Genomic DNA, 241,856 nt, shown 5'->3' with positions numbered 1-241,856 from the left:
ACCCTGGGGACCAGGGCGGTGTCCTGTCCACCCCCCCAGTTCCCGGCACCAGGGCTGCCCAGGGCCTGCATTCGCAGCTGTGCAGTCTGACCCTGCAGGGTGCTGCTCCTGCTGCCCCGGGCCTCCTGAAGGTGGGGCCTGAGGAGACCAGAGGCTTTGTTGTTGGTGTTGGAGAGGCCCAAAATGGTGGCTTTGCTTCCTGTCTGGAGGCGGGTGAGCTCTGACCACGGAAAGAGGTCAGAAAGGGACTGGCTGGATTCAGTGATGTGAAGGCGACCGGCTCCAGGGAGGTGGGGAACAGACACACAGGCTGCGGTGGGGTCACCTTACCTGTCAGCGCACCTGCAACAGCAGCTCCCATCCTGCCTCGGGGTCAGTTGGGTGCCCCCCACAACAGACTGGCCAGGGGAACAGACAGAGAGAGGCTGTGATCCCCTCAGAGAGGCTCTCCCACCCCAGACCTCCCCACACCCCATGGTGTGCAGGACTTCCCAGTTCACCGAGGGCCAGAAGGCAGTCTCATTTGAGCCAGACTGCAGCCTGGCCGTGTGTGTGCGCGTGTGTGCATGTGTGAGAAAGCTGGGGTGGGGGCACTGGAAAAGGGGGGTCAGGTTGCCGGAGCCACAATCTGGACCAGAGCCATGATGGAACCGGATGCTACAGAGGTGCTCAGCCAGTGACCCCCATTGTCCAACCATAGCTCAGTTTCTCTTCAAGGAGAGAAGTGGGTGCTTCTTCCCTTCTCTCAGTCTGGTTCTGCCCACAGGTCTCTAAAAAGAGCTCTCTGACTTGCACCCCAAGGAAGGCAGTTGTGAAGGGTGGCAGGTGGCCGGCCTCAGAGCGCAAAGGAGTATTGGGCACTAGGGGCACGGGTGGGGGGTTGGGTGGTGACACCCTTGTCCCGATTCTTCTCAGTTGTGGCTGGACTTCGGCACTGCACCATCAGCCCCTGGGTCGCTGATATTTGCGAGGGAGGCTTTCCTGGTGCTGCAGCCTCTATGACAGTGACTCTGGCCCCGGTGGTGGACCCCAAGCAATCCTTCACTGGTGTTTAGAAACCTCCTTCCGCACTCTGGGTGGAGCCATGTTCCGGGCTCCACTCTCTGCCTCTCCCTGGAAGCCCAGATGTGCCCACAGGCAGCTTCCAGCCTCACAAGCTCATGGAGTCCCGGGGGTCCTGGCTGAGGCTGGCCAGATCCCTGCCACCCAAGATGTGGGGCTTAAGCCACGGAAGAACCACACCACCAGCAGTTACTCCGACAGCTACCTTGTGATAGCAGAGGACCGCATTCCGAGGACCAGCCCACACAGGAAAAACGTCACAAAGGAATACACACCAATAGGGCACTTAACAAACATTTATTGAGCACCTACTCTGCGCCAGGCCCTACGCAGGACACTAGGAAAATGAAGTCAATGCAATCCAACCCTCGCCCAGAAGGAGCTCACAGTCTAGCGGGCCAAACCTTCAATCATAATTAACAGCTGCGAAGATGCATTTAGCTTCACAATTGTACAACGAGCTTTTCTGTAAGTTCTCCCAATTGTCAACACCCAACAACAGCCACGTTGTTTTAAAAGCACATTGGCATAAATGTAAACAGTCACACGACTCAAAAGACAGACAGCAACCACCTGCAATAATTCAATCTGTGGTTCAGAGCATTTCAGCATTATTTATTCCTTCCTATTCGGAAGGATCAAGTTCTGCCAATTTGCAGAAACGGGGGGAGAGACACAGGGGAGTTCCATGGCCCTCATGCACTGGTGGAGTGGCCTGAGACACCAGGGGTCCTGAATCCTTGCTCAGTTTTCCTCCCCTGGAAAAGGGCCCCTGACATCCTCGGACTCTTTCTCCCAAGCTCATCAGAGAGGGAGAAAGGGCCACATCCTACGAACCAGTCACGCCTGGTTGGGCCCATGGGGGACATCAGCTCAGACAGCCACACAGCACAGCCTGCTCAGCCCAGACTCTTCCCGATTCCGGGACTGGCCTTCTGGTCAGTCTCAGAACCTGCTGGGCTCAGTGTTGTACAGGAACAACTGCCCTGCGAGTCCATCCCCCTCAGGATGCACAAGACCCATCAGAAGCAATGGAGCAGGCCAGGGGCAGAGGGTAGACGGCCCTATTTCTCCCACCCACCCCTGGATTCTATATGGGACAGTCAAGTTGGGGATCTGAGCGCTCTCTCTGCCTCTCTTGAGAGCCCCCATCACCACAGAGGAGAAACCACCCTATGCAGGTTTGGCTGGTGATGGCTGGTTTAGGAGGGAAGGGGTAAGGAATATGGGGAAGAGATCCAAAGTGGGTTATCTCCTGGTTCAGGGAACCGGAAAACCAGGCAAAGGCTCGCTGTGAGTAAGCGAAGGAGATGAAGGCTGACCGCGAGGCTGAAAGGTTGGAGGCGGCCTGCCTGCCTTCCCGTCATGGGGCGGGGGAGGTGGGGGGGCAGGCATCGGTGCCCTGCACGCTGGCCACAGCCAGGGCACACCAGAAAGATGACCTTAGGTCTCAGCTCCTCCCCGGATGCCCCAGTGTGGCCTGTCTCGGACGGAGGTTCACCAAGTCAGTCAGAAGGTATGTGTAAAAGGCGCTCCTGACCGCATCTGGAGGGCAGGGGTGAGGGGAGAGGCTGAGGCGCCCCTCTGACATGGCCTGCTCCCACCCCGCGCCAGCCTCTGGGGCCGCAGCTTTCTGGCCCACGCCCAGGACCCCTGTCAGCTCTCCTGCTTCTCAGGGTCGCTCTAGGGGGCTGGACAGCCTGCTAGCAAACCCCTCCCCGCAATGATGGCCCAGACGAACTCTCTTAATAAAAAAAAATAATTTATTGTCAACAAAGGAGATATATACAACAGGAAAAGAGGTGAACAGGACAGTGAGTGACCAGTCGGCCACCAGTGGGGATGGAGCGGGAAGAGGTAATGGAGGCCTCCTGCTCTGGGGGCCTGCGGGGGGGAGGAGAGGCGTCCCCCGAGGTAGTGGGGCTCAGTTCACGACCACCTCCTGTGTAAGGCACTGTGCCGAGGGAGAATGGGGGGCCAAGAGGGCGGGAGGAGGTCGGGAGACAGTAGAGGTCGGGGTCAGCAAAAGGATCGGGTGGGTGTTCTCCACAGGCCCAATGCCCTACCGCTCGACAGCCACTGGCGGCCCCCCCCCGGCCTCATGCCTCGCCCCGAGTCATGGCAGATGCTGCCCACCCTCCTCTCCTCCATCCTGCTCTGGCACCTGGTTCTACTCCCTCTCTCAGGCGGCCAAGCTGGGGGGCTCTGTGTGATAAGCCCAAGGGGGACACTGCCTTCTCCCTCCCTCCCTCCCACCCCAGAAAAGCAAGAACCTACAGGCCACTTCCCGCCTCTGGCTGTGCCCCGACAGCGCTGCTGGATTCCGACAGAGCTGCGGGCCAGTCTGGGGCGTCACCTGCTCCCACGCCCTTGGCGCCCTGGGGATGCTTGGACCAGTCTTGCAGGAGGCTGACTGCAGGGGGCTCCTCCAGTCGCACGCGGATGACCTGGAGATCCAGCGTCCCGCGAAGCCCTGGAGGGGGAGCTGGGCAGGGGTGAGGACAGAGAGCAGTCAGGGCTCTCCAGGCCATCGCCTCAGGGTGTTCCTAGAAGGTCTGGGTTAAGTCACATCCCCCTTCCCAGGCCTTCCATTCCACAGCCCTGGACGGGCAGTCAGAGGGGAAGCCCAGGGACAGTGGGAGGCCTCGCTCCCGGTCCACCCCAGGACCAGCGCTGACCACAGAGGCATCACGCCTCCTGGGGCATCCGCCACCGGCCCTCTGCAGCCTTCCTCCTGTATTTCCCACACGGATGCTTGGTGCTGTCCTCTGCTCCCCTTACCCCTTTATCTTCAGCTGACTGTTTCACCTGAAACTTACTGGGCATCCTAGCCTGATGGGCTCTGCCCTGCGTGGGCAGAGGTGGTGGGATGGAGAACACCCCAAAGGAGACAGGGCTCTCACAAAAGAGCTCCCAGGTGAATATGCAGGGTGGAGGAGGGAGCACTGCACGGAGAGTCCTGGGGTGAACATCCAGCTCTGCTTTGCAAAACCCGACCAGGCTCTTTATCTCCTGAGTCAGTACTGGCCACGCAGGGATCACGTGTCCACATTACCAGCATGGAGAAGCTACTCACAATGGGCAAAATCAGATCTCAAGATGGGAAAGCGGACTACTGACGGCCCTGTCAGGTACCAACCCCGCCCTGGGCATTGCATAAGCAGTTCCAAAAGTTACATCAAAAAGCAAACCCAGAAAGCAGAAACCGGTGACAACTGTGAGGTGTCTGCATTAAACCCGTGGTTTTTGCCTTTACTGTTTCTAGAGACTTCGTGATTTGGCAGGGAAAACGGGCACAACTTTGCTATACCGTTTGCTGGGACAGAACAGGACTCAATGGCTGCCACCGGACTGTGCACCTGAACAGACTCTGCTTTGTGTTCACATGAGCTGGTGTGCCTTCCTGACACACACTATGCCCCTCGAGGACAGGTGGGGCCCTCTCATTGGGCTCCTTAATTCAACAATAACTTACTGGGCAACCACACTGTGCCCAATGCTAGTCTAGCTGCTGGGGGTTCCCCAGCACATGGGGCAGATCAAGTGGCCTTTCTGGAATTTATGTTCCAGCAGTGAGAGCCAATAAACAAGATAAACAAATTAAAAACGCAATGTGATATATACGGATGGAAGCAAAGTAAAAAAGCACACCAGAGTAGGGGATAGGATATCAGGGAGGATCTCACAGAGGTGACTGGAGCTGACCCGTGAGGAAAGTTGGGCAGGAAATGAGGAGTCCACGGTGTCTAGCTGGGGAACAGCATTCCTGGTGGGAGGAAGAGGACATGCGGATGCCCTGGTGAGCAGGAAAGGTGAGGACCACCAGTCCCATGAGGACTCTTGAGTTTTCTCTGGGATGTTACAGTGAGCGCTGGAGGGCTGAGCAGAGCAGTGATAGAATCCCACTTGTGTTTTCAGGGGGGCTTTGGCTGCTATAGGAGACTGACCGCAGCGGGCAATCATCAGAAGCCAGGAGACAGTCTAAGGAACCCTGGATGAAGGGAGCAGCAGTAGAGATAGTGAGTGAGTGAGTGAGTGAGTGAGTGAGTGAGTGTGTGTGTGTGAAACCTGAGCATCTTGGAGGTGGGGCTAACAGGATTTGCTGACAGACTGAAGTGGGGTCTGAGAGAGATAGATGACAACTCTGAGGCTTCGGTCCAAGCAAACTGAAGAACGTGGCAGCCAGCTTTCCGGGGAAGTGAAGCCCGGGGAGCGGGTAGTAAAGAGGCTGGGGTAGGGGAGGAGACTGCGGGTTCCATTCAGAAATGCTGTCAGAAACACAGAGTTTGGGGGATCTTTTATACAACCAACCAAACACATCAACTGCGCGCGAGAGAGGCTGGAGCCGAAGGGACAGGCCCGGGGTGGTGGGGAAGGTGGGCCCATGACAAGCTTCGAGCCTGGGATCACCCAGGGTGTGAGTACAGATCCTGACTCACGGTTGGGTCATTCATTCATTTGCCAAATACACAGACGGCACCCATTCTGGGCTGGGCACTGGGGATATTACTGTGAATGAAACAGGCAAACTTCCAGACCCAAGGAAGCATAATACTCTAGAAACAGGAAGTAGAACCACCATAGGATCCAACTTTTGAGAGCTGGAAGCGAACAGGCAAGAGAGGCAGGGGCAAGCCCCTCACGGTGCGGCCTGAGAGGCCAAGGGCAGAATGAGCCTCCAGGAAGGAGGGCGGGACAGGCTCCTGGTTTCTGCCGATCAGGAAAAACAGGGACTGAGAACTGACCACTGGGTCTAACTTTATGGAGGTCAGTGGCCATCTTGCCAAAAAAGACATGTAGGTGGTAAGCATGAGGTTGAATCTAATGGCTTCCAAAGACAGACTGGAGACTGTTGAGAAAAGCTTTTCAGCAAAGCTAGGGACAAATGTGACAGAGGCTATGATGGATGAGGGCTGAGAAGGGAGAAATAACATCTCTGTGTAAGCTGATGGGGAAGACCTGAAGCAAAGAACAGCTCAGGGTCCAACAGAGGAGACTTGATCCCTGGCACTTGCGGCAGGCTGGGCGCTGCATGGGCGAAACACACATGGGCTGCCCGAGGCTCAGTTTCCTCTTCTGTAAACCGGGGGCTCAGCACCCCGAGCCCAGAACCACCCCCACTTGCCTCCTGGCCCGGCCCAAATCCCTCTGCTCCCCCAGCTTCAGCCCCCTTCTCTTCCTCCACACTTGTGCATGTGTGTGCAAATGTGAGCACCTCCTCTGGGGGTGGCTGGGACCCATCTCTCGTTTCTCACTAAGGCTCATCGGAGCAGAGACTCTGGAAATGTCACCACCAGAGTGACGAGTGAAGGCAGTTGCCATCCACTCATCTGTCGGTAAATCTTTTCCAAGGGCTTTCTTTGTGCATGCCCTGTTCCCGGTACAGAGGGTACAGCAGTGAACAAAGCCTGCCACGCATGAAGCACACACACACACACTCTTCTTCTTGGTCCAGTCTCACACACACCCGTCTTCTCTTTGGTCCAGTCTCTCACTCCCACAGTTTTTTCTCCTTGGTCCAGTCTCACACACACACACACACACACACACACACACACATTCTTTTCCTTGGTCTAATCACACACACACACTCTCACATTTTTCTCCTTGGTCCAGTCTCACACACACACACACACACATTCTTTTCCTTGGTCTAATCACACACACACACACACTCACATTTTTCTCCTTGGTCCAGTCACACACACACACACACACACTTTCTTCTCCTTGGTCTAGTCACACACACACACACTTTCTATTTCTTGGTACACACACACACACTCTTCTTCTTGGTCCAGTCACATACACATACACATTTTCTTCTCCTTGGTCCAGTCTCTCTCTCTCTCTCTCTCACACACACACACACACACACACACACACACACACACACACACACACACTTTCTTCTCCTCGGTCCAGTCAGGAACACACTGGTCTAGCTGAGGTATCCTAAGCCAGGTCTCAAGGTCTTATTCTAATTAAACACCAGCAAGGATTTTCTCCACTACTTGCAAGTGGGCCCTCATGGCTCACCGCCTCTCCTGGCCTGGACACCCTCATCCTGTAAGGCCCCAGAATGTCCAGCAAGTCTTCCCTGATGGCTTCACACACATGTCCATCAGCTCAGCTGACCACAGTGACTTCCTGCCCACTCCCAACTTCTAAATCCTTGATTTTTAATTTTCTTTTTTAAAGTGGTAGGATCTCTAGTCCAATAAGACCTTTGGAGAACTTCAAAAAATTAAACAACTCAAAGTAGAACATTCTGGTTGAAGCCTCACATGTTTCTGAGACATCTGAGCTTTGGGTTCTTAAAACCCAAAACCAGTCTGCAGTCACTAGTCTGGAGGCCGTACTGTGCATAGAACCATCACGGGCACCCTGCTAGTCTGGATTTGCTGGCCTGGGCCCCTCAGAGGACCACTTGTGTCATTTCTCAGGGTGCTTCCTGGGTCAGGCTGCAGGCACACGCACCGCTGTGTCACTCACCATCTCCTGCGGTTTCTGGACTGTCCCCAACCTCTCCAGGTCCCTGCCGCTGTCAGGACATGGCTCAGCACCTCCCTCCCTTTCAAATCAGACGGCTGAACCCCGAAGTCTCAGGCTCTGCCCACTCACCCCAAACGAACCTGAGACCTCAAGGATGCTCTTCGCAGCTACTGGTCACTCCAGACAGGTGGAGTTTGGGCACAGGGTACCCCAAGGCTCGAAATGAAGCCCCCGCCTTCTAGAATGAAACCAGAAGACCCACCAGCCAGTGGGAGAGGTCAGCTGTGTACAGCAGAGGTCCGCTGACATGAGGGGGACCAGGAAACACACAAGTCTAGGCAGAGTGCGGTCCTGGGAAGGCAGGACGCAAGGTGACTCATGCTGAGACCTGAGACAGTTAAAACCCCACAGGGGTGAGGCCCACCTTCAGACTGGAGACAGCAGAGCCCCTTTGGGTCAAAAATAAACAGACAGGAGTACACAGGCACCTATGTGCACGCAGAGCTTTGTGAGAGGTTGGACGGACATAAGCCAAATTTTTGACAGTGGTCACCACTGAGTGACGTGGGCTGAAGGGAAGTGAAGCTTTTTCTTTAAGCAAAAAGCATGCCTCCTTTTTGGGAGCCCTGCTCTGGGGAGCCTCCAGCACCCCGTGTGCTGTCTTTCTTGGAGCTTCAACTCCAAGTGCCCACTTCAGGCGGGCCGGGATGCGGTACTCTGTGTATCACATTCACTCCTTCAAGAACCACTTTCTGCACCCTAGATGCTGCGAGCAGGGCCTAGCCGGGCGAGACAAAGAGAGAGGAACCAGGCGCCCTGCTGGAACACAGCCCAGTCTCATCTCAGTTCTGCTACTGCTGCATTAGGTGACTGTCCTAGCAAGAGTACCAGTCCCTCAGAGACGTCCACATCCTAATCCCCAGGGCTGTGAGTATCGTTTGTTCACAGTGGGGGAAAATCAAGGCTACAGGAGGAACTGACGTTGCTCATCAACCAACTTTAAAATTCAATGGAGCCTTGGATGACCTAGGAGGGCTCAGTGTAATTACAAGGGTTCTTAAAGGGGAAAGAGGAGGTCGAAGAGCGAGAACCAAAGATGGCAGCCTAAGAAAGCCTGGGCACGGCTGGCTCTGAAGACGGAAGGCGAGCACAGCTGAGGAATACAAGCAGCCGCGAGAGGCTGCAAGAGGCAAGACTCCCTCTTTAGGAGTCAGAAAGGAGTTGGCCCTGCCGACACCCTGCCTGTAGCCCGCTGACACCTCCCGTACGAGGACTCTGGCCTCCTGAACTAAAAGGCAGTGTATCTATGTTGTTGTCAGCCACTGAGTTTGTGGTAATCTGTTACAGCAGCCACAGGAAGGGAACACATGGACGTGGAAAAGGAACCACCTCTCTGAGACTCAGCCATTCGGAAAAAGACACTTTTATAAGCGCCAAATGAGCTGCATATAAGTTTCTTAAAACCAGAGAACATGATATAAACCCAAGTGCCCACTGGTATTACCAGACACACCCTGAGCTGAGGGTCTGTGGCGCATTGACCTCCGTCTCCTGTTATCAGTCCCATTTAGGCCCCTGGTGGGCACCTCAGGCCCCAGCTGGAATCAACCGTGAGTGTGGTGATGGGTGTCAGGCTTTGGGGAACACTGGCCTAACTCAACCTAACAACCAGGATGCTCCCAAGAAGCGTGCCAAAACCTCAGCTCTCAGGCTGGCTGCTGTATTCAAATCCACCTGCCCTCAGCCCAGCTGCCCGGGGACCAGAGCGCCGGTCACCTCTGCCTGGGGCTCCACCCTGGGGACGTGGCCTTCCCAACCCTGCACACCTGCCGCCCGCAGCTCAGGCGCTCACCTGGGGAGGGGCTTTCCGGCTGGAGACGACCTCCTTCGGCCCCTTTTCCCTCTTTGGGCAAGTCTCTGCGGTTTGAGGCCCTGAGCTGGGTGTGGGAGAAGAGCTGGAGGGCGAAGCCGGCCGGGAAGCTGCCATCCGTGAAGTGCCGGACCTCGGCCGGAGCAGCGAAGGTCTCCATGGGTGAGTCCGGCGAGGGGGGGTCTGAAGGAAGGACGGGATCAAACTGTGAGGCCACACTCCCAAGGCCCGCCTGGGTCTCGGCTGAGGGGCACGTGATCCCTGCCCCTCCCACCCCAGCTTTCCCCCTGGAGCCCACACCTTCCTTCCCTTCACCTGGGTCAGGGTCTGGGTCTAGGTCCAGGGTTTTGGTCATAGGTCTGCCTCTTTTCTTCCTGACCGGCTCCTCCCCAGAGGGCTCCTTGCATCTCTGACCACGGGGCTTCTTGCTTACTGGCTCTGGGACAGGGGCCGCTGCAAAAGATAAGACCTTTTTGAGGCCTGACTCCCGCAACTCCAGGGCTGCAGGGTACCTGCTGAGCAGCCTGTCTCCACCCAGCTGGCGGGGCTCATGATACCCTCACCCCAACTCAGCCTCGCTGGCTTTGGGATAACTGACCAGGAAGTTCCAGAGGGCGAAGTCCTCTGGGCCGGGTCCTTCTGGGGAGGGATTGGTTGTCCTCGGAGTCGAGGAGAACGACAATCTCTGCTGGCATCCTGGCAGGGTCCGGGTCGGAGTCCTGGCCTGAGTCTGAAGTGGGCAGATACCAATGATCAATCACGAGCTCCAACTCTCCCCTCCGCCCCCACCCCTGCCCCCACTACCTGAGTGGGGTGGGGACGGCTGCTCCGCTCGAAAGTCTTGCACAAGGGCCGCCCCCTCGCTCCAGGCCTCCAGGATGTTGCTCTTCTCGGAAGGGCTCAGGTCCAGGGTGTGAGGATGCTGCTCCAGGATGTGGGCGCGCGCCGTGTCTGCTGAGGGGGCCTGGATCTCGGCCCCACACACCATGCACAGCGCCCGCCCGCTGCCTCCCGGGCTGTTCCCCACCAGAAACTCCTGCTCCCAAGACACCTGCTGTCTGGGCTCCTCAGAGCTATCGTTGCCCGCCTCCAGGAGGCTGGGCCTGGGAGGTGGGATCTTTTCCTGCTGGGCCACTAAGGAGGAGAGGAGGGGGAAGGTGTTATCAGTAGAGGTACCCACACCAGCAAGAGAGAACAGGGTTCCCCAAGCCTGGCGGTGTGTGCAAGGAAGGACCTTTCCCATCTAGAGTCTCTTTTCTTCCCCCTCTGGAGCCCACAAGGCACCAGCCACAATAAAAGCAGCAGACATGCCACCACATCCCGCTAGCCCAACCTAGTCTCCGACCACAGGTCCAACAGGTTTTTCCATAGACTGCATTCCAGCATGGCTCTGGTCTGGGCACACTGTTCAGACCACCCCATCAGTCTGGCAAACTTCTTTCACGGCCCTACTCAAATCCTCGGCCCTGTGAAGCCTTTCCGATCACCCACCCCCGGCAATTGTATCCACATCTGACTTCTGACAGTGCTCACTTCCTCAAGGACAAGAACAGCAAACTTCGTCATCTTATTCTCCTGCAGGGCCTGGCATGCAGGGAGGAGATGCTCGATGAGCCTTGGGTCAGCGAAGGGCATCCAGGCCTGGTCCTCCACTCGTTGGGGCCCTGTCAAGGGGCCTCTCCCCCAAAAGCCTTTGCAGCGGTGACCTTGTCCATCCCCAAGGGTGGACCCAGCACCTTCTCCCTGTGCACACAGGACCATGACATTTGACAGGGTGGGAACCGTTCTCAGCTTCGCAAAGGATGCAGGCTCAGATCCTTGTGAGCCTGGCATCTCAGAGCTTTTAATCCCTTGTGGGTGCACCTCTCTCCCACCTGAGAGGATGGGGCAATATACAAACAGGGGAGGTCCTAATACCTGGGGACTTCCTGGAAGAGGTGGCATCTGAAACAGGTCTGAGAACTGGCTTGGTCTCAGAAGGTTTAGCTCCAAGGCTGGGTGGTACCTCTCCCCCAGGTGACAGTAGCTGCAGTTCTTTCCCACCACTCCTCCAAAATAGCTTTGTCAAGGTCACCAATGCTACACCCAGCGGTCAGCGCTTCAACTTCATCCCCTGGCAGATCACTTCTTTCATCTTGATTTTTGTCACCTGGTTTCCAGGGCACCACCTTCTGTTGGTTCTTTTCTTACTTCATGGAGGCTCTTTTTCGGGCACCCGTGCCAGTTCCTTCTCTAGGAGAGAACCGTCTTCTCACCAAGGCCTGCCTGCCATTCCTGAGAAAGCGGCCATCAGCCCCACCTGAGCGTCCTGTTCCCCTCACTTCATCTCCTCCAGAGCACACAACGCTGCCTGACGACACACGTGCTTTTCTTGTTTCCTGTGTCTCCTCACTTCGCCGCTGGTCTGTGACAGCATTGATTTTTTGATCCTTCACACCTGTATCTCCAGCAACTGGCCCAGTGCCTGGCATGCTGTGGCATTCAGCAATGTCTGGTAAGGATCGACTCAGTCTCCAAGCTCGAACCACGGGAGCATTCCACGACTCAGTCCTAGGACCCCTTCTCTGTCCACCTCCTTCCTCTGGCGGTCTTGCCCCAAAGCCTGTTGCTGACAACTCCCATGTCTATACCTCTAGCCAGACACTCCCAGGAAATTTAGATCCATGTGTCTTATTTCTCATTGGACCTCTGTGCTTCAATGTGCTTCTCAAACTTGTCTTGTTTAAACTGTAACCTCCTACAGGCCTGCCCCTCAGTCTTTCTGTCTCAGCAAATGGGAAGTCCATCCTTCCAGTCACTCAAGCTGAAAACCTTGAATTTGTGTTTTTCTTACCCCCGTGCACCAAACCTTTCAAGAAACTTGTTTCAGGATCTTCGCAATTGCTGTTCTCTCTGCCTAAAATGCCTTACCTCCAATTATCTACAGGATTCCATTCTTCACTTCCTTTGGTCTATGTTCAAAATTCACCTTATTAAGAAGACTTTCCCGACCACTTGCTACTCCAAATAAACCACTCTCACTCTTCTTGATTCAGTGTTCTCTGAACTACTAGTCACCATCTAACAAGCTATACATTTATTTATATTCATCTATCTCTGGTCATTAGCATATACACACAAATTCCGGAAAAGCACGGTTTCGACTTTGTTTACACTAATTAGCATGCCCAGCCTAAAACAATGCTTGACATGTAAGTGTGGTGCTCAGTCGTGTCTGACCCTTTGTGACCCCATGGACTGCAGCCTGCCAGGCTCCTCTGTCCATGGGATTTCCCAAGCAAGAATACTGGAGTGGGTTGCCATTTCCTGCTCCAGGGGATCTTCCTAACCCAATGATCAGACCCACATCTCTGCATCTCCTGCACTGGCAAGCGGGTTCTTCACCACTGCACCACCTGGGAAGCCCTGACATATAAGAGGTGCCCCAAATACTTGTTGCATGAACCCACTTCCCTGGTGAAGAAGGATGTTCTCGCAGTTGTTGAGATGGTTAACTGAGACAGTCTGCCACTGAGCACTCAATAAATGCTAGCAAAGGTAGGGAGAGAACCTCTTTCAGATGGAAAATGCTTTATTTCCCTCATTTTAAAGCCCTCCAAAAAGGAAGAGAGGCGGTGTAGGGAGACGTCAGTATGTTCTGCTGAAGCTAAATGAATGGCCTTGCTCTCAAGCTTTTGGGTATTGTCCCCACTACGAGAGGAGGTATCCAGGAATGCAAAGATCTGCATTTTCATGAATAGTATGTCTTCCATGAAGGTGGCCTTTTGTTTCCTTAGGGCCCTCAACATCCTGAGGGCTGGAAAAATCGGTGGAGGAGGAAGGGAAAGTGAGTGCTTACACATTGCTCTTCAAATCCCATCTCAAGGCCCATCTCCCTCTAGAGTGGCCAAGGGCTCCTGTAGCAAACATTTCTTTAATAAAACTGTGTGCCGTAAGCAATCCTTTTCACCCCTCTAGCGCCAGAATCTGACACCTGTGGCTTATGCGTGTACAAGGCCTGGGAATGGTGGCGGGGAAGCGCAGGAAAGCTTTAGGGTTGGAGCGCCCTTAAAACCCACCTCTCGGCGGGCTACACCGGCGCCTGCCTCCACCCACCGAGTCGCTCCGAACCCCGAGGGGAAGGGCCCCGGCCTCCGGCCTGGAGGCCTTGACGCCCCTCGGCCTAGAACGCAGCCTGGCCCCTGGGCCTGCCTCTGCCTTCCCGGGCGGGGGACCCGCCATCGTCACCTCGAAGCCGTCGTGCTGGGCCCGGGCGAGGGGGCGCTCGGGCACCGGAAGATCCGGAGCGCGCCGGGCGTGGATCGAAGGCTCCAGACCCCGGGCAGGGGTGGGGGAGGGGGAGTTCGGGGAGGCCTGAGATTCCAAACCCTGGTGTGGGGGTGGAGCAAAAGCGCGCCAGGGCCTCAGACTCTGTGAGGAAGGGGGCGCCCGGGCCTCAGGCTGGAGTCGGGTGTGGGCGGTTGGGCACCAGACTGGAGGTGGGGGAGGGGTACCCGGACCCCGGACTGAGGAGGGGACGCCGAGCCCGGACCGTGACGCCGAAGTGGGATCCCCTCCCCTCCTCACCTCTGAGCATCGGCTCGGGCCGCGGAATTACGGCCACCACCATGGCCTCCTCGTCATCCTCCCCTTCCTCGCATTTGAGCGTCACCTCGAAGCAGTCGAGCGCGGCGCCCTCGGCCTTCAGAGCCATGGCGCGGCCCGGGGGGTGGGGTGGGGTGGGATCTTGGTGACCGGACGCCGAGGACGGGCGCGCAGGCCTGGGCGCCGAGGGCGGCTGCCACTTCGCGCCCCGCGCAGTCCCCTCCCCGCCGCCCGCCGCTCGCCGGCCCAGCCTGCGGACGGGCGCGTCTGGGCCTCCCTAAGACCTAGACCGTCAAGACCCCGGGGTTGGGGGGGGAGGGCTCAATCCGGGGCCCCAGCCCCCCGCCGCTCCCTTTTATGGAGGCTCATTGTCGGCGCCCGCCCGGCCGGCCCGCCGGGCCCCGCCCCCGACTCCGCGCGGCCAATCGCGTGTGGCCCCGCCCCGGGCACGCGGCTCCGTTAGAATCCCGGGGACCCGCCAGGGGCGGGCAGGGCCGCGGGCTTCCGGCTGCCCCAGCGCGCAGAGGTGGGGGTCGCTGGCCCGCGGGAGAGGACCCTGAGCTCCTCCCGGCCGGGAGCGTCTGGAGCCGGCCAGCCGAGCCTGTCGGGTCTCCCGCCATTTGCGACGCCGAACCGGCACGCTGCCTGCACGTAGGGCGCTACCAGGCGCCCCAGGGTTTTGATCGAGCCCGACTCAAGCTTTTACCTGAACGAGCCCTCCTCCGCCAGAAGATGCCCCCGGGCGAGGGAAGAACCGGTAGGGGAGCGAAAAGGGCTTTGGCGTGGGAAGAGTGGAGACTGAATTCCTTAGGATTTGCCAGCTCTGGGACCTTGGGTACGTTATCTGTTTTCTTAGACTATTTCATCCTTTATTTAAAAAAAAACCAAAAAACATTGTGGAGCCTTCTGGACAAGGATGAAGATGCCAAGTGGAGTGTTGTGAGCGCGCGTCCACCGGCCGAGGATTGTGATTTCCATATTTTAAACGCGAGTCCAGACATCGTGCTCCTCCCCACTAAGGTCACTCGGAAGCCCTTGAGAGCCCCGGACCAGAGTCCAGTTGCCATGACGCTGCTGCATCATGATTCCGGTCTGGCTGAGCTCTGACCTCTGCGACAGAGAATGGGCATCTCCGTCTACTGTAGAAGCCCTCAGGAGAATTCAGTGGAGGACATCCCTGACACTGAAAAATCTCTCATAAAATGCCACTGTACCAGATCAGAATAAAGGTATTACTAAGTGTGTTTACCCTAATTCTATCTTAAGGTTGTTCGCTCCCTTTGCTGCAGACCCCTTCCTTGCCTTTCTGCTAGCTCTGTATTGCCCTGCAGGGTGCAGTTTCTCTGGCTTCCAGGACAGCTGCCTTCATTCAGCCTTGGGTTTGGCGAAACGGAGACAGAGGCAGGAGACTGGAAGGTAGGAGGCAGGAAAAAGCCAGGTTATTTCTCTTGCCCGTGGTTCCAACTTCTCAAAGATGACCCTCTCCCCGACTCTCCACCCCCTCCGTTTGTCCCTCCAGTTTAGGAGTGTGGGCAGCTTGTTTTTGCTAATCTTTGGGTCGCCTCATTGTCCCCTGTTGGGTTTCTCAGCCCTTCTGTCACCCCTGTCACTGTGTCACCAATACGGGGTGCTGGATTTTCTGGTTTACATACTTAAAGTGGTTCCTGTTTGCTTGCTTGGACCTTGAGTGATACACCCAATGTTATACCAGGCACTTTGTAGACATTATTTCTTAGACCTCACAAGTCTTATGTGGTAGATTGTATTGTTCCCATTTTACCTAGCAGGAATTTGAGCTTTACAGGGTTTTATTACTTGCCCAAGTTAATCAGCACGAATCCTATTTCATCAAATCTAGCATGAGCATTTCCCCCTGCATTTTAACATCTTACAGTGGGGGTACTTTTTTCTCTAATGGACACCAGTGTGAAGTTTTAGGGCTATCAAGAAAGTATAAGATGGCCCTTCTGATATTCAGATAGTGATGATTCCAGCAGAACATAAACCATTGCTATTTTAAGAAGAAGAGGAAGAAACAGGCCCCAAACGGAGCCATTTGCCCTCAGGACAGCAAATCAAGGCTTACTTGCAGTTTCATCCTTTCCCAGGAATGTGATCTATAAATAGAAAATCTGAAATTTGCTGATCAGTACTAGTCAGGTAATCTGCATAAAAGACCCCTTCTGTCCCCTTTCCCCTGAAAAGAAGATAACCTAGACTGGAAAAGTTCTCTCTTTGCTAATAATTTCCCCACTCACCCCTCCTTCCTTTTGTAAGACCCTTCCTTTTTGTACAGTTCCTTGGAGCACTTTTCTGTTCCCTAGATGGGATGCTGAATCATTAGATAAAGCCAATTATTCAAATTTACTCAGTTGAGTTTTGTTATTTATCAGTGCTTACAATGAGACATGCTTAGATGCTCACATGTGGCCACTTTGTGACCACAAAAATGACTTGGCTTTCTCTGAGTGATTGGTGGTGGTTTTTTTTTTTTTTTTTTTGGTTTGGTTTGGTTTGTTTTGTTTTTGCCACACCACGTGGCTTGTGGGATGTTCCCCAGCTAGGGATTGAACCCCGGGCCCCAAGAATCCTAACCTCTAGGCCACCAGGGAATTCCCAATTGGTGCTTCTTTACCGAAGATACAAATCTAGCCCTGTTTGAATCTTCCTGCCTCCTAGGTAAGCATTGTAAAGATACCCAGTCTCTGAATTGCCCCTGCTTCTTGATAGCCTTCAATCCAGACCTTGTCCCCACTTCCCTAATTCCTCCACAGAACCAGGGGAAAAAGCCCACATTTAAGGACACACACACGGTGTTCTCAGGGTAAGCTCTCCTAACTGCCTGCAAGTTAAATAAACCTGACTTTTTGACTACAGGTGTGTTTCTGGTGGTCTTTGGTCAGGACTTTGACAACCTTAACCAATTTATTTTGCTTACATTTTCCATTTTTATACATATAAAGAGTGATACATGATAAAAATCTATGCCACCATGTCAGTCTCAAAGAGCTCTTTAAATAACTATACAATTCCAACAGGTAAGAAATCATTGTGTCAGAACTTGGCAGCATTTTTTTTTTTTAGGGTTGCCTAAAATCAGAAGCCCACCAGGCTCCCCCGTCCCTGGGATTCTCCAGGGAAGAACACTGAAATGGGTTGCCATTTCCTTCTCCAATGCATGCAAGTGAAAAGTGAAAGGGAAGTCGCTCAGTCGTGTCCGACTTGTAGTGACCCCATGGACTGCAGCCCACCAGGCTCCTCTGTCCATGGGATTTTCCAGGCAAGAGTACTGGAGTGGGGTGCCATTGCCTTCTCCGAAAATAATGGTTCATCTTACTTCTTGTGCTCTATTGAGTGAAATCCAGTCAGTTGCAAAAGCAGGACTCAACTCCTGTTCTGCCCATTCTACCCATCCACTGGCCTTGCTCTATCCTCTACAGCACCACGCTACCTCACTGGGAACTTTAGTTGTTAAATGAAAGGGTAGATATTATTAGCTCCAATACATGCATACAAAGAAACTGAATCCAGGAGAAATAAGTCACTGGAGATCAAACAGCTTGCAAGTCACAGAGCGATTCTGACTGCAAAGCCAGGGCTCTTTTCCATCATACCTACTGCTGAGGGAGCCCTCCCTGCACAGAGCATCCCAGGGCAAACTCCAGGACCAGCTTAAATGAAGCTGTTACCAGCTCCCATCTGTCGGACACGTAGTCCGTGCTGAGTCCTTTTTGAAGGAATTGGGACTTTTAAGTGCTGAGCTGGCCTGTGTGGAGGAGACAGGGTAGAGGTTTACTAGGCACGTATGTCTGCAACTCATGAATTTGGCCTTGGATTATGAGATTCCTAGAGCAGGGGAAGGTCAGACTGGAGATTAGAGACATGGAAACAGTGGCCTCTGTCCCAGTAGTTAGCTGTTCCAGGCCATTCCCCACGTCATCCCAGAGCTGGAGGCCCACGCTGGGATGAAGCCTTGCCTTTTTTTTTTTTTTTAACTTTTTAAAAAGATTTAAGTATAGTTAATTTACAATGTTGTGTTTGCTTCGGGTGTACAGCAAAGTGATTCAGTTATGTTGTTTACTCACGAAGTCCTGTCCGACTCTTTTGTGACCCCACGGACTGTAGCCTGCTACACTCCTCTGTCTCTGGAATTCTCCAGGCAAGAATACTGGAGTGGGTTGCCATGTCCTCCTCCAGGGGATCTTCCTGACCCAGGGATCAAACCCATGTCTCCTGGAAGTCTCCTGCATTGCAGGTGGATTTTTTACCACTGAGCCACCTGGGAAGCCCCAATTCAGTTTTTTATATATATATATAGCTTTTTCAAATATACTATTCCATTTGCATATATACTTTTTCAGATTCTTTTCCATGATAGGTTACTATAAGACATTGAATAGAAGCATATCCTTTTGATCCAGCTCTTACTGTTGGCATTTGGGGCCTTGGTGATGAGAGGGGACAAGAAGTGGGCTGCTGTGGGAAATAAAGCCAGCCAGAGCTCTAAGTGAAGAGAGGGCTGTTTGAAGGCTAAGAGTGGGTGTGTGGGGCTGCACTTTAACTTACTTGGCATTCTGTACTCATAGCAACACTTCTATTGTGAAACTTGTGCTCTAATCACTTGTCAGCATCTTCCAGTTTCTTGGTCTGTGGGTTGCCAGAGGACAGGTCCACTTCTCATCCATCTTTCTAGTTCCAGCCCTGGCCCAGGAGCTGTGGTGTTAGCACCAGCTTGGTGTCTATACTTGTTCAAACAAAATGGGCAGGAGGCAGGGTAGGGGCGTCGGGGAGCGGCTTCCCTGGTGGCTCAGTGGAAAAGAATCCACCTGCCAATGCAGGAGACACGAGTTTGATCCTAGCCCGGGAACTAAGCCCACGCACTGCAACTACCGAGCCTGTGCTGTAGAGCCCAGGAGCTGCAATGGCTGAACCCTCGAGCTGCAGCTACTGAGGCTGGACGCCCCAGAGCCTGTGCTCAGCAACAAGAGATGCTACTGCAATGAGAACCCTGAGCACTGCAACTGGAGAGTAGGCCCCGCTCATCACAACTAGAGAAAAGCCCAGGCAGCAAGGAACACCTAGCACAGGCAAATAAGGCAATAAACAGAAACCAAAATGGGGGATCTATTGGCTCATGGAATTCAGGGAAGGGTTGAACACTCGATCGTGCAAAGGGCAGGGAGACAGGCAGGATGTGAACACCATCAGTCCATCTTTCCATTCCTGGTCTCTGCCTTTTTCTGTGCATCAGCCTTATTCTCTCCTTGTAGATGGCTTTTTCCCACATAGCAGGAGATTTCCCACCATTTCCCGTCTACTAGCTTCTGTGCTTAGTCGCTCAGTCATGTCCAACTCTTTGCAACCCTATGCACTGTAGCCAGGCACCTCTGTCCATGGGGATTCTCCAGGCAAGAATACTGGAGAGGGTTGCTATGCCCTCCTCCAGGGGATCTTCCCAACCTGGGGATTGAACCCAGCTCTCCCAAGTTGCAGGTGGTCTCTTTACAGTCTGAGCCACCAGGGACTGGGTATGTTTCAAACCTTGTTTGTCCTCCACTGCCCACGTGCGCCTCGGGTGCCAGGCACTATAGAACACACTCCTATCAGCAGAAGACTTCTGATCCTGCACTTTGGTGTCACAAAGTGAGCTGAATCTGCTTAGTGAGCATTCGGAGAATTTCTGGAAGCCATGCCCACTCAGGACTGTTCTTAGTAACTAGACAGGGAAGTGGCTATGAACGATACACATCTATAGCAGTGTATTTATACAACTCCTCCCACTGATCTACTACACAGCTGCTGAACTCAACAGTCAGAACGGCCAATGGCCATCCCTCCTCCACTTGATGTGAGGGGAAGAATGGTGGAAAAGGCGGCAGAAAAACTCAGCCAGGGACTTCCTGGTGGTCCAGGGGTTAAGAATCCGCCTTGCAATGCAGGAGACACAGGTTTGATCCCTGGTCAGGGAACTAAGATCCACATGCCAAAGGACAACTAGAGAGTCTGGCACAGATCCCACGTGACTCAACGAAGGTTCCCCGTGCCGCAACTAAGACCTGATGCAGCCAAATAAATACATAAAGATTAAAAAACAAATAGCCAATTGAATGCAACAGGAATTTTGGGAATAAATTAATATAATAGTAAAATACTAAAAATCACAACAGCCAGTAACAGGAATTGGCTAATTAAATGGTGGTGTGATAGCACCACGAAGAGCAAATTTCTAGACTGTAACAACATAGAAAAGCATTTGTGGAATAATGTTAAGTGTGCAAACCCACAAACATACACAGAAAAGCATTTGTGGAATAATGTTAAGTGTGCAAACCCACAAACATACACAGATATTCCTTGACTTACAGGTTTATTCCCATAAACCTACCATAAGTTTGAAATCGTACAACTCAGATTGTCTTTTAATCTGAGTCTTTTAATTGAGATAACACACCTGATCTCAGGACTTAAGGAAGCTCAGGTTGCTCATGTCTCATCACAGAAAGAATTCAGTGAGAGACAAAGCGATTTATTAAGAAGTGGACTTATTTAGAGAGATACACATTCCATAGACAGAATGCAGTCTGTCTCAAAAGGCAAGAACGACCTTGGGAGAAACACACTCCACAGACGAGCGTGGGCTATCTCAAAAGGCGAGAGGCCCCAAAATACAATGTGCTTAGTTTTTACGGGCTGCATAATTTCATAGGCTACGAAACGGGAGGATTATTCTGGCTATTTTAGGAAGGGGATAGAGATTGCCAGGGACTGGGCCATCACCCACTTTTTGGCCTTTTATGGTTAGCCTCTGAACTGTCCTGGGTGTGTCATTTGAGGCTCAAGGTCTACTGGAAGTCAACTTGTCTGCCATCTTGGACCTCGCTGGTTCTAACCAGTTTTTGTCATGTCCTATGGCCATGTCAAGAGCCTCCCCAGTGGCTCAGAGGTAAAGAATCCACCTGCAATGCAGGACACTTGCAGGAAATGCAGGTTCGATTCCTGGCAGGAGAAGATTCCCTGGATAAGGAAATGGCAACCCATTCCAATATTCTTGCCTGGGAAATCCCATGGACAGAGGAGCCTGGTGGGCTACAGTCCATGGGGTTGCAAGAGTTGGACACAATTTAGCGACTGAACAACAACTATTTTCTAACAAAGTGTTGAATATCTCATATAATTTATTGAATACTGTACTGAGAGTGAAAAACAGAATGGTTGTCTGGGTGCAGGATGGTTGGAAGTGTGTCAGATTTTTACCCTTGTGATCACATGACTGACTGGGAGCGGTGGCTGCCGCTGCCCAGCATCATGACAGAGGCTGCATATTGCTAGTCTGGGAAAAGATCAAAAGTCAAAACTCAAAGTATGGTTTCTACTGAATGCATATTGTTTTCCAACCATCATAAAGTTGAACATCTTCACTCAAACCATTGTGAGCTGGGGACCACCTGTACACTACAATTACATGCGTGTGTACTAAGTCTTGCTTCAGTCGTGTTTGACTTTTTGTGACCCTATGGACCATAGCCGGCCAGGCTCCTCTGTCCATGGGATTCTCCAGGCAAGAATACTGGAGTGGGTTGCCATGCCCTCCTCCAGGGGATCTTCCTGACCCAGGGATTGAACCAGCTTCTCTTACATCTGCATTGGCAGGCAGGTTCTTTACCACTAACGCTACCTGGGAAGTCCACATACTATGATTATGTTGAAGCAAAACATTGAATAACATTAATAAAGATTGGAGGTAAACCTGAGACATGGAAATAAATCTGTTATGATGGCAGAATTATTGGTGAGGAAATATATAAACATTCAAAATATGTAAGTACCATGAAATTCACACGAACATTAAAAATAGCAGTGATAAAAAATAGCGGTGATATACATTTTTATATAAAAAGGTATTCATGAAATTTTAACTGACAATTGCAACACTGTACATCATAATTATGTTAAAACATCAGTGTGATCATGTATATGTAAGAAATTGTATAAACACTGTTAACATTGGTTAAGCCTGAATGATGGGATTATAGTTTTTATATTTTAAAGTTTTCTGAACTGACTTACTTTTGTAATCAGAATTTAAAATATAGTCACTTCTATTAAAGAAAAAAGACTTCCAATGCAGCAGATATTAGACAAATGTCTCATAATGTAGGAACGAAAAGAATTTGGCCCAGTAACTGTGGTACATTGGCTTATTTCCAACTATTCCACTCCCCCTATAATAAGATTACAGGCCTAGCCCCTGTGCCTGGAGACTTTTTAGTGCCTCTCATTAGGCAGTGAATATTCACCCATTCCACTGACTTGGAGCTTGGCAGAGGGACTTCCCTTGGCCAATGAAATGTGAGCAGGTATGAGATAATCTATATTCTAGCTGAGGATTCCTGCATTTGTGTGTGGCATGCCTTGGCCTTTTCTGCCTGTGCCACCCAGCATGAGAAGAGCATGCCCCAGGGAAATGCTGTGTCTCCAGCCTGGGTCCTAGAATGGGAGACACCCAGTCCAGTTGAGCACAGCTGGCCTGGTAGAGGCACAGGTGACCCAAAGACCTATGATCGAGAAATGAGTGTTTGCTTTTCTAAACAACTGCATTTTGGGGTTGTTCGTTACACACCCTTGCCACAGCAAGAAGCTGACTAATACTCCACACCTTGCCTTTTCTCCCCAAGCCGCTTGTTCTTTTTTGAATAAAATTTTATATGGCTGAGAGTGGCAATAGGGGGAACAACCATCTTGGTTTTCCTGAACGATTGAGGGGTTTCCTAGGACATGGGACTTTCAGATTTTCAAAAACAGCTTTATTGAGATATAATTTACATCCCATACAATTCACTCATTTACAGTGTACAGTTCAATGTTTTTTAGTATAGTCACAGAGGTGTACAATCATCACAAAAATCTAACTTGAGAACATTTTTGTCCCTCCTCCTAAAAGAAGTTCCAGGCTTATCTGCAGTCACTCCCTATTGTTCCCCTCCCGTCCCACAGCAACCACTAATCTACTTCCTGTCTCTGTCAATTTGTATATTTTGGATATTTCATATAAATGGAATCCGACAGTACAGCCTTTTTTGACTGTTTTTTTCTTAATTACCATGATGTTTCCCAGGTTCATCCTTGTAACATGTATCGGTTTTCATTGCTGGGAAAAATTCAGTTGTATGCATAGACTGCGTTTTACTCGTTTGTTTATCAGGGGTGGCCATTTGGGTGTTTCCACCTTGGGCTGCTGTGAATTGTGCTGCTGTAAACACTTATGTGCGAGTCTTTGTTTGCACATCTGTTTTCACTTATTTTGGGTGTCTGCCTAGGAGTGGAATTGCTGAGTGAAATGGTAATTTTATGTCTAACTGATAGAGGACCTGCGAGACTGTTTCCTGCAGCTGCTCTGAGGTACATTCCTACCAGCAGTGTAAGAGGGATCCAATTTCTCCACATCCTTGCCAACACTTGTTATTGTCCATCTTTTCTATTACAGCTCTCCTAGTGGGCACACAGTGGCGTATCATAGTTTTGATTGTCATTTCCCTAAATGACTAATGCTGTTAAACATCTTTTCGTGTGCCCATTCCCCATCTGTATACTTTCTTTGGAAAAATGTCTGTGCAAATCCTTTGCTCGTTTTAAAATTAGGTTATTCGTCTTTGTACATTTGAGTTGTAAGGGTTCATTATATATTCTGGAAACCAGACCTTTCTCTGATACACAATTTGAAAATATCTTCTCGTCTGTGGGGGCGTCTTTTCACTCTCTTAACTTGCAGCAAGAAGGTTTTACATTTTGATGTGGTCCAATGAATCTGTTTTCCTTTGGTGGGGGCGTCTTTTTACTCTCTTAACTTGCAGCAAGAAGGTTTTACATTTTGATGTGGTCCAATCAATCTGTTTTCCTTTGGTGACTTTTGCTTTTGGTGGCGTGTCTACCAGCTTCCTCGTTCGTAGTCAACATCCCTAAGCACTTATGGTGGGTTTTTTAATCACTGAAACTGGATGCCACCTACCTTGAAACTTTCCTCAACATTGTGCTATTGCCACGGTAGTGGTTAAAAGCCCCTGCGCTGGAGACAAACTGCGTGGGTTCAGATCCCCACTAGAGCTACCACTTAATGACAGTGTTTTCTCTACCCCAGGGTCACTGCCAGGTGAGCACAATGCTGGGTGTTCAGTTCAGTCACTCAGTCATGTCCGACTCTCTGTGACCCCATGGACTGCAGCACGCCAGGCTTCCCTGTCCATCACCAACTCCTGGAGCTTGTTCAAACTCACATCCATTGAGTCGGTGATGCCATCCAACCATCGCATCCTCTGTCTCCCCTTCTCCTCCTCTCTTCAATCTTTCCCAGCATCAGAGTCTTTTCCAATGAGTCAGTTCTTCTCATCAGGTGGCCAGAGTATTGGGGCTTCAGCTTCAACATCAGTCCTTCCAGTGAATATTCAGGGCTGATTTCCTTTAGGATGGACTGGTTGGATCTCCTTGCAGTCCAAGGGACTCTCAAGAGTCTTCTCCAACACCACAGTTCAAAAGCATCAACTCTATACCAGTGCTGGGTGTAGGGGAGAGAAATCAAGAACAGGGATAGATGGGACTTCCCTGGTGGTCTAGAGGTTTAGAATCTGCCTGCCAATTCAGGGGTCATGGGTTCGATCCCTGGTCCGGGAAGATTCCACATACCGTGGAGCAACTAAGCCTGTGTGCCACAACTACTGAGCCTGTGCTCCAGAGCATGTGCTCTGAAACAAGAGAAGCTACCAGAATCAGAAGCCTGCTTACTGCAATGAGAGAAAGCCCACACACAGCAACAAAGACCCAGCACAGCCAAAAAGAAATAGATACATAAATTTTAAAAAAAGAAGGAAGATAGACCAGGAGGACAATTAACAGAGCTTCTTCTGTGTATCCTCATAATGGATTGGACTTAATGGAGGGCCTGAACAGATCTGAGAGTTCAGGATATGGACCATACAGGAAACTCTGGCACATGCCTTCACATCTTATCAGTTACACCTCTTTTCCAGTCACTGTTGCCAACTTCCCTTCACACAGAAGCAGCCTGACCGCACCCCGCCACACTCTGCACCTCTCGCTTCTTGCTCTGGGGCTTCTCTGACTCCTCAGCGTGGGATACGTGGAGCCCTATCCAGCACTAACACTTGCACACTCTAGAAGTGGGTGGAGCGGATGCCCCTGGAGCCATGACTGACCGGCAGGGATGGAAGCTAGTGAATAAGTGTTTACACGTTTGTCCTTCACTTTGCTTCCCCAAAGATACCAAAGGAAGGGGTGAAGGATGCTGAATGGGTATAAACAACAGCTGCCCACATTTTTTACTCAAAAAGAATCTTTAGAAGGATCCCAGGAATCTAGATGTGTAATAAGCCCTGTAGGGGACTCCTATGCAGTCTAAAAAAGTTTGCAAAACACAGAATTAGGGTATTTTCTGAAGGAATTTACATTCTAAGAGGAGCAGAGATTACAATGGAGAAGGAAATGGCAACCCACTCCAGTATTCTTGCCTAGAGAATCCTGTGGACAGAGGAACCTGGTGGGCTCTGTCCATAGGGTTGCACAGAGTTGGACATGACTGAAGCGACTTAGCATGCATGCATGCATTGGAGAAGGAAATGGCAGCCCACTCCAGTGTTCTTGCCTGGAGAATCCCAGGGACAGAGGAGCCTGGTGGGCTGCTGTCTATGGGGTCACACAGAGTCGGACACGACTGAGCAACTTAGCAGCAGCAGCAGCAGAGGTTACAATTCTGGCACACTTGAACATCCCCTTGTGTCACACAGAAAAGCATTCTATGACTGTCTCCATCTCTATGTCATTCATCTCTTCTGACTTGGCATCCCCATCCTAGGTACGCCCAGTATGTGTACATGAACTTCCTTCCCAGTGTCTCAGTAAGATGACTGCTCTCTTCCTAAGGAAGGCTCCACTCCTTTTCCACAGGAGAAGGTTTTGCTTCTGGGTTCCTTCCTGTATCCTGTGGTCTAAAGAGAGCAGGGTCCTGGACTTCAGCCGGAAGGGCACTGATGTTTGCTTCCTGCCAGCCCGCCCCAGGTGATGAATGGCTTCCAGGACCCAGAGCAGGGATGCCTCAGTGGACCCACCAATTTTAGCTCAGTTGGAAGAGTGAAAGCAGCAGGGCCTGCTGGCTCCCTTATTAGATTTCTTCCTAAGTAAGTACCTCTTTCAAAGACCTCCCCCCCCACACAAAAAAGTTTCTAGAGGCAGTAAAGATAAATGCCTAAAAAGATGTTTTCCCCATTTCCATGGCTAGCTCTCTTCTCAGAAAGTATTCCTTCCTGCACTGCCTGGGTCTTGGGGACATCATTAATCCACATCCACTTCCTTTTGTTTGTTTATGGCCACACTGCACAGCATGCAGGATCTGAGTTCCCTGACCAGGGATTGAACCTGTGCCCCCTGCATTGGAAGCTCAGAATCCCAACCACTGGACCACCTCAGAAGTCCCAATACATACCCACTTTCAAAGGCTACTTGGCTTATGACTCAGGGAGTGGTTTTCATTAAATTCTTTTGATTTAGAGTCTTCTGATAAAGTCGATAGGGGTGGGGTTGGGGAATTTGGTACCTCTTCCTGATTTGGCTCAGACGGTAAAGAATCTGCCTGCAGTGTGGAAGACCTAGGTTTGATCCCTGGCTTGGGAAGATCTCCTGGAGAAGAAAATGGCAACCCACTAAAGTATTCTTGCCTGGGAAATCCCATGGACAGAGGAGTCTGGATAGTTCATGGGGTCATAACGAGTCGGACACGACAGAGCAACTGACATTTTTACTTTCCTGATTTAAACAGGATAACATGTGGCAGATCTGACTTTGGCAGAGGGAGAGGCTCCCCAGTTTCTACAACAGGGACCATGTCTCACATATCATGTTTTTCCCTTACTTAAAACACCATGTCATGTCTTTCCCTTACTTAAAATTCATCCATGTTTCCCAGTTGTTGTTCAGTCGCTAAGCTGTGTCTGACTCTTTGTGACCCCCATGGACTGCAGCATGCCAGGCATCCTTGTCCTTCACTATCTCCCAGAGTTTGCTCAGACTCGTGTCCATTGAGTCGATGATGCCATCCAACTATCTCATCCTCTGTCGCGCCCTTCTTCTTCTGCCCTCAATCTTTCCCAGCATCGGGGTCTTTTTCATGAGTTGATTTGTTTGCATCAGGGGGCCAAAGTATTGGAGCTTCAGCATCAGCATCAGTCCTTCCAATGAATATTAGCCTCACATTCACATCTTTTATGATCTGGCCCCTGCTTGTCTTCTGTTTATTTAGGACTCTTCAGTTGTACATGATAGAAACTGATTTTCTCTTTTTCACTGTGTCGGTAAAGTCCTGAGCAATTCAGGAGTGCACATGTTCTGGGGAATGCCTTTTCTCTCCATCTCCAGGCTCTGTCCTCTGTATTGGCTTCCTTTTCAGGGAGAATCTACTATGTGGCAGAGATGAACACCATAGAAACTTCAGGTTTATAACCTGGTAGTTTAGCAAGCTCAATGGGGAGTGAATGCAACTTGTTCAGAAAGTTCCAGGAAAGTTCAGAGGATGCTTGTTATCAGTGAGAATACTTCATATACTCATCCTTGGACCACCCTTGTGGCTTACTGTCCACTCCTGATGCTTGGGGGTGGGGCCAGTCCAGTTGAACGACCTTTTTGAGAGTGATGTATGAATATTTACAGAGAACATTTGGGATGACATTATAAGAGGAGGATATGGCATGTACCCTCACCTAACAAATAGCTGTGTTCCTCTTCTTTGCTAACAGAATCCAAATTTTGTTGGTTAGCAAGAAGCTAAGGGAAGGAGAGCCCCTCACTCAGCTGCAGGGCATGAATCATAATTGGTTTAACCCAAGCCCTGGAATCACCAACTCAGTGGACATGAATTTGAGCTAGCTCCGGGAGATAGTGAAGGACAGGGGAGCCTGGTGTGCTGCAGTCCATGGGATCACAAAGTCAGATACAACTTAGCGACTGAACATCAACAGCAAAGCCCTGGAATCCCATCCCTACTGCAGTGATTGGTTTGTGGGCTGTGACTTGGATTTAGCCAGTGAGAACCTAAAGGGTAGGCTGCTGGAGGACTCTTGGCAAATATTTTCCTCCCTGAGAAAATAAGTGATGGAACCTCCTGCGGTCCAGTGGGCAACACTCTGCACTTCTGCAGGGGGCGCAGATTGGAGCCTAGTCAGAGAAGCCTCTGCCCACCTTCCACACTGGGGGCACAGAATCTAAGCCACTGGACTACTAGGGAAGTCCCAAGCAGTGTCTTTTACTTAGAAGAAATTTTTTATTTTAATTATGTCCAGGATTTCAATTTTTTCCTCATGGATTGTGCCCTTGGGGTCATATATAAAGTCATTTAGAAACCTAAGGCTGTTTAGATCTTCTCGTATATTATCTTCTTGGAGTTTTATAGCTTTGTATATTACATTGAGGTCAGTGATCCATTTTGAGTTAATTTTTGTGAAGGGCATAAGGTTTGTGTGTCTCTTTTTTTGTTTGTGGCTGTCGTTGTTCTGTTTATTGAAGAGACTGTCTTCCATCCACTGTATTGCTTTTGCCCCTTATCAAAGATGAATTGACCACATTTATGTGGGTCTGTTTATATGCTCTCTGTTCTGATCTACTGATCTATTTGTCTATTCCTTCATCAATAATACACTGTCTTGATTACTGTAGTTTTACAATATTGAGTCTTCCTATCCATGAACATGGAATATCTCTCCATTTATTTAGCTCTTTGATTTCTTTCATCAGGTTGTGTAGTTTTCCTCTTATAGATCTTTTTTTCCAATTATTTTATTGTGGCAAAAGACACATAAAGCTTATCATGTTAACCATTTTATGTTTATGGTTCAGTGGTATTAAATACATTCATAATGTTATACAACCATCAGCACCATTCATCTCCGTAAGTATTTTCACCTTATAAAGTGGAATCCCCGTACTTATTAAACAAAATCCCCTTATTTTCTCTTCTGCCCAGCCCCTAGCAATCACCACCTTACTTTTTGTCTCTATGAATGTGACTACCCCAAACTGCTATCCTTCTACTCTCAAACAGAAGGGAATCATATATTAATAGTATTTGCCCTTTGTGACTGACTTACTTTACTTAGCATAAGATCTTCAAGGCTCAACCATGTAGCATATATCAGTATTTCCTTCCTTTTAAAGACTGAAAAGATGCTAACTAGACTTATTGTGGTGATGATTTCTCAATGTACACAAACATTGAATCATTATGTTGTACACCAGAAACTAAGATAATGTTATATGTCAATTACACATCAATTAAAATTTTTTAAAGACTGAATAATATTCCATTGTATGTATACACCCCACTCACTTATTCTTCTGTCCATAGACACTTGTGTTGCTTCCACATATTGTAAATAACACTACTATGAACATAGGTGTGCAAACATCTCTTCAAGATCCTGCTTTCAATTCTTTTGGGTATATACCCAGAAATGGAATTGCTGGGTAATATGGTAATTCTATATTTAATTTTTTGAGGAAATTTAATTTAATTTTTTGAGGTAATGCTATACTGTTTTCCACAGCAGATATACCATTTACATTTTTATCAATAGCACACAAAGGTTCCATTTCTCCATGTTCTCATCAACACTTATTTCCTTTTTCGTTTGTTTGTTAGTAGCCATCCTAATGGATGTGAGGTGGTGACTCATGGTAGTTTTTATTTGCATTTCCCTACTCATCAGTGGTGTGAGCCACCCTCACAATATCTGTCCTTTGCTTAGTTCCTTTAGACCACTGACATGCAAAAGTGGTTACTGGTATAGTTGTATCATATGTACCGTATTTGTTACTGTTTCCTACTTATTGCCCTTCTTCTTTATTCCTGTTTTTATATTCCATTCTTCTCTTACCTTTCAAGATTTTAACTGAGCATTTTATGATTCCAGTTTCTCTCTTTTCCCTGCATAAAGAAAAATCTTTTTTTAAGTTTTTTTAGTGGTTGCCCTAGAGTTTGCAATATACATTTACAACTAATCCAGGTCCATTTTCTTGTTTAAAAATTTCATTTAGTTAGTTTTATTCTCAGCTGCACTGGGTCTTCGTTGCTGGGTGCGGGCCTTCTCTGGCTGTGGTGGGAGGGGCCTAGTCTTCATTGCAGGGCGCTGGCTTCTCACTGCGGTGGCTTCTTTTGCTGGGCACACAGGCTCGAGTTGCAAGGGCTTCAGTAGTGCAGCATTCCGGCTCAGTAGTTGTGGCAAACGGACTTGGTTGCTCCGTGGCATGTGGACTCTTCCTGGACCAAGATTGAACCCATGTCCCCTGCATTAACAGTCAGATTCTTATCCACTGTACCACCAGGGAAGTCCAGGTCCACTTTCTAGTTACACTATACAACCTCATGGGTAATGAGTTTTTCTTTTTTTTTAGTATTTTTTTATTTGGTTGTGCCAGGTCTTAGTTGCAGCATTCGGGACCTTCAATCTTCACTGAGGCATGTGGTATCTAGTTCCCTGACTAAGGATCGGAAGCCAGGCCCCCTGCCTTAGGAGCCTGGAATCTTAACTGTTGGACCACCAAGAAGTCTTGGTAGCGGGTTTCCTATAATATCAGAATAATCATAACTTCTCTCCTGTTCCTTCACGGTCATTCGTGTCACTTATATATAAACATACATTATGTGTGTGTGTATGTATATATATATATATATTATTAATTTGAACAAACTGTTATCTGTTAGATCAATTAAGAATAAGAAAAATGAAAGTTTAATTTTACCTTCCTTATTCTTTCTTCCATATTCTTCCTTTCTTTATGTAGATCCAACTTTCTGACCTATATTATTTTCCTTTTCTCTGAAGAAATTCTTTTAACATTTCTGAGAGATGGCAAGTCTACTGCTTTGGTATCTGCCATTCAGTTGGGGAAAGTCATTGCTATTTCCAGTATTTCCTCTGCTCCTTTCACTCTTCCTCCTTTTTCTAATATTCCCATTCAGTTCAGTCGCTCAGTTGTGTCCGACTCTTTGCCAGGCTTCCCTGTCCATCACCAACTCCCGGAGCTTGCTCAAACTCACGTCCATCGCGTCAGTGATGCCATGGCCATCCACACTGCACACTGAACTGCTAGCAACCCATCAGCTACACTTCAGGCTTCCCTACCTGGCTCGGGCTCCCATGGAGGTTTCAGCTTGTGGGTTTCTGCTCTCTGTATTCACCTGTCTGTCTCTCCACCTTGGGGTGTGGCATTCTGCTGCCCTCACTTCTGTGACCTCACTGTCACAGGTCCCTGGCCCTCTGTGACCTTCCGTCACTTGCTGTGACCTCACTTCTTTTACACGTCTAAGAAGAGTTGCTGATTTCTCAGTTTGCTCAGCTTTCTGTTTGCTGTTAGGACAGACTAGCCACTTCTCAAAGGACCATGATACAGATGATCTTATCCTCCACTAGAGGATGTTCTGCATTCACTCTGTGGGGCTCCTGCACTAAGACTGATCACATTTAGTTAGTTAAGGATTAACCGAATTGGGGATACATTTCAGTTTTATGAATATTCTATCTACTTTTGTTTCATCCTCGTTTCTTAGGCATGAGCATTCTGGGCTTTCGTTTCTGTTCATTATTTTTATTTTTAAAGACAATTATATATTAAAAAAACTACTTATTTGACTGTGTTGGGTCTTAGTTGCAGCGTGTGGGTTCTCTAGTTGCCCACACTGAGTTAATTGCCCCACAACATGAGGGATCTAATTCCCTGACCAGAACCCTCTGCATTGGAAGGTAGATTGTTAACCATTGGACCACCAGGGAATTTTCCATTCTGGGGCTTTTGAATGAGAGCCTAGAAGGTCTCTGTCTCGGCCTTTGGGCTGTGGGATGTTTTATTCTGCCATTTGAAAGTTTTGAGCTTTAACTCTCCCACTTCCAACAACAACAACTCCCCTCTCCGGCCCCACACATCTTTGCAACATAGCAAGTGCCCTTTGTTTCAGGCAGCCCCTCTTTCTCTAATTTAGGAGTCTCATGGTCTCCTAAACACATGAGACTGCAGAAGACTTAACTCCCAAGTTTAGGACTTCCAGGAATCTCCAGTTCCTCAGGACCACCGAAAGCTCTGCTGGCTTCTCTTCCTCCCAGTAGTGTTCCTTTGCCTGAGCTAAGCTTTTGTGCCCAGAATTGGCAAATCCCTCCAGAGAAAAATATTTGACCTGTGATTCTCAGCCTATTTAGGAATGAAGGTTCATGTCTGGCATCTTTATCTCATTCATTCATAGCTTTGCATTCATAACTGCTGATTTAAAAAACATGATTCTTGCAATTTTCTTGTTTTGTTTTTCTTCTAATTTCTGCAGTGGGAGCATTGGCCTGCTGAAAATTTCTATATCCTGGTTGCAAACAGAAGTCTTTTGATCTTTTCTTATATTCTGTAAATTTACCTTCATTATCTCTTCAAATATTTTTTTCTCCAACTTTTTATTTCTCTTTCTGAAATCCTATTATCTGGATATTTTTACTTCTACTTTTACTAATTTAAAAAATATCTATTTTCAATTTTTAAAACCTCTCCCATCTGGGAAAGTTATTCAATCTGGTCTTCCTGTTCACTATCATTTTCTTCAGCAGTATTCATTCTATTTATCCCAACTACCTGGACTGATCAGCACTTCTTGTTTTGAAGGGCTACTAAGAATTAATGATTGCTATATTCATTCTTTCACATATTCATCAAATATTCACTGAATGCCTACCTTATGTCAGGCTTGGTTCTAGGCATATGCAAAGTAGACATACTAATTTAAACCTCTAGCTCAGATTCACATGTGCACCCTGCTAGTTGACATCAGAGGCAACTCAACATGTCCAAAATTGAACCAGGGACCTTCCCCTAATCAGTATTCCCTTGGTGGCAAGTCACAGAACTCCAGGTCACACTAGTCTAAGCCATAAACCAAAGTAATGGCTCAGTTAACTGAAAAGTCCAGAGGAAGAATGGCTTGAGGCCTGGCTCATTGATATTAAAAGTTCAATGATTTGACAGGTCTCAGTATCCATTTTTCCATCTTTTGCTTCATCTTTTTTCTCTGCTGACTTCACTTGTGGGATCTTCCTTCCTGGACCAGAGATTGAACACAGCCCCTCTGCAGTGAAATGCAGAGTCCTAACCACTGGACTGCCAGGGAATCCCCTCTGCTGACTTAACATCTACACTTACCCTTCCTCACATGGGGGTGAGATAATCACCAGCACCAACAGGCTTCCATGCTTCCAGCTCAGCATCTCCAGCAGATGGGATTTCTCTATCCCAATAATTCCATCATCAGCTCCAGGCTTGCGTCTTGTTGACTCTGCTTGGGTTTTGTGCCTAGTTATGACCCAATCACTGTAATCTGGAGAAGGAATTTTTGGACGGGCCAGATCTAGGTCTGAAGCTCACTCTTGCAGCTGAAGGTATGTTCTGCTAGCTTTGCAACCCAGTACAATTTAAAAAGCCTCCTCCCTGAGTGCTCCATCAAATGTTTGAAGGGGGACTCTCATCAGCCTGGCTTAGGACTCATGGTCTTTTCCAAACAAATGCCTGTGTCCTATTGGTAGGCCTGGATCTGGAGTTGCCAGATTTAATGAATAAAAATATGAGTATAAAGAAGATCTGGTACATATGTACAGTGGAATATTGCTCAGCCATAAGAAGAATGAAATAACATTCGCAGCAACATGGATGGATCTAGAGATTGTTATACTGAGTGAAGTAAGTCAGACAGAGAAAGAGAATGTCATATGATACCTCTTCTATGCAGAGTCTAAAAAGAAATGATGCAAATGAACTTATTTATGACAGAACAGACTCACAGTCTTCCAGAAGGAACTTAGGGTTGCTGGGGGTAAGGATGGGGGGAATGGATAGCTAGGGAGTTTGGCACAGACAACGTACACACTGCTATATTTAAAATGGATAACCAGCAAGGACTTACTGTATAGCACAGGGAACTCTGCTCAATGTTATGAGGCAGCCTGGATGGGAGGGGAGTTTGGAGAATAGATACATGTATATGTATGACTGAGTCGCTCTGCTGTGCACCTGAAATGATCACAATATTGTTAATTGGGTATACCGCAGTATAAAATAAAAGGTTAAAAAAAATGAGACATTCAGGACTTCACTGATGGCGCAGTGGATAAGAATCATCCTGTCAATGCTGGGGACATGGATTTGATCCCTTGTCCAGCAGGGTTCCATGTGCAGCCAAGCAGCCAAGCCCATGTGCCACAACTACTGAGCCCATGCACCTAGAGCCCATGCTCCGCAACAAGAGAAGCCACCGCAATGAGAGCCCCGTGCACCACAGCTAGAGAATAGCCCCTGCTGTTCACCACGAGAGAAAGCCCACATGCAGCAATGCAGACCCAGCACAGACAAAAAATAATAAATAGTGTGTTCAGTTCAGTCACTCAGTCGTGTCCAACTCTTTGCGACCCCATGAATCGCAGCACGCCAGACCTCCCTGTCCATCACCAACTCCCGGAGTTCACTCAAACTCACGTCTATCGAGTCGGTGATGCCATCCAGCCATCTCATCCTCTGTCGTCCCCTTCCCCTCCTGCCCCCAATCCCTCCCAGCATCAGAGTCCTTTCCAGTGAGTCAACTCTTCGAATGAGGTGGCCAAAGTACTGGAGTTTCAGCTTCAGTATCATTCCTTCCAAAGAAATCCCAGGGCTGATCTCCTTCAGAATGGACTGGTTGGATCTCCTTGCAGTCCAAGGGACTCTCAAGAGTCTTCTCCAACACCACAGTTTAAAAGCATCAATTCTTAGGCGCTCAGCCTTCTTCACAGTCCAACTCTCACATCCATACATGACCACTGGAAAAACCATAGCCTTGACTAGACGGAACTTTGTTGACAAAATAATGTCTCTGCTTTTGAATATGCTCTCTAGGTTGGTCATAACTTTCCTTCCAAGGAGTGTCTTTTAATTTCATGGCTGCAATCACCATCTGCAGTGATTCTGGAGCCCCCAAAAATAAAGTCTGACACTGTTTCCACTGTTTCCCCATAGTGTGTACATGTCCATTAAAAAAATTAAAAAATGAGACATTCAGCTGCATTTGAATTTTAGATAAATAATGAATAAAATGTGAAGATCTATATGTCCCAAGTTTGCATCCTGTACTGGTAACCTCACCTGGGTCACACACCAACCCCACAACGTGGGGGATGAGGTCAGTCACACCCAACCACTTAGTTTGGGTGTGAGAAGCACAATCTCAAAAGAAAAAGTGGAAGTGCTGTTTCCAGAAAGAAGCATGGATGTGAGCTGCACAGATGATAGCTGACCTTGACACTGTGCACACCCAGTTCACTGCCACCCATTAGCCCTGCCCCAGCTCCTTTATGGGCTCCCTCGATTTTAGGAATACAGGCTCTGCCCTCAGCCCTGGGGGATAAATTATGATTACTCTAACCTACCAATGATATATATATATATATATATTTTTTTTTTTTTTGCCAAATGATTGATGTTAAAGGAAAAACCATTCATTACATTTGTTGATGATCATCAGGTGGACTTTTCCAAGGAGCTACTACAATGAGGGTTTGTATTAGGGGTCAACTTCAAACACAATAAAGAAAAGTAGGGATTTATAGCCAAGGATCAGGGTAGGGGTCAGTGGATGGAAAATTACTAAGTGGAAAACTCAGGGGGTAAGGGCAAGATTCTGGCTAGACCAACCCAACAGATTCTTGTTAAAACTGAACGATGCAGAGATGAACACAGAAGTCCAAAAGTCAGGGCACATCTGAGAAGAGGCTTCAAAGGAGCTTGATTGGAGTTTGTCAAGGAAGACTTTTTGTCACGGATACAGATCTTTCTAGCTCCCTTTGTGTTCAGCGATGGTCAGGCAGCCAGTTCTGGCCCATGAGAGGCAATGGGAAATTTGTTGGGGAGTTTCTGAAGATCTTGCCTTCCAGATAAAAAGACAGAGCCCCTGCACCTCACTTCTTACTTGTAATGCTGGTGTGAGCACATGATATTTGGAGCTAATGTCAGTAATGAGACAACAAACACAGAACTAAAAAACCAGCCCGCAAGAAGGGATGGAGCGGAACAGTGGGAAGAGTCTGGGAAAACTCAGGGAACTCTAATCTCTGGGCTTCTTCTGTAAACAATAGACAGTCTTACAGTTCAGCCTCCGCCTTCTGGTGCTTGCAGACAGAAGCTCCCTAGTTGATCTGCTCCTCGCCGGCCCCCTCCCCGGCCCCAGGCAGCTCTGTCCCAGGGCTCAATGAATAATACCAGCAGCTTTCCTTTCCTGCAAACCAAAATTTCAGTGTCATCACTGGAGCATCCCTCTCCTCCCCCTGTCCCTCCCCTGTTTTTGTTCAATATCCTCATGGACTGTGGACTCTGCTTCCTTTTTACATTTCCAAGTATGTTGTTGCATTGCTGGCAGCTCCTCAGTTCTCTCCTGGTCCCATTCAAAGGCTTTCTATCTACCTCGTGCCTCTATTCTTTTTCTCCCTGCAATATATTTTCACAGTTGTCTTTTCAAAATATAAATCTGATAATGTCAACCCCTGCCGCACCCTGACCCCCCGCAAATGTTTAAAACCTCCTCTTGTTGCAGCAAGGGGGATCTCTTCCAGGGTCTGAAAGGGGGCTCATTTCTACTGGGAAATGGATTGTCCAAGGAGATACATGTGCTGACCAAGCAAGAGACTTTATTGGGAAGGGGTCCCTGGGCAGAGAGCAGGAGAGTAAGGCAACCCAGGAGAACTGCTCTGCCGCGTGGCTCACAGTCTCAGGTTTTATATTGATGGGATTAGTTTCCGGGTTGGCTCTGGCCAAGTATTCTGACTGAGGGTCCTTCTTGGTGGCAGGCACATTGCTCAGCCAAGATGGATGCCAGTGAGACGGATTCTGGGAGGAGGTAGGACATGTGGAGTCTCCTTTTGACTTTTCCCGGATTCTTCCAGTCGATGGTGGCTTATTAGTTCCTACTAGTTAGGATTCCTTACCAGGACCTCCTGTCGTAAAGTAACTCTTGCAGATGGTTACTATGGTGCCTAGTCTGGGTGGGCAGTTTCAGTCAGTGCATTTCCCCTAACACTCTTGCTTTTCGAAAAAAGACTAAAATCCTTAACAAAGCCTTTAAGACCCTGCATGCTTGACTGTGCCTCAAGCCATACCTCACCCAGGCTACTTCCCTCTTATGTGAGTCTGTCCCCTTCTACTACAGAACCTTTGTACATGCTGGGATGCCTAGAATGGTCTTCTCCACCTCCATTCCCCTTACCCACTCCTGCCCTGCCTTCAGATCTCTCCATTACCCTTGCTTTTCAGGTGAGTTTTTTCCTGTCCTCAGAGACCCTCCCATTGCTCTCAACACCTAGGAGATGTCCACAGGTAGTCAGGTATGGATGTAAGAGTTGGACCATAAAGAAAGCTGAGCGCCAAAGAATTGATACTTGGAACTGTGGTATTGGAGAAGACTCTTGAGAGTCCCTTGAACTGCAGGGAGATCCAGTCCATTCTAAAGGAAATCAGTCCTGAACATTCATTGGAAAGACTGATGCTGAAGCTGAAGTTCTAATACCTTGGTCACCTGATGTGAAAAGCTGACTCATTGGAAAAGACCCTGAGGCTGGGAAAGATTGAAGGCAGGAGGAGAAGGGGACGACAGAGGATGAGATGGTTGGATGGCATCACTGACTGGATAGCCATGAGTTTGAGCAAGCTCCGGGAGTTGGTGACGAACAGGGAAGCCTGGTGTGCTGCAGTCCACGGGGTCACAAAGAGTTGGACACAACTGAGCAACTGAACCGATGATGAACTGATTTCTTCCCTGCTTCCTCTGGAATCCCCACCAGGATTCCCTTCAACAATTGAGATCCCTCCCCTCTGGAACAATCCTTCCACCTTGCTTCTGTGAACCCAAGTTTTCAAATCAATGACCTACTAATTCTCCCATAACAGTGAAACAAAAGACAAATTAACATTTCAGTACATTATTTTGACATACGAATAAGAAGGCAATTGAAAGAAGTGAAAGTGTCAGTCCAACTTGAAAAGAGCACAGGACTCACAACTGAGCACACACGTGCACTTGGAGACCATCCCAGATGTGGGAGGTCCTTGAAATGCCTTGCTTACTCAGTCGTGTCCAGCTCTTTTGTGACTCCATGGACTGTAGCGCGCCAGGCTCCCCTGTCCATGGGATTTCCCAGGCAAGAATACTGGAGTGGGTTGCCAGTTCCCCCTCCAGGGGATATTCCAGACACAAGGATCAAACCTACAACTCTCTCCTGAATTGGCAGGCAGATTCTTTACCACTGAGTCACCTGGGAAGCCCTACTGGTAACCTAAAGAATGAGGAAGTTGGAACCAGGAATAGAGAGAGAAATGCACTCCAGGCAGAGGGCGCTGTATATGCACAGCCTCCTCCTTGAGGGGTCCTGGAGTGCTGGTGGTGAGACACCAGAATAAAGGGTAAGGTGGGCTGTGAAGAATGGGTTCTGATTCTGAGGGCAATGGGAAGCCAGTAGGGGGGCTTTAAGTAAGGGAGATACTGCACCAGATTTGCTTTAGAAAGATCATTGTAATGCTGCGTGGAGAGTGGGTTGCAGGGGACGACACTGGGGAAGGGAGATAGAGGAGGACAGATGATGCTGTTAAATTAATTCAACAAGGAGGCCATTAGACTGAGGGGGCTCTGATGCTTCACCATCTATGGAAAGTGAAAGTGAAGTGAAAGTGAAACTCAGTCATATCCAACTCTTCGTGACCGCATGGACTATACAGTCCATAGAATTCTCCAGGCCAGAATATTGGAGTGGGTAGCCTTTCCCTTCTCCAGGGGATCTTCCCAACCCAGGGATCGAACCCAGGTCTCCCACATTGCAGGAGGCTTTTTTACCAGCTGAGCCACAAGGGAAACCCCCATCATCTACGGAAGCAAAGCCAAATCTAAGCCTGTGAATACATCAAGGTCATGAAAGCAGAACCTGAGGACAAAGAGCCAACTACATTTAAAAGTACAGCCAATCGATACTTTCCTTACTTTGTTTCCAGTTTTTCTGTATAAAAGCTTTTCTTCAGCTCTTATCAGCAAAGCACTTCTAACTGCTTCCAGTTTGGCATGGCCTTATTTGAATATATTTTTGCTCAAATAAATTCCCTAAAAATTTAGTATGCCTCAGCTTATCTTTTAACTGTTCTGGTGTCAGAAGTGGGATCCAAAGCAGATGCCAAATTGCCCCAGGAGCAAGCAACCAGGCACTTACCCACTGAGCCCACTGGGCTCACTGCTTTTTTGCTACCTCTGGAAGTTGTAGGTAAGTTACTTTCCCATTTGAGCTTTGCAGTTTTTGTGTTTGAAAGAACTCTCTGAATTTATTTGAGGATTTCTTTCTCTGGACTAGGCCTGGGGATCAGCTGACTTAAAAGGAACTGGACTGGGGGAGTCTTCCCTGGTAGTCCAGTGGTTAAGACTCCTTGCTTCCACTGCAGGGGGCACAAGTTTGATCCCTGGTTGGAGAACTAAGATTCTGCATGCCACATGTCATGGACAAAACATAAAAGAAAAAAAAAGAGAGAGAAAGAAAGAAAATTTTCCTTGAGTCCAAAAAATCTGGGACTTCTCCACCTGCGGTTCTGGCTAACTATATGTATAAAATTATGGGCCCTATATTATCTTATCAGAGACAACCTTGAATTACAGTGGCTACAGCAGAACATTTCTAACATAGATAAGCTTTATCTTTAAAGCTTTACAAGGTGCTCTAGAGAAAAAAGAGTTCCAAATCTCTCCCAAAACAGTGTGGTGCATTCTTTTTCTTACTGGTATTCAGAAGCTTCTTAGAAATGAAAGCAATCAAAATTACCTTTTTAAAAGGTTCTTTACAAGACGCAATTGAAAACTTTAAGCAACAAGTTGGTGGTGAATCTAAAAAGAAGTGCATACTGCCTGACTTGACTCCAACTGTTCCTTCTGGTATCCCTCCCCTCCCTAAATTTCCTGAACCTACTAATCCCTTTACTCAATTGCTTTCTATTTTCTAAATATATTTATTTATTAGGCGGCTTCCCTGGTGGCTTAGTGGTAAAAAATCCACCTGCCAGCACAGGAGATGGTCTGGAAGATTTTCGGAGAATGAAATGGCAACCCACTTCAGTATTCTTGCCTGGGAAATCCCACGGACAGCAGAGTCTTGTGGGCTACAGCTCATGGGGTCGCAAAAAGACTCAAACAGAATGTAGAGACTAAACAACATCAGCATTAATACTTTGCAGGGAACCGGTCCAGAATTAGGATACATTTATGCCCAGTAGTCTATACCCTCCTTGGAAGCAAGGGCCGTGTCTATCTTTCTTTTGGGCTTCCCAGGTGGCCCAGTGGTAAAGAATCTGCCTGCCAAACAGGAGATGTGGGCTTGATTTCCGAGTCGGGAAGATCCCCTGGAGGAGGGCATGGCAACCCACTCCAGGATTCTTGGCTGGAGAATTCCATGGACAGAGGAGCAGGGCAGGTTGCAGTTCATGGGGTCGCAAAGAGTGAGACATAACTGAGCGTGCATGCATATATTTATGTGGCTGCACCAGGTCTTGGTTGCGGCACGTGGGATCTTTAGTTGCGGCATGGAGGATCTAGTTCCCTGACCAAGGTTTGAACTCAGGTCCCCCGCATTGGGAGCATGGAGTCTTAACCACTGGACCACCAGGGCAGTCCCTCAGTGGTCTTTTTTTAAATAACTTTATTTAGTTTTGGCTGTGCTGGGTCTTTGCTGCTGCACGGGCTTTTCCCCAGTTGCAGGGGCTGCTCTCTAGTTACAGTGCGTGGACTTCTCATTGCGGTAGTTTCTCTTGTTGTGGAACACAGGGTCTGGGCCACGCGCACTTCAGTAGTTGCCCGTCTCGGGCTCTAGAGCACAGGCTCAGGTAGTCATGGTGCATGGGGTTAGTTGTTCCAGGTCATGTGGGATCTTTCCAGATCAAGGATCAAACCTGTGTCTCCCGAGTTGGCAGGTGGATTCTTTACTGCTGAGCCACCAGGGACGTCCCCTCAATTACCTTTTAAAGTGAGGCCCTTTGCTAAGCCTGGAATACCAAATGTAACCATCTTTTCTCCTGGTCAAAGGCTGAATCCAGGCCATCATCAAAGTTCTTGAGACCCTCAAGAGAATCCTCAAAATTTTTATGAGAAATTTAGAAGTCTAACTAGAGCCTACCATATGGGGCTCCTGGACCTCTGCCAGTTTATTTAAATGAATCAGGATGTGGCAATGCCCCAAAACGGATGACTGAAGCCAAATGGTAAGATCCTGAGACTGATGATAAAGACCTACATACAAATTGTGGTTTGCCACAGATGGCCCAGAAGGCACTAGAAATACAGCTGAAGACCTACTTGAAAGTATGGATAAGGCATCTCCCAGAGAGACTGACTAGTCTATCAATCTTGCAAACAAACAAGAAAAGAAGGAATCAGTCTCAGATTATAAGACAAAAATTGGAAACCCTGTGTGTGAAACATTCTTTATTAAACGCAGGTTCAGAAAACACTCTTACTTCCTTAACCATTAGGAAGCTCTGGCTGAACCAAGTAGCCTAGTTAAGAGACACGAGCTGGGCAGGGAAGCTACTTTTCTTGCTGAATTAATAGACCTAGCTAAGCATTTTGAAAAAAACCTTGGAGAAAGATAAAATTCAAAAAGCCAACCAATTTATGGCCCTGAAGTTATAACAGCTCCAAGGGCCAAGGGGACCTCCACAAACACATTTCAAGCCAGAACCTAGAGATCCCCCATTCAGGAATAGTCTGCTCTGAAGTGTCTGCCTTCACTGTAGAGAGCTGGGGCACAGAAAAAAGCAATGCCCCCTGCAGAACCCATTGCTTCATAGACCTCCATTTATTAATCCAGACTGCTTTTCTATTGGGGGAATTCAGAAACTTTGATTACTGAAGTAATAATAAACGCTGATGGGGCTCTGAGGGGTCCTCCTGTAAGTTGCTCCCCAGGATTCTTCTAAATGAGCAAATGGAACCAAAGATAAACCGTGGAGAATACTGCACAGTATTGGGGTTTACCATTGCCACTTCATCGCTATTAAAACTTCCTTTCATAAAACAGCAACTCCCTTGGAGTAAAGAGCATATTTCCATATTGGGGGTTTCTAACCAAGTGCAAAGAGTATTTGTGTCTAACCTAAACTGAACCAGATGACATTTTTGGGAAACCATACTTTCCTTCTGAGTGACATGGCTCCCATAAGCCTGTTAGGATGAGGTTTGCTTTCTAAAAAGGAAGAGTTATATAAAATTTAACTCAGAAGGTAAAACGATCTTAGAATTTTCTGATCCCCCTGAACCTGAGGGGTCCTACTCTCTGCAAGCGGGCACTGATGCAACTGAGACTCTAAAAGTATGAAAACCCTTAACTCTCAGAAGTGCCTGAATGCCTGTATGCGTCTTCCTCAAGTGACACAGGCAAAATTAAGAGCACTGAATCAATAAAAAATCCAAAGAGAACATTCCAAACTCCTGCCTAAATTGCCTCACTATCCTAAAACCAGAAGCTATCCTAGGGCTCTCACCAAATACGGACTTAATTAAGGAAGAGCTTACCATTCCATGCAGTAGTCTCTGTAACACTCTGATCTTGCTCATCAGAAAACCAAATGGCTGAGGCTGGAGATCTGTCCAGGGTCTGCATGCAATTAGTAAAATTATGATGCCAAGTTTCCATTTCAAATCCCAAGACCTTGTTATCTAATGTACCTACAAGCTCAAAACGGTTCACAGCAGTGGATCTTAGCTCTGCTTTCTTTAGTATTTCAGTTGACAAGGATAATTGATATTTATTTGTCTTCACTTAGGAAAATCCAACACCATACCTGGACTGTAATGCCACAAAGACTCACTGGAGCCCCATCTTATTTTTCACAGGTTTTATATCAAGACTTGGCAATCTTTCAGTTCCTAAGAAATCTACACTCATTTACTATGTAGGTAACTTATTGCTATGTTCCACTACAAAGGAGAACTCAGAAATAGACTTGATTTGTCTATTACAATAATTAGCTGGTAAAGGCCCTAAGACCTCAAGGAAAATCTCCGATTCTCAAAGGAAGTGGTCTACTACGTAGAAGACAATTGGAGTGCAGAAGGCATTTCTTTTTCACCTGAAAAAAAGAGAGACTATCCACAACTTGCCCAGACCAATGACCAAACAACAAATAAGAGTTTCCTAGGATTTGCAGGATATTGTAGATATTGGGTTCCAAATTTTTCTCTGATCACCAAGTCCCTTGTATGAGCTTGCAAGGATCTCAGTGCCAGAGCTTAACACTGGGAAGATAATCATGAGCAAGTTCATTGCCAACTAAAATTAGCCCTGCAATGAACTCCAGCCCTAGGGCCCCCAAACCTTTCATCTTATTTGTCCACCAGGATCCAGAAACTCTAGCACAAGAACATGGAGGAAAACAGAGCTATTGCTTCCTGTAACTTACAGTTAGACTCAGTAGCCAGAGCATATTCAAATTGTTTGAAAGCAGCAGCCATAGCAGCTAAATTAGTGGAAGACTTAGGTGAATTGGTATTAGCATATGACTTATGCTTTCAAGTACCTCATGCTGTTCAGTCTATTAAACTCCCATTAGACTCAACAGTTTTCAGCAAGCAGACTCACATGAGACCCCTCCTCCTTTCACTTTCTAAGCATCTTGAGCACCACAACTTTCTCAGCTCTGCCGCCCTTGCAGATGATGGTACAGATCATCGTAACTTAGAGACACAGCGGTATGGTTATTGACCCCTTGCATTGACATACAGGATACATCATTAAAAAACCAAGATTCGATACTTGTCATTGGGTCCTATGCTAGGACTGCAGAGGGGAAAAATCAAGCAGGATATGCCATGACAGCTCAATAGGATTTATGGCAAAGGGGAAGCCTTTCCCAGTTTAACTCTGTTCAACCAGCAGAACTATACGCTCTCACTCGGAGTTGTCAATTATCCAAAGGAAAATCAGTAAACCTTTATACCAACAGCAAATATGCCTTTGGGGTGGAGTATGATTGGTATATTATGGAAACAGGTTCCTCGCTACGAGTGGAAGGCTGATGAAAAATGCGCCCCTTATAAATGAAACTGCTCTCCGTCATGCTATTGTGTAACTGAATTATAATTATTAAAACTGAAGCTCATACTAGAAAGACAGAACATGATTATCAGGCAAATGCTGTGGCAGACTTCCATGCTAAATCAGCCAGCGCTAAGACTGTACCAAGACACAACCTGAATGAACTCTGTAATATCGATTTAACCAAATTATTTATGATAATTTATATAAAAGACAAAATCAGGCATCTGGGCTGCAGCAACAATCTTGGGACTGACAAGGGTGCAAATTTGACATTATACAAGAATTTATTGAGGGCCTGGACAGTTCTTCATTCTTCCTGAATCCTTGAAAATGCCATTACTACATTCTGCATCTCATCATGGCACAGATAAAACTATCTGAATTATGAAAAAGAATTGGTGGAATGACTACTCCAAGGTTACAAATCTGGTTCACCACCGATGTCTGATTTGTCAAATCCATAATCCTGGCAAGACTATTAAGGTATTAGATGGGGCATGAGAAGGAAATGGCAACCCACTCCAGTACTCTTGTCTGGAAAATCCCATGGATGGAGAAGCCTGGTAGGCTACAGTCCATGGGGTCGCGAAGAGTCAGACACGACTGAGAGAGACACTTCCTATCATCTACTGAGCAGGCCATTTGAACACTTACAAATGGATTTAATTCAATTGCCTCTCTCAATGCGTCATCAATTGTTGTTCAGTCCCTAAGTCACGTCCGACTCTTTGTGACCCCATGGATTTAGCACGCTAGGCTCCTCTGTCCTTCACTATTTCCTGGAGTTTGCTCACATTTGTGTCCATTGAGTTGATGATGCTGTCTAACCCTCTCCTCTGCCATCCCCTTCTCCTTTTGACTTCAATATTTCCCAGCATCAGAATCTTTGCCAATGAGTTGGCTCTTCACATCAGGTGGCCAAAGTACTGGAGCTTCAGCTTTAGCATCAGTCCTTCCAGTGAATATTTAGGACTGACTTCCTTTAGGATTGATTGGTTTGATCTTCCTGCAGTCCAGGGGACTCTCAAGAGTCTTCTCCAGCGCAATTCAAAAGCATCAGTTCTTTGGCACTCTGTCTTCTTTATGGTCCTGCTCTCACATTCATTGCCTGACTACTGGAAAGATCATAGCTTTGACTATATGGACGGTTATCAATATGTTCTTGTAATTGCTTGTATGTTCTCAGGATGGATTGAAGCCTTCCTATGCAGAAAGGCTGATGCCATAACTGTAGCTGAGAAACTTTTAGAAAATATATTTCCTTCATGGGGCTTCCCCAGAGAAATTTCCAGTGAGAGGGGAACTCATTTCGTCAGACAAATAATTAAACAAATAAAGCACTGCTGACTCAAAGGCATTATCATTGTCCTCAGTGACCTGGTGAAGTTGAACAAATAAATGGCATCTTAAGACTAAAGCTAGCTAGGGCTTTGCTGGTGGTCCAGTGGTTGAGAATTTGCTGTGCAATGCAGGGGACAAGGATTCAATCCCTAGTCAGGGAACTAAGATCCCACATGCTGGGAAGCAATCAAACCCCTCAGCCACAACTAGAGAGTCTGGGTGCTGTAACAAAAAGATCCCATGTGCTGCAACCAAGCCCCAACACAGCTAAATACATAAAATAAATATTAAAAAAATACTAAATCTAGCTAAATTAACGGAATCAATTGGACAGCTCTTCCCTAGAATTCCAGTATTGCAGATAAAGACCTTGATCTGTGATCTTGGGAGAGCTGTCTACCACCTCAAGATGTCACTTGCCTCTGGGGAGGAATCTTCTGGGCATGGCGATTAGATCAACACCTATGGGAAAGGATAAAGGAATGCATTATGAAATAGTAATGGGAAGATACCCTTGATGATAGAATCACATCTGTCTCCTGGACTCAAATTCTGATATGATTCAGTATTGTAAAGCTTTAATGCAAATTTCCACCTGGTAAAAGAAGCTTTCCATGACTTTTCTACAGACGGTTGAGGCTTCTACATTTTAGAACCTGGAGGGTGGGTATTCTGGAAACATCTAAGAAAGACTGACCTTGAACCTCATTAGAAGAGATCATCCTTAGTAGTCAAACTTCAGGGACTCCAAACCTAGGTCCACATCTCCCAGTTGTAAAGTGGTCCTCCAGAGTCTTGGAACTACATCCTAGCCAGAGATGTAAAGCTAAAATTGACCAGGGAGATCCCTCCCCAGAAGCAAATGACATCTTGAGATAAACAGCTCTCTCTAGATTACAGATCAAAATCCATATCTCCAATATGCAGTCTTTATCTCTTTTGCCTATTTGCTGTCTGCTTTCTATTAATGCATGGGAAGATAACACTATAATTAGGATTTCACCAACAATAGCTACTGTAGGAAACTGAACTAACTGCTGGATTTTTCATGTTAAACCAAAATCAGCCCATGAAGGGAGAGATGCTTCAGTTTACCCTATAAGTAATTTCACTGGAATCCCAAATGCCACTGTGTACCTAACTTGTTCCACAGGTCCTTTTTATAAAGTTAAAATACTAATTCCACATATTCGTGTTTCTTGCCTCAATTTAACCCAATCCTGGGATGGAAAATGAGATTCACTAAATATATACATAAAAGACACTGTAAAGCAGCCAATGTAAACCAAATCATTTATAAGTCTGCTGACAGGCCTATACATTTAGGTGGTCTTTTACTATGTTGGGTCTTGGTAAAATGATGCTAACCAACCAATGGGTCCACAAATGATCATACTTATGAAGCAGTCCTAGGTATTCTTCCTGGCTTTGTATGCAGAAGTTTTGGTATTAGCCCTCATGCTTGAGCAGCTCATTGTCTTGACAGCTGGAGAACGAAACGGCACCATGCTCTTGCTGCATTTACTGTTTCATTATCCCTTTTTAATACCTTAGAAACTCAACAGTGGCCCACTCCCTTGAACTTATACTATAGACGGAAAAGAAGTTTGTCAGCAGATGTTAATATCTCCAGATGGGGATCATTTGGACAGTCCCTTCTTCCACGGCTCAGAGTTAGTACAAACAAACATGTGATTAGAAGTTTATCTTTAACTCTGGCTGTGATAGCTGAGCCTACCACCGCTAAGGCCTTGGCTGCACAACAAAAGTACCTGGGCTCTCTAGCTAAGGTGATTTCAGATAGTAAGAACTGCTTTAGATTATCTGTTGACTGAACAAAGGGTCTGCGCCATAGCTAATACCTCCAGCTGTACCTGAGTTAACACCTCTGGTATTGTAAAAACTCAAATACAAGAAATTAACAAACAAGCTATTTGGTTAGAATGGATTGGTACCACATCAGGTACATTCTTTGATTTATTTGATACTGGGTTCATGGGGCCCTGGGTAAGAAGTATACTTCGGTCTTTTGGTATTATCCCCTAGTAGTCATCATTATTTGTAGAAGGGAATGGCAATCCACTCCAGTATTCTTGCCTGGAGAATTCCATGGACAGAGGAACCTTGCAGGCTACAGTCCATGGGGTCGCAGAGAGTTGGACACGACTGGGCGATGAACACATATACACACACACACAGAGTCATCATTAGTCTCCCTGGTGGGCTATGTTGTGTCAAAGATCTCAAATGCATATTTGCAACCAACAGCAGCAAATCAGATGGTCTCACTGAGCTTGGAGAAACAGAAACAAGATATACAATGGGATAAACAGCAAAAGCAATTCACCTATGGATCTGACATCATTAACTGATAAGAGCAATTTAACTCTCATAGTGACTGAGATTGGAGCTAACAGCAAACTCTTGTTCATCCTCTGAATGGCCAAAAGGGGGAATTGTTAAATTAAACAAAGGGGCCATTGGATTGAGGTGGCTCCAATGTCTCAGCACCTATGTAAGCAAACCAAAATGTAAACCTGTAAATACCTCAAGGTTATGTAAACAAAACCTAACAACCAATCATTAATAGCCAACCAGCATTTCAACTAGAGTCAATCAATAATTTCTTTACTTTGCTCCCACCTTTTCTCTATAAAAGTTTTTTCCCAGCTCCCATCTATGGAGTGCTTCTAACCACTTCCACTTGATGATGACCAATTCAAATGGATTTTTGCTCAAATAAATTTCTAAAATTTTAATATGCCTCAGTATCTTTTAACAGTGGACTGTGCAATGGGTTTGGTCAGTAGGGAAGAGAAGCTTAGGAGTTAGAATCTAAAAGCATTTGTGTGATCGAATGTTGGGGACAACTGACATTCCCCAACATTATAGAACCCGTAGGACCTCTCCCCCTCAAATGTGAATGTCCCAGTAGTTCAAGTGGCAGCTTCTAGGTATCCCTGCACTGCCGTCAGCTTTGCACACTTGGTGAGTCCTCAATTATAGAGAAAATGTCATTGGAGGGCTGCTGTTTCATAGAACTTCTTGAAGGCCACATACCAGTAATAGCAATTGGGTATATACTACAGGAGTAAGTGGAGAGATAGACAGAAAAGTGTCTCTTGCCCTAAGAGTTGGCTGATATAACCTAATGAAATACAATGACTTTTTTAGTGAACAGTTAAGGAGAAGAAAGAAAACAGATAAATAGACAGGAGGAAGCTTGCCCAATGGGCAGAGAGTGCTGAGTGCCCAAGGGGGCAGAGCTGCCCACCTGCCCACAAGTCAGCCCCAGCAGCCTCCCCGCAGCTCCAGCTCCTCCTACTCTTCCCATTTGTCTCATGATAATATTTTATTGAATAACTTAATCCTTTGTGTCTTACTTTTATTACTTTTATACACATAGCTCTACTTCATTCTTTTTTAACTGCCACATAATATTTATAGTATGAACCTTCTCTGGCTTATTTAGCTCTTTCCTTACTAAAGGACAGTTAGGTAATTCCTGAGTTGTCATCACCTGCCATGCTGCAGGATGAATAAAGGGAACACCCTTTATTCATGATTCCTGTACATGTACGTTTCTCTAGTATCACAATTGCTGGATGAGAGGATATGGGCATTTTGCAAATAAATTTTTAAAAAATTTTGGAACAATTTTAGATTTACAGAAAAGTTGTAAGAGTATTGACAGTCCCCATATATCCTTCACCCAGTTTCCTCTAATGTTATTATCTTACATTATCATGGTTCATGGGTCAAGACTAAGAAACCCGACATTTGCATATTACTGTGAACTAAACTCCAGCCTTTAGTTGGATTTCTTTCTTTTTGTAAAGTATTTATTTATGTGGCTGCACCAGGTCTTAGCTGTAGCACTCAGGATCTTTTTAGTTGTGGCACGCAGGCTCTTCAGTCGGGGTATGCAAACTCTTAGCTGCGGCATGTGGGATCTAGTCCCCTGACCAGGGATGGAACCTGGGTCCTCTGCATTGGGAGTGTGGAGTCTTAGCCACTGGGCCACCAGGGAGGTCCCTATTTAGATTCCGTTAGTTGTATTATCTTCTCAGGCTGCCATAATAGAATATCATAGATTTCGGTGACTTAAGCAACACACATTTATTTTCTCACAGTTCTGAAGGCTGGAAGTCTGAGATCAGGGTGCCTCCAGGGTTGGTGTTTGGTGAGGTCTCTCTCCTTGGCTTGCAGACGGCCACCTTCTCACTGTGTCCTCACATGGCTTTTCTTCTGTGCACATTTGCATTGGGAAGAGTAAGCGAGCGCTTTGGTGTCTCTTCCTTAGAGGGCTCTAGTGCTATGGGATTAGGACTCCATCCTTCTGACCTCATTTAACCTTAATTACCTCTCTCAAGGTTGTATCCACACACAGTCCCATTGGAGGTTAGGTCTTCAACATATGAATTTAGGAGGGGACACAATTCAGTCTATAGCACTGGCTTTTCCACTGATGTCCTTTATCTGTTCCAGCATCCAATCCAGGATACCACATTGCCTTTGGGAGTATGCGCATTTCTAGATTTATTAATAAATCAATTTGGCCAAATTGCTTTCCAAAGTGGCCCTATGAGCTGCCACATTCTCAGCTGGGTGTCCCCCTTTCTTCATACGCTTCCCATTTCTGATAGTATCAAACTTTAAAATATTTGCCAATCAGATAGGTGGCTAATAGTATCTTGCTGTTTATTTATTTATTTTTTTGCTACACTGCGGAGTACGTGGAACTTCCGCAACCAAGGATCAAACCTGTGCCCCCTGCAGGTGGAAGTGCAGATTCTCAATTATTGGACTGCCAGGGAAGTCCTCTTACTGTTTAATCAGAAATTCCCTGAACGTAAGTAAAGTCAAGCTACTCTTACCTGGACACCTGTCATTCCTCGACTGTGAATTACCTATTCTTAACCTTTGACCTTTTTTTTTCTTTAAACTGTATGATGAGTTTTTCTTACTGAATTGTAAGAAAATTGTACTTTTGTGAGGGGAGGGGCTATGTCTTATAGTCACTGCTGGCACATAATAGGTGCTTTTTGTTCTAAGAACCAGAAAATACTTTGAGGAAATGAAAAATGTGTCCCAGGAAACCCAAGTAGGAGAGTAACGAGGCTTCTTCAGGGTTTGGAAATGGGAAGGGTACATGGCCTCTTCTCCCCTTTCCACAGTGTAGGTCTCCTCACTCTGTTCCTCACAGTGCGAGAGGGCTGATCCTGATCGATATACCCTCCGACATCATTCAGCTGCCTGGAAATCCTGAAAAGTGTTAGGAGAGAGAATCTGATTGGCCTTGCATGGGTCAGGGTGACATTCCTAATGGACTGCTACTTCTAGACTCTTAAGCTAGAACGTGTGGAGGAAAGATGGTTGCTGGGAGCTCCCACTCTGGGTGGGGAGGGGTGAGCTGTGCAGATAGCCAAAGGAGAGCCAGGTCCAGCAGGACTGTGATGGATAGAACAGGAGACATGACCCCTGCATGTGCCTTTCCCCTCAAATGTACCTCATCCTTGTTTTGCTAGTAGCTGGAATGACAATGTATCCTCAACATGAGTGACCAGACAGCTGTCATTTCTGTTGTTCAGCATCCCTTCTTTTGTTAACTTCATATGGTTTTTCTTTACAACATCTGCCCATCTCAGTCCACATGCTGATTCCTCTGGGAATGGGTGTCTGATCTCAGGCATAGGGGAATGGCACATCCTGTGTGCCACAGTGATTGGTTGAGGGATAAGCATGTGACTAAGCATGTGATCCAGATCAGGCCAATGAGAGTTAGACCTTGGATTTTGTTCACACTGCTGGAGAAAGGAAGATCTGTTTCTTTTCTGAGGGTCTTGGCGTGGTGAAGTCATACATCTGGAGCTGCTAGGGGCCATCGTTTGAAAGACCTGTCTGAAAGGGAACCAATAAAGGGGGAAGCAGGGTAAAAGCAAAGAGACACAGACAAACACTGAGATCATGGTTACACTGCTGAGCCTTGGGTCAAGTCACATCTGAAGATACCTCTTCTGTAGTTGTCAGTCCCATGAACAAATACACGCTTCCCCTCCTTAAAAAAAATACTGATCCAATTTGTGTTTTCCATCATTTACCCCCTCAAGGTGTGCTGACTTATACTGAGACAGAATTAATGAAACAGGTAGCATTTCACATCCCCCTCTGGGGTGTGAAAAGGATCCCCCCCTGTGTGCGGTGAAGACGGCACCATGATGTGCTGGGACCCTGCTCAAATCTTTGGCTTCTTCTCCATCAGCCCTGCAGCTGCTGCCTTTCTGTGGCTCGTGTGGATGGCTCCAGCTGTGCCCAACCTCTCTCTTCACTCCCTCCTCCCTTGTAGTCTCAGGGCTGCCTCCTGACTGCCCAGTGCCCTGGCTCCAGGCACTTTCCAAACCTTGGGGACAAACTCAAGGGCTTGCAGCAAGGCACCCCAGGCTCTTGTCCCCTCTCTTTCCATTTCTTCTTCTGCCTTGTGAAACTTTCCTTCACCCTAGATCTTCCTTGCCTGTGTTTCTCATCCTGGCAACACCTCCTGGTCTTTCAAGACTTGGCTCAAGCCATACCTTGCCTAAAATTCTTCCCTAGTTGGTTGGGGACCTCTTCCTTGGCACTTGTCACCCTGTTATTGTGTCAAGGCTGGCTAGCCTTTGGGCACTGGGAACACAGTGCCCAGAGTCCTCAATAATCTTAGAGGTCGTGAGAATGGTTTAACTTATTTAAAGGTCAGAAGAAAAAAAGCACTTTAAGGGTCAAAGAAAATGTTATTTTTTCTCACATCAGAAAAAAAAAATTGTTGGGCCCATAAAAATCCATTAAATCATTTAAAAATGATTTAAATTTTCTTTAGAAGATTTTCCCACGGAGGCAAAGGCTTCCCAGGTGGTGCTAATGGTAAAGAAATCTGCCTGCCAGGGCAGAAGACACAAGAGATGCAGGTTCAATCTCTGGGTCAGGAAGATCCCCTGGAGATGGAAATGGCAAACCACTCGTTTTTTTTTGCCTGGAAAATTCCATGCACAGAGGAGCCTGGTGGGTTGTAGTCCATGGGGTTGCAAAGAATTAGATATGACTGAACACACACACACACTCGGAGACAAAAGTTCCTAGGACCCAACAAGAGTCATAACATGATCTGGATTGCGTGGTTTTCCCAGAGTAGACCCAGTAGACTGAGAGCTCCTAGGAAGTGGGGAACAGAACGTTCCAGGGCTGTGTTATGTAATTTTAAAACCTCTGTATCCCTAGTCCAGTACTTGGTACTCAGGACAGGCTCAGTCAATGCTTTCTGAATAAGTGGATAAGCAAATGAACGAATAGCCTTGAGTGAGACTCTAGATTCTGAGCCTCTGTTTCTTCATCTGCAAAGCAAAGCTTCTTCGTGGATGGCTGTGAGGATTAAATGTGGGTGGAAGATGGCTTGGAACCATGGACTTGGAGCTGGTCCTGAAGCTATGCTCACAAATGGGAGCAAGGAGAGGAGCCAGAGGTTGTTAAAAATGCCTCCAGGTGGTGTCCATACCTTTTTGTTGGTAACAAATAATATTATCCTATTTATAGTGAGAAAAAGAACCAGAAGGACATTTACCAAAAGCGTCTCACAGAGGTCAGCCCTGAGCATGGGTTATCTTCGTAAATTTTTTTTTTTTTAAAACATGCTTGGAGGACTTCCCTCCTGGTCCAGTGGCTAAGACTCTGTGCCCCCAATGCAAGGAGCGGGGGTTCGATCCCTGGTCGGGGAACTAGATCCCACTTGCTGCAACTAAGATCTGGCGAAAAAATATAAAATAAAAACCATACTTAGGAACAGGTGAAGGCCAGGTCTGTGTCTTATTTCACCTTTGTGTCCCTGGCCTGGCAGAGTTGAAGAACGCATGAATGAGGGAATCTTCCATCACATGGCCCCATCTGGCACTACATTAGCATCAGGGTCCCTGCCCTCGAGTAAGTCAGGGAGCGTAGGAAGGCCAGCAGTGGACAGAATAGCCCTGCAGGAGGGAGACCGTGTTCACCCAAGGAGATGTCTCTCGCAGGTCATCATGGGGACTGAGGAAGAGATGGGACATCTCCTGTGGTGACAGCCACCTTTTAGATACTACAGAAATTTTAGTTCCCAGCCCCTCTTCATATTCAGGAGACGGGCTTCCTGTGCTGAAAGTACTTTAGAATTTCCCATGGCTCCCCAAGGGGACTGTTTCCTTTTCATAAGCCGTGGGTGTTTCGTCAGTATCAGACTTGTGGGTCTTGCTCCCTGCTGTCTGCTCATCGCCTAGGGGCATGCTGGCACACAGTAGGTGTGGAGTGAGCAAAGGAATGTGTGTCAAGCGTGACTTTAACGGATTGCTGGGCACGTCCCCAAAGAAGAGAATAAAACCCACCTCGAGATAATAAGACCCTGCACGGCCTCCCGCACCCTGTAATTTGGATCTCTAGGAATCGCCTTTGTTGTGGGCGACCAACCACAGGCAAAGAAAGCACCTGCTCCTCCAGCCGGTCCTCGAGGAAGGACCCCGGGCTGCCGAGCCCCTGGCTGCTTCTCCGGGCCCCTTTCCTTTGCTTCCCGGGACCTGGGGGCTCCGAGGCATCCCGGGGCTCGCAGGCAGGGTCAGCCCCAGTGCTTCCCAGCCGTGGTGGGGCGCGTCCTCAGGTGCCGACACCTCGCTCGGGGTCAGCGTTCTTTGCCTCCTCGTGCCGGCCAGAGGGCCCAGGGCCGCGTCTGCCACCCCCAGGCCTGCGAGGGTAGGAGCCAGAGACAACCGCGGCGCACCCCCTCTCTTCCCGGCTTGCATACTGGGGCCCCCAACGCCCAGCGGCGTCGGGCCTCGGCGCGGCCGGCTCTCCGCGGTCTCCTGCGCGCCCTCTCTCTTCGGCCCGGATCTCCGAGGCCGCGGTCCCCGCCCCGGCCAGCTCCGAGGGCGCTGGGCTCGTCCGCCCTCCAGGGCTGAAGCCTGAGCTCTCAGCGCTCCTCGGCGGCTCCCGCGGGAGGGGGCGCGGCCGCCCCCGCGGCTCCACCCTCTCCGCGGGGCCGCGGCCATCTGGGGCCCCTGCCATTCGTGTCCGCTCTGGGGCCCGCGCCGAAGGAGGCAGCCCCTGGCAGGGGCCCGGGCCTCCCCACCGGGAGACCCCCTTTGCCAGAGCGGGTGCGGGAAGCCGGGCGCTGAGATGCCCCGAGGGGGCAGTGGCTGCGAGCTGAGCCTGGGTGGAAGCGCGTCGCAACGGACGCTGCGCCCCTGGCCACCTCGGTGACCCTCCAGGAGCCGGGACCCGAGCCCCGGAGGCGGCAGCGCGGGCCCGCGAGGTCCATGCTCCTAACGTCCGCGGCGGGCCCCGGATACGGAGCCTCGGTCGGGCTCTTAGCCTCCCGACGCTCCCCCCAGCCCCCCGCGAGCTGGCAGGAGGAAATAGCGTGCGGCCCCTTTAAATTTACCCAGGAGCCCTTAAAGGAGCCCCAGGGGCCCCAGACAGGAATCCCCACCCCGGTCCAGCCCGCGCCGCCGAGCGAGCAGCCAGCCGTCCGTGCTGCCGGCCGCCCTGTGCATGCGCCCCGCGCCCCGGGGCCCCGCGCACCGAGCGCCGCGCGCCGGCCGCCGCCGGCCCCGCGGCCCCGCGCCCTGCCGCCCCGGGGCCCCGCGCCGCAGCGCAGCGCATGGAGCCTGGCGGGGACCACCGGAGCCGGAGCGGCGGCGGCGGCGGCAGCAGGGGCGGCCCCGGGCCAGCAGCGGCCTCGGCACGGGGCCGACGGCTGCCGCCCGCCGGATCGAGCGGCAGCGCGGAACCCGAGGAGGACGACGGCGGTAAGAGCTGGCTGGGGCCGGCGGCTCGGGCGGGGGCCCCGGCGTGGGGGAGGGGAGGGCTGCGGCTCCGGGCTCCGGGCCCCTCTTCGCCGCCGAACAAAGCGGGGGACGCGGGCAGGGCGGGCGGGGGCGCCACCTGGTGGGCGCGGATTGTGGCTGCAGCGCCAGCGGCGGAGCCCCCCGCCCAGCTCCCGGGGTTGGCCCGCGGGGCTCGGGCGGATCCCCTCCCCCTTAAAGGGCCCCGCGGCCCCCGCCTCGGAGGCAGAGCTGGAGGGGCCCCGAAGGACCTGGCCTGGCGCCGCGGGGTGCGCGCTCTAGGCTGTTGGGACTTGCGTCCCCCGTCCCTTTCTCTTTCAGACTCCCAGGTGGTCTCCCTTAACCAGCTGTCTCTTAAAAAGTCTGCCCAGACCGTGGGTCCCTTTCCGGGGCTTCCCTCCAGAGGAACTGAGCTGGGGACTCCGCTGCTTTAAGTTGGGCTGTCTTCTCTGGGGCCTCTCTAGAGAAGGGCACCCTTTTTCTTTTTCCCCTATGTTCTCCCTGGAAGAGAGCATAGCTTGCGCCTCTTGGGGACCTATCAGTACCTTCCCCACGGGCGGGCAGTTTTTAAAGAGATGGGCTCGCCCACAATGTCATTCACTCCCCTTCTATCCGCGCGTTACCCCTCCCATCTTTTCAGAAATTTTGCCACAATTTGTCAGCTATAGCGGGACCAGCCAGTCCTCCCCGTTTGCTCTCAAAGGAGGCTGTTTCTCTGTGCGGGGTCAACGGCTTAAGAGCCCTGAAGCTTGCGTCCAGGCTCTGGAGCTTCACCCCTAATCCCAGAGCTCCCCTCCCAGAAATTCCCCATCCCCTTTTGTTTTTAAAGACTCCCAGCTCCTCCCCTTTTTTCGGCTCTTAAAGGGCCAGTCCACCTTAGACTAACAGATCCGGCGCTGGAAGGATGCTGAGAGACCAGCTAGCTTTCCAGTGCCTTTGCAGACAAAGACACTCAGGCCCAGAGAGCGGACATCACCTACCAAAGGTCACAGAGCAAGTTACCAGTGAAGCCCGGAGTCAAACCCAGGTTTCTGACTGAAACTAGCGCTTTCTTTTTCTTCTATGTATTTAAAACAAAGCCAAACAAAAACAGGGTGACAGGAGCCCCCTCTGATCCTGGCTTTTGTTTTCCATATGGTGAGATTCTCTACTGGGAGGATGACCACACCTGTCTATTCTGCCTATTTGGCCAGGAGACCCTTTTCTAAATGAAATACGGTCCAAATTGTAGGGAAAGTGGGGGGTACTGCTCAGGGTCTCGGTTTGGCAAAAGGGGACACCACTGGGTTGGTGGCCTCTCCACTGCCTGCCCACTGATTGCTGGGCAGTGGCCAGCTCCGGGCCAGAGCAAAAAATAAATCCCCAGAAAGACTTGATGGATTCCGGTGGGTGGTGGCCACTCCCTGCTGCAGTATCTTCAGTAGCCACTCAGGTGGCCCTCCTGCTCGTCCCTTCCAGTCATCAGCTCTCCCAGACTCTAGTCCTAAAAATTCCTTTCTCTGGAGGTGCTGACAGCTTTGTCATGGGGTCCCTTAATTTGGGGACCTGACAATGCTTAGTACCCCTTAAAATGGGCCTCTTAGGAGGGTGTATTTGAGACATTATTGCAGAAAGGGAAAAAGATCATCTTTGGGTGGGGCCCTCCGGGCTGGGGCCTCGGGCAGTGGGTCCTGTGTGCAGACAGATGCCCCCTTTGTTCTCTGGCCCCGCTGCCCGCTCTGCTCCGGCTATAACCGCCGCAGCAGGCTGCTCCCCTGGCTTTACCCAGACAGTGCTCATCCAGAAGGGGTGCCTTGCAGAACCTGCTGCCTCCTTGGCCTTCACCTTTGTTTTTTGAAAAAAATTAGAGCTGTGCCCTGCATTCTTTTGTTCCTGATCCTCTCTTAAAGGGGTCTCACTCTTTGTAAAGGACCAATGTTTTGACTCCCTGCTCTGCCACCTCCCTTTGATTGCTCTTGCAGTCCCTTTCCTGCCCCTGAACAGACCTCTCTCCCACCTCCGTTCTCTTGCAAAATGGAAGCCCTAGGCTCTTTCCCTAGAAATCTTAGAGACTGAGAAACTGTCTCCCTTTCCCCCTCCCCCCCCTTCAGGGCAAGATCTTCAGCTGGAAGGGGGTGCCTTAGGGTCCTGGGGGAATGCCCCCCTGCCCTCCTCCAGGGCCAGGGGACCAGCATCTTCAGGCAGGAAATACTCAGACCACTGTGAGGCCCGGGCCTCGAGGCCTGGAAAAAGCCGCATTCCTGGCCGTGACCATCGTCGCTACTACCATGACCACTGGCGGCTGGAGTACCTGATGGACTTCAACCCTGCCCGGCACGGCATGGTGTGCATGGTGTGCGGCAGCTCCCTGGCCACTCTCAAGCTCAGCACCATCAAGCGACACATCCGTCAAAAGCACCCTTACTCCCTGCACTGGAGTCCCCGGGAGAAGGAAGTCATCAGCAACAGCTGGGATGCCCACTTGGGGCTGGGGGCCTGCGGAGAGGCTGAGGGGCTGGGGGCCCAGGGGCCTGAGGAGGAGGAGGACGACGACGAGGAGGAGGAGGAGGAAGGGGCTGGCCTCCAGGCTAGCCTGCCCAAGGGCCCAGGTAATGTCCGACTTGGGGAAGCTGGGGCCTGGGTGGTGGATGGGGCCAGGTGGGGCCAGCCCGGGCTTCCTGGCCAACTAGCTGGTTTCCTGGAGCAAGCTACTGCTTGCTTTTGGGGTGAGCTCTGCTTATTGGACAGTAGTGGGTGAGGGACCATAGGACAAGATCTCCAGTATTGCAGACAGTTTTGACATTCTGTAGTTTTAGAAGGATCCAGGGAGTGGAGGCTGGAGAGAGGCCTGGGAGCAGAGGGTACTGGAAAGGTATGACAGTGAAGTCTAGGGAAGGGTCTAGAATCTGGACCTGGGGGGGAGTCGGGTCGGGCTGAGGGTTTGTGTGCAGGCGGATTAGGAGATGAAGGAGTTAAGACTTGAGGGGAGAGGAAGGGAAGGGCAAAGTTTAGGCAAAGGACTCAGAGTCAGAGTGAGGGAGAGGCCTGTGGCTGGAGGTCCTGGCTGTGGTCGGGGGGCTCTCCCAGAGGGCCAGTATCTCAGTCCCTTCCCTCCCTCCAACCCTTTCAGGCAAAGCCCCAGCTGGTGGGGGCAGCCGGCGCCAGAGGCGAGGGGGCCCAGGGGCACCCCGGGCTCGGCGTGGGTGCCTCTCTGCCTCCCGGAGGGCTGGGGGCAGCAGGGGGCTGGGTGCCCGGCGGCTGGAGCGGAGGCTGAAGGAGTCCCTGCAGAACTGGTTCCGGGCAGAGTGTCTCATGGACTATGACCCGCGGGGGAACCGGCTGGTGTGCATGGCCTGTGGCCGGGCACTGCCCAGCTTGCAGCTGGATGACATCCGTGCCCACGTGCTGGAGGTGCACCCCAGCTGCCTGGGGCTCCGTGGCCCCCAGCGCAGGGCCCCCCAGCGTAGTGCCCTGCTGCAGGCCTCGGGTGGCCAGCCGGAGGCGCTGTCTGAGCTCACCCAGTCCTCACCAGGTGCGAGGCCCCTCTCATGGCCAGGACCCCTTCATATAAGGGCTGCAAAGTGAGGTCTGTGGCCAAAACTGGGAGGGACTCATCTCTCCCTGCCTCCACATAGATACACACACACGCCCCTCCCCCCACATAGACACCCACACCTCCCAGACACACACACAGAGGTCCTGGTTGTGGCGGGGGACTCATCTCGCCCCCCTCAACACAGACACACATACCCCTCCCACACCACGGTGCCCCCATAGACACGCATACAGATTCTGGTGGGGCTTCTAGCTTAGGGCTGGGATGAGAAGCAAGGGACCCCCTCTTCGTGGGTAAGGGCAACCCAGCCAGCAAGCTGAGCCCCTCTCCCTCACCCCTTCCCCAACAGACGATGACCTCGTCCCCCAGGACCTGACCAGCAAGAGCCGGGACCCGGCCCCCGCTGCTGGAGCCCAGTCCTCTCAGGATCTCAGCCTCCCAGACGTAAAGGAAGAGGCTGGCTGGGTCCCTGAGAGGGTGCCCGGGCCGGCAGGGGAGGAGGAGCCGGAGGAGGGCGAGAGGGTGGGGGTCCCTGGCCGGTCTGCGCGGGGCCGCGACCCCCGCCGCTACTGCCCGGAGCGCTGGCGGCTGGAGTACCTCTTGGAGTTGGACGGCGGCCGGCGCGGCCTGGTGTGCCTGGCATGCGGGGGCGCGCTGGCCTCGCTCAAGATGAGCACCATCAAGCGGCACATCCGCCGGCGCCACCCGGGCTCGGCGCGCCTCGGCGGGCCAGTCGGGGCCCTCATCGCCCAGGAGTGGAGCGAGAAGGCCGCCCACCTGCTGGCCATGGGGCTGCCCTGCCCCGAATCGCCCGGGGACCCCGCCGCACCCAGCACAGCCGCAGCCTCCGAGGAGGGGGGAGGGGCAGAGAAGGAGCAGCCAGAGGAGGAGGAGGAGTGGTGGGGTGAGCTGGGTCAGAGCAGGTGGAGAGGGAGAGGGGCTAGGGGTAGAAGGCGGGTGGGGACAGTAGAAGGTCGAAGGGGAGACGGGAGGCTGGCAGCACCGGAGGGCACGGGTAGGGGGGTCACGAGGCCGGGACGCTCCAGCGCGGTCCTTTGTTCCGTCCTAGGCGACGTCCCGCTCTCCCCCGGGGAACCGTCGGAGCGGCAGGCGGAAGAAGAGGACGACGACGAGGACGGCCCGGATCCCGGGGCGCTCGCCTTCCCTCCGCCGCCGCCGCCGCCGCCCCCACCTCCCCCGCCCCGCAGCCGAGAGCAGCGGCGGAACTACCAGCCGCGCTGGCGGGGCGAGTACCTGATGGACTACGACGGCAGCCGGCGCGGCCTGGTGTGCATGGTGTGCGGGGGCGCGCTGGCCACGCTCAAGGTCAGCACCATCAAGCGGCACATCCTGCAGGTGCACCCCTTCTCCATGGACTTCACGCCCGAGGAGCGCCAGACCATCCTGGAGGCCTACGAGGAGGCGGCGCTGCGCTGCTACGGTCACGAGGGCTTCGGGCCGCCCGCCCCGGCGGCGCCGCGCGACGGCGGCGCGGACCTCAAGGCGGGCGCCGTGTGTCGGGCGTAGATCACTCGAGGGGGAGGGCGGCGGTGCCAAGCCGGCTCCCCCGGTTCCCCGCGGCCCTGGCCGCTGCCCACCCCGGCTGGCCGGGCAGGGCGGAGACTCGGGACTGGGGTGGGGTGGCGGGTTCAAGCTAGTGCGGGCGCCGCGGGAAGCGCGCTCTCCACCTCGGACCCGGAGCCCGGGCCCTCGCCGCTCAAGGCGGCTAGTTCCTGGGACGCTTCAGTCTGTGCACGGAGAGTTTTCGGCCCCCGGTCGCACCCCGCCAGGCCAGGCTTGGGCGGGCGGGGCGCCGTCAGTATTAGGGTCCCAAGTAGGTGGAGCGGAGAGGGTGTAGAAGGGACGCGCCGGTCCCTTTTCCTTGGCTTGGGTGGGCGCCCGGGTTTCACAGAGGCACGCCGGCAGGCACGGCTCTCGGGGATCGGGGCCGGCTGACCCCCAGCCGTTCGTTACTGGCCGTCGCGGCCGCTCGGTGGCCTGGACTGCGGACGAGGGCCTTCCTCGGGAGGAGGGGCAGTGGGGCCTGGGAGCCCGCCGGCCCGCGGGCGGGAGGGCGGGGCCAATCCCTATCCCCGCCCACGGGGCGGGCCCTGCGGGGACCGCCCCGCCCTCTTTCCCGGCCCCTGCCACGCCCGCCGGCGCCGCGATCTTGTAAAGGGATTAGCACTTTCTTCCTTTGCTCGCCTGCTCCGAAGGTCTCCCTGTACCCCTAAGCTCAGTCAGGCGCGCCTGCTTCAAGCGCCCTCAGTCCGAGTCCGGGACACTGGAGGTCCCGGCAGTTGGCGTTCTGTTCCCGTCCCCCTCCGCCCCCCCCCCCCCCCTCTTTTGTACGCCGTGAACGTGCCACCCATTCGCAGCCCTCTGGGCCTGGGGCCCGGCCTCGGCCTTCCTTTCTCTCCTCTTCGCGGCAGAGCCAGGCCGCAAGGGGCCGGGAACGGGCCCCGCGATCTCCCAGGCAGGTCCGAGAGGGATGTGTACATTCATTCTCCTGTGGAGAACAGGTGGCCCCGGGATCAGGCCCTTTTTGCTCTTTGTATTTTATTTTGAAACTGTATTTAATGCTTTTATATGAGAGGGGGAGGGGCGGGAAGAGAGCTGTCCGTCACCCTTATGTGCAAATGTCTTATTTATTATGCGTGTATCAGAGATAAGCTGTGAGGTGGTGGAGGAAGGACCTAAAGGTAGGAGAGAGGAGGCGCGGACGGGAGGACCCCAAACATCATAGACTAATGTGTGCCTCACCAGGTTCCTCCGAGGAGTCTCTAGTAACCCACTGGCGCTCTTCACATAGCCAGGCCGGTTCCTTTGGTCTTAAAGGCTGAGTGGGGAGATCAGCGGGTGGGGACTTCAGGGCTGGGTCTGGAGGGGTAGCGGCCCTGGCAGCCGCCTCTGTGGATGGGAAAGCAGAGAGCAGAGAGGAAAGCCTTCCTTATCTCAGTGCTCCCAGGCCAGAGCCCACGGTTCAAGTGCCTCAGGCCCAGTCCCCTTGACTTCTGATTGGGAATTGAATTTTATACCACGGATTTTGTAGCATTTTTTATATAACTCGATTGTCTGAGCTGGAAAGACCTTGGAGATCAACCAGTACCTGCCCCAACCCCTTTCACAGATAGGTTAAGATGGAGTCCAGGAACTGAAATTATCACACACCAGGTAGGAGCAGTACTAGGACTAGAATAAAAACCTCAACTCCCAGTTCAGTGTTCTTTGCACTACACCACATGGCCTCCCCATCTCTGGTAAGTTAAAATTTCTTTTACGGTTAGGCCTGCCGAAGGATGGCGTGTGCAGCTGGGCTCCGCAGGCCCTCCCAGTGCAGTTGTGGGCTCCTGGGAGTGGCAAAGAGCAGCACACTCCTAGAACAAGTATTCAACAGGGCAGTCCTGCCACCATTGGCTTCAGCTGGAGGGTGCCAGCAGCAGCTTTCCTGACCAGAACTGCACAAGTAGGGCTGACTGCCACCTGGCCCAAGGCCTCCCTGCTGGGCAAAGGCTCTGGCATTGTTTTGTTGATGCCACCAGGGGTTCAGGAAATACTGCATGGGCTGTCACTCGCCTAAAAAGTGAATTCCTAGCGTTTGAACCTCCAGGTTTTTTGAGACAGTATTAAAAAGAGAGCAGGGATTATGGATGGCCCCAGGTTGGGTACTGCCATTCTTTTATTTTCCTTCATGCATGTTGTTTTCAGATCCAGGAGTGCTCTGCCACTTTCGCTACTCTGCCTATTCAAAAACAGGCAGACTGGGGCAACTATCATAGTCATCCACACCCTCTGCCGAAGTTCAGGTAAGCCAGGGCAGAGAGCAGGATGAGAATGGTTTTTGCTCTCAATAGGCAGGGAGAGGCCTTAGGAGGGCAGCAGTGGATGTCTTCATTGAGAAGCAGCCCCAAGCACTCCACTGGTTCTCAAAAGTGTAGCCAACAGAAATTAGGAAGTTAGTAGAAATGCAAATTCTTGGGTGGCAACTTATGGATCAGAAACTGGCGTGGAGCCTAGCAATCTGTTTTGATAAGCCCTCCAGTGATCACAAGGCATGCTGAAGTTCTGAGCACCAGTGAACTGCGCAGTGGCACTGTGGTTGTTACTACTTTGCAGCTATTATAGCCTCTTGAACTAACAGTCAGGAGATTAGGTGGTTCTCATCTCTAGGTGCCTCCTCCTTGCCTTGGGAGTCTGATATGAACAGGTGAAGTTTCTTCATGAATTTTTTTTGTTAATGGTATGCTTGCTATTATGGCCAATATGTAAATGTTACTCTGAATACATATTTATATACCATGTTAGTGACATTATTTGAACATTTGTATGCGTATTTGTGAAGTTGTTCGCATCAGTTACTTTTTAAAAATTTCAGCCTAAGTTTTCTAAGAGGTATGTTGAATTAAAAAAAGCAGCTTAAGGGTCATGGCAGCCTTAGTTTTGGGAAAGAGCAAAGACCTGATGGAAAAGTTTCCATTTTCCATGGTGACTGAGTCTCATTTGAAGTACATTGTGACTGTGGGAGTTACAGGCTGCTTCACTCATGTTGCAGGTGGGGGAACCCTCCTAGGTTGGTGTGAACTGGGACAACAGACCCCCCTGGCCCTTTCCACTCACCATCTTTCTCCTGCGGTCCCCTCTTAAGAGGATCTCTTATTTTCTTTCAGAAACCAAATGCACAGCTTTGTTCTACTATGGAAATTCTGCAATCTTGGAAATCACTACTAGTATCAACTATTAATCACTTTTTAAAGCCTCGAAAGTGGAGTGGGGATGGGGGCCAGTGGAAGCCTTGTTTGGTTCTTACTTTACCCAAACTGTGTATAAAGAATAAAGTTAGCAGAATGACAGCACAGTCACTGTTCTTTTTTTCTTTTTTATTAATACCACATCAATTTGCATTTTACAGGAACCAAGATTCAAGCTCCTTGGTGCTACTGTACTTTTATGTTGCACGCACATATACGCACACAGTTTCATTAGTAATTTTTCACCTATAGATTTTTCTTAAAAAAAAAAAAAAATTCCTGTGTGGCACAAAGATCTGTCCAATCAATCTGAACACAGCAGTGACAAAGCAAAAGCTAGGTGTGGAGGCTTCCTGTGCAGGGAAAGGTCCTTAGGAGGGGAAGCCCAAAAAGACAATCAGTGCACTGACTTCTTGGGAGGGCAAAGGAATGAAGGTGGAGAGTGCATTTCCTACCATGACGTGAAATGAGTTAAAACATTTCAGAAGGAAAGGGGGCTAAGAAAATAAGAGTGGAGTAAGGCAAGGTACCTTTACCCATCTAAATTCCTAAGTAATTTTCTCAACAAAGTAGAAAGAAAAGATCCTTCCACTACCTTCTACAGAGCTGCACTGCTTTGGGACCGTCAAAGATTATAGCCCTTACTTTAAAGTCACAAGTGCATATTCCGTCTGGATTATCACGACTGTCAGTTACAACCTGAAAGAATTCGCAGATGATTTTCTTTCAAGTTTACTGAATTTTAATGTTGGAAGGGGAGGAAGACGTTAAGTCTCAAGTGGGAATCAAAGATTCCCAGATGCCCTCCATCTGTTATCAACGTGAACTGTTTGTTGTCTTTTAATTGCGCATGGAGCCCGCCAACACAATCTGCCCTGCCTGGTCACCCTTACCTACAGCTTCTTGGAAAACACTCTCAAAAGGAGGACCCTGCACCACGGTACAGGTGCTGAGACAGCTTAAGTGCCTGAAGATGGAAGGAATCCTCAAATAACACACACCCAGTAAGCCAGCCTCTAAGTTAAAACCCCACCTGAACCACAAAGTGCACCTCCCTACACTCATCTGTGGGGTCTCAACCACAGATACGGTCTCCGTGCACGCCAGCGCAGCTTTGGTCCTCAGGGTAAAACGATGAGCACAGGTAAAGATGGAGTGTGCAGGGAAAAGAGAAAAAGGCCTTTGTGTTTCTGTAGCTCACCTCTTGAGAATGTTTCCCCGCCACGGACTGAGACAGGATTACAATAACTCAATAACGGAGGAGCCCACATGCAGATTAATTTTTTTTTTCTCTAACAAGTTTACAGCAGTGTACAGCAGTTACAGACATTTATTTTATAATAAGAAAAGTACAACCATATTTATTGAACTTGAGGGGAGGAAAGAGGGAGGAAAGCACATTCAGGAATAAGCTCTCCAACTACAGCTCAGAACTGGTGTCCAGAACAAACGACACAGACACCACCGTCCCCCATGCGGAGCCTTTCCTTCCTGAGGACGCGCGGGAGTCACAGCAGTGCTCCTGTGCGCTCCTCCGTCCGACCTTCCAACTCCATTCCTGGTTATCAGATGGTATTCTGGGAATCAGGAATCATCACTATCTACTATAAGTTATTCACAGAGTTGAAAGTTATATCATTTAATGAAAAAGAAGAAGATTAGGAGTAGCTGCTCACGTCGTGGGGCAGAAAGATGGGATCAGGACTGCAAAACAACAACAAAAACAAGGGAAGGATCCCATTCTTGTCCCCAGATAATTTCTTCATAAGTTAATCATTATTTCTTAACTTAAAAATAAGGGCAAAACTATGATGGGAAGCTCTAGAAGACTGACTAGTCCTTGAAATTTGGATACAAGAACCCAAGAGATGTGTTTTTATTTTTCATTTTCTCCTTTACCTCCAATTTTCCCCTTCCTTTCAAGTTACAGGTAAAAGCTCCACCATCATTAAGGTACTGATTTATCCTATTAATTTGACTCTTTCTTTATTCTTTTGGGTTTTCTAAGGTATCAGTTCTTGTTTAAGTCCAACAATTCTTGTGCTTGATACTGAGGGTAGAGGGAAAGGAGGGGAGAAAACACCAAATAAAAAAAAGCTTGGAATGCAGGCTCAAGCTGACACCGAGCACGTTCCTTCATAGTACAAGTAACAACGTTATAACTATTAAATGGTGTTTTAGTAACTGTTGTGTTTCTGGTTTCCATGTACTTATTCTGCCTTTTTTTTTGCGATTCCAGGGAGTTTTGCTTGGATCCTGTTGGGAAAAGGAAAGAAAAAAAGAGTGAAAATACAGACATTAGTTGTAGATTTTTGTTTTAACACTGATCCTAGAAGACAGCTCTGGGACTCACTAGTGTCCTGAGAACAACACTCCCATTTTCACTGGGCAGGGGCTGAGTCTGGCCTGGGATGAGCCGAAGAGAGCCCCCAAGATCCACCCGCTCCCTGCCACTGAGCCTGCTGCCTGTCCTCTCTCGCTGCCCAAACCTCCTGGCTCCCTTCTCTGGGGATAACAGAGAATGAGGCACACGTAAGCACACTGCCTGCTGGCTGTGCTCTGTAGGAATAAGCAACAACCATATACAAATCTGTGTGAACTGCCCTTGCTGGGCTTTAGCTCCAGTGTCTACCTAAGAAAGCAAAAAAGTAGGTAAAGATCCTGCATTAAGTCTGGGCTGTCTGGATACAGACAAGGTTTCCTCATATCAAAGCTAGAAAAAGCACTGAAACCTGGGGTGTGAAAGGTGGGGGGCGGGCACAAAGAGAATTTAACTGCTGTGATGCTTTGTTTCTTAAAGAGTATCTGAAGAAAATATGGAAAAATATTAACTTACAGTTCCTTGATATAGGGAGTCATAAAAATTCTACCAATATTTTATTATTTGATTTAAATATGAAACTGATTAAAACAGAAGGATATGTAGTCTTAGAAAAGAGGTAGTTTTGAGCTTTAATATATTTATTTACTACAAGTTTTATTTCTGAAAAGGGAAAGAAGAGTTTGGCTTAATATTGATATTTGTGAAACTAAATGGTGAGTAGACAACCACAAACATTTAAAAACCAGTTCAAAAAGGCAGAGTGGTCCTAAGTCTGTTGATCCTTTTCAGTTTAAGATACAAAGAATGCTTTACAAAGGAGCAGATGAAATAATTTCTAGTAAAATGAAACCATTAACCAAGCTTTTCCTTTTCCCCAGGATAAAAATTACTTTCTTTGGTATTAGCATTTTACATAGGAGACTAAAAACAACTGGGGGGAAAAAAGCTCATGTCATGATGAAATGTGGAACCTAAGCATACTCACTTTTCAACAATTGACTTGGTCTGATCGCGGGCGATGCCAACATAGTGATCAATCTGGGTCTTCAAGGAAGAAAAGTCATTCAGTTGTGGCAACACACAGATTAACAATTTTCCTGAAGGTAAGATTCTTTAGCCTAGTTTAACCATCATTTTCTCAATACCAGAAACTGTGTGTCTAATCTACATTCAGTAAACACAAATATGTTCTGACTCCTGGTGAGACTAATTCATTTAATACCAAAAAGCCATGAATCAAGTCAGATGATGGACAACAGTCTATCAAGAACAACTTCACAGCAGCCAGTACACTCGGTATAAGCCACTCTACAATGCAGACGTCTGCTCACACTGACGGATTCCCACAACTCCTTTAATAGTTTGTTTCTTCACAGATACCAGCTCTTATTTAAGCATTTTTTTCAACTTTTTTGGGGGAATAGATCCATCTGATAAAACTCAAAAGACACACAGCATGGTAACACAGTAAATTCCCTTTCTACCCTTATCTCTTCTAGACATTCAGTTTCGCTTCTTAGAGGAAACCAGTTACCAGTTTCTTGTAGGCACTTGACTTGTAAAATTAGACTGTAAAAATGGCTAGGAAAAGATTGCTGTGCACTTTCAATGCCTAAAAAATGAACTAAGGACTTCCCTGGTGGTCAAGTGGCTAAGACTCTGTGCTCCCAATGGAGGGGGCCCGGGTTCAATTCCTGTTCAGGGAACTAGATCCCATATACTGCAACTAAAGATCTGATGTAGCCAAATAAAGAAAGAAATAAAAAAAGAACTAAAATTAGTCATACATTAACTAGCATATCTGACTCAAAAACAGACAAATGCTTACCTTGTACTTCTCATAGACAATTGGAATGCTGAAAACGAGTAGTTCAGCTGTAAGAAAGAATCATGAGACACGGCAAGTGTCAATGGAGACAGTCACAAAGTCTGAGTAACAGGGATATTTTTCCTCATGAAATACAGGGAAACACAGAACTTCATCAATATGAGAAATCCTGGCCAGAGCTCTCAACTAAGGAGAGTTAGATACAGGTATATAGTCTTCCCTCTTATACCACTAATAATTTCCAAATTATGAAGATCCTCATATTTAAACCAAATCTCGACAACTCTCCTTTATTTCTAGTTATCTGGATGTTTCTTTATAGGTGGGACCATTTAATAAACCTGTGCCCACAAACACAGGTTCCTCCAATAACTAGTCAAGGCCTTTATGGATGTTAAAGGCTGGGCCAGTGTGAAAGGACTGGAGCCACGCTGAGCTCTCTTTGTTCTTACTCTTACCAATTACTTCATAGAGCCTGAAGACATTTTCCTTGCCACCTTACCAAGAATCAGAAGGGTGATCCCATTGAAAACGGCACCAACATAGGTCATCAGCCACATGAAGACAGCAAGCTGTGAAGGCCAACATCAGAGGGTTAAGCAGGAATAATCATAATGCAAAATTCAGGTTTGGCTGTGTGAAGTCACTCAGTTTGGAGAAGGCAATGGCACCCCACTCCAGTACTCTTGCCTGGAAAATCCCATGGACAGAGGAGCCTGGTAGGCTGCAGTCCATGGGGTCGCGAAGAGTCAGACACAACTGAGCGACTTCCCTTTCACTTTTCACTTTCACGCATTGGAGAAGGAAATGGCAACCCACTCCAGTGTTCTTGCCTGGAGAATCCCAAAGATGGGGGAGCCTGATGGGTTGCCGTCTATGGGGTTGCACAGAGTTGGACACGACTGAAGTGACTTAGCAGTAGTAGTCACTCAGTTGTGTCTGACTCTTTGCGACCCCATGGACTGTAGCCCACCAGGCTCCTCTCTCCAGGCAAGAATACTGGAGTGGGTTGCCATGCCTTCCACCAGGGGATCTTAAAAAATTCAGGTTATTTGATGTTATTCTTTTCTAGCTAAGTCCTCATAAATTTAGTGATATATGCCATTAATAATTTCAAGATGGTTACCTCATTTCTATTATACATTTGAGGGTGCATAAAAGAACTCAGTGGTTCTCTCAGGCCCCCAAACAGACTGTAACTGCATTTCTATCAATTACATACATTATCCTTATTCTGATGTTAGTTCTCTTGGAGCATAAAGTACCTTCTTTACTAACCCCTACTTCCATTTTTATAGATTGATTGAGACAAGCATACATTTTGCTTTTGTCTGATAAAACCTTATTTACTGCCTTTCCTCTGAATTATAACTCAGTCCCTGGTTTTCCTCAGCCTCACCACCAAAAGCTGTAGAGGCAACTAACCTTTAAGGAGTCAACTAGATCCTCCACCAGAAAGAGACGAATGATGAGTTTCAGGGCCCTGTTGATGTGCACCATGGCAGCGTTCACATAATTATGGAAAGCTTCTGAGGACAGAGTGATGTCGACATCCAGGTAGGCTCTTCCAGAAGAAGAAACAACAGTCACACATTTGACATGGCAGGAGACGACCTGTTTCTGTTAGCACAGAAGTTCTTCAGAGGGTGAAATCCCCCCAAGGGTGTGTGACATCTGCAGAGGCAGATTTTGCTAACATGGGGTGGGGGGACATGGCTGTCATTTGGTAGGTAGAGGCAAAGCTGCCCTATGTCTGCAGTGAGGGATAGTCATGTACAATAAAGAACTGCCCAATGTCCTGCATAACTTTTACTATCTCATAGGATATTCATGAAGGTGAACCTATTTATAATTATCAGGAGCCCAGAACATACAAAAACAAAGTAATTTCCCCACAATTTTAACATATCCCTAATTGTCTAAAACTGTATTTTGTTTATACTGAAACCTTAAGATTTTTTTTTTGTGCCATTTTGGAAAATCACATCTGTAAGGGAGATTATAAATGTACATGCAAGTATCTGATCTAAAGTATCTTTAGTTTCTTTTTTGGTGTAGTTATTTCTAAGAAATTAAAATATTGACTGAAATGCTTGTTGTAATTGTTTACCAGTAATATTATCTATGAATTTCATTTCAAAATGATAAAGGAGGCATTATAAAATATTTGTTAAAGAAACACAAAGACCTGCGTTCTGTTCCCAGGATGCATTCTAGAACTGAGATGTAACCACCTGCTCACAATCTGTCCATTCACTCAGCACTTACTGCGTGCCCATGAGTATCAGACCCTCCACTAGGTGTAGGGATATCAGAAAAGTAAAACTGCTTCTGCCTCAAACAGCCTACAGTCTTGCGGGAAAAATCAGAAGAGTAACAGGCATGTTTTTCTTTCCTGTTTATTAAGGAAATATTTACTATCAAACACAAAAGTTATAAAAATTAGATGCTGTAATTAATACAACCCAGCAAAACACATTTTATAAATCTATAACAGCGTCATGCGAAAGGAGAAAAAAAAAACACAAACTTCTACATTGCAGCTTGTGGCAAAACAGTAAAATTTATCCACTCAATCAATCAACAACTACTGATTTGTTAAAACCAATTTGCAAGTAACTTTTAACATGCCACATAGAGCTTAAATCATTCCTTCTATTTTCACCAGGAGAAAAGACAAGGACCAAAGCTGCAGTCAGACACTATTCTGTCATAGTTCTGAGAGACCACAGAAATACTTCTTTTTCCATGAGAAGGGGTTTTAAAAACCTGCTATTTGAAAATAATAAAATACTGCCATTTGTTGATGTTAAAACTTTTTACAGGCCAAGACTTTCAAGAGGAAAGGGGTGAGAAAACATTTGTTAAATCATAGCACAGTTGGAAAAGCTAGCAACTGGATTCTACAAATGCATGACCTACTGACTTCATCATGACTTGCCCCTGGTATTAAGGTAACTAAAGGAGAGATAAAACCAAGAATATACACACTGAGTTCTGTTATTGCCAAGAATGCATCCTCAACGACAACATTCCAAGGCTGTTTTAAGTGTTAACTATGTGGGGCTTAAACATGTACCTGGGACCCCCTTTCACTGAGCACTGTCCAGATGCCCTGCTTGCTCTACAGGACGACCCTGCCCAAGAATTCAGACAGTCCTTTTAGGTGAACCTCTAGTTTGTCAAAGAAGTTCCCGGCGCCTAACTTGGTCACTTCATAAAGGAGTCTCAAGCTGACGTTTCATGCGACTGATTAGCTGCATTAGGCCCTATAATTCCTGATTTCTAATCAGGTCTGATTTGAATCTGACCAGCCTCTGCAAACCCTTTCCTAAGTTGTAGAGCATTACTTATGATACTTGAACTCACTTGAATGGATGGCCTTCTTCTGATTTCTGTACAGCTTGGATGACAGACTTGTAGACCCTGAAGCTGATGGTGACAGACAGAAGAGCCAGGATGAGGTAAGAAACCACACTGATGACACTGAAAGCTGCCAGGGACAGCAGCATGATCAGTGTGGTGCCAAAGACAAAGCCAGTTTTCTTCACATCTCGCCAGAAAATCAAGTCGTGCACTGCCAACAGAAAAGGGAGGTTAAGTTAGACAACCTCTCACGAGTCACAGGGCCGGGACTGTCCACTCCGTGTTCTGCACGCCTGACACGCCTTACACTAGCGTGCAGTTAAAGGTGCACCCCTCCTCAAGACAGTAAATAAAAGCCAAGGAGAATCAAACTACATCAGTGATGATTCACACTGCCAAAGGTTTTTCTGGTTTCTGGATAGGTTTATAGAAACTTAGTTTTTAGTCATGGCTACTCAAGTACAATGGAATAAAGTGTCATTTACTTTAAATGTTTCAGTAGAACAACTGTGGGAAAAGCTTGAAAACTGTTGACTAAATTAAGCAAACCAGGCTTATAAATTATCAACAGCTGGGTCAACAGACTAAAACCAAAGGTAACTTGACATGTGGGCCTTAGGAAGCCTCACTATGAACAAAGCTAGTGGAGGTGATGGAATTCCAGCTGAGCTATTTCCAATCCTTTCAAAGATGGATGCTGTTGAAATGCTGCACTCAGTATGCCAGCAGATTTGGAAAACTCAGCAATGGACACAGGGCTGGAAAAGGTCAGTTTTCATTCCAATACCAAAGAATGTTCAAACTACTGCACAAGTGCACTCATCTCACATGCTAGCAAAGTAATACTCAAAATTCCCCAAGCCAGGCTTCAACAGTATGTGAACCAAGAACTTCCAGATGTTCAAGCTGGATTTAGAAAAGGCAGAGGAACCAGAGATCAAATTGCCAACATCCGTCAGATCATAGAAAAATCAAGAGAATTCCAGAAAAACATCTACTTCTGCTTCACTGACTGTGCTAAAGCCTTTAACTGTGTGGATCACCACAAACTGGAAAATTCTTAAAGAGATGGGAATACCAGACCCCCTACCTGCCTTCTGAGAAACCTGTATGCAGGTCAAGAAGCAACAGTCAGAACCAGACATGGAACAATGAACTGGTTTCAAATTGAGAAAGGAGTACATCAAGGCTGTATATTGTCACTTTGCTTATTTAACTTATATGCAGAGTACCTCATGCAAAACGCCGGCTGGATGAAGCACAAGCTGGAATCAAGATTGCCATGAGAAATGTCAATAACCTCAGATATGCAGATAACACCACCCTTATGGCAGAAAGCGAAGAGGAACTCAAGAGCCTCTTGATGAAGGTGAAAGAGGAAAGTGAAAAAGTGGGCTTAAAACTCAACATTAAAAAATCTAAGATCATGGGATCTGGTCCCATCACTACATGGCAAATAGATGGGGAAACGATGGAAACAGTGACAGACTATTTTCTTGGGCTTAAATATCACTGCAGATGTTGACTGCAGCCATGAAATTAAAAGACACTTGCTCCTTGGAAGAAAAGCTATGACAAACTTAGACAGTGTATTAAAAAGCAGAGACATTATTTTGCTGACAAAGGTCCATCTAGTCAAAGCTATGGTTTTTCCAGTAGTCATGTATGGATGTGAGAGCTGGACCATAAAGAAGGCTGAATGCCGAAGAATTAATGCTTTGGAACTGTGGTGTTGGAGAAGACTCTTGAGAGTCCCTTGGACTGCAAGGAGTTCAAACCAGTCAGTCCTAAAGGAAATCAATCCTAAATATTCATTGGAAAGACTGAAGCTGAAGCAAGAAGAAAATGGACTAGGATGGGGCAAGAGCACAGGCAGAGAGACTCCCTAGGCGCAAAGGTTATATGGTAGTTTTTTGTTTGACTTCTTTAAGTCTGAAATATTTGAAAGAAAAGCTGGGGCCTAGACAGAAAAAGACCTTGATGCATCAGAGAAGGGAAAGGCATAAAAATGCTAGCCTAAATGCAAATCTACCTTGGTGCAAATTAGAAAAAGCCTCCCTTTCTCATGAAAACTGTGACAAGAAATAGTCAAACCTACAATGATAACCACTGTCAAACCTACAATGATTTCTCTGATGAAAATGGACTGGGATGGGGCAAGAGTACAGGCAGAGAGACTCCCTAGGAGGCTAACACAGGGGTTCAAGTCAGAGATGATGGGTGTTTAGATTAGCTCAGGATGGAGCGGAGTGGAAACACAGACTGTATTTTGGAGGCAGGACAGTCAGAACTTGATGATGAACTGATGTGGGAGGTGACAGAGGGAAATAAATATGGATGAGATCTAGTTTTGGGGCCTGAGCAAATGGACCAATGTGGTGTCATTTACTGAGATGAGAAAAAGCAGAGTAGAGAGCATGTTAGTTCTGGATCGATGTCTAGAGATATACACAGAGAAGGTGGTCAGATCTAGCAGTATGGAGCACACAGGACAAGTCTGAGCTGGAGATGGCACATATGGAAACCACCAGCACACAAATAATATTAAAAGTCATGAAAATGGATAAGGTTATCTAGTTTATAGGGAAGAAGGCCTAGGCTTAATTCTGAGGTGCTCCAATATTTAGTCGCTGAGTAAAAGTAGAGGAGCTGGAGAAAAGATACAGAGGAAATAACCAAGGAAATGGGGATAACTAGGAGTATGGAGTCACAGAAGCTGACCCAGGAGTGCTTTGTGGAGAAGGGTGTGGAAACTGGCTAATTGTGCTGAGGCTGAAAAAGGGACTTAGCAATATGGAGATCGTTGGTGTCTGATCAGAGCGGTTCAGTGAATAGCTGGAGGGGGTTGAAGAGGAATTACTGGTGAGACATGGAGGCAGTGTGAGAGAAAACACTTAAGAAGTGTGGGTATGAAGGGGAGTAGAACATCTGGAGCCAAGGGTTTTCAAAGATGGGAAACACTAAGGCATGCTTATATGTTTTATAAGAATGCTAATAAAGCTTGCTTTAGTTACAAACAAGGAGAGACTGAAGATAGGGAGCAGAAGCAGTGAAGTCCTGGAGAAAGAAGGGATGGAGAAGAGCCCAGGCGGAGGTGGGTAACCTTGAAGAGGATGAAGAAAGACACAGGCCCATTCACAATCTGAAGAATGGAAGAGGAGAGATTCCCTTCTGGATGTTTCTGTTTTCTCAACAAAAGGGAGATGAGGTCATCAGCTGGAATTGGGGGCAGGGGGGTGACAATGGCTTATCGAGTGAGGAAAAGATATGAAATGGTTGTTTCAGAAAACTCTAAGTTGAAATTCCCTGGAGGTCCAGTGTTGAAGACCCTGCACTCCAACTGCTTGCATAGGGGGCACAGGTTTGACCCCTGGTTGGGGAACTAAGATCCCACATGCCATGCAGCATGGCAGAAAAAAGAAAAGAAAATCAAGTGTCTTAAAACTGTTAAAAGAAAAAACAGGAGTAAATCTTTGTGATCCTGGATTAGGCAATGTTTTCTCAGATACAATACCCAAGGCACAAATCACACACACACACACACACACACACACACACACACACACACACACACACACACACACAATAAACTGGGCTTCCCTGGTGGCTCAGATGGTAATGAATATTTCTGCAATGCGGGAGACCCGAGTTTGATCCCTGGGTCGGGAAAATCCCCTGGAGAAGGGAATGGCAACCCCCTCCAGTACACCAAAAGAAAAAAAAGAACAAAAAGATAAATTGGACTGTATCAAAATTAAAAACCTTTGTGTTATAAACAGTACCAAGAAAATGACAAGAAAACTCATAGAATAAGAGGACATATTTTCAAATTATTTATCTAATAGGGTTAATTGAGTTATAACTCAATAATAAAAAGAATAGCTTAAATGAAAAAAAGTAAAAAAATGAGAAAGGAGCCAAACAGACATTTCTCCAAAGATATGCAAATGGCCAATAAGTATATAAAAAGAGGCTTAACATCATTAGTCATTAGTGAAATGTAAATCAAAACCACGATGAGCCCACTAAATTGGCTATAATAAAAAATATAACAACAAATATTGGCAAGGATGCAGAGAAACCTCATGCATTCCCAGTAGGAATGAAAAATGTTGCAACTGCTTTGGAAAACAATTTGGCAGTTCCTCAGAAAGTGAAACAGAATTATTATATGACCCAGGAATTCCACTCTTAAGCAAATGTGCAAGAGAAATAAAAACATACAACACAAAAATTTATGTACACCAGTGTTCACAGAAGCATTATTCATAACATGGAAAATGTAGAAACAATATAAACATCCATCAACTGATGAATGGACAAATAAAATGAACATTTCCATACAATGCGATTATTATTTGGCCATAAAAAGGAATGAAGTTCCAATACTACATATTGTAACATAGATAAAATGTAAAAACATTATGCCAACTTTAACACATGATTTACAAAATCCCACATATTGTATGATTATGTTTATATAAAACATCTGCAACTCTGTAGAGAGAGAAAGTAAATGAGTGGTGGTTTAGGGCTGTGGTGATGAAGTTATGACCAACCTAGACAGCATATTAAAGAACAGAGACATTACCTTGCCAACAAAGGTCCATCTAGTCAAAACTATAGTTTTTCCAGTAGTCATGTATGGATGTGAGAGTTGGACTATAAAGAAAGCTGAGTGCCAAGGAACTGATGCTTTTGAACTGTGGTGTTGGAGAAGACTCTTGAGAGTCCCTTGGACTGCAAGGAAATCCAACCAGTCCATCCTAAAGGAAATCAGTCCTGAATATTCATTAGAAGGACAGATGCTGAAGCTGAAACTCTAGTTCTTTGGCCACATGATGTGAAGAGCTGACTCATTTGAAAAGACCCTGATGCTGGGAAAGATGAAGGTGGGAGGAGAAGGGGACAACAGAGGATGAGATGGTTAGATGGCATCACTGACTCAATGGACATGAGTTTGAGTGAACTCCGGGAGTTGGTAATGGACAGGGAGGCCTGGTGTGCTGCAGTCCATGGGGTCGCAAAGAGTCGGACACGACTGAGTGACTGAACTGAACTGGTGCTGATTAGAAATGGGAAATGACTGCTAATGGGTATGGGGTTTCTTTTCTGTGGGGGAATGAAAATATTATAAAATTGGATAGTGGTGATGGAAAAAATCATTTAGTTGTAAACCTTAATGGATGAATTGTATAGTATATGAGTTATATCTCAAAAAAGGTATTTAAAAAAAAAAGAAATGAGACAAACTTGCAATTATAGTCAGGGATTTCAACATTCCTCTCTGAATAATGGCAGAATAAGTAGACAAAAAATCAATAGGGATATAAGACTTAAACACTATCAATCAATTTGACATTCAAAAGAACACTCTACACTTTTAACAGCAGAACATACATTCTTTCCAAGTACGTGTAGAACATTTACCAAGATAAACTTAATTCTGGATTCAAGACACTTCTCATGATTTCTGATTATAAGGTAATTACATCAGAAACAATAACAGAAAGATACTGAGAAAACCAATGATAAACTTTGTATAAACTAAACGATATGCTTCTAAACAGCTCATAGACCAAAGGAAAAAATCAACAGGGAAATTACAAAGTATTTTGAACTGAATGAAAATAAAAATCTGTGGTGTACAGCTAAGTGCCTATATTATAAGAGAAGAAAGATAAGAAATCAGTGATTTCATTTTCAACCTTAAAAAGCTAGAGGAAGAACTGATTGAATTCCAACTAAACAGAAGAAAGGAAAGAAAACCAGAGCAAATGTCAATGAACAGATAACAGAAAAACAACAGAAACATCAATGAAACCAAAGTTGGTTCTTTGAGAATATCAATAAAATAGATAAAACTCTAGCTAGACTGATCAAGAAAAAGTGAAAGAATACACAAATTGCCAATATCAGGAATCAGAGGTGACATTGCTACAGATTCTAAAGACATTAAAAAGATAAGGGGATATTAGGATCAATGTTATGCCAATAAACTAGACAATTTAGATGAAGTGGACAAATTCTCCAATGACCAGACCATCAAAGCTCACTCAAGAAATAGACAGGGCTTCCCTGGTGGCTCAGTGGTAAAGAATCCTCCTGCCAATGCAGGAGACATGGGTTCGATTCCTGATTTGGGAAGATCCCACACGCCACAGAGCAACTAAGGCTGTGCGCCACAACTACTGAGCCTGTGCTCTAGAGCCCGTGAGCCTCAACTACTGAGCCCACGCGCTCAGCCACCATGGCCCACGTGCCCTAGAGCCGTGCTACCCAACGAGCAAAACCACTGCGACGAGGTGCCCTCACACTGTGGCTAGAGGGCAGCCCCTGCTGACCGCAGCCAGAGGAAAGCCCACGCAGCAACAAAGACCCAGCACAGCCAAATTTAAATAACATTTAAAAAAGAGTATATCATGACCAAGTTTTTTTTTTTTTTGCAAAAATGTGAGACTTAGTATTCATAAATCAGTCAATATAATTTACTACATCAACAAACTAAAGAACCATACGATCATCTTAAGAGATATGGAAAAACAAAATCCAATGTCTTCTGATAAAACTTCTCAACAAATGAGGTTATAGAAGGGAATTTCCTTTAGTTAATAAAAGTAATCTGCAAGAAACCTAGAGCTAACATCGTATTTAATGAAAGAAGGCAAGGATATTCTCTTTTACTACTTCTACTGGCTTTAGCCAGCACGGTAAATCAAGAAAAATAAACTAAAAAGCATCAAACTAGAAAGGATGAAGTAAAACTGTCATTATTTAAAGATGGCATATTGCCTATGTAGAAAATCTGATGGAATCTACAAAAAAGCTAATAAATTTTAGCAACATTGCAACTTACAAAATTAATTATATTTCCAAGTATTAGTATTAACCAATAAGAAACTGACCTAAAAACACCATTTAAAATAGCATGAAAACATGAACTACTTAGGAATAAATCTGACAAGAGATGTATAAGACCTGTACTCTGAAATCTATAAAATGCTGCTGAGAGAAACTAATGACGACCTAAATTAATGGAAAGCTACATTGTTTTCAAATAGATGGGGAAAATGTCACATTTCATCTGCTTGGGCTCCAAAATCAACGCAGACGGTGACTACAGCCATGAAATTAAAAGACGCTTGCTCCTTAGAGGAAAAGCTATGACCAACCTAGACTGTGTATTAAAAAGCAGGGACATCACTTTGAGACAAAGGTCCATATAGTCAAAGCTATGGTTTTTCCAGTAGTCATGTATGGATATGAGAGTTGGTCCATAAAGAAGGCTGATGGCTTAAGAATTGACACTTTTGAACTGTGGTGTTGGAGAAGACTCTCAAGAGTCCCTTGGACAGCAAGGAGATCAAACCAGTCAGTCCTTAAGGAGATCAACCCTGAATATTCATTGAAAGGACTGATGCTGAAGCTCCTTTACTCTGGCCACCTGATGCAGAGCCGATTCACTGGAAAAGACCCTGATGCTGGGAAAAATTGAGGGCAAGAGAAGGGCGCAACAGAGGATGAGATGGTTGGATGGCATCACTGACTCAATGGACATGAGTTTGAGTAAACTCAGAGAGACAGTGATGGACAGAGAAGCCTGGAGTGCTGCAGTTCATGGGGTCACAAAGAGTCAGACATGACTTAGCAACTGAACGACGACGTTGTTTTCATGGCTCTTTGCAACCCCGTGGATTGCAGCACGCCAGGCCTCCCTGTCCATCACCAACTCCCAGAGTTCACTCACACTCAGGTCCATCAAGTTGGTGATGCCATCCAGCCATCTCATCCTCTGTCGTCCCCTTCTCCTCCTGCCCCCAATCCCTCCCAGCATCAGGGTCTTTTCCAATGAGTCAACTATTCGCATGAGGTGGCCAAAGTACTGGAGTTTCAGCTTTAGCATCATTCATGGCTTAGAAGACTCAAAATTGCTAAATTGTTAATTTATCTATAATTCTAAGTAATTCTAGTCTGAATTTCAGTAGGTTTTTTGAAAAATAGAAATAGACAAACTGATTTTAAAATTCCTATGGAAATGTGAAGGACCTAAAAGAGCCAAAACAACTTTGAAGAAGAATAAAGTTAGAGGACTAGCCCTATCTGATTTCAAGGGTTGTACAAAGTTACCACTATCAAGACACTATCGTACTGGCTTAAAGACACAGCAGAGCAATAGGCTGTCTACAAAGTTCAGAAACAGGTAAAACGGACAAACTAATTTTTGACAAAGCTGCTAAGACAGTTCCCTGTCTTAGGTAAGACAGGTTTCCCTGGTGGCGCAGACTGTAAGGAATCCGCCTGCAATGCAGAAGACCTGGGTTCAACCCCTGGGTTGGGAAGACCCCTTGGAGGAGGGCATGGCAATCTACTCCAGTATTCCTGCCTAGAGAATCCCTCGACAGAGGAGCCTGGTGGGCTACCGTCTATGGGGTCGCAGAGTCAGACACAACTAAGCGACTAAGCAGAAGACCGTTCATGGTAGAACCGAGTCTTTAAAAAATGGTGTCAGAACAATAGAATATACATATGCAAAAATCTCCAAACTTTCATCAATACCTTGCATGATATGTAAAAATTAACACAGAAGGATCACAGACTTAAATGTAAAACTTAGTACTATATAACTACTAGAAGAAATCAAACAAAAATCTCTGTGACCTTGAACTGTGAAAAATTTCTTATATACATCAATTTGATACATAACAGGAAAAACTTTAAAAACTACACTTCATCAAAATTAAAAACTTCTGCTCTTTTTGAAGGACATTGTTAAAAGAATAAAAAGATAAGCCAGAGACTGGAGAAAGTAATCTTCAAAGAATATACCCGATAAACAACTTGTATCCAGAATGTGTGTGTCACACACATTCTTTCTCAAAAACAAAACACAATAAAAACTAGTCAAAATGTGAATAGACTTTTCATCAAAGAAGCTATGGATAGCAAGTAAACACATTAAAAGATGGTTAACACCATAACACCATTAGTCATTAGGGAAATGCATATTAAAACCACAGCAAGAGCCTACTCTGTACCTGTCACGATGTCTACTCTTAAAAGACTGACTACAACAAATGTTGGCGAGGATATGGAGGAACCACAAGTCTCATATACAGCTGGCTGAAATATAAAATAATGGAAACCACTTTGGAAAAAAATCTTGACAGTTTCTTACAAAGTTAAATCAATTATCCTATGACCCAGCCATTTCACTTGTAAGTATTCACCCAAGAGGAAAGAATACATTGTGTCCATATAAAGATGAAACATGGATGTTCATAGCAGCTTTATTTGTAAAATAAATTAGCAAAACTGAAAATTCAAAACTTCAGCAAAAACTGAAAACAACCCAAGTGTCTGTCAATAAATGATATATCCATACAATAGAATATTACTCATCAAAATGGATGAATCTCAAAAAAATTAGGTTGAGTGAAAGAAGCCAAACCAAAAAAAACAGCACATACTTTGTGATTCCATATATATACAAAATTCTAGAAAATGCAAACCAGTCTAATGACAGCAGGCAGATCAATGGTTGCCTGGCAGGAGGGAGAGATTAAAAAAAGGGAGCAATGAGATTTTTGTGTGCTGGAGATGTTCGCAGTAATAGCTTCATGGGTGTAGACATATATCAAAACTTACCAAGTTACGTATTTTAAATATGGGCAAATTATTGCACAGCAATTAAGCTGCAATAACACTTTTTTTTTTAAGTTAAATGACCATGAGGTAATATGTATTATTTTTGGTCTTCAAGTGGTTATTCTAACAAAAACTTAGCAATGATTCATGAGACAGAGTCAGAGGAAAAGGAAGAATAATGAACAGAAAAGCCTTTTTAATTTGAAGTCTTTTACTATGAATTCAGACTTCATAATATTCCAAGCTTACCTCTGTATTGGCTATAAGTAAAAATGTCTGATAAATAACAGAACAGTTTCCCAACCTCTTAAACTACTCAGAAAAGTACGATTTATAAACAACAAATGTATACATTCTTATGAAGATTAAATTTAAAAATTACCAACAAAGGAAACTTTACTCTAGCAATCTGGTTACTGTGTCATTCAGAGAGAAGCAACCTATGGTCTTGGATGCTAAAGGCAACATTAGAGATGATTATGAAAGGCATCAGTTAGATCCAGCTTTAGGTACGACAGTGAATTAAGCAATGCTTATTTTAGGTATTATTCTGCTTTCTCTCTGGAGCCCCTTCATGCCTCCTGGCTTCCACTTGGCTCCAGATCCCTACCTGGTGACACACTTTATCCTCAGCTCTAGCTTCAGCACAGCCAAGAACAAACCCTGCTCCAGACTGCCTGGGTTTTCATCCTCTTACATTTACTAGCTGTGTGATGCTGAGCAAGACACCATCTCTCTGTGCCTTGGGTTTCTCATCTGCAAAATGGAACAGTACAGTTCCTGGTTTATAGTGATGTGGCCTGCAGTAAATGGGTTAACGAGTAGAAGTGCTCAGAACACTACTGATTAGGCAGTAATACAATGTTTGCTATTATTATTATTCATTTGACTGCCAATCCCTACTACCATTAAAATGAAAAATTAAGAACTAAAGTTAAAATCCGCTACAAAGAAATAAAGATTTTTCTTCTCTTTGTTGCTATATTTCCTATGAAAAAGGAGTTGCACTGTCAGCACTGATTAAATAAAGAGGATGGTGTGTAAAAAGTTAGAGGAAAGCAGAGGGCAGGAGGTAAACACAATATGACAAGGGGGCCTACAGGGTAGACTGAACTGGCACAGATGAGAGGTGCCGGCACAGATGAGAGGTGCCGACATAGAGGTGGAAACCCAAAGCCATGAGAAGAGAAGACGTCACCTAGAGGCATCTTAGAACACCTCAAAACCCACTTATTCTACCCTCCAAGCAGTAATCAAAAACAGTTACAGAAATAGGGCTCATCTCTCCTTCTCCCTCATCCCCTACACTCAAACACCGTGGGCTGACAAAGCCTACCTCCTGGAATCTATTCACAGGAAAATAGGATCCTAATTGAGAGTCAATGGCTAACAAACTGCTACTCTAGTACACTATCTTACTGAGACAGAATTAAGCCTTGGCTAGTTTTTTCCAATGATAATGAACACAGCTGGGAGGCTCCCTTAGATGTGAGGCATCCAATTCTAATTGCCCCAACAGGAGCCCTGGAGAAGGAAATGGCAACCCTACTCCAGTATTCTTGCCTGGAGAATTTCATGGACAGAGGAGCCTGGCGGGCTACAGTCCATGGGGTCACGAAGAGTTGGACACAGCTGGGCAGCTAACACTTACACTTACTTAGCCTCTTCCAATGTTCGAAGCATCACTACAAACAAAGCTAGTGGAGGTGATGGAATTTCAGTTGAGCTATTTCAAATCCTAAAAGATGACGCTGTGAAAGTGCTGCACTGAATATGCCAGCAAATTTGGAAAACTCAGCAGTGGCCACAGGACTGGAAAAGATCAGTTTTCATTCCAATCCCAAAGAAAGGCAATGCCAAAGAATGCTCAAACTACCGCACAATTGCACTCATCTCACACGCTAGCAAAGTAACGCTCAAAATTCTCCAAGCCAGGCTTCAACAGTACGTAAACCATGAAATTCCAGATGTTCAAGCTGGTTTTAGAACAGGCAGAGGAACCAGAGATCAAATTGCCAATGTTCTGCTGGATCATCGAAAAAGTAAGAGAGTTCCAGAAAAACATCTACTTCTGCTTTATTGACTACACCAAAGCCTTTGACTGTGTAGATCCACAATCTGTGGAAAATTCTTAAAGAGATGGGAATACCAGACCCCCTACCTGCCTCCTGAGAAACCTGTATGCAGGTCAAGAAGCAACAGTTATAACTGGACATGGAACAACAGACTGGTTCCAAATAGGAAAAGGAGTATAGGCTGTATATTGTCACCCTGCTTATTTAACTTATATGCAGAGTACATCACACAAAATGCCAGGCTGGACGAAGCACAAGCTGGAATCAAGATTGCCGGGAGAAATATCAATAGCCTCAGATATGCAGATGACACCACCCTTACAGCAGAAAGCGAAGAACTAAAGAGCCTCTTGATGCAAGTGAAAAAGGAGAGTGAAAAAGCTGGCTTAAAACTCACCATTCAGAAAACTAAGATCATGGCATCTGGTCCTGTCACTTCATGGCAAATAGATGGGGAAACAGTGGAAACAGTCAGAGACTTATTTTTTTGGGCTCCAAAATCACTGCAGATTGTGACTGCCGCCGTGAAATTAAAAGACGCTTGCTCCTTGAAAGAAAAGCTATGAACAACCTAGACAGCGTATTAAAAAGCAGAGACATAATACTTTGCTGACAAAGGTCCATCTAGTCAAAGCTAAGGTTTTTCCAGTAGTCAGGTATGGATGTGAGAGTTGGACTATAAAGTAAGCTGAGCGCCCAAGAATTGATGCTTTTGAACTGTGGTGTTGCAGAAGACTTTTGAGAGTCCCTTGGACTGCAAGGAGATCAAACCAGTCCATCCTAAAGGAAATCAGTCCTGAATATTCATTGGAAGGACGGATGCTGAAGCTGAAGCTCCAATACTTTGGCCACCTGATGCAAAGAGCTGACTCCTTGGAAAAGACCCTGATGCAGGGGAAGACTGAAGGCAGGAGGAGAAGGGGACGACAGAGGATGAGATGGTTGCATGGCATCACTGACTCAGTGGACATGAGTTTCAGTAAGCTCCGGGAGGTGGTGATGGACAGGGAAGCCTGGCGTGCTACAGTCCATGGGGTCGGAGTTGGACACAACTGAGGTGAACTCAAGTGAGCCTCTTCCAAAGTCCTGAGCCAGTACAGTGGGTGCTGGGAAAAAAATGAAAAAAAGTTCCCAGACTACAAAGTTAGTGTTTTCCTAACTTTTCAGTTGTAAATTTATTTTATTATCACATAACTTAAAATTTAGTTTTTATTTGAAAGACCCTTACTTTTTTCTAGTTATGTTTCAATCTGTTTAAAGTCTCATGTTATACTAAGTATTTCTTAGAATCCATTTCCAGCTTCTTTGTATAAGTTTATGTAAACTAAGTCAAAAATTTCTGTTATCTTATTTTGCTACTGGCAGATTAAGCATATGACAGTGAACGTCTATATTAACCAAGAGTGTTTATGTTGCTGGTAGAATTATGAGTGATTCATTGCTTTCTTTAATTTTCCAAATCTTCAGCATATTTTTTACTTTAAAAACTTTAAAGGATGTTTACCTTTTGCCCTGGAGAAGGAAATGGCAACCCACTCCAGTAATCCTGCCTGGAGAATTCCATGGACAGAGGAGCCTGGCAGGCTACAGTCCATGGGGTTGCAGAGTCAGGCATGACTGCGCAACTATAAATCACCTTTTGCCTGTATTATTTAAGGATGCAGTAACCTTCTTACACCAAAAGAGGGCACTAAAATATCCAATGGTAACTTCAAGACTGATGGAAAGAAACCGGTTCTTGCCAATTCCAATGAGAACAGCCCCAAACCTTGTTGACTCCTTGCCTATTGACTTTTATTACTAAACCAGGGAAACATCTTGGTTTGATGCCAATGTCAACCATTCCCAAAGCCATTCTCAAACTTTACTCTCCCAAGTGTACTCCTCAAAGGAAGAAAAGAAAGGCTGCTCAAACGCTTATTCTGAAAAGGAATAAATGTGCCAAGAAATTTTAAGGTTTGGTAGCCCATAAGCTTTAACTTCATTTTCAAAAATAACTCTCTAACTAAGGATCCATACAACATGTTCTACCTTCTAAGCACTAATTTTCCAAAATTTGTTAATACAAATCTTTAAGGTTTAAAAGTGACTGCAGTAACTACAAGAAAAAAAATTCATGACCACAATACAAAAACTTCTTTAACAAACGGGGAAATTGAACAGTTAAGTTTTTTATATGAATAATTATTTCTGTAAAGAAAAGTATACAGACATTTCCACACTGATTATTTTCTTTGGTTACTTTTGTTATTAATAATTCATTATAAGTGAAGCCGTTTTTTGAGTTATAAGACATTGGATAATGCATTTATAAACTTAGAGCCAAATTCTATGGCTGCTGAAATGGGTTAATAGTCTGCTCTGCTACAGACTGATCGTTAACAAAGACACTCCCTCAAGACGGCACAGAAGGGTCACTGACAGAACACAAACTCTGTCAAGGACAAACATACGTGCTTTCGGTCATGCATACACTTGGCAGCAGGCCAAGGAAATTTGTAGGAACCCCTTTCAAGCCAGTGTTCCTCTCAAAGACTGTCTGGAAAGAGTTTTTCATTTATTTAAATAATCTAACATCCCCTTCCCCCAAGCCTTCAATTTTAGATTTTAAAAGCACAGAAGACAAAATGGTACTGACTACCCTTCCCCAACAAAATCGATGGATCTGAACATGTGAACTTTTGAACTAAGTTATCTAAAGAATAAAATTAAAGATAATAAAGGTAGTGCTAAATCATGATGGAAAGGATAAAGACACAAAACCCTGGCTTTAGTTTCTGAGCTTTTTTTTTCCTTCTAGGTCCAGTTGGTTATTTCCACATGCTTGACAACCACTTAATTCTCCAACTAAGAAAGTTTAGACTTAAGTCTGCAGAAGTTATCAGATCAAATCTAAAATTAAAACAAAATACTAGTTAACGTGAAAGCCCAATCAAACTTGAAAAGTGAGTTTATGCCCTTCGTGTGTATTTATCTGTAATTCAATCTTCCATGCTAGTCATGTTATGGTAACGTGACATTTCTCCTATGGTTACAATACACTTGGATTTGTATGCTTCTCTGACAGTCCGTTAAGTAATGCAGATAAGTGGCAGAATTTCAGACTACCATAATAAGTAATACAACTATTTTCTTCTTTTAAAAAAGCTGACACTCCCTAAAACCTTTACCAGTAATAAGCAAAAGAAGTTTTAAACATAAAAGTATTAGGTATTATATTAATAATACACATACCCTTGACCTTTGAGATACTCTCTCCATTTTCCTTAGCTCTACTGAATGTTTCCCTCATGGGAAAATGGGCTGCGATGGCTTCCCTCCACTCTGCTTTATTTCGCAACCCGCTGACCCCGCCGGCATTTAATTTCCTCCCAACATATGGCAAAGCTGAAAACAGTTTAGAGTAAACACCCGTATAATCACTAACTAGATTTTTACTAGCAATGTCTTATTTTAACTTTTTTTTAACATGGTAAGTATATGTAAGAAAACTTACCATCCTAACCATTTTTAAGTATGCAGTTCGGTGACATTAAGTACAGCCATTGCTGTGTAACCATCACCGTGATCATTAATGGTTTGCTACGCTTACTTACATATTTGTTCCTCTTATCTGTCCACTAGTCCATTTTAATTTAATGTGTTCCAAAGTAAATGGCAAATATCAGGAAATCAACATGCACTCACCCACGTAACTCTATCAAACTACACAACATTATCATCACCCCAAGAAGTTTACTCATGTACCTTCCCAGCCAACACTCCGAGAGGTAGTCACAGCACTGATCTGATTCTTTTCTGTACACATAACAGTCTGCTTGTTCTACAATTTCATATAAATGGAATTGTGCAGTATGAATCATTGCTGTACTGCTTCTTTTACTCTTCATAGTTTCTGAGATTCATCCGTAAGTGTTGCAAGTATCAAAAGCTAAGTAGCTACACCACAGGTTATCTACTCCTTTACTGATGAATGGCTGTGATGAAGAAAACTGCTATGAACACACACAGTGTTCGTGCGAATGCTTTCATTTCTCTACAGCAGAGTTGCTAGGTCACGGGGCAGGTGCATGTTTAGCTCTTTAAGAAACTGGGCAACATTTCTCCGAAATATCTGTACTATTTTGCATTCTTGCCAATAGTTGGCTAGTTGTCAGTCTTTAGTTTTAATCATTCAGGTGGATGTGTAATGATCTTATTTTAATTATATGAAGACTTGTGAGGGTGAACATTCTCACTGATTATAGGGTTATTTACCTTTTGTGAAGCGTCAGAATCTTTTCTGCCCACTTTATTTTCTTGTGTTATTTGCCCTTTTATTGTTGAAATGTATTTTAAGTATTTCCTGGATACTATTCCATCATCAGATACATATTTTGTAAACACTTTATCCTCGTCAATAGCTGGCTTGTTAGTGGTGTCTTTTAATGAGCAAGCTTTACTTCTGATGAAGTCTAAATAACTCATTGATTCTTTATGAGTGCATTGACTTAACAAACCTTTGGCTACCTTCAAGTCATGAAGATATTCTATGCTTTCTTCTAAAAGTTTCATGATTTTAGTTTTTATGTTCATGCCTCTGATCCATTTTCACTTCATTTTTGCACATCTTATGAAGTAGGGGTTGTGGCAGGCAGAATGCTAAGATGGCCCCCAAAACTCTTACTTCTTGGTGTACATGTCTTCTATATTTCCTCCTGCCCCCAAATGTGAGCAGAACCTGTGAATATGATGGGATAGTCGCTCTCATGTCTAAAGTTTCAGTTATGTAAGACCCTGTAGCAGCCTGGAGAGAAATCCTCCTGACAGCTTTGAAAAAATAAGCTAGCATGTTGTGAGAGAGTCCGAAGACCGGGGATCTGAGCACAGCCTCTTGGAGCTGAGCCGAGACTGCTGCCCACAGCCAGTAAACTAGAAAATGAAATCCTGAATAGAGGATCCGGCCTAACCTGTGCCTGAACTCCTGACCCTTGAAAACTGTGTAAGTACAGTGTTAGTCACTCAGATGTGTCTGATTCTTTGCATCCCCATGGACTGTAGCCCACCAGGCCCCTCTGTCCATGGAATTTTTCAGGCAAGAATACTGGAGTGGGTCGCCTATCCCTTTTCCGGGGGATCTTCCCGACCCATGGATCGAACCCAGGCTTCCCGCATTGTGGCAGATTCTTTACCGTCTAAGTGACCAGGGAAGCCCTTGAGATGATAAACTTGTGTTAAGTTACCAAGTTTTTGGTAATGTGTTATTTCTGGGTTCTTTGTTTCTTTATTTGTTGACTCTTCTGCAAGTTCCACAGTCTTTATTAGTGGAGTTTTATAATGTCTTGGAGTAAGTATTCCAAGTCCTCAGTTTTGCCCTTTTTCAAGATTGCTTTGGGTGTTAGGTCTGTATTTTTCTAAAGAAATTTTAGAAAAAGCTTGTCAATTTCTATTGAAAAATTCTTCTAGCATTTTGAATTGTACTGAATCCATAGGTTAATTTGGGTAGGACTGACTTCTTTACGATATCAAGGTTTCCAATCCATGAATACAGCATGTTTCTCAGACAGTTCCCTGGCTTCTTTCTGCAGTTTTGTAATTTTCAGTATAGAGGTCCTGCATATTTTTTTTATTTATGTTTATTCCTATTTTGTGCTTTCATGTTATTGTAAACGGAACTTTAAAAACATTTTTTGTTTTCTCATTATTTGTTGCTAGCATATAACAAATAAAACTGAATTTTGTGTATTAACCTAATATCCTGTAACTGCTGAATAATTCATTTGTTAGTCTTAGCAGTTGCTTTGAAGATCCCTTAGGATTTTTCTATGTACCCAATTATATAATCTTCAAATTAAGACAGCTTTACTTTTTTTTCCAATAGTCATTCCTTTTATTTCTATTTCTTGTCTTAATCCAAAGGGGAGGATCTCCAGTATGATGGTAAATACAAATGGTGAGGGTGACATCTTTACCTTGTACCCAATGTCAGGGGAAGTGTTCAATATTTTGGCATTAACTATGTCAGTTGTAGTTTTTAACAGATACATTAGACTGAGATTACCTTCTATTCCTGGTTTGCTGAAAGCTTTTATCAGAAAAGTATGTTGAGATTTTTCAAATCTTTTCTGTATCGACTCACATACTCACCTAGATTTTCTACATGTTAATGTGGCAAATTATGTTGATTGGCTTCTGATCTTAAAACCTATTCCAAGAACAAACCCCACTTAGCCATGATACATTAACATTTTGATATAGTGCCTGATTTGATTTGCTGTTAATATTGTTTTTGTTTTGTTTTTTGCTGTTAATATTTTGTGAAGGACTTCTCTTTTTATTATATTTCTGAGTGATATTAGTTTATAATTTTCTTTGTAGTGTCTTTCTCTACTTTGTGTATCACTATACTAGTCTGAGTTGGAAAGTTGGCCTCCTTTTTCCTTAAATGCTTGAAACACATTCCACCCTGCCTCACTCCCACCCAGTGAAACTGCTGGGTCTGGACTTTAATATGTAACTGTGTTAGTTTTGGTAAACTGTATTTTTCAAAGAACTTGTTTAATTTAAGCTGGCATAAAGTTCATAATATTCTGCTGCTGCTAAGTCGCTTCAGTCGTGTCCAACTCTGTGCAACCCCATAGACGGCAGCCCACCAGGCTTCCCCGTCCCTGGGATTCTCCAGGCAAGAACACTGGAGTGGGTTGCCATTTCCTTCTCCAATGCATGAAAGTGAAAAGTGAAAATGAAGTCACTCAGTCATGTCCGACTCTTAGCGACCCCATGGACTGCAGCCTATCAGGCTCCTCGTCCATGGATTTTCCAGGCAAGAGAACTGGAGTGGGGTGCCCCTGCCTTTTCCCCATAATATTCTACTGACCTTTTAATACCCATTGGATCTGAAATGACAACTACCTTTTCATGTTTAATATTGGTAACCTGTGTTCTTTTTACCTGAATCAGTTAAGAAATCAATTTTGTTAAATTTTTCAGGAACCAAATTTTGGCTTTGGTCATTTTATTGCATTAATTTTTGCTCTTATCTTTATGATTTCCTTCCTTCTACTTCTTTTGGATCTACTTTGCTCTTTTTCTAGCTTAACTTGAAACCTTCAGTTCAGTTCAGTTGATCAGTCATGTCCGACTCTGCGACCCCATGGACTGCAGCACGCCAGGCCTCCTTGTCCATCACCAACTTGCAGAGTTTACTCAAACTCATGTCCACTGAGTCAGTGATGCCATCCAAGCATCTCATCCTCTGTCATCCCCTTTCCTCCTGCCTTCAATCTTTCCCAGCATCAGAGTCTTTTTAAATGAGTCAGCTCTTTACAACACGTGGCCAAAGTATTGGAGTTTCAGTCCTGAATGTTCATTGGAATGAGTCATGTTGAAGCTGAAACTCGAATACTTTGACTGTGTGGATCACCACAAACTGTGGAAAATTCTTAAAGAGATAAGAATACCAGACCACCTGACCTGCCTCTTGAGAAATTTGTATGCAGGTCAGGAAACAACAGTTAGAACTGGACATGGAACAACAGACTGGTTCCAAATCAGGAAAGGAGTACGTCAAGGCTGTATATTGTTACCCTGCTTATTTAACTTATATGCAGAGTACATCATGAGAAACACTGGAATCAAGATTGCTGGGAGAAATATCAATAACCTCAGATATGTAGATGACACCACCCTTATGGCAGAAAGAGATGAAGAACTAAAGAACCTCTTGATGAAAGTGAAAGAGGAGAGTGAAAAAGCTGGCTTAAAGCTCAACATTCAGAACACTAAGATCATGGCATCTGGTTCCATCACTTCATGGCAAATAGATGGGGAAACAGTGGAAACAGTGACAGACTTTATTTTTTGGGGCTCAAAAATCACTGCAGATGGCATTAAAAGACGCTTACTCCTTGAAAGAAAGTCGAAATCTTAGATTACTGAATTTATTTTTCTTTTCTAATATGTGCACTTAGAGCTATAAATTTCCCTCTCAGCACTATATTCCACAAGTTTGATTACTGTATTTTCACTGTTATTCAGTTTAAAAACATTTCAATTTTTTTCTCATGATTTCTTCTTTGAGCTATAGATTATACAAAAGTGACTAGCTTAATTTTCAGATATTTGGGAATTTTCCTAGGTATCTTATTTTCACTGTTTAACATTTTTGTTTCATTATGGTCTGAGACCATATTGTGTATGATCTTAATCTTTTAAATTTACTGCTTTGTTTGATGCCTAGCATATTGTCTATACTGGTGAATGTATACCTTGTTCATCTGGAAAAGAATGTATTTTATGCCGCTGTAGGGCACAGCGTTCTGTAAGTATCATGCAGGTCAAAGTGGCTGGTTGTGCTGTTCAGATCTTTGTGTGTATGTATAGTTGGTTTGTCAACTGCTGAACAAGAGGTATTAAAGCCAGTAATTATGATTAAAGAATGGGCTATTTCTCCCTTTAACTCTGCCAATTTTTGCTTCATTTCTTTTGAAGCTGTTATGAGGTACATACACACTTAAAACTGTCAAGACATCTTGATATCTTTTACCATGGTAACATGTCACTTTTCACTTCTGGTAAAACCATTTGTCTTCCTATGCTTACTTTTGCATGGCATACATTAATATACATTTTTGGTATACCTTTGCCCATCCATTTACTTTCAACTAATGTGTCTTTACATTTAGTGCGTATCTTTTTACAGTTAGTATATAAGTAGTTCTTGCATTTTTATGCAGTCTGTCACTCTGCTGGTTGTAGTCTGTAGCCACTAACATACTGATGATGACTGCGTCAGGTCTCCCACGTCATTACCATGTTTTCCTCTTTTGTTCCCTCATTCTTCCTTTTTGCCTTCTTTTTGATTATTTGAAAGTTTTAATTTAAACTATATGTTTCTGCATTATTATTTTAGGAAGCACAACATATACTCTTGACTTTTCAACCAACTTAAAATATCATATACTTTATAAAAAATGTAGAATCTCATCCTACAGTTTAGGCTCACATACTCTTGTTATAAATTGTTCTATCAAATAAACATTACCATCCCTGCACACAGTATAATTTCTCCTTTAAACAGTCTTAAGTATTTTATAGGAGAGGGAAAAGAGTAAGTCTTTGGTATTTACTCAGATATTTACCATTTCCAATGCTCTTCATTCCTTCTGAAGGTCTCAGTTTCTACCTGGTGTCAATTCCCATCAGTCTGAAGACCTTCTTTTAGTGTTTCTTGTAGTGCAGGTCTTCTAGTGACAATTTTCTTAGTTTTCTTTTATCTGAACATGTTTTTATTTTGCTTTCATTTTTGCAGGGTATTTTTGTTGAAAAGATAAATCTGGATTGACTTTTCCCCCCGTTTGGCACTTTAAAAGGTGTTATTTCACTCTCTTGGCATCCGTGGTTTTGATGTGTGTGCATGCTAAGCTGCTTCAGTCATGTGACTCCTTGTGACCCTATGGACATAGTTCATCAGGCTCCTCTGTCCAGGGGAGTCTCCAGGCAGGAATACTGCAGTGGGTTGCTGCGCCCTGCTCCTGGGGCCTTCCTGCCCAGGGGCTGGAGCCTGCGTCTCTCATGACTCCTGCGCTGGCAGGCTCTCTGTCCAGGGGAGTCTCCAGGCAGGAATACTGGAGTGGGTTGCCACGCCCTGCCCCTGGGGCCTTCCTGGCCCGGGGCTGCGCTGGCAGGCGGCTGTTTTACTACTAGCGCCACCTGGGAAGCCTATGGTTTTCGGTTAAGTAAGCTCTAATTACAACTGTCATTTCTTTTTGTCTTTTCTCCTTATCTTTCATTTCAAGCAATTTGACTAAGATATACTGGGCAGGAAAGGATTAACTCAGCAGTTCTGGAATGCTCAAACCCTGCACATGCCAAAGAAAGGACTGGGAGATGAAATCTGAGCCAGTGGCATATGCTGGCTGATAAGTGTTTCTGTGTGCCTGGGGCCTTGTGCCACGCTGCACCAGTGTGACCACTTAAGTCTATCTGAACAATATGATTTATGGCAAACACTTGTTCCTGCTCTGGATGGCTGGGGTCTGAGTAGCTGAGGTGAGTCACGGGGGTCAGCACACTGTCCTGAATACCCAGGACTCGGTGAGCTTCCCTAGTTGGCAACACTTTGCACATGCTGTCATGGATCACTGATGGGAAAATTAAGGACAGCTCTGTGTGAGTCTGCTGGATACCAGGAAGCTTGTACCTGGTTCCTCTTGGACTTTATCCCATGTGCCTTTCCCCCTTGCCAATTCTAATCTGTGTCCTTTTGCTGTGTACGGTGAGTGTAACAGCTTCTGAATCCTATCAAGTCCTTCCAGCAAACCACTGAAACTGACAGTTGTCTTGGAACCTCTGACACATGTACCAAGGCATGGTTTTCTTCATCCTTATCCTAACAGGTGTTTGCCAAGCTTCTTTAACCAGTAAATGTGTTTTTCAAAAATTTTGATTTTTTTGTCATATTATCTTCAAATATGTTCTTCCCCAACTTCTCACTTTCCTCTTTTCTGGGACTCCAACTATACAAGTTCATTCAGTTCAGTTCAGTTCAGTCGCTCAGTCATGTCCGACTCTTTGCGAACCCATGAATCGCAGCACGCCAGGCCTCCCTGTCCATCACCAACTCCCGGAGTTCACCAGACTCACGTCCATCCAGTCAGTGATGCCATCCAGCTATCTCATCCTCTGTCGTCCCCTTCTCCTCCTGCCCCCAATCCCTCCCAGCATCAGAGTCTTTTCCAATGAGTCAACTCTTTGCATGAGGTGGCCAAAGGACTGGAGTTTCAGCTTTAGCACCATTCCTTCCAAAGAAATCCCAGGGCTGATCTCCTTCAGAATGGACTGGTTGGATCTCCGTGTAGTCCAAGGGACTCTCAAGAGTCTTCTCCAACACCACAGTTCAAAAGCATCAATTCTTCGGCGCTCAGCCTTCTTCACAGTCCAACTCTCACATCCATACATGACCACAGGAAAAACCATAGCCTTGACTAGCTTGACCTAACTATACAAGTTAGGTCTTATAATATTGTCCCAAAGTTCCCTGAAGCTTGGTAATAAATTTTTTCTTTCTGTTCTTCAGATTGGATAGTTTTCTGTTCATCTATCATTAAGTTCACTGATTCTTCTATCATCTCTGTTTTACTATTAAGGCCACTTGGTGAATTTTAAGTTTAGCTACTGTATTACAGACTTCCACTTTGCTCTTTTTTAAAAAATAATTTTACTTATTTGTATTTTTGGCTGTGCTGGCTCTTCGTTGCTGTGTGAGCCAACTTTTCTCTAGTTGCAGCGAGCGGGGCCTACTCTCCAGTTGTGGTGCGCGGGCTGCTCACCGTGGCAGCATCTCCTGTGGTGGAGCACAGGCGCTAGAGAGCACAGGTTTCAGCAACTGCGGTGCACGGGTTTAGTTGCCCAGCAGCATGTGGGGTCTTCCTGGACCAGAGATCGAAAAAACTGGTGTCCCCTGCATTGCAGGCGATTCTTAACCACTGGACCACCAGGAAAGCCCAAATAATAAGTCTTCTATTAAAATTTTAACCACCCTGTCAGATGCCAACTTCAGTCTTCCTCTGGCAAGAAACAGTAACAATAGAAAATTAATTTCGTGTTGTCGAAGTGTCAGTCCTTTTTTAGTTTGCCCACTTTTGCTCATTTCCCAGTGATTTCAGGTCTTCCTTTGTCCCCACAATACTGTTCAGAGTATACAGTTACATGAAGAAAGTTGCCTGTGCCCTGTGGCATGTGCGATCTTAGTTCTCTGATCAGGGAAATGAACCTGTGTCCCCTGCGATGAAAGTGCAGATGCTTTTTAAAAAAAACAGTTATTTATATCCTTTGGTCTTTGTTGCTGTGCGCAGGCTTTCTCCATTTGTGGTGAGCGGGGACGACTCCTTGTTGTGGGTGCACAGGCTTCTCACTGTGGTGGTTTCTCCGGAGCACGTGGGCTTCAGTAGCTGCGGCACATGGGCATGAGAGCTGTGGCTTCCAGGCTCTAGAGCGTGGGCTCAGGTACTGGTGGCACATGGGCTTAGTTGCTCCGCTGCATGTGGATCTCCCTGGACTAGACATCAAACCAGTGTTCCCTGCACAGCAAGGCAGACTCTTACTGGACTTACTGGACCACCTGAGAAGTCCCAACAAAGGTCCAGTAAAAGCCTACTTGGCCACATTGCAAGAAAAATCATTGTGATCTTGTTTTTAAAAATTTACTTCAGAATCACACTGTGTGTAGGTATACAGATTCACTTACAATGACATGAAAATACGTATTATTCTGAAAACCTTGTTTTCTAACTTGTTTTTTCTACTTTAAGTATTCATCATATAATAAAAACTCTAGTGTTAAATAATATTTTTTATTAATAAACTATGAACATTTTCGCATAACAGAAGAAACAACTTTGATAGCAAATTGATAGTAACTAGAAAAATAATGCACATACACAAAAGTGAAATTGATAAGCAGTGGCATAAGGACCCAAGAGAAGTATGTACATATGTATAAAAACAGATGAGTACAGGTTGTTAACTTCAGCAATGTCTACAATAGTAAAACACAGAAAATAACCCAAATATTAGTTAAAAGAAAAATGGTATAGTAATAAAATGGGTTACTACACAGCTATTAAAATATATACCTCCATATGAAAAGAGTTAAAAAATCGAATGTTGAATGAAGCAAGTTGCATAACAAAGATAATATTAATTTATTTTGAGGGTGAGATCTGCATGGTATGAAGGATCTTAGTTCCCCCACCAGGGAACTAAACCCATTCTCCTAGCAATGGAAGCATAGATTTTTAACCACTGGACCACAAGGGAAATCCCAACAAAGATAAAATTAATAAAGTTTTAAAAGCACAAAACAATACCATATATGCATACATTTAAAATGTAGTGGAGCAGAAACTAACACAACACTATAAGATAATTTCCGTCTGGGGAAATGGGGGAATTGGGTCAGAAGGTAATCAAAGGGTCCTTTAGTTTGAAAGCAAATATTAATTAACAATAGAAATGAATTCTAATATACAGAAATACAAGTGTATTTCTTTTTGTACTTCACATCAACCTATAACAACTCCAAAGGCTATATAACATTCAACTGCACAGGTATGTTACACACTCCAACAATCTTTAATTGTTAAGGCACTAAGATACCTGCCACTATTGCAAACAGCCCTACAAAGAATATCTCTATAGTTGTTTTTGCACATAAATTTCTTTTCCCCTTAGAATACATACCTAGAAACAAAATTGCTAGGTCATTTCCAGGTCTGTTATATACTGCCATATATACCACAGAATAGCAAAAGAAAAATAAAATACCATTAATTTTTTCATAGCTTCCTTTGCCTATTTTCCCCAACAACTTTAGGCAGAATATAATTACAGAATTGGTTTTACTTTAGAAATGAAGACTGCTCAGATACACTGCTTAGAGCTAGATGGTGGTATATATTAGTATAATTTACATCTTAAAAGATTTATTCACGATGTAAGACAATTTTAAAATGTTTTCAATTCTGAAACCTTCAAAGGAAGAACTTTTAGCTTCTTGGTCTAATTATACTAGTTTTCTTTAATTATCATCTAAAAATGTCTATTAATCATAGAATTTGGTCAGTGACAAAACAACTTAAACTTCCATAGTCCTTTTCACCTCTTACACTAAATAACTCAGTTGAGATTTACTAATAATTAGTATTTACACAGTACTTTATTTACTACAGGATCTTCCCTGGTGGCTCAGACGGTAAAAAAGCATCTGCCTACAATGCGGGAGACCTGGGTTCAATCCCTGGGTCGGGAAGATCTCCTGGAGAAGGGAATGGCAACCCACTCCAGTATTCTTGCCTGGAAAATCCCATGGACGGAGGAACCTGGTTAGGCTACAGTCCATGGGGTCGCAAAGAGTAACACTATGTTGCTCCTGCTGCTAAGTCACTTCAGTCGTGTCTGACTCTGTGCGACTCCATAGACGGCAGCCCACCAGGCTCCCCCGTCCCTGGGATTCTCCAGGCAAGAACACTGGAGTGGGTTGCCATTTCCTTCTCCAATGCGTGAAAGGGAAAAGTGAAAGTGAAGTCACTCAGTCGTGTCCGACCCTTAGCGACTCCATGGACTGTAGCCTACCAGGCTCCTCCGTCCATGGGAGTTTCCAGCCAAGAGTACTGGAGTGGGGTGCCATTGCCTTCTCCTTCACTATGAAGCAGGGCAAAATACCACAATATTAACAAAGCAAGATGACAAACCAATTTGGCTAATTGTCAAAGGTCACACACTAAAGCAGGAATTTGCCAGAATTAGACACTGGACTGTTACCTAATTTCTATACACCTCATCACTTCAAAAGTCTATGTTTAAGAATTTTGACAACAACTCATAAAGAAAACTAGTATTTACCAGGGTCAGAGAAATGGTATTGATGATCACCTACATCAACATCCTCACTTTATAGATAAGGAAACTAAAGCCCCAAAAGGTGATGTAACTTAATTGTTTAAAGTCACATTTCTAGCAACAGTACGGATTCAGGTCTCTAATCCAAGTTCAACTATCTTCAACTTCTAGAGTATAACAGCTATCCTTATCTGCCATTTCACATTTTTGAGTTTATAAAAAAGCCTCAGTGTTTTCACAGATAATTATTAACAATGCATTCAGTAACAAATAATGATCTACGACCTACTATATGCCAGGTCCTGCACTTGCTGCTAAATGAATATTTACTATATACTAGGCCCAAGGCAATGGCATCCCACTCCAGTACTCTTGCCTGGAAAATCCCATGGATGGAGGAGCCTGGTAGGCTGCAGTCCATGGGGTCTGACTAAGGGTCAGACACAACTGTGTGACTTCACTTTCACTTTTCACTTTCATGCACTGGAGAAGGAAATGGCAACCCACTCCAGTGTTCTTGCCTGGAGAGCCTGGGAGCCTGGCGGGCTGCCATCTATGGGGTCACACAGTCGGACACGACTGAAGCGACTCAGCAGTAGCAGCAGGCCCTCTGAAGAAAGCTGAACGCTGAAGAATTTGATGCTTTTCAACTGGGGTGTTGAAGAAGACTCTAGAAAGTCCCTTGGACTGCAAGGAGATCAAACCAGTCAATCCTAAAGGAAATCCATCCTGAATATTCATGAAGGACTGATGCTGAAGCTGAAGCTCCAATACTTTGGCCACCTGATGCGAAGAACTGACTCATTAGATAAGACCCTGATGCTGGGAAAGAATGAAGGCAGGCGGAGAAGGGGATGACAGAGGATGAGATGGTTGGATGGCATTACCGACTTGATAGACATGAGTTTGATGAATCAAGGAGCTGGTGATGAACAGGGAAGCCTGGCGTGCTGCAGTCCATGGGGTTGCAAAGAGTTGGACACTGAGTGACTGAACTGAGGCCCTTTATAACCTGCATTTACACTTTTAATCTTCATGCTATTATAAAGTAAGTACCATTATTATCTCTATTTTAAGGATTAAGATTTAGTAAGGTTAAATAACCTGTCCATGGTCTTCGGTAAGGAAATACCTTTATAAAATAAGAAGTAAATGGTGCCTTTCTGCTGCAGGCTATGATGGGCAGCAGTCATGGTTCTGCAGCGGCCTACGGCTGTGGACTTCAAGGTGACCCATAGATGCCAGCAGGGAACCTAACCAAGCAAAGCAAGTTAGTGGTACCCTTGCTGGAAGAAGTGACCAGAGGGAAGTGGCTGCAAAGGACTGAGCCCTCTCCTTATTCTGTGCATAATAAAACCTTTACAGGGGAAAAAAAAATGGTACAACCTCACTTAAAAAGTTTCTCTTAACAAAAATCTCATTTTGTTTTAAATATTATAACTCTGTGCCTGATTTCATTTTAAAGAGGAATCTATTGTTTAAAAAGTTTGGAAAACCACAGAGCCCTGCATAGCACCTAATTCTGACCACACTGATCATACACCAAGTGCAGAACCTCATATCAGATCAGAGGTTGGGGGCTGATTCTGAAGGCTTTATAGATCTTTTTTTCACACTAAGACACCAGAACAGAGAGCTTCTGAAGTAATTTAAATGAAGGTCAACAGCTAGGAAAGTAATCACTCAAACAAACAGAAGACAAGCAGAAGGGCTTCTAGTATCATACAAAGAGTTCTGACCTGAAGAATGTCAACAAGGTCCAAAGCAGAACTATACATGAGTTCTCCTAAAGCATCACTGGCACGACTGTACTGGAGTACAGGTTACCTACTTTCAGAGCATAAAATCTCTGCGGTATAAGAGCAGATTAATTAAAAGTTTCATTTATTATCTTCCCAGCAGGAATTCCTTTCTCTTTGATTGCTAAATAGATTTTACAAGGGCTAAGCAAAAAACCCAAGGGCTAAGCAGTGCTACTATTATGGAGATTTTATCATAATCTGTGTAAGTAAGAGCCTAGTGATAGTCTTAAAAGCAGCAATCTAAAACTGGACCAAGACACTTTTTTTCTTTAGGAGAATTAATTTTAACAAGTAGTCTCCTGCTTTGGGAAACATTTGTATAAGAGAACCAAATCAAACAACCATTAAAAAAAAATCTACCTTTCCCCATTATACAGTATATTTTATTCTAGCTATAATTTAGTGATATAAATCAGAGACTAAGAAAAATGGCCCTCTAAATAATCAATCATAGCAGAATTAACCACATGCAGTATTTCTTTTTTTTCCCACATGCAGTATTTCTAATGTAAGCGGTTACCTGATGCATCTGTCAGAAGTCTTGTTAGGACAGGCTCGTTTACTGGCTCAGTCTTGCTAAGGCTGGAAATAACCTCTACCCTACTGGTTTCTTTGATAATAGTGGGCTTCCTGGAAATCTCAAGACCAGATCCAGTCTTGACATCTTTGTGTTCTAGGACATCATATGATCTCTGTGGCCAAGAAGATTCTTTAACATTTGTTAAAGTCTGTCTGAATATTTCTTCAGGAGATTCTCCTTTATCCTGTACAGAAGCTGACTTCTCAACCTTCCTTTCACTCAGTTCTTTAAGTGCTTTGATTGTGAGCTGTTCTTGTTCTAAGTCGAGAGATGCTATTGGAGTACCTTGGGTAGGGAAAACTTCCAGAAGCTCACTCCCATTTGTTTCTTTGCTTTGTTCACTGTATTTGCTTTTTATGTTTTTAATTTCAGAACCACCTGACTTACTCTCATGCAAAGCATCTAGAGGAAGAGTTGTTTTAAAGTTCTTAGTCTCCTCTGATGTTGCTTCGAAGGTATTGCCTTCACCTTTACCTACTATTCCTTTCTCTCTGGCTTCTGTAAAGGCCGCCATCAGGTCCTCTGGGGAAGAATCATCTAGATCTTTCACATTTTTTTCATGCAATGGCTCCAGATAGGCAGAGCTTGTCACACTTTGTGCCAGTTCTGTAGGAGCTGCTTCTGAAGGGAGTTTTGGGTTCTCAGCTGCAACAGGCTTTTCAGGAACAGCTTCATGCTTACTACCTGACTGCTTCACTTCTGACGTGCCATTCTTATTAGATACTAGTGAACATACTGCTTCACCTGGGCTCCTTTCAAGAGGATCAGGCTGAACTTGTCGTGGCTCAGAGTCACTGACCGACCCTTCAACATTTTCAGATGTTCTGTCTTTCTTGTTACAACTGAGGATCTCTTTGACTTCTCCATCTGTTTTTACACCAGGACTTGGGATAGAAACAGGTTTTTCAGCCTGAATTTTGTTTCTCTCAAATGAATTATCTGCTGTGAGGTCCTCTATTACTGTGTCATCAGATTCACCAGAACTATCAGCTTCTGTCACTTCTCCCAACACAGAGGTCTGCCAGCTCATTCCACCTTTCAGGTGGCCGTCGGGTAAAACTACTTTATCTGTGGCCACTCCAGAGCCAAGAGAGACACATTTCTCCAGTGGAGATCCAGGTAACTCTGAAAGTGTGTCGTCTCTTTTCTGCACACTGTCTTGCACACCTTTGATAGTGACTTCCTGTGTGGAATCAAAATGATCTGGCACAGCATTTTCCTGTGGGAGAGATGTTTCCGCCCAGTCACCTGGTGATTTAGTGTTAGTAGTGCTTCCATTAATAGAACATACAGGAATTTTCTGAGTGTTCGTTTTAAGATTTACAACAGGAATCTCTGAATTATATTCACTTGTGCCAAGTCCTGTAGTTTTTGTGTTGTACTCAGCTTTATCACTCTGCTGTTTCACTTGGGGAACCAAATCCCAAGTCAGTACTTCATTAGTAAAGTTATGCATATCATTCACACATCTAGATACCTCCTCCAATGCTGCAGTTGTGTGTGAAAACTGCCTGGTGAGCAATGCAGAGGCTGGGTAATGCCCTGCTTCTTTCTTTCTCAGTGGAAATACTTTGTCATTAGACTCTGAAATGTCTGCAGGTGATTCTCTACTAGTATGCACTGCCCAGCTACCAAAATCATTTATGCTTTCCTTATATAAGTCTTTAAATTCTTTGTCAAATGCTGCTTTGTCAATAATTACTTCAAATGGTGATTCAGGGGACTCCTTTTCCATAACACCACCTCTTGAAGCTTCAGAAGGAGACAAGGAATATGGACAAATGCCTTCTGCTTTAGGCTGCTGGGTGGCTGGCTTCTGGGCTGTCAGCACAGTGAACTTGTCATCTGCATCCAAGGCAGTTATATTATCCCTATTTGGTTCCTCATTTGGGTTCCTGGACTCTTGATCTTTATTTATCTGCTGTTCCATTTGACCAACTTCCTTTGAGAGAAAAGCAGGATGACCCAGGAAGCTGAGTGGAATGGAAGGACGGTCACAGTGAACTCCTTCTGCAGCAGAAACTGGGGAGTCTTCCATGTCTTTACTGGCCCCCGAAGGCTTTTCCATCTTTTTCTCATCTAGAAGAGCCAAGCAGTCTTTTTCTTCTTGGGCTAAAAGAATCTGGCTGCCTAACATTTTGCTTTTTACTCCATGTAGTATTGTAAGGTCAGTGTTACGTATTTCAGAAGATGAACAAGAGGAGGAAGTCATAATTTCTGAAGGTGGCTCATCAGAGCAAAGAGAGCTCAATCCCTCTATGGCCAGAATTTGAAAGAAAAACAATTGTTTACCAGGTACAATTACACATTAGCTAGTCAGGCCAAGCAGCATGCTTTTTATTTTTAAATTCACATATATATATATATATATATATATATATATACACACACACAGGATATATATATACATATACACACATAAATATGTAACAAAACAATGATCAATAGTTATCCTATAAGACATGCATAAAACCGCCAGCAGTGACACAGAAGAGGCTGATCATGCTACAAACTGCAAATGAAAAAAAATTTTCATGACAAAATACTTATCAATCTACATTTTCCCTTTAATGGTAAAGCATGAAGAAGGTTATAATAAAGATTGGATAATCTGGGGAAGTGTTTATTCCTTTTCCTTTGGTATTTAGTAGAGCTATTCAGCAGAAACAATGTAATCCATATAAAACAAACATATTATGAAGTACTGATATACTCTCATCTGTAGGTGGAACACTTCAGAACACACCCCTTTTATAAAACCACTGTTAAGAGCCTGACTATCTGAAAAGGGAAACAAGTGATGAGAGTTTTTTTCCCCCAAGAGATACAGCAGACCCCGCCCAGCCTAAAAATCAGGCTAGAAGTGCACTCCATTCTATCCACAGGGAAGGTGGGCCCCAGGTAAAGAGGGCCTTAATGTTTTAAAGGGCACTGAAAACGTTGGTCTGTTCCAAAATCTCTTGTACCAACTTGTCACCTGAAAACTGAACTGTGTACCCTGGTTTCCTTTATTAAGAAGAGTGAACTCCAGAAAATCTTTTAAAACAGAAAATACTCCCCTAAAAGCAATACATTCATTAGGTCTTATCAGTTTTTAATCACAGTAGCCACTGATCTACCACCCTGTTTTCCAACTCTCCAACCTAGGAAGTTTTTTACTGGAGAAAAGATCAGAACAACTGTCCCAAGGGCAGCAACGATGTTCCAAGCACCATGGTTCTCACACACTGTTGTATCTCTGGAGCTGGGACAAAGTAAACAACGAGTTCCAAAAGAATGAATCAAAGACTCAGCTTGCTCAGGTGAGCCCTCAGGACAGAAATGCCTTCCTTGAGTGTGAATGAGCGATTGGGAAGATGTGAGAGAGAAAAACTTTTGCGATTACTTTTATTCAACTGATGTTTTTTAATTTGAGAAGCTGAATAATAATTAGATGAAAGCAAAAGTATGACTTTATTCTATTCAAAATCATTTTATAAAGATGAAAAGAAATACTTAAATATCTTACTGCAAGAGACAAAATTCTACTATTACAAAAATGTGTTTCCAAATGCCAGATAAAGTTCCCATATTTTAAAACATTACTGAAATCTGATGTAACAGGATCTCTGACCTTTAGCACAGTGTAACTATAATCTGGGGGAAAAGTCTTTGTAAATTGAGAAAAAAATAGTTGCAGTTTGGTGGTACAAATTGTACCCATGACACAGGAGTAAGCTATAATTCATATTTAGTTCTAATGCAGTAAACATGGCTTTGCATCTATCATTGTACAGTATGGATACACAGCAAGATTAAGGATAAATGAAGCTCACCACTGCAGGTTAAAAGGTTTAAAGACCTGAAATTTAAAGAACTATGGACTACATTAATATCAGAATATTCCACAGTCTGAGCTATGTATTATTATTGAATTTACTGGTGAATGTTTCTACTGCTGCTAAGTCGCTTCAGTCGTGTCCGACTCTGTGCGACCCCATAGATGGAAGCCCACCAGGCTCCCCCGTCCCTGGGATTCTCCAGGCAAGAACACTGGAGTGGGCCGCCATTTCCTTCTCCAATGCGTGAAAGGGAAAAGTGAAAGTGAAGTCACTCAGTCGTGTCTGACTCTTAGCGACCCCATGGACTGCAGCCTACCAGGCTCCTCCGTCCATGGGATTTTCCAGGCAAGAGTACTGGAGTGGGATGCCATTGCCTTCTCTAGAATGTTTCTACTAGGAGACATTAAACAAACTAAATCTGGAATAAGGTAAAACTGGGACCTCCTCCCTTCAAACGAATGGAATCTTGAACAACACTGACTCCACCTCTCACAGGGAATGCTCAGCTTATATGTTTTATAGAGATTGAGATTTCAGATGAGTTAGACTTGTCATTTTACAGACACAAGTGGACAGAATGAATTAGTAATAATTCATTGTTAATTACTGAGTGCCACTATCATGTGCCCGACACTGTTTTAGAATCTAGATTAAAAACCAGTGAACACAGAAAAAATCCTTGCTTTTGTGGAGCTTACAGTACAGAGTGGGAGACAGAAAAGAAGCAAAGTCAACAGGTAAATGATAATGATGATGATGATGGATTTGATGAAATGAGAAAGAAAGCAACTGATACAAGATGCTAATGAAAGAATGCACACAGTATTAGAAACAAAAAAAACGTATGGCAGGGAGCTTCCTGGTGGTCCAGTGGTTCGGACTTGATGCTTTCTCTGCCAGCAAGACCTGGCTGACAAACTAAGATCCCATAAGCTATGCGGTGCGTCCACACACACACAAAGAGGATGGTAGAAATGTTCTATGCTTTGTCAGGACACAAAATTCTCAGTTTTCTAAGCCTTGTTTCTTTTCTAATTTCCTTGAACTCTTAGTACTCCAGAAGTTTAGAATTAGGTATATAATAATCTGAGGTAAAAACAAGATTAGGTTAGAAATCTTATTCTCAGAATACCAAGTTCTGTACTGAATGCCATAACTTCTTGACAGACTTCATTTTACTGAAGATTCTTTAATATGACATAACTATTATATACACAAAAATAGCTTTATCATGTTCCCTAATGATAATGTGGCAATGCTTGGAGCAGACAGTGTTTTCTGGGGGGACAGGTTTAGGGGCTAAACAGAGTGTGGTGCTGCAATCTTTCCTCAGTAATTAGGAGAGTAATTCCTCAGCCAATAGCATCTATTAGCTATTAGCTCTGGATGTTAGCTCTCATGACAGTCAATCAAGCTTCCCCACATGTAGCAAAGTAAGTTAGCATTTTTGCTTTAATTTTAATAATTATCTTGCTTAGAATTTCAGCAAATGGAAAGAAGTTCATTTGGCTAGGTGAAATTCTAACAAACTTGAACAGAGCTAATTTGTATCAAGACATGGAAAAAAGCAGTCTGGAAGTAAAGTGCTTACAACGGTAAGAAAACATTAAATAAAACAAAGACTAGAATCTAACAGGTCTTTAGAAACTAAGCTCCATTGGCAAAGACTCTTCCAATTAGTCAGCATGACACTTAATAGTCATTACTCAGAAGTCTCCATTTACATATAATATCTTAAATAAGACTAGGAAATTAAGTTGGCGGTCATACTCTAAATTTCCAGACCACTCCCAAACCCAAAATCCCTATTAAGAGTTGCAAAATCCTTTCATTACACTTACTAATGGTGTGTGGCCTTGTCAAGTTGCTTAATACCATCTGAAAAATTGGGATACTAAAGCACCTAACTTAAGAATTGCTCTGAGGATTAAATTGAGTTAATATATTAACTCAAAATTTTGATTGGAATAAGGCAAAAGCTCCACTTGACTACAGAATCTTGCATGGAAATTGAAAAAGTTTCCCCTCTTCTATATCCAGAGTATTTTATCTCAGAACAAGATGTGGTTAAGGCGCTAAGTCATGTCTGACTCTTGCAATCCCATGGACTCTAGCCCGCCAGGCTCTTCTGTCCGTGGGATTCTCCAGGCAAGAATGCTGGAACGGATTGCCATTTTCTCCTCCAGGGGATCTTCCAGACCCAGGGATCAAACCAGAGTCTCCTGCATTGCAGTTGTATTCTTTACCACTGAGCCATCAGGGAAGCCCAATCACAGGATAAAGAAACAACTTTTAACTGAATACTGTGTATGCGTCAAGTGAATATTTTGAATTGAAAAAGCCTCTTCATAGACTGTTTACTCTATCTTTCAAAATATCTTCTCTTATTCTCCAAACTTTTAGAAGAGGGTTTAGTATTTTTTTATTCAAGTGTTTTGTAACTTAATAATGAAAACACAATGTGATCTAGAAACAGGTAAGCCATAATGAATATTGTATATTATACTTCTTCCTTAGAAGAGTGAGTAACTTGGGATTATGCTACAGTTACCATTTGGTTACTACCCAGCCTGGAAATTCATTCCTTTTAGTTGGTAACATGGAAAAAGCACACACCAGTGAAGAAAGGGTGCCAGCCTGTAGTAAGCCACCAAGTTACATTTTCACATACATATTATGCTTATTCATACAAGGGAGGCTTGAAATATTCAGGTATAGGCTTTCCTACACTTGAATTTTCTCATATTCACAAAACAAGAGGGAAAGACAAATTATCGTGCAAAACAGTATCAGCAATTTTCAGCCAAGCATCAAAATAGGAAGTTAGCCAGCAGACACTTTGCAGCCAAGCTAGATCCTAAACAGAAAGTCTATTTTGTACAAAGAAAAATGTTTTGCTTTTGTTAAAAAAAAAAAAAAAAAAAGGCTGTAACTGGCAATTTTTTCCCCTCAATGCTTGCCCCAAAGTTCAGTGTTTAACTTCCTATTCCATATACCTACTGCATTACTCAAATTATTTGCAAATATTCACTACTGCAAATGTGCTTCCAATTCTGGGTCGCGGATGGATCCTCCTTATAATCTTATTTTCACCCACTTTTCTTCCAATGTTTTCTACAGAAATTTGTAGTATTTTCCAGCTTCCACTTTTTATCAAAGATTTCAAAAGGAGAAACCAAATTTGATTTTGTGTCTGATGGAGGGAGTACATCCCCCAGATGATACTAAATTATATCACTAACAGCAATATTATGGTTAAAATGGTCATTTCTGCCTCTTGTGTTCTCATGATGTTAACACGACATCCTAAAAAACCTGTAAACCTTAAAATATCACTAACACATCACCTTTACTGGAGGTAATAGTTACATACATGGACTTCAGAGTCCTAGGTGAGTCATTTACTCACTGTGTGACCTTGAACAAGTGATTTCACCATTTAAAACCCCAATGTCCTCAATTAGTAAAAGAAGCAATACCTTTCCTCCATAAAATTGGCTGTGAGGATTAAATGAGATAAAAAAGTACTAACCACAGTAAAAGCTCAAAACAAACAAAAAACAACCCACCCCAAATGACCACATAAACTACATCTACACCTCTGTTAATATCCTTATTTAACAGTACAGGAAAATGTTAAAATTTACTCCCCTATTTGAAACGCTCCAGGATTAAGTTGAAATTTAACTCTGCTTGATGAACTATAAAAAAGGAATCAATAAGCAAATGATTGGAAAGGACCTACTCAGGAATACAACTTACTTAAGAAGAACTGATTATTTTTGACATTCTCAACATAAACCTATTAGTTTTCAAAAAGCTTAACTTGTTAGCTTAAGTAGCTGTATACTTCAAAGTAGTACAACTTAATAAAGACTACATAATTTCCTTTTGAAAGATTTAACTGCCCTTTCTTCTCAGTCCAAATTAATGACAACTTTGGGAATTCCCTGGTGGTCCAATGGTTAGAACTCAGCACTTTCACTACTATGGGCCCAGGTTCAACCCCTGGTCTGGGAATCAAGATCCCGTGAACTTAGCAGCATGATCAAAAAACAGAAAAAGACAAGTTTTAGTACATGCCCCTCGAAGTCCAATAATGATAAATATATATTTCAATATTAAAAATGTCATTCTTAAGTATGAAAAAGTCATTTTTAATTACTGTTACATATTGCTTAATATGGCTTGAAAAGAAAGAGTGAAAGTGAAAGCCGCTCAGTTGTGTTCAACTCTTTGTGACCCCATGGACTGTAGCCTGCTAAGGCTCCTCTGTCCATGGAATTCTCCAGGCAAGAATACTGGAGTGGGAGGTCATTCCCTTCTCCAAGGGATCTTCCCAACCCAGGGATTGAACCCAGGTCTCCCGCATTGCAAGCGGATTCTTTACCAGCTGAGCCACCAGGGAAGCCCTAATATAGCTTGGACGTATATAGCAAGGCACAATTCTCCAAGGCTAAACAGCTCAGGGATATGAAAGCCAGAGACAGATTAGCTGGGTTAGTGCCAGTTATGGACTCAAAGGTACCTGCTGGCGACAGTCCCTCTGAAAGGCTGCAGCTGGGCGGAACTGGTCCTAGCTATTCTCTCCAGGGGGTTTAATCCAGCTAACTAAGTACTACAGCAACTTCCTTTCCCTTGCTTTTATTAAGGCAGACTAGAAGCTACCAGTCTTGGCCACCCTAGAACACACCTAATCACTTGCCAAAGAGTGCCCTCAAAAAACTGAATCAGCTGATCTCTAGACCTGCCAACGACGTACAGCACCAAGTGGGCTGCTTTTCCATTATGTCTTTTTTTTGCAGGAGAAAATACTAGTAATAGAGGCTAGATTGGAACATCTTCAGGGATATGACATTTTTAACTGGTTTTTTACAATACCCTTTTAATAATAACATACCCTGAATCTGCACTGGTCAAAATAACTATAAAAGGAAGAATTACAAATCTATTTTTTTTAAACAAACTTTCATAGTCACTGTGAAACTGAAACCTACTTCAACTTTTGTTTTAATTAGAAAAATCCCTTTTATTTACCTCTGATTTGAGTGTGTATGTAGTTTCTCCTAATATGGATTAAAGTAATTTTTAAAACTATGACATATCTTCTCAACATTCTATATATTAGGCATGTTGTGATTAGGTTGCATTGTCACACTATTTAGGCTATCAATTATTTCCTTTCTATATGAAAAAAGTGACTATGAAGAAAGTATCCTAAAAGATCTGAAATACTTTGAGAAAATATAATTATTTGTTCTATTTACACTATATTTTTAACTGACATCCTCCAGAATAGAATAAATGTAATATCTATTTGTCTAAATTATTAAATTGAAAGTATCCTAAAAGATCTGAAATACTTTGAGCAAATATAATTACTTGTTCTATTTACACTATATTTTTAACTGACATCCTCCAGAATAGAATAAATGTAATATCTATTTGTCTAAATTATTAAATTTCTCATGAGGGAAAAAATACCCTTAAAAATATAAATCTAGTTGGGTTCTAGATGTTGAGGATCAATTTGTATGTTTATTTCCTAACATTCACAAAATATCTATATTTTACTATAAACAAGTTAATGTCAAAGGTCATAATTTGACCCAGAAGATATCCAAATTCACACAGTGAGGCACATTATAAAAGAGTTGGGGACTCTAATCCTATCAGTCTGAAATGAATGCAATAAACTGTCTATCATGTTTCCCAAGAAGCAGATCAGACTCTGAAAAAAACTTACTATGTTTATTTTATCCCATTAGGTTCTTTATTCTTACAAGGCGAAAGTCCTCCTAATGAACCAGCATGCTCACTTTCATTCCAGCTAGGACAATACACTCTTTGAACAAGGCTTCTTGGACCTATCTAGTGAGTTTAATTATCTTTTTTAAAATAATGATTTTCCGTTGACCTATCCCTGAGGTGGAGTACAAGAGCACAAATGAAACAGCACTTTTTAAAAATGCAAATCGAAGCAGCACAAAGCACATTCTCTTCCATATAGCTATCAACTCTGATTCCCTTCCTCATTGATAGAGTAAGAACAAACCCCCCAAAACATCATAATTTAATCTCCAGGAAAACAAGCCTCGCTTGCCAAAAATTCAACTGACTTGTTCAGTGTTCCTAGGCAATGTGGAACTGGCCTAGCTCTTGGGACGAATCTCAGATAAGTCCACACTAAAGTATTCTAGCTAGGACGGTGTATTAGTTCAGTGGAAGCACAGTTTTATAGAGTTTTCCCAAATCCACTACCTCTCCAAACAAATTAGATAACTGCAAATCAACAGGTTGAATGCATTCTGGAGAAAGTGTGTTTTCTGAGCTGCAGTTCTTTCTACTCCAAGTTCTTTTGGCAAGTTTCTAATTTTTAAAATACTCAAAGTTACACCTAAAGCTTATGCTATGTTAAAGGGTCCACCCAGCCTCATTCTATTTTATTGAGCTTTACGAGAAAGTCATTAGGAGTTGCTAACTTGTATTTAGTTTTTATTTTAGGGAGTTTGGGGGCAACAGAAAACTCCTGCCTCATTTCCCCAGTTACAGCCTCTTTCTCTTAACATTTTTCTTTTATTAATGCACACAAAAAATGACAGACTTGCCTTGTGAGGTCGAAAATAGAGATACAGGCTGAGAGGAAGAGGAAGAAACAAAGGAATCTGAAAGAAAATATACAGCGTGAGAATTTGACAACCTCACACAGGAATCTGAACTTTAACTTTTTTTTTTTTAATTTGGCAAAGCATCGTAATTTCATTGGGTTTAAGGAACAGGGGAAACCCCAAATCTATATTTCCAATTACTATTTTCACTCACCTGCCAGCAAAACCTTACTTCATTTTCAAAATGCATTTCTACAAGTTAATCAATTCAATTTTTTCTAAGGAAGAAAAGAAGAACCCCTAGAATTTTTAAATAAGCTCAAGAAAGATAATGCTACCCTGCAACTTCATGCAGGAAAGAAAAAATAGGTATCTGAGTACTAACTGGTTTTGCTTAAAACCATTTTTAACTTCATTTTGAGGAGTCAGCCATGAATATAAGCATTTAAATATATATAGTTGGCAAATATGTAAAACTGACCCTGAATACTGAAAAAAAAAAAAAAAAGAAAAAAATTTAAATCACAATTAATCCACTGGGAAAAACAGGACATATGTAAGAAATCTCCTCTCTCTAAAACTGGGACTTATATTTCTCTACATTTGGCAACATATATCAAAATTTTAAATGCATAGACTTCCCCTACCAACCCCTGAGCATATTCTTTAAGTTGGTAAATATATCTGCATACATATACAAAGACATGTACATCAGTGAGGATATTCATAAGAGCGCTGGTTACAAACACCAGAAATAATCTAAACGACCATCGATAAAAGCCTAGTTAAATAGTTACCTCCAGATAATGGAATACTTGCCGCTACAAAAAACAATGAGGTACAGCTATGTACGTTGATATATTAAATTGAAAAGCAAAGTACTGAAGTTCACACAGTGTGCTTCCATTTGTTAACTGGAAACAAAAGGAACTTTGAGGTCTAGGGCAGGAGGGAGATTTGCTTTTCATTACAACCTTTGGCCTTAAAAAAAATTAAACAAAGAATATAAATTGCCTTCAGTAAAAATGGAAAAAGAAATAAAACAACATGTGAAAAACAAAACCCTGAAAAAGTACCCCTAAATATACTGATCTTTACTTAACTCCTTTTTTCCTTGTAATTATAAAAATGTTTTCACAAATATCAGAAATATACTTAAAATGAGGAGATTGCTTTAAAGGACTGGGCCATTGCTATATCTGTAAGTACTAATCTAAACACAACACAGGGAATATAGCCTATATTTTATAGGAACCACAAATGAAGTTTAACCTTTAAAAATTGTGAATCTTTGTATTGAACATCTGTAATTTACATATATTGAACATGAACTATACTTCAATTAAAAAAAGAAAACTATTTAGTTGACAGAAACGGAGCACGTTAACACCAAGGCAGAACTTAGTGGACAAGAGGCAGTAATTTGGTAACTCAAGACCAGAATTTTAAAATTCACTATTTTTTAATTATCTTAAAATGAAGCATCACATTTACTCCTACCATTGAAAGAACAGTACTCTTTTCTTTCTTAAAACAAGCATTTCTATTTAATGTTTCCAAATGGGTTAATATTTATCTTCAACATTAAATCTCTGCCAACTGAATAAACCTGAAAATCCAAATGCTAAGTAAGCCTGATGCTAAAAAGATCCCATGAACCTACCTTTTCATTTCCACCTGACACCCTCCTAATGGAAAATTTCAACACACAAATTTTTATGCAACAGCATCTACTCTGATACAGGGCACAGATAACCAGAAGTAGTTTGCAACAATATTGCAAGAGCTCTTCTAACTTACAAAATCATATTGTATTCATATGCCATATTGATGCAGGCAACTGCACCCAAAAAAGGTGACCTTAATTCACAAATACTAATAATTAAATCAAATATTATCTACAAGTAACTAGGTTTAGGCACTGTAACAGTGCAGAGATGATGGCTGTGCCCACAAGCAACTGAAAAAGAAAAACCAGTAAAGCTGTTTGCATTACGGGAAGAATGCATACAGCAGGGGCAGAAGAGATGATGGTCATCAGGTGAACAAGACAAGGGAAGGCAGTCTGGAGAGAAGGAACATCTGGCCCAATTCCAAATAGCTTTAAATATCATACAATGAAATTTGAATTATATCATATGATGTGTAATGAGGAATCACTGAAGGTAAGGGATTGACAATATCTCGTGTGTTTTAAAGAACTCTGGCAGCAGGGTAAAGTGAAAATGAAAGTTGCTCAGTCGTGTCAGAGTCTTTGCGATCCCATGGACCATACAGTCCATGGAATTCTCCAGGCCAGAATACTGGAGTGGGTAGCCTATCCCTTCTCCAGGGGATCTTCTCAACTCAGGAACTGAACCGGGGTCTCCTACATTGCAGGCGGATTCTTTACCAACTGAGCTATCAGGGGTAAAGTATGGACTTAACTGAAAAGCTCCCACATAACACTGGCAAGACATGAGGGCTTAAACTAAGGCAGTGAGGATGGGAATGAGGGGATGGATATGACAGGAAAGAATGGACAGGATTTTGAATCACTGAATGTTGGAGACTGGAGAAGCAAAAGTCAAAGGACTGAAGAACTACATGAAATGTGGCTGGCTAGGGGATGAGGAGGAATTCTTTGTATTAATTTCCACTAAGAAATAAGCTGTCTAAGGCATATCTTCAATACCTGGTCTAGTGGTTTTCCCTACTTTCTTCAATTTAAGTCTGAATTTGGCAATAAGGAGTTCATGATCTGAGCCACAGTCAGCTCCTGGTCTTGTTTTGGCTGACTGTATAGAGCTTCTCCATCTTTGGCTGCAAAGAATATAATCTGATTTTGGTGTTGACCATCTGGTGATGTCCATGTGTAGAGTCTTCTCTTGTATTGTTGGAAGATGGTGTTTGCTATGACCAGTGCATTTTCTTGGCAAAACTCTATTAGCCTTTGCCCTGCTTCATTCCGTATTCCAAGGCCAAATTTGCCTGTTACTCCAGGTGTTTCTTGACTTCCTACTTTTGCATTCCAGTTCCCTATAATGAAAAGGACATCCTTTTTGGATGTTAGTTCTAAAAGCTCTTGTAGGTCTTCACAGAACCGTTCAACTTCAGCTTCTTCAGCGTTACTGGTTGGGGCACAGACTTGGATTACTGTGATACTGAATGGTTTGCCATGGAAACGAATTCTGTAGTTTTTGAGATTGCATCCAAGTACTGCATTTTGGACTATTTTGTTGACCATGATGGCCACTCCATTTCTTTAAGGGATTCCTGCCCACAGTAGTAGATATATTATCACCCTGCTTATTTAACTTCTATGCAGAGTACATAATGAGAAACGCTGGGCTGGATGAAGCACAAGCTGGAATCAAGATTGCCGGGAGAAATACCAATAACCTCAGATATGCAGATGACACCACCCTTATGGCAGAAAGTGAAGAGGAACTAAAAAGCCTCTGGATGAAAGTAAAGAGGAGAGTGAAAAAGTTGGCTTAAAGCTCAACATTCAGAAAACGAAGATCATGGCATCTGGTCCCATCACTTCATGGCAAATAGATGGGGAAACAGTGGAAACAGTGTCAGACTTTATTTTTGGGGGCTCTAAAATCACTGCAGATGGTGATTGCAGCCATGAAATTAAAAGACGCTTACTCCTTGGAAGGAAAGTTATGACCAACCTGGACAGCATATTCAAAAGGAGAGACATTACTTTGCCAACAAAGGTCCGTCTAGTCAAGGCTATGGTTTTTCCAGTGGTCATGTATGGATGTGAGAGTTGGACTGTGAAGAAAGCTGAGCGCTGAAGAATTGATGTTTTTGAACTGTGGTGTTGGAGAAGACCCTTGAGAGTCCCTTGGACTGCAAGCAGATCCAATCAGTCTATCCTAAAGGAAATCAGTCCTGAATATTCATTATAAGAACAGATGCTGAAGCTGAAACTCCAGTACTTTGGCCACATGGTGTGAAGAGCTGACTCATTTGAAAAGACCCTGATGCTAGGACGGATTGGGGGCAGGAGGAGAAGGGGACAATAGAGGATGAGATGGCTGGATGGCATCACCGACTCGATGGACGTGGGTTTGGATGAACTCCGGGAATTGGTGATGGACAGGGAGGCCTGGCGTGCTGCAATTCATGGGGTTGCAAAGAGTCAGACATGACTGAGCGACTGAACTGAACTGAACTGAAGGCATATCTACAACAAAGTTTTATCCTTGAAAAGCTATGACAAACCTAGACAGCATATTAAAAAGCAGAGACATTACTTTGCCAACAAAGATCTGTATAGTCAAAATTACGGTTTTTTCAGTAGTCATGTATGGATGTGAGAGCTGGACCATAAAGAATGTTGAGCACTAAAGAACTGATGTTTTTGAACTGTGGTGTTGGAGAAGACTCTTGAGAGTCCCTTGGACTGCAAGGAGATCAAACCAGTCAATCCTAAAGAAAATCCATCCTGAATATTCATGAAGGACTGATGCTGAAGCCGAAGCTCCAATACTTTGGCCACCTGATGTGAAGAGCTGACTCATTATAAAAGGCCTGATGCTGGGAAGACTGAAGGCAGGAGGCGAAGGGGATGACAAAAGATGAGAAGGTTGGATGGTATCATCAATTCAGTGGACGTGAGTTTGAGCAAGCTCTGGGAGATGGTGAAGGATGGGAAGCCTGGTGTGCTGCAGTCCATGGGGTTGCAGTCAGACATGACTGAGCAATTGAACACCAACAACAAAGGCATATTTTATATAGTCAAAGCTATGGTTTTTCTAGTAGTCATGTACCGATGTAAGAGTTGGTCCATAAAGAAGGCTAAGTGCCGAAGAATTGATGCTTCTGAATTGTGGTACTGGAGATGACTCTTGAACTGCAAGTAGATCAAACCCGTCAATCCTAAAGGATTGAACCTGAATATGCATTGGAAAGACTGATGCTGAAACTCCAATACTCTGGCCACTAGATGCACAGAACTGACTCACTGGAAAAGACCTTGATGCTTTGAAGATTGAAGACAAGATTGAAAGATTGAAGACAAAAGGAAAAGGGGGCAGCAGAGGATGAGATGCTTAGATAGCATCACAATTCAAAGGACATGACTTTGAGCAAACTCTGGGAGGTAGTGGAGGACAGGAGCCTGGCAAGCTACATAGTCCATGGGGTTGCAAAGAGTCACACATGACTTAGCAACTGAACAACAATAAGGAATATCTAAGGGGAAACTGTTTACCAATATGAACAGGCTCAGGAGACAGGTAAGGGTTATAGGTAAATATCTAGGAGCTAACACCTGGGTGAGAACTGACACCACCAGAGTGAATGAATTTGTCCAGGGAGAATCAAAGAGGTGTTAACAATGGAATCTTGAGATACATGACCAATATTTACAGAGACTCAAAAAAGAATCACTAGTAAAGGAGACAGAAAAGAGTCAATGTGGGGGAAAATGTTTTGTCACCTGAAGAAAGCTTTAGAGAATGATTAACAGAGTTAAAAGCCAAGGAGTGGTGAAGACTTTGAAACACGTCACTGAACTTCAGTAATCAGGTAATTCAGCACTGATGACTCTGGTTAGAGGGAGGAGGGGGCCAGCCACTGAAAACTGAGGAGTGAACGAAGTTTAAAAAGCACTAAAAGCAAGTGTGCAGAGTATGGATGATAAAGAGAAGGACTAAAAACTGGGCACCAGTGAGACAGAGGTAGAGTTGAAAGAGATTTTTTAGGAATAGAAATGACAAGTGTATTTATATAGAGAAAGGGGCAAGTAGAAGGGAAAAGACTGAATATGAAAAAGAAGCAATATTTGTAGCAAAAAAGTCCAGGAAGTTGCTAGAAGGGATAAAAGACCACAAGTGAACCTGATGAAACCTAATTCCTATATATAATCAGATTTATAAGTAAAAGAATAAATCTGTGCCTATATGTAGTTATAAGACTGTTCATCACAAACATTAAGGAAATTTAATAAAAGTTACTAGGGACTGCTTAAATAGGTTTTAGTATATCCATACAATGGGATATTATTCATTAAAAATTGTACTGTTGATGAGAATTTATTCATACTAAACGATGCTGATAATACAATGAATAAAAAAGAACATTACAAAAGTAATTTAAATAATGTGACCCCATTTCAGTAAAAAATACAAATTCATTTAAGAAGAAAAATGGATAATGATATTTACTCTCTGAGTAGAGGGATTATGAGTTTTTTTTCCTTGCTTCTTTGAGTTTTTGAATATGAGGAACATGTATTATTTCTAGAGATTGTTACAAAATGAAAGGCTATGCTACCCACTGGTTTTTAATTTTCCTTATATTTTTGTGTACTAAATTTTCTATTATGAACATACATTTTTCTTATAACTCCTGACACATACCTGTGCTTCCCACCTACATGAAATGGATTAGTTACCTTAGAGGGAGAAAAAGGACACCTAAAACAGGATCTCTCACAGGTCTCTCAATGAAACCGTTTAGTGAACAATCCTACTAGTCTTTACACCACTGGATTTTCAATCTTCATAATAATTTAAGCTGCAACAAACTGTCAAAACTACAACAAACAAACAAAAACTTCTCTTTGAAAACAGAGCTTCATTCCACTTAGAGAGTCCCAAGTGTCTATGACAGACACTGAATTAAGTATTTATATACATATTAAATCAAATCCTTACAAAAACCGAAGCTTATAAATGTCAGAATCAAGTTTTAAACCTGAACGTTTTTTGAAAGCCAATGCTTCTTCTCTCTCTGTCTACCAGCCAGATCACTTGTCTCTTTTGCTGGTCTGTAATGTATGTGCTACTTATCTGAAAATTTACTAATCAAGTTTATGTATACATATTTTTGTGGTGGTTATACTTATGACATTCAGTTTATTAATTTAATTACATATGAACTCAGAATCAAATTATACAAAGTAATACACTTAACATTTAGAAATACTGCTTTGTTTCCATTAACATTTTATGAATTAATTTAACTTTTCCCGTATATTTTCTGCATTCATGTGCATCTTTATCATGATAGGGTACTTTCTGAATAAATGATTTTGAGTAAATAATTTTAAGTAATGAGAAAAGTTGAGCAATAGACTTTTCCAGAGCTCCGATCCTCTCATCTATATATGTATTTTCAAGCCCTAGGATTATTATTTATTGAATCTTATTTCTCATGGGTTAGTTATATAAAGTAAGGATTTAGTGTCACTGGTTCAAAATTTTTATAGATTATACTTCATTTAAAGTTACTTTAGGGACTTTCCTGGCAGTCCAGTGGTTAAGACTCTGTGCTTCCACTGAAGGGGGTTAAGATCACTGGTTAGGGAACTGGGCTCCCACACACCATGAGATGTGGCCAAAATAAAGTAACAATAATGATAAGGTTATTTTAAAACTTGGTTATGTTCCTTGTGCTGTATGACATATCCTTGTAGCTTATTTATTTTATTCACAGTAGTTTGTGCCTCTTCATCTACTCCTGTATTTTGCCCCACCCCTTTCCCTTTCCTGACTGGTAACCACTAGCTTGTTCTGAGTCTGTTTTGTTATATTCATTTTTGTTAGATTCCACATACAAGTGATAACATACAGTATTTGTCTTTGTCTATTTCTTCTTTTGTTCTCTTCCCTTGTGATTTGATGAATCTCTTTAGTGTTATGTTTGGATTCCTTTTGCTCTCTTTCCTTTTTTTGGGCTGCACCTCACGGCTTGCAGGATCTTAGTTCTCCAACTAGAGTCTGAACCCAGGCCCTCAGCAGTGAAAACCCAGAGTCCTAACTGTTGGACTGCCAGGGAATTCTCTTTCTCTTTTGGGTGTGTATCTATTACAGATTTTTGGTTTGTGGTTACCACGAGGTTTCTATATATGTGATTATTCTAGGTTGCTGATCTCTCAATTTCAAACAAATCTTAACAACCCTGCATTTATACTCCCCTCCTCTCTCAAGTTTATGTTTTAAAACTCCATTGAACGAAGCCGATAAGATCCTGTCCCCATACCTCTTAACCTTTTCCTCCAGCAGCACACTGAGTAGGTAAGCAGTGGAAAAATGGGGAGGAAAAATAGGAAAAAGGCACACTAGTGGAGGTTTCCAAATTCTTATCAAGCCTGTGTTAGATGGATTGCCGGGGGGGAGAGAAAGACAGAAAAAGCTTTGGATTGGATGTCAGAGTCCACTTTTGATTTAGATTGGGGGAAAATACACTAATAAACCTGACTGTTTGAATTTTCTAAACTGCAGTAAAAAACAGTTTCCATGAATTACTTATTTTGGTGGTATCCATTCCTTCAACACCAGCAGAATATAGACTACACTGTTAGAGAAATAAGTTATTCTGGGAACAACTTTGTAGAATGACTTCTGTAACACCAAAGCTTTTTCCTTTATGATAGTTTCTACAGATTATTAAAACTTCTTCTAATACATAAAGAAAAATGAAGTGTTTGAAATTTATCTAAAATTAGTATAATGAAAATGAGAAATTAATCAGTTCTTTCAAACATCTTTTCTTATTCTAATTTTAAAACAACTTATTTTTTGACTTCTCTGGTCCTGAAGTGGTAAGAATCCACCTGCCAATGCAGGGGACATAGGTTCAATACCTGGTTCGGGAAGATTCCACATACTGCGGAACAACTGTCCCTATGCTACAACTACAGAGATGGCGCCTGTGCTCATCAACAAGAGGAGCCACAACAATGAGAAACCGATGCACCACAACGAAGAGCAGCCCTCGCCTACCTCAACCAGAGAAAGCCCTGGTGCAGAAATGAAGACCCGGCACAGCCAAAAATAAATAAGTTTTATCATTTAGCTACCCTTTTTGCTTTATAGCTGAGACCCACCCCCACCCACACACACAAAAGGCATTTCTTCCACTCTTTCTCATGACCACAGTTCTTTTCTTTTTTTAAAATTTTTCATTGAAGGATAATTGCTTTACAGAATTTTGTTTTCTGTCAAACATCAGTATCAATCAACCATGGTTGTACATATGTCCCCTCCCTCTTGAATCCCCCTTCCATCTCCATCCCCATCCCACCCCTCCAGGTTGACACAGAGCCCCTGAGTTCCGAGACATATAGCAAATTCCCATTGACTATCTATTTTACATATGGTAATGTAAGTTTCCATGTTACTCTCTCCATACATTGTAGTTTTGATTTGCATTTCTCTAATAATGAGTGGTGTTGAGCATCTTTGGAGAAATGTCTGTTTAGGTCTTTTCTCCACTTTTTGATTGGGTTGTTTCTTTTTCTGGTATTGAGTTGTATGAACTGCTTGTGTATTTTGGGAATTAGTCCTTTGTCAGTTGTTTCATTTGCTATTATTTTCTCTCATTCTAAGGTTTGTCTTTTCACCTTGTTTACAGTTTCCTTTGCTATGTAAAAGCTTTTAAGTTTAATTAGGTCCCACCTGTTCACTTTTGTTTTTATTTCCATTACTCTAGGAGGTGGGTCCTGGAGGATCTTGCTTTGATTTATGTCATTGAGTGTTCTGCCTATGTTTTCCTCTAAGAGTTTTATAGTTTCTGATCTTACATTTAGGTTTTTAATCCATTTTGAGCTTACCTTTGTGTATAGTGTTAGAAACTGTTGATGTAGCTGTTCAGTTTTCCCAGTACCACTAATTGAAGAGGCTATCTTTGCCCCATTGTATATTCTTGCCTCCTTTGTCAAAAATAAGGTACCTACAGGTGCATGGGTTTATGTTTGGGCTTTCTATCTTTTGTTCCATTGGTCTGTATTTGTTTTTGTGCCAGTACCATACTGTCTTGATGACTGTAGCTTTGTAGCACAATCTGAAGTCAGGAAGGTTGATTCCTCCAGCTCCATTCTTCTTTCTCAAGACTTTTTTGGCTATTTGGGGTCTTTTGTGTTTCCATATGAATTGTGAAATTTTTTGTTCTAGTTTTGGGGGAAATGCCTTTGGTGATTTGATAGGGATAACAGTGAATCTGTAGATTGCATCTGGCAGTACAGTCATTTTCACAATATTGATTCCTCCTAGCCAGGAACATGGAATATCTCTCCATCTGTTTATATCATCTTTGATGTTTTTCATCAGTGTCTTATAATTTTCTGTATACAGGTCCTTTGTCTCCTTAGGTAGGTTTATTCCTATTTTATCCTTTTTGTTGCAATGGTGAATGGGATTGATTCCTTAATTTCTCTGATTTTTCACTATCAGTATATAGGAATGTAAGTGATTTTTGTGTATTCATTTTGCATCCTGCAACTTTGCTAAATTCACTGATTAGCTCTAGTAATTTTCTGATAGTATCTTAAGGGTTTTCTATGTACAGTGCAAATAGTGAGAGCTTTATTTCTTCTTTTCCAATCTGGATTCCTTTTATTTCTTTTTCTTCTCTGACTGCTGTAGCTAGGACTTCCAAAACTATGTTGAATAATAGTGGTGAGTGGACACCCTTGTCTTGTTCCTGATCTTAGGGGGAATCCTTTCAGCTTTCACCACTGAGAATAACGTTTGCTGTGGGCTTACCATATATGGCCTTTACTACATTGAGTAAGGTTCCTCCTGTGCCCATTTTTTGGAAGAGTTTTAATCATAAATGTGTGCTAAATTTTGTCAAAGGCTTTTTCTGCATCTATTGAGAGTATCATATGGTTTTTATCTTTCAATTTGTTAATATGGTGTATCACACTGACTGATTTGCATATATTGAAGAATCCCTGCATCCCTGGAATAAACCCAACTTGATCATGGTGTATGAGCTTTTTAATGTGTTGTTGAATTCTGTCTGCTAGAATTTTGTTGAGGATTTTGCATCTATATTCATCAGTGATATTGGCCTGTGGTTTTATTTTTGTGTGTCATCTTTGTCTGTTTTTTCATGACCACAGTTCTTGATGGCAACCCAGGATCTCAGTAAAAACTGCTAAACTGAGCCAGTTACTGTCCTCTCCCCCATCAGAGGTCTAGGAGGCAGACTGATTTTCTCCCCAAACTTTATGCCATTTTTTCCTTTTTCAAAACCTTTTTGTGCTCACTAGACCTCCACTGCATTACTCGTACCTACTTGCCTCTCCCAAAACAATTTCTATTTCATGATTAAAGCTTTCTCTTATTAAAAAATCATTTTAGAAAATTTCATATTTACAGAAAAGACTGTTGCTTTTATTCAGCACTGTTTCTGCTGCTGTTAACATGTTATATTAGTATGGTGGTATTGATAAACGTCACAATTAATGAACTAATATTGATACATTGATACACTGATACATTGATAACTAAAGCCCATACTTCCCTGAGATTTCAATAACTTTTCCCTAATGCCCCCTCCCTGTTTCAAGATCCCATCTAGGAAACCACATCACATTTTGTCGTCATGTCTCTTTAGCCGCCTTTGGACTATGGCAATTTCTCAGGCTTTCTTTACTTCGATGATCTTGACAATTTTGAGGACTGCTCAAGTATATTTCACAGAATGTCCCACAATTTGGGCTCATCTGATGTTCTTCTCATTGTTAGGCTGGAGTTATGCGTTTCAGGGAGGATTACCACTGAGGGGTAACCCTTCACTGAGGTGAAGGGCTGCCTTGTCATACCATATCAAGGTACGTACTATTAATATGACTTATCAGTGATGATGTTAACCTTGATCCCCTGGCTGAGGTAGAGTTTGCCAAGTTTCTCCATGGTAGTACTTTTCCCCACCCTTCTATACTGTACCCTTTAGAAGCAAGTTACTAAGCATTTCCCCCACTTAAGGCATGGGGGAGAATCTACATAAACTGGCAGGCTAATTTTTAATAATTTTAATTTACTAGAGCTAACATAACTACTGTAAAAATAGACCAATTAACAATGTTTTGGCCCTCTGGAATCAATAAACCAAATAAGACCTAATATCCATTCAACTTATTTGCTATTGGAAACAAATTCCAATCGGACTGGAAGCACCTTATGGCTAAGGATCATCTTACATGTCCATCTTACATCTTTCATAAGGCACAGAATATGATGGTCAGCATACAGTAGAAGACACAGGATATGGAGGCTTGAACATTATAGAGCCTTAGCAAGAGTTTAAATTGTTATTTCAGAAACAGACTTTGAGTCTGGACATTTAGCCCTACTAATGCAGTAGTTATGCATTTCACTCTAGAAGTCAAGATGCTCACTCTGTTACAACACTAAAGAGCTGGAAAGCTTTCTGTGTACATATGTAGAGTAAATGCATATGCAATCTAAGAGGAAAAATAAGCAGAACTCTTCTTGCAAAAGAAACAAAATTAGAAAGTCTGACAAACAAAACAAAGCATAAAAATAGTAAATCAGTTACAAATGTTTTAATAACCCAACTTCTAAGTAGTGCTATATTTACTGTTAGGAATATTTTACTCTTCTGCAAATAATGTTTAAAACATATTAAATCAAAATCTCAGATTCTGTTAGAAGATGGAAATCAGACTTATTTTAACACATTTTAAAATTCTGCCACATCATACTAGGTTACTATTGAGTACTTAATAGAAGTGAATCTCTCATACACCAAAATGTGGCATTCAAGTGGTTTTAATTTTCTGGATTTAAAGCCATTAGTGGAAAATTAACTAGAGTCCAGAAGTAGTAAAAGAACGTAATCTTAAACATACAGTATATTTGGATATAGTATTATGCACTTATATGAAAAGTCTCTCCTCAGCACCAAAATGAATATATCAATTTCCATATGCAGAAGGTTCTGCAAAGTTTACAATCTGATTTTCAAAAACAATATTTTCTTAACCTGAGGTTTATGAGTAGATTTTATAGTAGTTCATGAATCTGTGAAAGTTGATGCAATACTTCATTTATATGCATTATTTTCCTGGGAGTACAGGTTCTCCATTTACTCATCCATTCCATAAAGTCTTTGCTCTCATTAAAAAAATACGAAGGCCTGCTTTGTGCCAGGTTCTGACAGGCATTAGAGATAGAGCAGTAAATAAAATAGCAAAAATCTCCACTCTGATGAAACTTCTATTTTGTGGCAGACAATATACAAAATAAATAAGTCAAATACTGTACGACAGATTATGACAAGTGATAAGAAAAATAAAGCAGGAAAAGCCTACAGGGTGTTTTTCTCTTATGCAATTTTGATAAGGTAGCCAGGCAAAGATCTAAGGGAGGTGAGAAACTGAAGAGCTGTAGGAATGTATGAGGGAAGAGCATTCTAGGCACAGTGAGCAGCAAACAAGACACTGAGAGAGGTATTCCTGGTGTGAAAAATAAAAAGATCAGTGTGGCTAAAGCTAGGTGAGCAAGGGGCAGGCTGGGGCCAGATACTACAGGGCTTCATAAGCTTTCTAAGGACTTCAGCATTTAATCTGAGTGTGATCAGAAGTGACTAGAGCATATGCCAATGAGTGAAATGATCTGACTTAACATTTTTCAGACTCATACCAGCTGCTGTGTGGAGAATAGACTGAAGAGAGCCAAGAGAGAAAGTCTGGAGATCAGTTAGGAGGCAATTGCAGTAATTCAGGAGAGCTATGACAATAGCCTGGACCAGGGTAGCAGCGATGGAGCTTGGGAAAACTGGTAGTCAGTCACTGTAGAATCAATAAGATTTGCTGATTGCTGCGTAAAGGAAAGAGAGGAATCAAGGGCATTTAAAATGAGGAAGAGAGACTTCTCTGGCAGTCCAGTCCTTAAGACTCCATGCTTCCAATGCAGGGAGCATGGGTTCAATCCCTGGTCAGGGAGCCAAGATTCCACACTCCTCACAGTGAGGTTAAAAAATAAATAAATAAAATGAGAAAGAGAAGTAACCACTGGATTTAGTAACATGGAAAATAACTGGTGTATTTGATGAGAGAAGTTTCTGTAGAAAAGTGGAGCAAAAAGCCACCTGGCTTAGAAACCACGGGACCAGAAGTGAAGGTTTCTAAGTTAACTGAACTTGGTTAACCAATAACTGAATTTAAGAGGGTGACAGAACTATTTTTTACCACATGTTGTTTCAAATTTGAAGGAGAGGCAGTGTATGTATTTGAAAGAACTGAGTTGGATCCTTAATCCCTGTTTCATCCTACCTTTAACTTCATAGCCACAATGTTTGATGTATGCTTAAATATTTGTTGAATTAAGTTAATGTACTGGCACAAATTAAACCATAAAGCAATACACAAGTGTAAGACATAAATCAAGTATTTCTGCCTTTTATGTAAAATGAAGACAACGCCCACTGTTGAAATGCTTTCAGGTGGCTCCATATTAGTTTTGCTAAAAATGTTTTTCAGAATACCTTTCAATATATCCTCAAGGGCAAACTGCCAGTGAGGAAGAAGTCAGAGAGCTCCTGCCTCCAAAACCATGCCCCCACCCCCAGGTTATGATGATGTGCTTATGAGGAAAACTGAACCAACAGACTGGAAAAAACAGATTAGAATATTTCTTTGAAATTTAAAGAGACCATCACAAGAGGAAGCTAACTGCTAACAATTACCCACCCTATCACAAAATGTAAAACAGAAACACAACTGAAGTATTTAAAGGGATTTTCTGCAGGAGTTCCCCAGTGGTCCACTGGTTAAGATTCAGTGCTTTCACTGCCATGGCATGGGTTCAGTCCCTGGGTTGAGGAACTAAGATTCCCTCAAGTGGTGGAGAGCAACCAAAAAAAGAAAAGTAAGAAATAAGGGGATTTTCTCTGAAATTGCAGTATTACACAGTAACATGTCCTACTCTAGTAACAGATGTTACTAGTCACAGATATGTAGTAAAACACTGCAATGATGCAATCATAAGCAATACTGATTACAGCTAAATTTACTTAATATACATGCAAGCATGCTAAGTCGCTTCAGTTGTTTGACTCTTTGCAACCCCGCAGACCGTAGCCTGCCAGGCTCCTCTGTCCACGGGATTCTCCAGGCAAGAATACTGGAGTAGGTTGCCGTTCTCTTCTCCAGCGGATCTTCCCAACCCAGGGATAGAACCAGCACCTCTTAAGTGCCCTGCATTGGCAGGCAGGTTCTTTACCACTAGTGCCACCTGGGGACTTCCCTGTGGCTTAGACAGTAAAGAATCCATTGCGTGCAACGTGGGAGACCTAGGTTCAATCTCTGGGTTGGGAAGATCCCCTGGAGGAGGGCATGGCAACCCACTCCGGCATTCTTGCTGAGGATCCCATGGATGGAGGAGCCTGGCAGGCTACGGTCCATGGGGTTTGCAAAGAGTCCGAACTGAACCGACGCTATTGAGTGAACAAGCACACACAGCACAGCGCCACCTGCGAAGCCCATTAGTATACACTCTTTTTCAAAAACACCTATAACATACCCAACGATCCAAAATAATTCTAGAAGAGCTGTTACAAATAAATGGGATAAAACTTCAGTCGGTCTCCTGTGCAACTCCTGAATGACTTAAGTCATATGAACATAGTATCAACTTGGTAATTTTCATCTAAAAAGTTATATTACAAAATTCATATTTATTTCATAAGTCTGTACAATTAAGGAGGCAGCTATAAATTCATCATTAACAATAAAGTTGGACACAGACTATAAGGTATGTACATACAATAAATACACATAGTTAATCATTTATTTGGAGCTTTTATAATTCTGCTCAGAATTACAAAAACGGTAGTTCTAGGTTTATGGCTAGTCTAAAGAGAAGTGCCCTTCTACAGAACAATGTCTTGGCTCACACAAAACTGGAAACCTTAATGTTCCTTCTGCCCTTCAATGACACGTCACCAATTCCTTCACTACCAAGCTTCATTTACAGATGCTTATAAACTGCACAGGATTAAACAGGTGACTACTGTATCAGTAAGGATACATAATTTCCTCATCACAGAAAACAGTGGGACACGAATGAGGGACTGGACAACACCACCATCACAGAATACAATAAAAGCGATAATATTAGTTTCATTTTGTTTACAGACCATCTCTAAAATAATAAAAATAAAAGCACCGATGCTCTTACCAGCTACTACATAAACAACTCCTTAGAGATTTCAATTTAAGGAAGGTGTAAGTGTTAAATATATGTGGACTGGTTTGTTTGATCAGAGTGGTTAAATTATTTGTGAATCTGACTCTAAAAGAAAATAGCATTAAAAGATATCTTCTATTACCAGGGAATAAAAACCATTCAAATCAACAAGCATTTGTGAACCATACTACACGACCGTTCTTGCCCTTTCCTGTCCTCTTGCTTCCATTGACAGGAGTTTTATAATGTATCATAACTATACTTATGGTCAGCATGCTGCAGAAAATATCTTAGCATACTGATGCCAAGCGACCTATGAAACATCCTGACTGCACCCCCAACTTCTTTAACAGGTCAGTTGAGTGAAAGGAGTGGCAGCTCTTATAAATACAAGGGGTCAAAAGCTGAAAAAACCAATTCACTTTTATAAAGAAGAACAAAGTATAAGAGCATCCTTTACTGTGAGGAAGATTCATGATTTCTCACTTCTTATTCAATTGTTCTTTGTATCTATATATTTTAAACCTACAAATAGATGTATCAAATACTAGGTATTGTTATTCAATAAAAGTTAGGAGTTAAGGGCAGCAAATTTGTCTAGGTCACATTCCTGAGACTTAGCATGTGCACAAGGTCATATGGTCAATAAGCACAGACAGGACTGAAACATAGGTATCTCTGGGACTCAAGTCTGTGTGTTTATCACCATATTACACACTCACTGCTAATCTGATGTGTACAATACAGACTGCAGTGCTGAACAGGTAGGTAGTCAGAGTTTTTTTTTTACTTAAGAGTTAAGACTGAAAATACATATTACATAATCATGTGATTGACTGATATGTTAGAACAAAGTGTAAAAATGAAGCCATAAAAAGTACATGGAACAACTCAGTTTCACGAGTGAGGAAAGAAGTAATTAAAACAAAAACTTGTGTGTGTGTGTGTTTTTAGTTGTCCAAGCTGTTTTTTGCTTTGAGCTAACTTTCATGAAGAGATACAAGAAATGTAGCTTTATTTTGGCACCATGATTTTCAGAGCAATAATAAAGAACAGTCTCTAGCAAGTTAAAGAATTTCAAAGGCTATAGACAGTAAACTATTAAACCACTTTTTAAGTTCAGGCAATAGACAGGTATCTATACTTGATATCTAATAAGGCAACCCTCATCCTAAAAAGAATACTAATTATTTATGTATCTTTCACCTCAACCTCAAATTTCTGCCTTTGAAATCTTTGTTGTTCTTCAAAGGCAGAAATCTGGGAAGGCAATCCTGGCTCCTGACCTTCTCTATACGTCACTGCCAGCTGCGCTAACACTGAATGCGCTGGATGGGGGGAGCGCTATCACTGATCACTTTTAATTAGAAACTAAATCTTAAAATTTGTTACTAAACAGGTAGGTCAAGACACAATTTGTTTCCTGCAGGCATCAAGTGACCACCTACTCTTCTTTTTTTTTTAAACTCTTATTTTTTGAAAGTTTCTAAAACCAAGAGAAGCTTGGTGAACGAAAATGAAGCTAAAGGTTGACATTAACACTTACAGATTTGAAAACAATCAAGGTAAATTTTTAAAGAATCCATTTTATGAGTCAAATTTTGTAATAACAAACTTCATCTTATTTTCATGGTGCAAAAGCCTAAGACATTTCCTCTGAGAGATGGAGAAAACATGTAGCAAGGAGGAAGAGCTTTGGCAATGAAATTCTGACTATGCACTACAGTGTCTTAAGCTAAACTTTTCAAGTAGTGACCTGACAAATGAGGATCTTGCACTGAACTCACTAAAACTGTATTAATGATTTTTATACAATATTAATACGTATTTGCAGTGGATCAGAGTTCAAGGTGGCGAAAGTATCTATTTTTCAAGTGTATCAAAAATTTAAAATCAAGAAAATCAAAGGTATGCACAAAAGGGCCAACAACCTAAGAGTAACCAATAACAAGTGATTAAAGCCAAAACATCAAGTTGCTAAGTATATAAGGAAGCTGCTGTTCATCTGGACCTTTGCCCAGAACACAAAAATTTGGAGGAGAAATGGTAGTGGTTTAAAGGGGACAGGGGTTCTAAATTTGCTGCCTCATTCCTTTATCTGGACAGCTCATCTTGGCCTTGCAGAAGCTTCCTCTGATAACTGTTTCTACTGAAATGTCCATAACCACACTGGAAAATCCGAACGGGTACCAAAGCATTTACGTGGAAATCCACTGTTTGAAAAACACCTAGAGACTATATTGAAAGCTAAGATAAATTTTGTTCTTTAGAGAATCAATGCAAGATTCTCGCAAAGGAGACAATGAAGCATTTTAAAACGTCTCAAAATTCTTTAAGGTAGCTAAATAAAGAGCAAAATTATCTCTACTCCCCCGAGCTTATGGTCCTTCGACAAAAAGCTTTTCTTCTTCTTCAAAGACTGAGTTCCTTTAAGAACCACCACCACCTGCTCATGGTGCTTTTTTTTTCCCCCTCAAGACGGCATCTGCACTGCAGATCTCTGCTCAAGGGGAGCTTGCCAGCCAGCTCCCACCAGCAGGCAGAAGCGTATACAATGGAAACTAAAAGCGGCCTGCAGCTTCCCTCCTAGTCTTTCATAGAGATGCGAGGAGAAGGGGGTTCCATCAGCCCCTGCTTTGTCTGAATTTTCTCCCCCTCCCCCCTTTCTGCGGGAAACACCCCCTTTTGTTATACGTCGATCAATAATAGCCGACAAAAAGCATGGAATTAAAACATGTCGACTGCTTGGCATGACTCTATCTATTCTCTTCTAGAATATAAGCTGCTAACCTCGTGTCCCCACCCCCACGCCGCGCCAGTGAAGAGCAGGCTGTGTTGCAGATGCAGCCACGGATCCATCTTGGACCGTCAGCAGCTCCCTCCCAAATCTTCCCTGAGCTATTCTCATCACGCCTCCTTCTACCTCCGAGCCTCTGAAAAATCGGGCATTCCGAGTGTGGCCACAAAAAAATTATTAAAGGCGGATGAAAACAGTACAGAAAACGGCTTCAGTGTTTCCATTAAACTTCCTCATTCTCCCCACGGGCAACCGAAAAAAAAAAACAACAACCATATTTTCTGGAAGACAACCATGAACGGTTGGTTCTGTCAACACCTGTCTGCAAACCTGCAGTGCAGCCCAACCCTTTCACCGCCATCCCCTCAAAATCCTAACAGGGCATTTCTCCTACCACCAACCTGCCCCGATCCTCTCAGTCTCTCTAATCCTCCACTAAATCACCCCGGTTCAGAGGACGGATTCGCCCCCCCGCCGCTACACTGGTATCTTGCGCCCACCTGCCCAGTCTCGGCGTTAACGCCCCCGGGAATATCTCCCCTCCCCCAGTCTTCCCCACACCCCGTTATTTCCTCACCGCCTGCAAGACCTGTCACCCCCCTCCCCCTTAGCCCATTTTCCAGACGCTCCTTCCCGGGGGCTGAAGCCTCCAGGACGCGAGGATGGTGTGCCGTCCCTGACCCCCTAGGGCCCCCCTCCCGAGGTCGGGGTCCCCCGGCGCGCCTCACCCGCACAGGAGGAGCCGCAGCTCTTCGTCCCCAGGGCGGGGCAGGCTCCCGGGCTCCCGCTGCCACCACCGGGCGCAGATGACTCGGCCCCGGAGGACGACGAAGAGACGGACGGGGACTGAGTGGCTGCCGACGGCTCCGCCATGGCTGCACGAGCAAAGGCGGGAGAGGGGTGAAGAGAGATGTGGGACGGGAGACAGGGAGGGGAGAGAAAATAATTCTGCAGCTGGCTCTCCAAATTCGCCTCGCCTCTCCTACTCCGAGGACAGACTCCGACGGACTGACTGACTCAGCCGAGCGCCGCGAGAGGGCGGGAGAGCGACCGCGCAGGCGCACAAGGGCCCTCGGGCGGGGGCGAGACGGTCGCCTTGCGCCCACTGACGCAGGGCGCAGGCGCAAGAACTGTCCCTCGGCGCTCCTCCAGGGAAGGAGGGCCAAAACCTGCTTCGCGCAGCGCCAAGGCCCTTGGAGAGGTGGGCGGCGCCCCTCGGGGACCTGGCGCAGGGGGCGTGGTCAAACACCAAGCTCCTCCCACCACTGCGGCCGAAGTTGAGGTGGGCCCTGCGGCTTAGTGTTTCTCCACGGATTTTTCTGTGATTGTTTTAGCTTAGGCTGATTATGTGTTTTAACGATAGAAATTTCTTTTTGCTTCCATTAGTGAAGCATGTCTTTCCTACAGATTCCAGAGCCGATGTTTTTTGTCTGAGGCGTTCCTACTCGTGACTCCGATGGTGACAACCACAGTGTAGGCCCACTGTGCAAGGTGATTTATGGATTTTTCTGGATATATCCTAATACCCCATCACCATGAGGGACAGATGGTACTATCTCCCATTTGGTAGGTGGAGAAAGATGCTATACAGAATGAAAAACTATTCCAATAACATTGCAATGCAGCCGCAGAACCTGCTTCACGTTCTTATCGTTACTCTTCCCCAGAAGGGGTCTACCTTGGGTCCCAAGGTTGCCAGTTCCCTGTCGAATAACTAACAGAGAAGACATGAACGAAAAAAAAAAAAAAAGCAAAACTAATGAGAAAGATGAGCCAGAAGATAACAGCCTGACTGTGGTTATGGGATGGTAAAATTAGGGGTTAAAAATTGAGAATATGGCACAAAAGACATATAATTGAATTTATTCGTCGCCTAAAAGGGGTCCTTAGTGGAAACTGTATTTGAAACCAGATACTATCTAATTTATACTGGATTTTACTCTTTTGGCTTCTCTGGTTGGCTTGCAAAATTCAAAGCCGTCTACCTACAACTGGCCAAATGATTTGCAATGTGCATGATTCTTTTAAAAAGGGAAATGTAGACTAGGAGTAATAAAAATCAAGGCTATACGCCTTGTTATTGCTAAAGCAGCAATCAGTGACCCCAAGGGCAATTGCAGGATCAGCAGATCCTGTAAAGATGCAACCTCATGAAGAGGGAGGTAGTCAGCCAAGCAGCGACAGGGAAAGCAATCTGACCAGTGGAAATCTTCTAGAACAGGCGGTGAACTACATCTGCCCTTGACGATTTTAAGGTCAGGTAAAGCCGAGACAGGAGAAAAAACAAACAAACAAAAAAACTTCTGGCCATTGAAACACTCTTAAAAAAAGGCACAGAAGAATATTTCCCAAAATAACTTTGTGGCAAATATCTTACTCTAGCATTTAAAGCATCAGTTGATACTGCAGCAGCTTGTCCTTTGGATGACAGAGAGAAATGCAAGCCAATATGATAATCAAACCAGTTAGCCACCATTCTGATAAATATATAAATTTTAAGCATTTATTTTATTAGGTGCTGGATAAGGAAATGAATGATGCTAGTCCTTAACTCTGACAGCAGTTGTAGGATCTGCAGATCCTGCCTGGAAAGGAACCCTATTTCCATATCTAGAAAGAGAGAAAAGAAGATAAAAATCGAGACACTGATGTGGTCTTGGTGGTCTCTTTAGACCCTTCAGGTTTTTCACACGAGGCCTTTGTGCGGGGACTTCCCTGGTGTCCAGTGGCTAAGAGTCTGTGTTCCCAGTACAGGTGGCCTGGGTTTGATCCTTGGTCAGGAAACTAGATCCCACATGCTGCAACTAAAGATTTCATGTACCTCAACTAAGACCCAGTGAAGCCAAATAAATATGTTTTAAAAAAAGGCCTTTGTGCTTGGTCCAGTTCCTGAAGCTGCCTTTCCTTCCTGCTCCATCTGCTGTACCGGTATGTTTTCCTGAGACTGACTCTTGGTTGGGATGTTATTTGTGTACCTGATCCGTTGTACAGATGTTTACTGGTCATTTGCTGTGTGTTTGACACTATTCTGGGAAATCTGGAGGGATCCAAAAAATATGTTTGTCCTGAGTTTACAAGCTAGGTGAGACTTAGAACATAATCACATAAAGTTAAAACAAAATACAAATTAAATAGCAGCCAAAACAACTCCCAAACAACACAAAACTATAACACTGTGATTAGATGACAAGTGATTGTATGAATTTAGGAGTAGATGGAATCACTATGGAGTTATAGTGATTTGGGGAGGTTTTATGAAGAAATTAAGTCACATAGGAGCTTGGAGTGGTAAGGAGGTCCTTAAAGGCAAGAGAGAATGGTGCAAAGTAAATCCATGGGGTACTTTTTTGCAGGTATACTATAAGACCTCCTTCCAGGCAGACCAATCACACAAAAAAGCACGCTTTTCTCCCAGCCCAGTCCATGATGCACTTCAGTGCTGGCTTGTCTGGCAGCACTTGGCCTAGATTTGATCCCTTCTTGCCCTTCCCTTCCACAGGCTGCATTAATGCAACACAAGACCACACAGCCTTCTGAGGTGACTGGAGGCTTAGAAGTGTGAGATGTTTTGGGTGTAGTTAGCCCAGGTTGGCTAGAGCCAAGGGCCTGAATTGGGGCAAAAGGGAGAGAAAATGGAGATGTTTCAGGGCCAGAGTATGGAGAAATAGAAGCAGAGCCCTAAAGAATGAAGGCTTATGAGGATTCAGTATAATTTTTCAGGCAGGGAAGGGCTCAGATGGAATTGTTAGAGTGCTCACTGGAGTACATCCATTTCTCAGGAGTTCTGCTGAGCAATTTTTACGGCCGAGGCACTGAGCTGGGAAATCTTTCTTGGTCCTGTTTTTATAGGACAGTATTTACAAAGTTAATTTCCCATCTCGTCTTCTAGGTCATTTTATTATCAGTTTTTTTTTTCCTGACTTTTAGGGGAAAAAATTAATTAAAAATTTAATATACTCACACGCCATATATGTTTATACTCAAAGGTGTATATACTATAAAGTTTTAATCTATCACTAACCTCTCTGTACCCACTGGTCTCCCCCTCTACACTCACAGTGGTAACTGCTTTTAGGAGCTTTTTTGTGGCAAATGCAAAGGTGAATATACCAAATCTATATTCTTATCTGCCTTTTTAATGCTTCCCAGGTAGTGTATTGGTAAAGAATCTGCCTGCCAATGCAGGAGCTGCAAGAGATGCAGGTTCAATGCCTGAGTTGGAAAGATCCCCTAGAGAAGGAAATGGCAACCCATTCCAGTATTCTTGCCTGGAAAATCCCATGGACAGAGGAGCCTTTGCGGGGTACAGTCCATGGAGTCACAGAGTCAGTACACGACTGAGCACGCGCACACACACACACACCCTTTTTAACACAAATGATAGTGCTTCCTTTCCTTAACAGCAAATTCTAGTGATCTTTTCTAGTGTCTTTTTGAGGCATTAAGACAGTTGTGCTGTTGATTGCAGTTAACAATAACGAAGCAGCTGATAGATTTAGACGTTTTATTCTGTTACTATATTGAGGGCCTGATATTCAACTTATAACAGCCTAAGAGTTAGGATTGACTTTTCTTTTGACAAACTAGGACACCAGGTTATTCCCTCATTTTATACACAAGCAAAGTAAGGTATTTAAATGACACCCGGGAATGCCAGTTGTCCAGTCTGTCCCTATGAGTGCCTAGACTGTTGCTTAAATGTGGATCCTGCGAGTAGGTGGTAGGAGAGGAGTCTGAAGTGTGTCCCAGCACAGTGAGTGAAGGTTATTTATTTGCCTGTTTACCCCACAAGGCTGTGAGTCTCTGGAGGACAAGAATGTGCCTTATGTATTGTGGCAGCCTTACTGCCTAGCACTGTGCCTGGTACATAACAAACACTCTGTTTTTGGAAAGCTTTGGAACCTGATTCACAGTGGATAGTATTGCAGAAAACAATTTTTCTATTTTTGTCCTTTGTAACATACTTTAGTATGTTGAATATTAATGACTTTGTTTTGCTTTTCCAGAATGAATATAATTATCAATTTTTGAGCACTAATCATGCACCAGTCATAATTACCAAACACATCTCATTTAACTAACTATGATGACTCTGTGGCTTGAGTATTCAAATCATTTGGCAGATGATGATGAAATGAGTTCAAAGAGGTAAACTAACCCAACTGTACAGCTAGTGAGCTAGAATTCAGAACCAGGTCAGTCTGACCACAAAGCCAGTGGCCTTGACCATTCAAACATATCTATATGTCATCTACTTCTTGAAAACCACAAGGAAAGCTCAGCCTCTGGTCATACTATATTGTTTATCTCCAGGGTTTTGATAACCATGAATACTTGAGAAGGAAACAGTAATAACAAAATAGGCTTCTTGTTTACAGGAGTTTTTTTCTGAGTTGGGACTAATCCTAAAGTCTACTTATCATTTGTATTGTGTTGTTCCGAGTGCCAAAAACTTCTACAATATATGCAGAAGGCTGAGGTGCTGACACTGACCTTGATGATGTTCTACTGAGAAAGATGTAATGTCACTATTTGCTGTCACTTCCTGACAGGGTGCATTTCAATGTATCTCTATTGGGAAGCTTTAAAATAGAATAGTGGAGAAGGAAATGGCAAACCACTCCAGTATTCTTGCCTGGCGAATCCCATGGACAGAGGAGCCTGGCAGGCTATAGCCCATGGAGTCATAAAGAGTTGGACATGACTGAGTGACTAACACAAATTAGAACAGGGTATGTTGTTTAAAAGCAAAAATTAGATATTTAGTATTAAAGGAACAAAAAAAGAGAGTGGGTAGTGTTACGTGTAACGTGTACTTTCTTTATTCATCCTTTAAGTACTTGAGTTCCTACTTTCTGCCTGGCACTGTTTGGGGGCACTGGAGATACAAGCAGTGAACACAAATTCCTGTCTGTTTGTAACTTATGTTCTAATGGGAAGACACAAACGAAAAGTAAAACAGAAGTTGGATGTTGAGCAGTCTTATAGAGAAGGATGGGGAAGGGGAATATAGGGGTTTCCCTGATAGCTCAGATGGTAAAGAGTCTGCCTGCAATGCAGGAGACTCAGGTTTGATCCCTGGGTCGGGAAGATTCCCCTGGAGAAGAAAATCCCATGGACGGAGGAGCCTCCTGGATGGAGGAGTCCATGGGGTTGCAAAGAGTTGGATATGACTGAATGACTAACACTATATGTTCATCACCACCATGTTCAATTTAACTTTTTCAATTGTTTCTGGCAATCGTGACAAGTCATTAGTCTCTGGCCCCTTTCTCTGAGCGTGCCGCACATGCCTTGGATTTGTGTAACATCTTGCTTTCTGCGCAGACAATGTGAAACCCCAATAACCACTTGTCCTGATAGTCACATCTAGTTTCTTGTTGGTCAGTTAGTTTAGCTTGAATCTAGATTCACATATAATGCCTGGAGGAGGTATTCAAATAACCTTGAGAGTTTGCAGAGAATCAGAAGGGGCAGGGGAAAAGAAAGCAAAACAGGACCTCTTTAGGTAAGTTTAGGTTGAATTATCTTTACTTCTTTACTGCTGGCCTAATCACTCTGGGAATGAAACCCAGATCAAGGGCATCGCACAGACTAGAGATGGCTGGAAGGAGGTTCTGGGTAGGTTATAAAAGGTAAGACAGAAGAAAGTGGAATAATGTGTCAAATGAATGAAGCAAGGGTGATGCAAGAGGTGGTAGCGGTGGTGGCGACAGACACTTTAGCCTCTCATCAGCTACTTACCCCCAAGACAACTGACCCTACCCCAACAAATCCAAAATAACAATATTCTTCAATTGTGACGACTGCCAGTTTTGCAATCACATGTGAGTGTGAATAAAAGCATTTTTGGAGAACCGTGTTTTGTACTGATCTACCATACAGTTTAAGTAAGAGTGTCATTGCCAAAGCAACTTCAAGACAAGCTCCAGGAAGCCAGAGGTTTGTTTACAAAATACAGCCATAGCTTAGAAAGAACAAAGCCAGTGGAAGGACTTTCCCTGGAAGTTCTTATGTTAGCTGTTAAGAGTAGCGATGGTGGGCCATCAGGCTTGGGCAGAGACAGGAATATCCGGAGTAGCTGTAATGGTGATAATGAAGTCACGCCCTCCTCTCCTTGTGAAGTCAAAATCATTTAAAAAACCAGTGATGCTCACGTCATCCGTGGTTGAGGCCTCCCTTCGGTCCTTACGGTAGAGTGCCGCCTACCCATGGCTCCGGCTAGCGTTAAACATCGAAACCCTCCCAAACGCCGCCGGTAGGGGTCCGAGGCCGGTTCCACCAAAGGCCTCGGACCTGGGCCTGGCCTCAAGACTAAGCTGGGCGGGGACCACTGGCCGGCTCGGTTCTCCCCGCATGGCCTGCTGGGAGTTGTAGTTCAGTGGTCGAAGAGCCGCGACAATCCTGGTCCCTCTCTTCCGCTTCCTCCCCGCCCCGGATGAGTTCGCCAAAAGAGAACCGCTGGCGGGTAACCAGAGAACGAGGGGCTACAATTCCCAAGGGACCGTTGCTCCCAGTGCGCAGCCCCAGGTATTCAAGACCGAGTGTCTGACTCCAGCGCACGCGCACACGCGTCGGGCGGTGGCGGGATTTTGCCGCGTGCGCTTTCCCGCCCCAGTCGGCTAGGCGCTCGCTGCGCCTCGGTCGACCTATGCCAACCCTCTGTGTTCTCGCTCTCTCGCGGCTTCGCGCGCCCCTCCTCGCTAGCTTCTGTTAGAGCCCAGGCCACGCCCGTTTCCCGCCTCCAGGGCCTGGTTCGTTCCCGCCCCAGCCCTGCCCTTTTTGCGCCCCTGCTGCTTCTGCTGGAGGCGGAGGCTCCATGTTGTCCCCTCAGCGAGCGGTAGCGGCTGCATCGGGAGGAGCAGGTGAGGCGCCCGATTTCCCCCGAGCCCGCTCCGTGGCCACCTCCACCGCCCTCGCTGCTGTAGCTCCGAGGAGACCGCACGCCCGCGCCGCCGCCCTTCCTCGTCCCGGGGTTGGGACCGCGTGCCCCTCCTTGGTGTTCCTTGGCCGGCTTATTCTGGTCCAGGGGCTGCTCGCGGGGTCGGGACGGTAGGGCACGGGCGGCGCCTTCCTCGGCCACCTTCGGAGGTCGGGCCCTGCGCTCGGGGGAGACTGTTAGTGCCCCTTGGGGCTGCTGCCGCCCGCCTGGCGCCTCCCCTCCCCGCCTGGGGCGGCCCCGAGGGTCGGTGGTCCCGGGGCGTCGTTCCGAGGCTTCGCCCCGCCGGCCCCGCCCTGGCAGAGCTGTGTGCTCTTGGCTGCGGTCCCCTTCCTGCCTGGGCGCTTCGCACACTCGCGGGCCGAGTGGCTCTGGCCTTGTCAACGGGCCCAGGGAGCTGAGAAAATATTACAGATGCCGTATTCAACCTTTCAAAAAGCTGTGGAGGGCTGCGAAGTGTCTTTGAGTTGGAAACTTTATTTTTATCCTAACGACCTTGAGTTACAAGAAGTATTAGGAAGACTGATTTTCAACCCCCACTTATCTCCCTAAAGGAGATAATAGAATGTGGCCTAAACTGATTTTTAAGAAGGTCTTTTAGTACGTGTGGTACAATACGTTCTTTTGCTTTCTTGAAGACATAAAGAATAGTGAGTGAAAGTATTAAAAACAAATGGTCACCATAAATTCGTGGGTTTTGATTTCATCTGTCGTTTTACCTGAGTTTTTTTTTGTTTGCTGCGTGTTCTGTTGAAAAGGCCAAACGTTTTTTTGCGAAATCTAAAGGCAACAACAGAACATTGAAGACTCTTCAATAAATCCCAGCCCTGAAATTTGAACACGAAGTTGGGTAGAATGTTTTGGGAAGGAGAGAAAAGAACTAACGGACCAAAAACGTGGTTTCACATTCTGGCTGGCTTTTGGGGAATCAAAACCTACGTAGTTCTAAGTTTTAAGCCAAGATACGTAGTCAGCATTGCAGTGTTGAGTTTCAAATGAGTGCTTTTTTTTCAGTCCCCACAGAAAGTAGCTCATAGTGTAGAAATCTCTCTTGCTGCTTTAACACCTGTCAAGGAAACGCTTAACTGAAGATCTCTACCAAATGAGGCATTAGGTTCGCAGCGCAGGTTGTTTTATTAGCTATTGTTTACTGTCTTACTGGAGTCATAAAGTTAAGAAAAGTAGTAGTAGAGAAGAAATGTGATGATGTGAGCTAGCATAATTGTTTTAGTTTTCACTAAACAGGGCTTGTTCAGTCGCTTAGTTGTGTCCCATCCTTTGAGACCCCATAGATTGCAGCACACCAGGCTTCCCTGTTTAGAATAGGCTTTTGTAGAATTGGTTTTCTAAGATGTAGCACATGCATTTTTTCATTTTCATGATTCCTGAGTCATAAAAGATATACTCACTAATTATTTAAAATGAAATAATGGAGACTTGTAAGAAGAAATGTAATGTCTTCTCTGCCTCCCCAGTTCCTCAGTGGTAGCCATTACTCACAATTTGGTCATATAGTCTAATATTTCTTTGAAATATTAGGGCACCCTAGGGCGTGTGAACTTGTTTGAGAATTGGTTTAAAATTTACCTCTCATGACTAGGCATGCCTTTAAAATTTCTGTGGCCTTGTGTTTCATATTGAGAAATTGTTTAAACAACACAACTATAGTTTAAAGTTAGTCTGAATTTTAAAACATTTTCCTGACTTTGAGATTCTAAGAGCATATTCTCTAAAAAATATCAAGGGGGAAACATGATGGGAAAGCTTTTAGTTAAAAGGAAAAAATAAGTCTTTTAGTTGCTGTAGAGCTGTGGTTCCCAGCTCTGCAGGGACTTTAGAATAATGGGGTTTTTAAAACCTGCCAATGCTTGGAGCTAACTCACAGATTCCGATTTAACTCATTGAGGGGCCAGGCACTAGTGAAAAAGCTCCTAAAACCCAAGCAATTTAATTTTTATATTAATAATCAAATTTCCCTATAGGTGGTTGCTTAATTTGAATTGATTTATTGCATTATAGGAAGTATGATTTGTAATGTCAGTATTTTTGTATTGAGTTGGTACTCTTCTGGGCTTCCCCAATGGCTTGGCGGGTAAAGAATCCACCTGCAGTGCAGGAGACAGGAGACGGGTTCCATCCCTGAGCTGGGAAGATTCTCTGGAGGAGGAAATGGCAACCTACTCCAGTATTCTTGCCTGAAAAATCCCATGAAAAGAAGAGCCTACAGTCCATAGGGAGGCTAAAGTATATTACAAATTAGAAAGTAGATTTTACAGACAGAGTAGGTGAAAAAGGAGAGAAGTAGATTAATTCTTTATGTTTTGAAATGATGAGGAATCCAAATCAAATATTGCCAGTTAAGAAAGTCTTCTTCAAATGGAATACAGATAATTAAAACCTTCAGCTAACCAGGTTGATTTTGGTGGTGGTCTTATTTTTAGGGTAAAGTCAAATAAGGTGAATATTGAATTCTTTCTGTTAAAAAGATTTTTTTCTCGTTTTTAGATTCAGTCTCTGCATTTCTGACATAATTTATTTTCATAAGTCCATGAAGCACTGCAAAATTCTTAATTGACTAAGAAAAAGTGCTTTTGTTCAGCATTGTGTGCGCTAAGCATTCTGTGGAGGCTTCCCTCATAGCTCAGTAGGTAAAGAATCTGCCTGCAATGCAGGAGACCTGGGTTCCATTCCTGGATTGGGAAGATCCCCTGGAGAGGGAAATGGCAACCCACTCCAGTATTCTTGCCAAGAGAAGTCCATGGACAGAGGAGCCCGGCAGGCTACAGTCCATGGACTTGCAAGAGTTGGACATGACTTAGTGACCAAACCACTACCTGTGCTAAAATACAAAAATTTTCTACGACAGATGAAAATAATCTTCCTCGTAAACCTTTTAATTAATTAGAATGTAAATTTCCCCTAGTATTCTATTGAGTTGTGTTTAAATAGTATTTTCATGGAAACAACCTTAGAAATATATGTGTCTCTACCAATATACTACCTTGAGACAAAAGGCACTCCCACCATCAGCAAAAAGGAGCCACACCCAGCAGTTCTAGAGTTGGCTGAGAGTTTCCATGTACCTTTGTATATGATGATGTGTTTTCTTTGGCGTTCTCTGTGAACTGGGAACTTTAAAAGACTGCCAGCAAAAACAAGGCATGAAAATGGTATGCTTCTGTTTTTGGGTGTGTTGCTTTTGCTCTTTAGAAAATGTGGTATTTCAAAAGGAGAATGGAAAACTCAGGTCATAACTTTACCCTGAGTCATGCACACTGCTCAGTGAACTGTTTCTTTAAGTATAGTTAGGATTTGCTTTTCAGAACTCTCTGGACAGTAAGGATGAGAACTGAGGCTTGCTCTGCCCCAATGGTTTTCAACCCAGGGTGGTTTTGCCTGGTTGGGACACTTGGCAATGCCTGGAGACATGTATGGGTCTCCCAGTCAAGAGGGAGCGCGATTGATACCTGGTGAGAAGAGGTGAGAGATGCTGCTGAATATCCTAAAGTGGGATAGTTCCCCATAACAGAGCTATTCACCCACAATACCAGTGGTGCTGAGGCTGAGAAACCCTGGTCTAAACCGTTCAATTGATCTACTAACTTCTGTCTGAATTCCCTGAAATAGCAATTGTGATTGCTTCCAAATAACTGGTTTCGTTGAGTTTATCAATGTTTTCAAATATTTGAGGAGCATTTAAACTTCTTTCCCCCATAATGCTTTTTCTGATAGAACTTGTTTCTTAAGATGTATGTTTTCCGTAGGGTCAGAAAGGCCACTTACAATTCAGTTGTCTCATCTGCATTTATTTAGCCTGTGCTGCTACGTTGTTTTTTTCTGCCCTTTAAAAATTCAGAAATCTGGAAAGAATTAGTGTTGTAATTTGCATAGTCTCTACAAATCTTTCCTAATAATAATTAATTTCACTTGTTAGTCTTTCGGCCATTCTGTATGTGAAGTTGTTTTGGTGAAGTTGTTCAGTTGCTAAGTTGTGTTCGACTCTTTGCAATCCCACGGACTGCGGCATGCCAGGCTTCCCTGTCCTTCACCATTTCCTGGAGTTTTCTCAAACTCACGTCCACTGAGTCCAGTTATACATCGATTAAATAAGCATATTTAAACCTAGTGATTAATCTGGATTAAGATGTGTATTAAAAAGGAGAGGCTAAGTCAGTGTTTTAAAAGTACTTAGAAAAAACTTCCATGTCAATTATTGGAATCCTTTATAATTACCAAATATTTTCAATATTTCTACATACTTTGAAATGATGACTGATACAGTATTACTTTGAGCTATTTACAGCACTAATAATTGGCAGTATAATAGTTTTACCACTCACCTTTTTTTTTAAGGTAGGTTTTAAGTTCACTAAACTTCAGTTTTTCCTAAACGTAGGTTTATAAGTTTACTTAAATGTAAACGGATGGTCTGGGAACTGGGATCTCACAAGCTCTGTGGTGCGTCCCCCCCAAAAAAAGTGTATACTGAGGATAGATATGACTGGTCAGGCCATATCTTTTGTATGTGTATAAAATGTCACATCTGTTGTTCATGAACTCTTCATATACTAAACAAATATTAATTGTTCATATAAGTGAGTGTTACTCAGAAAATGTCAACTTAGAAAATAATTACTTTGCTAAGGGAGAAGGCATATAAGGTTACCACTTAAAGGTTTTTCTAGCACCATCCCTGGAGGTTAGATCTCCAGTATGATTCCTGAGAAATGGAAGTAATTTCACTGCAAATAGGGTGTCTCTTTCCCTTAAAAAAAACCTCAAGTCTTTTGTGGAGTCCTTGCTGTGCAAGTTGCTTTTTTTATCATGAATTTTGGTCTGTTCTTTAGCCAGGCCTATACAGTTTAAGTTAAACCAAAGCATGAATAGGTTCCGTAACAAGTTTGGCCAATTTAGATATTCAGGAAATTTTCGGTTGTGCAACTGGCATTGAATTTTAGAGCTGGAAAATGGCTTTATCTAACTGCCTAATTTTGTAGAAGAAACTGAGACATAGGTAAGTAAAATGATTTACTCATGCTGTTAACAGTTAGTACGAAACTGGGCCCTGAAGTCTGGGCTTCCCTGATTGTTAGGGAAGGCCTCTCTCCTCTACATACTCTTTCACTTGCATAACAATCTTTGCCAAACCAGGAGCTGAAGTTACAGAAGGAAGAAATGATAGGGTTTGGTGGTACATTGCCTATGAGGCAGGAAAGATGTGGAGGCTGAAAGGCAGAGATTTGAGAGTGGAGTAGCTGGCAGGATTCACTTTGATGATACTAAATGACTAATGATACTATATGCAGAGGTTTAATCTTGCCTCATTTTACTGTTGAGATTGAAGGCTGGACATGCCCAGAATCACACAGGTTGTTAGTGGGAGAACTGGAACAGGAACTTGTCCTCTGACTCTTATACCCATTTATTTCTGTGTAATACTCCACCGAGACTGCGAGAGTAGGCTGATGGTGGAATATCCAGGTGAATGTATGCCATAGGCAGTTGCACACTTGGACCCAAGTGCAGGTTAGAAGTTAATGAAGTTGCATCACCAAAATAGAGGGTGCAGTGAAATTAATTAATTAATGGGCTTCCCTTGTGGCTCACCTGGTAAAGAATCCACCTGCAATGCAGGAGACCTGGGTTCGATCCCTGGGTTGGGAAGATCCCCTGAAGAAGGGAAAGACTAACCACTCCAGTATTCTGGCCTGGAGAATTCCATGGACTGTGTAGTCCATGGGGTCACAAAGAGTCAGACACGACTGAGCGAGTTTCAGTGAAATTAATGAGCAGAGAGCTCAATCAGGGAGAGGATGAGATCTGTACAAGGCTAAAGCAGGGCACTGGTGGGCATCACAGGCTGAAAAGAGGTTGATAAAGAGGCTGGAAGGGAAGGAGGAGTGGGCATTGTTGTAGAGTCCAAAGGTTTTAAGAAGTGTTAGAAGTCGTGGGCCATTGTGTTTTATCACAGGTGTAGGGTTGAATGAGAATCAAGAAAGGCCTATTGCATTTGGCAGGTGAGGTCACTGATGAACTAGATAATGGTTTCAACAGACTGAGAGGAAAGTCAGATGGCAAGGTGATGAGAAGGGAATGGGTAGATGAGTGCATGAAGACAGACTTGAAGGAGGCTGACAGTGACAGAAAGGAGACTGGGAGGAGGAAGGGAAGAAACTGACTTTACCGCAGTTCTTTACGTGTACTGTTAGGTTCAGTGTTCATGGTACTAGAAGCTATTATTCTATGGTATTTACGGGGCCTGAACGTGACAGTTTCCTTACTCCCCAGGAGCTCATTACAATATACAGTTGTAATGAGTGGAATAATCAGTGAAGGTCGCTCAGTGGTGTCCGACTCTTTGCCACCCCATGGGCTATATATAGTCCATGGAATTCTCCAGGCCAGAATACTGGAATGGGCAGCCTTTCCCTTCTCCAGGGGGATCATTCCTGACCCAGGGATCGAACCTGGGTCTCCCGCATTGCGGGTAGATTCTTTACCAGCTGAGCTACAAGGGAAGCCCCAAGTAGAATAATAGTATGTGCTAGTATTCTTTTTTTAATTAATTTATTTTAAGTTGAAGGATAATAGGTTTGCAATAGTGTGTTGGTTTCTGCCATACATCAGCAGGAATCAGCCATAGGTATACATATGTGCCCTCCCTCTTCAACCTACCCCACCACCTCCCAATAGTATTTACTGGTAGGGGAAATAGGAAAACAGGTTCATTTGATTGAGTCCATAATATGTGTCATGGGCTTCACAGGTGGCTCAGTGTTAAAGAATTGACCTGCTAATGCAGGAGCCACAGGAGACCTGGTTTTGATCCCTGGGTTGGGAAGATCCCCTGGAGAAGGAAATGGCAACCCACTCCAGTATTCTTAACTGGGAAATCCCATGGACAGAGAGAGGAGCCTGGCAGGCTACTGTTCGTGGGGTTGCAAAGAGTCGAATGTGACTGAGCACGCTCGGAGTTTGTGTCAGACACTGTTGCTTTGAGATGGTATTAGTTTTATAAATAAATGGAACTACAAATGGTTGGATGTTTACCCACAGTCACATTGTGACTAAGAGGTGGGGTTTACTTGTTTATTATGCAAATGTTTCCTGGATGTCTCGTCTCTGTGGGCACTGTTCTGGTTCTTGGGGGACAGAGCATTGAACAAAAGAGACATAATTCTCTGTCCTCATAGATCTTACATTCTGGAGGTGAGAGAGTAAGGATTCAAGTCCTGTGGACTGAGGACTGGGTGGGTCAGGCCTGAGGGAGGGTGCAGGTGAGTGATAAAGGATGAGCAAGTGTTTGCTGGAGGCAAGCGGAAGGCACATTTCAGGCCGTGGAAACAAATAGATGAATAGGCTGTATGTTTGAAATTTTGAAATTAGAATAGCACTTGGATCCTAACTTTCTCCTAGGAGCAGTATAAATTTACCTGGGAAGATGAGGAGAATAAAGAATTAGAGAAACTAAGGCAACAGGGTGGAGAAGACAATGGCACCCCGCTCCAGTACTCTTGCCTGGAAAATCCCATGGATGGAGGAGCCTGGTAGTCTGTAGTCCATGGGGTCGCTAAGAGTCGGACACGACTGAGCGACTTCACTTTGACTTTTCACTTTCATGCATTGGAGAAGGAAATGGCAACCCACTGTAGTGTTCTTCCTGGAGAATCCCAGGGATGGGGGAACCTGGTGGGCTGCCGTCTATGGGGTCGCACAGAGTTGGACACGACTGAAGCGACGCAGCAGCAGCAAGGCAACAGGGTGAATGGTGAAAGGCTTTGACTTACAGAATTAAGATTTTAGCTTTGAGCCATCAATCCATAAAATGTTTTTGATAGTTTTGATACATAGTTGCTGTCATGGTATGTTTATGTACTATAATGAAGGTGTTCAGCCCTAGGGAATGAGGTGACAATTGAAAGCAACGCTCTGGAGATGTTGACTTGAATGATCAACCTGATAGGCAGGAAATATTGGAAGCTGGCCTGGCTAAAGGAGAGGGCCCTGAGGTTTTGATTAAGGGCTTTAAGGGGTTGGGGGGATCTGAGATGCAAAGATAAATGCGCAAAGGACATTTACATGATACCTAAAAATAAGATTTTTGCTTGTATGATCAATAATATAGTTTTATTGTCTTAGGAAGTGAGAGATAAAGATAGTATGGTGAAAAGTGAGCACCTCTGTTTGAATTATTGATGTGTGTAGTTCAAAATGATTTTTCCTTTATGTGGACCCAAACCGAGATCTTTTAAAGTCCTTTGTGCCTACTATACTGTTAGAAATGCAGGATCTCCCCAGCTCCCTCAACTAAATATAGCCCGGTTCTCTTCCTTTTCACTTTACTATAGGCAGAAAGAGGAAGAGATGAGGAAAGGTTTTATCTTTTTTTTTTTAAACTGTCCTTAGTGGTCTTCATCTTTTCTTGAAGTGCAAGTCATTGCGTACAACTGTGTATATTTGTGTCACGGAATTTTTCTATCTTGTTTGTAGTCCAAGTTATCTTCCATGCCTGTTGCCCTGACAGTACCACCTGCATCCTTAGGGTGGTGGCTTTCGACTATATTACATACATGTTCATTCTTATTAACAGTTGTTTGTTGTGTGCCTGCTTTCTGTTGGAAATTGCTCAGTGAACTAATAGATGAAGTGGAAAGAACCAGTGCCAGGAAGTTAATTGTGGAGTCCGGAGGACTACTGTATTGGTTACTCGGTTTGGCTGTCTCTCATAGACCCTCCGGAGAAGGAAATGGCAACCCACTCCAGTGTTCTTGTCTGGAGAATCCCAGGGACGGCAGAGCTGGGTGGGCTGCCGTCTCTGGGGTCGCACAGAGTCGGACACGACTGAAGCGACTTAGCAGCAGCAGCACAGACCCTCCAAGTAAGTGATTTAAACAAGGTAGACATTTTCCTTTCCTGTGAAACTGAGCCAGCAGTGGCAGTTTTGCGACACTTAAGTCCTCAGCCCTACCTGTCTCGTTGCTCTAATGTTCCTGAGGTGTTACCCTCACACGCCTGGTCCAGGGTGACTTGCTCCTACTTTTGCATCTAACCAGCAAGAAGGGGGAAGATGCATGATCTGAAAGTTGCTGTGTCATTTCCAGTCAGAACTTAGGCACTAGTGATACCCTGCATACAGGGTTGGTTTGGAAATGTGTTTCTTCTGAGTATTTATATGCCTAGCTAAAAATATTACCATAGGAGCAGGAGAAAAATGGATGTTGGGGGAGCAACCAGCCATCTCAGGGACTTTGGTACTGCTTTGAGTATTGCACAGCACTTAACCCCGTGCCTTATCCATAAGGTGTGAATAAATTGTTCTCATTTGTTCTTTTATATGAAAGATTGAAGGTCTTCACGCCCCGGATTCACCTGCTGTTATGTCAGTAAGAACTCCAAAAGATTATTCACAAAAATGTTTCCTTTTTGTAATGGGAAATAATGGGAGAGAAAAGTGTTAGTACCTGTGTATTATAGTGCCAGCACGACATTTAATCTATGGTTATAGGTTGTTTTCCAGTAGTTTGCAAAAAAAGTAAAAAATGGCAAGCCTTTTGTTGCTATCTGATACTGTAAGTTTAAAAAATGAGCAGCAGTGCATACTTAAAGGGTAGAGTCTGGCAGTCAGACTGCTGTGTCTGCTTTGCCTGCTATCATCATTCAGCCTTCAGTGCTTCCCAGACGAAAGGGTTTCTGGGACCATATGTATGATTTTGGCCATATCTACCTACCTCTACTATGCTCAACTTAATATTTGTTCTTCAATTTGCTTTAAATTCATTAGTTTTTTTTTTTTTTTTTTAACTTAGCCTCCTTCTAAGCAATAATCCACTAAAACATGGTTTTGTTTCCTAATTCAGTTCAGTTCAGTCGCTTAGTCGTGTCCGACTCTGTGACCCCATGAATCACAGCACGCCAGGCCTCCCTGTCCATCACCAACTCCCGGAGTTCACTCAAACTCATGTCCATCGAGTCAGTGATGCCATCCAGCCCTCTCATCCTCTGTCGTCCCCTTCTCCTCCTGCCCCCAACCCCTCCCAACATCAGGGTCTTTCCCAATGAGTCAATTCTTCGCATGAGGTGGCCAAAGTATTGGAATTTGCTTTAGCATCGGTCCTTCCAATGAACACCCAGGACTGATCTCCTTTAGAATGGACTGGTTGGATATCCTTGCAGTCCAAGGGACTCTCAAGAGTCTTCTCCAACACCATAGTTCAAAAGCATTAGTTCTTCGGCACTCAGCTTTCTTCACAGTCCAACTCTCACATCCACACATGACCACTGGAAAAACCATAGCCTTGACCAGACGGACCTTTGTTGGCAAAGTAATGTCTCTGCTTTGGAATATGCTATCTAGGTTGGTCATAACTTTCCTTCCAAGGAATAAGCGTCTTTTAATTTCATGGCTGCAGTCACCATCTGCAGTGATTTTGGAGCCCCCCAAAATAAAGTCTGACACTGTTTCCACTCTTTCCCCATCTATTTCCCATGAAGTGATGGGACCAGATGCCATGATCTTAGTTTTCTGAATGTTGAGCTTTAAGCCAACTTTTTCACTCTCCACTTTCACTTTCATCAAGAGGCTTTTGAGTTCCTCTTCACTTTCTGCCATAAGGGTGGTGTCATCTGCATATCTGAGGTTATTGATATTTCTCCCAGCAATCTTGATTCCAGCTTGTGTTTCTTCCAGTCCAGCGTTTCTCATGATGTACTCTGCATATAAGTTAGATAAGCAGGGTGACAATATACAGCCTTGACGTACTCTTTTTCCTATTTGGAACCAGTCTGTTGTTCCATGTCCAGTTCTAACTGTTGCTTCCTGACCTGCATACAGGTTTCTCAAGAAGCAGGTCAGGTGGTTGGTATTCCCATCTCTTTCAGAATTTTCCATAGTTTATTGTGATCCACACAGTCAAAGGCTTTGGCATAGTCAATAAAGCAGAAATAGATGTTTTTCTGGAACTCTCTTGCTTTTTCCATGATCCAGCAGATGTTGGCAGTTTGATCTCTGGTTCCTCTGCCTTTTCTAAAACCAGCTTGAACATCAGGACGTTCACGGTTCACATATTGCTGAAGCCTGGCTTGGAGAATTTTGAGCATTACTTTACTAGCGTGTGAGATGAGTGCAATTGTGCGGTAGTTTGAGCATTCTTTGGCATTGCCTTACTCATTCATAATTTCCTAATATTCATTAAATACCCAATTATTAGAATCTGCTTGCTAATGCAGGAAACATGGGTTTGATCCCTGGGTTGGGAAGGTCTCCTAGACAAGGAAATGGCAATCCACTCCAGGAGAATTACATCTAATCCGTGGGGTCACAGAGAATGGGATGTGACTTAGCAACTAAACAACAGCAACAGGTGTCCTTTTAACTGCTTGAGAACCTCTCCTTTAGTACAGGAAGTGGTGCTTTGCTTCGTTTCATAGATTCCACTGCTGCTTTGTTTTTTTTTTTTTTGTAAACTTTCCGTAAATCCACATAGCTAAGTGGCTCTGAATTTCAAAGAATATCTTTGTGCTTTTAACTCTAGAAGAGAAACTACGAGTTAGTGTTAATTTTGAGCTAAAGAATTGCTTGCCTCTAAAACCTTGACTAGGTTTTTAAGAGTGATCTGCAAAGCATAGTGACCTACAGATCTTTTCAAGTTTTCTCCAGGACTTGGGACCTGTTACTTAACTTTTGTAGGCCTTAGTTTCTTTATTTTTCAAATGGAGCCGTATTATTTACTTCGTAGAGTTCTAAGGATTAAGTAAAATGATGTGTGTGAAAGGCTTGGCCGTGGCAGGTACCCTTTCTACTCTTGGTGGACTTTCGGTTTACTTTCAGTTTGGGACCATTTTGAATGAAGCTCATGTGAACATTCTTGCGTATATGTTTTTTGATGGATCTACACATTTATTTCTCGTAGGTATATACCTAGGAGTGGAGTTGGCTGGGTCATAGTTACGTTTAGTTTTAGTAGATCCTGCCCAGCAGTTTTTCAGAGTGGTTCCATCCCCATCAGAGTGTCTGAGAATTACACTTGCACCATTCTGACGGGCAAGCAGTGGTATCTCCGTGCGGTTTGGATTTACATTTCTTTGTTAAGTAATGGTATAGAAACTTTTCATACGATTATTGACCATTTGGATATCCTTTTTAAATGAAATGTCTGTTCATAATCTTTTGCTTATTACTCTTGTTAAAGATGGAATAGTTGTCTTTTTCTTTGGGATTTCTATAATGATTCTGGATATGAGTCCTTTGGAGTTAGGTGTTACAATATTTTCTTTTAGCCTGTAACTTGCATTTTTACTCCCTTAATGATGTCTTTTAATGAACAAAATTCTTAATGAAGTCTAATTAATTTGTCTTTTTTCTTTTCTTTTATGGTTGGGTGCTTTTGTGCTCTGTTTAAAAAGTTTTTACTCTTCCATGCTAAAGATACATATATTTGAAACTTTTTTTTTTAATCTCTATAACAACATAGGTGATGCTATGGAGAGTGGAAAGCCTGGTCCAGTGCAGGTTGTTTTGGTTCAGAAAGACCAACATTCCTTTGAGCTAGAAGAGAAAGCCTTGGCCAGCATCCTCTTACAGGACCACATCCGAGAGCTCGATGTGGTGGTGGTGTCGGTGGCTGGTGCCTTCCGAAAGGGCAAGTCCTTCTTTCTGGACTTCATGCTACGCTACTTATATTTCCAGGTGAGGTAGAGTTATTTTATTTCAAATTAGAAAGTGGAGACTTTTGTGTCCAAAAGAGCAAACTCACCTCATGAGTTAATCCTTGATGTGCAAAGTTACTTGAATAAGTTTTAATGGAAATTTCTTATTTCTCCTATAGAAGGAAGGTGGCCATTCAAACTGGTTAGGTGACCCAGAAGAACCGTTGACAGGGTTTTCATGGCGAGGGGGCTCTGACCCAGAAACCACCGGAATTCAGATCTGGAGTGAGGTTTTCACTGTGGAGAAGCCAGGTGGAAAGAAGGTAAGGAAGAAAAAGACTTACAAGCTACCAAATACAGTGAAATGAAAACTTTAATGTAGTTTTCAGTTAATCTGAAAATGTAATTTTCAGATAATCCAGTTAAAATGATTTTTATCAAAATGATATGAGTTCAAGATTTAAAAATAATGCACGAATGCAGTTTAAAAGGTCAGTGGTAGCAGAAGGCTTCTGAGATGACCTAGCCCTCCGTCTGCTCATTTTCACTCCCAGAGGCGAATGCTCTCAACTGTTCAGAAGTTCCTTTACGTTCCTACTTCTGTCAGCGTTCACTCCACCCACCCCTCCGGCTGTCAGCGGCTCCTCTCACGAGCCTCATAATCTTCAGTTGTAGAACAGCTCCCAGATTTCTTTGTAAGGGTCAGCTGGGGCAAGGTATATGTCTGCTCCAGTGGAAAGAGAGAATCTGGGGTTACGACTGTTTCTTAAATAGACTTTAACCCTTCCTTCTGTTTTTAGTCTCACCCTAAAGCATCTTTCCATGGTTGTTTGTGCCTCTCATTTTTTGTCTTTCCAAGGCTTGAGATTTCCTATCTCCCCTTCACGTTGTTCAGTTTCAGCCTTTTCCTTGATGTTAAGTTATTAAATATTTTGAGAGATGCAGAATTGATGCATGACTCTTGATCACTGTTTCCACAGCTTCTGTTTTATGAATTTCCTTATTATTTCTTTAAATATTTTGTTTCTGTTTTAGTAAAGTTTCAGAAGAAAGGTATATTAGAAAACCCTCTAATTTTTTTTTAAATGCTTAGATATGCATACAAAAAAATGCGTAGCAAAATAGGGAGATTTTTGCACTTTTTTTTTTCAAGGAAGAGAATGTAGAGAATTCCCTGGCAGTCCAGTGACTGGGGCTCTGATCACTGCCAAGTGTACATGTTTGATTCCTGGTCAGAGTACTAAGATCCCGTAAGCTGTGGGGGCGAGGAGGTGGGTAGGAAGAGACTGGAGGAGAATGAGGATTTTTTGAAATATAAGGTTAGAAACTTTAGCTTGGAAGGATCTTTAGATATTATTTTATCCATTCTTTAATTTTTTAAGATACAATTGATATTCCATTTCTCCCCTCCCAAGTTTTGTGCTTTTGTCATATATTTTACTATAACAACATTGTTTTTATTTTTATGTTTAAATATTCAGTTATCTTTTAAAGATATTTAAATAATAAGAAAAAAGCCATGTACTTACACATGCAGTTACCATTAACTGTACTTCACTTTGAAGTCCAGATTTCTGTGTCCGGATTTCTGTCTATTTTTTGTGTTCATGTTTTCCTCCCGCTTGAAGGACTTCCTTCAATAGTTCTTGTAGTGCTACTCTTCTGTTGCGGAATTCTTTGAGCTTTTGTTCTGTGTCTGAAAAGTATTTCACCTTTGTTTTGAAAATAGTTATGCTGGGTATAGAATTCTACGATGGGAGTTTTATCTTTCAGTGCTTCAGAGATGTCAGTCCCCTGCCTTTTTGCTGACATTGTTTCTGCTGAGAAATCTATTGTTATACTTATTTTTGTTTGTCTCTGTGTTTAATGTGTCTTTTTTTGTCTGGTTGCTTTAAAATTTTTTTTCTTTATCATTTTTTTTTTTTTTTTAGGAATTTGATTATGACATGTCTTTGTGTATTTATGTTTCTTGTGTTTGAATTTTTTTGAGCTTTTTGAATCTGCAGGCTTATAATTTTTATAAAATTCAAACATTTGGGGGGCCATTGCTTCTCCAAATATTGTTTTGTCCCTATTACATGCATGCCAGGCTGCTTGAAGCTGTCCCATAGCTCACTGGTGCTCCATTCACTTAAAAAATTTTATTTCTCTGTTTCCTTTCAGATAGTTTCTGTTGCTAAGTCTTCTAGTTCACGAGTCTTTTAAATCTGTTGTTAATCCCATCTAGTGTATTTTTTTCTTTAAACATTTTTTCTTTATTATTTATTTTCACTGTCAGTTCAGTTCAGTTCAGTTGCTCAGTCGTGTCCGACTCTTTGCGACCCCATGAATCGCAGCACGCCAGGCCTCCCTGTCCATCACCAACTCCCAGAGTTCACTCAGACTCATGTCCATCGAGTCAGTAATGCCATCCAGCCATCTCATCCTCTGTCGTCCGCTTCTCCTCCTGCCCCCAATCCCCTCCAGCATCAGAGTCTTTTCCAATGAGTCAGCTCTTCGCATGAGGTGGCCAAAGTACTGGAGTTTCACCTTTAGCATCATTCCTTCCAAAGAAATCCCAGGACTGATCTCCTTCAGAATGGACTGGTTGGATCTCCTTGCAGTCCAAGGGTTTCTCAAGAGTCTTCTCCAACACCCAGTTCAAAAGCATCAATTCTTTGGCGCTCAGCCTTCTTCACAGTCCAGCTCTCACATCCATACATGACCACTGGAAAAACCATAGCCTTGACTAGACTGACCTTTGTTGGCAAAGTAATGTCTCTGCTTTTCAATATGCTATCTAGGTTGGTCATAACTTTTCTTCCAAGGAATAAGCATCTTTTAATTTCATGGCTGCAGTCACCATCTGCAGTGATTTTGGAGCCCCCAAAAATAAAGTCTGACACTGTTTCCACAGTTTCCCCATCTGTTTCCCATGAAGTGATGGGACCAGATGCCATGATCTTAGTTTTCTGAATGTTGAGTTTTAAGCCAACTTTTTCACTCTCCTCTTTGACCTTCATCCAGAGGCTTTTTAGTTCCTCTTCACTTTCTGCCATAAGGGTGGTATCATCTGCATATCTGAGGTTATTGATATTTCTCCTGGCAATCTTGATTCCAGCTTGTGTTTCTTCCAGCCCAGCGTTTCTCATGATGTACTCTGCATATAAGTTAAATAAAGCAGGGTGACAACATACAGCCTTGACGTACTCCTTTTCCTATATGGAACCTGTACTGAGTCTTAATTGTGGCTCACAGGATCTTTGTCATGGCAAGGGGGCTTCTTAGTTGCGGCATACATGTGGTGTCTAGTTCTCTGACCACGGATTGAACCCAGGCCCCCTGCATTGGGAGTATGGAGTCTTACCCACTGGACCATCAGAGATGTCCCTCATCTAGTGTATTTTTCATTTCAGACATTGAGATTTTCATCTTCAGTTTATTTTAGGTCTTTTTTTAAAAATGTTTTTTATGGCACTTAACTTTTTGAATGTGTGAAGTACAGGTATACAGAATACTGTTTTAGAGTCATTTTCTGTTAGTTTTATGTCTGTGACAGTGATTTTTTCTCATTTGGGTGGTATCTTTGCGTGCTCATTTGAGTCATATCTTTGCATGCCTGCAAACTTTTGGTTGGATGCCAGAATTTTAACTAGTGTGAATTTTAACTAGTTGAATGCTGGATAGTTTTGAATTCCCATAAAATACTTAGCTTGTTATGTAGGATGCATTTAAGAAATTTGGAAGCTGATGGATTCTTTTTGGTCTTGCTTTTGAATTTTAGGGTTTGTTAAATGAGACAGCTGTATTTAATCTAGAGCTATTTGTTCTTTACTACTGAGGCAAGACTTTAGAATTACAGGGCTTTTGTAGTCTGACTGGAGGGAAGAGGTGCTATTCTTGCCCCCCTGTGAGCAGTGGGTAATCTTCCCTCTAAGCCTTTTGAATGGCTCTTTCTCCAGCATCAGGTAATTTCCTTATTCACATGAGCTTGTCGAGACTCAGCTGAACACTTGATGGGGACTCTGCGATCCATGGTGTTTGCCTCTGTAGCCCTCTCCTCTCAGGCGCTCTGCCTAAGAGTCCCGTTGCCTTGGTCTCCCTGACTCTCAGCTGTATTTTCTCAACTCTGGGACTCTGTTGGCTCTGCCTGGGTTCCCCCTCCTTAGCCAGTTAGCTGTGTCACCTGCAGGGCTGACCTCATCTGTTTCCTTTCTCTCAAGGATCATTATCCTTTGTTACCTGATGCCCAGTGTTTTGCCTCTGTTTCATAAAGTGTTAGTTGCTCAGTCATGTCTGACTCATTGTGACCCCCTGGACTGTAGCCCACCAGGCTCCTCTGTCCATGTGATTCTCCAGACCACAGTACCAGAGTAGGTTGCCATTTCCTTCTCCAGGGGATCTTTCCAACCCAGAGATTGAACCCCGAGTCTCCTGAATTCAGACAGATTCTTTTTTTTTTTTTTTCAAATTCTGCACAATTTTGCTTATATGTGGAATCTAAAAATTGAAACAAGTGAACAAATGTAACAAAATGAAAATGAGTTCTAGATCTGGAGAGCAAGCAGATGGTTGCTAGAGGGGATTGAAGTTGGAGGAGGAAAAAAATAGGTGAGGGAGATTAAGAGGTACAAACTTCCAGATACAAAATAAATGAGTAATGGGCATGACATATACATTATAGAGAAGATAGTCAATATAATCTTTGTATGGTGACAGATGAAAACTGGACTTAGCATGGCGATTTTTTTGAACATACAGAAAAAATCGAATCACTATGTACCACAAACTAAGACAATGGCATAGGTCAGTTATACTTTAAAAACAAACTAACCAATAAACAAACTCATAGAAAAAGAGAGTTTTGTGGCTACCAGAGGCTAGTGATGAAAGATGGGGAGAATTAGATGTATTCAGTCAAAAGGTACAAATGTCTGTTTATAAGATAAATAAGCACAAGGGATGTAATTAATGTACAACATAATATAATTAACATGCTGTATGTTATATATGAAAGCTGTTAAGAGAGTAAATCCTAAGAGTTCTCACCACAAGGAAAAAAATTTCTTTAATTTAGTATCTATGTGAAGTTGATTGATATTCCCTAAACTTATTGTAATAAACATTTCATGATGTAAGTCAAATCATTATGGTATAAACCTTAAACTTATGTAGTGCTATCTGTCAATTATATCTCAAGAAAACTGGAAGAAAAAAGGTATGAAAAGGAATATTGATACACACACAAAAAGAGAACCTGATGAGTAGGAAATAGTTGTTTATATTAAAGTAACAGAGTTAAGCAACAGAGGAAGTAAAAGGGTTTTATAATTATTCAAAAAATTATAAAGGGAGGAAAAGACAGGTGTCAACAATGCTTTCTTGAATTTAGAGCATGAAGAAATAATCTCTAAATTTGATAAATCAAGAAACAGCAATACAAGTATATTTTAAATAGGAAAATAAGCACCAAGAGAGTACAAACGAAACCGGTTAACAATAGATGGCTCTGAGAAATGTGAATCAGAACTACACTTGGTGCCACCTCACGCTGGCCAGAATGGCCATCATTAAAAATTCTGGAAATAACGAATGCTGGGGAGGGTGGGGAGAAAAGGGAAGACACCCACACTGTTGTGGGAATATAAACTGGTACAGCCCCTATACAGAACATTATAAACAGTTCTCAGAAAACTAAAAAGAGAGTTGTCCACCAATCCCACTCCTGCTGCTGCTGCTGCTAAGTCACTTCAGTCATTTCCGACTCTGTGTGACCCCATAGATGGCAGCCCACCAGGCTCCCCCGTCCCTCGGATTCTCCAGGCAAGAACACTGGAGTGGGTTGTTATTGCCTTCTCCTCAGGCAGATTCTTTATTGTCTGAGCCACCAGGGACAGTAGTCATCAGATGAATATGTCGTATTTTATTTACCTATTTCCCTATTGGTGGGCATTTAGATTGTTTCTTTTTTTTTCATTTTGTAATCCCTGCTATAGTGAACAACCCGAAAAATGTTTTTGCGAGTAGTGTGCAAGCATGTCTCCAGGCCACAGTTTTTTGAACTGTGTCCATGACCCAATAAAGTGTAGAGAAATCAATTTATTGCTTACGACCAGTTTCGTTTTTTCAGATTAATTATTCATTTTATTTTTTTTAATTAATTAATTTTAATTGGAGGCTAATTGCTTTACAATATTGTGGTTTTGCCATACATTGATATAAATCAGCCATGGGTGTACAGTTCAGTTCAGTTCAGTCGGTCAGTCGTGTCCAACTCTTTACAACCCCATGGACAGCAGCACGCCAGGCCTCCCTGTCCATCACCAACTCCCGGAATTTACTCAAACTCATGTCCATTGAGTCGGTGATGCCATCCAGCCATCTTACCCTCTGTCGTCCCCTTCTCCCGCCTTCAGTCTTTCCCAGCATCAGGATCTTTTCAGGTGAGTCAGTTCTTTGCATCAGGTGGCCAAAGTTTTAGAGTTTCAGCTTTAACATCAGTCCTTCCAATGAATATTCAGGGCTGATCTCCTTTAGGATGGACTGGTTAGATCTTCTTGCAGTCCAAGGGACTCTCAAGAGTCTTCTCCAACACCACAGTTAAAAGCATCAATTCTTTGGCACTCAGCTTTCTTTATAGTCCAACTCTCACATCTATACATGACTACTGGAAAAACCATAGCCTTGATGAGACAGACCTTTGTTGGCAAAGTAATGTCTCTGCTTTTTAACATGCTGTCTAGGTTGGTCATAACTTTTCTTCCAAAGAGTGTCTTTTAATTTCATGGTTGCAGTCACCATCTGCAGTGATTTTGGAGCCCCCCAAAATAAAGTCTGTCACTGTTTCCACTGTTTCCCCATCTGTTTGCCATGAAGTGATGAGACCAGATGCCATGATCTTCGTTTTCTGAATGTTGAGCTTTAAGCCAACTTTTTCACTCTCCTCTTTCACTTTTATCAAGAGACTCTTTAGTTCTTCTTCGCTTTCTGCCATAAGGGTGGTGTCATCTGCGTATCTGAGGTTATTGGTATTTCTCCCAGCAATCTTGATTCCAGCTTGTGTTTCTTCCAGTCCAGCGTTTCTCATGATGTACTCTGCACATAAGTTAAATAAGCAGGGTGACAATATGCAGCCTTGACGTATTCCTTTTCCTATTTGGAACCAGTCTGTTGTTCCATGTCCAGTTCTAACTGTTGCTTCCTGACCTGCATACAGATTTCTCAAGAGGCAGGTCAGATGGTCTGGTATTCACATCGCTAAGAATTTCCCACAGTTTGTTGTGATCCACACAGTCAAAGGCTTTGGCATAGTCAATAAAGCAGAAATAGATGTTTTTCTGGAACTCTCTTACTTTTTCCATGATCCAGCGGATGTTGGCAATTTCATCCCTGGTTCCTCTGCCTTTTCTAAAACCAGCTTGAACATCTGGAAGTCACAGTTCACATACTGTTGAAACCTGGCTTGGAGAATTTTGAACACGGGTGTTCATGTACACGGGTGTACATGTGTCCCCCATCCCGGGCCCCCCTCCCACCTCTCTCCTCCCCATCGCATCCCTCTGGGTTGTCCCAGTGCACCAGCTTTGAGTGCCCTGTCTAATGCATCGAACTTTGACTGTTATGACCAGTTTTTTAAAAATAAGAACTAGGAAGTATTAGAGTATATATAGTGCAGATAAAAATTAAATTTCAGCTTAATGCATGTGCATATTTGATTGTAATATAAAATATATTTCTTACTGTGGGTTCTAGTGAAAAACATTGGAAAGTCTCTTAAAAGTAAAATTACTGGGTCTGAGAATACCCATTTCCTCTATTTCTCACTGTTGCCAAACTGTTCTTGAAGGTCGTTAGGGCATTTTACTGTTCCACTACATGATATATGAATACCATTTCCCTCCAAATATCCAGTACTTTAAGTGTACATAGGACTCCCACTCCTCAAAGAGCTTCTCTTTAGTATTTCTTCTTTTTCCCTCTAGTTAGCCTCATTTTTCTTATTAGCAGATGTTATGATTTTCTTTTTCATTGAGAGATAATTTGCCTACAATAAAATTCATCCTTTCAAAGTGTGTAATTCAGGTATTTTTAGTACACTTATAAGACTGTGCAAGTATTACCATGTAATGCTAGAACATTTTTATCACCCCCCAAAAGAAACTCAGTCACGTCCCATTTCCCTCTTCTTCCAGCCCCTGGCCACACCCGATCTCCTTTCCTCTTCCATGTTTGCTGTTTCATACAAATGGAATCATATAAAATATGGGTATTTTGTATGACCTCTTCCAGCCAGCCCAGTGCCCTCAAGGCCCTACCATGATGTAACATGTATTGAGACTTGACTCATTTCCATGGTAAAATAATCCAGTGTATGGATATGTACTCCTTTTTGTTTATCCATTCGTCAGTCAAACAACATTTAGCCTGTTTCTGTACCTTGGTTATTGTGAATAATGCTGCAGTGAATGTGGGAGTGCAGATACCTTTTCAATTATCGGAAGTTATGCAAGGATGGTAGGTACTGCATCTTTTTTTTTTTTTTAACATTTTTACATAAATCTCACTTTTAAGGTGGGACTGGGTCATTAAGTTCTTTTTGGAAAGAATGAGGCTTCATGAGACCTAGTTACACAGAGAGAACGATGGCTTTGATTCTGTTACTTTCATTTGGCATCTATGGTGTGGTCTCTTTTGTAAAGATTGAAATAAATGTTGGTTTTTCTTTTGTCAAATGACCAGAAAATCCTATAACTTAAAGAGAAGTATTCAGCTTTGCAGGTGAATGCCAACAAGGCCATATGTTTTATTTTTATTGAATAATGCCTGAGTTTAAACTAAGTCAATATTTTAAATTTGTTTTTCAACAACAAAAACATCCACAGGACTGGCTTGAAAAGTGAGCTAATTGGCTTCAACATTTGGCTGTCTTAATTATTAGGGTGATTTTCCTCTCTTTTCATATTGCTCTGTAAACACCTCTGTTCTGTACTGTCAGAGCAGATAATCTTTTCCGGCAAAGTTCTTTGATCAGAAAAAACCAAGGCATCTAAATACTTACCTTTATTGAAAAAAATCTGCATGTAAGTGGACCCATGTGGTTCACACCCATGTTGTTCAAGGGTTAGCTGTAATTGTGCTTTTCTGATAGAACCTGCAAGCATGTGCTTCCCCCTTCTCACTTGAACCTATTCTGTGTGTGTGTGTGTGTGTGTTTTATAGGTTGCAGTTGTTCTGATGGACACCCAGGGGGCATTTGACAGCCAGTCCACAGTGAAAGACTGTGCAACCATCTTCGCTCTGAGCACCATGACTAGCTCTGTGCAGGTAAAAACCACTTGACTAGGAAAACATTTTGTAGAAGAAATAGGATAAAGAGGACACATCAAGTTTCAGCTATTGTTCTGTTATCAGAATTCCTATGGTGATAAGTATAAGTAATTTTTTTTTATACTACGGGTATCAGTGAAGCTCTTACAAGCTCAAGAAGCAGCCTAAATTACTAATATTTTCCCACTTTGGTCATAATATAGTATATTCCAGGAAAAGTCTGAAAAATGGAAATTGAAGTTAAATCAATTGCATTATATGGGAAAATTTCTTACTTTTTTGGTATAAAAAAGTAAGAAAACTGTATTTTAAACTATAAAGGAAGAATTATGCTATTTCAACCTTATATGCATAGTTCTCCAAAAAGACAGATAATATTACTGTTTAAACAGACCTCGTATTTTTATATGCAGACCTTTAACTGTACAAGCTTCTGGTCACTGCTTTAGACTTACTTGGTATTTAAGCCACCTGGGTGGCTTAAAACGTAGAAATCCACCTGCCAGATTTATGAAGTAGAGTAGAGTAGTATCAATCTGAATTTTTGTTTTCTAGATTTATAATTTGTCCCAGAACATTCAAGAAGATGATCTTCAACAGCTGCAGGTATGTATTCCTCATAAAAATGTTAATAATGTCATTTAAAAGTTTTAAGGCCAAGGTGCATTTTACAACTGAGTAGTTTCAGCAAAAGATTGAAATGTGGAGGAAGGTGTGGGCTCATGGTAGTCCTTCACTCTGTGCATCTATGATTGGAGTGGTCAGGGATGCTCTTATTGAGTTAAGCAGGGGACCGAAAAAAGTGAGAGGGTAAATCCTGCAGATATTTTGGGGGGAAAGTGATGCAGGGAAGGAAACAGCGGGAAAACAGACCTTGATGTGGAGTGTCCTTGGTGGGTCCAGGAACAGCGTGGAGGCCAGTGGGTGAGGCTGGAGGATGAGTAGGAGAAGGGTGAGTGATGACGTCAGAGAGGTGGGCGCTCAGCTTCCAGTGATGCCCTGCTTTGTAAGGACTTGGGCTTTTCCTCTGCATGAGATGGGAGCCAGGTTTTGATCAGAGGATATTGCTTGACATGTGATAAAAGGATCATGGTGACTGTTGTGTTTAGAGTATATTTTTAGAGGTGCAATGATGCATTCAGTGAGACTGCTTATGAACCTACTGCAGTAATTCAAGTGAGGCTAAATAAACTAGTATTCATAAAAGGCATAGGGTCATTGCCTGGAAAACAGTATGTGCTTAATATGTGCTATCTGTTACCTATTAAACCTGTTACTGTTATTAGTCATTGTCCTCACTCCATAGCAGCAGTTCTTACACATGTTTCCTGTAAAATCCTCTTCATTGGATATCCCAGAGTTGGATGCAGTCTGGCATGCTTCTCAAATTCTACTCTTCCCACTGACATCCAGGAAATATATCAGAATGTGAGAGTCTTGGGGGTGTCATTTATTATAGAGATTACCTTGAATTAGTTTTAATTTATATTCCTTAAAAAAAATAATTCCAAAATTTTGGCTCTTGATGTTACTATTACCAGTTACTTGTACTTCATAATTGGTGGTTCTACACCAGTGCCATCATTCAGTGGTTGAGAGCTGTTGCTCCGTGATACGTATCCATCAAAACTTGACTTTGATACCTTTTCACCTGAAACTGACCCCTTTCTAAGCTCCTTTCTTTCACACATTTTTTGGAATACCTAATTTGTGTGAGGGCTTCCCTGGTAGATCGGTGGGAAAGAATCCACCTGCCAGTGTAGGAGACGTGAGTTCGATCCCTGGGTCAGGAAGATCCCCTGGAAAAGGAAATGGCAACCCAGTCCAATATTCTTGCCTGGGAAATCCCACAGACAGAGGAGCCTGGCAGGCCACAGTCTATGGGGTCCCAGAGAGTCGGACTTGACTGAGCAACTAAACAGCAGCAACAGCAATTAGTGTGAGGCAGTGGACCAAGTGCTGCAGATGCACTAGTGTGTGAGGTAGACTTGATTCTTGATGGATTTTGTAGTCCAGTCAGTGGGAGGGTGCAAAAATGACTGGGCATGAGTGATGTGTCAGGACTACTGCACACACCTCACAGAGTGCCACAACCTGGGTGGCTTAAAACGTAGAAATGTGTCATCTCACAGTTGGGGAAGCTGGAAGTCATATGTGTATGTAATATATATAAAGACTTCTACCCATTTCCTTAGTCATCAGGAAATGTCGTCAGTCATCAGTCATCCTCCCTCACCTCCTGTTTCAGGGTAACTGGTGCTTTAATTTCTGAGCCTTTCAGGTATTCTGCTGAGAGACTCTGCTTGTTACTTTTTGGCCCCTGCCTCATAGATCTCTTATTCTTAGAGGGGTGGAGAAAGCCAAAACCCAAGACAGTTCTTGTTTGTTCTCCTTCCAGAGTGTTTGTGACAACTCTTCTTTTTCATACCCTTTCTCTTCCTCTCTGTCCTGTGAGTTTATAACTTTTGCACTTCATTTTGCTGTACTTTTTGGTGCAGCTTCATGAAGAAATAGAGGTAAATGTGTAAACCCTAACTTTAAAGAATTCCTTCATTGGGTCATTCGAACAGCGTGCATCCTACAGGTCTGGTACATGCTGTCCTCGGTGCTGGAGGTCCCATAGTGCACAGAGCGTCCCTGCCCTCATGGACTTTAAATTCTAGTAGTGAAGACAGATACTAATCAAGATAAGTAAAGGTATAGTGTGTTAGATAGACAAGTGAGGAGAAAAATTTGAAAGGACATGGGACAGGAAGTACTGGGTGGAGAGGTGTAATGTTTTTAGGTAGATGGCCATGGGAGCCTTCATTAGGAAGGAGTCATTGGAGTAAATGCCTGAAGGAGGGTTGTAGCTGTTCAGGTGTTTGGGGGGAAGGACATTGCAGGCAGAAGGAGGCATCAGAACAAAGGCCCTAGGATGGCAGTGCATGCAGCAAGTTTGAGGAACATCAAGGAGGGCCAATGTGGCCAGATCACACTGTAGGGTCTGGCTTTTATGCACAGTGAGGTTGAAGGGTTTTGAGCAGAGGCATCATGTGGTCTGACTAACCTTCTGTATAACAGAGCCACCGTGGCCACTGTATTGAGCAGAGTCTGTGGGGCTGACACAGTGAGAAGCTATCGCAATATTCTAAGCCATGTGGAAGTTGCACATGGTTGGATTTTGGGTTTGCTAATGAATTGGAATGAGGAATTTCTGAGAGAGAAATAGTCTAGATTATTTTAAGATTTGTGACTCCTGTGGGAGTGTAGAATTTTGGTCTCATATAAGTAGTATTCAGTCTGTTAAAAGAATTATTTGCTAAAGAATAGCCATTAAAATATTTTATGTAATATTGCCTTACAAACCATAACTCTTCTTTTTTAAAGCTCTTCACAGAATATGGTCGTCTGGCGATGGATGAAATTTTCCAAAAACCCTTCCAGGTAGGCTGTTAACTGTAAATATAAGTCACATCTTTGTTTTAGTTCATAGATGGGCAAACTATAATCCATAGGCCAAATACAGCCAGCTGCCTGTTTTTATATGACCTGGGAGTTAGGAATGGTTTTTTTTTTACATTTGTAAATGGTTGAAAAAAAATCAAAAGAGGAATAATATTTCATGGTATGTGGAAATAATCTGAAATTTAAATGTCAGTTGGCCATAGTGAAGGCTTTATTGGAACTTAGCTACACTTATTTGTATTGTCCATGGATGCTTTTTGCTACAACAGTCTGAAATATTTACTCTCTGGCCCTTTACAGAAAACCTTTGCTGACCCCAGCTTTAGCTAATTGCTTTATGAGGATGAGAATGCACAGTAACCTCAGTAAGATTAAAGGATCTCTAAGCATTATTTTTTATTTTAGTTTTTTTTTCCTGTCTGACATTAACAGGTCTCATTTTATGATTAGCTAGTGCTCTTTTTTTTCTTGTCCTTCACCATATTCTTCATACTTGCCTTTTGAGCAGACCCGTGAATGTAGCATTTTCTCATCAGTCTATTTTCATCAATCTCTTCCTCTTAACCCATGAGGACAAAAATATCAGATAGGATATACTGACCTCACAAATGGCTTATACATGTCCTTCTAGTCTTTATAGAGTTTCTAAGACATTACAGGGTAGGATTGGGTAGATAATTCATTTAGCACATTCTCTTGCCCCTTTTGAAGAAGGTGGCATTTTGCGAAGTGTTTCAGTGGTTATTTTGAAAATGCATTTATGCAGTTTTATAATGCGTTCTGCTCTTTTTCTAAATAGACACTGATGTTCCTGGTTCGAGACTGGAGTTTCCCTTATGAATACAACTATGGATTACAGGGAGGAATGTCATTTTTGGAAAAGCGTCTACAGGTAAATAGAAATACAGTCTTCTGATGAATTACCTAAAAGTAGTGATAACTTTCTCATTTGCCTTTAGCAAATATTTAAATACTTTACTTTAAATATTTAAGGTATTAAAATATTAAAATATTTTAATACTTTAGCAAAGTATTTTAAGGGATTTCCTCTTAGCTCAGTTGGTAAAGAATCTGCCTGCAGTGCAGGAGACCTGGGTTCAATTCCTGGATCAGGAAGATCCTCTGGACAAAGAAATGTCAACCTATTCCAGTATTCTTGCCTGGGAAATCCCATGGACAGAGGAGTCTGGCTGGCTACAATCCGTGGGGTCACAGGAGTCAGACACGACCTAGCGACTAAACCACTCTCCACCACTGTATTTAAAGCAGATTATGGAAAATTACATTGTGTGTTAAATACTTAGGAATATTAATTAGCACAAACTGATATTATTCATGGTAAGGTTAAAGAACCCGTGTATATAACTCACAGGGATTGGAGAGAAAAACCCCAGGCAAAAACCCAAGCTTTGATTGCAATTTCCATTTCACAATTCACATGTGAGTCTATATGTGCTTTTGGTTTCTGGTGTGGATACAAACAGGCTTAGCCTGTTTTCCAAAATTAAAACACAGGGGTCCTTTGTCAATTACTGCTCACTGGTTCATGCCCACAAGCCTTTCCTTGTCCTTCATGCCCACAAATCTTTCCTTATTCTTCCTAAGTCTTGTGCAATACTCTTTTAAGAAAACTCTTTAGTACCTGTTCTTTGATAGCTCTAAGAGCCAAGCCATAGTTAATCAAATTTATGCATTTATTGCTTCTCAGGGTTCTGAGTTTTCTTATTGGACAGCACCTGGGCCACTGTGATCTTTTAGAGTCAGAAAGTCTTCTTCCCTTTGTCCTATACGAGTGAGTGCTGGTTAGGAGAAACATGTGGTCGTTTGTAAATTGTTGGCCTCTATTGGCAGGTAAAAGAACACCAGCATGAAGAAATTCAGAATGTCCGGAATCACATCCATTCATGTTTCTCCAGCGTCTCCTGTTTTCTGCTACCACATCCGGGACTCCAGGTGGCCACAAGCCCTGACTTTGATGGCAAATTGAAAGGTGTGTTGCAAATGATGTTATTTATACATGTGATTTTTATCTTTGGAATTAAAAAGAGTGACCAGAAAATATCGGTTGTGAATAGTAAGTCCTTGACAGAAATACTGTGTTCTTTCAGAAAGGATAGTGTTTAGAGTCTAGTTCAGTTTTTTCTTCCTGCCTTAGTGTGACCATCAGAATTATATTATCTTAGTTTCTCCATCTGAAATGGTTGTGGTAGTACCCATTAATGATCTTTCTAAGAATGATGTTGTGATTCCTGGTTTACAAGAGATAAAAATGCTAGATAAAGGAAGACTTAACATTAGTCAGCTCATTTTTATGAAGTAAAACTAAAGACCCAAGCAAAGGTGGTATGATGCATGGCGTGGCTACTGTTTTCATCTTATTTGTGATTATAGCAAACTTGATGCTGGGTCATGAGTTACTATCAGGGAGTGCTAACCTGACAGTAGCTTAGAGGAATCAGAGGTGGGACTCTTGGGTTCCATTGTCTTATTTTTGATCCTTCCTCACTAAAACCTTGGGTCATTTAATGGCTAGTCTTCAGTTTACACATGGGTTTAACCAAGCACTTTTGTTTATAAATTAATCTGAGCTTCTTTTTTTGTTATACAGTCACTAAGTCCAGTCTGACTATTTTTGCAGCCCCATGGACTGTAGCCCACCAGACTCTTCTGTTCAGGGGATTTCCCAGCAAGAATACTGGAGAGGGTTGTCATTTCCTTCTCTAGAGGATATTTCTGATCCCCTGAGATTGAACCCATGTCTCCTGCATTGGCAGGTGGATTCTTTATCACTGAGCCACCAGGGAAGCCCATTTGAGCTTCTTAGGTTCTTAGTAAAATTGAAATAATAATAGCTGCCATTTTTAGAGGCCATTTGTCAGTCTCTCCAGGCTGCTGTGACAAAATACCATAGACTGGGTAGTTTATAAAAAATAGAAATTAATTTCTCATAGTTCTGGAGGCTGGATTTCCCAGATCTGAGTGCCAGCATGATCCGGTGAGGTTGTCTTTCTGGCCTTAAAACTTCTGGTTGTATCCTTTTGGGGGGAATGGGCTGGAGAGCATGGTAAGATCTCTTTCATAGGAGCACTGATCCCACCTGGCTTCACTCCCACGACCTGATCACTTCCCAAAGGCCCCGCCTACTGATACTATCACCTTTGGGGTTAGAATTTCAACATGTGGGTTTTGGAAGGACACGGACATTCAGACCATAGCAGCAGCACTATGTGGAGTAGGAAATGGCAGTCCACTCCAGTATTCTTGCCTGGAGAATCCCAAGGACTAGCAGGCTGCAGTCCACGGGGTCGCAAAGAGTCAGACACAACTAGAGCGACTGAGCACCACCCCTGTGCTAGTTACTTTTATACTTAATGTTCCCAGTAATTCCATGGAACTGATATTTTTTCCTTTATCTTACAAGTGAAGAAACCGGCTTAGAAAAGTTACATAACTTGCTCAGAGTACTCAGCTAGTAGGTGGTGGGGCAGAGATCCACATCCAGATCCTTGCTCAAAGCTGTAGTGTGCTAGAACGGAAGTTCTGCCGTACTGGGCAAGTCACCTAGAGCATTTACACTGCTTAGTTACTAGAACTCGTCTTGTGAAGTGGCAGTTTTTTATTACTTCGTATTAAACATAAAATGCATAATTTTCAATTTATGTAACTCAGTGGATTCAAGAAAGTTAATATGCTCATTCAGCTTAAGATTTACATTCCAGCTGGTCTTATTATTGTAAAAAAAATTTGAGTCTGAAAGGCTTACCTTTACCTTCTGTTTGCCACCTGTGTGACATTTCATGTGGTTGGCAGCTTTCCTGAAGGGGAAACTTTCACAGCCTGTAGGTTGGCAGTTCGGAAACCCAAGGTTGGGGCCTGTCTTTGGAGAGAAATCTGCTTAGGCAACACTGGTGCTGAAACAAAAGCAGTTGTGAGTGAATTCTCTGAGTTGAGTAGGTGAGAAAGTTGAGTTTGTAGGTAAGGTGTTCTTTAGGATTTTAACGCTCCATTATTAGACATGCCTTTACCAAATCTGAGCTCTGGTATATTCATCACTGGTAGGGAAGCTATCCAGTGAAATCTTAACTGACGATGTTTAAGAGAGGATGGGTGGAAGTGACTCCTCATACGTTTGGTCTTGCTTTAGGGTGGTTTCAGGTTATTGGGCATCAGTTCAGTTCAGTTCAGTTGCTCAGTCGTGTCCGACTTTGCAACCCCATGAATTGCAGCATGCCAGGCCTCCCTGTCCATCACCGACTCCCGGAGTTCACCCAAACTCATGTCCATCGAGTTGGTGATGCCATCCAGCCATCTCATCCTCTGTCATCCCCTTCTCCTCCTGCCCCCAATCCCTTCCAACATCAGGGTCTTTTCCAGTGAGTCAGCTCTTCGCACAAGGTGGCCAAAGTATTGGAGTTTCAGCCTCAGCATCAGTCCTTCCAGTGAACACCCAGGACTGGTCTCCTTTAGGATGGACATATTGGATCTCCTTGCAAGTAACATACATAATATATAAACATGACATTCCTCCATATTATTCAACATCTAAATATTTCAGAATATTCTGTTTTAAAATTAATTTTCATCATGTTATTCTAGGAAACAGGAAGAGCTTTTTAAAGTTCTGTAACCTTGACTTTTGAAATTTTCTATCACCCTTGGGTATATATTTTATGTTAGTTTCCTAGGAACTGCTGTAAGAAAACGCCATAAACTAGATTTCTTAAGAAATTCATCCGCTAACAGTTCAGGAGACCAGAATTCCGAAATCAGGATGTTGTCAGGTGAGGCTCTTCCTGGAGGCTCTTGAGGGGAAGCTGTCCTGTCCTCTTGGTTGCTGGCAGTCCTTGGAATAACTTGGCTTTTAGTTTCATCACTCTACTCTCTGCCTCTGTGGTCACTGGCCACCTTCTCTGTGTTCTCTCTTCTTACAAGGACACTGGTCTTTGAATTTAGGTCCCACTTTCATCCAGTATGATCTCAGCTTATCACATCTGTAAAGCCTCTATTTTTAAATGAGATCACATTCTGAGATTCCAGATAGACATGCATTTTAGTGGGGGACACTCCAGAGTACACAGATTTACAGGTATGAAGGGTTTGTCACTAAACATTCAGGGTGCTAAGCTTCATATTATAAAATAGGGAACAAATTCTATATAAGCAACCTTTGGTCTTATAATTTATTCACTATGAGTGATAAAACTATAAAACACATTTTTAGGGTTAAAATTCTTTTTTACTACATGGAAAGGCAAGTCCCAAAGGAAGAAATACAGATGGTCAAGGCATAATTAATGAAAATATGTGTTGCCTAGCAATAATCAAGAAAGTGCAAATGTGTTGGTACCAATTTGTATAGTCTGTACCACAGTAGCAGCATTGTAAATGTTCACAACTTTTGATCCACTATTTCACTTTTAGGAAATTTTCCTAAGGAATTATGCATATATAAGTAGATAAAAATATGTGGACAAGAATAGTGCCCCTAATGCATTATTGTAACAGTGAATTATTGGAAGCAACCCAAATATATATTTCTGAGGAGTTGGTTCAATTACGGTATATCTCACAAAGGAATGAAAATAAATCATTTAAAAGGAAAAAATAGATAGATGGCTCCATCTGTATTTACATAGAAAGATGTTCATGATATGTTGTTAAATGTGGAAAGTGCAGAGTAGTAGCATATATTGTATGATCCTAATTATTTAAAACTGAATATTTATGAGGTTGTTTTTAAAAAAGGAAGGATTTGAGAAATAAAAATTTCCTTTATTGTTTCACTTTAAAAATATGTTAATAGTTTGCCCCTGTGTGTCTGTTAAGGAAACTATAGTCATTAGGAGGGTTGTTGATGAAGAATTCTTGTTAGCTCTGCAAAGGTTTGTGGGTATTTATAATTTTAGGGAGCCTTTAAAACAAGATATTGAAGGGTTTTGAGTGAAGAGCAAATTGAGGATGTTACATTGCAAATAGTGTGAGACTTGTGAATATTTGGCAAGTGCTTGGCTGAGAACCACATAAACTTCGTTGTGGGGGACCTTTAAGTAGAGTTGATAACATTTCTCGGAGTTAAAAAAATTACCTAGACATTGTATTTTCTCAAGCATATACTTGTACATTGACTTGGTTGAGATCCTGCAGCTCTGCTCTGTATAACTTGGATAAGACATTAGCCTGAGAATGTTTAGCGGTAATCCAGAAAAAGACCTTCATGTAGTTTTTGTAGAGCATTTAAATTTATTAAGAACTGCATTCTGAAGCTGTTTCTGCAAATGTTCCCCTAATTACTTCAGGGATTGTTTTACTGGTCTTACTTTATTTTTTAAAAGAATAACCATTTATTCAGAGGTGAACACCTGCCAGACACAATCTTATTTATGGTATAATCAGTGCTAAGCTGCTGCTTCCTATAGTAGTTAGCTAGGAGATTAGCTCATTTTTGAGACTCCTTTTCAACAGACACAGGATGACTGTCATCACCATAAAGAAAACTGGCTTCCTTTTTTACTAGAGCAGAGAGACCTAATACAGTAACTACTGAGATATTTAGCTAGAAATTAAACAGAAGACATTGTAGGGAGCAATCTTCTTGGATGCCATGAGATGTTGAAATTGTCTAAGTCATGTGACAGTAGTTCTTATCTGCTCTTAAGTCTAAAACTCATATTTTGGTACAGCCTTCATAGAAACATTAATTGCTGAGGGTCTATTAAATCTGGGTAAAACCATAGACAATACCATTTGTGGTGTGTATAGATCCTGCTGTTTCTTGTGTGAAATATTTCTGAGGCTCTCAGTCTTTCAGTGTGATGACCATTGAAACCTTTAAAATTTTTCCGAGTGGATAATGCAGTCACATGTTTTAAATCCCAAAAAGGATTAAAATGTATTCAGTGAAAAGTCTCTTTTTTGTAGGCTTCCAGAGTTTCTTTAGTATATGCAAAGCAAATATAAATATACATAGAATAGCATGTTATTAATATGTACACTTATTTGTGTTTCACTTTGGGGTTTTAAAGAATTTGTCCCACTTTTTCTTTCTTGAAATTTTGGGGTCCCATTTTTTCACATTATAATTTATGATCCAGTTACAGTTCAATTCAGTTCAGTCACTCAGTCATGTCCGACTCTTTGTGACCCCATGGACTGCAGCACACCAGGCTTCTCTGTCCATCACCAACCTCCAGAGCTTGCTCAAACTCATGTCCATTGAGTCGGTTATGCCATCCAACCATGTCCTCCTCTGTCATCCCCTTCTCCTCCCGTCAGTCTTTCCCAGGGTCAGGGTCTTTCCCAATGATCCAGTTTGGATCCAGCTTATTTTCCGAATGACTGCCTATGCGTCTCAACACTGTCGAAGAGTCCGACTTGTCCTCACTGGTTGAAATGTCACCTTTATCAAATGTTAAATGTAGGGATCAACACCTTTTTAAAGTTGGTATAGGGCCATATTTTGGTTCCATCCTGAGAGGACTATGAAATTAAGGGTATTTAGATGGAGATTGGTATCTGTTTATTTAGGTATCTCATTAAAAAACATATTTTTTGATGTCAAGAGATCTTATGATTGATTATTTAAGATGGTGTAGAAATGAGTGATTAGAAGTATATGTTACTATTTAGAAAAAAAATCTCATGCAGATTTCAATTTATGAGCCATAAGTGAACTCTAATTGTAAAATTGAAAGCATGGGGAAAAATTAATTTTATTTGACCTCTGGAATTGGGGAAGGACTCTTTAAAATTAGAAGGAATAAAAGAAATTATCAAGAAAAAGTGCTATAGTTTTGAATACGTAATAATCTTATGCATGTTTATAAAAAGGCAAATGGAGAAAAATTTCAGTTATAGTATACATAAAGAACAATATATTTATTTACTTGCTGAAGAGTGACTAAGATAAAGGCCCTAAAAGTTCACTGAAAAGGTAATCAGCTAATGAACAAATATGGGAGAGAGTTTGGCCTAACAAGTAATAAAATAAATAAAAGCAAATTAAAAGAATGATCTACCATTAAATTTTTAAATATGCTATTTGATATCCAAAAGAATGCATCAGTATTACATATAAGAAAGAATATATATAATGTATATATGTAAGGTATGAAGTGTAATGAGTATCATCAACCCACTGCCCAACTTACTATTAATATCTGGAGCTAGAATTGGCACACTTTCTGTAATGGACTAAACTAAATGTTTTAGACTTTGTGGGCCATACAATTACTTAGATCTACTTTGTAGCAAGAAAGCAGCCATAGACAATTGTATTAACGATTGTACATGGTTATATTTCAATAAAACTTTATTTATAAATATAGTTAGCTGTCATATTTGGCCCAAGGGCTGTAGTTTTCTAGTCTCTTACCAAGAACATTATCAGTGCTGTTTTCTATATTTGTACACTTCTTTCCTTCTCCCTGCCTCTCCACAGAAATAACTACTGTTCTAAATTTTGCTTATGCTGTCTTGTCTTTGAATTAAAAAAGTTATTACTTGTATGTGAAGTGAAGTGAAGTGAAAGTCGCTCAGTCGTGTCCAACTCTTTGGGGCCCCATGGACTATAGTCCACCTGGCCCTCTATCCATGGAATTCTCCAGGCCAGAATATTGGAGTGGGTAGCTGCTCCCTTTTCCAGGGGATCTTTCCCACCCAGGGATCAAACCCAGGTCTCCCGCATTGCAGGCAGATTCTTTACCAGCTGAGCCACCAGGGAAGCCCTTGTGTTTGATTCACTTAACAGTCTTTTGCTAAGTTTCTTCAATTTTTTTTTTTGAACTTTATAAAAATATAGTATGTGGCCAATTTGCATTTTCACGGTGATCTTTATTTTTTATTTTTGTTTTCTTTTAATTTATGTATTTTAATTGGAGGCTAATTACAATATTGTGGTGGTTTTTGCCATACATCAACATGAATCAATCACGTGTGTACATGTGTCCCCCCATCCTGAACCCCCTTCCCACCTCCCCATCCCTCTGGGTCATCCCAGAGCACCAACTTTGGGGGCTCTGCTTCATGCATCGAACTTGGCACTGGTCATCTGTTTTACATATAGTAATATACATGTTTCAATGCTGTTCTCTCAAATCATCCCACCCTCATCTCCCACAGAGTCCAAAAGTCTGTTCTTCACGTCTGTGTCTCTTTTGCTGTCTCACATATAGGGTTGTCGTTACCGTCTTTGTGTACTTTATTTTTAAGGCTATCTGTATTATTGCATGGGATTGTAATTCATTCAGCTTCATTGTAGGATAACAGAGCCTTCTGTGAATATAACAGTTTATTCTCAGTGGAAGCTTGGGCTTCTCCAGTTTTTTTGCCATTATGAATAGCACTGCTATGAACATTCTTGTGGATGTGGATATATGGGAGTTTCCCAGGTTATGTGCTTAAAAGTGGGATTGATGGATAATTGAAATACATGTATTTTCACCTTAGGTAATGCCAAATTGTTTTCCAAAGTTCTTATTCCAATTTACACTCCCATGGCACTCCACTCCAGTACTCCTGCCTGGAAAATCCCATGGATGGAGGAGCCTGGAAGGCTGCAGTCCATGGGGTCACTGAGGGTCGGACACGACTGAGCAACTTAGCTTTCACTTTTCACTTTCATGCATTGGAGAAGGAAATGGCAACCCACTCCAGTGTTCTTGCCTGGAGAATCCCAGGGACGGGGGAGCCTGGTGGGCTTCCGTCTGTGGGGTCACACAGAGTCGGACACGACTGAAGTGACTTAGCAGTAGCAGCAGCAGCATCAGTGTTATAAAAATTCCCGTTGATCCATATCCTTGGCAACATTTGATATTAACAGCCATCTTAGTTTTGTTAAATTAGTGATTATAAAATAGTATCTCATTGTGATCTTAAATTGCATTTCTCTGATTACTAATGGGGTTGAATATCTTTTCATGTATTTATTTCCATTCATGTTTCCTTTCCTCTGAAATTCTTCTTGTCTAGTTTTCGATTGGGTGTTCTTTCTCTGCAGTGTCAAGATTCTATATGTCTGTTTTAAGTTGTGAACCTTGTATTCTGTCTTCCGTATCTTAGTTTTCTTCCTTATTTTGCATCATCCGATCTCTCTGTGCTGTTCTTTGTTATATTATTCAGATCTTTTTTTTTCTCCAGAGGAGATTTGATCTGTGTTTGCTTCTTTGGGGAGCCAGGGGCTTACCAGCCCAGGACCATTGCAGTGCCGTTTCAGGATCCAACTTAATTCAGCAATTATTTTTGCACAAAGTTTGTTACCCCATTATAGTGAATGGCCTCAAACGAGCCACAGCTTCACATGTACTTAGCTCAGTGCTCTGGTTTCAGCTCACCCCCTACCTACTCAGTTCCTTGCAGCTCTCTTTGTAGACTTTGTAGACTGTCTTTGTAGACTTCCAAGTCTACAGTGGAATAGAATGTATCTTTTGCAGGATCTTGTTAGGAAGAAGATCCCTTCCGATTCTCTGATGTTTAGTACTGTCAGAAGCAGAAACCGCAAGATACGATTTTTCGCCAGTCAAGTCAGTAAAGGTTTTAAAAACAATAAAAATCTCGTGAGTTCATAGTAATGAACAAGCCTTCTCACATGTTGGTGATAGGAATATAAGTTGGTACAATCTTCTACAAAAGCAGTTTAGCAATATATAAGAGCCTTAAAAAGGAAGGGGAGAGTATTTTAAATGTGAATTTTGATTGTCTGATGGTGGGTTTTATGGATGGTTATTTTTTAAATAGTTTTGAATATTTTCCAGAAATTTATATTTCCTCACATACCTAGTAATTCCGCTTAGAAGACCTTATAATCTTCAGAGATAAAATGACCTGAAGTTTTTTCCTGTGGAGATTTTTATGGTGATCCTTGTAGCTGGAAAAAATTTAGTAAACCACTTTTGTTTTATTCACTGCTGTGTCCCCAACTCGTACAACAATGCCTGCCACAAAAAGGTGGTCAAAATCTGTTAAATGAATACATAAGACTGTCTCCATTTTGTAAATTTGGGCTATGCAGTGTTAAGGAGTTCCTACCTTTATGTGGGTTCCTGTCTACTTTATTTTTAGCTGATAGTTTGAATTAGTTGAACTCAATAACTTGAATTATGAAGATGCTGGATCATATAAATCAGATTCCTTGCATTTTCATACTTGGGCCAGCTAGTTCTCACTTTGAGGAAAGAGCTCTGTTTAAAAGCTTCCTGACCCTTCCTTCTGTGGGAACTCTACAGAAGCTGGAAAGCAGCTGTCATGTCTCCTGAAATAGTAGTCTTTTCCCTTTGGGGTGGCCCAGAGAACCTCTCTGAGGAGAGGATAGAAAATATATATCATGAGATTCAGGTGCTTCTACTTCCTTTAATGTTAAAAAAATGAACAAAAGTAAAGCAAATGGATAAATAGCGATTTATAATGCTTTTAAGGGGAAGAGTGAGGGTGTGGCAAAGGCCTGGTCTGGGAGAACCTGAAGGGTTGATAAGGATTTTCCTGAAGATATGTTAATGAAATTATTATTTTTTTTTTTAATTTTTTTTTTTTTTTTTTGATGTGGACCATTTTTGAAGTCTTTATTGAATTTGTTACAACACTACTTCTGTTTTATGTTTTGGCTTTTTGGCCACAAGGCATGTAGAATCTTAGTTCCCCGACCAGGGATTGAACCCCCACCTCCTGATTGGAAGGTGAAGTCCTTACCACTGAACTGCCAGGGAAGTCCTGTAAAATAAAAAGTAAAATTTCCTGGACGTGTAGGGAGTAGACGTGAATCTCGCAGAGTGAAAACCAGGGTAGCGATATCCTGCGTATTCTGTTCTGGACTAGAGAGGACTTAATTCTGCAGAAGGGAAGGAGACCACACAGTCACGTGAGAATAGAGACCGTCAGCAGCCTGGTCATTGCCAGAGAGGGCCCGGCTCACAGTCTGGGACTCCTGCCGCTCCCTTTCAGCTAGAGATGTTAGAACAACCAGATGGACCGAAGATTGTGCTTTATGCTCCCCTTGGCTGAATAAATCTCTTTGGCTTATTGTTTCCTTGTTCTTGGTCCTGTGGACAGACATTGCCAGTGAATTCAAAGAGCAGTTACAGACACTGATACTGCATGTATTAAACCCAGCCAACTTAATGGAAAAGGAGATCAATGGCTCAAAAGTCACCTGTCGGGGACTGCTGGAGTATTTTAAGGTAAATACGGGGTTTTCATTATTAAAATATTTGACTTTTGGTGAAACTGATATAGGTTATTAACTGAGTTCAGGTATTTTAAAGCTTGGGGGAAGTTGGAAGGAGAAGCCTTTTCAGATTCCATCGTCCTTCCAGGAGTGGGCCACTGGGTGGCAGTATTGGTCTAGGCACCAAATGGCTGTTCTCTGCACTCTCTTAGAGGAGTGATTACTGTGGCTAAAGGAAGACTGTTCCTCAAGGAAGATGGTGTGGAGAGGAGGTGGTTAGGAAGTTGCTGTGAGTAGGAGACGGCACCTAGATGTGACACGACTACCTCACGGCGGATGGTCACTCTGCCCACAGGCAGTGGTGAGGCCAGCGTGCATGGGGAGTCTGGCGGGAGCCATAGCCTTGGTAGGCGTGTGCTGCTTTGAGAACATTTCTAGTTAACTAAAAAAATGCTAACATGCACTCGGAGGCGTGCTGTGTTTTTGCTAATTCCTGGGTGTGGATCTAGGTCTCTAGGAAAATGCAATTGTACGGTCACTGTTTCTGAAAGGTAAGCTGCAGTTAAATATGACGAGTGGCGTTTTTCATAATTGTTTTCTGTTTATATTCTAAGGCATATATTAAAATTTACCAAGGAGAAGATCTGCCTCACCCCAAATCCATGCTTCAGGTAAGCAGTTCTTTGACAGTCCTGGTAGTTTTCCCCTTTTCTTTTTTTAAAAAAGCTTTATTTTTGGCTGTGCTGGGTCTTTGTTGCTGTGCGAGGGCTTTCTGGAGTGGGGGCTACTCTCCGTTGCAGTGCACTGGGCTTCTTACTACGGTGGCTTCCCTTTTTGCAGAGCCTGGGCTCTGGGGCGTGCGAGTTAGTTCAGTAGTTTTGGCTCACAGGGTCTAGAGCATGGGCTCAGTAGTTGTAGCACACAGGCTTAGTTGCCTCCTGGTGTGTAGAATCGTCCTGGACCAGGGATCGAATCCGTGTCCCCTGCATTGGCAGACAGATTCTTTACCACTGAGCCACCAGGGAAGGGCCCCCTTTTTCATTATGCTGAGGTCTGTTCATGTTTAGCATGTTTTCAGCAGTGTGACTACCTTGAGACTTTTTTGTCTGTATTCATGGTGGTGGAGTTAGAACAGAACAGAGTCCCCCCAGAAGTATTGTACGCAGGTTAAACATACCCCATTCCATTAGGCAAACTGTTCTCCTATTTCCTGTTGTCTATTTTCGTAAAACATGTCCTGACTTATCTATTTACTAATCAGGTTTTTCATTTTCAGCCAGTTTTATTATCAACATTTTGATGTTTTCAAGATGTCATTTTGTGAATACATATGATTTCTGACTTACACATACTGAAGATAAGGTTGTTTATTGCCAAATGTTTATATCTTTAGTAGATAAACATTTTCACAAAGGGAGTTAGCGTGTGAGATTGGTATTGTAAAGATAAATTTTTTCTCTTCTGAGTTACATCTATTCCTTAACATACAAAATTGAAGTAAAGGACATATTTTCAGAGGTTTAGTTTTATGACAGATTCTTATGTATGAGAATATTTTTTGGCAGAAAATCTAGCAGAAAAGGTGTATTTTATTTAATCAGTTGGACTTTGTGGAAACCTGAAAAATAACAGAAGAATCATAAAGGAAGAAGAATGGGGAATAGAGTGAAACAGAACTTCTGTTTGGTTATTTGTGGAAGAATACTAAAAGAGAAAGAATTTATAATTTGTGGTTTCCTTTCTTCAAAGGCCACTGCTGAAGCCAACAATTTAGCAGCTGCAGCCTCTGCCAAGGATGTTTATTACAACAACATGGAAGAGGTATGTTGGACGTAAGTCTTATTCTGAAATATCTAACCTGGGCAATATTTTTAACTTGAGAAGTCCAAGCTTGATCCTGCTTAGTATAGCTTATGATGATGAGGCAACATTCAGGTTATCCTGGTTATTGGGGCCTTTTAATTACGACCCTTTCTAAGCAAGACTTTCTTACAGCGGCACTGCTCTCACTGATCAGTATCACCCTGGTTAGTAAGTGTGCTTTTCAGAAGAATTGAACCCAGACTTTATTGATCTTAGTCATCATTTTAAAGTTCGTTTCTAGTATCTTAAAATTTTCTAAGCTTTTCAGCGTTTTCACTTGTTTTATTTGGCACTTGTTTCTGAAGGATTCTTTACTGCGTTCTGTCTTTATTCTCGTTAGGTTTGTGGGGGAGACAAACCTTATCTGTCTCCAGACATTCTAGAGGAGAAGCACTGCGAATTCAAACAGCTTGCTCTGGACCATTTTAAGAAGACGAAAAAGATGGGTGGGAAGGATTTTAGCCTTCGTTACCAGCAGGAGCTGGAGGAGGAGATCAAGGAACTCTACGAGAACTTCTGCAAGCACAACAGTAGCAAGAACGTCTTCAGCACCTTCCGAACCCCCGCAGTGCTCTTCACGGGCATCGTGGCTCTGTACATCGCCTCCGGCCTCACTGGCTTTATTGGTCTTGAGGTGGTGGCCCAGCTGTTCAACTGTATGGTTGGGCTGCTGTTAATAGCGCTTCTCACCTGGGGGTACATCAGGTACTCTGGTCAGTATCGTGAGCTGGGCGGTGCTATTGATTCTGGTGCAGCGTATGTATTAGAGCAGGTAAGTGGTGCCAGCCCAGGAGGCTGACGGTCGATAACAGATAGATATGCGTGCTTCTATTGTAAAATATCTCCATTTGGAAGAGTTCAATAGTGATAGAAGGCATGAGAAATATGCCTTTTTTTTTTTTTTGATAGGTCTTATGTTTTATTATTGTTCTTTAAGATGTTAATGTTTATTCCTACCTAATATTTTGTTTCCATGCTTAAAACCTGCTCATTAATGCAAAAAACTTTACAAGTTAACATACATTGTGTTCTTCACGGGAAACTTTTAAATACGTGTTCATCAGACATAATTCCTGTGTGATTATCTCCTACATCCAAGGTTAGTTTGCTTCGCTGAAAGTCATGAGCTTTGAAAAATATGAATTTAGCGAAATGTTCTATTTTGAGATCTGCCAGTAGATGGCATCTCTTTCACTTAAATCGCTTCATCAAACCAGTGGCTCTTGACATTGACATGATCTCCAGGTATACAGATTTGAGACTCTGCTTTGTTTTTCTGAGTAGCAGGAACAGATCAGTTAGAAGCTTGCAGTGAAGGCTGGCGAGCTGCCTATCCACTAAAGATTCAGCTGACCTACTTTCTGGGGCATTAGCAGCCACCACAGACTCCCTGACCCCTGCATTTTCATTCCCTAATTTTCTGTCTCAGTGTAGACAGAGATTTTTGAAAGTTTGTCTGTAATGGCTTGCTGTTTTGACACTGTGCTGTAATTTTATTAACTGACATGTTGAATAAATGGACTTTTGCAGGCCACTTCTCACATCGGTAATTCCACTCAGGCTGCTGTAAGGGATGCAGTTGCTGGGAGACCGCCCTCGGATAAAAAAGCTCAGTAGCATCCTAATGAGAGGATCAGACAAGAACCCTTCTAGCTCCCTCTGATTTCTGGGCGTCTGCTACGGCCACAGGCCCAGGTCTCCAGGAACGCAGACCCGGGACCATCTGGGAAGAGCCGAAACACGGCACTAATAAATGAACAGACCTTTCCTGTGGTTTCAAATTCTTAAACACACTTCCGTTTCCCTTGGAAGCGTTTCTTTTCCTTGCTGGTGTAGATCCAAGCTTGTGTCTGTTTTCTCATTACTCTCTGCTTTGTGCACTTTATGGGGGAGAAAGCTAAAAGAACAATGGAAATGCGGTTTTAAGTCCTTCATGTGCCGCTTAGTGCCTTTTAAGATTGAACCCATGCTTTCGAGGACTTGATCGGGAGGAAATTGAGGACATTCACATGAAAGATGCTGTTTTGGGATGAACTGTCAGTTTGTACCGTACTCTTTTGAGAAGGATTCCTTTTTTTAAAAGTTTACAAAACTTGGCAAAAGCTTCAAAACTAAAGACTGACTAAAAATGATGCTATTACGGTTTTTAAATCTTACGATATTAGAGAATTGTGTTTGCCACATAATATGGAAAAATTGTATTTAAATCAACCATACACTGAAATTTAAGGTCTGTTTCCTGGCAGGCTGGCAGTTTTGTTAGAACATATTCTGGTTTGTTTTTGTTTTGTTTTTTTTGCCTTCATTCATTCCTATAGCTTCTTTCTAGAAAAGAGGCAGACATGCCTTGAAAAACCAGAGCTGCTCATAATAAAAGGAATGAGTGTAATACTTTAAGGAAAAAACTTGAGTTTAAATGAACCATGTGACCTCTGATAAGTCATCTGAACTTGTGCCTTGGTCAGACTTGCTGATTGTAGGTTTATAACACGTATGTGTATTGTACATAACTCACACAGTCGTCATTCATGAGAACAGAACTTTATCAAGGACTAGAGGAAGGATTTTTACCAAACAGGCTGCCTTTAATCGATGTCCCGTCTCATGCGGCTTGGCAGCGCATCAGGTCTTCATCCACAGCGTTTATTTGCAGTCTCCTGTTCACGGTCTGATGTTTTTAATAATGAAGCTAGAACTGTCAGTTTTATTTAGTGAACCATCCTTTATTTAACTTTATACGTGACTAGTCTGGTAGCTCTAAAATATCTTTGGCTTAGTAAGGACCGAGTCCCACCCAAGTATGGATATATAATATCTAGAAAGTATCTAAATTCTTTATTTACCTTGATTGTGTGATAAAAATTTTTGTCTACCAGTTGCCTTTTCCTTTGTTTATCATGGTGAATTGTTGTGGATTCTAAAACTTCATACAACTTGCCTGCAAGTATTTATATAAGCATTCAGGTATATGAGCCTTAATTCTGAAGATAATTTCTTTTGTTGTGGGAGGGAGGTAGGGAGTTACAGGCAAATTCCAAGTGTAAGTTCTATATACGTGAAGTATGAATGGATGGTGGAAAAAAGTCTTTTCTAGTCTGTCATCTCTTTATCAAAGAGTATTTTTCTTGACTATTTTAACACTTTACCACTCAAGTATTTTTGTAAGTTTTGAATTAATTCTAAATGCTTAATGTATTTTTCACATTTACATACCATCTTGCCCTGAAGTTCTTGCTATTCTATTCAGTCATGGTTAAATTTTAGAAAAATTCCAACTTGTTCTAAAAACTGTTTACTTGCGTATCAGTAATACTTAGCTTTATTAAATTAAAACTTTAGTTTTGAAATTTTGGTGCATTTTCAGGTGGCCTATCATATTCCTGAAGATTGATACTTATTTGCTAAAGGCCTTACAGATGTTGACATACTTAGCTTTTAATGCACTGTATAAGCATGTTTATAGATTTCAGAAGAGTTGTCTAGAATTATCCTACTTTTAATGATGAGAAAAGGATGCTATGTTTAAAACTTGAATACTAAAATACTAGATTTTTAAAAAATAAAAAAACATGCAATCATGTATGATTTAATGAAACCTTAGAATTTAGTTACTGTTTAAATTCACCAAATTTCTGTTTTGATCATAAAGGAATAACGTGTAATTACCCTGGGGAAGCCTTTTTTTGTTTGTTTTTGGTCTTATTCTGCCTCTGGAGATTGTTTATAGTTTTCTCAGTGAGGATTTTTATGAGTTTCCTTTTTTTTTTTTAAAGAGAATTGATGACTTTGTATCAACTTTTCCAGTAAAAGGTGCATTCTCATTGCTGGCTGTAAGTAGTCCTGGGGAGGTTTATGACCGGGTTGCAAAGAATGCCTTTTTCCTCTTGCCTCCCCTCAGCTGTTGGTGTGTGGGTCAGGGACTTGACTTAGGACTGTAAGGTTTTCCTGGTGTTTGTTTCTCTGCCACTCTTGCCTTTCCATGCAAGCATTTTAGTTGGCACATTCCTACTAACATATAAAAGGTTTTCAGGATTTTCTATGAAAAGAATTCATTTTCAGTTCAGTTCAGTTGCTCAGTTGTGTCTGACTCTTTGCAGCCCCATGAATCGCAGCACGCCAGGCCTCCCTGTCCATCACCAACTCCCGGAGTTAACTCAAACTCAAGTTGATCGAGTCGGTGATGCCACCCAGCCATCTCATCCTCTGTCGTCCCCTTCTCCTCGTGCCCCCAATCCCTCCCAGCATCAGAGTCTTTTCCAATGAGTCAGCTCTTCGCATGAGGTGGCCAAAGTACTGGAGTTTCACCTTTAGCATCATTCCTTCCAAAGAACACCCAGGACTGATCTCCTTTAGAATGGACTGGTTGGATCTCCTTGCAGTCCAAGGGACTCTCAAGAGTCTTCTCCAACACCACAGTTCAAAAGCATCAATTCTTCAGCACTCAGCTTTCTTCACAGTCCAAATTTCACATCCATACATGACCACTTAGAAGAGGTTAAATTTTTTTTTTTTTTAATACTTCCAGCTTCTAAGTAAAAATAACAGAATCAAAATTTCAATTCTTTCACTGAGAACTCTTTCTAGATTGATGTATAGACAGAAAGAGGGAAAACTATCATGTAAGATGATGAAAACAGCCTCAGAGTCATACCTTATTTTAGCAGTATATCAAGAAAGCTGTCGTGTGGAGGTCTCTGTAGTTTCACGCTTGGTAGAGTTGCTTATGAGTATTGTTTTTGTTTTACCTGGTCTTTGCTTTTTTTCTCTTTTGTGAAGTAAAATGCTTTAGGTGAACAAACAGACAAACTGCCTCATACTGGCAGTGCATTTAACAGATCATACCCAGCGTTCCACCTGGCTTATGAAAATGGTGTCTTGATAAGTATGTATGAGTTACAGAAAAATTACGTGGTTGATTTAAGTCCAGGCAAAAGTGATTAAAAAACAAATAGTTTTATTTTTCCCTGGTTTTTTAAACAAAATAATGTAACTTATATGGATATCTTAATAGAGCTATTTTTTTCCCCATGGAACTATTGAAATGTAATTTAGGATTATTTAGGATGGCTGCCATCTAAGGTAGCCAACACAGGTTGCATCATTTGGCTTAATGTTTAGATCCATCACAATTTTAATCAAGGAATAGGGGCATAGTGAAGAAAAGCTTCAGTTACTAACATACCAACTATTTGTGAAGGTGGTGTTTTAAAATGATATTCCGAAGCCCATTTGTGAAGAGACCATTTGCAGTTGAGTAGTTTTCCTTCTGTGAAGTCATATTGTTGCTGTGTTTTGAATGGTGGCTCTCTTCTATCTTGACCTGCATAAAACAGCCCTGGGAGGGATGTTTAAAAAAATTCAAATTGCTAGCTTTATACCGAGGGATTGTCTCAGTGGATCTGGGTCTGGGTTGTGGCCCTGGAATCACCACTTTTAAAAACAGCATCACAGGTGGTTCAGAGAGCACAGTGGGAGAGGCTGCTCTGAGGGATGGGAAAGTGCAATTCAGTGTTGCCTGGAGGCAAGTGGACACCTTTTGCCTGAGATTCAGAATGGGTGGTCTCCTGCCAGATACAATCACTGAGAGTTAGGAGTAACAAGGATGCATTTAGTCCAGAGGATTACCCAAGCTCTATGAAAATGTTTCTCTAAATTAGAAAGTCCTCGTGCCTTCTCTGAAAAATGAATGTACAGGTATCCTGTTTACCAACAGGTGTACTTAGGATTAAAAAACTAGTTTGAAAGTTGTTTTTCTTTGAAAAAGCAAAAATTTAGCACTGTGACTTGAACCTCTGAATCTTTTCATGCACAGAAAACCGTAAGCCATAAGTAAAAATGAACAAAAAGGACAGAGAGTATCATAATTTTGAAAATTAGTGACAGAGTACCCCTTACCAGGGGCCTTCAAGATTAAGGACAGAAAGATTTTAGAAGAAATGTTTCTTCTTGAGAAAGGAGTCTCACATGCCAGAACTCAAATTATAAATGTAGTGTTCTTATGACCAGGGGAAGATGCATCTGATTCCCAAAGTGCTCCAGTTTAGATACGTAAATGCTGTCATGGACTTAAGCCTTAAAGGAGTGAATACTAATTTTGAGCGTATACAAATTTTCTTCTCTGATTTCTCTTCTCTTTCAAAAAAATGATTTGTTAAAAGCACTTTCTTCTAGACTTTTTGAATGGCTTTAAAATTTAATATACTTTTTAAAAAGTGCAATGGATTAGATTATGCTATTAGTATAAAAGCATGTTTCTGTTTCTTAGTTTTAAGGTCATTTAATGGAATAAAGATCACAGCACCGTGTTCCTTGTGTTTTTCCTTTCTCTTTAATATGGGAAGATGTGTTAAGTAGATTTAGGCTTGGTAAAGTGAATAGGATCTCTAAGGGAATGAAAACTTGGTGTCAAAGGTGGCAGTGGTAATGTGGTTTGAATGAGTCGGCTTTCTCTCTCCTGAAAAATAATACTGCACTAGAATCGTAATCTCTAGCATAATGCCAGAGAAAGCTGTGCTGTTGACAGTATTGCATAAAATGGAGCACAGATTTTATAGTTACATGGACTTGTGAGGACCTTGGAATTTGGAGGACTTTCATTTAGTTGCCCGATCTGGAGCCAACTGGTTAAATGGTTCGTCTCTGGGAGTGGGGTGAGGTAAATAAAGCTCTACTGAAAGCTTGCCCTTTTACTGGCGACCTTGGAGGCAGTGAAGAAGTTGTTGGAACTCAAATATTGACTGATCACTTTACAAACCCCATTCAGCCCTACAATAAAAAGATTTCTTTCCTAGTTTGAAACACACTGGGTGGGGTCAGTAGCCAGCCATCCCTGATCATACCAGGCTGGGTGTTGCACTGAGTTCACAGTTTAGTAGGAAAGGGGCAAACTCACAAGTTAATGTAATATGGAGAGTATTGGGAGTGTTGGCCCTCCGTCAGTGTGAGCTGGGGGAAGAAAGGAGCAGGGTGGGGAAAGTGGCCATGTGGGTAAGGAGAAGTCAAGCAAACTATGACTTCTTTTTGGTGCATTGATGGACACTTTTGCCTTTGATTACTATAACAGTTTGCCAAAGATAAGTCCAATGCTAATTAACTTAATAATTAGAAGAATTTTTTAAATGAGGAAGCATTTGCTTGTAATTGGATGTCTAGAAGTTAAACTGGCATGAATTCAAATGTCAACAGGACTATTATTTCCTGTTTGCAGTGGCTGCATCATTTGCTCTTGTAGATTTCTTCCATGCTGCTGGGGAGGGCAGGAACATATGGTTCCAGGCTTACATCATTCCACTTTACTGTCCCCAGAGGAAAGAGGCTCTTTGACCCATTACCTATTACAAGGTTTGTGTATATTTTATATACATACAAACCTCCATCCTAGAGGAAGATTCTGACTGGTCTGCCTTGGGTCATATGCTCCTTCCAGGGTCCCTGGCTGCCTTGAGGGCTGGGGCATGATAATGAGCCAGATGTAGGTCACGTGTGTCCCTACTCAGGGTGATGGGGGGTACTGTGACTTGTGGCTCCACCAGAACCAAGCAGAGTCACCAGATGAGAGAATGTTGGACAAAAGCAAACGTTCTCTGCAGTTGTCAGTTCCCCAGACTGGCCATTTAGTGGAATGAGAGCCTGGAACTTCTCGGGAATGTGCTTTTAAGGGGAAATAGAGGTGGTTATGCTGCACATTGACTAGTGGAAGCTCTTCAGGGCCTCTCAATAGGGGTTTGTTTTCACCTCTAAAGTAGGGCTTGAGGGGTTGCAGACCTAGGCAATTCATGAGGAAGTTACACTTCACCTTCCTTGCCTAAAAGCCTGATTTTTCTGGTCAAAGCGAACTGTCAAGAGTCAGTGTACTTACATCGCCTGCCCCGAGTGCCCTGGATACAAATCAAAAGCCTATTCACTTGGCTGGTGGGGTACCTTTCCCTGAGGAGTGATCTGGTTTGGAGTTGCTGTTCCACATCAGAGCTTTCAAGTCACGTAATGCTCTGTGGATTCTGCTCCCTTAAGTGCGGTTTGTCTGCCCACACTTCCTCCCCTCCTGCTCTCCTCTTGCCCTGGCCTTGCTTCTCATACCTGCCCCACCTGCTCAGAAGCCCTGCAGTCTTTTAGGTCTGCTCTGCGTGTTGTTCTGTAGTTGCCAAATTGTGTCCGACTCTGTGACCCTATGGACTGTACCCCACTAGGCTCCTCTGTCCTTGGGATTTCCCGGGCAAGAATACTGGAGTGGGTTGCCATTTCCTCCTCCAGGGGATCTTCCCCACCCAGGGACTGAACGTGCATCTCCTGCTTTGCAGGTGGATTTTTGATCGCTGAGTCACCAGGGAAGCCCTCTTGGCATGTAACCTTGTGCCATTTTCTCAGTTACTCCTTTCTCAGAGACAGCGCAACAATGGATTCTCCTGGAGGAGAACCCTCAGAAGGCAGAGAATGGAGAGATGGCAAATAATGAAAAATTAATATTTTCTACCTGTCACAAGAACGATGGGCCTCCATAGCTGTGGCTGCAGAAAAGACTGAAAGAGGCTTCATAGGCAGATAGCAGTTTGGTCCCGGCTGTTTTGAACTTGGCCGTCCACCCACATCATGGTGATGGACTTGGAATGGGGCTTAAGGATGGACTGCTTTGCTGCTGATGGTGGTGGCAACACGTGGTAACCTCTCTTGGGGCCTTTGCTAGAGAGCTCCACGTTTAAGAGCTGTGTGAAAGGTGAAACTACACTTCCTGACCTCCCTGCTCCTCAGTAGGGATGTTGTTTTTCCTGGCACAGTCGGGGTGGCGGGGGGTGGGGGGGGGTGGAGGAGAAAAAACTGAAAAAAGTGACGTCTGGGCTGATTGAAAGCATAGATTAAGGAGAGGCAGGAATAGGTGTGGTTTCCTCAAAACCAAAACTTTACATTCTGGGTTTGGACGGTCTTACAGATAATCTCTTGCTCAATACACATAATGCGATTTGTTGGGTGAGTAGTATGCACTAAAACTTTGACCTCCGTGCTGGGAAGCTAGTTTGTGGATAACCTTTACTCCTGTTAACAACAGCCAACAGGTCCCCAGTGAGGACTTGCCCCAGGCCAGACATCAGGCTCCCACTTTATATTCCTGGCTTCATCTGTTGCTCTCCCTTTGGGGAACCTATTTTTATTGTTACATTGTGTACATGCTCAGTCCTGTCAGACTCTCTGCAACCCCGTGGACTGTAGCTCACCAGGCTCCTCTGTCCATGGAATTTTCTGGGTAAGAATATTGGAGTTGGTAGCCATTCCCTACTCCAGGGGACCCAGGTATGAAACCCATATCTCCTGCATCGGCAGGTGGATTCTTTACTACTTGAGCCACCTGAGAAGCCTATCTGACAGCAAAGCTGTGTATATTTTTATACATTATCTTACATATTGTACAATATCATCACCACTCCAGTTTGCAGATGAACAAACTGAGGCTCAGAGAGGGAAGGGTGCTCTTGACTCTGTAGGTAGCCAGGTTCAGGATTTGGCCAACAGTCCTGATTCCAAGCTCAGTGCCAGCAGTGAAGGGTCAGGAAATAGTGATAGACCAGAACTACTTTTACCCCTGCAGGGTCACAGCCCAGTGCATAAGAAGGGCCTGTGTTTGGTCTTTCCTTCTCATGAAAGGCCTACCATGTGCCAGGTTGGTGCCAGATTTGGGGGACATCTGATGGCTTGGGAACCAATAGTTAAAAATACTTTCTCTCTGCTAGGCCCTTGCCTTTAAATGGCCTTAAAATTTAATATACAGTTCCCCCTTATCCTAAGAGGATGTGTTCCAAGATTCCCAGGGAATGCCCCAAACAGGAAGTCCAGAACCCTAAAATAATCTCAGCTTATCCATAGTTCTCTCTCTCCTTATTTTTTTACCCAGCAGAGGGCAGATAGAGAACTCGTGGATGTCGGAGGTCTACGGTAGTTTTAAACTACAGGATAAGCCCACTTGAGGGGATGAGCAAATTGATTACTCTGCAGGGCGATATGTATAGATAGGTCTGCTGCTGCTGCTGCTGCTAAGTCGCTTCAGTCCTGTCCGACTCTGTGCGACTCCATAGACGGCAGCCCACTAGGCTCCCCCGTCCCTGGGATTCTCCAGGCAAGAACACTGGAGTGGGTTGCCATTTCCTTCTCCAATGCATGAAAGTGAAAAGTGAAAGTGAAGTCGCTCAGTCGTGTCCGACCCTTAGCGACCCCACGGACTGCAGCCTACCAGGCTCCTCCGTCCATGGGATTCTCCAGGCAAGAGTACTGGAGTGGGGTGCCATCGCCTTCTCTATAGATAGGTATATGAGATCTTAAAATATTGAGCAGGGGTGGCCCCGAGCTGAGTTCCGGGGTCTCCTCTTCTCAGGGCAGTGTGTGCAGAGAGGGTTCGCGGTGAGCGGAAAGCATCCTGGCCTGTCTGCCCCAGAGGCCGGGGCAGGCTGTCCCTGTCGCCCTGGGGCGTGAGCTCTGCGAGGCTCTAATTAGTCACACGGGGAGGGGCCGAGTGACCTCACGCTGGCCTGAACTCTGCGGCCATTTAACCGGTTCCTTTCCTGGTGGAGGCCGCTACTGCCTTCCAAGTTCGCGAGGTGGGTGGAGCGGTACTTGCCAGCTCTTAAGGAGGGTGAGACGCTTGGGGTGGCTCTCCCGGTGTCCCAGGCTGTGTGGGGGATGGAGAACTTGGGTGAGACTGGAGTAAACAAATTAGTTCGGTTTAGCTGAGCGCAGCGGCTGGGGAGGAAGGGCCGCGCGCACGCGGCGCCGCGGACTTTCTGGGGCACTGCCGCCCGGGCAGGTGACACCGATCGCGCTCCCCGCCGCTGCACCGCCAGCCTCTCCGGTATCAGGTGAACCTTCCTGCCCGCCCTGCCAGGGTTCATGGCCAGGTGCAGGGGCTGGGAGGGGACCGGCAAGGAACTAGAATGGAGTGAGCCGGTCGTGGCCGGAGAATTTGGAGATCAACTGGGCACGGTCTCCTCCGCCAGAAGCCACTGGCCCCTGGGGTCTTGGGGACGCGGTTTCTTGTTACTGACGGTGACTCCCCGCTCCTTCCTGCTTCAGGCATTTACACAGCTGATAAAGTCAACTCCAGCCTGAAATCGAGGGCCGCCATCACCCAAGAAGATGCGCGCACCCTTTGTAAGTAAGGCAGGCGTGCCTGGGCTGGCGGTGGGGGCCGTGTTTGGGTCGGTCTGAGTCATCAGAGAACGGGCCCTTGAGGATGTGCGGGCCACACCGCCATTGGCCGGTGGGGTGGGCATCAGGCGTGAGACGGTCAGTGGTTAGAGTTGTCTTAGTGAGTACTTGTGTAGGCAGGCCCTGTTTGCCTGAAACAGGAGCTGGGGAAGGCAGGGCCAAGCGGAGCTGGGAGGCAGCAAGGAGAGGCTTGCTCCGCCAAGGTCCTGTCTGCCTTCCTGAGTCAGACCAGAGCACCTGGAGGGGCTCCTGGAGCACGATGTCTGGGCTGCACCTGCTGCAGCCCACCCCGCCCCCACCGCCTGGGTTTGACCACAGGGGCGTTTTCCTGGCCTCAGCTGAGACACTTCATGGCGCCCTGCTGGGAGTTTCCCAACTTTCACTCTCCCTATTTCTAATCTGTGATGTGGTTCAGAAATCATAAAGGGGCTTAGTACATGCTTCCTTTCAACCTATCAGGACCCACTGCAGAGAGGTTCTGAGCCCGGCTTTTGAGGAAGACACCCCTAGGGTCATGTTCACCATCCTGTTCCCTAGCTGTGGCACTTTGATCACATTTCCAATCCCAGAGTGACGATTATGTGACTTAATACTTCTGAAGTGCTCACAACAGTGCTTTGCACACATATTAAGTGCTCACCTGTAATTCGTTGTTCTGATTATGATTATGGTTTAATCCGTGTAAAGAGCTTAAGGCAGCCCATGGTATTAGGGTGTACCTGGCATATTTGATGCCGGGAGTGGTCATTTAAAAACATCCCTCTTCCTTATCTAACAACATTATTTTCAGTAATAATCATGAAATAAATATTAGTAATGGCTGGAAAAGAAACACAGTAAAGTTGCTTCTGTTGAGCTTTGCATTTGAAATCATGCCAGTGAAAAAATAAAAATTGAAAAGTAGGGTAGATGTTATAGAGAAAAATAGAAGTAATGGGTTAATAGTTTTTAGTTGCATTAATGTAATTTAGAAGAAAACTTGTTCTTATAGTTAGGTTGGTTATAGTCATGAATAATGACAACATTATAGTTTCTGTTTTGGAACTTTTTCTGAAAAGTTGTCCTTGACTTTGACAAAACTGATCTTCTTTGCATATGCAACTCTCAGTAGAGGCAGACTTGTCAATCTATCTTGGCTCACAGTTGATCGAAGAACACTTTTTATTAATTTCAAAAGTTTCTCTCATATGAAACAACAGATATACAAATAGGAATAGCCTTAAACATTAGAATAGGTTTGTCAGAGATTCATAAAAATCCCATTTTGTAATAAATTCCAGAAACTGCAATGCTGCCTATGTCTTAAAAAATTAATTCTAGTGGCTTTTATTTTAAATTTTATTTATGTTTGTTGATCTCTAGGTTTTTTGTTTGTTTTGTTTTTTGTCTGTGCCGTTCAGGTTGTGGGATTTAGTTCCCTGACCAGGGGTACAACTCAGGCTCTAGGCAGTGAGATAAGATCAGAGAGTCCTAAGCACTGGACTACTAGGGAATTTCTGATTTTTTATTTTTATTTTTAAAATTTATTTTATTGGGGTATAGTTGATTTATAATGTGTTCATTTCTGCTGTACAACACAGTGATTCAGTTATATATATATATATATATACACTCACATATATTCTTTTTAATGTTCTTTTCCATTATAACTTATCACAGGATATTAACCATAGTTCCCTGTGCTATACAGTAGGACTTCGTTGTTTATCCATTCTAGTGGCTTTTAAATATATCCACATTTAAAACATTTTGACTAAAACATCTTCACCAGAAAACCCATCATAAGTTTTTATTTTATTTGGTAAAATTCTCCCAAGATTTTCTTCTTTGGCAAAAATCAGAGAGAATGGCTGAATGATGGTGAACTTTGACACTTATTTAATCCATTGCTTTAGAATGAGAGTTTAGTTCCCAGAGAAATTGATTTAGACTTTCAGATACTTCTCTTTTAGTCTCTTTTCTTCTGGTGCTGGGAGCGCAGATGCTTGTCTTCTGTTTAAACACAGGAAAATGTAGGGAGGGATTGGTAGCCCAAACTGTCCTGAAAGCGAACTTGAACCATTCTGAGCCATTCAGAACTTACTATAGGAGCAGACACATGGAGCTGAGTCTGTGTGTGTTGGAGGTTCACTGTATAGCTAGGTGTTCTCTGATTAGACTTCCACATAGAAAACTAAACTTTTCAAAGAATAGGAATGTGTGCTTACTTAAAGCTCGCATGCTGCTGCTGCTGCTAAGTTGCTTCAGTCGTGTCCGACTCTGTGTGACCCCATAGACAGCAGCCCACCAGGCTCTGCCGTCCTTGGGATTCTCCAGGCAAGAACACTGGAGTGGGTTTGCCATTACCTTCTCCAATGCAGGAAAGTGAAAAGTGAAAATGAAGTCACTCAGTTGTGTCCGACTCTTAGCGACGCCATGGACTGAAACCTACCAGGCTCCTCCGCAGGAATTGGATGAATTAGAACTTAGACCATTATCACTGATACTGTTTAAAAGTGTCGCCATATGGCGATAATAAACAGCAGACTGATTCTTGGTATGTCTTGTTGTTTTAAAATTCTCTATGGACAACTCTCACCTATTTGTCTGCACCCAGAGGATGGGTGCACTTTCCTACTCTATGTGTGCCACTGCCTGGCTCTTGTGTGTGTGTGTGTGTGTGTGTGTGTGTGTGTGTATGTGTGTGTGTGTGTGTGTATGTGTGTGTGTGTGTGCTTTGTCGTGTCCGACTCTTTGCAACTCCATGGATTATAGACTGCCAGGCTCCTCTGTCCATGGGATTTCCCAGGCAAGAATACTGGAGTGGGTTGCTATTCTCTTCTCCAGGGGATCTTCCCAACCCAGGGATCAAACCCACATCTCCTGTATGGCAGGCAGATTCTTTGCCACTGAGCCACCTGGGAAGCCTGGCTCTTAGGATTTGACAATTGTTAGTTATTCCAATAGAAGATCCCTGGATCTCCCTGGGTTGGAGAGGCTGCATGTCTACCATATGGCCCACGTTTCTCCAAGCCCTTCAGTCCAGTCCTGAGGCCTCCAGGTCAGTGCCACTGTGTTCTATTAATACATTTGCTTAGGAGGCGTGGTCCAAGAGCTTTGCCTTCCCTTCTCCATGCACCTTGTCCTTAAACCCGTGGCTTGTTGAGCAGCTGCTGCTGGGTAAGTGAAGATCCAGAGGGCATCTGAGGCTCCAGACATGCAGAAATTTAAAAAAAAATTTATTTCAAGCTGGAGGATAATTGCTTTACAGTGTTGTGTTGGTTTCTGCTGTACAATAACGTGAATCAGCTATAAGTATACACACATCCCCTCCCTCTGGAACCTCTCTCCCACCCCTACTCCCATCCCACCTTCTAGGTCATCACAGAGCCCTGAGCTGAGTTTCATGCGCTACAAACTGCTTCCCGCTAGCTTTCTATTTTACACATGGCAGTATATGCATGTCAGTGCTACTCTCTCAATTCGTCCCACCCTCTCCTGCCCCTCCTGTGCCCACAAGTCTGTTTTCCACATCTGCATCTCTATTCCTTTCTGCAGATATGCAGAAATTGATGGGCTTGCTCTGGGCTCTGACTTGAGACTCTCTTATGGACCTCTTCACCACCCTCGAGGTTTGCCTGACATCCTAACAGATCTCTGTGGAGCTAGTTAAGGTGCAAAGGGGAGGAGGGAGAAGCAGATGCTTCAGGCAGGGCAGGGGTTCATCTGCACTGTGGAGGGGCTTGAGCAGGAAGCAGAGTGTTCCTCTAGCCCACAAACTTCTGCTGAGAACGTTGTATGTGCCTGGCTGGCTGCCCAGTGCAGCTGGTGGGCTGGGCAGGGAAACTGATTTCTCCTTTCCCCGGGGCTCAGCCAGACAATTATAGTCATCATTATAGACAAACCGGGCTGTGGCTGATAAACACTCTCCGCAGGGAAGTCAGGGGGAGGCGCTGAGGAGGCGGAGACATGAGGGATGAATAGGAATTTGCTAGCAAACAGTCAAGGGCCTTGTAGGCCTAGAACACAGTGAAGCAGTGGGCAAAACTCACCGTGGGGGTGGTGAGCAGATGTCAGAAGCTTCATGTGAATTACTGGGTGCAGCGAAAAGAACTTGGCCTTTGGGTTCAGGAAGACCTGTAGTGTAATCCTGGCATCACTTCTTTTTAAAAATAATTTAGTTAATGAATTTATTTTTGGCTGTGCTGGGTCTTCGTTGCCGCGTGGGCTTTTCTCTAGTTGTGGCGAGTGGGGCCTGGTCTCCAGTTGCAGTTTGTGGGCTCCTTGTTGCTGCGGCTTCTCTTGTTGTGGAGCACAGACTCTAGGGCAGGTGGGCTTCAGTAGTTGAGGCCCCCTGGGCTCTAGAGCACAGACTCCGTAGCTGTGGGGCATGGGCTTAGTTGCTCTATGGCATGTAGGATCTTTCCGGATCAGGGATTGAACCCGTGACTCCTGCATTGGCAGGTGGATTCTTTACCATTGAGCCAGCAGTGAAGGCCCCTGGCACCACTTCTCAGGAGTTCTCTTGGGCAAGTTACTTTCTATTTCTGAGCTGTTTTCTGGTGGTTAAAATGGGGCTGCTGTAAGGATTCCAAGTAACTTGTGAAAACCCTGAGGGGTGCCTGGTGGCAGCCGTGGTGGTTCCCAGATGAGTTCAGGGGAAGTCGTTTCCCGTGGGCTGAAGTTCAACATGTGGAACAGGTCTGGGGCTTGTGGGGCTCAAGAGCCTGGGAAGGCAAATGAGTTTTGCCTCCTTTTCGGAATACCCATGACCTTTGGGCTGCTGGGGCTGGACTGGTGCCTGATTGAAGCTGCCACTGTCCCTCTCCCAGAGGCTGGGAGGGAACAGGTTATGAGTCAACCCAGCCCCTCCTCTATCTTCTTGCTGGGCCTGAAGCTGGGGAGTCTGGCCTCCCCCTTCACCCAGTTCCTTGCACCCACCCAGCCTGGGGCATGAGTTTGGGACTCTCTAACAGGTATTAAGTGGTTTTTAGAGTTCTCACCCCCATTATCTCATTATTCCTGACACAAAATCTGCTGTAGAAGCTCAGAGAGGTTAAGTGATTCCTGAAGGTCACACCGCAATAGAGCAAAGGGGCCTCAGTCTCAGGTGGACTGGGTTCTGCTTCTGAAAATGCAGTCTCAGACAGACAGTGTTGAGGGTGGGCTCCTCCGGGGTTTCTTTTCTTCCTAAAGTCTTTGCATTAAAACTCCCAACTCTCTGCCAGCAAAATCCGTTCTCAGCACCCTCTCCAGACTTCAGGATTTTACTTTTGTTTTGAATTATGTGCCTCTCGAGGGTTTCCCCAGAGTATCAGAAATGGAGTGGGTGAGATGAGGGATTTCCACACTCACCACAGCATGTGATTTGGGAACAAAGAGAACTTGCTCTCTGGCTGGGTTTCACAACCTCCAGAATGTCTCCAGTTGGTCCTGGAGCTGTCTGTGAACCTTCCAAATCAAGAATAATAAAAACACCCCCAAGAACAGTGGCAGCAAAAACTGCCATTTACAGAACGCTACCTATTTCCCAGGGCTTACCAGGTGGCGCTAGTGGTATAGAACCCACCTGCCAATGTAGGAGACACATGTTCTATCCCCGAGTCAGGAGATCCCCTGGAGGAGGGCATTGCAACCCACTCCAGTATTTTTTTTTTAATTAATTTTTAAATTTTAATTGGAGGCTAGCTCCTTTACAATATTGTGGTGTTTTTTGCCATACATTGACATGAATCAGTCATGGGTGTACATCTGGAACCCCCCCTCCCACCTCCTTCCCCATCCCATCCCTCAGGGTTGTCCCAGTGTACTGGTTTTGAGTGCCCTGTTTCATGCATCAAACTTGGACTGGTCATCTATTTCACATATGATAATATACATGTTTCAATGCTATTCTCTCTAATCATCCCACCCTCGCCTTCTCCCACAGAGTTGAAAAGTTTGTCCTTTATATCTGTGTCTCTTTTGCTGTCTTGCATATAGGATCATTGTTACCATCTTTCTAAATTTCATATATATGCGTTAATATACTGTATTGCTGTTTTTCTTTCTGACTTACTTCACTCTGTATAATAGGCTTCAGTTTCATCCACCTCATTAGAACTGACTCAAATGCATTCTTTTTATTAGCTGAGTAATACTCCATTGTGTATATGTACCACAGCTTTCTTATCCATTCATCTGCTGATGGACATCTAGGTTGCTTCCATGTCCTAGCTATTATAAACAGTGCTGTGATGAACATTGGGGTACACGTGTCTCTTTCAATTCCAACTCCAGTATTCTTGCCTGGAGAATCCCATGGACAGAGGAGCCTGGTGGGGTACAGTCCGTGGGGTCGCAAAGAGTCAGACTCTACTGCAGCGACTGAGCACATGCCTGTGTACCAGGTGGTGTTTGCTTTACAGATACTAACTCATGTGATCCTCAGGACAGTCTCCTGAATCATGTGCCCTAATTACCCTTCTCTTAGAGCTGAGGGAACTGAGGCTGGGAGTTAGGTAACGGTGCCCAAGGCTACTCAGCTAATAAGAAGTACAACTGGAACTTGAACCCTGGCTGTATGGCTTCAGAGCCCCAAGGCTGTAATCAGTAAGCAGTTTCTAAAAACCAAATGCATCCTGATTTAAACATAGAAGTCATGCTCACTAGCCTACTTTCTGTATTTTTTTGTACTCCTGAAATATTTCATTAAAAAAAACCCAACATTGACAGCCTCTTCAATAAATGGTGCTGGGAAGATTGGACAGCTACATGTAAAAGAATGAAATTAGAACACTTCCTAACACCATACACAAAGATAAACTCAAAATGGATTAAAGACCTAAATGTAAGATCAGAAACTATAAACAGATGAATGGATAAAGAAATTGTGGTACATATACACAATTATTTACAGGGCGACAATGAAGAAACAGACATAGAGAACAGACTTATGGACATGGGGAGAGGGGAGGAGAGGGTGAGATGTATGAAAAGAGTAACATGGAAACTTACACTACCATATGTAAACTCTTGGAGGAAAACATAGGCAGAACACTTGATGACATAAATCAAAGCAAGATCCTCTATGACCCACCTCCTAGAGTAATGAAAATAAAAACAAAAGTAAACAGGTGGGACCTAATTAAACTTAAAAGCTTTTGCACAGCAAAGGAAACTATAAGCAAGGTGAAAAGACAACCCTCAGAATGGGAGAAAATAATAGCAAATGAAACAACTGACAAAGGATTAACTTCCAAATTATACAAACAGCTCATACAACTCAATACCAGAAAAACAAACAACCCAATCAAAAAGTGGGAAAAAGATTTAAACAGACATTTCTCCAAAGAAGACATACAGATGGCTAACACATGAAAAACACATGAAAAATGCTCAACATCACTCATTATTAGAGAAATGCAAATCAAAACTACAATGAGATATCACCTCACACTGGTCAGAATGGCCCTCACCAAAAAGTCTACAAACAATAAATGCTGGAGAGGATGTGGAGAGAAGGGAACACTCATGCACTGTTGGTGGGAATGTAAATTGATACAGCCACTATGGAAGATGGTATGGAGATTCCTTAAAAAACTAGGAATAAAACCACCATATGACCCAGCAATCCCACTCCTAGGCATATACCCTGAAGAAACCAAAATTGAAAGAGACACATGTATCCCATTGTTCATTGCAGCACTATTTACAATAGCTAGAACATGGAAGCAACCTAGATGTCCATCGACAGATGAATGGATAAAGAAATTGTGGTACATATACACAATGGAATATTACTCAGCCATAGAACACATTTGAGTCAGTTCTGGTGAGGTGGATGAACTTAGAACCTATTATATAGAGTGAATGAAGTAAGTCAGAAAGAGAAAGATAAATACTGTATTCTAACATGTATATATGGAATCTAGAAAAGTGGTACTGAAGAATTTATTTACAGGGTGACAATGAAGAAACAGACATAGAGAATAGACTTATGGACATGGGGAGAGGGGAGGAGAGGGTGAGATGTATGAAAAGAGTAACATGGAAACTTACACTACCATATGTAAAATAGATAGCCAACAGGAATTTGCTGTGTGGCTCAGGAAACTCAAACAGGGGCTCTGTGTCAACCTTGAGGGGTGGGATGGGGAGGGAGACGGGAGGGAGGTTCGAAAGGGAGGGGATATATGTATACCTATGGCTGATTCATGTTGAGGTTTGACAGAAAAGAGCAAAATTCTGTAGAGCAATTATCCTTCAATAAAAAATAAATTAATTAAAAAAAAACAGACTGCAAACTTCTGACAAGGGGGCTAAATGGGGCTGAGTGTGGGTGGACTGGAAGGCATATAGTGGTCTTGAATGAAAGAAAAATATTCCTTTTGCTTTGTTTCAACCCTTGGGTTGAGAATTCTTCTGGAAGCGCCTTTCCTTTCCCCTCTGGTCCTGTGCAGTGCCCGCACCTGAGGGTCTCACACTGGCTCTGAGTTTCAGGAGTGAATGTGGGTTATCATGCAGGGGCAGATGACGAATTCTGCTAGAGGGCTGGGCGGTGTCCCTCCTCCTTGTGGTGGGGACGAGGTGGCGGTTCAGGTTCCTGATTGGCTACTTAAGGGCTGACCCTGGGTAAGTGACCTTAGTCTCAGTTTCCCCAACTGCAAAATGAGGTACGACTGCCCCTCTCTGTCTAGCCTTCTCTGCCCTACGGACACCCTCTCCTGTGGTTCTCCCTCTGGGCTGCACAGTAGAATCACCTGGAGGCTTAAAAAAAAAAAAAAAACGCCAGGCCTGGGGTCCATCCTGCTTCTGACCCAACCCTAAGGTTGCCCTGAGATGCCCACACCGCTGTGCTTTTGCTCCTGTCTGCCCCCACCCCTGTTCACCTGTCTCCTTCTGTCTGCTTTCCATCTATCTGCTTTTCTGCCTCCTCTGATTGCAGCAGAGTCTGAGGGTTAAGAGTGAAGGATTTGGGGGACTTCTCTGGCAGTCCAGTGGTTAAGACACAGCAGAGGGCACAGGTTTGATCCCTGGTCAGGAAATCCCATTTGCCACATGGTGTGCCAAAAAAAAAAAAAAAAAAGTGCAGGATTTGGGTTTAAATACATGCTCCCCCTCATTTTTCAAGACTTCAACAAAAATCTCAGGTGCTGCCTTTCCCAGGAGGATGTCCTCTCCTCCTGGTCTCTCTTATACCCGTTTCAGCCAGGTTTTTGCCTCCAACTCCCAATAGGAGCTGTTCTAAAGATTGGCAGTGACCTTCACCCCAGACCGCTCCTTTGACCTCCAGACTCACACATGCAGCTGCCCGGCTCCAGGTGGACATTTCACCCCAGGGTACCCTGCCCGCCAGCAGCCTGCCCATTCAGCCTCCTGGAAACCTTGAAGTAACGTTTCACTCCTCTTTGCTTCAAACCCTCCCTCATCGCAACTGCAAATCCTGTTGAGTCTACCTTCAAAGAAGTCTAGAATCCATTATTTCTCATGCCCTGCTGTCCCCATCTTGGCTGAGGCATCAGCTTCTCTCTCCATCTTCCATCCTACCCTCTCCTCCTTCCCGCTGCACTCCAGCCACTCTGGCCTCCCGGAAGTTCCTCAAACACACGCCTACCTGGGGCCTTTGCTCAGGCTGTCCCCTTGGCCTGGATGTTCCTGGCATCTGCAGGGCCCACTCTCTGCCTTCCCTGACACCCTTAGACTGTTGCAGCCTGCGTCCTCCCCCCCCCCCCACCCCCGCCCACCACATTGCAATCCAGACCACTTAATCCTGTCTTACCTTTTCTTTCTTTCTTTTTGTTTTTATTTGATATCTCTTCTATTAGATATCATCATTTACTGGGGCTTCCTTGGTGGTTCAAACGATAAAGAATCCTCCTGCAATGCAGGAGATCCGAGTTTGATCCCTGGGTCAGGAAGATCCCTTGGAGAAGGGAATAGCCACCCACTCCAGTATTCTTGCCTGGAGAATCCCACGGACAGAGGAGGCTGGCGGGCTACAGTCTACAGGGTCACAAAGGGTCGCACACAACTGAGCAACTAAGCGTACCCACACTGAGGCTTTAAATGCATTTGAAGAATTTCTCTCTCTCTCTGATACTGAACAAGAGCTCTGTGAAGATGGCTATCTTGGCTTTGTTCATGGGCATAGTCCAGGTACCCGGCTCTTTGAGCCTGTGTTAAGTGAATGAGCAAATGAATGAGTCCTTTGACCCTCCCAGGCAGAGGTGAGCATCCCCAAGGGGAAAGAATTCTCAAAGGGTATCATTGACCAGTTACATCACTTCCCTGAGGTGGGAGAGGGTGTTTGTTAAGGGCAGGGTGATTCTGCACGCATGCTGGCAGCCTCCTCTCCTGTAGTTTGGGCAAGGCTCGGGTCTGAGACCACAGCTCCGGATAAAGGCTGGAGGCTTGGAGTCAGGAACCCAGTGAGTTCTGGAGCCCGTCAGCGTGAGAGCACATCACATGCTTGTTTTACTGCTGCTGGCACTGTTGCCATTGTCCTGGACGCCCCAGTGCTTTATGTCTGCCTTTCACAGACGTAAGAGGAGTGTAAAGATATATGCAGTTGGAATGAATAGGTGGACATATTTGTGATAAAGTACATACAGTAACACAGTGGTAGAATCTAGGTGGTGGGTATATGTTCACTAAAAACTGCTTTCAATTTTGAGCACTTGAAAAATCTTCATAATAAAGTGGAGAAATTATAAAGTTGGAAAGTATGCTATAAACTTAAAAATGCTCATTGCAGAAAAGCTGGAAAATGCAGAAAAATAGAAGGAAACAAAATAATCACAACAACCACCCTTAGCTCGAGCACCTGGAGGGAATCTGTTAGGATGTTGGTATATATCTTTCTAGTCTTTTGTGTATTTATTTTGTTACATAATAGTAATTGTAGGGATTACCCCAGATTGAGCACACTGATGTTTATCAAATCTTACATTGTTTTCTGATTCTAAAGCAAATATATATGTATTTACACTTTTGGAAAACTAGAAAAGAATTAAAAAGGAAATTAATATCCCAAATTCCACCACCTAGTAATAAACACTGTTTACATTTTGGTGTATTTCCACAATTTTTTTTTTTAATGTGTTGGTTTTCCTTTTGAAACAAAGTTTAAAAAATACCATTTTGTGTAAAGGTTTTTTTTTTTTTTGCCCTCATAGAAAAACTTTATTGGAAAGCAGGGAAAACTACCAAGATATGAATGAAGACAAAAAATAAAAAAAGTTCAGACATAAAGTGTACGACCTTGGTTTAAGTGGAAATGGAACCATTTGGTGGTTTGTAGTTAGTGACCTATATTTTCACTTTGTGGCACTGCTGTTGCCACAGCTAAGCTGCTTCAGTCATGTCTGACTCTGTGCGACCCCAGAGATGGCAGGCCACCAGGCTCCTCTGTCCCTGGGATTCTCCAGGCAAGAATACCGGAATGGGTTGCTATTACCTTCTCCAAGGCATGCATGCTAAGTCACTTCCGTTGTGTCCGATTCTATGCGACACTATGGACAGCAGCCCACCAGTCTCCTCTGTCCACAGGATTTTCTAGGCAAGAATACTGGAGTGGGTTGCCATTTCCTTCTCCATAAAGGTTTTTTTTTTAAACTTAAAAAATTAAGTTATCCTTGATTGTAAAGCTTTTTTATTAACCATTATATTATGGATATTTCTTGTCCTTAAGTATTCTTTTAAAACATAACTGTACAGTATACTATATAAATATGGCAGAATTTAGCTAGTATCTTTATGTAGAATATTTAGGTTTCTAATGTTTTATCATTAGATGTGAGTTTGTGACATCTTTTGTAGGCATTTCAGATTAGTATTAAGAGCTGGTCTATAAAGATGTGAGTCAGAGAATATGAATATATTTGAGGTTGTGTGCAAGCGTGCATACTAAGTTGCTTCAGTTGTGTCCGACTCTTTGCGACCCTATGGACCGTAGGCTGCCAGACTCCTCTGTCCAAGGGATTCTCTGGGCCAAAGTACTGGAGTGGGTTGCCATGCCCTCCTCCAGGGGATCTTCCTGACCTAGGGATCCAACCCATGTCTCTTACGTCTCCAGCACTGGCAGGCAGGTTCTTTACCACTAGCGCTGCCTGGAAGCCCATTTTTAAGGTTAGTGATATAAATTGCCAAATTGACCTTCAGAAAAGTTGTATTGATTTATACTCCTATCAACAGTGACTGAGGGTACCTGTTTACCTGCATCTTTTCTTATATTTAGTATTACCCCTGAATCATTTTTTTAAAATTTTATTTTATTTTTAAACTTTACATAATTGTATTAGTTTTGTCAAATATCAAAATGAATCTGCCACAGGTATACATGTGTTCCCCATCCTGAACCCTCCTCCCTCCTCCCTCCCCATACCATCCCTCTGGGTCGTCCCAGTGCACTAGCCCCAAGCATCCAGTATCGTGCGTCAAACCTGGACTGGCAACTCGTTTCTTACATGATATTTTACATGTTTCAATGTCATTCTCCCAAATCTTCCCACCCTCTCCCTCTCCCACAGAGTCCATAAGACTGTTCTATACATCAGTGTCTCTTTTGCTGTCTCGTACACCAGGTTATTGTTACCATCTTTCTAAATTCCATATATATGTGTTAGTATACTGTATTTATGCTTTTCCTTCTGGCTTACTTCACTCTGTATAATAGGCTCCCTGAATCATTTTTAATTTACTTTTATTTGATTACTGTTGAGATAGAATAAGTTTTCTTATGTTAGTGGTAATATATATTTCTCTTTTAAAAATTATTTATTATACCCTGTCTCCATTTTTTTTTGTTTCAGTGTTTAAATTTTTTCTTGATTCATGAAAATTCTTTATATATTAAGGCTGTCATTTTCTTCCAGTTAGTCACTGGTAGTTTGTCTGTGGTTTTTTTAATGCACAGAATTTTCTGGTCTGGCTGTTTTGATTACAAGCAGCCCACTTAAGCTAGCTCAAGTAAAGAAGCTTTATTCTAAAGGCACATGGAGAGGGGTAAGGGGAAAACCTAAGTACAGGAGCTATAAAAAAGCTGGGCCTCCCAGGGGCTGGGAGGCAGTTCAGGATCACGGTGATTCCAGGCACTCCACAGCTGAAATTTGTGCATCTCTACTTCCCTGGTGGCTCAGACGGTAAAGCGTCTGTCTACAATGTGAGAGACCTGGGTTTGATCCCTGGGTTGGGAAGATTCCCTGGAGAAGGAAATGGCAACCCACTCCAGTACTCTTGCCTTGAAAATCCCATGGACGGAGGAGCCTGGTGCAGGCTACTGTCCATGGGGTTGCAAAGAGTCGGGCACGACTTCATTGTTACTTTCAGTGCTCCATCCATGGCGAGACCCGGCTAGCTGTTCATGATGTGCCTGCTTCTTTCTCTCCCACTGTCCACAGGGGTCTTCTGCTTGGTCAGAGCGGGTGTGAGAACTCCAACCCTTGGTTTGGCCTGTGCTTCACTGGGGTCTCTCTTGTCTGCTCCATGTCATGATTTTTCAATTTTGGCTCTTGTGTCAAAAGCTAGTTTTTAAAATTACTTGATTCAAATTTTTGAGTGAGAGAGAGAGGACCATGGAGGATCACAGGGCACTGACCTGCTTGGGATCCCTGCCTTTTTCTAGTCCAGCTGGTGGAGGCTGGTCTGCAGTGGTCACGTGGTATAAAATATGGCTGCGGGGGCCGTCGGGATTGTGGGTGGTCATTTTCTCTTAAGAGGGAGTGTGAACATAATAGGCAATGATAGAAAGTTTAAATAAGAACTTTAACATTTTTTTCAATCATAAAAACTTTTTCCCCAAATGTTTATTATTTATTTATTTATTTTTGACTGTGCTGGGTTTTCATTGCTGCGAGGGTTTTCCTCTAGTTGCGATGAGCGAGGTCTGCTCTAGTTGCAGAGGCTTCTCTTGTTGCCGAGCCTGGGCTCTAGGGTGCGTGGGCTTCAGTAGTTGTGGTGCCTGGGCTCTAGAGTACAGGCTCAATAGTGTTGGCACACAGGTTTAATTGTTCCAAGGCATGTGGGATCTTCCTGGATCAGGGATCAAACTTGTGTCTCCTGCATTGGTAGGTGGATTCCTCACCACTGAGCCACCACGGAAACCTATACAAACTTTCAATCTTTTACTTTATGCCTTTTTCTTTGGACTCTATCTTTAGAATGTCTTTCTCTATTCTAAGATCTGAGATATATCTACCTGTATTATTTTAGGTTTTATTTTGTGGTTTTAAGTGTTATTGATACATTCAAATGTTAATGATTTTTAAGCATTATTAACATGGGAATATTTACAGGCTTCAAATGCAAGATGGTTTTAAGAGGTTTTGGTGACAGAGAATATTCACCTTTTCCAATTAAAAAACTGCAAGGTCATCAGTATGAAGGATTTTTTCCCATCTAAAATTATTAAAATTTTTTTTATCATAAAAGTAATTCACATTGATTAAAAATAATAAAATAATATAAAATGTAAAAGTCTCTGAATCCCAATCCCCCCTGTATATAGTATATAACAGTTTGATGTATTTTCTGTAGCTCATACATAGTGTATAATATGTTTTGCTTATAAGTGTACAATTTAAAAAAAATAATTTTTATAGGGGTATAGTTGATTCACAGTGTTGTGTTAGTTCAGGTATACAGCAAAGTGAGTGTGTTATACGTATACATATACCCACTCTTTTAGATTCTTTTCCCATGTAAGCCATTACAGAGTACTGAGTAGAATTCCCTGTGCTATACAGTAGGTTCTTATTAGTTATCTATTTTATATACAGTGCTGTGTACGTGTCAGTCACAATCTTCGAGTTTCTCTCTCCCTACTCCCCTCCCCCCAGAGCCATAAGTTTATTTCCTACATCTGTAACTCTATTTCTGTTTTGTAGATAAGTTTATTTGTAGCCTAGTTTTAGATTTCACATAAAAGCAATATCATATGTCACAATGATGTTTTTTAAACAAAAATGGGATAATGTTTTCCAACTTATCTTTTCGATTGCTTCTATGTCTGCTCATGTAAAACCAACCTGTTCTCTCTATTGGCTATAAGTACATACACATATAAGATAATTTATTTCGCTGGTCCTTGTTAATGGTCATCTAGGTTGTTTTTCCAATATGAATTGCAGAGGCCAGACATTGTTCCCCATTTGCTTGCTAAGGAAAATGGCTGTTACACAGCTCATTATAAGCTGTGCTTTTGTGGAGAGGATAAAGACTTTTTGTTCTGAAATCCCGTGGGCACAGAGTCTCAGCTTTGCCATTGTCATTGCCTGTGTCGTGTGGGAGAGCCTGGGTTACTGCGCTCGGGAGAATTGCTGGCTTCCTGCTGGCTCACCTGTTCCTGGGGGAAGAACCACCTGGCATAGCATACCACTAGATTTTAGAGCTGGGGATCAAGCCAAGTGAGGGATGGATCACTTTTGATCCAAACTTAAGGACCAGAGAGGGAACATTTTATTATGTCTGGTCTCTGTTGCCATAGAGAGAAAACAGCATTGGCCACAACGTAAATGATGGGGATGGCTGTGTGCCAATAAAACTTTATAGACGCTGGAGTTTGAATTTCATATAATTTCTTGTGTCACAATATATTCTTCTTTTGACTTTTCCCCCAACCATTAAAAAATGTAAACATTATTCTTTGCCAGCAGACGAAAATAAGCAGAGGCACACAACGGGCCCAAGGACTGTAGTTCTCATATTTCAAATATATAACACGATTTCTTGAGTTTTAAATTTTGATTCAGCACAGTTGGCTGTGTGTATCATTAAGCAGTTGTTTCTCCAGTTAGAGTTTAGTGAAAGAGTGTGAATTATTCATGTCTTGTGATCATGGCAACCTGTCCTCACTGGTCCTTGCAAGACCCCTTGTCTTCTGTAGACTTTTGAGTTCCATTGTATCATAATTTTTCTCTCCATCTTCCGAATGGTTAGCTAGCATCCTAATATGTTTAATATGTGCTCTTTAATTTTTAAAATGATGTGTGTGTTTTTGAGATTCTTTTGTTGTTGCTTTTTAAAAATAATTTTTTGGGTATGGTTCTGATAAGACATGTGTTATTGGTTTGTGTGTGATTGTCTTTAATTTATATAAGTGGTATTTTGCAGAGCTCAGTCTTCATTTTTCCACTCAGCACTGTAGCTAAGATTGTCTGTGTCGTCACGTGAACATCGAATCCTTGCTTCTCACTGGTGCACAGGGTCCCGTGGGTGAATCCATCACCTTTTAGATCATTTTTAAAAAGAAGTTTCTTTGAGTGGTGGCATGTTTGAAGTTAGTGAGTATTTGGAAATATGTGCCTTTTGCCTTTTATAAGAGAAAGGCAATATGATTATTAAAAAAATCACAGCCTTTTTGCTTTCAAATTGTAGATATCTATTTTTCAAAGTTAAAAAATTTTATTAATTAAAAAATTAAGGTCGAATTTACTCCCTTTGGTGTTCAGTTCAATGGGTTTTGATAAACACATACAATTGAGTAACCATTCACCATGATCAAATACAGAATAGTACAGAAACTTTCGTTGCTCCAAAATTCCCTCATACCCCTTTCTTGTCCACCCCTTGTAGCCCTGGCAATCATGGATTACTTTCCTGTCCCATAGTGATGGCTATTATGGAATGACATATAAGTGGAATCACACAGTATGTAAATTTTTACTGTATGTGGATTTTTGGTACGGCTTTTTTCACTTAGCATGAGTATTCAGTGTTACAGAGTCTGAGTTTCTTCGTAGATATTTTTGTTGCTCTGTGTGTGTGTGTGTGTGTGTGTGTATAGTAAACATGTTTCTCTGCATAGGTCTTCTTTCATTGTGATTTGCTTGGGATACAGTGAGCTCCTTGGGTCTGCGTATCTACTGGCTGCTTATTGCTCGACAGCATATTAAGTGAAAATGTTAGTCGCTCAGTTGTGTCTGGCTTTTTGCGACACCATGGACTGTAGCCCACCAGGCTCCTCAGTCCATGGAAATCTCAGGCAAGAATACTTGAGTGGGCTGCCGTTCCCTTCTCCAGGGGATCTTCCTGACCGAGGGATCAAACCTGTGTCTCCTGCACTGCAGGCAGACTCTTTAACGTATGAGCCATCAGGGAAGCCCTCATATTACTCAAGTCCAAAATGTCTCCTTTTCTAATCTTTAGGCTCCCTGAGGGCTGGGTCTCTGCCTTGCCTTTATGTCCTGGCTCATTCATGGAAATGCCAGTTAAGTTCCCTTCTGGGGATCCTTGAAAACCTCCTAACTCTTCCTTAACAATTAATATACATTTTCCTCTTTTGTTTTGGAAAACAAATGGGATTTGTAAGTTGTAACCATTGTCCAGTGTTCTGAAATAGATTCTCAGTAAGGTCTGGGTGCCTTTTTCTGGGAAGATAAATTATAGTTGCTGCAATAAGACAACATGATTTGTCTGTATACTTCCTGCCACACCGGATGCTTCTTGGCAGTTTTAGTGCTTCTATAAATAGAAATGAACTGCCCTTGACCCTGCTTCACAGCCACTGTAGAGTGGTGATGGGCTATTCCCACTGCTCATCATTGCTATCCCAGGGGAGTCCACACTCCCTACTCATCTTTGATGGAATCTCTCAGTCAGGCCAGAATTTGGAGGTGGGATGTGGACAGCCCCCTAGAGCAAGGGGTGAGGGGGGAAGGACAGAGGGCTGGAACAACCTCTGAGGAGCTCTGTCTCCAGGTGTCCCAAAGAGATTTATGGTTGGTTTAGGCGAGGGAAGTCCAGATCGAGTGCCCCTACCTGCAGCTCTTAGCACAGTGTCTGGTATTGGGACCTCGGTACATTGAATGACAGTGATCTTGAAGATCTCCTGACTGTTCTCAGGCTCTGGGCCACTGCCCTCATCACAGGGCGGGGCTCTGAGGAGCGTTTTAGCATCCTTCCCCACCTTCCCCTGCAGACGCACACAAATCCTCACTCCCATGCCCACTGTGATGTAATGAGAAATATATATTTAGTCTTGGTCCTGGGTTCCTGCCACAGAGCTTCTAAAACCCGAGTAACTTCCTGAGCAGTGGGGTTGAGAGGAATGCATTTCATCATTCAGAAGAAGCCCCTTTCAACTGACCAGGTGATCAAAGAGCTGGAATTAGCATTAATCACCAGTGGGCAATGATCTCATCAACTGAGCCTACATAATGAAGCCTCCACAAAACCTCTAACATGGGGTGTTGGTGAGAGCGTGGAGGTGCTGGAGAGCAGTGGTCCCCAGAGAGGGCAAGGAAGCTCCGAATCCCTCCCCCTACAGCTTGCCCTCTGCATTCCTGGCTATTCTTCAGTTGCATATTTTCTAGTAAACGGGTCATCTAGCAAGTAAACTGTTTCCCTGAGTTCTATGAGCTGTTCCGGCAAACCACTGAACCCAAGGGAGGGGGCTGTGGGAACCATCAATTTACAGCCAGTTGTTCAGAGCACAGGTGACAACTTCAGCTTGCACCTGGCATCTGAAGCGAAGTCTCCTGGGACTAAGCCTGCGGGGTCTGCGCTGACTCTGGGCCGTGAGTGTCAGAACTGAGTTAAACTGTGGTACACCCACTCAGTGTGCACCAAGGATTGAATTTCTTAGTGTGGGAAACACACACATCCAGTGTCAGAAGTAGAGGAGTGAGCACAGTGCACAGAGAGTTTTCCTTTGCTTGTCACGCATGCACGCACTTTCACTCTCAGGAGGAGCAGCCAGGGGGACATTACTGCCAGAGGCTGACACCACCTGTCTGCCAGGCTCTGGGTCAGGTAGGGGGAGTGTCTGTGGAATACCGTGCCCCCCAGATTTGACAGCGTCTGCAGGGCCCCCAGGTGGGCAGTAGTCAGATAACCCGTGTGCTTGCCTGACGGTCACTGTGGTGGTCAAGACGATGGCCTGGGAATCACGTGGCCTAGCACTGAGTCCTGCTCACATCACTCAGGGGCTGGGTGGTTTTGCAAAATCTCCCTTCCATCTCTGAGCCTTGATTTCCTCTTTCATCACACAGGGATCACAACAGTGCCCACCTCATAGGGGGGTTGTGTGAACTTATTGAGCTGCACCTGTGAAACGCTTAGCAGAGTGCTTGACTCGGAGCTCGAGTTCAGTCAATAATATTAAGAGTAACAAGAAGGTAGAAGCCCCAGCAAATGAAGTAACCCTTCAGGTGTGCACTTTGCAAGTCATAAAGACAGATGGGCAGGCCCGTAGTCCCTGCAATTCTGGGACACAAGTGTGTGAAGTGGGCCAGGCGGGCTCCGGAGGACGTCCTGGAGAGCTGTGAGATGAAGGCCGCTGAGCTGCTCCCTCTAGGCTCAGCCCCGCCCTGGTTCCCAGGTCTTCCATCACCTCTAACGGCCTTCTTCTTGGTTTTGCAGCCTGAACCCCAGCCTGGAGACCTGATTGAGATTTTCCGCCCTTTCTACAGACACTGGGCTGTCTACATTGGCAACGGATATGTGGTCCACCTGGCCCCACCAAGTAAGGGCACCCAGGGCCTCCACTGTGCTGAGGCTGGAGCAGAGGGGACGGGGGGAGCTGTGGGTAACCGGGGACCCCAACATTCTTCTTCCTCCCCAACAAGACTTCAGCCACACTGGCCTCCTTGCAGCCTTCCTTCCTGAGGTCCTTGCTTTTGCTCTGCCTTCTGCTTGTGATGCTCTTTACTGGCTCTCAGCACAGCTGCTTCCCCTTCATCATTCAAGTCTCAACTCAAATGGCCATTCCTGAGCGTGGCCCTCCCCAGCCTGAGCGAGGGCAGTTTCCCCTGGTCATCCTTTCCTGTGTGACTTTACTTAATCTTCCCCACAGCCTTTTCAAAACCTAAAAGTATCTTATTTTTTTCTGTTTGTTCATTGTGAGTGTCCTTTCACCAGAGCATAAACTAGTTGAGGGCCGGTGGGGTGTCTAGTTCATGTTCCTCTTCAGCACCTTGGACAAGGCCTGGCACATAGTAGGGCCTCAGTATTGACTGACTGTGCTGAGTGGGTGTAACTGCTGGACAGGAGACAGGAAAGGCATGACAGGGATCTGGGTGGACAATGTGACACCCATCACTGGGTGAGCAATGCTCCTTAAAGGGAAAAGATGCTTCTATCTGCATCTTCTCATTGGAGCTTCACAGGAATCTTGTGAAATAGGTGAGGCAGGGGGACTGACCTCATACTACTGAGAAAATGGTGGAAGTCAGAGCTGGAAGGAAACTTAGAGAACAGCCCAGTACTAAGGAGAGCCAACACTTGCTGGGCACCAACCCTGTTCCAGGCACTGGGGGAGGCACCTTACTGAGTGAGTTTCTTAAATGCTTGCAGCTCCCTGTCCACCGCTATAGGCACAGGTGGAATTTATTGGGCCTTTTCTATAGGGAATGGGGTGCAGAGAACTAAGCCACTTGTCCAAGGTCACATAGCAGGAAAGTCCTGGAGGTGGGACTCAAACCCTGGCTAACTCTCTATTTCCTGCCTTTAAACCTGATGCTCTGCTGTGAAGTCTGAGGTTCCCCCAAATTCAGTCATCGAGTGTTTGCCTCATCCAGGTGCCCTTTCTCCAATTGTTTAATTAGTATTTTGTTTAATAGACTAACTTTAAAAAGTAAAACAATTCTTTTAAAAGGAACTTTTAAATTCCTAAATTGATGTGTGTTCATGAATCCATCTTAGCTTGTCTTTGTGGATTCCCAGTGTTGGCTCAGCTAAGTTAAGTGACATGTCAAGACCGTGCAGTGATGGAACCAGAATCAGCACCCATTGCTTCTGCCTCTGAGCCTGTGCACACTCTCACCAGGGTGGCACCCAGCGTGTGGAGTGTAAGGAAGCCCTCACTGTTGGGTGTTGACTCTGAACTTGCACCTCTGGAGCTGGAACCTCCTGAAATTCTGTGCCTTAGGCACCTAGCTTGCCTCTCCCCAGTCCCAGGCCCCTACCTGCCCGCTGAGGGGCTGAAGGTGGATGGGCCTCTGGAGCTTCCCTGATCCAGTCCCCACGCTGACCCCTCTCCACAGACTCAGGGCTCAAACACAGCACCTTTTTATTTATTTCACTGAATCCTTTAAGCACCTCCTGCCCTACTAGGAGGTAATCTGAATTCCTCTGATTTTCCAAACCTTACAGTTGTTCTCTGGGCAGAGGGGTTCAGTCCTCTCTGGAAAGCTGAGCAGAACAGGACCTGCACTCTGATCAGACCCTCTGGCCGTTGCTTGTTGCTGTCACGTGGCATCACAGCGCAAGATGGGTCCTGCCCCGTGTAATGGGATGCTTCCCCTCCTGGCAGAGACCGAGGGTTCCCAATCATGGCAGGGCCACAGAGGCTCTCTGAAGGACATGAGTCTCCTCTGTGATGTTCCCTGGGGCCCACCTCTTTAAAGGCAAGCCCAGTTTTCAGTCATCATACCCTCCCTACATGATATTAGCTGGTGACCTCAAGAGGGATCTCTGTGTGGGCACCAGCTTTTGCTCCACACCATCCTGGTCCCTGTATTGACCCCAAATCCCTTTCTTCAGGGCAGTTTCACTTCTGGAAACCTGTTGCACCTTCCAGCCCCTCAGCATTGGCCAGGGTTGTGCCTGTGTACCCCTTGAATCTCCCTGGTGTCATATCTCTAGGAGCAGCCGTGGGATTTTGGTCCCTTTGCTCCAAGGGGAATGGGATCCGTTCCCCAGATCCATCCACCTTTTCTGCAGTGATCAGCTTTGTGTGTGTCAGGGAAGTGGAGTCTTGGCGGGATCACAAAAAATTAACACTCTGTTCTCCCAGGGAGGTGGGTGTGCTCAGGGCCTGTATTTGCACAATCAAGAGGGCCACTGGGGTGTCACAGGGTGTGTAAGGCCAGCTTCTGTAGGTTAAAAAAATCACAACAAATTATGGAACTTCACTCCTTGTTTCAGATAAGGAGACCAGGGACCAGAGACCACAAGGGTCTTATCCAAAGCCACACAGCTCTGACCCTGACTCATCTGCTCATCCCCTTGTTGGTGTGGTGGACGCTAGGCTGGGGGCCGGCCCAGGACCAATTGTGTTCCTCTTCCTGAATCCACAGGCGAAATCCCAGGAGCTGGTGCGGCCAGTCTCATGTCTGCACTGACTGACAAGGCCTTAGTGAAGAAGGAGCGGCTGTGTGACGTGGTTGGGAGAGACAGGTACCACGTCAACAACAAGCACGATGGCAGATACTCACCATTGCCTCCCAGCAAAATCATCCAGCGGGCGGAGGAGCTGGTGGGCCAGGAGGTTCTCTACAAGCTGACCAGCGAGAACTGTGAGCACTTCGTCAATGAGCTGCGCTACGGGGTCCCCCGCAGTGACCAGGTGGGTCCTCAGTGTGCCCCCATCTCCACCTTCTCAGCTGACGCGGGCATCAGTGTGGACTTGGCTGGGGTGGAGACAGGCACACAAACGACAGGAGAGCAGAGACAGAACTCTCCTCAAGAACATCATAGTCAGGGTGGGGACAGGGGTGAGGTGATGGGCACCACAGACAATTGGGAGTAGGGGATGCTGGCTGAAGGCTTGAGCACAGGCATCACTGTCAGCCCGGTTGTCCAGCCCTCCCTGGCCTCCTGGCCCTGACACGGACCCTTCCCACAGCCCCAGAGGCAGGTTTCATTGTCCTGCTTAACAGATGCAGAAACGGAGCCCCAGAGTACTTGTTGGTGGCCTTTCTTGTCATCAAACAAATCTGTGTTATCTCTTTTCCTGAGAGCTGTCTCCAGCTGTGCTGATAAGTAGCAGAGGTGAGATTTGAATCCCAGGTCTTTTTGACACAGCTTTTCCTGCTTATAAAAAGCACTGTGCCTGGTCCTGCTGTAACCCAAGGGGCAGTCCAGGGACCCCCAGGGGATGTTTATTTACTTAGTTGACTTTAGCCATGGCCACTCTCTTTTTTGAATCACTTCTCCTGGGAAACTAACTTCCTCCTCATTTTCTCTCACTTCCTCCCCTCCTTTTCTGGCCCTCCCCCTCCTTTTGTGTGTGTGTGTGTGACAGCATTATTTTTAAAAGTTCTTAGATACCAGTTGATGCAAAGGAATATGCCTTTTCTTTTTCTTTTGATGAAAGGTGAGGTTAAGATCCATCAGGTTGTTGATTTTCATTACTTTTTAACTTTTTGCGATTTGGTCTCTCCCTTGGTCAGTGTGGTGGTCAAGTAGCCCACTAGGCTCCTGTGTCGATGGGATTTTCCAGGCAAGAATACTGGAGTGGGTTGCCATTGGGTAAAGTACAAGTGATGATATTGATCTCGGAAGGTTACTGTGTGAATTAGATAAGAGCATCCTTATGCTTAGCATAGTGGCAACCAAGAAAATTCTGTTAATAAATCGTGGGAGTTGAAGTGGTCATAATGGTCCTCATTTTCATTCTTTCTCTTGGTTCACCCAGTGTCTTGTCCACTGGCCTGTCTGGGCCACAGTGACATCCTGGGGAGGCATTCATCAGCAAGGATCATGCTCAGCCTTCTTCCTCATACTGCTGATAACCAGCGGTGTTTACTACACTGACCTGCATGCTGATTAGTTCATCCATATATATGTACATATATGCAATAAATATATAAGTATGTATATGTGAATGTGAAAGGCGATTAATATAAAAATCAAGGAGTATCAAGTACACCCCTACCTAGGTTATGGACAGGGTAATACTGCCAATGTTTGGTGAAGAGTTCCAGAATCTCTGGGTCACAGTCTGGTTTCAACTTCTCTGACAGTTTATAAGAGCCTCCTTCTGGGAAAGTCATTGGCCAGGTCCATGAGAGGAACCTCATTAGGTTACAAAAGTGATGCAAACAGAAGGAATCTGGGGGATTTGGGCATCAGCACACGTGCCTGTTGGGGAAAATGACCTTCTAAAGCTTTGTCCTGAGTCACATTAGATGCATCCTGTCATCCTAGTATCTGTCTTTACTAGCAGCCCTTAGAGACACCCTTCAGTTTTCTCCTGTGTTAATGCTTTTACCCTCTGAAGCTCACATCTTTCCCATTCTTGGATTACGCTCTAGTTTTGGTGGAATACCACCTTGAATAGGTTCTGAGAAAAGGTGCATTTTAAAAAGACTGGGTGTGCCTGAAAATATCTTCATTTTATCCTATTTGATTGATGGTTTGACTGGGGATGGAATTTTAGGCTGAAAAAAATTTTGCCCCAAATTTGAAGGTATTGCTCCATTGTTATGTCATTTAAGCTATTCTTGCTGAGAAGTCTGAATTCGTTCTGATTTTCGAGCCTTTGTATATGACCAATTTTATCTTTCTGGAAGTTTATAGACTCTTCTCCTTATCTTCAGTTTTCTGACATTTATCTATGATAAACCTTGCACAGATCTGTTTTTATGAATTGTATTGGGAACTTGATGACTCTTTTCAGTATGGAAACCCCAATTCTTCAGTTCTGGGAAGTTTTCCATTTTCTCTCTCTCTCTTTTTTTTTTTTTATTCTGGAGGTTGTATCCCTAGACTGAGCCTCTGATTTTCTTTTTTAAAAATTTTTATTTATTCATTTCTGACTCTGCTGGGTCTTTGTTGCTGTGTGGGCTTCTGATTGTGATGGCTTGTCTTGTCGTGGAGCATGGCTCTCAGGCACATGGACTTGAGTAGCTGCAGCACGGAGGCTCAGCAGTTGCGGCTCCCAGGCTCGCAGCACAGGCTCAATAGTTGTGGTGCACGGGCTTAGTTGCTCTGTGGCAGGTGGGATCTTCCCAGGTCAGGAATGGGACCCGGATCTCCTGTATTGGCATGCAGATTCTTTGTTACTGAGCCACCAGGGAAGCCCTCTTCTGATTTCCTTATCTTCTCTCTCCTGTTTTCCAATTATTTATCTTTTTAAATGAGAAAACTAACATTTACTGGTATATTTAGTATAATAGAAGTTTTTTAAAAGTAGCAGTGATGATGTCAGAATAAAGAGAAACTTATGCTAAATAAATCTGATTTCATAATTTGTGGTACTAGGTAACAGTTGAGGTCCCAGTTAGACCTGGCTTCAACTTCAGGTAAATGTCCACCCTCCTATGCAGCAATAAAATAAAAAAAGAGATTACTGTGCACATTTGGGAAGTAATAAATTTAGGGTGTTGTATTAGGAAGATTTATAAAATATCTCTTAATTGTGTCATTTTTAGTTCTCCTTTAGTGGTTATTAATAGACTGAAGAACAAATTCAGAAGTTCATATAAGTAGAACATTTTATTTCAACACAGTGTTGTTACATAATCTAGTAAAACACATTTGTCAGTACACAAATGTAATATTTAGAGCGTTTAAATACAATTGCAAATCTTGAGATAGTAAAAGAACCAAGAAATATTTGTTTATTGTTCATTCTTTCTACAAATATCTTTGTGAAAAGTGAAGCAACACTAACCAGACACCTGCCATTTGTCTTCCTGAGCCTTTAGCCCGATGCACCACTCATACATCTGAAAAAGGCGAAACAGCGTCAGCAGTCCTCCTGGACCCCCTCCAAAGAACACGAAAGCAGGGTAGACTGCGGAGCAAGGGCAGGCGCCGTGTAAACTGTTCCCCAAGATTCCCCTTCACTTCTTGGCCTAGATGAGGGTTTCTCAGCCTCAGCACTGTTAACGTTTTGGGCCATCGACAATGAAGTTAAGCCTTCGTTGTCCTGACTTGCTCTGTGCATTGAAGGATATTTAGCAGCATCTGTGGCGTCTACCCTCTAGATGCCAGTAGCCTTCCCACCCCCAGGTGTAAGAGCCAGAATGTCTATGCTAAGCTGCTAAGTCACTTCAGTCATGTCCGACTCTGTGCGACCCCATAGATGGCAGCCCACCAGGCTCCCCTGTCCCTGGGATTCTCCAGGCAACCCACTGGAGTGGGTTGCCACTTCCTTCTCCAATGCATGAAAGTGAAAAGTGAAAGTGAAGTCGCTCAGTCTTGTCTGACTCTTCGGGACCCCATGGACTGAAGCCTACCAGGCTCCTCCTTCCATGGGATTTTCCACGCGAGAGTACTAGAGTGGGTTGCCATGGCCTTCACCAGAATGTCTATAGATATTGACAAATATCTCCCAGAGGCCAAGCCTCTCCTCTCCTTGAGAATCACTGGCCAAGGCAAGCAACGATCATAATACACGGTGTGGCCAAATTAAAATGCAGCTTCCGCACTTGTCCCGTCTCACCAGAGAGGGTGGAAGTAGCGGGTGCTGGACAATGTCCAGCAGTAGTTTTCTTTGTAATCGCTGTCAAAGCAGCAACTCTCTTTCATTTAACTCATGAGGACATTTGTGTTTGTGTTAAAAGAATCTGATTAGTCATTATGTTTATTTGTGTTCAGCTCTTTAAAGCAGACTAGATTTTCCTTCAACAGACTACATGTGACTCGTAACTTTACAGTTAGAAAGAGAAGCAATGGATTAAAACCAAAATGTAGTTTGTGCTTTCCATACCTGAGTATTCTAAAACAGATTCTCCTATTTTCCATCTACCTACCTAAAAATACTCAGGTTTCAAGAAATGTATCCTTAGTAAGCTTTTGTAAATAAGCCTTCACATTGAATAGTACTTTTTAAAAAAAAGCAGCTAGGAGCTACACACTCAGGCTGAAGTCTATTCTGTGTCAGATAAAGTTTTAAGATAAGTAGAAATTGAAGATTTGGCCAATGGTAATGTGTATATTTCATAAACCTGGATAAATTGCAGGGTGTTATTTAAAAATTACTGTAAATATTAAAGCCAACTTGCTGTCAAATACTTTATAAACATTCTTAGTTTGTAACCCCTCATAGTCTGAATTACTCAGTTGCTCTCTGAGTAATATTCCTCTTCTTATATCCACTGACAACATTGTTGAAAGTAAAGAAAGCACATTCAAGCTGTCTTTTTCCTAGAAACAATTCCAGGGCTTAACTCAGAGTGGACATTTTAGCATAAGCAGCTGCTGCTGCTGCTGCTGCTAAGTCGCTTCAGTCGTGTCTGACTCTGTGCAACCCCATAGACGGCAGCCCACCAGGCCCCGCCGTCCCTGGGATCCTCCAGGCAAGAACACTGGAGTGGGTTGCCATTTCCTCCCCCAATGCATGAAAGTGAAAAGTGAAAGTGAAATCGCTCACTCATGTCCGACTCTTAGCAACCCCAGGCTCCTCTGTCCATGGAATTTTCCAGGCAAGAGTACTGGAGTAGGGTGCCTTGACAGAATTACAGTTTGCCCACTTTGAAAAAAAAGATAACGAAGGACAGTTTTTCTCCTTCGTAATATTCTGATTGAAGACCTCTGATGCACACCATGTAGCCTATTTTCATGATCAGAACTCCTGCAATTTCAGCACAGTGGCTGGGCTGGACCCAGCAGCCTTGCAACAAGAAAATCATCAATGACATCTGAAGGGAGCACTGTCTCTCCCAGGAAGATCATTCTTTCTGTAAAATTTGCACCCTCAGAACTAACTATATACTACTTTTGTATTGAATTACATACTTTGTACAAAGCATGAGCACAAACAATGAGGCTACTGTTGTTTTCCTTGACCAAGTATCTTTTGTATGAACTGGCTCCATCAGCATTTCTTCTCACACTATGAGGTTCTGTAAAGAACTGGGGGCTTATTGTTCCTACTCCATTATCTGCAAACCATTTCTCCCACCCTAACACCTAGCTTAGCAAGGAAAACACTGGATACAAGTGGTTATATGCAGGTTCCCTAGCAAGACCGAAACAGAGCCACGGGTGCCTAATTACCTTTCACTGCTGCTGCTGCTGCTGCTGCTAAGTCACTTCAGTCGAGTCCGACTCTGTGCAACCCCGTGGACTGCAGCCTACCAGGGTTCTCTGTCCATGAGATTCTCCAGTCAAGAACACTGGAGTGGGTTGCTCTTTTCTCCTCCAATGCATGAAAGTGAAAAGTGAAAGTGAAGTTGCTCAGTCGTGTCCGACTGTAGCGACCCCATGGACTGCAGCCTCCCAGGCCTCTCCGTTTATGGGATTTTCCAGGCAAAAGTACTGGAGTGGGGTGCCATCGCCTTCTCCGAATTACCTGTCACAGGAAGCTCTCAAGACTGACCGACAGTGGAACTTAGGTCAGTTTCCTCATTCGAACTTCTGTCCTCACGTGTTCTGCTGCCGAGGATACCAGTTCTGCGTACCTTGTGATCTTAGTTACACTGGTATATTTCCTGGAATTTCATATAGCTTTGCTGGACACATTTATGGCTCAGATAAGCCTGGGCAGTGCCAAGATACATATTTTTTAACCGCTGAAGCTTTCCAAATTGTTCTTTATGTTGGGCATGTGTGAGTTCTGCAGCCACAAAATATACAACCTAGACAAGCTCTGTGCTTAGGGTACCAAGGGCAGAGTTGGCGGGTCATGTAAGGATGTGGATTTTGGGTTTCAGGTCCACATTTTCACCCTTTATATTATTGAGATTTCTGATATATTGTCTCCTTGGATTTCTTGGCATCAAACCATTAAGAAAATATTTTCCTTTTTGAATCTTGATTCTGCTTAAATGCCTGGTTTGGTTTCAGGGGAGATTTCTTGATCCATGTTCATGATACTCTTTTAGTTGGGAGAAGTAGAGTTTTGCCGACTGGGGCATTGTGCCTTCATTGCAGTGAGTATTCTCTGAGTCCTAGTGAAATTATGCCTAAAACTAATGACTTACTTTATTTTTAGTTGGAGTTCAGGAAAGAGTGAAATTTGACATATGTTCAATTTTTACCATGAAACTTACTCTTACTTTTGTCCCAGTGGGTTTTTTTTTTTTTCCTATTATAAGCAATACAAGTCAGATATCTTAATAGTTTAAAGTATAACCTCACTACTCTTTTTCATAGTTGAGTCATATATTTAAGAACATGCAAAAGTCAATGGTTGGCTGGACTGTGCTCTGGGGATTCAGCAAGGGTGAAGATAAGTGAGGGATTTGTAGGACAGAGGTCAGAGTTTATTAAGGATTCAATAGCAATTCCTCTTCAACTTTACACTTACTTCAAGAGCTCCCTGTTGGCCCGCCAGGATTTCAACCATCTGGCTTCGTCTCCCTGTGTTTTCTACAGCCACCCTCTGGGGCTCTGTCTGCTTTAAAAACTCACAGGGTCAAAGGAGTTTCCCTCTTTATGCCTGTGTACTTTGTTGGCAGCTGGCCCCATCCACCAATTCCTTTCCCATCCTGCCCTTCTCTCCCCATTTCCCTGCCAATATTTGTTGACTCCTGAGTTTGTCAAGGAAGCTAAGGGGCATGTCCAGCTCCCTGAGCTGGATGTCCTTGTTGAATGTACAGTCTGTTCTCAGCTTCCTGACACAGAGTCTGACTCACTGTCCTCTCTCTTGCAGGTCAGAGATGCCATCATGGCAGTTGGCATCGCGGGAGTGGGCCTTGCAGCCATGGGCCTCATCGGAGTCATGTTCTCAAGAAACAAGAAACAGAAGCAGTGACTTTATACAGTCCAGTCTGCAGTGACTTTATACATTGAGGGGGTCTTGTTTGCCTCGAGGGTTTCTGCTTTGGTTTGTAATTTTCATTCTATTTTACAATCAGGTTTATTTTCACAAGAATAAAATAAAGCCCAGTAAGGAAAGATTTTATTGGGGGACATGCATCAAAAACTGTCTGGCATGAAGTCTGTTGAGGTTGCAGCGAGGCTCTGTTCCTGCTGATTCCAGGCTGTGCTCTGGGTCTTTGGTGATTTTCTCTCACTTTCAAACTGTGGGCTGTGTTCTTTACCTGCAGGAAACAAAGTCCAGCTCTGGTTATCTCAAGTAATGGGTGTTTCCAGTTGTGTAGGTACAGGTGGGCACCAAGAGAGACAGACAAACCTGACTGATATGCAAGAACAGGAACCAAGGGAAACCAGGACCCTTGACCAGGAACTAGACCCAGGCCGGCTTCCAGGAGTCAGCAGCCGGAGTCTGTAGATGTCCAGTGGGGCTCAAACCAAACCAAACCACAGCCATAATGAAAATTACATGCTCTGCCCAATCTTGTTTAAAACCTCCCCTGCTCTCCACAGCTTTTCTCTGCCTTATCACTTCCACCCCACAGTGATCCTGCATCCTCTCCTCTTGGGCTTGTCACGGCCCCCAAGTCTCTGATCCCACACCCGCTCCTGTGGCTTCTCTTCCCATACCCGTTCAGCTTCATCCCTCCCTGCGGCCTGCGAGACGCTCCTAACACAAGCTCCTGAGAGAGAATCTCATTGGCTCCCTCACCACACTGGGCTGTCTACTGATTGGTTGACAGCCATTGGATCAGGTGGCCCACTAGACCAATCAGCTCTGCTCAGTGGAGCCAGGTCACGTGGTACAAATGCTGCCTCGGACCTTATGGAGTGTGGGTGTGGATGGTCTTATATGTGATGTGCCTGGTGCTGAGGCCTCTGGGGAGGGGTTAGGGAAGGAGGTGTGACCATTTGTGATTGGTCCCGTTTGCCTCTGTTACTAGCTGGGCTTGGCAGATGTTCAAAGTGACCAGTTTCCTGAAACGGGCTTTTGTGGGCTCCTCGGAAGCACCCTTCTGGAGCCAATTGTCCTTCCCTCCACAAGGCAAGTCATCTTCTCTATCTGGTTGCCAATGTTTCCCTTGGCAGCCTTGGTTGTCTGGGGACCATGTGTGTGTGGAATCCCGGACAGGACTTATAAAATGGCTCGTTTCTAGTTTACTACTGCTTGGACCATACCTGGTCTAGGAAAAGCTTATGCGCATTCTTTCCCCAGTGTTGACATAAGCATAGTTTTCTCCCAGTTAGTTTCTTTTCGTTTTATCTTAGCTGTATTGATGTAACATCTCATGCCTGTTTTCAAGTGTGCCAAGCTCAAGGGACACAGGCCAAAATTAAAGGGGAGTCTCTTGAAGGCCTTTCTCTCACACTGGGGAGATTATGATATGGACCCATGGAGTATAGATTTCCAAATTAATTATGGAATAAAAAGGAATGAGGTAGACTAAACACAAGAAAGCAAAACAAAAGCAGCCCATTCAATTAAAAAATAATGAAACATTACCTATAAAAAGTGAGATTTGTGGAAATAATCAGATAAGATGGAAGAACTCATTCCAAATATATTGATAGTGACCATAAATATAAATGAACTAAACTTGCCAAGTAAAAGACAAACATTTTACTGGATTAGAAAACGAATCCAGGGAATACTGTTTACAGCAGATACAATTGAAATATAAGGACATAAAGACTGAAGTTAATAAGATGGATAGTTTATGTGACAAGTCATTTGACATCCTGAAAACATTAATGTTATCAAGGAAAAAAATTGAGGGTGTGAATAAAGTGTTCTAGACTGAAAGACATGTTGAGGACAAAGTAACTAAATATGAGAAAGGACTCTAAAAGCAATTTGGGTTTACTGGGGAAATTTGAATGTGAACTGGATAATGAAGAATATTAAGGAATCATGAATCTTATTAAGTTTACGTAACGTCTTATGAGGTTTACGTAAAACACATGGCATAAAAAATAGATGCAGATAAAGCAAAATGACCAAAAATCAGATTTTGACCCACACCTTAGGTATATGGGTGGCCATTTTACTGCTACTTTTGTATATTAAAACATTTACATAGTAAATACCTTATAAATGGCTGAAACTTGAAAATATAAACAAAATAAAACTTTCAAAATTATTTTAATAAATTTTATAGTAATATTTTTAATAAAAGAAGATATACTAGGCAACTACTAACTAAAAACTGGTTAATTCATTGATATTAATTAACTGAAAGCTGGCATAGCTATATTGATATCAGAAAATATAAGCTTTAAACCAAAAATGAGTAGTAGACAGAAAGTGTGAAAATGTGGCATAATAAGAAATACACTTGGTCCTTGTCCTTGGTTCTGGGCCAGAGCTCCTAAAACCCTCAGAATTTCCTTGTTGATAGGCTTTATCTTTTGCTATTTCTAAGGAACCCCTTTGATCAACCTGAGTTTGTGCTAATGGGGTGACGTGGACCCTAAGATAACCTTAGGATGGGGCTGGTCATCAGAAAGACCCAGTGATTAGAGGGTTGGACATTTCAGGCTGCTGATCTCTAAGAAGGGAACGTGGGAGGGGTTGCTGAAGATTAAGCTCTATAAAAACTGTTCAGCGAGGAGACTTGATGAACTTCCTGGTGGTGAACACACCAAGGTGTCCAGAGAGTGGCTGCCTGAAGAGGAGAGGGAAGCTCCTTGCATCTTCTGCCCCCACGCCTTGCCCTCCACCTCTCTTCCATTTGGTTGCTTCTGAATTGTATCCATCCTAATAAATTGGTAAACATTTAAGGTGCCTTTCTGAGTTCTGTGAGCCTTTCTGGAAAACTGCTAAAATGTAGGAGGGGTTTTGACAAAAGTACAGGTGAGTGGTGAAGGACATCTGATGTGAAGGAAGACAGTCTTAGGGGACTGAGCACTTAGGCTGTGACGTCTGTGTTTAGTGTCAAAATCAAACCGATTCAGTGAGCACCCAGTTGGTGTCTGGAAACTCAGAGAATTAACTGCTGGTGTCGAGAAACGTTCCACAAAGATCCTGAAAACACTTTCAATTCCCTAGGAAGGTATGATATTAATACTTCTAAAATTGTTTGCATCTAATAAAAATCCTAAAAGAGATATTAAAAATTTTGGTCTGTTGTAAGGAGAAAATGACCAGTTCACCATAGTGGGAGATCTACCTATGCCTCTGTCAGGATATGATAAATCAAGGGGACACAAAAATCAGTTAAGATACAGAAACTTCGCAAAAGATACTGACAAGCTGATTCAACGAGCACGTAGAGTGAACTAGGAAATACAGATTCTTTCTGACTGCACACAAAGGAATGCTTACGAAAACTGACCATGCCAGGGTAGGAGGCAGACGGCCCTTTAGGAGGCATTTCAGACCTACTGGGAGTCAGGACTCACTATCTGACACACACACACTCTGCACATACAGTGCGCTCACTCCCAACCTGTGTACATCACTCGGACTCACTCCCCTGCTGCATGTCCACCCACACTGCCTTCTGGACCCCCTCACCTTCTCTTCTTTGTCCCCCAAAGAGCTTTCCAGCCCAGTCACCCCAGTTAAGGGAGGGACTTCTCACCAGTGCAAGAAGGGCTCCCAACTGTTGACTGCAGGTGATGAACAGAGGGAGCCTGCAGGCTGGACTGGGGCTCCTTGAGGGTCAGGTTCTAGAATGTTCCCTGCCAGGGCTCCCCTCTGCCTGTCTCTGGTTTTCCTGTCTCAGGCCAAGCGAAAACCGAGACTTGGAGACCTGACTGAGATTTCTGCCTCTGGCTATGAACACTGGGCCTTCTGTATGAGCAGGTCTGTGTGAGCCATCTGGCTCCCTCAAGCAAGGACAGGTTCTCTGTTTAAGCCCCAGGGTTGAGGTGGAGAGGGGGAACAGTTGCACTATCATGCACTGGTTCTCCCTTCAGTGCCTGGCACAACAGGCACTCAAGGGCCATTTGCTGACTTCATCATGCTCCCCACCCCCACAGTGTACCAAGGGCTCGTTGTCATTAGAACTGAGTTCATGGGCAGACTGTTGACTTTATTCCGTTAGAGAGTGGGGTTCAGTTCAAGCCAACCCCGGTTCTTGGGAAGCATCTCATCTTGGGTCCAGTCTCTTATATATTAGTTGTTTTGGAGTGACGAACAGAAATAAGACACAGTTACTTCCTTTCAATAGTTTACAACTGGCTGCACAGTGTAAGGAAAGGAGCGTGGGCCTCCCAACTGGACAGAAGCAGTTGGGGATCCTCGGTCTCCTGCTCCCTGAATGTGCAACTTTCACACGTGACTTCCCCCACCCCACTGCTAAGTTCAGCTGCACTTTGTGCAGAGCAGATAATAATCCTTACCTGCGGGCTATGTAGGGATGGAGTGAAAGCCTGCGTGGGGAGGCACTGGGGCAGGCTTGGCCAAGTCCTGGACCAACTCCTTACTGCCTTCCATAGCATCGCAGCATTAAAGAGAATGTCCAAACCCCGGGAACCACTCAATAGCAAGAAACTGGCCAAATAAAATAGATGTCTGCATTTAATGGCGTGTTATTCAACCATTAAAACAGATGGACAGCACGTGTGTGTATACACATGTAGGCATATGTGTTTATATATATGTTTATATTCAAAATAAGTGTAACTGTTAGACTTACTGAAGAACATTTAGTAATAGTAAACTGACGCTTTTTGTATATAGTTCTTTGACTGCTGAAACTCTCACATATCCATGTGACCATCAGGAGAACAAAGGTCACAGGAACGTCACTCACCCCTGAAGCTCCCCAGGCCCTTTGTCATCAGCCAGCCCCTCACCCCAGCTCCACACCTCAGCTCCTGTGATCTCTTTTCTCTCCCTATAGCTTTGCCTTTTCTAGAATGTCATACAAATGGAATCATACAGAAGCTTGCTTTTTGTGTCTGGGTTCTTTAACTTAGCAGAATGCGTCTGATGTTCATTTTTGTTGTAGCACGTGGCGTGCTTTGTTCCTTGTTACTGCTGAGTGGTATCCTGCTGCATGCATGGGCCAGCCTTTCTTTATTCACCAGCTGAAGGACATTTGTAAAGTTTATGATATTTGACAATAATTATTACAGCCACTATAGATATTCCCATACAGGTTTGTTTGTGTGCATGAACATGGATTCTAATTTCTTTTGGGTAAACACTAGGTGTAGGATTGCAGAATCATAAACTAAGATTAGTGAAGTCCCATCACTTCATGGCAAATAGAGGGTGAAAAAGTGGAAGCAGTGGCAGATTTTTTTTTTTTTTTTGGCTCCAAAATCCCTGTGGACTGTGACTGCATCCATGATATTAAAAGTCGCTTGCTCCTTGGACAGAAAGCTATGACCAACCTAGACAATATATATATTAAAAAGCAAAGACATCACTTTGCTGACCAAGGTCCATATAGTCAAGGCTATGGTTTTTCCAGTAGTCATGTGCAGATGTGAGACTCAGACCATAAAGAAGGCTGAGTGCCGAAGAATTGATGCTTTCTAACTGTGGTGCTGGAGAAGACACTTGAGAGTCCCTTGGACTGCAAAGGAGATCAAACCAGTCAATCCTAAAGGAAATCAATGAACACTGGAAGGACTGATGCTGAAGCAGAAGCTCCAATACTTTGGCCACCTGATGCGAAGAGCCAACACATTGGAAAAGACTCTGATGCTGGGGAAGATTGAGGGCAAAAGGAGAAGAGGGTGGCAGAGAATGAGATGTTTAGATAGCATCACCGACTCAATGGACATGAATCTGGACAAGCTCCAGGAGGTGGTGGAGGACAAGGAAGCCTGGCATGCTGCTGTCCATGGGGTCACAAAGAGTTGGACAGTACTTAGATACTGAACAACAACAACAGTAAGTGAACGTTTATTATAAGAAACGACCCAGTTGTTGTCCAAGTACCTCACAGCACTGCAGTAGCGCGCGCCCTCTACTGGGGAAAGAAGAGGCCCTCGAGATTGCAGGGGGCGCTTGGGGGTGTGTGTAGTCCCTTCATCTGTTCGTTTTCCTGGCCCTTGCACCTCTATTTCTGACCTCTTTCCACTGAAGGTAACTCACTAACTTGCCTTTCTATCTCCCCCTCACCCCTTCCTTCTTATCACACTGTTTCTCTAGAAAGACTCTCCTCTGTCTCATTCTCTTTAGGTAAGAATGTGGGCTTGTGAGAACAGTGGAACTTGAGCCACAGAACAAACGCATCCAGACTTTTGCACCAAGGGACCGTCAAACTCCAGCAGGGCTTCTGGCAACATGAGGCCATATCTGCAGGATGACCCCTCAGATGCCTGCCTGAAAAAGCTCAGTGCTGCCAGGACCTGAAGCCATCTCTTTGAATGTCATCCCCAGGAAGGATGGGGCCACTGTCTCCAAGTCTCTGTTGGGTATAGAAGCCCAGCTTCCAATCTTACCAGCTGGCCCACCCCCGTCCATGTCACCGTGTCGGTGAGTACAGCGGAGCTGGGCTGAGTACACTGGTCTTCAGGGATCATCCTCACATATCTACTGTATCCTTTTGTGTTTTCTGAGTATCCATGTCTTTATCTAGATTAGTTTTCTGACTAGCCCTGTTGGGACTTGGGGTGGACTACTCCCAAATATATTACAATGGAACATTGCTTATTTTGAATTAAAGTTAAGAAATGGCCAAGGCAAGAGGGATGCTCTGACTCTCCTTTCTGATCTCCTGATAGCAGGAAATACACCCCTCATGTGAAAGGTGCCCCCGCTGCATCTGGACATAGAAGGACATCCTTATTGCCAGGGACAGGGAATCCGGGGAAAGAAGCCTGGATAAACGCCTCGTTACTTCTTTAGTTTACCACCCCAAGCGCGAACTCTGCTTAGATTCCTCACTAATTGAACACGAAATACCTAAGTTTGGGGACTTCCCTGGTGGTCCAGTGGTTAAGAATCCGTCTTCCAATGCAGGGGACTCGGGTTTGATCCCTGGTCAGGATACTAAGATCCCACATGCCTCAGGGCAACTAAACCTGCGCAGTGCAACGGAAGGAAGCCTGCAACCAGAGCCAGCCTTCAGCCAGAGAAAACCTGTGCACTACAACCAGGAGCCCTTGTGCTGCAACAAAGACGCAGGGCAGCCAAACAAACAAACAGCAACAATAACAACAACACAAACCACCCAATACTCAGAACACAGTAGTTTCTTTGTCCTGTCAATTTCTCACAAATGTATTGTTTCTTTGTCTAAAATGTCTGAAAGCTGCCTACTTGGCTACTTCTTAGGGACCCTTTCCATGAGGCTCTGTGTATGTATTAAAATGTTTTTCTTTTTCTCTATGAGTCTATCTTGAGTCGATTTTATCATTCAGTTCGGTTCAGTCGCTCAGTCATGTCTGACTCTTCGCGACCCCATGGACTGCAGCATGCCAGCCTTCCCTGTCCATCACCAACTCCCGGACCCTACTCAAACTCATGTCCACGAGTCAGTGATGCCATCCAACCATCTCATCCTCTGTCATGCCCTTCTCCCACCTTCAATCTTTCTCAGCATCAGGGTCTTTTCCAATGAGCTGTTTCTTCCCATGAGGTGGCCAAAGTATTGGAGTTTCAGCTTCAGCATCAGTCCTTCCAATGAACATTCAGGACTGATCTCCTTTAGGATTGACTGATTTGATCTCCTTGCAGTCCAAGGGACTCTCAAGAGATTTCTCCAGCACACAGTTCAAAAGCATCAATTCTTCAGTGCTCAGCTTTCTTTTTAGTCCAACTCTCACATCCATACATGACTACTGGCAAAACCATAGCCTTGAGTAGGCAGACCTTTGTCCACAAAGTAATGTATCTGCTTTGTAATATACTATCTAGGTTGGTCATAGCTTTTCTTCCAAGGAGCAAGCGTCTTTTAATTTCATGGCTGCAGTCACCATCTGAAGTGATTTTGGAGCCCAAGCAAATACTGTTTCCATTATTTTTTCATTTTATCATTTGTTTTATCTTTAGTTCAGCCACAATAACGCAAGAGGCACAGAGGGGAAATTTCCTCTCCCCAACAGCACACAAGTGAGACAGTATTATTTCATAAAAGCAGAACCTCAGTGCTACCCAGAGTTCAGTCATTTGTTCAGCAGGTCAGTCACAAGCCTGCTATGCGCCTGGAGGTGGCCGGGCACGTAGGACACAGGGTGGTCCAGGCGAGCTTCTTGCCCACAAACTCTGGGCAGCGAGAGGGCACGGGGTGGTTTCCTCCCCTTTACACCGGCTTCCAGGCTCCCAGTTGGTCAGCCCTACGTCATCCGGGCACCCACACCCTCCGGGGGTATTACACCCACAGGGCCATTGAGTTTCCCTTCTTTGATCCCTCCCTTCCTTGCATTTCATACCTGCGGCCCCTTCTCCCACTTACTCTTTCCCCTCTGGCCGGCCACTTTCTCCCCTCCTTCCTGGGTGGCTGGCTTTCTCTGGATGTCCCCTTAATGGCTGTATTTATTCCTGCTGGGGTTGCTTTGAAGAGGACCAGACCAAAAGGGTCTTCCCTGAGCTGAGGGTTCTTGGTATTCTATGCATCCGTGGTCAGACCCCTGGTATTGAGCGTTACCCCACTTCTCTTCTTGCTGCAAGTCACTGATGTGCTCATGACTGTAGGTGTGATGGCAGGCGTCATCGTAGAAGTGGGCCTGGCCCCTGCCTCACTGTGATGCTGCAGAAGCAAGAGGGAAAAGCAGTAAGTTCAAGGAATTGTCATGAAGGCAGCCAGTTGGGAAATCTTGTTAGCTAGCAGGCATGGAGTTTAGTTTATTGATTTCCGTTTTGTGATCATTTAGGCTTATTTTAATGGAACTCAATAAAAGCACAGGAAGATTTATTTGGGGAAATGCAGACTAGCATGATTCTACTAAAGACACAGTTGAGGGCTTCCCTGGTGGTCCAGTGGTTAAAAATTTGCCTTCCAAAGCAGGAGGCACAGGTTCAGTCCGTAGTTGGGGAACTAAGATCCCATATACCTCGGGGCAAGTAAATCTGAACGGGGCAACTACTGAGCCCATGCCCTCTGGTGTCCACATGCTGCAACTGGGGAGTCCACAGTGAAACTGAAAGTTGCTCAGTTGTGTCCGACTTTTGTGATCCCATGGACTGTACAGGACTGGATCACTTTTGTGATCCCAGGACTGTACAGGAATTCTCCAGGCCAGAATACTGGAGTGGGTGGCCTTTCCATTCTCCAGGGGATCTTCCCAACCCAGGGATCGAACCCAGGTCTCCCACATTGCAGGCAGATTCTTTACCAGCCGAGCACACAAGGGAAGCCCAACAAGAGAGTCCATGGGCTGCAACAGAAGCTTCTGTATGCTGCGACTAAGACGCGATGCAGTGAAAAACAAAACAAAAACAATTGAACTCTGTTGCGGACTGCTGTTTTGTCTTGTTTATGACCCTCTCTCCATGCTAGCCACTGTCAGTTGAGGTTCCTGGCTCATTTGCTGTGTGGTTCCAGATAAGTCCTCCTCTTCTCACTGCTTTTATTTATTTATTTTTTTAAAATGTATTTATTTAGTTTTGGCTCTGCTGGGTCTTCATTGCTGCACAGGCCTGTCTCTCGTTGAGGAAAGTGGGGATTACTCTCTAGTTGTGGTGCACATGGTCTCATCATGGTGGCTGTTTTTGGTTGCAGAACACGGGCTCTAGGGCGCCTGGGCTCAGTAGCTGCGGCTCCTGGGCTTTATATCACAGACTCAGTAGTTGTGGAGCACGGGCTTGTGAAAAAGTGCAGCATACTTCCTGCTGCCCTGCAGGCATTTCTGCATTCCCCCTGTTTCTTAAGTAAGTATTGTCTGATTGCACACAATGTGAAGAGCAAGTATGAAAATGAGACATTTACACATACTTCTAAAGTCCTCTTGAGAATATCCTGTTGGCATTAAAGGCTCAGCTGCGGTGGCAGGATACGCATATGCCTGTTGGAAAGCTGGAATGACCGCCCGGTGATGCGCCTGGAACCGTCAGGGAGGGGCCGCTGGACCTGCAGGACGCAGCCGGGCTCACAGGAAGCCTGCTGACGAATGTCCGTCTCTGAACAGCCGAGTTATCGAATGACCAGCTTCTAAATGCACTCGTGTGTGTTTCCCCTTTAGCTCACCTGTTTTATTTTCTTTCAAAACTCCATTTAAAAAAAGTCCCTGCCCCAGCTCGCTCCAGCTATAGGAGCAGGGATGGAGGTAGAGAAAGAGACTCTGCTGAGTCAGTACCAGGAGGGACAGCGCTTAAGTCTTGCCAGGGTTGCCGATCCCGACGAGAAGGGGAAGGTGGAGGAAACAAAGTTAATAAAGGCATGGGTATACGTCGCCAAGAACTGATTCTTTTTCATGAGAAAAGCACATTGTCTCCTCTGTCTCTACCCCCGAGAATCTCCCAACCTCGAGTCTCTCCTGGGTTCATTTTCCTTTTTCTGCCTCCCAGACTCCGCATCTCCGCGATGGGCTTCTTCCTTTCCCCAGTAGAGGGCGCCCTCTCCTATGTTGCTGAGGGGAACTTGAACAACAGCATTTTGTTTCCTTTTTTTGAGGGGGTGGGTAGGCAGTTTCTTAAGATTAACCATTCACTTACCGGTAATTCCACAACCTTACTTGTGTTTACCCCAAAGAAATGAAAACATACGTTCATGCATGCAAACAAACCGGTATAGTAACGTCCATCAGTTCACTTCAGTTCAGTTCAGTCGCTTAGTCGTGTCCGACTCTGCGACCGCATGGATTGCAGCACCCCAGACTTCCCTGGAGCCTACTCAAACTCACGACCATCGTGTCGGTGATGCCATGCAACCATCTCATCCTCTGTCGTCCCCCTCTCCTCTCGCCTTCAATCTTTCCCAGCATCAGGGTCTTTTCCAGTGAGTCGGTTTTTTTTGCCTCAGGTGGCCAAAGTATTGGAGTTTCAGATTCAACATCAGTCCTTCCATTGAATATTCAGGCCTGATTTCCTTTAGGATTGACTGGTTTGATCTCCTTGTAGTTCAACGGACTCTCAAGAGTCTTCTCCAACACCACAGTTCAAAAGCACCAATTCTTTGGTGCTCAGCTTTCTTCACAGTCCAACTCTCACATCCATACATGACCACTGGAAAAACCACAGCTTTGACTAGGCAGACCTTTGTTGGCAAAGTCATGTCTTTGCTTTTTAATATGGTCTTTACCTTGGTCATTGCTTTGCTTCCAAGGAGCAGGCATCTTTTAATTTCATGGCTGCAGTCCCCATCTGCAGTGATTTTCAGTTCAGTTCAGTTCAGTTCAGTCGCTCAGTCGTGTCCGACTCTTTGAGACCCCATGAATCACAGCACGCCAGGCCTCCCTGTCCATCACCAACTCCCGGAGTTAACTCAGACTCACATCCATCGAGTCAGTGATGCCATCCAGCCATCTCATCCTCTGTCGTCCCCTTCTTCTCCTGCCCCCAATCCCTCCCAGCATCAGAGTCTTTTCCAATGAGTTAACTATTCGCATGAGGTGGCCAAAGTACTGGAGTTTCAGCTTTAGCATCATTCCTTCCAAAGAACACCCAGGGCTGATCTCCTTCAGAATGGACTGGTTGGATCTCCTTGCAGTCCAAGGGACTCTCAAGAGTCTTCTCCAACACCACAGTTCAAAAGCATCAATTCTTCAGTGCTCAGCTTTCTTCACAGTCCAACTCTCACATCCACACATGACCACTGGAAAAACCATAGCCTTGACTAGACGGACCTTTGTTGGCAAAGTAATGTCTCTGCTTTTCAATATGCTATCTAGGTTGGTCATAACTTTTCTTCCAAGGAGTAAGTGTCTTTTAATTTCATGGCTGCAGTCACCATCTGCAGTGATTTTGGAGCTCCCCAAAATAAAGTCTGACACTGTTTCCACTGTTTCCCTATCTATTTCCCATGAAGTGATGGGACCGGATGCCATGATCTTCATTTTCTGAATCTTGAGTTTTAAGCCAACTTTTTCACTCTCCTCTTTCACTTTCATCAAGAGGCGTTTTAGTTCCTCTTCACTTTCTGCCATATGGGTGGTGTCATCTGCGTATCTGAGGTTATTGATATTTCTCCTGGCAATCTTGATTCCAACTTCTGCTTCTTTCAGCCCAGCGTTTCTCATCATGTCCTCTGCATAGAAGTTAAATAAGCAGGGTGACAATATACAGCCTTGACCTACTCCTTTTCCTTTCTGGAGCCAGTCTGTTGTTCCATGTCCAGTTCTAACTGTTGCTTCCTGACCTGCATACAGATTTCTCAAGAAGCAGGTCAGGTGGTCTGGTATTCCCATCTCTTGAAGAATTTTCCACAGTTTATTGTGATCCACACAGTCAAAGGCTTTGGCATAGTCAATAAAGCAGTAACAGATGTTTTTCTGGTACTCTCTTGCTTTCTTGATGATGCAGTGGATGTTGGCAATTTGGTCTCTGGTTCCTCTGCCTTTTCTAAAACAAGCTTGAACATCTGGAAGTTCACGGTTCATGTATTGTTGAAGCCTGGCTTGGAGAAGTTTGAGCATTACTTTGCTAGTGTGTGAGGTGAATGCAATTGTGTGGTAGTTTGAGCATTCTTTGGCATTGCCTTTCTTTGGGATTGGAATGAAAACTGACCTTTTCCAGTCCTGTGGCCACTGCTGAGTTTTCCAAATTTGCTGGCATATTGAGTGCAGCACTTTCACAGCATCATCTTTCAGGATTTGAAAGAGCTCAACTGGAATTCTATCACCTCCACTAGCTTTATTCATTGTGATGCTTTCTAAGGCCCACTTGGCTTCACATTCCTTGATGTCTGGCTTTAGGTGAGTGATCACACCATCGTGATTATCTGGGTCATGAAGATCTTTTTTGTACAGTTCTTCTGTATATTCTTGCCACCTCTTCTTAATATCTTCTGTTTCTGTTAGGTCCATTCCATTTCTGTCCTTTATCGAGCCCATCTTTGCATGAAATGTTCCCTTGGTATCTCTAATTTTCTTGAAGAGATCTCTAGTCTTTCCCATTCTGTTGTTTTCCTCTATTTCTTTGCATTGATCACTGAGGAAGGCTTTCTTATCTCTTCTTGTCTTTGGAACTCTGCATTCATGCTTATATCTTTCCTTTTCTCCTTTGCTTTTCGCTTGTCTTCTTTTCACAGCTATTTGTAAGGCCTCCCCAGACAGCCATTTTGCTTTTTTGCATTTCTTTCCCATGGGGATGTTCTTGATCCCTGTCTCCTGTACAATGTCACGAACCTCCGTCCATAGTTCATCAGGCACTCTATCTATCAGGTCTAGTCCCTTAAATCTATTTCTCCCTTCCACTATATAATCATAAGAGATTTGATTAAGGTCATACCTGAATGGTCTAGTGGTTTTTCCTACTTTCTTCAAATTAAGTGTGAATTTGGCAATAAGGAGTTCATGATCTGAGCCACAGTCAGCTCCTGGTCTTGTTTTTGCTGACTGTATAAAGCTTCTCCATCTTTGGGTGCAAAGAATATAATCAATCTGATTTTGATGTTGACCATCTGGTGATGTCCATGTGTAGAGTCTTCTCTTGTGTTGTTGGAAGAGGGTGTTTGCTATGACCAGTGCGTTCTCTTGGCAAAACTCTATTAGTCTTTGCACTGCTTCATGCCATATTCCAAGGCCAAATTTACCTGTTACTCCAGCTGTTTCTTGACTTCCTACTTTTGCATTCCTGTCCCCTATAATGAAAAGGACATCTTTTTTGGGTGTTAGTTCTAAAAGGTCTTGTAGCTCTTCAGAGAACCGTTCAACTTCAGCTTCTTCAGTGTTACTGGTTGGGGCACAGACTTGGATTACTGTGATATGGAATGGTTTGCCTTGGAAACGAACAGAGATCATTCTGTCGTTTTTGAGATTGTATTCAAGTACTGCATTTTGAACTCTTTTGTTGACCATGATGGCTACTCCATTTCTTCTGAGGTATTCCTGCCCACAGTAGTAGATATAATGGTCATCTGAGTTAAATTCACCCATTCCAGTCCATTTTAGTTTTCTGATTCCTAGAATGTCGATGTTCAGTCTTGCCATCTCTTGTTTGACCACTTCCTATTTGCCTTGATTCATGGACCTGACATTCCAGGTTCCTATGCAATATTGCTCTTTACAGCATCGGACCTTGCTTCTATCACCAGTCACATCCACAACTGGGTATGGTTTTTGCTTTGGCTCCATCCCTTCATTTTAGAGCCCCCCAAAATAAAATCTGCCACTGCTTTCACTGTTTCCCCATCTATTTGCCATGAAGTGATGGGACCAGATGCTATGATCTTAGTTATCTGAATGTTGAGTTTAAGCCAACTTTTTCACTCTCCTCTTTCACTTTCATCAAGAGCCTCTTCAGTTCTTCTTCGCTTTCTGTCATAAGGGTGGTGTCACCTGCATATGAGGTTATTGATATTTCTCCTGGAAATCAAATATCAAAAGTCACAAAAATGTCCTTCTGCTGGTGAACAAACAAACGCTGGGACATGCATAAAACAATATACCACTCAGCAGTAACAAGGAATAAAGTTCATTTGCTACAACATAAATGAACACCAGACATTTGTTAACTCAGCATTCTGCTAAGTTAAAGAAACCAGACACAACAAGCAAGATTCTGTATGATTCCATTTCTATGACGTTCTAGAAAAGGCAAAGCTATAGGGAGAGAAAAGAGATCACGTGAGCGGAGGTGTGGAGCTGGGGGTGAGGGGCTGGCTGACAACAGTGGGGCGTGGGCGAACTTTAGGGGTGAGTGACTCTCCTATGATGCATTCTGCTGATGGTCACATGGATATGCGAGTTTGTCAACAGTCAAAGAACTATATACAAAAGGGGTCAATTTACTATTAGTAAATGTTCTTCAATAAGTCTACTTTATATATTTATTTTGAATATAAACATATATATATACAAATACATGCACACATATGTATATGCATATGTGCTGTAAAGCTGTTTTAATGGTTGCATAACATGCCATTCATGCAAGGGCTTCCCTTGTAGCTCAGCTGGTAAAGAATCCACCTGCAATGCAGGAGACCCCGGTTCTATTCTTGGGTAGGAAAGATCTGCTGGAGAAGGGATAGGCTACCCACTCCAGTATTCTTGGGTTTCCCTGTTGGCTCAGCTGATGAAGAATCCGACTGCAATGTAGGAGACTTGGGTTCAATCCGTGGGTTGGGAAGACACCTTGGAGAAGGGAATGAATGACTACCCACTCCAGTATTCTTGCCTGGAGAATTCCATGGACTGTATATCTATGGGGTTTGGAAGAGTTGTACATGACTGAACAACTTTCACTTTCACTTAACATGCCATTCCATGCAGGTATCTATTTTATTTGGCCAATTCCCTGCTATTTCCAGGGTTTGGGCATTCTCTTTGATGCTGTGATGCTGTGGAAGGAAGCAGGGATTTGGTCCAGGACCTATCCAAGCCTGCCCCAGCGCCTCCCCACACCCGCCTTCACTCCATCCCTACACAGCCCGGAGGTAGGGATTATTATCTGCTCTGCAGGAAGTGCAGCTGAACTTAGCAGGGGGGTGGCCAAAGTCACATGTGCAAGTTGCACAGTCAGGGAGCAGGAGACTGAGGATCCCCAACTGCTTCTGTCCAGTTGGGAGGCGCACGCTCCTCGCCTTACACTGTGCAGCCAGTTGTTAACGATCGGGAGGAAATAGCTATTTCTTACTCTTGTTCCTCCCTCCAGAACAACTAATATATAGGAGACTGGACCCAGGAAGGGATGCTTCCCAAGAACCGGGGGTTGGTTGGAACTGAATCCCATTTTCCAATGGAATAAAGTCAACAGTCTGCCCATTAACTCACTTCTAATGAAGACAAGCCCTTGGTACACTGTGGGGGTGGGGAGCACGACGAATTCAGCAAATGGCCCTTGAGTGCCTGTTGTGCCAGGCACTGAAGGGAGAACCAGTGCATGATGGTGCAACAGTTCCCCCTCTCCACCTCAACTCTGGGGCTTAAACAGAGAACCTGTCCTTGCTTGAGGGAGCCAGATGGCTCACACAGCCCCTGCTCACACAGAAGGCCCAGTGTTCATAGCCAGAGGCAGAAATCTCAGTCAGATCTCCAAGTCTCGGTCTTGGCTTGGCCTGAGACAGGAAAACCAGAGACAGGCAGAGGGGAGCCCTGGCAGGGAACATTCTAGAACCTGACCCTCAAGGAGCTCCAGTCCACTCTGCAGGCTCCCTCTGTTCATCACCTGCAGTTGGGAGCCTTTCTTGCACTGCTGAGAAGTCCCTCTTTTTACTGGGATGACTGCGCTGGAAAGGTGCTCTTTAGAGGACAAAGGCGAGATGGAGAGGGATCCAGAAGGCAGTGTGGGTGGACATGCAGCAGGGGAGTGAGTCAGAGTGATGTACACAGGTTGGGTGTGAGTGCACTGTATGTGCAGAGTGTGTGTGTGTCAGAGAGTGAGTCCTGACTCCCAGGAGGTCTGATATGCGTTCTAAAGGGCCACCTGCCCTGTTCCCTGGGCAAGTGATATGAGTGATGGAGCTCCAACCTGCAAAGCCCTACATGCCAGACATGGTGCTCAGCATGGAGCCGCATTATCATCATTCCTGCCAGTAAGACCTGTCACTATCCCACTTTACAGATGGGAAGACTGAGGCTCAAGGAGGTTAGATGGCCTTTCTCACCTGTAAGTAGAAGAGCAAGATCAAAAGCTAGTTCTGAATGTTTCCAATGTTATGCTCTTCACGAACCCGGAACATCCCAGGCCATCCTGGGACAGCTCAAGTCTGGGCTCCAGGCCTTGAGCCGGCTGGGGATCACAGAGTGTGGTTGGGGTTGGCGGTGGTCAGTGCCTTTTTGGAGTTTGCAGGAACAGGAGGTATGTTGCCCTGGTCACACTCAGAATGCAAGATACGCCCTTCCCTCAGGAGTTTTATTTCAGGAACGCTCTGAGGTCAGCCAGCACCACAGCTCCCTGTGACCTGGCTGAGCCAGCCACACCCTGACCAGGGGGCTGAGTGACTGCTGTGGGCAGAGGATGCCAGCTGACTAGTGGGGAGACATGGCTGAGAGCAAAGCCTTTGATTATAGGAGTCAAGACTCAACTTGGCCAAAGATGCGACAGTTTACACATTAAAAAGAATAACTACACATAGATTGAAATGTATCCAGTATATTTAAATCTATGTGCTCATAATGATATTTTTAAATGTATTTGTCACCTTTGGAGGATATGAAAGACTCACCATATCATTTGAAAAACTGATAAACAAAGGAAAAGATCCAATCGATCATTTCTTAAATGAGCTATACTCAGGGAACCAGACGAAAAACTGCAGCAAAATCTAAAGTCATAACACAACACTGCAAAGGTAGCCATACTTATGTATGCAAATGAGTAGAAAAGTTCTCTGGAAGGGCACACACCCAGCTGTCTAAAGGAGAAACTGTCCATATAGGAGATGATGGTGGAAAGGGATTTCAGCCTTAATGCTGACAGTTTTGACTGGGCTTTGGTTTTGTTTTGTTGTGGTGTTGTTATTGTTAACAAAGAAAATGTATTTACATGTTACTTGTTAAATTAAAGAAATTAATTAATTGTTTTTTAGGTTTGGGCTTTGGAGTCAGAGTCTCCTAGGGTCAGATTCCTGCTCTCCCTCTTGAAGTTCCTTTACCACAGCATTCGTGCCCTGGAGTGTGAACTTGGGGGTAATTAGTCCTACTTCAGAGCTTCCCTGGTGGCTCTGTGGTAAAGAATCTGCCTGCAATGCAGGAGATCAAGAGACGTGGGTGCGATCCCTGGGTCGGGAAGACCCATTGGAGGAGGAAATGTATACCCATTCCAGTATTCTTGCCTGGAGAATCCCATGTACAGAGGAGTCTGGTGGGCTACAATCCCTCAGGTTGCAAAGAGTTGTCACGACTGAGCAACTGAGCATGTATGCACACAATCCTACATCACAGGGTTGTTTCAAAAGCTAAATAAAAGCCTTTCTCACACTGCAGGCTGTGGTGAGCACTCAGGGAGTGTGGATATTTTTGATCCAGAAGGGAGAAGGAACACGTGGAGGAGGATAAAGGGATGGAGGGAGAGCAGAGGGGCTGCTGCGATGGAAGATGAGGGGGGACAAGGACGCCTTCTGACAGCCCACCCAGGGCCCCTGCTGTGAACCACGCTCCTGGTCCCACTGATACAGACAGCGTGACTGAGGACGTGGGGCTGGGCTCCCCGAGCCCACCATTCCTGCCTTCTCAGGACTGCCCGTAGGAATGCTCCCCACCCAACCTGGACCCTCAGGTCTCAGCTTGTACCTGCGCTCCTCTGAGCCAAAGCTGCAGACCAACAAGGAAATCACCACAGCAGAGTTTTTGTTTTTGTTTTTTTTAAATAAAAGCTTATCTGCAGTTTAGACTGACCAAGGCCATCTTTCTGTCAAGATGATGTCTGTCTGTTTTGTTGCCTGGACGTCCAGCCTTTATTGTTTTAAGAGTTTGGTTTTTCCTCTGATGCTCCGGGCATACAAATCTTTAGAAACGTGAGTTAGAGTTCACATGAGAACTGCTCTGTGTTTAAGCGGACCCAGGCTATGTGCTGGGTAGACAAGCAGGCCCTGAAGAAGAGCCCTCAGAGTTGGAGATGTAGATTCAGAAGGAGCTGGTCTGGTCAAGGTCATGGTCAACACTCACCAAGTTTTAGGGCAGAGAGGAGAGGGGAAGAGTTGGTGATGGACAGGGAGGCCTGTTGCGGTCCATGCGGTCGCAAAGAGTTGGACACGACTGAGCGACTGAATGAACTGAACTGAACATTCTGCTTTATTGAATGATTTTTAAAATACTGACTGTGACCCACTAAATAAAAGTTATCACTTGCTAAAGGGTCACAAACCAGAGTTGCTGGATTGTAGGGTATGACCTTTGGCTTTGTTAGAAAAAGAATGGAAAATTCTGCTTTTCACTGGCAGAATACCAGAGGTGTGACTGCTCAGTATTTGAATATTTGCCAGCATGGTAGCTGCAGCATCCAGGGTCTTTCTATAATTGCTTATGAAGTGCTTCATTTTGTCATGTGTTTGTGAGACATTTGTATTCACTGCTCTGTGAAAAGCCCATTAACATATTTGTCCACTTTTCTGTTGGGTTGTCTTTCTCTTATTGATTTCTTTATGCATACTGAATACTAATCCTTTGTCAGTTTTTGTGTTACAAATATCTTCTCCCAGATGGTGCTTGCCTTTTCATTTACTTAATTATTCTTATTTGATGGAATCAAATTTACCTTTTTGTGCTTTATTATTTTTTTCTGTATTATTTTGTGCTACAGAATTACAGAAAGGTCATAAAGATGTTCTTCTGCATTTTCTTCTAAAAATTTTATACATTTGCCTGTGATGGTTAATTTTGAGTCAACATGACTGGGCCAAGGGATGCTCAGACAGCTGATAAAACATTATTTCTGGGTGTATCTGTAAGGGTGTTTCCAGGTGAGATGAAGTGTTTGAATTAGTAGACTAAGTAAAGGTCTGCTCTCACCTGTGGGCAATGAGAAATGTGAAACAAAATGGAATCACGAAGGTCAAGTTTTTTTTTAGTGGAACCAGAAGGCCATTAAGTAGGTGGACCTTTCCCACATGCTACTTGGATGGAACCTCAACTTTTGAACTGCATGAAACCACAAATCCCAAGGACTCTGCAAAAATTCCTAAAACTTGTTGTGTGTGTGTGCTCAGTTCTCCAGGCAAGAATACTGGAGTGGGTTGCCATTTCCTTCTCCAGAGGCTCTTCCTTACCCAGGGACTGAACCCACGTCTCTTGAGTCTCCTGTACTGGCAAGCCTATTCTTTACCACTGTGCCACCTGGGTAATCCCCCAAACAGGATTTCACCTTGCTCTAGTCATAGCTTTAGTAATCCTGTTCAGCCAGGACTAGTTTCTGCATTCAGCACCAATTAAAATTCTTTGCCGTACAAGCCTCCCTTCTTTGTCTTTAGAAGCCCATGACTATTACTCCTTAGTAGGACACAGTTTAGGTTGCTACTCACATCTGTGCGCTCTGCTTTGTAGTTTTTTGATCCCAAATAACAGCTTTCTACCTCATTATCGCCTTCTAGGCTTCCATGGTGGCTCAGATGGTAAAGAATCTGCCTGCAATGCAGGAGACCTGTGTTCGATCCCTGAGCTGGGAAGATCCCCTAGAGAAGGAAATGGCAACCCACTCCAGTATTTTTCCCTGGAAATTCTATGGACAGAGGAGTCTGGCAGGCTACAGTCCATGGGGTCGCAAAGAGTCGGACATGACTGCCTGACTATCAGTCACTCACTCAGGTTTATTTAGGTTGACAATGAGCATCATCCCATCTACTGATGGCCCAAATAGAATAAAGAAGGTGAAGGAAGAACTCTCTCTCTTCTTGAGCTGGGAGGTCCATCTTTTCCAGCTTTCTCAGCCATCAATGCAAAGAAATAGAGGAAAACAACAGAATGGGAAAGACTAGGGATCTCTTCAAGAAAATCAGAGATACCAAAGGAACATTTCATGCAAAGATGGGCTCGATAAAGGACAGAAATGGTATGGACCTAACAGAAGCAGAAGATATTAAGAAGAGATGGCAAGAATACACCGAAGAACTGTACAAAAAAGATCTTCACGACCCAGATAATCATGATGGTGTGATCACTGACCTAGAGCCAGACATCCTGGAATGTGAAGTCAAGTGGGCCTTAGGAAGCATCACTATGAACAAAGCTAGTGGAGGTAATGGAATTCCAGTTGAGCTATTCCAAATCCTGAAAGATGATGCTGTGAAAGTGCTGCACTCAATATGCCAGCAAATTTGGAAAATTCAGCAGTGGCCACAGGACTGGAAAAGGTCAGTTTTCATTCCAATCCCAAAGAAAGGCAATGCCAAAGAATGCTCAAACTACCGCACAATTGCACTCATCTCACACGCTAGTAAAGTGATGCTCAAAATTCTCCAAGCCAGGCTTCAGCAATATGTGAACCGTGAACTTCCTGATGTTCAAGCTGGTTTTAGAAAAGGCAGAGGAACCAGAGATCAAATTGCCAACATCCGCTGAATCATAGAAAAAGCAAGAGAGTTCCAGAAAAACATCTATTTCTGCTTTATTGACTATGCCGAAGCCTTTGACTGTGTGGATCACAATAAACTGTGGAAAATTCTTCAAGAGATGGGAATACCAGGCCACCTGATCTGCCTCTTGAGAAATTTGTATGCAGGTCAGGAAGCAACAGTTAGAACTGGACATGGAACAACCGACTGGTTCCAAATGGGAAAAGGAGTTCATCAAGGCTGTATATTGTCACCCTGCTTATTTAACTTATATGCAGAGTACATCATGAGAAATGCTGGACTGGAGGAAACACAAACTGGAATCAAGAGTGCTGGGAGAAATATCAATAACCTCAGATATGCAGATGACACCATCCTTATGGCAGAAAGTGAAGAGGAACTCAAGAGCCTCTTGATGAAAGTGAAAGTGGAGAGTGAAACAGTTGGCTTAAAGCTCAACATTCAGAAAATGAAGATCATGGCATCCGGTCCCACCACTTCATGGGAAATAGATGGGGAAACAGTGGAAACAGTGTCAGACTTTATTTTTCTGGGCTCCAAAAGCACTGCAGATGGTGATTGCAGCCATGAAATTAAAAGACGCTTACTCCTTGGAAGGAAAGTTATGACCAACCTAGATAGCATATTCAAAAGCAGAGACATTACTTTGCCAACAAAGGTCCGTCTAGTCAAGGCTATGGTTTTTCCTGTGGTCGTGTATGGATGTGAGAGTTGGACTGTGAAGAAGGGTGAGCGATGAAGAATTGATGCTTTTGAACTGTGGTGTTGGAGAAGACTCTTGAGAGTCCCTTGGACTGCAAGGAGATCCAACCAGTCCATTCTGAAGGAGATCGGCCCTGGGATTTCTTTGGAGGGAATGATGCTAAAGCTGAAACTCCAGTACTTTGGCCACCTCATGCGAAGAATTGACTCATTGGAAAAGACTCTGATGCTGGGATGGATTGGGAGCAGGAGGAGAAGGGGACAACAGAGGATGAGATGGCTGGATGGCATCACTGACTCAATGGACATGAGTCTGGGTGAACTCCGGGATTGGTGATGGACAGGGAGGCCTGGCATGCTGCGGTTCATGGGGTCGAAAAAAGTCGGACACGACTGAGAGACTAATCTGATCTGATCTGATATCAGTTTTCCTGGTTCTCTGACCTTTAGACTCTAGAGCTTACCCTAGTACCCCACGCTGCAAGTTCTCAGGCCAGGAACTGGGACTTAGACCATCAGCTCCCTTGGTTCTCAGGCCTTTGGGCTTGGATTCAGTTATAACACTAGCTTTCTGTTCTCTGCTTGAAGATGGTGGATCATGGGACTTCTCAGTCTCTTTAGCCACGTGAACCAATTCCTATAATGAGCCTCTTCTTGCATCTATCTATCTATCTATCCCTGCCCCTTGTTTTGATCACAATAATAATTTATAATAAATCTTGATATTTGATAGTGCAAGTCTTCCTGTCTGGTATTTCTTCTTGGCAATGAAAAAGCTAATCTTGCCTCTTTACTTTTTGGAGGTCCACTTGAGAATCTGGCAGCAAATTTCAGCAAAGACCCTGTTGGAATTTGGTTTGGAATTGCATTGAATCTAGAGATGAAACTTGGAAAGAAACTGATATTTATGATATTGAGGTTTCTTATCCATGAATACTGTATCTCTGTCCAATCACAGATTTCCTTGGATGTCCTTAAATACTTTTTCCACAGAGATGTCATCCATATATTGCTTGAATGTTTGGTAAGACTCATCTGTAAAACAATCCAGGCCTGCCTTTTTTTGCAGGACAATTTTTAACTACTGATTTAATTCCTTTAAGGGTAATAGAGCTGCTTAGATTTTTTTGACTCATCCTGAATTCAATTTTGATAACATGTTTTCCTTAGAATGGTGGCCCAAATGGTAAATCATCTGCCTACAATGCAGGAGACCCAGTTTCAATCCCTGGGTGGGGAAGATCTGGAGAAGGAAATGGCAACCCACTCCAGTATTCTTGCCTGGAAAATCCCTTGGATGGAGAAACCTGGTAGGCTACAGTCCATGGGGTCGCAAAGAGTTGGACACGACTGAGTGACTTCACTTTCCTTTCCTTTTCCTTAGACTGTATTAATTACATCCAAATTTACTAATTTATTGTCTTCAAGTTATTTATTGATTTCTTCTTGTTTGATCTCCTTAGCCTCTGTAGTTGTATCTCCATTTTCCCCTAAAACATTAACTTGTGCATTCTCTTTTGTTGCTTATTTTGATTCATTTCTTTTGGTTCCTATCTTTTTACTTTCTTCCTATTTCCCCCTTCTGCCTCTTTCTGTCTCCTTTTTTTTTTCTTCAGTCTTTTAAAGGTGTAATTAACATACACCATTGTCTTAGTTTATCTTAGTTTCAGGAGCACAACATAATGATTTGATATTTGCATATATTGCAAATGATCACTACAATAAATCTGGTTAACATCTGTCATTATACATAGTTACAAACTTTTCTTTTTCTTGTGATGAGCACTTTTAAGATCTACTCTCCTAGAAACTTTCAAATATGCAATGCAGTATTTTAGCTATAGTCACCACTGTGGTGTTGGAGAAGAGTCTTGAGAGTCACTTGGACTGCAAGGAGATCCAACCAGTTCACTCTAAAGGAGATCAGCCCTGGGTGTTCTTTGGAAAGAATGATGCTAAAGCTGAAGCTCCAGTACTTTGGCCACCTCATGCAAAGAGTTGACTCATTGAAAAGACTCTGATGCTGGGAGGGATTGGGGGCAGGAGGAGAAGGGGACGACAGAGGATGAGATGGCTGGATGGCATCACCGACTCAATGGACATGAGTTTGAATGAACTCCGGGAGTTGGTGATGGACAGGGAGGCCTGGTGTGCTGCGATTCATGGGGTCACCAAGAGTCGGACATGACTGAGCGACTGAACTGAACTGAGCTGAGCCATGTGGTACGTTACGTCCTCATAACTTATTTATCTTATAACTGTAAGTTTGTACCTTTGACCTCCTTCACCCATTTTGCCCACCCCTCAAGCCCCACCTCTGCCAACCACCATCTGTTCTTTGTGTCAATAAGCATGAGTCTTTTTAAAGATCCAATATATAAGTAAGATCATACAGTATTTGCATTTACCTGACTTATTTCACTTAGCATAATGCCCTCAAGGTCAATTTATACTGTTAGAAATGGCAAGATTTCATTCTTTCCTATGACTGAATACTGTCCTGTTCCATATGTGTGTGTGTGTGTGTGTGTATATATATATATATGTATATATATATACATATACACATATATATACCACAATTTTTTTCATTTTTTGTTTTGCAGTGAATCAGCACCTTTTTAAAATTAAAAAAAATTTTTTTTAACCGCCAAAAACATTTTGTATACCACAATTTCTTCATCCATTTATCGATTGATGGACACTTGGGTTGTTTCCGTATCTTGGATGTTGTGAATAATGCTGTGACAAACATGGGCGTGCACATATCTTTTCAAATTAATTTTTTCTTTTCCTTGGATAAATACCTGGAAGGGGGATTGCTGGCTCATATGGTAGTTCTATTTTTAATTTTTTGAAGAACCTTCTTACTGTTTTCCATAGTGGTTCCACCAATTTACATTCCCTCCAACAGGGGACAGGGATTGTCTTTTCTGCACGTTCTCACCAACATCTGTTATTTCTTGCCTTTATGATAATAGCCATGAACTGATATCTTATTGTAGATTTGATTTGCATTTCCGTGATGATTATTACTGTTAAATATTTTTTCATTTACCACCTATTGGCCGTCTGGGCTTCCCTTGTGGCTCAGCTGGTAAAGAATCTGCCTGTAATGTGGGAGACCTGGCTTAGATCCCTGGGTTGGGAAGATCCCCTGGAGAAGGGAAAGCTATCTACTCCAGTATTCTGGCCTGGAGAAATCCTTGAACTGTATAATCCATAGGGTCTCAAAGAGTCAGACATGGCTGAACGACTTTCACTTCCCTTCACTTCATTGGCCATCTATATGATTCTTTCTGTTAATATCTTCTTAAATTGGATGATTAATTCATTCAGTTCAGTTCATTTGCTCAGTCGTGTCCGACTCTTTGCCACCCCATGAACCGTAGCACACCAGGCCTCCCTGTCCATCAC

General features: G+C 43.7%; 5 protein-coding genes across 14 annotated transcripts; 3 read left to right on the top strand and 2 right to left on the bottom strand.

Annotated features, from left to right (window-relative positions):
* Window positions 1–2,807: 2,807 nt before the first annotated feature.
* SPINDOC (spindlin interactor and repressor of chromatin binding) lies at window positions 2,808–14,383 on the bottom strand. Of its 3 annotated transcripts, none has more exons than XM_019955173.2 (6): window positions 13,994–14,376; window positions 10,232–10,561; window positions 10,026–10,157; window positions 9,743–9,880; window positions 9,410–9,610; window positions 2,808–3,547 (listed from the first exon to the last, which is right to left on the bottom strand). In XM_019955173.2, the coding sequence occupies exons 1-6, from the start codon at window positions 14,118–14,120 to the stop codon at window positions 3,336–3,338; spliced, it is 1,140 nt and encodes a 379-aa protein (XP_019810732.2). In that variant the 5' UTR covers window positions 14,121–14,376; the 3' UTR covers window positions 2,808–3,335. The 3 variants fall into 3 exon arrangements, with proteins under 3 accessions (XP_019810732.2, XP_070639231.1, XP_070639232.1); XM_070783131.1 differs by lacking the exon at window positions 2,808–3,547 and adding an exon at window positions 3,554–4,828 and having other exon boundaries at window positions 13,994–14,378; XM_070783130.1 differs by lacking the exon at window positions 9,743–9,880 and having other exon boundaries at window positions 13,994–14,383.
* Window positions 14,384–54,459: 40,076 nt separating this feature from the next.
* Window positions 54,460–63,910, top strand: ZFTA (zinc finger translocation associated). 3 transcript variants are annotated; one of them, XM_070782476.1, is made up of 5 exons: window positions 54,460–55,310; window positions 57,437–57,934; window positions 58,456–58,857; window positions 59,231–59,785; window positions 59,951–63,910. In XM_070782476.1, the coding sequence occupies exons 1-5, from the start codon at window positions 55,163–55,165 to the stop codon at window positions 60,406–60,408; spliced, it is 2,061 nt and encodes a 686-aa protein (XP_070638577.1). In that variant the 5' UTR covers window positions 54,460–55,162; the 3' UTR covers window positions 60,409–63,910. The 3 variants fall into 3 exon arrangements, with proteins under 3 accessions (XP_070638577.1, XP_070638579.1, XP_070638578.1); XM_070782477.1 differs by lacking the exon at window positions 54,460–55,310 and adding an exon at window positions 55,404–56,373; XM_070782478.1 differs by lacking the exon at window positions 58,456–58,857.
* Window positions 63,911–64,941: 1,031 nt separating this feature from the next.
* Window positions 64,942–129,844, bottom strand: RTN3 (reticulon 3). 3 transcript variants are annotated; one of them, XM_019954765.2, is made up of 9 exons: window positions 129,526–129,844; window positions 110,057–110,113; window positions 99,568–101,883; window positions 71,150–71,357; window positions 69,206–69,344; window positions 68,283–68,352; window positions 67,781–67,827; window positions 66,938–66,996; window positions 64,942–65,885 (listed from the first exon to the last, which is right to left on the bottom strand). In XM_019954765.2, exons 1-9 carry the CDS (start codon window positions 129,668–129,670, stop codon window positions 65,840–65,842), a joined length of 3,087 nt encoding a protein of 1,028 aa, XP_019810324.2. In that variant the 5' UTR covers window positions 129,671–129,844; the 3' UTR covers window positions 64,942–65,839. The 3 variants fall into 3 exon arrangements, with proteins under 3 accessions (XP_019810324.2, XP_070638576.1, XP_019810325.1); XM_070782475.1 differs by lacking the exon at window positions 99,568–101,883 and having other exon boundaries at window positions 129,526–129,843; XM_019954766.2 differs by lacking the exons at window positions 99,568–101,883; window positions 110,057–110,113 and having other exon boundaries at window positions 129,526–129,839.
* Window positions 129,845–136,052: 6,208 nt separating this feature from the next.
* On the top strand, window positions 136,053–182,456 carry ATL3 (atlastin GTPase 3). Of its 2 annotated transcripts, none has more exons than XM_019954738.2 (13): window positions 136,053–136,327; window positions 149,207–149,421; window positions 149,561–149,704; window positions 158,580–158,684; window positions 159,243–159,293; window positions 162,057–162,113; window positions 162,934–163,026; window positions 163,986–164,124; window positions 174,174–174,301; window positions 174,903–174,959; window positions 176,038–176,109; window positions 176,492–176,923; window positions 177,682–182,456. In XM_019954738.2, the coding sequence occupies exons 2-13, from the start codon at window positions 149,215–149,217 to the stop codon at window positions 177,766–177,768; spliced, it is 1,572 nt and encodes a 523-aa protein (XP_019810297.1). In that variant the 5' UTR covers window positions 136,053–136,327; window positions 149,207–149,214; the 3' UTR covers window positions 177,769–182,456. The 2 variants fall into 2 exon arrangements, with proteins under 2 accessions (XP_019810297.1, XP_019810296.1); XM_019954737.2 differs by lacking the exon at window positions 136,053–136,327 and adding an exon at window positions 136,509–136,662.
* Window positions 182,457–186,576: 4,120 nt separating this feature from the next.
* On the top strand, window positions 186,577–219,504 carry LOC109554337 (phospholipase A and acyltransferase 3). Of its 3 annotated transcripts, none has more exons than XM_019954733.2 (5): window positions 186,577–186,731; window positions 187,204–187,281; window positions 206,656–206,758; window positions 209,313–209,581; window positions 216,560–219,504. In XM_019954733.2, exons 2-5 carry the CDS (start codon window positions 187,267–187,269, stop codon window positions 216,659–216,661), a joined length of 489 nt encoding a protein of 162 aa, XP_019810292.1. In that variant the 5' UTR covers window positions 186,577–186,731; window positions 187,204–187,266; the 3' UTR covers window positions 216,662–219,504. The 3 variants fall into 3 exon arrangements, with proteins under 3 accessions (XP_019810292.1, XP_019810293.1, XP_019810294.1); XM_019954734.2 differs by having other exon boundaries at window positions 186,667–186,766; XM_019954735.2 differs by lacking the exon at window positions 186,577–186,731 and adding an exon at window positions 186,847–186,989.
* Window positions 219,505–241,856: the final 22,352 nt, after the last annotated feature.

This window comes from Bos indicus, chromosome 29 (genome assembly GCF_029378745.1).
Source record: "Bos indicus isolate NIAB-ARS_2022 breed Sahiwal x Tharparkar chromosome 29, NIAB-ARS_B.indTharparkar_mat_pri_1.0, whole genome shotgun sequence".
Taxonomy (NCBI): Eukaryota; Metazoa; Chordata; class Mammalia; order Artiodactyla; family Bovidae; genus Bos; species Bos indicus.
Note: the sequence above shows the minus strand (reverse complement) of the source record. Positions and strands in the feature narration are given on the sequence as shown.

Bases quoted from the DNA above. Each gene is read 5' to 3' on its own strand.
- SPINDOC (XM_019955173.2), bottom strand. From the start codon at position 14,120: ATGGCTCTGAAGGCCGAGGGCGCCGCGCTCGACTGCTTCGAGGTGACG. The intron at 10,562-13,993 runs GTGAGGAGGGGA...TCTCCTCCTTAG, and splicing joins GCCCGAGCCGATGCTCAGAG to TGGCCCAGCAGGAAAAGATC. The intron at 9,611-9,742 runs GTGAAGGGAAGG...TCCTTCCTTCAG, and splicing joins AGACCCAGACCCTGACCCAG to ACCCCCCCTCGCCGGACTCA.
- ZFTA (XM_070782476.1), top strand. From the start codon at position 55,163: ATGGAGCCTGGCGGGGACCACCGGAGCCGGAGCGGCGGCGGCGGCGGC. The intron at 57,935-58,455 runs GTAATGTCCGAC...CAACCCTTTCAG, and splicing joins TAGCCTGCCCAAGGGCCCAG to GCAAAGCCCCAGCTGGTGGG. The intron at 58,858-59,230 runs GTGCGAGGCCCC...CTTCCCCAACAG, and splicing joins GCTCACCCAGTCCTCACCAG to ACGATGACCTCGTCCCCCAG.
- RTN3 (XM_019954765.2), bottom strand. From the start codon at position 129,670: ATGGCGGAGCCGTCGGCAGCCACTCAGTCCCCGTCCGTCTCTTCGTCG. The intron at 68,353-69,205 runs GTTAGTTGCCTC...TGGCCTTCACAG, and splicing joins ATCTAGTTGACTCCTTAAAG to CTTGCTGTCTTCATGTGGCT. The intron at 66,997-67,780 runs GTAAGCATTTGT...TCTTCCTTGAAG, and splicing joins TTGTCTATGAGAAGTACAAG to ACCCAGATTGATCACTATGT.
- ATL3 (XM_019954737.2), top strand. From the start codon at position 136,617: ATGTTGTCCCCTCAGCGAGCGGTAGCGGCTGCATCGGGAGGAGCAG. The intron at 136,663-149,206 runs GTGAGGCGCCCG...ATAACAACATAG, and splicing joins GGCTGCATCGGGAGGAGCAG to GTGATGCTATGGAGAGTGGA. The intron at 162,114-162,933 runs GTAGGCTGTTAA...TTTTCTAAATAG, and splicing joins TTTTCCAAAAACCCTTCCAG to ACACTGATGTTCCTGGTTCG.
- LOC109554337 (XM_019954733.2), top strand. The intron at 206,759-209,312 runs GTAAGGGCACCC...CTGAATCCACAG, and splicing joins GGTCCACCTGGCCCCACCAA to GCGAAATCCCAGGAGCTGGT. The intron at 209,582-216,559 runs GTGGGTCCTCAG...TCTCTCTTGCAG, and splicing joins GGGTCCCCCGCAGTGACCAG to GTCAGAGATGCCATCATGGC.